Source organism: Mastigoproctus giganteus, chromosome 3 (genome assembly GCF_048544385.1).
Source record: "Mastigoproctus giganteus isolate SK-2022 chromosome 3, ASM4854438v1, whole genome shotgun sequence".
In the NCBI taxonomy this organism is placed as follows: domain Eukaryota; kingdom Metazoa; phylum Arthropoda; class Arachnida; order Uropygi; family Thelyphonidae; genus Mastigoproctus; species Mastigoproctus giganteus.
Genome location: NC_143577.1, coordinates 243,892,151 through 244,128,358, shown reverse-complemented (window position 1 = coordinate 244,128,358; position 236,208 = coordinate 243,892,151). Strand labels below are relative to the sequence as shown.

The following is a 236,208-nucleotide window of genomic DNA, read 5'->3' as shown; positions in this document are numbered from 1 at the left end:
ATAAAATAATTAATATCAGTTATTCAGTTCAAAATTAAAATTAAAAATATCAAAAAATAAACATAAACTAAGGGTGTACGAATTACTGTATAATCAATTTATTTACATTTCTGGGAATTTATTATGTTCAACCCTTTAATTACGACAAAGTAACTAATATTATCTCAGTAAAATGTTTCCTAGTTGCAAGTTTACCAAACTTCCCAGACTCTGGGCTATGGAATGGAGGAGGTGATGACTGCAGGGTTTGCTTATGGCAGTGATGGCGAACCTTTTTGAAGAGTGGATCAATTATTTTTATTTCTTTTTTAAATACTAGCCCGTGAGTCATAAGTTAGTGGCCTCAATTAGAAAGGAGGAGAGTAAAAAGGGTGCCAATTATTTGGAACCATCAAATATTTTGTTAAGAGATAAAGTTGACAGTTGAATCTTTTTGATTCTCACTTTTGAAATAATCCAAAAAAGGTTTTAGTTTTCTTTTTGATTTATAACTTTAACTTTTGCAAGTGAAGAGCTAAAAAAAGTTTAATATAATATTTTCAACTTTTAGTGTGGAATCTTCATTAGGCCTATCTGCATTACTTTCTGAAATTTTTCCTTCTACTTCGAAAATCAAGTTTTCAAATTTATTTTTCCACACTATGCTGCTTTGGAATTCAATTAATTCCATTTCTAAGTTAGTGATATCTAGCCACATAAAATCGTTTAGCTGCATTATATCGTACTCTGCTTTATGTGGGCATAAAATAAAGCGAAATGTATTTTCCAAACTTTTAAATTGATTATATCTCTCATGGAAAGCTTGTTTTATTTCTTGCAAAATGGTTAAATATTTTTTAATTGCATTTTCTTGAATGTCAAGTCTTTTTCTTTAAAATCTGAAAACAGAGTAGCACTACATTCTAAAAATGCTTGTTTTACAAACTCTCCTTCTGAAAGAGGTTTCCCATGGCGAGCAATGCAATGGGCTACTTGAAAACTAGCAGCTGTAATGTTATTTTTCGGAGTCAAAAAAGTTTTTAAAACATTTGTTTGTGAATCATTCTGTTTTTTCTTTTGTAAAAAATATTCTCTCCTTTCTTCGTCTGTTGAGAAGCCGAGATTTGAATGCAACTTTTCAAAATGTCTTTTTACATTGAATGTACGAGAGGTGACTTTTTCGTTACAAATAACACACAGAGTTATTTTATTCTTTTCAATCACACCATATTTATCAAACCATTCTGTTTGATATGGTCTGGAGCTTGTACCGTTAGTTTTCATTTTTTTAACCACTGCCATAGTTCAGTATCTGACCCACGTGTCATAGGTTCGCCACCACGGGCTTATGGTGTCAATTATTGTTGGTAGCTAGTCTAGGCCCACCCTGATATTAGTAAATTATAATTAATTTTTATATTTTTAGATGTTTTAGCAATAGTATTGGGGCGGGAAAGTACAGTTTCACCTAAAGAGTTCACAGATCAGTGATATGTTAATTAACAGTAAGCAACTCATCAATTAACTGTAATAGGGATCTCATTGGGTCAGTGTAATCTTGATATAACTTGATCTAAATTTTAATTTTATTCAATATAAAGTAACAGTTGAGTAATTTCACTTTAATTTTTAAGTAAAACTTTTTGGCTGGTTCGCTGAAACTTGCAGAGCCTCTCTTGGTAAGAGCACCCCTTTGTTCCTTCCACCAATCTTATTGCCCATCTCTGTACTCGTTCTAGCAACTCTACATCCTTCCTAAATGAGGCCTCCAGACCTGTACACAGTATTCAAGGTGTGGCCTGACAACTGCCTTATACAAAGTCATCTCCTCCTTGTCTCTGCTAGCAAAATTCCTATATATCATTGACAAGACTCCATGACCTGCTCTGGCAGCCCATCTCCACTGCTCAGAGAACTTCATATCTGACTGCACAATTACTCCCAAGGTCTATTTCATTTTCCACCTCTCTGAGTGTAGTACCACGCAGTTGGTACGTTTCTCTTAGGTTACTGCTACCCATATATAGTACTTTGCATTTGCCAATGTTCCAGGTCCTGTTGCAGCAGCATACTGTCATTAACAACCCTGCCAACCTTTGAATCAGCTGCAAACATTGACATTAAGCTTGATATACCTTCACTGACATCATTGATAAATACACAAAACAACAATGGTCCCAGCACCGAACCCTGGGGACTCCACTAATAACATTAGTCCACATAGAGCAGTGTCCATTTATTACCACTCTCTGCCGTCTCCTACTCAACCATCCCTTTATCCATTGCATCAATTTTCCCTTAATGCCATACCGCTCCAATTTGTACAGCAGTCTTCAATGTGCAACAGTATCAAAAGCTTTCCTGAAATCCAAGTATATGATATCAAAATTATTTTTTGCATCCAGTTCCTTTGTGACCATATTGTAGTATCCAATCAAATTGGTCAGAAAAGACTTCTCCTTAACAATTCCATGATCTCTGAACTATTACTGCAGTCTTGTCTAGGTGATCCTGCATGCCATTTTTTGGCTGATGCTGTATAAGCTTGCTTTCTTGGATCATATGCCTCAACTAATGCATGCTAATGCTAATATACTGTAATGTATAAGCGCATATTGCCTTCATTATGTCTGTCCGTTCACATTTAATAGCTCGACTCCCAGTGGACAGATTTTCAGAAAATTGTATATTTGAGTCTTTTAAAAAGATTTGACGAGCCTTGAAAAATTTCATTAAAATTGGACAAATAGAAATAAAGCAATTATTATTAATTTTCTAATAAATATCACATAGGCCATCCATATACCATATATTGCAACTGAAGCACTGACATTGTTTGTTGTCAATGGTTTATTTGAGGAATGAATGGTCAATATGGCAGATGCCCAAAAATAATATGCTCTCTGTTCGCTCATATCACATATTTTATCAGTTTACCAAAAAATAAAATTAATTTCTAATTTTCTTAATACATTAATCACAGCAGGAACATGAAATACATGTTCATTTCCAAAGGCTTTTAAAATCCAGGAACATCATGGATTTTGACCCATAGACTGCATCTTTCATTCGGCAAAAAAAGGCAATGGGACTATTTAACTCACAAAAATTCAAGTTTATATGAGTTAAAAACCATACATCTCTTATCTGAGACTGATTAATTTGGCCATGTTGTGATAAACATCCATAAAAATTTCTCATAGCATTGATAGCAATAAGTCAGACCATTTTTAGCTGGGGTGGGGAGAACAGAAATTATACGTGCTACGCTAACCAATTCACAGATGCAGTAAAAGAGGCAAAAACTGAACATTAGAAACTTACTGCAGAAATTTAGTTAGGGCGTTAAACATGAAATCAACTAAGGCTATGGGGCATCAGTATATTGTTTGTAAAATTGTATTCTGTGATGAATTTGCCTACTTGCTGGATGACAAACCATGCACCCCTTGCATGGAACTTAGCCACATTGTGAAAATAAAAGCTGTTGGGTCAGGTAGCAGAGCTATACCACTCATGGGGGCCCCAAAAAGAAAAGAGATGACACTGTGTGTCAGTAAAAAAAATTTCATTAATGTCCAAGTTCATGATAATACCACTGAGTATAACAGACTTTCATGACTTAACTGCTAATTTAGACTCTGCAAATGAACTGAGCAACGCTTCTGTTTCTGAGACCACCAAATGTGTAATAGTAGTAGTAGTAGTAGTAGTAGTGGTGGCATGTGATGCAAGAAAGCAAGTGTATGAGCTTATGCAGCACCAGCCAAAAAAAAAAAAAAAAAAACACACCATTTGCTCCAAATGCCTGTCTAGTTCCTCCTTAAATTTATTCAACCTATCAACTTCCACAACAACAACAGATGGAAGTTTGTTCCAGCAATTAACCACCCGCTGGCTAAAGGGAAATTTCCGCACATCTATTCTACATCTGTCTTCTCTTAATTTGAATTTATGCCCCCTTAGGTTCGTAATCTGAACAAGTAGAAGGATCCCATCAGAATTCAGCGTGCTCAACCCAGTCAAGGCCTTATACACCTCAATCAGATCACCGCGCAGGTGCCTAGTCTCCAGCCACTGCAATTTGCAGAACTTAAGCCTCTCTTGGTAAGAGGATCCCTTCATTCCCCTCACCAATCTTGTTGCCCTTCTCTGTACATGCTCAAGCAAATCTACATCCTTCCTAAAATGAGGCCTCCAGACCTGTACGCAGACTCAAGGCGTGGCCTGACCATTGCCTTATACAGAGGGATAATCACCTCCTTTTCCCTGCTAGCAAAATTCCTATATATCATTGACAAAACCCCATGACCTGCACTGGCAGCCTGTCTGCATTGATCAGAAAACTTCATATCTGCCTGCACAATTACTCCCAGGTCTTTTTCATTTTCTACCACCTTAAGTGTAGTACCACACAGTTGGTACGTTTCTCTGGGGTTACTTCTACCCATATGCAGTACTTTGCATTTGTCAAGGTTAAACTTCAGTTGCCACTCCTTCGCCCATCTGCCCAAACTATCTAGATCCTGTTGCAGTAGCACACTGCCATTACTGTCATTAACAACCATGCCAACCTTTGTATAATCTGCAAACTTCGACATTAAGCTCGATATACCTTCATCAATATCATTGATAAATATACAAAACAACAGTGGACCCAACACCGAACCCTGTGGGACTCCACTAATAACATTAGTCCACGAAGAGCAGCACCCATTGATTACCACCCTCTGTCTTCTCCCACTTAACCATCCTTTTATCCATTGTAGCAACTTACCCTTAATACCACTCTGCTCCAATTTGCACAATAGTCTTTAATGCGCAACAGTGTCAAAAGCTTTCCTGAAATCCAAATATATGATATCAAAATTATTTTTTGCATCCAGTTCCTTTGTAACCACATCGTAATATCCTATCAAATTTGTCAGACAAGACTTTCCCTTAACGAACCCATGCTGTGTCTGAATTATTGCTACAGTCTTGTCTGGATGATCCTGCAATGCATCTTTAACCAGTGACTCCATTATTTTACTCGGAACAGAAGTTAAACTAACTGGTCTGTAATCACTCGTGTCACCCTTCGATCCCCCTTTGTGAATTGGGGATACATTTGCACATCTCCAGTCCGTGGGAACCTCCCCTGAGTCCAAGGATGCTCTCATAATTATGGCTAAGGGTTTGCATAGTTGCTTTGCCGCCTCTTTTAATATAACTGGATAGATCCCATCCACCCCAGGTGCTTTGTTTGTTAGTTTGTTGTTTGTTATTTGGTTTTTAGGAGCATTAGCAACTAAGGCCAAATTGCTCCGGGATATGCGGTGGTCATTCCTTGACCTTTCCGCATCCTCCGTATTTGGTGGTGACGGGCTCGAACCCCGGTATAATCAAGAAGCGTGTGGTACGCACTGCTACTCCTTCCCACCTGGCTACCGAGGCGCCAAACCCCAGGTGCTTTTCTTATGTTTAACTTCAACAATTTCTCCTCCACTTTGCTCTCAGTTATTAGAAAATCATTAAGTATCCTGCTACAATTTGATAACTTTCTGCCATTTTCAAACCTTAATAATTCCTCATGTGTGAATGTAGATGCAAAATACTCATTCAGTTTGTTTGCTATCTGAGCAGGATCATCGACAGTCGAACCATCGATGTCAAGTGGACCAATCAGATCCATCCTCTTCCTTTTAGAGTTTATATAAGTAAAGAAATCCTTGCTGTTTCTCTTAGCATCTTTTGCCAAGGATTTCTCGTAATCTGCCTAACCTCTTTTGTGACCTGATAACAGAGTAGCTTATATCTGCCATAGGCTTCTGAGTCGCTTGATAATTTATATGCATCCCATGCATTTTTCTTCCCTGTTACGAGTCTCATTAGTTCATTAGATAACCATTTAGGCCTAAACCTTGAACAATATTTCTTAATAGGTATGAAACTTTTTAGTAGCATCCATGATTAATTCCTTGAATTCTCCTCACTTAGAATTTACTGTTGGTAACATCGTCAGTTTATCCCACTGTACAGAATTTAAAAACTGTCTGAGACCACTGTACTCACCTTTACGGAAGCAAAAACCCTTTCCTTTACCCCTGATGGTAATTATATGTTTAAGTAAATCCCACATCAGTACACTGGGATCACTGCCACATAGTGGTTCCTTTATCTGCAAATTCTTAATACACAAATGATCACTGCTGATAACCAGATCAAGAGTATTACTCTCTCTGGTTGCCTCTCATCATCCAATCAGAAAACAATCATCCAATAAAAGCACAAAAGTCTGACTAGTGTGTGAGTGACCAACCCACAAGTTCCAGTCAATATCTGGGAAGTTAAAATCTTCCATTATAAGACATTCCGATTTACTGGCCCACTCTATTTCTCTGTATAACTGTTCATTGTACTCATTCCAGTCATTAGGCCTATAACACACTCCTACTCTTATTTTTGTTTTCGCAGTGCTTATGTAACACCAAACTGACTCAACAGTGCACTGTCCATCTATATCAACTGGATGCACTTCTTTTGATGTTATGTTTTTCTCTTAATTAACAGCATAACACCTCCTCCCTTTCTATCCTATCTATCCTTTCTGTACACATTGTACTCCCCAAATTCCAGTTCTGCATTCCTTATATCTGTATGACACCACGTCTCTGCTGTCCCAATAATATCCGCCTTTGATGTTTTGACCAACACTTCAAATTCATCAAATTTATTTACTATACTTCTAGCATTGGTATACATGCAAGCATACATGCTCTTATTCCTATTCCTAGTTACCCTAACACATCCCATATACCCATCTATTTCAGGATGACTGCCATCCGTCCCTGAAACCCCCAACATCCCTCGCTCCAGGTCGCTACTTATTCTAATAGAAGTTGTGCAAGAATCACCTTCACCTCTGCCTACGGCTACTGTTAAACTATTAGTCCTTTTATCCCCCCCCAAGCTATCAGTTTCCGACCCACCTAACACTGCCTCGATAGCATCAGGTTGGTGACTCCGTAGCCAGGTGGGAAGGAGCAGCAGTGCATAGCACACGTTTCTTGATTAGACCGGGGTTCGAGCCCGTCACCACCAAATGCGGTGGATGCGGAAAGGTCAGGGAATGACCACCGCATATCCCGGAGCAATATGGCCTTAGTTGCTAATGCTCCTAAAAACCAAAATAACAAACAACAATAACATAACGATAGCATCAGCAAATATTCTTGCACCCTTTCTATTTAAGTGTATCCCATCCCTATAGAAGCAGTCTCTCCTGTTAAGTACAGACCAGGCTGAAAAAAATTCTATCCCTTGAGCCTTGCACAATCTCTCCAGGGCCAAATTGATCGACAAGGCTCTCATCATATGCCCCTTCCTATCGTGTCTGGGCAGAATTGCACACACTTTCAAATTCAACCCTAATTCACGGCTTTTGTTCAACAGTGACCTGTACTTGTTAAGTAACTCTGCCGGTCTCCTACTCTTAATATCATTAGTGCCAACGTGTACAACTATATCACCTTTTGTGCCCTTAAAAGATGATATCCGCTCTACAACATCATCAACCTTTGCCCCTGGCAGACATACCCTGGTCCTGTTCCACCTATCCTTTCTACAAAGCATGTTACCCGTTTCCCTGACAATAGAGTCACCAACAACTACTAGTTCCTGTGGGACCAGTGCATTCTGCCTTGGGGGTTGCCGCTGTGTTGCGTGATGATCAAGTGCAAGCTCTGGCGTTGATGTGGGCAGCTGAGAGCTTTATGGGCCGCTCAATTTAGATCTTTCGAGGGCATCCACCATGTCCTTCAAACGCTGAGTTGTCGCCTGATTTCCTTACACTCCTTACATCGCGCACACACAAAGATATCGCCCATGGCAATATCATGTTCCGTTCCAGAGAGTCGGCAAACATATCACAAGTTGCACATTTTTTTAGGCTGTGATGCGTTGGAGAATCTCCCCCCCCCCCATCAGTTCCCCCGAGTCACAGCATTCCTGCCACTTTGTGCCCGTTGCTTTGCTGCTCTAGTTTGGGGAATGCTATTTTAAATTAATAAGATCAATAAATTAAATATCAATACTACGCTATCTAACAGAAACAGTGAAGAGTATTACTCTATATAATTATGCGTTAGAGCTACCTAGCTACCTCAATTAAAAATTTGAATTCCCTACCACTATATACAAAAACAATGGCTGCAAGATTCGAACGAAATAACGGTTTTATGTATATTAAGTAGTAATCCACAAAAACTCTTTATCTAAATTAAAATAAAAATAACCAGCGTAACTATAACTATAAGACATATAAAATATAATATAAAATAATATAAAATAACAATTATGTAAATAAAAAGGCAAACACTTATCGCTTTTTCGGAGCCTGTAACTCACAGCTATAATTTTTAAAGAGAGTCAGCGCCCTCTTTTAAAGTAAAACCTCTATAAACTCTCCTCGAATGGAAGAAGCTCTTCATCTGCTTACTTGCTACTTCGACAGTTCCTTCAGTTTTTGTGACAAATACAAAGTTAAATTTTGAAAATCATGTCTTTGTTCATGTGGTTTTAATCCATAATAAGAACAGTGGCAATCCCAGGATTCATTGTAGCGCTTAAATGGAGCTAAAGGCTTAAAATAACTGAATTTATAATTTATTTTAACAATATGACAATTGTTATTATCTAAATCATTGGTTCCCAACCAGAGGTTTGCACATCCCAAGGGGTTCACAATTGTACCAGGGAGTTCGCAATAAAATTCTGTAAAAGAATTTTTAATTGAGTCAAAAAAGGTTGGGAACTGCTGATCTAAATCAATTATCATAAAATCTTCTTTTTGTTAAAAGTACTATCTCATGGATAATTTAATACTAATTATTTTTATAATTTGATGTTATAATTAGTTCAAAAATATTAATTTACTAACATTATAATGTAATTTTTTGTGGAAACAACGGCACATTACTAGGCACCAAAAATTCTGTTCTCTTGGATCTATGACATCAAAAATTCTGTTCTCTTTGATCTATGACATCACAAAGTTCCTCTGCTAGGTGGACCTTGCACAGGCATTTTGTGATGTCCTAGATCATGAACTGAGACCTGTTCCTTTTAAAATTCTGGATGCCAGTGAATAACCAATCCTGTCATGTAGTTTTCCTGAATACATTCTGCAGCTAACTCAATCTTAGCTAGAATATTAGCATTAGTAGAGGCATACGATGCAAGAAAGCAAGCTTATGCAGCATCAGCCAAAAAAATCCCTCCCATTTCATCTCTCCATTCGTTCTAACTGCCTGTCCAGCTGAGCCTTAAATTTATTTAGGCTATTAGCTTCCACAACAAAAGATGGAAGCCCGTTCCACCAATCAACTACCCGCTGGTTAAAGGAAAATGTCCGCACATCTATTCTACAACTATCTTTCCTCAATTTGAAACTGTGCCCCCTCAGGTTCTTAGTCTGAGCAAGACGAAGATCCCATCAGCATTCAGCTTGCTCAACCCATTCAAGGCCTTATACACCTCAGTCAGATCACCTCGCAGGTGGCTAATCTCCAGGTGCTGCAATTTACAGAACTTAAGCCTTTCTTGGTAAGAGCACCCCTTTGTTTCCCTCACCAATCTTGTTGCCCTTCTTTGTACTCGTTCCAGCAACTCTACATCCTTCCTAAAATGAGGCCTCCAGACATGTACACAGTACTCTTTATAATATTTATAGTATGTTGCACATTTGTACTTATTTTAGAATGATTATTGTTCAGTCTGATATAGCAACACTGCCAGTGCTGGTCTCGCTTTTAAAAAGGTACCATTGTCCATTCACTTAGAATTGGCATATTCAGAGAGAACTAATGAACTTCTTCACCTACCCATTGCTGACTTCTACCAGGTATGCAAAAGTGAACCAACTCAATATTCTTCTCACATGTTATTCACATTAAAGGGGGATCATTAATTGTACACCAATATATAATCCTAAAATAAGCCTAAAATAAAAAAAATTGATAATCTTAAAATAAATAATCAAATAACCAACAAATAATCCCAAATAATTCAATTACTTGCATAACAATTTAAAGCGGCCTGTGCATTAAAACCATGGAAAAATTGCATTTCATTTATGTAAACGAATAAGCAAATCCTAAATATTGAAATAATTACACTCAAACACCAGCCAAGCGGTTAAAATTTTACCATAAAATAAAATAAGATATAAAATAAAATAAATATGATAGAAATATCGGTTAAACTAGACTATTACAATAAATACAATAAAATACGTTAAAACAATTAAAAATAATGCTCAATTCGTTAAAATATACTAAAATACCGAAGCTTTCAGAGACCACTGTCTCCTTCCTCAACAGTGTACTATTACTGGCACGACACATCCTTAAGTAACAGGCCCATGGCACTCAAACACATGATTCACCAGGCACGTAGTCGGCATCCCACTTTTGCACCGGAAACGGAAGTGGCTCGGGAGCGTGCCATACGAAATCGATCATCACGTCTGAGGACAACTGCCTCAAACAGGGGGTGTTAACGCATACCCCTGTCCCTGTTGATAGTATTGACTAGATGCACTGATTCGTAAGCTCTTGAGCCACTTGCGTTCCCAGAACCCATGGGCATGGTCAGTTATGACCGCGTCTTCAGGGGAGATCCGATGTTGCGTCTCCCAGAAATGCTCTGCCACAACAGACCTCCCATAGTTCGTAGTCTTTATAACAGTCGTGTGCTCCCCCAGATGGTCTTTTAAACGTCGCCCTGTCTCCCCCACATAGCACTCCTCAAAATCCGGGCACTTGATCTCATAGACCACACTACTAGTGGAGTCTTGGGTTATGGGGTCTTTAACTTGTGACACCAATGTGTGCAACCTCCGTTCCGGAAGTTGCACACAGCGGGTCTGACACTCCCGCAATGACCGTACAACACATTCAGAAAGGCCCGGATAGTAAGGGATGTATGCGGTGGCCACAGGGGCAGGCGACTCCCTAAGATTGGGCTCAACCCTATTAATATATTTGTCCAAGACCCTCTGGGGGTAACCGCACTGAGGTCTGCCGTGACCCTACATATTTCCATTTCCCTATCCTCGGGGGGGTACTACAGTGGGTCCATACCCTATTCAGTAATATCCTGGCTACACTATTCTCATGTTGATAAGTCTGTGCCGAGCTATAATGAATATATTGGCTATGGCACATCCGCTTTCTATATACTGTTGTCTTTAATCTAAGACCATCTCTACTAACCAGGACATCTAGAAACAGGAGGGTCCCGGCTGTTTCCATCTCCGAGGTAAATTGTATAAATGGGGAGAAGCTATTAAGTAAGTTGAGCACTTCATCTTCCTTCCCCTTTTTTATAATGGTAAACGTATCATCTACGTATCGCTTCCAATAATGTATGGGGAAATCCAACTGGTGAAAAATCCTGGTTTCTTGTTCCTCCATGGCTAGATTAGCCACAATAGCACTACTGGGTGAACCCATAGCCATGCCATGGACCTGTTTATACATAACATTTTGAAAAACCATGGTAGTGCTAGCAAGGCAGAACTCCACACCTTTACAGATATCATCGATACTTAATAGACATCTAGCACTAAGGTACCATTTTGTTCTAAAGCTCATTTTACACAATGCACCCCATGTCTAATGGGGATACACATGAACAAAGATACCACGTCAAAGGAGATCATGAGTTGTTGTTTGTTTGGTTGGTTTTTAGGAGCATTAGCAACTAAGGCCATATTGCACTGGGATATGTGGTGGTCATTCCCTGACCTTTCCGCATCCTCCGTATTTGGTGGTGATGAGCTCGAATCCCGGTCTAATCAAGAAGCATGTGCTATGCACTGCTGCTCCTTCCCACCTGGCTATGGAGGCGCCCCAGATCATGAGTTCATCTTCCCTTATAAACTGATTTCTTATAAAATTTACAAATTCCTTGCTGTCCTTAATTATCATACATCCCTTACTATCCGGGCTTTTCTGAAAGTGTTGTACGGTCATTGCAGGAGTGTCAGACCCGCTGTGTGCAACTTCCAGGACGGAGGTTGCACACAGTGGTGTCGCAAGTTAAAGACCCTGTAACCCAAGACTCCACTAGTAGTGTGGTCTATGAGATAAAGTGCCAGGATTGTGAGGAGTGCTACGTGCGGGAGCCGGGGCGACGTTTAAAAGACCATCTCGGGGAGCACACGACCACTATAAAGACTGCGAACTATGGGAGGTCTGCTGTGGCAGAGCATTTCTGGGAGAAGCAACATCGGATCTCCCCTGAAGATGCGGTCATAACTGACCGTGCCCATGGGTTCTGGGAATGCAAGTGGCTCGAGAGCTTATGAATCGGTGCATCTAGTCATAATACTATCAACAGGGCCAGGGGTATGCATTTACACTCCCTGTTTGAGGCAGTTGTCCTCAGACGTGATGATCGATTTCGTATTGCACGCTCCAGAGCCACTTCCGTTTCCGGTGCGCAAGTGGGAAATGCCGACTATGTGCCTGGTGAATCATGTGTTTGAGTGCCATGGGCCTGTTACTTAAGGATGTTGCACCAGTAATAGTACACTGTTGAGGAAGGAGACAGTGGTCTCTTAATGCTTTGGTATTTTAGTATATTTTAAAGATTTTAGCATTGTTTTTAATCGTTTAATCTATTTTATTATTAATTTAATGTAATAGTCTAGTTTAACCGATATTTGTATCATATTTATTTTATTTTATATATTTTATTTTATAGTAAAATTTTAACCACTTGGCTGGTGTTTGAGTGTAATTATTTCAATATGGAATTACCCAGCCCCATAGGCCTTTTTGAAGATATAAATCCTAAAAAATTCAATTACACCTGCATCAAAACTTGCAGGTGTAATTGAATTATTACACCTGCAAGTGCATAATTATTGTTTACTTGGAATTATATATGCAAAGGACCTGTCAAGTCAACATGAATATTAACTATTTTTACCTTTCACCTCAATGTGCTAGTTTTAGTTTCAGTGTATATAAACAATACATTGCTGAAAATGAAACTAGCACAAGTTGATGTATGTGCTGCAGAAATTAGATATTCTTTGTTTTATACTTAATTGTTGTACAAAATGTGTTTTTTTTGGACTCAATAATGATTATTATTATTAATAAATTGTATTGTATTGTATTATTGATGTAAAAAGGTTCATTTAAAATTATAATTACTATTTATCTGTTAATTACTTCATTATAATAAACATTAATAGGCATGCATGCTTCAGCTTAAATTTTTGTGCTCCTAATAGTGCATCGAAAATGGAAGTGACTATTAGTTTCATGTTTATATTTTATGATTAACTTTTTTTTATTTTTGATTTTCAGAAAATTAATAAATCTTTTGTTAAAAATAACATCATCATCACCAGCCATTTTCAATCCACTGCAGGATGAAAGCCTCTCCAGCAACTTTCCAGTTCCTTCAGTTTTCTGCAATGGCCATCCACTTACTATGCCCGAACTCATGAATTTCATCTGTCCATCTGTTGTTGTCTTCCAGGTCTTCTTCTAGCTCCTCTTGGGTACCATTCTGTTATTTTCTTAGTCCACCTGTCATCCTGTCTTCAAGCTATGTGTCCTGCCCAAGACCATTTTAGTTCTTTAGTTTTGATAAGAATGTCCTTTACTTGAGTTTGCTGCCTAATCCATGTGTTTCTCTTCTTATCTAACAGTCTGATTCCTAATATAATTCGTTCCATTCTTCACTGCATAGTTCTCAGCTTCTCTTCCATTCTTTTGGTGAGTGCCCAAGTTTCACTTCCATAAGTCATGATGGAGAGTATACATTGGTTCATTATTTTATGTTTCAGACAAATTGGGATATTGCTCCTCAGTATGTGACTATATTTCCTGAATGCTATCCATCCAAATTTATTCTTCTCTTGACTTCCAGCCATTTATCATTATTACTTACCCAGATAAGTATATGAATCCACCTTTTCAATTACTGCTCTTTCAATGATTATATCACTTTCTGTGGCATACTTGTTCACCATTACTTTTGTTTTAGCCATATTCATCTTTATTCTGAAATCATTCATCTTTATTCCGAAATCGTTACTAACTCTGCATAACTGCAACCCCAGGGGCTCTCATCTTGTGAGTATGGGCTTGGCACACCCAGGGTCCTGAGCTGTATATCATCATTCTTCTCTTATATTATATGATTCCCTTCTACTTCTGACTTTCATTTTCTCTCTCTCTCTCACAGGGTAATTCAGAAATTTTTTTTTTTTTTTTTGGCTGGTGCAGCATAAGCCTCAGGCTTCCTTGCACTATATGGCTAATAATAATAATAAAATAATAATAAAACTGATTGAGATTTATCTCTAATTCTTTGGGATCGTAGCTTATGATCACAATGTCATCTGCAAATCGTAAATGGTTTATGTACTCTCCATTCACACTGACTCCTTTCTGCGACCAGTCTAATCTTCTGAAAGCTTCCTCAAGGGCAGCAAACAGCTTCAGAGATATTGTTTCTCCTTGTCGAACTCCTTTCTCGTTTTTAAATTTGCTACTGTCTTTTTCTAGTCTAATAAAGGTGGTAGCGTTCTCATATATTTTCTTCAAAATCATAATATATGGGGTATCAATGCCTTGTCTTTCCAGTGCCCGAAACATTGCCTTATGCTTTCTAAACTGTTAGTAATGACAGATCTGTAATTTTCAATTTCTGATTTGCTGCATAAGATCCTTTCTTATGCAGCAAAACTATGATTGCATTATTCCACTCCTTAGGCATCACACCTTTTCTAATGCATTTTGTGAAGTCTTGCCAGTTTTTGTGTCATGTCTCTTCCTCCCAATATTAACAACTCTACAGTAACTTCATCTTACCCCAGGGCTTTCTGATTCTTCATTTTATTCAATGCATTCTACCTCATCAGGAAGGATATCAGCTATGTTGTATGTTTTACTAATTTGTGATCCATCTTCCCTACTGCTGGCATAATTCCCTCGCTCCTTGTATAATTCTCTATAGTAGTCTTCTGCTATTTGAATTATGCCTTCTCTACTATTTATAAGAACACCATTGCTATTCTTCAGTTTCAGTATCATTTGTCTTTCTGTATTACTGCTCATGGCTGCTGATTTAAGTCCTTTGTTATCCCTTAATGCTTGTTCTACTTTTCTTGTGTTAAATCTTCTTATGTCCTCTCTGAGTCTCTTTCTAATGGATTTGCATAACTCGGTATACTCAATTTTATCCTTGTCAGTGTTTATCTTGTTCTTCATTTGTCGTCTTTGGTTCATCATGACAAGTGTTTCTCAACTAATTTTCTCTTCTTTGGATTTCTTTTTACCTATAGGTTTCTTGGGCTTTATCACTTTCAGAAAGTTGTAGTAGTCCTTGTCAATATCTTGGTCCTGAACAGTCTGCAGAAGTTCAAACTTGTTCTTAAGTTCCAGTACATACTGCTTTTTCTCCTCTTCTGTTATCTCAAAGACCGTATTATTTACTGTCAGTTTTTTCCTTTCTTTTCTTACATCTATATCAAGTGTGCATCTTACCATTCTATGATCACTTCCAACATTTACCTTCTTCAGGACAGTAACATCATTCACAATATATCTTCTGTTAATGAGGATGAAGTCAATTTCATCAGTTTTTAATCCATTTCGGCTCTTCTATGTCCACTTTCTGTTCATCCTTTTTTTGGAAAAAAGTGTTCATTAATGACATTCCTTGAGATTCTGCATATTCCACAAGTCTTTCACCTCTTTCAGTTCTTTCACCAATTCCAAAATTTCCTATAGTTCCCCTTTCTGCCCTGTTTTGTCTCTTTCCAACCTTAGCATTGAGGTCCCCCATAATGGGTTTTCTGCTCATCTAGAAGACTCTCAATTTTGGTGTGCATTTCTTCAACCTTTTCTTCATTTTGGCTCGATGTTGGTGCATAAATCATTATAACCTTTAGCTTGTACCTCCTAGAAATCCTGAGTAGTAGTCTTGACACCCTTGGTGATGTACATTTGAATTCCAAAATGTTGTTTTTTATATCTTTATGGACCAGAAAGCCAACTCCACCTTTGCTCCTTTCACCGTTTCCATTGGTGTACAGCAGATTTCCACTTGATAAACTTATAAATGATTTGTTTCTTCTTCTTGTTTCACCCAAACTGATGATATTCCAATTCACATTTTCTAATTCCTTTTCTAGCTCTAATATCTAATTTTCACCGATGAGCAATCTTACGTTGTAACATGCCAAGTTCAGTTTCTGTGCGTGGCAGCCTAGTCATACCCAGAGATTCTTAGCACCCTCTGCTTCCACTCTGATCCTCTTGCTGCAGTAAGAGGGGGGAGTTAAAGGCGTTGGGGACTGAGGGCCATTTGTTTCGTCGTGCTGCCATGTGCTGGAGGGTTTGGTCTTTTCCTCTTCAAGCTGACCAGGCATCTTGAAGGGAACCACTCTACACATTCATTGCCACCTAAGTGATGTAACCGGGCTTACTATCGAGAAGGTGTGCATGAGTGGATTTTAGGGAGGCAGGCCAACTGGACTTCTCCTAAATCTTCTGAAATAGAAAGATATTGGATCCACCAGTGTTTCAGACTGTCTGATAATACACAGAATGCCTGTTCCCCTCTAAGCCCCAAAAATAACATATCTAAAAAAAATTTTTTTTTCTTTTTTTTTTTTTTTTAAATTTTTTTTCATTCAGCAAAAAAAAATTTTCATTACAAAGTAAAAAATGACATCAATAAATATGCAATCCATTAGTAAAGGTTCAAGCAGTGACATACTTCAAACAGAATTCAAAAAACCAAAAACTTTATCCAGAAATAAAAAAAACAAACTTGGGAACCTTCAGGTGCAATGCAAGCATGTTTGTTAAAATCAGGGACTTAAGCACTGCCAGTTAATAAGTTGGAAATTATTAACAAATTACAGTATTTGGCTTATTAAAAATCATCACATAACTGTGGACATATTTTTATGAGCTATGTTAACACCCTAGAAATAAATGTTCATAAGAAAAGAAAACATTAAAGATTTAATTCTCAATGTATATTACATGATTATGTTTTTTATAACTGTGTATCAAAGAAATTATTCATTCCCATTATCAGAACTGTCATTATCAGAATTCCCATTATCAGAATTCTGTGGTTTAACACTATACACATTATGATAATGATCCCTAGTAAAGGATAAAACAGGTGAGGTTTGAATAGCTGCGTGAAGTTGACGACTTCTCAGGAATGACTCAATGACAAAGCGATTCATGTCTGTGACATCTGGATGAGTTCTGTACTCTTCAAGCTGAAAAAATACTCATAAAATCAAGAAAACTATGGAAAAAAAATAAAATAAAATATACAATTCTTATATCTAGTTCTTAAATCCTGCACTATTTGAATTTTTAAAAATCAATGGTAATTAAAACAATCCAATTCATATTGAAGAATGCTTGGACTACAAAAATTCTTTCACTAAAACTACTTTCAAAACTATGAGGGGGGGGATTCAGAGTCAGTAACAAAAACAACTTTTGTGAAAGCTTTCAAATAAAGTAAGAATAAAATGAAAACTTTCTGGCAATTTTCCCTAATTTGATTATGCTTTTTGATGGTGAACAAGCAATTTTATTTTGCAATTCTGTTACACTTCAAGAGGCATAATCTACATAAGAAAATTAGATATGAGAATATTTACAAATTGTACAGTGATGCTTCCATTCTAAAATATTAGAAACACAAAAAGCCGTGCAATCCAGTAATAGAAGATGTACGACAAACAAGTGCATCTTCCAGTATACAGATTTCTATTTAAATATATAGTTTAATCACTCTATAACCAAGTTTCTTGATTGACAAAAATGTTTCATTATAAAAAAACATTTCACTATAAACTCTTAAGTTTTCAGAACCCTGTAGAACAAGTAAATGTTATAAAGTATCAATTTATGTTATGCGACTTAGCATAAAATGTACAAAACTTACACCGATGAGCCAAAAAATTATGACCACCTACCTAATATGATGTTGGTCATCCACGTGCAGCCAAAACAGCTCATACCTGGCAAGGCATGGATGCTACAAGATTTTTAAATGTGTCTTGTGGTATCTGGTACCAACACATAACCAGCAGATCCTTTAACTCCTGTAAGGTCCATGGTTGAGAAGCCGCAGATCAGAGTTGCTGTTCCAACACAAACCACAGATGCTCGATGGGATTGATGTCCGAGAAATTTGGAGGCCAGGGCAATACCTGGAAGTCTTCCTCATATTCTGTGAACCAGTCTTGAACAATCCGGACAGTGTGGCATGGCGCATTATCCTGCTGAAAGACGGCACTGCCAGAGGGGAAGACCGTTGCCATGAAAGGATGTACCTGGTCAGCAATGATGTTTAGGTAAGTAGATGTCAGAGTGCCTGGCACAGGGATGACTGGACCCAGGATATCCCAGCAGAACATCGCCCAAAGCATGACACCGCCGCCACTGGCTTGTTTTTGTCCCACAGTACATCCAGGTGCCATTACTTCCCCAGGTAAACAACACGCACGTACCCAGCCATCCACATGGTGCAACAGGAAACGTGATTCATTGGACCTTCTTCCAATCACTCAAGGTCCAGTTTCGATGCTCGCATGCCCATTGTAGGCGATGTAGGTTAGCATGGGAACTCGAATCGGCTTGCGGCTAAGCAGCCCCATTTCCAGCAGGGTTCAATGTACTGTGTGTTGTGACACATTACTCCCATCACCAGCATTCTAATTACCGGCAAGTTGCACCACAATCACCCTTCTGCTGTCACATACTATCCAGGAGAGCCTTCGCGCACCTCGAGCATCAGAGCCATGGTTGTCCAACACCTCGCTGGCGGTTTGCGGGTTTTCCCCCCTCATACGTCTTTCGGTAGGTACTAACCACGGCTGACCGTGAGCACCCCACCAGCCATGCCGTTTCAGATATGCTCTGACCCAGTCATCTGGCCATTACAATTAAGCCTTTGTCAAACTCACTTAAGTCTGCTGCCTTTCCCATCTGAAGAACAAGAGTGACACTGATTAACAGAGCTCAGTATCAAGTGTTTTTTATAGTGTCCTGACCTGCGCACGCACCGTAGTTCACCTGCAGTTGAACTACGCAGTTGATTTGCATAATGACTCGCTGGTCATAATGTTTTAGCTCATCGGTGCATATGTCAGTGCTTAACCATGCTTAAAAAACACTTTTTTGATGGGTGGTACAATGGAAAACTCTCTTTTTTGAAAAATATTAAACCAGCAAAAAATCTCATCCTTTATATTTCCTTGGAATTGCTGTCCTAGTCTAATAATATTAAATGCTCAAAATGCATATTGTGATGGTCTTAGAAAGTCTGCTTCATTTTTACTGTCTTCATCTTCTTTTCCCAGAAAATCAGTTTTTCATACACTATTAACAATGTTGCTACTAGCAGGAAAGCCTGCAATAGCACATCTTAAATGAAATCATAGAATTTTAAATCATTTTAATCATTTGTTATGGATGATCTTTTCTGAACAATCTGATCAATTACTGTGACAGTCAGAAAGGAACTGAATGTGAAAAATAGTTTTTTATACTTAAATTTAAGTAAAGCTTTTGCTGCTGTTTCACATGAAAGACTACTGTACAAACTGTAGCAGTGACAAAATGTAAACATCAAAGGATGCTCAATTATATAAAAAGTTTTAATTATTTTATTTAATAAAAGAACTGTAGTGTATCAAAACATAAAAAATACTGTAATATATAATTAGTTTATTAAACTGTCTAAATTACGATTCCACAATGCAGCAATGTGTGATTATCAAAAAAACAATTCTGTGTTGTCATTTCATTTTGTTATGCTTCTGGAAAGTTTTCTTAACAACTGTTCAAGAATTTCACAAATCATCCAAATTTTTTTTTATTAATACCATAAGAAAGTGCTAAAGAATTAATACCCTTGAAACACCTTGGGAGTTTTCCTCACTGATTAGTAAAAGTGGAAGCTTCTCAGTTCCTAAAAAAATGGCTCAATCGTATGGTTACTCTTTTTTTGCCATTTAGCCCCAAAAATATTTATCACCTTCAAAATTTAAGGTTTTGTTGTGTACATTTGTTAAAAAAAAAAGTGCCATTTAATCCATGTTAAAAAAGTGTTTCAGGTTATATACTTTCAAAAACTTTTCCAAAACATCCCCTTCCCAAATCTAGTAGCTGTTAATGTTAACACTTTCACCAGAAATTGCATTCGATAAAATTTCATCTTGAACCTATAGAACCAATTCAAGATAGCTTGAAATCCTGGCAGATTTAATTCTTTTATCCACTGTAAAACTGCTCCATCCATCATTCCCTTGTTTAAAAAAACTGTGTGTGTACCTTATAAGCATGAAATATGTTTTATATGAAAACATTCTTGGCTTGGAAGAGGTTAGTGAAATCCAAGCCAATAGCCTAATTACCCATTTTATTGTAGCCATTTGTTCCTCTATCTTGGAAGAGATTAGCAAAATCCAAGCCAATAGCCTAATTACCCATTTGTTGAATAGTATGATGCCACAATCATACTTCCTGCAGTCTGAAGTTAGTATGACTGCAACAATACAACTATTAGTCATATGACTGCAACAATACAAATATCTGTCAATAATTTCTTTTTTTGTCTCACATTTTAGCATCATTAGCACATGTTAGTGTCACCAGCATCTAATCTTAACTTTAGGGACTTGCATATACTGCAGTTTATGCATATACTCCTCTTGTTGGTGATGAGGTTCATCAGTCTTTAGATCCTTTCAATTTTGGTGCTATTGCTCTACAGGAACCGTATTATCATTCTGGGAAGATTTCCGGATGCCCAATTTCCTTGCAAGTTGTCCAGCCTGACCATTCCACGAGGAAAGTGGGCATATGGAAACTTTCCCAGAATGATAATACGGTTGGCGATATATGTAGAGTGAAGTGCTTGTTATCCAATGGCCAAGTGATACTTACAATGGTTGTCTATATTTCTCCTAACAGCGACATATGGGATATAACTGACTTCATTAATTTCGTTTTTCTGCCATACCCATGATCATGAGCAGCAATGTCAACATTAACTTCGGATTGGATGAAACTAAACCGTTAATTACTTTCCTGTATGAAATGTTCAATCTAACTCTCAACACTAATCCCTCAATTTAAACTACAAGATTGGGTACCTCAATCGATGCTGTTTTCTAGAGACATTTAGATACATTGCAATTGCAAGTATACGTCTCTTACTTTAGTTATCATAAATCCATTGTATCTTGTCATTCAGCTGAAATTATGGAAATTTGTGAATGATCAACAAAATATTTACAATACAAAAGCTCTTTTATTTTGTAATCAATATATACAAATCAAAATACCTAAAAGAAATGCAAAGATTAGTAACCTTTATGGGAATGACGTAATTTGCATCATTTCTGTCTCGCATTTTCATTCCCACATTACTTCAGTCTGCTACTTACTCTATCGAATCAGCGTTAGTGACTGGGTTAGCGTCATTTAGGAAATGATATAACTTGCGTCATTTCTGCATTGCATTTTTGTGACAAACTGATTTTACTTCAGTTCGAAATTTAGTAGGTGCCGCCAAAGATGTTTTCACATCAAAAATCAAATACTGATGTTTTTAAAATTGTTGATAGACTGTTTTTCATAATACCAAATTTTGCACTGATATCTGTTTATCAACTTCTAATACTTTTAATTTGTCACTGATATGATATTCAAGCACTTCCTTTTCAGCATTATGGTGTTTTTACTACCTGAAATCGATTGTGGAACTGATTGCTAGTTTCAAATTTGTGGAGACTTACTGAACAAAGAAGATAGCACATGGATTGGACTGCAAGTGTATCCAAAGCAAAGGTGTCTGAAAAGACTGTTGGAACCAATATGGAAAACTTTCCAGTAACCTATTCCTGATTTGTCAGTTTGATGATCAAAATGAATGGTGCTTGTTTCTCTAGTTTCTACTAATCCTGACAACTGCTATAAATTAAATTGTATACCACATAAATATTAGCATAGAGTAAACTGAAGAGTTTTTTATTTAAAAGTTATTATTCCATTTAATTTAATACTGCACTTGGTAATAACAACCACTAAGAAAGCTTGACATGTTTTGAACCAAAAATGGCTGCAGCTGCAGGAGAAAGCAAGTGCAGTATGAATGCACTTGCTGTTGTCACAGCACCCAATATACACATATATATAATATCCAAAACATATATACATCCAATATACAGGGTGTTAAAATTAAAGTATCCCTATGTAGAGGACTCTGGAGTGAGTTCTAAGGCTCGTACTGAAGAGAAATTTGGACAACAGGTACAATAAAGAATGCGCTCACCATTTATTGGAAAAAAAAATTAGTTACAAAATTTGTCACTGTATAGCGCGTAACTACTTATTTACGATTATGCAAATAACTTACGTTATTTGCATAATCATAAATTATTGACACAGCGGCACTACTCAGCTCTACTGTACTGTATAAAAGCAAAGCAGTCTCTTCAAAATCATACAGTAGATGTTTGCCTGCACTACAGCAGCAATGCCAACAACGTTGAGGGAAAAGGCACTATTAGTGAAGCTGTACTATCAGAACAGCAAAAATGCAACTGTGGCTATCAGAGAATTCTGGCATCAGAAGCACAAAGGCATGGACCTATGACTGTTTGTGCTGTCTGCAAAATGATTGTGAAATTTTAAGCGACAGGACATCTTGATGTTCAACCAGGTAGAGGTCGAAAATGAGTGGACTCCTCTCGTGTTGAAGATGTGGCTATGGCTGTCTTGGATTTATCAAGTCAATCTCCATGTGGTAGCACAAGTGTGCTAGCTGTTTCTCGTGAAGTGGACATGCCGTATTCCACTGTAAGGCTAGTAATGCATCTGGTGTTGTGGTACTATCCTTACAAGATGCACATGCTACAGCAGCTAAAGCATGGTGATGCAGATATTCGTTTCACATATGCACTTCAGTTTCTGGCACGAATGACAGTGGATATCACTTGGCCATGGAACATCCTTTGGATGATGAAGTCCACTTCTGCTTAAACAGACAAGTGAATACGCACAACTGTCACATTTGGGCAACAGAAAACCCTCGAGTTATCCAAGAGGTCCCGTTGCATTCTCCACAAGTGACAGTGTGGTGTGGATTTATGACCAGATTCATGATTGGGCCATATTTTTTTGAACAGGTAATACTGACTGGACCCAGCACCTGTTCTGTCACTGGACAGCGATATTATGAAATGTTGGCAAATTTTGCAATACCAGAGCTGCAACAACGTGTCTGCCTTCAGGATACCATATTCATGCAAGATGGTGCACCAACCTGCATCCAACTAAATGAGCATTTTGCATCTACATTCACACATGAGTAGTTATTCAGGGAGGGGAATGCCAGAGGTGAATTAAACTCTGGCAGTGAGCTAGATGATTTTGTAATAACTGAGACCAAAGTGGAGGGGAAATTTTTGAAGATAAACATAAAAAAGGCACCTGGCGTGGAAGGGATCTATCTAGTTATATTAAAGGGGCAGCAAAAGAAGTAAGCAAAACCCTAAGCCATAATTATGAGAGCTTCTTTGGACTCAGGGGAGATACCCATGGACTGGAGATGTGCAAATGGGACCACAATTCACAAAGGAGGATCAAAGGGTAACACAAGTAATTACAGACCTGTTAGTTTAACTTCTGCTCTAGGAAAATTATTGGAGGCACTGGTTAAAGAAGCATTGCAGGATCATCTAGACAAGACTTCAGTTATAGCTTGGACACAGCATGAGTTTGTTAAGGTGCAGTCTTATCTGACCAATTCGATTGGATACTATGATGTGGTCACAAAGGAACTGGATGCAAAGAATAATTTTGATATCATATATTTGGATCTTAGAAAGGCTTTTGATACTGTTGCACATGGAAGACTGCTGCACAAATTGGAGCAGTGTGGCACTGGAGGCAAATTGCTGCTATGCATAAAGGGATGGTTGAGTGGGAGAAGACAGAGAGTGGTAATCAATGGACACTGCTCTTCATGGACTAATATTATTAGTGGAGTCCCCCAGGGTTCGGTGTTGGGTCCATTGTTGTTTTCTGTATCTATTAATGATATTGATGATGGTATAACAGGCTTAATGTCCAAGTTTGCAGATGATACGAAGGTCGGCAGGGTTGTTAATGACACTAATGACAGTCTGCTGCTGCAACAGGATCTAGAAAAGTTGAGCAGATAGGCTGAGAGGTGGCAACTGAAGTTTAACATTGACAAATGTAAAGTACTACATATGGGAAGCAGTAACCCCAGAGTAACGCATCAACTGTGTGGTACTACACTGACAGTTGTAGAGAATGAAAAGGACCTGGGGGTAATTGTGCAGGCAGATAAGAAGTTATTGAGCAATGCAGACGGTCTGCAAGAGTAGCTTAATGGTGTCTTGTCATGATATACAGGAATTTTTCTAGTAGGGATAAGGAGGTGATTATCCCCTTATATAAGGCAATAGTCAAGCCACGCCTTGAGTACTGTGTACAGGTCTGGACCTCTCATTTTAAGAAGGATGTAGATCTGCTGGAATGAGTACAAAGAAAGGCAAGAAGATTAGTGAATGGAACAAACGGTTGCGCTTACAAAGAAAGGCTTAAGTGTTGCAAAGTACAGTGTCTGGAGACTAGGCACCTGCGAGGTGATTCGATTGAGGTGTATAAAGCCTTGAATGGTTTGAGTATGCTGAATGCTGATAGGATTCTTCCTCTTGCTCAGAATAATTGCCTGAAAGGGCATAAATTCAGTTGTAGGAAAGACAGTTGTAGGATAGAAGTGCAGAAGTGCTTCTATCCTACAGGAACAAACTTCCACATCGTTGTACAAGTTGATAGCTTGAATAGATTCAAGGCAGAACTAGACAAATATTTGGAAGTGCTTTAACCTACAGGAACAAACTTCCACATCGTTGTACAAGTTGATAGCTTGAATAAATTCAAGGCAGAACTAGACAAACATTTGGAAGTGCTTCTATCCTACAGGAACAAACTTCCACATCGTTGTACAAGTTGATAGCTTGAATAGATTCAAGGCAGAACTAGACAAACATTTGGAGTGAGTGGATGGGTGAAACAAGAAGAGTTTCCTTTTTTTTTTTTTTTTTTTGGCTGATGCTACATAAGCTTGCTTTCTTGCATCATGTGCCTTTGCTAATGTTAATTGTTCCCTAATACATCAGTCGCGCTGGAGCAAATTCATGCAGTGAAAATGCACACTATAGACTGTATATTTTTCACACATTAAAATTCATTTGTGACTTTTATAAACTATACTTCTAGTATTAATTAGAGCTTCTTATTTTAAGGCGAAATGTATGTTATAATTAATTTACTTACATCCATCCACTGACATTTGGCAATCTCCTCTTTGCACAGAGTTATCTTGTTTGTGATAGGTCGTAACTGGCAAACCACATAAATATCACTACAGTCAAATATATGTTGATGCATATGTCGTAACACTATAATGGAAACAAATTCAGTATCTATACCAGTCTCTTCCAAGACCTCTCTCCGTGCTGTGTCAGCAAATTCTTCTTCTAAAAAAAAAAAAAATCTTTAAATAAATAACTATTGTGGGCAAGACTATCATTACTAACTAGAGAATTCTTTCTTATCAATATAGTAATTTACCCAAAATTAACTATGCTAATGACAGAAAAATATATTACAAATTAATATCAACAGAAATACTTTTTTAATGAAGAACATAATTATATTGGCAGGAAGTACATATTTAACTTAAACTGTACTGCACGTGTGATGAATTGCTCATGCTCATTATGGAATGTACCATCGCTTTCTTGATTTTTTCAGATCTCCATGACACTCACAATGGCATGAGATAGATGCGTGGGTTTTTGTTTGTTTTTTTTTCTGAATTTGGGAATGAAATTATACCTTTCTGTGAACCAATTTTAGTTAAATTATGATGCAATATTTTCTGTTTTTGTTTTGATTTTAATATTCAGTTGGAATCTAACACACTTTGTGCAAATATGCAGTCTAATTTTGGGAGAGTACATGGACTGCAAAATGTTTCTTAGTTTCTTGACAGGTGGGTGGGTGGATGAATAGGGAAAGGATCCCTGTACAATGGGCCCTCTCACACTGGGTGTAATATACTATAATGATAACTTTTTTTTTCTGAAAATTTTCATCCCATTACCAGAAATTTCTAGTCTGCATGATTAAAAACTGGAATATTGATAGAAGTGGAGTATAAAAGAAAAATAAAGTGAAAAACAGATAGAGCACAAGAAACTATAAGCAATAAGATAAATTATTAAAAAATTATTTTTGGAGTATTTAGGCATACTATACTCCAAAAAAGCTAAAAATTAAATATTATAATAAAACAAAATTACATCTAACAGACAGTCAAGGCATGGGTAGATATGTTCAATTTAGGAGTGCGAGTGATCTATTTTTTGGTCTCTCCGTCTGGGGACGTTTTATTTTAAACTTTATTTCTTCAGTAAATGTCAGTTTGTGTAAGATATTTTTGGAGTATGCCCTGGCATTCAATGCCTTTTTTTTCTTAACACATGGTTACTAAGTGATGCCACTCATTGTCTTCATGTGGAAGGCAGTGTATTGACAGCAATATTATTTGTCCTGAAACAGCTGCCACAGAAATGCCACTGAGTTTTTAATTGAATAGTTGAATACTGAATTTGCTTCTTTCAGTTCATTTCTTAAAAATATTGACAATTTTAGGTTGATTTATGGATAACAAGATTTTATTCTTTTCTAATTTGAGCACAAGCTCAAGACTTGTTGCTGTCACTGAAGAGAGTAGTCCCAGACAGAGAAACAGAAAAATACAATGCAATGAAGCATAATATCATAATAAGTTTACTTTTATTGTGGAATTACGATGGAATTCCAAAGTGGATTCTGAAACACCTTATGGTACATTTTTGTACTAAATTTTGTTACATTTTGGAATATGTACTTTGATCATTTACTTCATAATAAACTAATTACATAAACAAATGGAATGCATGTGTTTTAATATACAATTTATTTAATGAATGTTAACAAACTACATTATGTGTGTGTGTGTGTGTGTGTGTGTGTGTGTGTGTGTGTGTGTGTGTGTGTGTGTGTGTGTGTGTGTGTGTGTGTGTGTGTGTGTGTGGTATGGTTGTTTATTGCCACATTAGCTGCTATGGCTATAGCGCACCACTACATTATGCTGTTCATATAGCACATTATGTCTTAATGTTATTATTGTGAAATTTATAAACAAGCAAAATTATTTTTAAAACAATAAAATTTCCATTTGGCATATTTTATCCTTTTAACAATGTACGGTTTTTCAGAGCTATATTATATATAATTTGAGTGGCTTATATCTTTTTCAACAAGTTGAAAAATATGTTATAAGCCACTATAAGGTATTATAAGATGGTTTAAAAAAGAGAGGTTGTGAAGGGGACCCAACAAGATGGGTCCTTTTCCCAACACCTCCTTTTTAATCCAAAACTTTTACTATTGATCTCCAATAAAGAAAAAACAATATAAGATTTAAAAAGCAGTAAACAAATTTACAGTAAAATCTAAATATAAACATGAATTTAAAGTTTCAAGACTACAAGACTAAAGTTTAGGTGCCTCCGTAACCAGGTGGGCAGGAGCAGTAGTGCGTAGCACACGCTTCTTGATTAGACTGGGGTTCGAGCCTGTGACCACCAAATACGGAGGTTGCGGAAAGGTCAGGGAATGACCACCGCATATCCCCGAAGCAATATGACCTTAGTTGCTAATGCTCCTAAAAACCAAATAACAAACAAACAACTAAAGTTTAAATTTCAAAGTTCTGAGCATAAAATAAATGAAATATATACTGCTTTAGTATACATGGGATGTAAAAAACCATAATTCATCGGTAACCATGTGATGCTGGGGAGGGGGATACTGAATGAACAAATGAATTCAAAAAATTACTGTACTGTATTAATACACAGATAACAAAACATTCAGCCTGAGCAAAAGAAATTACTTCATAAAAGATGTACTGTAGAGCAAATAATTAAGAGTAAGGCAGCAAAAAATTCCACATGAAAAGCATGGATGTGAATTGCACATATCACTTACGCATACATGTACATTAAGTCTGGTATTACCCTATATACCGCCGAATCCTACAAAGGAAACAATGCAAGAGGTGACCAACTGGATCCTTCACCACCTCCACACTTTACCAATGAAAATTGTCTGTGGAAACTTCAACCTCCCTCCATGTCAGGATCATATGAAAAGATTACTCCTATCACAGCTAAGCATTGCTGGCCTAACTATAGCCAATGAGGGCCCCACAAGGGGAACAAACCAACTTGACCTGATCCTCACATCAATACCATGTACACTTGATACTCCTCAAGATGGTTATTTTAACTCAGACCATGACCCAATCCTAATACAACTGGAACCACCAATCCCAATTTTTAACGCAAAACAACAGGTGATATGGAAAACAATTTACAGTCCCAAATATCTCGATGTTTCCAAATGGATTACAGCAGCATCTCTCATCCCACGGTATGTTCTTGAGTCATGTGATACCCTACTAGCGGCCGACCTGTTAACTAAATGGATTATCACGGTAGCTCAATACGTGGCCTCAAAGACAGTCACAATCACTCCCCACTCTAGAGCATGGTGGACCCCACATCTAAACTCCAGCTTTCAATTAAAACAGCAACTCCATAAGCAAAATTAATGATAGGATAGCCTTTTCAAGAGCACAAGACATTTTCAACCGCCAAAAATCCCAGTCCATCAAAATAGCTCTTGATGGACTGGGATTTTCTGGGATTCCAAGTTGCTCTGGGAACTACTAGTTTCCCAGAGCAACTTGACCCCCAGAGATGGATTGACTTCATTACCCGATTTGAAGACGTTGCGGCATCCAACAATAATTTCGACCACATATTCAATCATAGTAGACAGGAATCGCTGACATCCATCACTATATCTAAACACCAAATCATAGCAGCCTTGAAGTCAACCCCATCCTCTACAGCTATGGGTGCAGATGGAATTCCCCAGTTCATGCTGAGATGCCTGGGTCCATATATCATCCAGCCCCTTGTTAGCATCTTCAATGCAGTACTAACCAAACACACCTTTCCCCATCAATGGAATGTCTATTTGGTAAGGCCACACCCAAAAATAAGAATGCCATCATTAGAGAAACACTTCAGACCCATCTCCTCCTCATGTTTCCTGAAACTACTAGAAAGGACCCTCCTGCCAATTCTAACAGCTCACATACTTCCAGATGCTCCGCCACAAATTCATTCATCACTACCAAACAGGTCCACCATTACCAATCTCCTTGCCACCACCCACAGCATCCTTACAACTTTGGAAAGAAGAACTCCTCATAACCTACCTCAACATCAAAGCAGCATTTGATGAGTTCAAGTACCTGCCCTCCTATGACTCATTGAAGACCACTACTCCATAGGAGATGTATTGCATTTCCTCTCATCACTTCTTCAGAACTGTACAATCATACTCCATAATTCTGAAAAAAGCTATACTAAGCAAATATCTACAGGAGTACCACAAGGGGGAGTCCTCTCCAGTCTCCTCTTTACTGCCAACATCTCCCCTTTTATAATCCAGAGACCAGATATATTTTCTTATGCTGACGATTTAAAAATACTGACCACCATCCAAACAAATGCAGACCCCAATGTGATCACAGAAGAAATTAACAGTGTGCTCCTCGCACCATTGGCTACCTCAAACAATTTGGCCTTAATATCAACCCAGCAAAGTCTGAGTGCATGCTCTACTCCTTGAAGAAAGAGCCCACAACCATCTCGCCAAAGATTAATGCAGTATCCATACTTCCTGTTTCATGTCATTTAGATTTGGGGGTGGTTTTTGACACAAAGCTGACATTTAACCATCACACCAAAAAACTCATCAGGTGAGCAGCACACCTGAAATGGTGAGCGAAGCAGCACCTTCATTACGTCTCAGACAAGGTTACCACAACAAAATATGTCAGGACCATCATATATCCCCCGCTACTTTATGCAGCAGAAATCTGGGCATAGGCAGCACCCACGAACACAAAATCCATCTGGGCAGCAGAGTACTGGCTCCTCAAGTGGGTAACCTACAAACACAGGATACCACCCCAATCCCATACAACTTAAATGGCCCTGGCCCTAGGAATTCCCAGGCTGCCCTCTCTCATTGAACAAAGGAGACTGGTAATCACGATAAAGATGCTGACCGGTCTCATCACATCTCCTTCGTTCTGGGATCTCTGTGGCTGGAGATTCCACCTGCCCAGCTCCGAGCCACCCCAACAATTTGCCCTTTTCACTCATGCCTCCACTTAATCAGATCGCTTCCTATCCTACCAGATGCTCGGAAGAATCCAGGGCATTGATGCCGATTTAGAGAAATTTGCTGTTCATCATCATCATCATCAGCCATTTTCAATCCACTGCAGGATGAAGGCCTCTCCAGCAACTTTCCAGTTCCTTCTGTTTTGAGCACTGGCCATCCATTTACTACCCAAAAACTCATGAATTTCATCTATCCATCTCCGCCTTTGTCTTCCAGGTTTTCTTCCAGCTCCTCTTGGGTACCATTCTGTTATTTTCTTAGTCCATCTGTCATCATGTCTTCGAGCTATGTGTCCTGCCCAAGACCATTTTAGTTCTTTAGTTTTGATAAGAATGTCCTTTACTTGAGTTTGCTGCCCAATCCATGTGTTTCTCTTCTTATCTAACAGTCTGATTCCCAATATAATTCGTTCCATTCTTCGCTGTGTAGTTCTCAGCTTCTCTTCCATTCTTTTGGTGAGTGCCCAAGTTTCACTTCCATAAGTCATGGTGGGGAGTATACATTGGTTCATTATGTTACGTTTCAGACAAACTGGGATATTGCTCTTCAGTATGTGACTATATTTCCTGAATGCTATCCATCCAAAATTTATTCTTCTCTTGACTTACAGCCATTTATCATTATTACAGCTAATAACTTGTCCCAGATACGTATATGACTCCATCTTTTCAATTACTGCTCCTTCAATCATTATTTCCTTTTCTGTGGCATACTTGTTCATCATTACTTTTGTTTTAGCCATATTCATCTTTAGTCCAAAATCCTTACTAACTGTGCATAACTGATTAAGATTTTCCTCTAATTCTTTGGGATCGTGGCTTATGACCACAATGTCATCTGCAAATCGTAAATGGCTTAGGTACTCTCTGTTCACATTAACTCCTTCCTGCGACCAGTCTAATCTTCTGAAAGCTTCCTCTAGGGCAGCAGTAAACAGCTTCGGAGATATTGCTGTTAACCGACACTATAGGAAGAGGATTCCGGATCCCACACATCCCATGCCCTCTAATCACTCAGCATAGACAGAGAACGTCCTCGAAGCAATCTAATGACATGCAAATTCACCCCAGGTTCCTTCCAGTAAGGAATAGTCAACGACTGTCCGGACAGTCTGCATAATGAAATGCCTTCTCTTCATCGCATCCAAGCCAACATTCCCTGCACTCGCCACTTTAATGCTTTGATTAATTACTGAGCATACCGGGAAAGGAGCCAGCAGTGTGTGCATCAACTGCTTCTGTTCATGCTATTCCTCCCATGAGCTGCGAAGACGAAAATCGGGACTTCCAAGTGTCATTTTGTTAATTTAATCTAAATGTTACGTTACACCAGTATTTTTTTAATGTAATTTCATTTAATGTAATTTTTATGTCATCTTATTTTTATGTAACCTAATGACATTATGGAAGTCATTGTATCGTCTTATTAATGTCGTATGTCACTTGATGTTATTTCATTTAATTTTTTTTATGTCCTATATCACTTAATGGCAATTTATTTATTTCTGTAATATATCTGCTTATCATCTCTATAAATGTTAACCCCTGGCCTTTTGGCCGTGAAGTGACATTGCGACACGACCCAATCAAGTAACTGTCACAATTGAAGGTGAGGCAATAAAAGACTCTCTCTCTCTCTCTCTCTGTCTATCTATCTATCTATCTATTAGCAGATGCAATCAATATTGCATAAAATCAATACTTATACATTGGAACAGTTTCAAGAAATCCATGGAAATTCCAATATATTGAATTAAAAATTAACAGTATTTTACAATAACCACACAAAAAATCATGCAAAAGCTTGCTTTTCAGAATATATTAGAAGATATATTACATTATATCACATTAAAACAGGTCTTTATTTTGCCTTTATTACAGCTTTTAGCAACATTATTTGTAATTAGCACAAAGATCAATTGTACAATATTAAATTAAAGAGATTTTCTTGTATTTATTAGATAATATTAAATGTTATTGTAAATAATTCAACAGTACACATACTTGGGTTACTATATCCTCCAGGTAACTTCCAATGGGCTTTAATGTGATACTTCTCCTGAATTACTAATATCTGGTTTTGATCATTAAGAACTAGTCCTCCTACACCTGTATAAAATTAATGTAAAATCCATCTGTTATTAATATCTTCAATTCTCAGAAATATGTAATTATTTAAGTGTTTATAGGAGAAAAACTTTCTGATACAAAGTTAAAAAATATTGAAACACTGATTTACCCACAAATTTCTAAAATTATTATAATTCATTAACTACTATATAATAGTGCTAGAAACAAGAGCCGTGCACTCCAAAGTGGAAATGACAGTAGAATTCATTACATAATGGAAACCATTGAAGTTCCAAGTTAAGGCATGACTATGTTGGACATTCCCTAACTTGGAAAAAATTTCAGTGGAACAAATTCAATTAAGGGAATTTGTCATATGCTGAATAACTTAACCTCACTGTTTAATTTCTCTCTGTCATATTAGCACTCGCTCGCTCGCGCTCTCTCTCTCTCTTTCTCTGTCTTTTTTGTCAATTTATTGTAGATTTCAGCAATGTTTTTTTTTTTCTTAAATGCAAATAATATAACTGTGATACTGTGAAAGGTTGTGGCCACATATTGGATTCCCCTTTCCAACAACTCTTGTTTAAATCAAAAATTATGTATATATAAAGTATTTTTGATTTAAATTATGTATGTGTAATGTATGTAAATGTATTTTGCATGTGAGTCCGGAGGAATATATACATATATATACATTTTTGCGGTCATTTCAAATAATGTTTCAAATACCACTTCAAAGAACATTAATAATCTTTCAGTAAGTGCTGCCATCTCTTATCTATGTTTCTAATAGATTTTATAATCAGAGGAGGAAGAGATTGCACTTCCTCCTCCATGCAGTCAATGTCTGATTTCGGCATAGAAAAACTTAAATTGTCTGGAATTCAGATCTAGATATTGATGAAATTCAATCAAATGACATACAGATGCAGAAGATAGTATTATATCAAAAAAGAAATGATGGCAAGTTTTTTAATAAAATCTTATGATTTTTTTTTTATTCTAATTTTATTTCTGAAATAATTTCATTTTTAATATTTGTAACCAAGTCAAAATAAGAAAAAATAACATTCAAAAATGAACAAAGAGTTTTCATTTTTATGAATTTTCAAAATTTCATGAAAAAACTCACTTCATTAAGATCACTGCTAGAAAAAAATTCATGGCTCATGGCCAAGACATGTTCAAGGAACTCACTCTGGTTTGTTATTGTTATTTGGTTTTTAGGAGCATTAGCAACTAAGGCCATATTGCTCCGGGAATATGCGGTTGTCATTCCTTGACCTTTCTGCATCCTCCGTATTTGGTGGTGATGGGACTCGCTCTGGAAAAGGTTAAAATCACTATAAAGTAAAAAATAAACTCCAAGAACCTCAATCACTATTTTATAATTTTTGGGAGTCTATGGCTAATCTCAGAGCTTAAATGCCAATACAACACTCTCATTAGAGGATACACAAAGGAAGCAAGGTAGAAGTTTCTCTGGCAGTGAGTTTTACTGCTAAAGAACCTAAAACAAGGGGAATACAAAAAAAGCAAACATGTATATTAATGATATCTTTTCTAAAGTATACTTTACTACTTGTGGCAAAATGAATTCAGTTTTTCATTTACTAGCAGTAACATTTTAATCTGAGTTAAGTCTATGATTTCATACTGCAGGTGTATATTGCAGTATTTCCCTTCCTTGATCTGTATACTGAACAGTCCCATAAACTGGAAAATCTGGATAATTAGCAGAGGCATATGATGCAAGAAAGCAAGCTTATGCAGCATCAGCCAAAAAAAAAAAAAAAATGACCCTCCCATTTCACTCCAAATGCTTATCCAGCTCAGCCTTAAATTTATTAAATTTATTTTGAGCCTACAGACTAGTAAGGCTCCTGAGTTGATGGAATATACCCTATAATCTTAAGGGAGGCGGCAAGTGACTGCATTGAACCATTGAGGCTAATTATGCAAGCATCACTAGCCTCTGGGGAGATTCCATTGGATTGGAAAAGTGCCAATGTATCTCCCATACATAAGGGTGGTTCTAAGAGTGAAGTGGGAAATTATTGACCTGTCAGTCTGACTTCAGTGGTAGGGAAAATCATGGAGGGTGGAATTCAGGATCATTTGGATAGAACTGAAATTCTCAAGGATACTCAGCATGGTTTTGTAAAGGGAAAATCATGTTTAACAAATCTAGTTCGCTATTTTGAAAGGGTCACTCATGAGATGGATTTAGGGAATAATTTCGACATTGTTTATTTAGATTTCAGCAAAACTTTTGACTCAGTCCCACATGAGCGGTTGCTTTATAAGCTGGAACAGGTTGGAATCACTGGGAAAATCCTTAGATGGATATCAGGATGGCTTCAGGGCAGGAGGCAGAGGGTTGTGATAAATGGCTATTCCTCAGATTGGGTTGATGTAAGAAGTGGGGTTCCCCAAGGATCAGTATTAGGACCACTGTTGTTTTTAATTTTCATAAACGACATTGATGAAGGGATAGAGGACGTGATGTCTAAATTTGCATATGATGTTAAAATTGGTAGAGTAGTTAATGATCACTGTCAAGCTGAGCTTCTTCAGAGAGACCTAGATAGACTTCAGGAATGGTCAGAAAAATGGCAGCTATGCTTTAATCCAAAAAAGTGCAAGGTATTACACCTGGGAAACAGTAATCCCAAAATAACTTATTCACTTAGTTTGTTATTGTTATTTGTTATTTGGTTTTTAGGAGCATTAGCAACTAAGGCCATATTGCTCCGGGATATGCGGTGGTCATTCCCTGACCTTTCCGCATCCTCCGTATTTGGTGGTGACGGGCTCGAACCCCGGTCTAATCAAGAAGCGTGTGCTACGTACTGCTGCTCCTTCCCACCTGGCTAAGGAGGCGCCATTCACTTGGTGGAGTTCAACTAAACCCAGTACTGGAGGAAAGGGACTTGGGTGTTACGATACGGTCAGACATGAAATTCTCTGAGCATTGTAAACATGTTGCAAGGAAGTCCCATGGTGTCCTATCGATCATCTATCGAACTTTTGCAAGTAGAGACAGGGACGTGATAATCCCATTATATAAGGCTTTTGTTAGACCACACTTGGAATACTGTGTTCAAGTATGGAGACCGCACCTAAAGAAAGACATTGAGCTTCTTGAAAGGGTGCAAAGATGGGTAACTCACCTGGTGAGATTGGCAAAAGGGCATCCTTATGAAGAAAGACTTAGAATATGTGGGTTGCAGAGTTTGGAAACTAGACACTTTAGAGGAGATTTGATTGAGGTGTTTAAGGCTCTGAGAGGCATCAGTAAAATGAATGAGGACGAAATTTTCAAGATTATAAATGATGCTAGAACTAGGGGACATAAATTCAAGTTACAGGGGGAGATGTTTTGAGTGGACTGCAGGAAGTTTTATTTTAGCCAGCGAGTTATAAATTACTGGAATAAGTTGCCTACATGGGTGGTAGAGGTTGACAGTTTGGGGAAATTCAAAGGACATCTGGATAGTACCTTCTGGTGAGGGAAACACATAGGATGATAGGTTTAATTTCTTTTTCTTTTATTAATTATTAGTTTGGTTTTTTTTTATCAGTGTTTTATTCGGGTTTTTTTTTTCTTCTTTTTTTTTTTTTTTTTTAATAAGCCATAATAGGCTTTCTTGCACCATGCGGCCATTACTAATACTAATAAATTTAGTTAAGCTATCAACTTCCACAACAAGAGATGGAAGTCTGTTCCAGCAATCAACTACCTGCTGTCTAAAGGCAAATTTCTGCACACCTATTCTACAACTGTCTTTCCTCAGTTTGAATCTATGCCCCACTCAGGTTCTTAATCTGAGCAAGAGGAAGACAACAAGAGATGGAAGTCTGTTCCAGCAATCAACTACCCGCTGGCTAAAGGCAAATTTCTGCACACCTATTCTACAACTGTCTTTCCTCAGTTTGAATCTATGCCCCCCTCGGGTTCTTAATCTGAGCAAGAGGAACAATCCCATCAGCATTGAGCTTGCTCAACCTATTCAAGGCAACCATACACCTCAATCAGATCACCTCATATGTGCATAGTCTCCAGGCTCTGCAATTTGAAGAACTTAAGCCTATCTTGGTAGGAGCACCCCTTTGTTCCCCTCACCAATCTTGTTGCCCATCTTTGTACTCGCTCTAGCAACTCTACATCCTTCCTAAAATGAGGCCTCCAGACCTGTACACAGTATTGAAGGTGTGGCCTGACCATTGCTTTGTACAATGGGATAATCACCTCCTTCTCCCTGTTAGCAAAATTCCTATATATCATTGACAAGATTCCATGACCTGCTCTGGCAGCCCGTCTGCACTGTCAGCAAAATTCATATCTGATTGCACAATTACCCACAGTTGGTACATTTCTCTTGGGTTATGCTACCCACATGCAGTACTTTGCATTTGTCAATGTTAAACTTCAGTTGCCACTTCTCAGCCCATTTGCCCAACTTATCTAGATCCATTTGCAGCAGCATAATAATCCAATGCTTTAAAGTTACAGAGGTAGCACTATGTGCATGTAAATGTGTGCTTATATACATAGATGCAGAATTCACTGCTAGCTCTGTGGTTTTTAAGGACTTTTAAACACAATGGATTTTATTATTTGAAATTTGCTGACAATTTTTGAGCAATATAGTTGTGAAAAACTGTCACGACTTTAATAATATATGACTGATACAAAAATAAAAAGAATAAATATAAGTTAAGAACCTTTATCTTTTTACTTGTGTATTTTTAAAACCCTCATTTTTATTATTTTTATTCTTACTTTTTCTTTTTGTATCTATAATATTAAGGTTGTGTTGACTGTTGCAAGAGATTTTTATTGATACAGTTTACAACACTCAAGGCCCTCTAAAATTTTTGAATATCTTTTAACATTTGTGACACAAAACTGTTGAACAGTTTTGCAGATACTAAAACTGCTTAAAAATACTATTTAATGTGACATTAATAAATAGTGCTTTCTAAATAATATAAAAATCACGAAAATTGTAATTATATAAGCTTACCTATATAAGTATGTGGATATGGTGGTAAAAGGTTGGGTTCATTTGTAGGTAACCAACGGGTAAGCATGGCATAAGATAATTTGGCATGATGGAATGTAAATCCATGCTAAAAGGAACAGTAACAAACATTTTAGGAGACTAATATAAAATAAACTCTTATTTTAGCTTAGTTTTATTCTATAAATAAAATATTTATATATTTATGATAGTTCTGAAAAAAAAGTAAAAACCTTGTCCAGTTAAAATGCATGCACACAAACACAAAACAAGAAGGAACATATAGTGATCATAAAACCATAAAACCGCCATATAATTTCAAAGGTAAAAAAAAAAAAAAAAAAAAAAATCACACATGGATCAACTGGGATACATTTTTCTTTAAATATATTATAAAGCAATTTGATATGTTTTGACATATATTAAAATTTTATATATCCACTGCAGCAATATTTCAGAAAAAGTTTCAAGAAGTAGCATCTCATGTGGTCGAATCTACTTCAAAATTCATTCTAACAGCATACACAGTATTTCTTTTTTTTTAAACAATCTTCACTGTTACTTGTCTTACACGTCTCCCATGCCTCATCACATAATGAAAGTGACAGGTTACTTTCATTATGTGATGAGATTATGATTTTTACAAGAAAAAAGAAATCTGCATTCTAAATGAAATGTAAGTTTACTTTCTTAATTTTACTCCTAAGTTTTCTTATGTTATTTCTTTCCTATTAAATTTAATGGGGCTTTAGCATTTTTGTGCAAACTACATAATTTTTTTTTTTTTTATATATGGTAAGTTATAAGCCTGATTTCATGTGTCATTTGATATTACTGATACTAATACTAATAATTATCTTTCATTTAAGACTCTGCAACAAAATCTGCAATGCCTAACTGTAAAAGTAGACACAACAAATTTTTTTTGTATTTATTTATCCATTAATATGTAGATAAATAAGGTCTGTAAAAAACACAGAGCTACTAGGCTCACATCTGGTGAGTATGGGCTTGGCACACCCAGGGTCCTAAGCTGGATATCATCATTCTTCTCTTTCTTGGTGATTCCCTTCTATTTCTCTCTCTCTCTCTCTCTCTCTCTCTCTGTCTGGGGTAACTTAAATTTTTTTTGGCTTGTGCAACAAAAGCTTCAGGCTTCCTTGCACCATAAGGCTAATTATAATAATAATAATAACTTCTACATTGTAACAATATATTTAAAAGAGTAAGAGATTAACTCAATCTTCTGCATAGAATGCTTCCAGTCAATGCTCTCCAAATGTAAAACGAATAAAATAAAAGGATAAAATGATTTTAATGAATTCTTTTACTCATAGAGACATGACTGATCCAATGCACAATGGAATCGAAAGCTGAGAACCCCAATCCGACCCCGAAACACATCAAACCAACTCAGGAAAAACCACGAGTGCGAGAAGATATTCTGTCAGAATAATTAATGCTTTTCGACTATTCATCTAGATCACACACCACATTATTTCTGACCTGTGATCAAGACAAATAGTCGAAAAGCATTGTCTGCTTAAGGAGGAAAATACAGTAAATTTCATTTAATTTGTATGTCAATGTGTTTATCCACATTTTATAATCGTTTAGCCAAATTTTATTAATATATTTTAAAATCCATTTTAATTATTTATTCTTGTAAACGGTTTTCTCACTTTAGCAATTTTAATTATTCTGACAGAATGTCTTTTCCCACTCATAGTTTTTCTTTTTCTGAGTTGCTTTGATGTGTTTCAGGGTCGGACTGGGGCTCTCATCTTTCGATTCTGTTGTGCGTTGGATCAGTCATGTCTCTATGAGTGAAAGAATTCATTAAAATGATTTTATCCACTTATTTTATTCGTTTTACATTTGAAGAGCATTGACTGAAAGCATTCTATGCAAAATACTGAGGTAATATCTTACTCTTTTAAATAGATAAATAAGACAAGAAAGAACTTTTAATTTGATTAAAAACACTGTAAAAACTTACCTTGACTAGAATAGGAATACAGAATGATTTATCAAGGGGTACCTTAAACCATACACCTCTTATGTGATTCCCTTGCCAGTTAGACAGTGAATCTAGAATAAATAAAAGACTTCAATAAAAACCTGTCATACTGTAATCTAGTATACTGTACTCGGGTAAGAATTTAATAATTAATTTTAATGAAGACTAGAAAACTGAATGGAACAATGCCATATTTACACTCAGTGATTGCTGAATTGTAACCACCCCATCCATAATACACCATACTGTATATCGTGCAGTATAAAAATCCAAACAGCTTCAGGCACTACAGAAATGGCAATTTGCATCTGGTCATTAAGGTTAAAGTTATAAAGTAGCAGTTATGGGATGTAGTAAAGATATCATAGAGAGTCAAAAAGGCATGACTGTGAGAGGTCGTGTGTTGTGGTGTCAGCAACATGCTGGTTGGACATTGGAGGACTGGAAACCAGTGTGCTGGTTGGATGAGTCCAAATACCTGGTGCAACAAACCAAGAGACTCCATGTGGTGCAAGGAATGAGTCCATGCACCCACGGTGAATACTGCTCACTATCCAGGCAGGTGGCAATGGCTGCCTAATATGGGGGATGTTTTGATAGCAAGAACTAGGACCCCTGGTGAGTAGGAACCAATGTTTTACTGGTGAGGTCTATTCACAGCTCTTAGGAGACCATGTACACCCTGCCATGTTGTATTTTTTCCCAGACAGACAGGATCTTCCAAGACAATAATGCACAATATCATCGGGCCCACATTGTGCACAAGTGGTTCGAGGAACACAGTGGAGATATCACCCACCTTGATTGGCTTCCAAATTCGCCTGACCTCAATCCAATTGAACACCTGTGGGATGTTCTGGAATGAGAAGTGAGACACATAGACATGCAACCATCATCTAATCTGACACTGTGGAATGCCTTGGAGGCAGCATGGCTGCAGGTCCCTACAGACATCTTCAGATATCTAGTGGTGTCAATGCCCAGACAAATGGTAGCTGTTATCTGTGCAAACAGTGGCTCAATGTGGTATTAGGTAGGAGGTCATAATTCAGTGATCACTAAGTGTATATGTGATCCAATTAACCTTTCGTCAGTTCCCTCAATGTCAACATTCTTAGGTATCATAAAAACAGAGAAGTTGCACCAAGTGTGTCAACCAGTATAAGGCATGTGGAAGGGAGAGAGAAAGAGAATGCAGCATGTCTCATGGGTAGACTCTAAATCCACCCAAGACCTGCAGTGAGTAATAATGATCATTCAGATGGGAGAATCATGTCAGTAAAATGTGCAGTTACTTTGTCTACATCACAAATTTTGTCTCAAGAACAATATACACGTCACAGAACCTTTTTCACTGCTCCATTAAGCAAATCATTTTATTTTTATGGGTACAGAGCTTCAGGTATCAGCTCAGATACAAAAAAGAAAATAATGAAATAACAATATTAATTAATTAAACATGTCTGTCTAGCACACAAATAAATACTCATTCCACATGTAAAAGTAATATATCCACAAAAATAAAACTTTATCAGTTAATGTGATTCAGGCAGAAGATTAAAAAAACAACGACAAAAAAAAGCAAACAGCTTCAAAAGGACCGGTTATAATCCAATTTTATTTTAAGTTAACAAAAAATAAATACAGTCGGACCTCTATATAATGAAATCGATCGTTCCCTTGAAAAAATTCGTTATACAGAATTTGGTTTTAAAGAAATATGACCTTTACAACAATGAAAAATACTGTAAATTCAGAAATATAGTAAAAGATGGGAAAGAAGTGGGAAAGAATAAATTTTTTAACATTTTAAAACAATTTATTAATACATACATATTAAGAAATGACTACTTACATGATGCCCACAATTTATTAGTACACTTCTAAGAATTATGTTGTAAAATATTTGGTTATTTTTTGTTGTACACTGGATTCTACTGTACATCGTTCACAAAAACGTTCGCATTTGTTTAAATTTTAAACACTCAGATATATTTTCTGTTACATTTTCTTTCCACTGAAGACCTCAATGCAAAGTTTCAAATTCTGCCAAAAAATCTTCCAAACAAATGGATTCTTGGTCCATTTGTTTGGAAGATTTAATATTGTTCTCATTTTCTTTAATCCAACTCACTGTCGATATTGTCACTAGTTCTTTAAATATGCTCCAAAGTGTTGGAGTCACTTGGATATTCAGCTGCTATGACATCATTATCAACTCCTAAAAATACATCAAGAACAATTTTTCCACTGACCAAACCTCGCTTGGAACTCTTCCCAAGATTGCTCAATGTCTTATAGTAGTTCATCCCTCTCATCTCTGTTAATTAGCATTTTAGCAAAACCTGCTTTTGTGAAACAATTCTTAATTGTTGTTTCCGTCACATCTTGACTCCACACTTTTGCCAACTGTGATATGCACATCCATAAATCTATAACAGAATCTATAGGTTGGTTGGTTTCTATTCTCAGTATAATTTCTTTCAGTATGCACCTTTGGTAGTGCATTTTCAAATTCTTGATAATGCCTTGGTCCATTGTCTGCAGTTAAGACAAATTATTCAGAAGAAAGAAAACAAACTTCACACTTGTAAGTTTTGAAATTACTGAGTGAACTTGGGGAGGGCAGTTGTTGGCAATCAATGCGATTTTTCTGTTTTCTTTCGTCATCTTTCTATCAAAATTTAAAATCCACTGCTCAAAAATTTCGCTTGTCATTCAAGGTTTTTTATTGTAGTTATAGTTCAACTCTAATGACTTTACTCCTTTGAAACATCGGGGTTATTTACTTTCCTCTTACCAAAAGTTTCAGTTTTTCATTATCAGTCATATTTGCAACCAAGAGTGCAATTCTCTCCTTACTATTTTTACCACATAAAACATTTATCACCTTTAAAAGTCAGTGTCTTGTTCGACAAACATTTAAAAAATATACGTTTCATCAACGTTGAATATGTCTTTGGACTCATAGTCCTCCATAATTTTTTTAAAAACTGTTTCTTTCCGATGGGTATAGTCTTCTTCGATTCCAACTTCACTTTCATCAGAAATAACTTTTTAGAGCCATGATGCTCTTTAAATTTGTCCAGCCAACCAGAACTGGCTTGGAATGTTTTGTGCTCCAGAAAAGATGCCTACTGCATAGCCTTTTCTTTTATTAATAGCCCTGATACCAGCATGTTTTGGTCTCGAATCAACTTCATCCACTAAAAAACTGCTTCATTTACATCTTCCCAAAGGCATAATTTCGCACGTTTCCGACGGGATCCTGTTTCTCAAACAGCTTGAGAATCGAAACAGGGTTTTTCAGAATGGTTGACACACTACTGGCAGGGACATAAAATTTTAAAGCGATTTTTTTTTTTTTTAAATGCCTAATAAGCAGCACTTCCACTTTTTCGCACTACACGAGGATTTCCTCTTAGACACTGCAAGGTTACTTGCACAGCAGTTAAAGCACAGCTGAAATTAGGGACCACTTGTAGTTACCATATAAAAAGAGACAGGTGAAATTTAATGAAAGTGTGGATGACTCATTTCTTCGAAACAACAGATGAATTTCTGATGATAAAGGAAAATCACTCTATCCTAAGTCTCTAACAGGATGCTTTCGGTAGAAAATAGGTTGACCATAGCCAATGCCTGCATCGGGAATATGCCTTAACCTTTGCCAATGCCTGTGGACAGCTGACTAGCAGAACTTCTTGGCATGGTAAGTTCCATAAGTTAGCATTAGCATTTGTAGAGGCATTTGATGCAAGAAAGCAAGCTTATGCAGCATCAGCCAAAAAAAAAAAAAAAAAAACCCACTTCCACTTCACCCCTCTGTTCGTTCAAAATACCTGTCCAGCTGAGCCTTAAACTTATTTAGGCTATCAACCTCCACCACAAGGGATGGCAGTCTGTTCCACCAACCAACCACCCGCTGGCTAAAGGCAAATTTCCGCACGTCTATCCTACATCTGTCTTTCCTCAATTTGAATTTATGCCCTCTCAGGTGATTTTTCTGAGCTAGAGGAAGAATCCCATCAGCATTGAGCATGCTTAAACCATTCAAGGCTTTATACACCTCTATCAGATCACCTCGCTGGTGCCTAGTCTCCAGACACTGTAATTTGCAAAACTTAAGCCTTTCTTAGTAAGAGCACCCCTTTGTTCCATTCACTAATCTTGTTGCCCTTCTCTGTACTCGTTCCAGCAGCTCTACATCCTTCTTGAAATGAGGCCTCCAGACCTGTATACAGTACTCCAGGTGTGGCCTGACCATTGCCTTATACAATGGAATAATCACCTCCTTATCCCTGCTAGAAAAATTCCTGTATATCATTGACAATACTCCATGAGCTACTCTTGCAGCCCGTCTGCACTGCTCAGAGAACTTCATATCTGCCTGCACAATCACCCCCAAGTCCCTTTCATTCTCTACCACTGTCAGTGTAGTACCACAGAGTTGATACGTTGCTCTGGGGTTGCTGTTTCCCATGTGTAGTACTTTACATTTGTCAATGTTAAACTTCATTTGCCACCTCTCAGCACATCTGCTCAACCTTTCCAGATCCTGTTGCAGCAGCATAGTGTCAGTAGTGTCCTTGACAACCCTGCCAACCTTTGTATCATCTGCAAACTTGGACATTAAGCTTGATATACCATCATCAATATCATTTATAAATACAGAAAACAATAATGGACCCAACACTGAGCCCTGAGGGACTCCACTAATAACATTAGTCCACGATGAGCAGTGTCCATTGATTACCACTCTCTGTCTTCTCCCCCTCAACCACCCCTTTATCCATAGCAGCAATTTGCCTCCAATGTCACACTGCTCCAATTTGTGTAGCAGTCTTCCATGTGCAACAGTATCAAAAGCCTTTCTAAGATCCAAGTATATAATATCAAAGTTATTCCCTGCATCCAGTTCTTTTGTGACTGCATCATAGTATCCAATCAAGTTGGTCAGGCAAGACTTCCCCTTAACAAAACCATGCTGTGTCTGAGCTATAACTGAAGTCTTGTCTAAATGATCCTGCAGTGCTTCTTTAACCAGTGCCTCCATTAATTTTCCTGGAACAGAAGTTAAGCTCACAGGTCTATAATTACTTGTGTCAGCCTTTGATCCTCCTTTGTGAATTGGGGTCACATTTGCACATTTCCAGTCTATGGGTACCTCCCCTGAGTCCAAGGAAGCTCTCATAATTATGGCTAAGGGTTTGCTTACTTCCTTTGCTGCCTCCTTTAATATAACTGGATAGATCCCATCCACCCCGGGTGCCTTTCTTGTGTTTATCTTCAACAGTTTCTCCTCCACTTTACTCCCAGTTATTTCAAGATTCTGTAGCTTACTGCTAGAGTTGAATACACCTCTGGCATTCCCCTTGCTGAATAACTCCTCATGTGTGAATGTCGATGCAAAATATTCATTTAGTTTGTTAGCTACCTGAGCAGGATCATCAACAGTTGACCCATCAATATCAAGTGGACCAATCTGATTCATCCCCTTCCTTCTAGAGTTTACATAAGTAAAGAACTCTTTGCTGTTTTTCTTTGCATCCCTTGCCAAGGATTTCTCGTAATCTGCCTTTGCCTGCCTAACCTCCTTTGTAACTTGGCTGCATATCAACTTGTATCTATCATAGGCTTCTGTGTCATGTGTTAATTTGTAAGTATCCCATGCATTTTTCTTCTCTGCCATATGCCTCATTAGTTCATCTGACATCCATTTTGGCCTAAACCTTGAACAATATTTCTTAGTTGGTATGTAAAGCCTAGTAGCTTCCAAGATAAGTTCTTTGAATGCTTCCCATTTTGAATTTGCTGTTGGTAACATCATCAGTTGGTCCCACTGTATAGAATTTAAATACTGTCTCAGTCCATCGTAGTCGCCTTTACGGAAGCAATAACCCTTCCCTTTACCCCTAATGGTAGTTACCTCTTTCAGTAAATCCCACTTCAGCACACTGTGATCACTGCCACCTAGTGGTTCATTTATCTGCAGATTCTTAATGCATGAAGAATCACTGCTGATAATCAAATCAAGAGTTGATTTGATTATCAGCTCTAGTTGCCTCCCTCTAGTTGCCTCCCGAACATGCTGATGTAGAAAACAATCATCCAATAAATCCACAAAAGCCCTGCTAGTGTGTGAGTAACCAGCCCCCAAATTCCAGTCAATATCTGGGAAATTAAAATCTCCCATTATAAGACTCTCTGATTTACTGGCCTACTCTATTTCCCTGTACAGTTCCTCATTATACTCATCAGAGTCATTAGGCCTATAGCACACTCCTCTCAATTTTGATCTCCCAATGCTTATGTCACACCAAACTGACTCAACACTGCACTGTCCAGCGATGTCGACTGGCTTCACTTCCTTGGTTTTTATGTGTTTCTTAACTAATAGCATAACCCCTCCCCCCTTCCTATCCTGTCTATCCTTTCTGTAGACGTTGTACTCCCCAAATTGCAGTTCTGCATCCCTTATATCTGTGTGACACCACGTCTCTGATATCCCAACAATATCTGCCTTTGATGTTTTGAGCAATACCTCAAATTCATCAAATTTATTTACTAAACTCCTAGCATTGGTGTACACGCAAGTATACCTGCACCTGTTTCTATTCTTAGCTACCCTAACACGACCCATGTGTTTACTTGTACCGCAATGGCTCCCGGCAGTCTCTGAAATACCATGCATCTTGTTTTTCAGGCTTCTGCTCATTCTAATAGAAGCAGTGCAAGAATCTCTTTCACCTCTGCCAGTGGCTACTGTCAATCTATTGGTCTTTGTCTCCCCCCAAGCTAGCAGTTTTCCGACCCACCTAACACTGCCTCGATAGCATCAGCAAATATTCTTGCACCCTTTCTATTTAAGTGTATCCCATCCCTGTAGAAGCAATCTCTCCTGTTAACAAGTACAGTCCAGGCTGAAAAAAATTCTACCCCTTGAGCCTTGCACAATCTTTCCAGGGCCGAATTGATCGACAAGGCTCTCATCATATACTCCTTCCTATCGTGTCTGGGCAGAATTGCAGACACTTTCAAATTCAACCCTAATTCTCGGCTTTTGTTCAACAGTGACCTGTACTTGTTAAGTAATTCTGCCGGTCTCCTACTCTTAATATTATTAGTGCCAACGTGTACAACTATATCACCTTTTGTGCCCTTAAAAGATGATATTCGCTCTACAACGTCATCAACCTTTGCCCCTGGCAGACATACCCTGGTCCTGTTCCACCTATCTTTTTTACAAAGCATGTTCCCCGTTTCCCTGACAATAGAGTCACCAACAACTACTAGTTCCTTCGGGACCAGCGCATTCTGCCTTGGGGGTTGTCTCTGTGTCACGCGATGCCCAAGTGCAAGCTCTGGCGTTGATGTGGGCAGCTGAGAGCTTGATGGGCCCCTCAATTTAGTTTCTTCGAGGGCATCCACCCTGTCCTTCAAGCTCTCATATAGGCCCAAAAGAACGCCAAGTTGTTGCCTGATATCGATACACTCCTTGCATCGCGCACACACAAAGACATCCCCCTCGGCAGTATCATGTCCCGTACCCGATTGCTCTGCAAACATCAAGCAAACAGTGCATTTTATAAGGCTGTGAGTCAGAGGACAACTGCCCCCCTCAGTTCTGCTCTGAGCCACAGCGCTTCCATTAGCTTGAGCCTTTTGCTTTGCTGCTCTGGTCTGAGTCATGATTCTATTAATTTATCAATTAATTATAATTAATTATGTTATGTTATTAATTATGTTAAATATAATTAATTATATTACGTTTGTAATCTAAGTCGTTATATGTATTTATTTAAACGTACAATTTAACTGCTAACGAAGTTCAACTAACGCTATCTAGTACGGCATACAACTATCGTATCACAATGGCGGGAAAATTACGAACGGTAGCGGAGTTGAAACACGTGGAAACCTTTACCGATACTTTTATGCAATTACAAGGCCGAGTAAAGAATAAATACACCAAGTTAATCAGAAAATCACAAAATAATGTTATACTACTAAATTTAAATCAAAAGTTTTAGAAAAACAATAATTTCGAATCAATAAATAAGAAAAATCCACTTAGCGGCTTGGAACACGACCGTCTCTAGTAGCCTCGTCAGCAGACTCCCAGTTCTATAGGTTTTACTTCTTTTCAGCCATTGCTGACCAAGGGCAAAGGCCTTTCCCAACACTTTTTTTTTAAACATCTTTTTCTATTCCGTGCCATGGTTGGCCAGTTTCCTCCTGCAGGGTTTTACAGGCACCATTATATTGTAAAATGTTTTAGCTCTTAATTTGTGGAATTAAAGCCTTTAGCTATTAAAAGCTAAAGGGATTAATGCTTAATCCTTTTATCTCTTAATTCATGCTTTCTACAACATCAGCTTTATTGCCTAAAGGCCAGAGGTGCAAACAATGCGTACCCAAGTCTCTCGAAAACAGTTCGTTATATGGAAATTTTCTTTGTTATATGGAAATTATTTTCAATGTAATGACCAAGGGGAAATCAAAAAGGTTCGCTACATAGAAAATTTCACTATATGGAAACTCATTAAAGAGAGGTCCGACTGTATATATATGTCAAATTTATATTTTCACCATCAAGAACTATATTCTTGTATATATTATTCAAAATAATTTAACCTTTTTTTTTTCTGCTGTTCAGAACTAATTAGAATTAGCTAACTTAATTAACCTTTGTTATGGGATGTAGAGATATCTGTCATTACATTAATTATGATTGAGGTTATTAAATTAATAAACATTACAGTGTGACTGGCTTGCCTCTATTTATAGAAGCAAAAAGTCAATTATACAAACAATATAAGAGAATCTAATAACCTGAATTTTAAATTGATAAATTAGCATAATGTATTATATTATCAATAGCATTAGCAAGAGCACATGATGCAAGAAAGCAAGCTTATATAGCATCAGCCAAAAAAAAAAAAAAAAAAAAAAAAAAAACAACACACACCCATTTGCTCCAAATGTTTGTCTAGTTCTGCCTTGAATGTGTTTAAGCCATCAACTTCTACAACGACAGATGGAAGTTTGTTCCAGCAATCAACCCTCCACTGGCTAAAGGCAAACTTCTGCTTATCTCAAGAAGCTTGTCTCAATTATTAATTAATATTAAATTTGAAAATATTAAAATACTTGAGTAATACTACAGATCATAAGAGAAAGCTGGAATCCACTGGAGTTTCCCTTTACATCTTCTAGTCCAGTCAACTGCATCAAAACAGAGTTTTGGTGCAGTTGAAACAGTTTTTCTGCTGTTTTTAAAGAGAGTCTGGGCACTGACTCTCTTTAAAAATTACAGCTGTGAATTACAGGCTCAGAAAAAGCGATAAGTGTTTGCTTTTTATTTACCTAATTGTTATTTTATATTGTACTTTATACGTAGTCTTATAGTTATAGTTACGCTGGTTATTTTTATTTTTAATTTAGATAAAGAGTTTTTGTAGATTACTACTTAATATACGTAAAATCATTATTTCGTTCAAATCTTGCAGCCATTGTTTTTGTATAGAGTAGTAGGGAATTCAAATTTTTAATTGTGGTAACTAGGTAGCTCTAACGTATAATTATATAGCGTAATACGCATCACTGCATTTAGGATTCTATTAGATAGCATAGTATTGACAATTAATTAAATTTATTGGTATTATTAATTTAAAATATCATGCCCCAGACTAGAGCATCAAAACAACGGGCACAAAGTGGCAGGAGTGCTGTGACTCGGGGGAGAACTGAGGGGGACGATTCTCCAATCACAGCCTCATCATGCATCACAGCCTAAAAAAATGTGCAACTTGTGAAATGTTTGCCGAACTCTCTGGAACAGAACATGATCTAGCCAAGGGGGATGTCTTTGTGTGTGGCAGGTGCAGAGAGTGTCAAGAAATTAGGCATCAACTCAGCATTCTACTGGGCATCTATGAGAGCTTGAGGTGTAGGGTAGATGCCCTCGAAGAAATTAATATGAGGGGCCCGTCAAGCTCTCAGCTGCCCAACTCAATGCCAGAGCTTATTCCTGGGCACAGTGGCAATCTCCAAGGCAGAATACGCTGGTCCCAAAGGAACTAGTTATTGTTGGTGACTCTATTGTCAGGGAGACGGGGAATATATTGTGTAAAAAGGATAGATGGAACAAGACCAGGGTATGTCTGCCAAGAGCAAAAGTTGATGACGTTGTAAAGCATATATCATCTTTTAAGGGCACAAAAGGTGATATTGTTGTACACGTTAGCACCAATGACATTAAGAGTAGATCTGCAGATTGACTTAACAAGTACAGGTCAATGTTGCAAAAAAGTCGTGAGTCAGGGTTAAATTTGAAAGTGTCTCTGCAATTCTGCCCAGACATGATAGGAGGGAGTACATGATGAGAGCCTTGTCAATCAATTCGGCCCTGGAGAGAATGTGCAAGGCTCAAGGGATAGAATTTTTTTAAGCATCATCTGTGCTTGTTAACAGGAGAGACTGTTTCTACAGGGATGGGATACACTTAAATAGAAAGGGTGCAAGAATATTTGCTGATGCCATCGAGGCAGTGTTAGGTGGGTCAGAAAATTGCTAGCTTGGGGGGATTCACAGATGAAAAGGTTAAAAGTAGCTGCAGACAGAGGTGAAGGTGATTCTTGCACAACTTCTATTAGAATAAGTAGCAACCTAGAGCGAGGGATGCTGGGGGTTTCAGGGACTGATGGCAGTCATCGTGAAACAGGTGGGTATATGGGATGTGTCAGGGGGAATAGGAATAGGTGCTTGTTTGTTTGTTTTGTTATTTGGTTTTTAGGAGCATTAGTAACTAAGGCCATATTACTCCGGGATATGCGGTGGTCATTCCCTGACCTTTCCGCATCCTCCGTATTTGGTGGTGATGGGCTCGAACCCCGGTCTAATCAAGAAGCGTGTGCTACGCACTGCTCCTCCTTCACACCTGGCTACGGAGGCGCCAGGAATAGGTGCATGTATACCACTGCTAGAAGTATAGTAAATAAATTTGGTGAATTTGAAGTGTTGGTCAAGACATCAAAGGTGAATATTGTTGGGATATCAGAGACGTGGTGTCAAACTGATATTAGGAATGCAGAATTGGAATTTGGGGAGTACAATGTGTACAGAAAGGATAGACAAGAGGAGAGGGGAGGGGAGGGGGTGTCATGCTGTTAATTAAGAAAAACATTAAATCAAAAGAAGTGCATCTAGTTAATATATAGATGAACAGTGAACTGTTGAGTCAGTTTGGTGTGACATAAAAACTGCAAAAGCAAAAGTAAGAGTAGGAGCATGTTATAGGCCTAATGACTTGAATGAGTACAATGAACAATTGTACAGAGAAATAGAGTGGGCTAGTAAATCAGGATGTCATATAATGGGGTATTTTAACTTCCCAGATATTGACTGGAACTTGTGGGTTGGTCACTCACACACTAGTAAGACTTTTGTGGATTTATTGGATGATTGTTTTTTGCAGCAGCATGTTCGAGAGGCAACCAGACAGGGTTGCCTCTTGATCAGGTTATCAACAGTGATCATTCGTGTATTAAGAATTTGCAGATAAAGGAACCACTAGGTGGCAGTGATCACAGTGTGCTGATGTGGGATTTACTTAAAGATATAATTACCATCAGGGGTAAAGGAAAGGGTTTTTGCTTCGGAAAAGATGAGTACAGTGGTCCCAGACAGTTTTTAAATTCTGTACAGTGGGATCAACTGACGATGTTACCAACAGTAAATTCTAAGTGGGAGGCATTCAAGGAATTAATCGTGGAAGCTACTAAAAGTTTCATACCTATTAAGAAATATTGTTCAAGGTTTAGGCCTAAATGGTTATCAAATGAACTAATGAGACTCGTGACAGAGAAGAAAAATGTATCGGATGCATATAAATTATCAAGTGACTCAGAAGCCTATAGCAGATATAAGCTAGTCTGTAATCAGGTCACAAGGAGGTTAGGCAGGCGAAGGCAGATTACGAGAAATCTTTGGCAAAGGATGCTAAGAAAAACAGGAAGGATTTCTTTACTTATGTAAACTCTAAAAGGAAGGGGATGAATCTGATTGGTCCACTTGATATCGATGGTTCGACTGTTGATGATCCTGCTCAGATAGCAAACAAACTGAATGAGTATTTTGCATCTACATTCACACATGAGGAGTTATTAAGGTTTGAAAATGGCAGAAGGTTATCAAATTGTAGCAGGATACTTAATGATTTTGTAATAACTGAGAGCAAAGTGGAGGAGAAATTGTTGAAGTTAAACATAAGAAAAGCACCTGGGGTGGATGGGATCTATCCAGTTATATTAAAGGTGGCAAAGCAACTAAGCAAACCCTTAGCCATAATTATGAGAGCATCCTTGGACTCAGGGGAGGTCCCCATGGTCTGGAGATGTGCAAATGTATCCCCAATTCGCAAAGGGGGATCGAAGGGTGACACGAGTAATTACAGACCAGTTAGTTTAACTTCTGTTCCGAGTAAAATAATGGAGTCACTGGTTAAAGATGTATTGCAGGATCATCTAGACAAGACTGCAGCAATAATTCAGACACAGCATGGGTTTGTTAAGGGAAAGTCTTGTCTGACAAATTTTATAGGATATTATGATGTGGTTACAAAGGAACTGGACACAAAAAATAATTTTAATATCATATATTTGGATTTCAGGAAAGCTTTTGACACTGTTGCGCATGGAAGATTATTGTACAAATTGGAGCAGAATGGTATTAAGGGTAAGTTGCTACACTGGATAAAAGGATGGTTGTTGAGTGGGAGAAGACAGAGGGTGGTAATCAATGGTTGCTGCTCTTCTTGGACTAATGTTATTAGTGGAGTCCCACAGGGTTCGGTGTTGGGTCCTCTGTTGTTTTGTATATTTACCAATGATATTGATGAAAGTATATCAGGCTTAGTGTCGAAGTTTGCAGATGATACAAAGGTTGGCAGGGTTGTTAATGACAGTAATGGCAGTGTGCTACTGCAACAGGATCTAGAAAATTTGGGTAGATGGACTAAGAAGTGGTAACTGAAGTTTAACCTTGACAAATGCAAAGTACTGCATATGGGTAGAAGTAACCCCAGAGAAACGTACCAACTGTGTGGTACTACACTTAAGGTGGTAGAAAATGATAAAGACCTGGGAGTAATTGTGCAGTCAGATATGAAGTTTTCTGAGCAATGCAGACAGGCTGCCAGGGCAGGTCATGGGGTTTTGTCAATGATATATAGGAATTTTACTAGCAGGGAAAAGGAGGTGATTGTCCCTCTGTATAAGGCAATGGTCAGGCCACGCCTTGAGTACTGCGTACAGGTCTGGAGGCCTCATTTTAGGAAGGATGTAGATTTGCTTGAGAATGTACAGGGAAGGGCAACAAGATTGGTGAGGAGAATGAAGGGATCCTCTTACCAAGAGAGGCTTAAGTTCTGCAAATTGCAGTGGCTGGAGACTAGACACCTGTGAGGTGATCTGATTGAGGTATATAAGGCTTTGAATGGGTTGAGCATGCTGAATTCTGATGGGATCCTTCCATTTGTTCAGATTACGAACCTCAGGGGGGCTAAATTCAAATTAAGAAAAGACAGAGGTAGAATAGATGTGTGGAAATTTGCCTTTAGCCAGTGGGTGGTTAATTGCTGGAATAAACTTCCATCTGTTGTTGTGGAAGTTGATAGGTTAAATAAATTTAAGGAGGAACTTGTTGTTATTTAGGAGCGTTAGCAACTAAGGCCATATTGCGGTGGTCATTCCCTGACCTTTCCGCATCCTCCGTATTTGGTGGTCACGTGCTCGAACCCTGGTCTAATCAAGAAGCGTGTGCTATGCACTGCTGCTCCTGCCCACCTGGCTACAGAGGCGCCTAAGGAGGAACTTGACAGGCATTTGGAGGGAATCGTGTGTTTTTTTTTTTTGGCTGATGCTGCATAAGCTCATACACTTGCCTTCTTGCATCACGTGCCACTACTATTACTACTACAAAACAGTAAAACCTTGTGTTCTGTAATCAATGGACCATTGATCAAAATTTGCTATAAAACCAGCAGGGAAATTCAAACTGGTTCACTGGCTGCATTTATCAACTATAGCATTAATGACAATTGTGCATATTACACTTCTAACAACACAAAAAAATTCAGTCTGTTTCGTTAATTTATATATTAATGGAACACGAAAATCTGCAGAAAATAAAATTAAACATAATTTATCCAATAAGCATACTACCTACTACATTTACACATGAAACGATTTGATGGTCAAGTGGACGTAGTAACTAGAGCAACCCATTTCAGTGAGCATATAGCTTATTGAACCAAGTGGTTAACAACATTACATATTCTGTTTTTACTAGAATTTGAGTGCATCCTTTCAATTCACCACTTGTGGAGAAAAGTGAAATGATTATCTTTGCAAAAATAACTTATTCTTTTCATTTCTGATCATTATTTCCAGAAAATTTTCAATGACCATACTTGTTATAAATTTGAAATACTACCATAAAAATAAAGTAAGATCTTATCTCGGCTTCTACTAACTGAAGTGTCTGAAAAAAAAGAGGGGGCAGTAAAAACTACAAGAATATATGATTATGCTAGCTAGAAGCAACAAATATGGCACTAGCCAACACAGCACTAGAAAAACATAACAACAAAACCAAGATTAAGTATATATTTTCTCAAAAGGTTATCCAACATATGAGATTATTATAGATCAATTTTCATTGGTCCTGTTATTTGGATGCCATAATTAATTATGACTGTGCTAAAACTTGTAATCAAAATGATTGTCTTAACATTTTGGAAAACTTTTTTTGATGTGAAAACATCTTTGGTGGCACCTACTAAAGTTTTTGGACTGAAGTAAAACTGATTGGTAACGAAAATGAGAGATGTAAATGATGCTACTTTCTAAATGAAGCTAATTCAATCACTAACATTGATTCGGTAGAGAAAGTAGCAGGCATGAGCATAAAACATTACATTGTTCAGACTGAAGTAAAACCGAATGGTAACGAAAATGCGAGACGGAAATGAAGCAAATGATGTCACTTCCTAAATGATGCTAACTCAGTCACTAAGGTTGATTCGGTAGTGTAAGTAGCGGGCATGAGCATAAAAAGTAAAACTGATTGGTAATGAAAATGCACGACAGAAATGACGTCACTTCCTGAATGATGCTAACTCGGTCACTAACACTGATTCAGTATAGTAAGTAGTGGGTGTGACATAAAATTTTATATCATTCATAACTTCGGTTCTAGCTATTTAATTTTAAAAATTTAAACGGTTGTGATTTTCATCAAAGATGTTTTTGCATACAATAAAACATCCTTCGTGCTTAATTTTAAAAAGAAAACTTAACAACCCATATCCAAATATGAAAATGGCCAATAGTATGCACATTGCAAGACCTAGGTTGTATGATGCCACCAAAAGCTTAACTTGCTGGGCATTTTTGGTGGCATCATACAAGCTAGGTTTCATTGTTTCAGCTGCAATAAAGTAGTTAGGATAATGGCTTGTTGGAATCATGGTACTGTATAAACACATTTTTTAAAGAGTAAATTTTTTTAATTTATTGCATATTACACGTATTTTACACATACCACTATACTAAATATTATTTAATAAAAACTCTTTAAAATTGCTCTGTATAAATATATTTTTTATTGCAAATACTCTGGTAATACTGTCATGTAATAAATGTATCCCAAACCTCTATAAAAAAGTCCCCAAACCTCTATAAAAAAGTCGAGTTTCTCTTATATAAGATTTCCATTATCCAAAGGCAGTCTTGGTCCCATTCACCTTGAAATAACTAAGGTCCCACTGTATATTGTATCTTACAAATACTTCATTATTTGCTCACTATAACTGTGATACTGTTATAAACATGCTCATCAGATTCAAGTTCAACTGCACATATATTATTAAAAATTTAACTTGCTTGCATTTTGGGGAGAAGGTATGGCAACAATAATTATTAATAAGAATTTTATAGAATTCCATACAACTGTAAAGTGATAAAACTACACAGTGTAGGAAAGCCTCAAATTCCACAATGTAACAGAGAATTATTGAAAATATTTTTTAAATAGCTGCCAATTAAACAAAAAAATAGAAAAATTAAAATAGCAAACTTGGTTACAAATGCAAAAATACAGTATAATTTTTTTACTCTTTATAAAGTCAAAAATAAATTTGTTTTTGTTGCTTTTAAAACAGAATTTCAATATATTTATTTATTAATCTATTTACTATAAGTCCTATTATAAATATTGTGTTTATCAATTCATATAAATTGCATTTTCACATTTATGTTGAATTTGTGAGGCTTAAATACTGCCTTAAATGCACCTTCAAAAAACTGCATTTAAATATATCTCTTTATTACTTATTCAACTCTACATAAATCGAAAGAGCATTTTATAAATTCCAGGTACAAATTTCTTAAGTATAAAAAGTTGCTTAATTTTTTTTCTTTTTGCTGACATATTTTAATACCTTCAAGTCTCATGAAATAATAAATTTCAAATAAAAATTACTGGAAGGTTAATAAGCCAACAGTTTAATACATTAAAAGTAATAACAGACAAGTTTCAGCAAAAAGAAGTATATGAAATTTTCTAAAATAATGTCATTAAATCAGAACAGATCAACCAGAATCCTTAAAAGCAATATTTCCAGATAATCATAAATATAATTTCAAGAACTGTAAAAAGAATACCAAATTACACAATAATCTGGATAACTCAGATTCTGGAAAAGTAACTGCTTCAAATTTACAACACACAAGAACAAGCTTTCACTAACCTTTCAGAACAGCTTCAAACTCTTTTTCAGAAGTGTGCATGTTAGACATATCAACAGTCACACCATTGAATCTAAGCATCAGAGAAGGGAAAAATCTTTTGTAAAAAATCGTTTCATGTGAATTCACAAGATTTATGTATGATCTATAACTAGTCCTGCCATAAATACCATGCCCAAGTATTTGAATAACTACATTAAAATTAAAATGAAAAATTTCACTAATACACCATATTCTTTTCTTACATAATTAGCAATGCAATTTTCAAAGGTCTCTCAAAATATCCCACTCACAATTTTACATTAGTCTTCAAATGAATAGGATAGCCCCCTGATGGCAGCACACATGATATCCAGAAGAGAGCTGGCCAGTGCTTTCCTCAGAGACCACTTAAGATTCTCAGTTTGAGTGCAAGGTATGCACTCTCTCTCTCTCTCTGTTCGAGTTTATAGAGGACTTATTCAGAAATACTGTCAATGAACAACTGTAGTTTTTTTTGTTTTTTTTGTGAGCAGAACAGCAACTCCAAAGTTAGAACCACTGCAAGGGGTCAGGAAGGCACCATATTAAATATATCTGTATCTGTGAAAACTGTACCTAGATGTTATCAAGTTAAAATTACACCTTTCAGTTTTATTGCTTCTCTAAGTTTATTTATTTTCACTATAATTAAAATTTGAAAACAAATTTACAAGTTAAAACAAATAAATATACAGTTATGTTTATGCATAAAATAGGTTCTATGAAACAAGTACAGAATATCTGTCATGAGTAGTTAAGAATATACAAGGTGTGTCTGAAAAGGTTTAGGACTACATTCATAAAAAATCAAAATCTCAAGGAAAAAATTTATTACCCCTTAATCTTCAAAGTACATCCATAGTAATTTGATACACCTCTTTGCATACTCATACAACTTTTGGACAGCTTTGTGGAACTGATCTTATGGAACCCTGTTTAACTCCCTCGTCACACTGCTTTGGGTCTCTGAAATGCTGTCAAAATGGTGCTCCTTCAGGTGAGACTTCACTTTGAGGAACAGAAAATAATCAAAAGATGCCAAATGCAGTGAATCAGGGGATGGTGAAGCACTGCAATGCCCTTCCATGCAAGAAACTGCTTGACAATGGTCACATTGTCAAGCAGTTTTTTTTTAGCTGATGCTGCATAAGCTCATACACTTGCTTTCTTGCATCACATGCCACTACTACTACTACTACTACATTGTGTGAAGGTGCATTGTCATGAAGCAAGGACTACTCACCTGACACAGCTGCAGCTGGCCTAACACACTGAATTCTTTTTAACAGTCTGTTCATCACTGCTCTATAAAATTCAGAGTTGGCTGTCTGTCCTTCTAGTACAAATTCTTTGTGCAAAAGTCCTTGCCAATTAAAAAAATCACCAACACCAGTTTGGTTTTAGAATTTTGAAACCAGTTTCTTCAGCCTCAGCAAATTTTCTCCAACCCATGCAGCTGATTGTCTTTTTGTTTCAGGTTCATATGCAAAGCACCACGATTCATTACCAGTTATGATTTTTTAAAAAAGGTTGGAACTCAATCAAATCTTGATATGCAGCAACTCATTCCTCCTTCTGTTCTGCCATCAGTGCATGTGGTACAAAGTGCAAGCACACTTTCCTTTTTTACAAATCTTCGATGGCATTCAAATGCATGGTATCCTTGCTGGTATGAAGCTGGTCTGCTATCATTTGAAGGAACAGGCAACAATCTTCCATTAACAGTTGCCTAACTTTTTCGATGGTCAAATCCATATGAGACTGGGATGGGTGACCACTCCACGCATCATCCTGGGTGCCTCCATAGCCAGGTAGGCAGGAGCAGCAGTGCGTAGCACACGCTTCTTGATTAGACCGGGGTTCAAGCCAGTGACCACCAAATACGGAGGATGCGGAAAGGTCAGCAAATGGCCACCGCATATCTCCGGAGCAATATGGCCTTAGTTGCTAATGCTCCTGAAAACCAAACAACAACAACAAACAAACAGCATCATCCTGAACAATTTCCTGCCCTTCATGGAACCACCCATACCAGCAAAAAATGTTGGACGATGGTAGTGCTTCATGTCCATAAGCTGAACTCACCACTGCAACTGTTTCAAATGCACTTTATCTAGCTTTGAAACTAAATTTTATTGCCAAACTTTTCTTGGTCCTGGAATCTGCAACATGATTTTACTGCATTAACTTAAACACATCTTTCCAGTATGCCTTTGCTCACACTGACGAAACTGGTACAGAGCCAGTTCAGCCTTGATAGAGAACTGTTTCAACAGTAGCCAACGTATGGCGCTAGCAGTATCATTTAAAATATCAGTCCCAAAAAGTTTCAGACACACCTTGTATAAAGTATATATTCATTAACCACTCAAAAGTAACTGAACAGCAATTACATTTACATGATTAATATGTTTTTACTAAAATATGATGGTTGATACAGTAGAACCTCATAAATCTGGCAACCTCAGGAGACACAAAATGCTCCAGTTTTTGAAAATTCAGGATTTCTGAAGTTTGTATACAGCCTAAGTATTCAGGAGTAATTCATTATTTTTATTAGATAATACAGTAGCTCTGATCCCTATAATCTCCCTTCCTTGCTTCCATGCTGGTGACTATCATACAATGATAGTCACCAGCTCAATGAATATAGTGTATATGAATGAATATGGCTCAATGAATTGAAGTATGAATAGTATGTATGATTTCATTAAGACCATGAGCTAATTGTATGTTGGGTTGTCATTTGATGAGTCATGCTGTTACAGAGTATGGCATGGAGTCAACAAAGTGCTGAAAAATGACACAAGGAATATTTAACAATTCTTGTGATAAAACTATCCTCAGTTCCTGGGATAGCATGGGCAAAATACAGTGCAGGCAAATGTGTTCAGTGGGATTGAGATCTGCAGATTGGGCCAGCCAGGGTGGATACTTTCAGTCTTAGCATTAGCAAAGGCACATGATGCAAGAAAGCAAGCTTATATAGCATCAGCCAGCCAGGGTGGATACTTTCAGTCTTAGCATTAGCAAAGGCACATGATGCAAGAAAGCAAGCTTATATAGCATCAGCCAAAAAAAAAAAAAAAAACCACCCTTATTTCACCCATCCATTCACTCCAAATCTCTGTCTAGTTCTGCCTTGAATCTATTTAAGCTATCAACTACAACGACAGATGGAAGTTTGTTCCAGCAATCAACCACCCGCTGGCTAAAGGCAAACTTCCACACATCTATCCTACAACTGTCTTTCCTCAATTTGAATTTATGCCCACTCAGGTGATTATTCTGAGCAAGAGGAAGAATCCTATCAGCATTGAGCATGCTCAAACCATTCAAGGCTTTATACACCTCAATCAGATCACCTCGCAGGTGTCAAGTCTCCAGACACTGTAATTTGCAAAACTTAAGCCTTTCTTCATAAGAGCAACCCTTTCTTCCATTCACTAATCTTGTTACCCTTCTCTGTACTCGTTCCAGCAGCTCTACATCCTTCTTAAAATGAGACCTCCAGACCTGTATACTTACTCAAGGCGTGGCTTGACCATTGCCTTATACAAGGGGATAATCACCTCCTTATCCCTGCCAGAAAAATTCCTGTATCTTCAGTATGATTTTGGCTTACAAAAGCTGAAATTAAGAAAAATAATCTGGAATTCAGATCCAGAAGTTTATGAAATTTAATTGACATATAAATAGATGTAGAGGATAGTATTAAAAAAAAAAAAAAAAAAGTAACAAAGAGTTCATTTTTTTTAATCAGTTTTTAGATTTTTAAAAAAAAAATTTTCCTATTTTTTTAAATAGTTGATGTTAAATAGTAATTTTACTCTAATGCTGAGCAATCAAGTAATAAGAATGAATTAATATTTAAAGACATTTATGTACGAAGTTTTCATTTCGACAAAACTTCAAAATTTCACAAAAACTCACTCCACAGAACCACCTGATTGAAAAATGATTACGAGAAGCCTCGTACACACATTTGGGCAACTCATTTGTGAAAGGGTTAAAAATTAGCTTAGGTTAATCGATAATTAATTTGTTTTGTTATTACACTGATCTGACAATTTGCTTATTAATAGGTTGATCTCATAACTGGCTTACCTATAATTTACAAGTTCTAACTTTTATGTGTATTAATTTGTGTGATGTTTATATTGTTCGACAGCTTACCAAAATTGTAAAACAATGAGTATGCTTAACTAACTTGAATGAACTAACATCTTGTAATGTAAGTGACTCTTAACCTTGCAGAGCTGTCTCAGTGGACACATATAATCAGTTGTAAATTAATTACACTTGCTTACTTTTATTATCATTACATAGAGGATAAATCATATTTCTTGAGCTATTTAAGGTTTTTTAATGGAATAAAAAAAAATATTTACCAGTTAAATAACATCCACATTCATTCACGGATAATTTACAGAAATACATTCATTTTTTTTTTTTTTTTTTTGTAACATTTCAGAAGAAGTATTACCATTGCATATAAGACTGTACTTAATGATGTTTCACACATCATTAAAATATACTTGGCAACCATTACTGTGGCAATTGCCAACAATTTAAATGGACAGTAATGCAAGGTTACTCTTTATAATTATTTTCTAGTATTTAAGCCCCAAATCTTGATCTGTCCGCTTACTGAAACTGCAAAATGAATCTTCATTAAAACTTCATTAGTATCATGCATATAAAAAGAGAAACTTTTCCTTTAATTTAGCAAGAGCAAGTTTTGAAATAAAGTTGTTGTTTATTATTTAAAGAAAACAACTCTTGTATAAATCCAGCCGAAGTCCATAAAATTATTCTGATTTTATTGTTCATGAACATAACAATGTCATGTAAGATTATTATTAGCCATATGGTGCAAGGAAGCCTGAGGCTTTTGCTGCACCAACCAAAAAAAAAAACATATGCATCGAGTTACCCTGAGAGAGAAAGAGAGAGAGAGAGAGAGAGAGAGAGAGAGAGAGAGAGAGAGAGAGAGAGAGTGTGTGTGTGTGTGTGTGTGTGTGTGTGTGTGTGTGTGTGTGTGTGTGTGTGTGTGTGTGTGTGTCAGAAATAGAAGAGAATCACTAAAAACTAAAACTTTAAAATATCCACCGTTGGCTCCTTATATATCATTCAATTTCCACACTATTCTCTTAACAAGGCAAGGGACTTGTCCTTAGGAATTTTGGGCACATCAGCTACTCAAGTCACAGTGCACTAGTGCTTATAATCCTCCAATTCACACAGTTTTGTTGTGTATTGTGCCTGTACAAATGTGTGTTCAGCAACCAATTTTTGTGTTGTCTGGGCTGAAGAACCTAAAATAGTTCAAGAGTGGATACTTTACTACTTTTTCCTGAGATTGGCTAACTGTAATCCTGAATGACGATGGCTTTTTAAAAATTCCTCTGTTCTCTTGCAGGATTCAAATCCAAACTCCTTCAAATAAGTAGTGAGACCATTATATGGTCATGGAGGACAACTTGAGTCTCATATTATTATTAAATTTCATGCTAACAAAATCCAGTCTGTGTTTTAGTGTTAAAGTGATAGTGGAACAGGTTGCTGTTCCACTATCACTTTTACCTTTCTTTTCTACAATTATTACTTTTTTTTTTACAATTATTATCTTGTACAGGATGTTTTAAAGTCCTTACTCATGAACAGAGACATCTTTCTCCCTGGGCCTATCTGACACCTGTGTCTGGGATTGACACCTGTCTCAAAAGTAGATGTTATCTACTCTAATGATCATCTAGAGGGTAAGTGTTTTGAGGAGGAGGTCACTTAGCCAGAAAATATGCATTTCATTTTAATGTTTTCAAAGATCATAATAAGAAATTGTTTATAAAAAATTATGTCTGTCTGGATCCCTTGTTCCTCCTCCCCCAACTCAGAACTTTTATAGACATCCTATGCACACACAAAAAAAGCACTGACATAGTCTAGCGGCCAAAGCAAGGGTGGAGTAGTACAAATGGAGCTGACTGTGGTTCAAGACCACATGATTGCTAATAAAGTTCAAGCTTGACCTATATGGTCATGCCAGAGTTTATAACTGTATAATATACATCATACAGTATTATCAGTAGCATAGCTACCCTTTTTCGGGCCCGGAGGCAAAGAACATGTGTTCGGGGCCCCTACTTAATTAATGAAAATTGCAAAAAGAGGATACAGCCAAAGATGCTGGATCCCTAAATGGCCCGGGTCCCAAGTCAATTGCCTTGCCTACCTACATGGTAGCTACGCCACTGAGTATTATATCTATATATGTATTATACAATAATATATAGTAGTATAATATATAATATATTATTAAATAAAAAGAAAAATATGTATATAAAAATAAATAAATAACTAATAACAAAATAAAAAATAAATATATAAAAAAGAAAAAGAAAATAAACACCCTTTGAATTTCCCTCTTTGTATAGGTAATTATCCAGCTGACCTCTGAATTTTTCAAAGCTGTTGGCCTCAACCAAGCCTAATCAGGAAAATTCAAGATATTAACAGAGGCATATGATGCAAGAAAGCAAGCTTATACAGCATCAACCAAAAAAAAACAAAAAAACCTTTCCATTTCACCTACCCATTCACTCCAAAAGAAGTTTGTCCAGTTTTTCCTTGAATCTATTTAAGCTATCAACTTCCACAATAACAGATGGAAGTTTCTTCCAGCAATCAACTACTCACTGGCTAAAAGCAAATTTCCACATATCTATTCTGCTATTCTGCAACTGTCTTTCCTCAATTTGAATTTATATCCCCTTATGTGTGTGGTCTGACCAACAGGAAGAATCCCATCAGCATTGAGCTTCTCAAACCATTCAAAGCCTTATACACCTTTCACCATATTTTCCTATTTTATAGGAAAGTATGGTGAAATTATGTCAGTTGAGGAGTTGATTTAGTTGTAAACTAGAAATAATGGAGTCAATTTAGATGAAAACTGGAAATAATGGACAACTGCTCTAACAGATAGTGGCACAGTTAATTAAAATCATAGAATTAACCTGATGACATCCTTCCCATTGTGCAGCTGTTCATGCTAGCATGTCTAATACACCAATTACTTATTATTATATTATTATTTCTCCCTGATTGGGGGTTCCACCTCATGATGGGTATTGCTACCAAGTACACAGGGTGGTTGTTGTTATGTCAAGTGTTACTGTTGGTCGAGGAACTCTCTGACTATCCTACAGGATTGCAACTTTCTGGAGTTCCTTGTAGGTGTTCGCTGGGAGATCTAATGCTGCTAGGCTGTTATTTAGGGTCTTTGGCACCATACCTGTGGTTGATGTGATGATCAGGATGGTTGTTACTTGTTGTATATGCCACATCTCTTTGATCTCTTGTCTTAGGTTTGTGTACTTCCTGATTTTTTCCCCATGGATTTTCTGCAGGTTGCCAGTGTTGGGTACTGCGATGTCAATCAGATAGGTAGCCTTTTCGTTCTTGTCCACAAGTGTTATGTCTGGTCTGTTGTGTGGGATTGTCCTATCCGTTATTATGGCGTGGTCCCATTACAGCTTGTGGGGTGGGGTCTCTAGTACTGCCTGGGGTTTGTACTTGTAGTACGGTACACTTTCTTCGATCAACTGGTATTTCCTTGCTAGCTTCTGATGTATTATCCTGGCTAGCTGGTCGTGTCTATGAGTGTACTCAGTCTGGGTGATCACCTTGCATCCCGCAGTGATGTGTTGGATCATTTCTGAGGTCAGGTGGCATCACTGACACTCCAGGCTCCTTGGCAATGTATTTTCTATAGTTCCTGGTGTTAATTAACTGGTCTTGGATGGCGAGTATGAATCCTTCAGTCTCAGGGAAGAGCGTCCCGCTCATGAGCCATGCATTGGAAGCAATTTTATCTATGTGATCTTGATGGAGATCATTACAGTATACGAAGCTAGAAATATAGGCAGAGATTTCTCTGCCCATCTTTCTAGTTTATGCCTCCTGGTTGGGGGGGGGGGACTCCTCGCTTAGGCTGAGTGGAGTATGCCTCTTGCTATCTTCCTTATGGCCTGCTGGAGTGCTGCTGTGTGTTTCTGGAAGTAATCCTTCAGGTTAGCAATCGTTGTCTTCTGTTGCTCAATGAGGTCTATCAGGCCCCTTCTTTCTCCTTTCTGGGCAATTGACAGTCTCTCCACAGCTGATTTCAGGTGGTGTTGGCAGCTCTTAGTCATCACTGTCCTTGTCTTTCTCATGATATCCTCCAGCTCAGTGTTAGTCCAATTTATGACCCAGAAGGAGTATGTTAGCACTGGGACTGCACAGGTGTTTATGGCTTTAACTGTGATCCCTCTGTTCAGCTTTACTTTCAGCAGGCTTCTGAGTCTCTGATGGTATTTTTCACCCAGACAGGTTTTAATTTCCTTGTGCTGTAACTGCTGAGCCTGCATCATCCCCAAGTATTTGTAGGGTGAGGGTGTACAGGTTCTTCCTTCCTTCTTTGAGGTTATATCTGTACTTGCTACTGTTGAACATGGTGGATAGCGGGTTAAGTGCTAGACAGAACTACGCTGGGCTCACCACATCTCCCTGAAAGATTCCTTTCCTGATCAGGATTGGCCTGATTGTGATATTTTCGACCTTAATGGTCGTACTCCATTTCACCATTGTTTCTCCTAGAAAGTTTGTCACTATCGGATTGACTTTGTAGATGTTCAGCGCTCCTATTAGCCAGTTATGAGGCACGGAGTTGGAGGCCTTGCAGTAATCGATGTAGGCTGTGTACATGTTGGTGCGCTTCATGTAGGCTTGCTCCATAACCATGGCCTCTATGGTTAATTGTTCCTTGCATCCTTAGCATTAGCATTAGTAGAGGCATATGATACAAGAAAGTAAGCTTATGCAGCATCAGCCAAAAAAAAAAAAAAAAAAAACCCCTTCCACTTCACCCCTCTGTTCGTTCGAAATACCTGTCCAGCTGAGGCTTAAATTTATTTAGGCTATCAACTTCCACAACAAGGGATGGAAGTCTGTTCCACCATCCAACTACCCGCTGGCTCAAGGCAAATTTCTGCATATCTATCTTACATCTGTCTTTCCTTAATTTGAATTTATGCCCTCTCAGGTGATTATTCTGAGCAAGAGGCAGCATCCCATCAGCACTGAGCATGCTCAACCCATTCAAGGCTTTGTACACCTCTATCAGATCACCTCGCCGGTGCCTAGTCTCCAGACACTGTAATTTGCAAAACTTAAGCCTTTCTTCGTAAGAGCAACCCTTCGTTCCGGTCACTAACCTTGTTGCCCTTCTCTGTACTCGTTTCAGCAGCTCTACATCCTTCTTGAAATGAGGCCTCCAGACCTGTATACAGTACTCAAGGTGCCTTATACAAGGGAATAATCACTTCCCTATCCTGCTGGAAAAAATCCTTTCTGCTATTCGGGGATTATGTTCTGGCTCTCCAAAAGGTCTGATATCTTCCTGGTTATGCAGCTGGTCAGAATCTTGTACATTGTTGGAAGGCAGGTGATTGGCCTATATTCCACTGGATTTCTTGTATCTTTGTCTTTAGACTTCAGATACATGATTCCTTGAGTGAGAAACCATGGGATTGTCTCTGAGTGCCTTATCATTCGGGTGAACTGCTCTGCCAGGTGCTTGTGTGTGCAAGTGAGCTTCTTGTACCAGTAGTTAGCATTAGTAAGGCACATGATGCAAGAAAGCAAGCTTATATTGCATCAGCCAACAAAAAAAAAAAAAAAAAAAACAACCACCTTTACTGCACCCATCCACTCGCTCCAAGGCGCCTCCGTAGCCAGGTGGGAAGGAGCAGCAATGCGAAGCACACGCTTCTTGATTAGACCGGGGTTCGGGCCCGTGACCACCAAATACGGAGGATGCGGAAAGGTCAGGGAATGACCACCGCATATCCCGGAGCAATATGGCCTTAGTTGCTAATGTTCCTAAAAACCAAATAACAAACAAACAAACAAACAAACTCGCTCCAAATGTTTGTCAAGTTCTGCCTTAAATTTATTTAAGCTATCAACTTCTACAATGACAGATGGAAGTTTGTTCCAGCAATCAACCAATCAACCACCCGCTGGCTAAAGGCAAACTTCTGCACATCTATCCTACAGCCGTTTTGCCTCAATTTGAATTTATGCCCTCTCAGGTGATTATTCTGAGCAAGAGGAAGAATCCCATCAGCATTGAGCATGCTCAAAATATTCAAGGCTTTATACACCTCAATCATATCACCTTGCAGATGCCTAGTCTCCAGAACACTGTAATTTGCAAAACTTAAGCCTTTCTTTTTAAGAGCAATACCCTTTGTTCCATTCACTAATCTCGTTACCCTTCTCTGTACTCATTCCAACAGCTCTACATCCTTCTTAAAATGAGGCCTCCAGACCTGTATACAGTACTCAAGGTGTGGCCTGACCATTGCCTTATACAAGGGGATAATCATCTCCTTATCCCTGCTAGAAAAATTCCTGTATATCATTGACAAGACACCACGAGCTACTCTTGCATACCATCTGCACTGCTCAGAAAACTTCATATCTGCCTGCACAATTACTCCCAGGTCCTTTTCATTCTCTTCCACTGTCAGTGTGGTACCACAGAGTTGATACGTTACTCCGGGATTACTGCTTCCCATATGTAGTACTTTACATTTGTCAATGTTAAACTTAATTTGCCACCTCTCAGCCCATCTCCTCAACTTTTATAGATCCTGTTGCACCACTATACTGTCATTAGTGTCATTAACAGCCGTGCCAACCTTCGTACCGTCTGCAAACTTGGATATTAAGCTTGATATACCATCATCAATATCATTTATAAATACAGAAAACAACAATGGACCCAACACTGAACCCTGAGGGACTCCACTAATAACATTAGTCCACGAAGAGCAGTGTCCATCGATTACCACTCTCTGCCTTCTCCCACTCAACCATCCCTTTATCCATAGCAGCAATTTTCCTCCAATACCACACTGCTCCAATTTGTGCAGCAGTCTTCCATGTGCAACAGTATCAAAAGCTTTTCTAAGATCCAAATATATAATATCAAAGTTATTATTTGCATCCAGTTCCTTTGTGGCTACATCATAGTATAGAATCAAATTAGTCAGACAAGACTTCCCCTTAACAAACCCATGCTGTGTCTGAGCTATAACTGAAGTCTTGTCTAGATGATCCTGCAATGCTTCTTTAACCAGTGCCTCCATTAATTTTCCTGGAACAGAAGTTAAACTAACAGGTCTGTAATTACCTGCGTCTCCCTTTGTGGATTGGGGTCACATTTTCACATCTCCAGTCCATGGGTACCTCCTCTCAGTCCATGGAAGCTCTCATAATTATGGCTAAGGGTTTGCTTACTTCCTTTGCTGCCTCCTTTAATATAACTGGATAGATTCCATCCACCCCAGGTGCCTTTCTTGTGTTTATCTTCAACAATTTCTCCTCCACTTTACTCTCAGTTATTACAAAATTATCTAGCTTACTGCCAGAGTTGAATACACCTCTGGCATTCCCCTCCGTGAATAACTCCTCATGTGTGAATGTCGATGCAAAATATTCATTCAGTTTGTTAGCTACCTGAGCAGGATCATCAACAGTTGAACCTTCGATATCAAGTGGAACAATCTGATTCACACCTTCCTTCTAGAGATTACATAAGTAAAGAACTCTTTCCTGTTTTTCTTTGCATCCTTTGCCAAGGATTTCTCGTAATCTGCCTTCGCCTGCCTAACCTCCTTTGTAACTTGGTTAGAGACCAGCTTATATCTATCATAGGCTTCTGTGTCACATGTTAATTTATATGTATCCCATGCATTTTTCTTCTCTGTCACATGTCTAATTAGTTCATCTGATATCCATTTAGGCCTAAATCTTGAACAATATATCTTTGTTGGCATGAAAAGCCTAGTGTCTTCGAAGATTAATTCTTTGAATGCTTCCAATTTTGAATTTGCTGTTGGCAAAACAGTCAGTTGGTTCCACCGTATAGAATTTAAATACTGTCTCAGACCATCGTAGTCACCTTTACGAAAGCAAAAACCCTTCCCTTTACCCTTGATGGTAGTTACCTCTTTGAGTAAATCCCACTTCACCACACTTTGATCACTGCCACCTAGTGGTTCCTTTATCTGCAGAATCTTGATGCATGAAGAATCACTACTGATAATCAGATGAAGAGTTATTCTCTTCATCTGATTATCTCAATTACTCAATTACTCTCTCTCTAGTTGCCTCCCGAACATGCTGCTTTAGAAAACAATCATCCAATAAATCCACAAAAGCCTTGTTAGCGTGTGAGTGACAAACCCACAAATTCCAGTCAATATCTGGGAAATTAAAATCCCCAATTATAAGACACTCTAGTTTACTGGCCCACTCTATTTCTCTACACGATTTCTCATTATACTCATTAGATTCATTAGGCCTATAACACAATCCTACCCTAGCCGAGTGGTCAGGGGCAGGAGTGCAGTAGCACACGCTCTGAGTAGACCGGGGTTCAAGCCCCTGACTGCTGAATACGGTCGATCTGCCAACCCGCACTGGACCAGAATGGCAGATTATGGTCCATTTCCCTCAGCATGAATTGTTGAGGAGGCTTCCATCCTGCAGTGGGTTGATAATGGCTGCACTTGACCTTTTTACCCTCATTTTTCCTTTTCCAGTGCTTATGTCACACCAAACAGACTCAACACTGCATTGTCCACCAACATCAATTAGATGCACCTCCTTAGATTTTATGTGTTTCTTAACTAACAGCATAACCCCTCCTCCCCTGTCTATCCTTTCTGTATACATTGTACTCCCCAAATTCCAGTTGCACTTCTTATGTCTGTGTGACACCATGTCTCTGATATCCCAACAATATCTGCCTTTGATGTCTTGACTAGCACTTCAAGCTCATCAAACTTATTAACTATATTCCTAGCATTGGTGTACATGCAAGTATACATGCACCTGTTTCTACTCTTAGTTACCCTAACACAGCTCATGTATTTACTTGTTCCACTATGGCTCCCAGCAGTCCTGGAAATTCCCATTGCCTTGCTTTCCAGGCTGCTTTCCAATTACATTTCAATAGAAGTAGTGCAAGAATCACTTTTACCTCTGTCAGCGGCTACTGTTAATCTATTAGTCCGTGTATCCCCCCCCCAAGCTAGCAGTTTTCCAACCCACCTAACTCTGCTTCGATAGCATCAGCAAATATTCTTGCACCCTTTCTATTTAAGTGTATCCCATCTCTGTAGAAGCAGTCTCTCCTGTTAACAAGCACACACCAGGCTGAGAAAAATTCTACTCCTTGAGCCTTGAACAATCTCTCCAGAGCCGAATTGATCGACAAGGCTCTCATCATATATTCTCTCCTATCATGTCTGGGAAGAATTGCAGACACTTTCAAATTCAACCCTAGTTGTGGACGTTATCTATTGCTGAAGGTCACCAGTTGTAAGAGTTCTTAATTGTCTGTTTTACTTCTTCTTCCTGAATCTCCCACTCTTTCATTTCTTGTACGTCCTTGGTTTTCTTGCGTTCTAGTTCTATCCAGGGAACTCGGCTGTTATGTCTTACTTCACTGCTCCATATGTGTCCCCAGAACTCCTCAATCATCTTCTGCTTGGGTGGTCCGTTCCCTTCTTTCCCGTTTTCTCCGAGACTCCTGTAGAAGCCTTTTTGGTCCTCATTGAAGATTCAGTTGTTGTTTATTTTCCTCTGGGAGCTCTCTTTGTATTGGTAGTCTCTTGCTGAGTGCAAGGAGGTTCTGCTTCAATGTGTTCAAGTACTCTCCTATTCTCTGATTTTTTTGTCTCATGTTTGCTGTGGACGCTATCTCTCTTGAGGATGCTCTTCACTTTTCCAATTAATTTCTTACTCCTATTGCCCCGTTGGTACTAGATCAATTAACCTATTTTGACTCTTAATTCTTCTATCTGCTGAAGTCTTCTTTCCCAAGCTGGCGGTTCCTTCTGTTTTCGGGTCTTCTGCTGCTGATCTCTTGTTTCTCTTCCATTAATCCTAGTGGCTGCTATGGTAGCACAATACACGGCTGTGTGGATGGCCTTTAGTGTTGCACCATTGTTGTCGAGGTAATGCAGTATTATTTGCCGATTGAGGTAGTCTATGACTCTCCACAAGGTTCTATTCAGCCTCTGCTTCGGTATTACGTGAGTCTTTGTTGTTTATTATTATTATTAGCCATATGGTGCAAGGAAGCCTTGCTGCACCAGCAAAAGCCTCAGCCTCAAAAAAAAAATTTGAGTTACCCTCAGAGAGAGAGATAGAGAGAGAATGAACAAGAGTAAGAAATAGAAGGGAATCACCAAGAAAGAGAAGAATGATGATATCCAGCTCAGGACCCTGGATGTGCCAAGCCCATACTCACCAGATGTGAGCCACTGGGGTTAACTAAGGGTAATAGTAAAGAAGGGTAAAAGGGGTTTCAAAACTAACATTAACAAAATAATATTAATTTATAAACCAGATTAATATTATTAATATTTAAATTTATCGCTTGCTGATAACAGTAATTGGTACATTAGACATGCTAATACATGAACACAATTTATATTTTAGCTATGGCACATATTATAGGTTATTACTTAAATAATTTTAACAGCGTAATAGTTTTAATTATATCAATATATATAAACACACACATATGTACATATATGTGCATGTGGCATATACATGTACATATATAGTATTAAATACACCACTCTAGGCATGCACATCACTACTTAATGAAGTCACTGAAATGACTGTATTTTATTTGATAAAAATGGGTACATGAAAATGATACTCCAAATTAAGTTTCATTAAGGACTTCAACATTAAATTTTGGCATAACCTGTTCAACGAGAAGGCCAGTATATGCAGACAGACAGATAGAAGAACAAAATGAAGTTGATGACCTCTTCTGCATTGTTGTAACATACACCTAAAAATGAAGACACGAGAGTTAGCATATGATTTGCAATAAAACAATTACCTGTCCTTCTCAAATGAAAGTATTCTTTGAGACATGTCTGATTCTGTTGCCATCGTTTGAAGGTTATGCAGCAGAGGTTGGACTAGTGTCAGACTTAGCAAATATTCTGCAGTTACCTACAAAAGCAATAAACCACAAAAAAAAAAAAAAAAAGGTGGATATGCAGTTAATCAATATGTTCAGTTATGCAAGCAATAGTCTGTTACTAAGTTACTTGAAATTAAAATAACTTACTGCCACAAAATAAAAACTGAATATTATATGAAACAATAAATATATATAACAAACAAAAACTAACTGTAATTCCTAATGAAAGAGTCAATACCATTATTGCAGTAAACCTTTAAGGTTTAATGCTGTCTTCTATGCATTCTTTAATGCTCAATTTTGTAATCACAAAAATTAAAGATAAGTGAGAGGCAGGCCAAGTGAAAATGACAGATATAAGTAGAGTAGAGGACTGAAGTTCAAAAATATTTTTCCCGTCATAAACATCTTAACCATCCATCACTTGTACCCTCAATTTAAAAAAAAATTGCCTGTGTGTCATCTGTGAGGCACACGGGCATTTTTTCATAAATAAAACCTTTTTTGTTTTATTTATAAAAAATTAATTTTTAACTTTTTTACTGAATTTAAAGCAGTGATCTATTATGATCTGCTAAACTCAATTAAAAAATACTGAATGAAAATAACCAAGAGAAATCAATAATAATGATAAAAAACTTTTTATCATATTTTTTAGAATTGTCCAGGTCACTTGCCCCCGGATTGAAACATATATGCTCACAGGATGTCTGGCAGACACAACGTGAAATCTATATTTTTATGAGCTGCTCCCATTTGGCCAGTGAAACCAAAGCTCTATGGCAAGATTAGACACCTCACTGGTGTCTCACAAATGACATGTAGAAATGGAAGTTATCTAGAAGAAAAATAAATTCTTTTGCTTACTTGGCATCTGTTATTTAAATACTAAACAAAATTTATTGTCTCATAATTCATAGTATATCGAAATGAAATCAGAAAATACTGTATAACTAGTTACAGAATATTGGTAGGCAAAGGTACATGGGAGGACTTATCTTCATTTAACAGAACCATTTTAAAAAAAAGTGGCATCAGTCAGATGCCATACTAGCAGAGGAAGGTTAACCAAATTTCAATATACATTATCTAATTTGCCAGGGCTGTTCAATTCTTAAGATGCTGAAGGCAGATGAGCTGAAAATGGCTGAAGACTGACTCATAAGAGCCAGATGTTAATATTTTTCTCAAAATTTGACAGTTGTTTGTAAATTTTTAGAAAATATGAAAAGTTATTAATATTGAATAATTTTAAAAATATACAAAATTAATAAATATGGTAGCTGTGTGGTTACTGAACACTTGCATATTAGCTAGCACAAGCTTTCGGTGTCCACAATGCCATATTGCACAAGGTACCAAAGTAGGTTAGAAACATTGTCAAATGTGCTGGACTATGTCAAATATTACTGGGATACCATTGTACTTAATTTAAACTATTTAATCTGTTTTACTGAGAACCAATAAATTCATGATTTGTGAAGTTTTTTCCATAAAATCCCAATTAATTCATTGTCATGTATGCCTTTCACTCAAAACATTACCATTAGCATTAGCAGAGGCATATGATGCAAGAAAGCAAGCTTATGCAGCATCAGCCAAAAAAAAAAAAAAAAAAAAACCGTTCCCATTTCACCCCTCCATTCGTTCCAAATACCTGTCCGGCTCAGCTATAAATTTATTTAGGCTATGAACTTCCACAACAAGGGATGGAAATCTGTTCCACCAACCAACTACCTGCTGGCTAAAGGCAAACTTCCACACATCTATCCTACATCTGTCTTTCCTCAATTTGAATTTATGCCCTCTCAGGTGATTATTCTGAGCAAGAGGAAGAATCTCATCAGCACTGAGCATGCTCAAACCATTCAAAGCTTTAGACAACACAATCAGATCATCTTGCAGTTGCCTAGTCTCCAGACACTAATTTGCAAAACTTAAGCCTTTCTTCGTAAGAGCAACCTTTTCTTCCATTCACTAATCTTCTTGCCCTTCTCTGTACTCGTTCCAACAGTTCTACATCCTTCTTAAAATGAGGCCTCCAGACCTGTATACAGTACTCAAGGTATGGCCTGACCATTGCCTTATACAAGGGGATAATCACCTCCTTATCCCTGCTAGAAAAATTCCTGCATATCATTGACAAGACACTATGAGCTATCCTTGTAGACCATCTTCACTGCTCAGAAAACTTCATATCTGCCTGCATAATTACCCCCAGGTCCTTTTCGTTCTCTACCACTGTCAGTGTAGTTCCACAGAGTTGATACGTTACTCTGGGGGTTACTGCTTCTCATATGTAATACTTTACATTTGTCAATGTTAAACTTCATTTGCCACCTCTCAGCCCATCTGCTCAAAGGTCTATAATTACTTGTGTTGCCCTTTGATCCTCCTTTGTGAATTGGGGTCACATTTGCACATCTCCAGTCCATGGGTACCTCCCCTGAGTCCAAAGAAGCTCTCATTATTATGGCTAAGGGTTTGCTTACTTCCTTTGCTGCCTCCTTTAATATAACTGGATAGAACCCATCCACCTCGGGTGCCTTTTTTATGTTTATCTTCAACAATTTCTCCTCCACTTTCCTCTCAGTTTTTACTAAATCATCTAGCTCACTGCCAGAGTTTAATTCACCGTTGACATTCCCCTCCCTGAATAACTCCTCATGTGTTAATGTAGATGCAAAATACTCATTTAGTTTGTTAGCTACATGAGCAGGATCATAAACAGTTGAACCATCAATATCCAGTGGACCAATCTGATTCATCCTTTCCTTCTAGAGTTTAAATAGATAAAGAACTCTTTGCTGTTTTTCTCATAATTTGCCTTTGCCAAGTATTTCTCATAATTTGCCTTTGCCTGCCTAATCTCCTTTGTGACTTGGTTACAGACCAGCTTATATCTATCATAGGCTTCCATGTCACCCATTAATTCATATGTATCCCATGCATTTTTCTTCTCTGACATATGTCTCATTAGTTCATCTGACATCCATTTAGGCCTAAACCTTGAACAATATTTCTTAGTTGGTATGTAAAGCCTAGTAGCTTCCAAGATAAATTCTTTGAATGCTTTCCATTTTGAATTTGCTGTTGGTAACATCATCAGTTGGTCCCAGCGTATAGAATTTAAATACTGTCTCAGACCACCGTAGTCGCCTTTACGAAAGCAAAGAAAACATTAAAACTTGGACTTGATTACCAAAGAGATGCAGCATACAAAAGCCTAGGGCCCTCCACAGGAAGTTCTACTCCTAAAGGTTAATTTTCAGTATAAAGCAGCATTAATAAAAACAAACACAAAAGGAAATAAAACACTGACCTTTCTTCTAAAGAACTTAAAAAATATTCTAATGGAGTACCAAGGATATTCTAACTATTCTAATGATAGTATTCTTAGTTTAAATACATTCTAAGGAGCTTAAATACAATAATTAATACAATTGTCTCTGCATGTAATTTCAGAGTCTGAGGTACAGTTCATTTGGTTCCTGCACTATTCGCCTAAAACCCATTTAACTTCTGCTGAGGGAAGCCCTGGCCTTCATCAGCAATGATACAAATTTGTTTACATATAGGTTATACCATGTAGTTATACACAGTATAACCATGTATAATCACACATTTGAAGTGTTGGCCAAGACATCAAAGGTGTATATTGTTGGGATATCAGAGATGTGGTGTCACACAGATATTAGAAATGAAGAATTGGAATTGAGGAGTACAATGTGTACAGAAAGGATAGGAAGGGAGGAGGGGTTATGCTGTTAATTAAGAAAAACATAAAATCAAAAGAAGTGCATCCAGTTGATATAGATGGACAGTGCACTGTTGAGTCAGTTTGGTGTGACATAAGCACTGCAAAAGCAAAAATAAGAGTAAGAGTGTGAAAGCAAAAATAATTGCAGGAGTGTGTTATAGGCCTAATGACTCAAATGAGTACAATGAACAATTGTACAGAGAAATAGAGTGGGCAAGTAAATCTGAATGTCTTATAATGGGGAATTTTAACTTCCCAGATATTTATTGGAACTTGTGGGTTGGTCACTCGCACACTAGTAAGACTTTTGTGGATTTATTGGATGACTGTTTTCTGCAGCAGCATATTCGAGAGGCAACCAGAGAGGGTAATACTCTTGATCTGGTTATCAGCAGTGATCACTCGTGTATTAAGAATTTGCAGATAAAGGAACCAATAGGTGGCGGTGACCACAGTGTACTGATGTGAGATTTACTTAAAGATGTAATTACCATCAGGGGTAAAGGAAAGGGTTTTTGCTTCTGTAAAGGTGACTACAGTGGCCTCAGACAGTTTTCAATTCTGTACAGTGGGAACAACTGATGACGTTACCAACAGCAAATTCTAAGTGGGAAGCATTCAAGGAATTAATCGTGGAAGTTACTAAACATTTCACACCTATTAAGAAATATTGTTCAAGGTTTAGGTCTAAATGGTTGTTGAACTAATGAGAATTGTGGCAGAGAAGAAAAATGCATGGGACGCATATAAATTATCAGGCGACACAGAAGCCTATGGCAGATATAAGCTAGTCTGTAATCAAGTCAGAAAGGAGGTTAGGCAGGCAAAGGCAGATTACGAGAAATCTTTGGCAAAGCATGCAAAGAAAAACAGCAAAGAATTCTTTACTTATGTAAACTCTAGAAGGAAAAGGATGAATCAGATTGGACCACTTAACATAGATGGTTTGACTATTGATGATCATGCTCAGGTAGCTCACAAACTGAATGAGTATTATGCATCTACATTCACACATGAGGAGTTAGTCAATGAAGGGAGTGCCAGAAGTTTATCAAACTGTAACAAGAAGCTAAGTGATTTTGTAATAACTAAGAACAAAGTGGAGGAGAAATTGTTGAAGTTAAACATAAGTTATATTAAACCAGTTATATTAAAGGAGGCGGCAAAGCAACTAAGCAAACCCTTAGCCATAATTATGAGAGCATCCTTGGACTCAGGGGAGGTCCCCACAGACTGGAGATGTGCAAATGTATCCCCAATTCAGAAAGGGGGATCGAAGGGTGACACAAGTAATTACAGACCAGTTAGTTTAACTTCTGTTCCGGGTAAAATAATGGAGTCACTGGTTAAAGATGCATTGCAGGATCATCTAGACAAGCCTGCAACAATAATTCAGACACATCATGGGTTTGTTAAGGGAAAGTCTTGGCTGACAAATTTGATAGGATATTATGATGCGGTTACAAAGGAACTGGATGCAAAAAATAATTTTGATATCATATATTTGGATTTCAGGAAAGCTTTTGACACTGTTGTGCATGGAAGACTATTGTACAAATTGGAGCAGAATGGTATTAAGGGTAAGTTGCTACAATGGATAAAAGGATGGTTGAGTGGGAGAAGACAGAGGGTGGCAATCAATGGGTGCTGCTCTTCGTGGACTAATGTTATTAGTGGAGTCCCACAGGATTCGGTGTTGGATCCACTGTTGTTTTGTATATTTATCAATGATATTGATGAAGGTATATCAGGCTTAGTGTCAAAGTTTGCAGATGATACAAAGGTTGGCAGGGTTGTTAATGACAATAATGGCAGTGTGCTACTGCAACAGGATCTAGAAAATTTGGGCAGATGGGCTAAGAAGTGGCAACTGAAGTTTAACCTTGACAAATGCAAAGTACTGCATATGGGTAGAAGTAACCCCAGAGAAACATACCAACTGTGTGGTACTACACTTAGGGTGGTAGAAAATGAAAGAGACTTGGGAGTAATTGTGCAGTCAGACATGAAGTTTTCTGAACAATGCAGACAGGCTGCAAGAGCAGGTCATGGGGTTTTGTCAATGATATACAGGAATTTTGCTAGCAGGGAAAGGGAGGTGATTGTCCCTCTGTATAAGGCAATGGTCAGGCCACGTCTTGAGTACTGCATACAGGTCTGGAGGCCTCATTTTAGGAAGGATGTAGATTTGCTTGAGCATGTACAGAGAAGGGCAACAAGATTGGTGAGGGAAATGAAGGGATCCTCTTACCAAGAGAGGCTTAAGTTCTGCAAACTGCAGTGGCTGAAGACTTGGCACCTGCGAGGTGATCTGATTGAGTTGCATAAAGCCTTGAATGGGTTGATCATGCTGAATTCTGATGGGATTTTTCCACTTGTTCAGATTATGAACCTAAGGGGGCATAAATTCAAATTGAGGAAAGACAGCTGTAGAATAGATGTGCGGAAATTTGCCTTTAGCCAGCGGGTGGTTAATTGCTGGAGCAAACGTCCATCTGTTGATGTGGAAATTGATAGGTTAAATAAATTTAAGGAGGAACTGGACAAACATTTAGAGGGAATGGTTGTGTGAATTTTTTTTTTTTTTTTTGGCTGATGCTACATAAGCTCTTGCTTTCTTGCATCACATGCACAATTACTATTACTATTACATCTTAATCAATAGCACAAAACTTTGTCAGAGGTACAGAAGAACACTCTTATCTGGAAAGACTCAAATTTTGTAAATTGTAGAATCTTAACTAGGCATCTATGAGAAGACCTGACTAATTTAGAAATTTTTTTTTTTTTTGGCTGGTGCAGTAAAAGCTTCAGGCTTCCTTGCAGCATATGGCTAATAATAATAATAAGGCTTAAATGGGTGGCATAACTAAATGCTAATTGTATCTTGCATCTTATACCTCAACTAATGCTAATGCTATCCTTAATCTTTCTTACACGCAACACACACAAGGGGCTATAAATTTAAATTGGAAGAGAAAATGAAAATTGTTGCAGGGCAGATATGTAAAAATTTTCTTTAGCCAGGAAGCAATTTATTGTTGGAATAAATATGAATGGAAGAAGGCAGAGAGTGGTTATTAATGGATATTGCTCTTCAAGGACTAATGTTATTTTTGGGGTCCTCTGGGTTCAGTGTGGGCCCATTGTTGTTTTCTAATTTGATTAATGATACTGATGAAGGTATATCTGGCTTAATGTCTAGGTTTGGTTTGGTAATCGGAGTAAGCTACTGCAACAAGATCTAAAAAAATTAGGCAGGTAGGTTCAGAAATGGCAATTGAAGTAAACATTGACAAATGCAAATCCTACATTAATGTACCAACTATGTGGTACTACAATGAAGATAGCAGAAAATAAAAAAGACTTGGGGTAATTGTGTAGTCAGATATGGTGTTCTCTGGGCAATGCAAAGGGGCTGCCATGACAGCTCATGGAATATACAGGAACTTTGCTAGCAGGGATAAGGTAGTGATTATCCCGTTGTATAAGGCAGTAGGCCACTTATTGAATACTGCATACAGGTTTAAAAGCCTCATTTTAGGAAGGATGTAGATCTGCTGGAACGGGTTCAAAGAAGACCAATGAGACTGGTGGAGGGAATGAAAGGGTGGTCTGCAAACTGCAGCGTCTAGAGGCTAGGCATCTGGAGACTTAAAATCAGATCGCCTGCAAGGTGATCTGATTTTAAGGCTTTGAATGGATTGAGCAAGCTCGGTGCTGATGGCATTCTTCCTCTTGCTCAGACTATACACAAGGGGGCATAAATTCAAATTGAAGAAAGATAGTGCTAGTATGAATGAGCAGAGGTTTGCCTTCAGCAAGTGGGTGACTGATTGTTGGGGCAAACTTCCACCTGTTGTTGTGGAAGTGGCTAGTTTGAATAAATTCAAAGCAGAACTAGACAAATTATCAGAGGAATGAACAGGCGATATAGAAGGGTTTTTTTTTTTTTTTTTTTGCTGACACTATGTTGTTGTTGTTTGGTTTTTAGGAGCATTAGCAACTAAGGCCATATTGCTCCGGGGATATGCGGTGGTCATTCCCTGACCTTTCCGCATCCTCCGTATTTGGTGGTCACGGGCTCGAACCCCGGTCTAATCAAGGAGCGTGTGTGCTACTCACTGCTGCTCCTGCCCACCTGGCTAAGGAGGTGCCACTGACACTATATAAGGTTGCTTTGTTGCATTATATGCCACTACTACTACTAATAATAATAATAAAATTTCCACCTAATGGAAGTGGGCAGTTTGAATAAATTAAAATGATTTGACAAATTATTAGAAGGGATGAGCAAGCAAAGTTTTTTTTTTATGTCTGATACATTATAAGCTTGCTTCCTTGCACCATTTTGCCACTACTAATACTAAAAATTCATTAAAAAAAAAGATATGCTTACTCCAGAGTAAAGTACTATTCTTAAAAATCTTAAGTCCCGTGTATGTCTTTCACATTGGAACTTTTAAGTCTTGAAAAATTAATGTAAAATATATTTACTTCAATAACATATATATGTATGTATGTATGTATATACTCTTAGAAAACCATCTGCTATATAGGAGACTAGACAATGGCTACCCTTAAACATATTCTCAAACCATCAAGAGAAAATGGAAGAACTTATAGCAAAAATTTGGGTGCCCTGAGTAGTCAAAAAGGAAAGCGACAGAAGCAGAGGAGCTTTCAATACTATTTATATCTTCAACAAATGAAATTACACATCAAAATGATTCACAGGTAAATCATATTGAAGTAAGCAGATAACAGAAAAGATGTCTGCTTAGTAAAAAATAGTGAAAAATTCACCATCCTACTTGCACAGTAGATTTGGGTTCCTAAGTAACAGTAAAAACTTACTTGTTTTGCCAACATATAATTTGTAAACCGTGAATGAATTTGGCAAATTTTCTAGTGGTGACACTACAAGTTTTATCCCCCACCTCACAAGATTCACAAACTGTTTCCTATGATCTTTCTGTGACAAAACTACAGAATGGTAGTTTCATCGATGCAATTTTGTTATCCTGTGCTAAAACTGATAAATGCCTTATCAGTTTTAGTTTTTTAAGGCATGATAAGGCATAAGTAAAATAAATAAAAAAAAATGATGGCATAGATATTGGTATTTATAACAGTCTGTAGTTCCATCAAGTATATTCAAAGAAAATTGTGAAGCAAACACATCAGTAGCAGACTTAGTGATGATTATATTTATCTTTGAAGTAAACATCAGCAAATAAAAAAAAAAATTACAGATTAGTATTAGTACTGATAAAATAATGGTAAGGAAGCAAACCTTATACAACATTGGCCAAAAAATTTCTCATTTGCCCATTCCTTCTAATAATTTGTCCAGTCCTCCATCAAATTTATTCAAACTACTAACTTCTACAACAGTAGGTGCAAGTTTATTCCAACATTCATTTACACTCTGTGAAAACAAACTTCTGCACATCTGTCTGCAACTAACCTTTTCCGATTTAAATTTATGTCTCGAGACAAAAAGTGTATTTTGTGTAGATCACAAAGGTAATGTTCCAGTGAGCTTTTTCAAGAGAAATAAACATTCGACTATCAAAAATTTAAAACTGGAATGCTCAACTGCATTCGGGAACAGAAAAAAATCCCAATTCTACAATAAGAGAATGGATAACAAAAAATAATGTTGGTTGCAATTGAAATACATTAAATCAGCCTTTTTTTAAATAAAAAATGCACAAAAAATTTCACATCAGGGTCCCACTGAACACTTTGCTCATGTAGATATGCATTCACTGTTTCACATTCAGTACATATTTGTTTAAATGTTTATTACTGAATGTCTCTTGGAAACACAAAACTGATTTGTATGAAAGGTAATATTCCAAAACAGAGGTATAATCTCCTTCACGAAAAATCCATATTAAACACTATTAAATGCTGTATTGCTTCTGAAATACCACTTCAGCCGCAATGAAACCACCATCTACACCTGTCTAAAATATCTCTTAATTTCCATTGACATCATGTGCACTGTCACTATAGTAACCTCAGTATACACTGTTCACGATAAATGGATAACGCTGTATTTCGGGACAAATTGAGGAAACAGGGCCAAATTTAATATGCAATCTGAACCAAACAGAAATTAAATAGGACACCTCGTTATAAAGTGAAACCACCCGGTGGTGCTTTATACCTTCATGGGGCCCCAAGGCAAAATGGAATTTGGGGAATCTAAAGAAAAATGGAATCTAAAGAAAAAACTAATGAAGAACATTTTCAATTTCATTTTATTGTGACAACAAAACAAACAAATTATATGACATTTAATTAAAATGTCAAATTATATATGATGTGTCACTGAAACCACCTATATATTATAACAAGGTATCCCACTTCAGACTTAAAATAATCTACAACCTGAAAGTAAGGAGCACCATACATATAATGTATTCACTTGATTTTTTTAACCATAATTTTTGAATGGTTTATACATCTAATGGCTCCTTTGATTGTATGGATGTAAAGTATGTTTTTTTTTATTTATATTTTATTATTAATTCATATTTTTCCTTTTTATTGATTTCTGCATGCTGTTTTTGCAATTTTTTTTTTAACTCATTATTGGCTGATTGCTAACATTTTATATTTGCCCAGGGGTAAGATTCTGGGCATCCCCCAAGAGACTTGGATAAAACTGAGAAAAAAAAAAAAGGCAATTTGTCTAAGTTCAAGCAGTGGCTCTAATTCTCAACACACTCCTTACCCAAAATGGGAGATCCTGTACTTCAAGGACTGAATCCACCACTGGCTTTGATGGAAGAGAATTCTTATACCTATATATGCTATTGGGAATATTTTTATATTATTTTAAATACACGGTAATATGTAATCCGCACGAATGGTATCATCTGTGTAGGCCATGTAATGACAGGGAAGCCTACTGGACGGACCTGATTATAAGTTATTATAACCAGCTGAACTCAATCACATGTATACGATCTAGGTTTTCATCATGCTGATGGAAGCCTAGAAACGACTGCATTGAGGTACCGCCTCTCAGTGCGTCAGAATGAGTACAATGGGACTTTTCGTGTAACACGGTGGTTGCAAAATGACTGCAGTATTACTAGGCCTTTTTCATGTAGCGGCGTTTTCTTGTTGGCATCTGCAAGCTAAAAGTCCCGACATGGCCCTGATCTAAGTACATAAACAGATTTTAATGCAGTCACGAAATCAGTACAAATTAACTAATGTAAAAATAATATCTTATACCGTCTGCATAACAGTCTTGAACTGTCGAAGTTGAGATAACATTCACCGGCAACCATAATCTTCAAATTTGTACATTTAATTGAAACCACACTATCAAGAAATCAGACAAGCAGCAAATTGCATAATAAAGCAACTTGAACTGCTCATTGCAACACATACGAGTCAAGATTACAGTAAAGAGTAGATAATAAACAAAAAATCAACACCATATTAATTTGTCGATGGGTTATAGTTGCTTTAAAATAAAAAATATAATTTTATCGATCGACACTGTTGTTTTGTTACTATATACATTTTTCACAAAAATAAAGCACAGAAGAGATAGAATTTTTTTTTTTTTTTCAATTCTAGTAAGGACAAAACTTCACCCCAATAGATGGCATTGCTGTTCCCATTCAGCGTTTCCCGAATTAAAGAAGGCTTAATACAGTCGTGAAATCCTGTTCTATATATTACCTTAGGTAGGGTTTCGTAGAGTGGTGTAAGTTTTATTTTATGTATATATGAACACAATGATGCATTTGTGGCTCTTTTTTTGTAAAAATCTATTTAAAAATTAACAGCTTCAGTGTGATGTAACGTAGTCGCTGTACGTATATTGAATATATAAAAAATGTAGAATTATGGTTGAATTATAGGATTTTTATTCGTTTTTACAAAAAAATTTGCCCTTTATTTCCTCGAATCCATTTCATATGAATAGCAAATGAGAGGTTGGAATTCAAATGTAACAGAAATATCGAAAAAAGTAAGGAATTGCTGTTATCCGCATTTCTGAACTCTTATTTTATAAATTGCAAAGCACACTTCCCTGGCAACCTCGTGTTGTATAATTTTCTGATGCCGGCTCTGGAGGAATATGGTATTGGGAGTATTCCTTTTTCCAAACTTGCATTTTGCATTACTGTTATAATTTTCATTCAGCGCTATTTGATGAAAAGTAAATAAAAATAAATTTGTTTTTCCCTTCGGAGAAGAGGAAAAATAAATCGAAATTTAAATGCTGATGATGGCAATGGTCAGATGTGTAGTGATTCACTAATAAGTGTGAGGCGTGTTAAACCTTGTTTTTGATCTCCTTCGTAATATTATGTTATTCGTCACCGAGTTATCACAAAGAACAGATATAAGATTCATTAGATATTGTATATTTCTATTGGTGTGACAGGCATATAGCTAATATTTCTTCTGTCTAAAAGTAATATATAGGGAAGGTGCAGTGAAAATGACTTTAACACCTGCAAGAGACCATAAATTGTGGCCCTACCCATCTTTATTTGATACCACTAATTACAACTAGCCAGTAGTCTTACATATAAATAATTATATATTAATTTAAATTAGTTAAGAAAAGGAGGATTACCCTCCTTTTCTTAAGAGATATGAAGTTTTCTGAGCAATGCAGACAGGCTGCCAGGGCAGGTCATGGGGTTTTGTCAATGATATATAGGAATTTTGCTAGCAGGGAAAAGGAGGTGATTGTCCCTCTGTATAAGGCAATGGTCAGGCCACACCTTGAGTACTGCATACAGGTCTGGAAGCCTCATTTTAGGAAGGATGTAGATTTTCTTGAGTGTGTACAGAGAAGGGCAACAAGATGGGTGAGGAGAATGAAGGGATCCTCTTACCAAGAGAGGCTTAAGTTCTGCAAATTGCAGTGGCTGGAGACTAGGCACCTGCGTGGTGATCTGATTGAGGTGTACAAGGCCTTGAATGGGTTGAGCATGCTGAATTCTGATGGGATCCTTCCACATGTTCAGATTACGTAAGGTGGCATAAATTCAAATTAAGAAAAGACAGATGTAGAATAGATGTGTGGAAATTTGCCTTTAGCCAGCGGGTGGTTAATTGCTGGAACAAACTTCCATCTGTCGTTGTGGTAGTTGATAGGTTAAATAAATTTAAGGAGGAACTGGACAGACATTTGGAGGGAATGGTGTGTTTTGTTTTTTTTTTTTTTTTTTTTTGGCTGATGCTGCATAAGCTTATACACTTGCATCACATGCCACTACTCCTACCCCTATGATGTCTTGTAGAGCACTTTGGTGCTGATACTCTCCATTGTTGAAACAACTACGCAAATAGTTTACATATATTCCACACCTTCTTAGACAAAATCAATGATTCGATGCACCATCATTACAATAGCTACCACCCCTTCACCTATAAAAGATACATTATCCTAAATCAATTTCTCAATGCTTACAAATACTCAACATCTGAATCAGCCCTAAACACAGAAATACAAACACTAAGAAACAGATTTTAAAATAGAGGTTACATCCTACCCATTATAAACGAAATAAGGTTACAAGCACAAAACAGATTACATAATACCACCCTAGTTATCAACAATAATAACATAAAAATATTTTATTGGTTTACCGTATATTGAACAATGGTTCAAACAGCTAAACAGTATTTCCAAAGACACACAATTCAAAATCACAGCCAAACCCACAATGAAACTACGCTAGGCCCTTAAAAACCAAAGTTCGATCCTCTTCTACGTTCCAATTAAATGATTTAGTCTACAATGTCTCTTGCAAGGATTGCAACTCCTCATACCAGGGATCTACTCATTGTACACTCAATATGAGAATGAAGCAACATTCAACGTCCGTTCTTTGGCGGGGGAACTTGCATTTCATGCAATCAGTGAAGGCCGCACCTTCCTCTTCAACAAAGCAAAAATTCTCAGCATACAACACGATTACACCAAACTATTAATCTTGGAGATGCTTGAAATTAAATTACATCAAAATGCAGTGAATGTATGTCACCCCTACCCCATCTCAGATTCATGGTCCTTCAACCATATGTGCCAAGATTGCGACTAATCCCCATGCCATAAAATTCCGTCGCAATACCAGTGGTTTCACTTTCCTGTGATCATGACCCTGGTCGAAAAGCCCCATCTATTTCAGGGAAGTAACAAAATTCCTTAGTTTCTTAATGTTTCAAAGGATTGTTTATGTTTTAAAAAGGTATGGATTCATTATTTATTTGGTTTCAAAACATTTAATTTTTTAAAATATGGACGGATTGTATTCTTCACTCAAGGATTAGGGTAGTTGATTCTATGTATTTTGGGGTTCGCTGGCCTCCGATTCCATGGTTCATTGGATCATTGATTTTGTCTACGAAGGTGTGGAATACGTATAAACTATTTGTGTAGTTGTTTCAACAACGGAGAACATCAGCACCAGAGTGTTCTACAAGACATCATAGGGGTAACCCTCCTTTTCTTAACTAATTGATATATAATGTAGAACGCACTGAGCCACTACAGTTCTGTTATCTATTAATTAAATATTAATTTAAAGAAACTAATCAATTTGTCAAACAATTGATGTGGCAACTAAAATTATTTCCTGATTATACAGAATTGATTTGCTTGTAACCACAGCTAAAGCATTACTATCAAATCATATGCATCACTAGAAAATCGCAGTACACAATCAGTGTTTCTCTAAGCACCCCAGATAACAAATTGATGTTCTCTTCTCCAGTTTAGTCTCTCTCATGCCATTGGAAAAGAGAACATCACCAACAAGAGAATTCTGCACTTCATGTTGTTTGGCAATAGAATATCAAATGGTATGATCTGTGAGATTTATATATATTTTTTTACATGGTTGCATTACTGTTTTTAATTTTCTGATTCCAATGTTTTCATGGGTTATGTCAGAGAAATTATTCTTGTAGGTATGAAATCCTTTATTCCACATTCCAACCTAAAATCTCATCCTTTATCTAAGCCATTGTTTACCAATAAATGTGTGAAGGCAGTTCAAGATAAGAATGTTACTTATCTCATTTGGCTTTTATCCAAATCTTCAGTTTTCTTTTGTGCTCACCTTAAACCTTGCAACAATTGTAAAACAGTTATTGATTAATCCAAACTTGGTTTTCAACAGACTTAACCAATAGTAGAAAACTTGTTTCTTGTCTAAATGATTGTTGAGCATTCTGGTCTCTTTCCAAAACTGTTGGTCACAACTTCTGTCTCGCTGTATTGTCATCTCTGTCAAAACCTATTGTATCCTCAGCTAAAGCTTATTTATTATAGCAGGAAGAAAAACAAGACAGCTCAAGGTCATCCACTATTCCTTTTCTTCTATAGTGTTAGTACAGAGTGGAAAGCCAAATGAGAGACGGTAAGCTGCCTGTTGTTTTCCTGTCTTCTTTAGCATCCTACTTTTCTTTTAACCCTTGTAAGACAAGCTTGGTGGTGCCTCCGTAGCCAGGTGAGAAGGAGCAGCAGTGTGTAGCACACGCTTCTTGATTAGACCTGGGTTCGAGTCTGTCACCACCAAATACGGAGGATGTGGAAAGGTCAGGGAATGACCACTGCATATTCCCGGAGCAATATGGCCTTAGTTGCTAATACTCCTAAAAACCAAATAACAACAACAAGCTTGGTAAATCACTTCATATCATACTTAGTGTCACTCATGGTCCTCCAACAGAAGGATGTTAGAAGAATTTCTGAATAATCTTGATCCCAGAAAGCTCCAGGTCCTGATGACATTTCTCTGCTTATTCACAAAACATGTGCTAAGTGTAAAAAGGCAACATAGAAGAATAGCAAACTATCCTGAGTTTGCTCTTGTTCTATGTTGCCTTTTTACACTTAGTTATTATACTGACATTTTTCCTTCTGCTTGGAAATTTGCTCATATCTGGCCAGTTCCTAAAAAGGGTGACAAATCTCTCCCATCCAGTTATCATCTAATTTCACTTCTCTGCTCTTTCCAAAGTAATAGAGAAACCACCAACTGGTAATATATTAGCTTATTTTACCCATCTTTGGACAAATGAAAAGTTGCTGGAACTCAAAAAGTTGCTCTTGACGTTTTTAAGGTTTTTTATCGTGTTTAGCATAAAGGTCTTCTAAAACACTCTCCCATCCTGTGAATTTCTGATAGTTATTTGCAGTTGTATATCCAGTTTTCTCTAACTGCTCATTGTGAATGATGGTAGATAGCTCTGTCTTCCAACTTCTCCAATAATGCTGGTGTTCACAAGGATCAGTTTTTTTCTGCTACTATTTTCCTCGTGTATTAATAACATACTACTACCAACTGGAAATCCTATCCATACTTTCACTGATAACACAATATATTCTGCCTTATAGTTTAAAATACTGCTTCAATTTCATAAATATCCACTACAAATTCCTTAAATGCTGATCTCCAGATTATTCTCCAGTGGGATGCAATAAACTTAGTTAATATCAATCCAACTAAAACTCAGTCCTGCCTTATTTCTCTCAAAAAAAAGTCTACTGCTGATATGTTCATCTTCTATGACATTCAGATTTTGAGACGATCACATATCTATATTAGGGTTTATCTCACTTTCTAATTTCTCTTGGCCTAAGCACATCACAAATGTTTTCACAACATCAAAAATTTGTTTTTTGCTCTGTGTTACTTTTCTTCTAAACAACTACTCACTCTATACAGATAAAGTCTGCTCTACCATGGGATATTGATCCCAAATCTGCAGTGGAGTCATCTTAGAGCCTAGTGAATATTGTCAGTCAGTTTTCACTGTTCTTTATTCAAGCAGTCTAAAAATAACTGATGTTAGATGCATTTGGTAAACTTGGTTCCAGTGCAACCAGTATGTATGTGATAAAAAGGTTTGATTGTTCAAATGATTCTATCATTTATTGTGCAATGAGAAATTTGCCTAAAATCATATACAGTTTGACCTCAGCGTAACAATCAATTGCTTGCAATAGCAGGCATGCAGATTTTATATACCCCCACTTCCCAACTTACATAAGGATTCTGTTTGGCAAACTTTTATGTAACTTGAGTTTTTCGTAAGTCAGATTTGCCAAATTGCATATGGGAGAAGCCAGCAGCTGCTGTTGTCTCACATGTTCCATTGCAATGTTAGCTGATGAGGGGACCCGATATAGTTTAGTATCTTTTAAATATTTGTTTAGTTTGTAAATATTTTAGTGTTGCTCTTTCAGATGTAACAGTATTGCTCATGCATTACATGATTTCCTGATTAGATATCAATCAGTGCATTTTGACAGGTGCACCTGGAATCCATGACACTTGATTTGCTAATTATATGTACTAACATAGTAATTAACACAGTGCTGCAACCTAGATCGGCAATTGCCAATTCCAAGAGAAAACAATGCTGTCATGAGTCTTCACAGAAATATAGAGAGAAACATGCTGAAGGTTACAAACTAATCATAGAATAAGTTCGATGACAATGGAGCAAGTGGAAAATCAATGCTACAGGAAGCAGGTAGCTAATAGGGACAAAAAACAGGCCGAAACTCAGCAAACCGTTAAACAGCTTCGACATAACGTAAGATCCTGATAACGAAGAAACCACCTAAGTATCATATTGCAATTTGGGTGATATGGTAGTGTCAACATTGCAGCGGATTATCTTTTCATGGCGAACTTGGAAGAGCCGCACATTTGTGTTGTCACAGAGGGAAGGTATGTTTGCCAACGGCAGATACCTATCCAGATACTTTAAAGACTTTGTTGTTTGATAACACAGAAAAGGGGAGACATTTCCAAGAAAACATTCGAGTCTACAACAATATTTACGCCTTCTTGTTTTTGATGCCGAAAACACAGACTTTCAAGGTGGTGGCGGCCCTTGTACAATGTGAATACAAGGAGGTGCCATGGTGAAAGGAACAACGAGTTTAATGTTCTTTAGAGTCATTCCTCAATTCAGCCAAATCTACATTTATGACGACGGAGAAGCATTGATGGAATGAGGTAAAAGAGTGAAAAGGACTGATGTAGACTCAAATGTTTTCTCGTTTGAGTCTACATCAGCAGGGGTTGGCCAGCAAAGCCCCCTAGTATATTGTGTTGTCACAGAGGGAAGGTATGTTTGCTGACGGCAGATACCTATCCAGATACTTTAAAGACTTTGTTGTTTGATAACACAGAAAAAAGGAGACATTTCCAAGAAAACATTAGTCTTTAGGCTTATGTATTGAAATTATTATTTATTATTGAAATGCTATGCAATCACTATCAGAAGCAAATTGTTTCTGTCTATATGGCACCCCAATTAGTAATGGCAATATTTTAATTGACAGTAAGATTGGTTATCTGAATTTGGACCCACAGCCCAAATAATATCCGAGATTAAACAAAAAATGTCACTTACATAAATCCTCGAGTCATTTCATCTAGCTGAAGGCAGCATTTCTCTGGGAGATGACAAAGATTTTGACTGCTAGTTGAGGAAGACGGAGAGGGAATGGGCATCATGTCATCAGGGTCGAAGTCATCAGCTGACAAGTTCGCAGCTGAGGAGGTTGTGGAAGGCTGGAATTGACGGTGGTACAGACCTTTTGACCTTATGTACATATTGAGAGAGGACTATAGTGGCCTTTTTCTTCTCTTTGTATGTCTCTCTATAACGGGCCAGCGTATCATTAACCCCTCAATTCACTTTCAAGGATCTTGTGAGATTCAGATCCATCTTCTCAAACCTTGCTATTGCCAATGAAATCTCAGAATGCAATTGCCAAATCCTTGGTGATGAAGCATCTCGGCTTTCCAAATCATCTAAATGTGCAAGATGGCCTGGAGCATTATCTAATAAAAGGAAAATCTTGAAAGGAATGTTTTTCTTTGTAATATTTCTCCATAAAACAATTTGAAAACCAGTCTTCAAAAATACTAATGGTAACCCAAGCCTTAGGATTTGATGGGAATAAACTGGAAGGGTAGCCTTACTCATGCCCTTAATGTGCAGAGATTTTCCAAGTGATAAATGATCAGTGGTTTCAGCGTGTAATCACCTGCTGCATTAGCCCCCAGCAAAAGCTTAACCTATCTTTTACCTAGTCTACGGGTTACCTCCCCTGAGTCCAAGGAAGCTCTCATGATTATGGCTAAGGGTTTGCTTACTTCCCTTGCTGCCTCCTTTAATATAACTGGATAGATCCCATCCACCCCAGGTGCCTTTCTTGTGTTTATCTTCAACAATTTCTCCTCCACTTTACTCTCAGTTATTACAAGATTATCTAGGGGAATGCCAGAGTTGAATACACCTCTGGCATTCCCCTCTCTGAATAACTCCTCATTTGTGAATGTCGATGCAAAATATTCATTTAGTTTGTTAGCTACCTGAGCAGGATCATCAACAGTTGAACCATCGATATCAAGTGGACCAATCTGATTCATCCCCTTCCCCTTCCTTCTAGAGTTTACATAAGTAAAGAATTCTTTGCTGTTTTTCTTTGCATCCCTTGCCTAACCGCCTTTGTAACTTGGTTACAGATCAACTTATATCTATCATAGGCTTCTGTGTCACATGTTAATTTATATGTATCCCATGCATTTTTCTTCTCTGCCATATGTCTCATTAGTTCATCTGACATCCATTTAGGCCTAAACCTTGAACAATATTTCTTAGTTGGTATGTAAAGCCTAGTAGCTTCCAAGGTAAGTTCTTTGAATGCTTCCCATTTTGAATTTGCTGTTGGTAACATCGTCAGTTGGTCCCACTGTATAGAATTTAAATACTGTCTCAGACCATCGTAGTCGCCTTTACGAAAGCAATAACCCTTTCCTTTACCCCTGATGGTAGATACCTCTTTGAGTAAATCCCACTTCAGCACACTGTGATCACTGCCACCTAGTGGTTCCTCTATCTGCAGATTCTTAATGCCTGAAGAATCACTACTGATAATCAAATCAAGAGTATTACTCCCTCTAGTTGCCTCCCGAACATGCTGATGTAGAAAACAATCATCCAATAAATCCACAAAAGCCTTGCTTGTGTGTGAGTGACCAACCCACAAATTCCAGTCAATATCTGGGAAATTAAAATCCTCCATTATAAGACTCCCCGATTTACTGGCCCACTCTATTTCCCTGTACAGTTTCTTATTATACTCATCAGAGTCATTAGGCCTATAGCACACTCCTACTCTCAATTTTGATCTCCCAATGCTTATGTCACACCAAACTGACTCGACACTGCACTGTCCAGTGATGTTGACTGGCTTCACTTCCTTGGATTTTATGTGTTTCTTAACTAAAACATAACCCCTTCTCCCTTCCTATCCTGTCTATCCTTTCTGTAGACGTTGTACTCCCCAAATTCCAGTTCTGCATTCCTTATATCTGTGTGACACCACGTCTCTGATATCCCAACAATATCCACCTTTGATGCTTTGAGCAATACCTCAAATTCATCAAATTTATTTACCAAACTCCTAGCATTGGTGTACACGCAAGTATACATGCACCTGTTCTTTTTCTTAGCTACCCTAACACAACCCATGTGTTTACTTGTACCGCAATGACTCCCAGCAGTCTCTGAAATATCCTGCATTTTGTTTTCCAGGCTTCTGCTCATTCCAATAGAAGCAGTGATCACTTTCACCTTTGCCAGTGGTTACTGTTAATCTATTAGTCCTTGTATCCCCCCCCAAGCTAGCAGTTTTCTGACCCACCTAACACTGCCTCGATAGCATCAGCAAATATTCTTGCACCCTTTCTATTTAAGTGTATCCCATCCTTGTAGAAGCAGTCCCTTCTGTTAACAAGTACAGACCAGGCTGAAAAAAAATTCTACCCCTTGGGCCTTGCACAATCTTTCCAGGGCCGAATTGATCGACAAGGCTCTCATCATCTACTGCCTCCAATCTGGGCAGAATTGCAGACACTTTCAAATTCAACCCTAATTTACTGCTTTTTTCAACAGTGACCTGTACTTGTTAAGTAATTGTGCTGGTCTTCTACACTTAATATCATTAGTGCCCACGTGTACAACTATATCACCTTTTGTGCCCTTAAAAGATGATATTCGCTCTACAACGTCATCAACCTTTGCCCCTGGCAGACATACCCTGGTCCTGTTCCACCTAACCTTTTTACAAAGCATATTCCCCGTTTCCCTGACAATAGTCACCAACAACTACTAGTTCCTGTGGGACCAGTGCATTCTGCCTTGGGGGTTGCCACTGTGTTGCGTGATAACCAAGTGTAAGCTCTGGCGTTGATGTGGGTAGCTGAGAGCTTGATGGGCCCCTCACTTTAGATCCTTCGAGGACATCCACCCTGTCCTTCCATCTCTCATATAGGCCCATAACAACGCTGAGTTGTCGCCTGATTTCGTTACGCTCCTTGCATCGCGCACACACAAAAACATTCCCCATGGCAATATCATGTCCCGTACATGATTGCTCCACAAACATCTTGCATGCAGTGCATTTTAAAAGGCTGTGATTCAGAGGGCAACTGCCCCCCTCAGTTCTCCCCTGAGCCACAGCACTCCCATTAGCTTGAACCTTTTGCTTTGCTGCTCTGGTCTGAGTCATGATTTCGATTTAATTTCAGTAAAATTTCAATACAAAATTATAACCCTAAACTTGTATCCCAACACAGTTATAATGCTATATATATTTTTCAGTATCAAATATCTACGAGTTCCGTTTATATAACTTCCGTATCAAGTTATGTATTAATTAATTATGTTACGTTTGTAATCTAAGTCGTTATATGTATTTAGTTAAAAGTACAATTTAATTGACAACAAAGTTTAACAAATTTTATAGATTTTGCTGATTAATTGACTATATTATATACTATACTAACGCTATCTAGTTCGGGATATAACGTATCGTATAACAATGGCGCAAGTTACGAACGGTAAATCTACGGACACTTAGGTATTAATTAACTTCCAAATCTCGCTGTCTCAATTCAGAATAAACTAACAATCCTGACTAGGTCTATAAGCTACTTATAGAAAACAATTTGATGTATCAATTGGTCAATAAAGCGGCTAAATATGGCTAAAAAACTTCTTGTTCAGCAGAGCTACAACTTGTAACACGTGGATTTGATACCCTTACCAGTACTTTTATGCAATTAGAAGGCTGAGTAAAGAATAAATACACCAGATTAGTCAAAAAATCACAAAATAATGCTATACTACTAAATTTAAATCAAAAGTTTTAGAAAAACAATTTCAAATCAATAAATAAGAAAATCCACTTAGCGGCTTTGAACACGTCTGGCTCCCACTAGCCTCGTCAGCAGACATAACCACATCATAGTACACACTTATCACCACATCATAGTATCCAATCAAATTGGTCAGACAAGACTTCTCCTTAACAAACCCATGCTGTGTCTGAATAATTACTGCAGTCTTGTCTAGATGATCCTGCAATGCTTCTTTAACAAGTGACTCCATTATTTTCCCCAGAACAGAAGTTAAACTAATAGGTCTGTAATTACTTGTCACCCTTTGATCCTCCTTTGTGAATTGGGGTTACATTTGCACATCTTCAGTCCAGAAGGTGAAGTGGATAACTATAGACTTGTAAGTTTGACTTCTGTGCAAGGAAAATAATGGAGTCAAGTCATAAGGCATTCATAACATGGATTCATACATGATAAATCCAATTACAGTCAGTTCTACTATAACGTGTATTTTGGCAACACGAATTTACTCCAGTGCAACTGATATATTAGGGAACAATGCGAGTGTAATGTGATTTTTGCATTGGCTCATGCATGATTTCGTCTGCGAGTAACACCAGATGAATGCAAAAACCCATCACCAAGCTGAACATAGTGACCTGCGCAGCAGTACATACAAGTTTACAAAGCTTAAAAAATGTCAAGTGTGTGAGAGCTATATGCTGTTTTCACAAGATAAAAGGTGATATTGTAGGCCAACTCATGTTTTCAGGAGCTCACATTTTTCAGTTTGAACAGAAATTTCATGAGGCATGAGCAGAGGAGCACATTTTTGGAGTTCACTACCATAAAACAATAAAAACAATTTGCAGTTCCCGGTTTATTGGGCTTTTCTGTTAGTGCAGTCTAATTATAAATGGGTGGTAAACTCAATCTTACTTTTGCGACAATACCAATAGCTGGAATCCTGTGAGATTTTACGTTATCATGGTGAAATGTGTTTCCCCTTCCATGAAATCTCCAATCATATAAAAAACGTAAATAAATTTTCAAAATCTTCTCTTCATTCCAATTTTTAAATTTCCTATTTTTACTGCATGAAATTGTTACTGCATATCTTACTGGTGCAATTTGTGTGTTCCATGTTTGTCGCTATTGATTGCTTATCTTTATTATTATTTTAAATTTTACAATCCAAAAAAAAACAATGTTGGTGAATAGAAATATCAATTAGTATGTATATATTATAGTGCTATATTTACTGTAATATTTATTTGTTTATTAGAAATTTAAGATGTTTAAACCTGTGTTAGCAATTTTATTGGGTTTCTAACTTTTTTTTAGTGTTTTACTTACCAGACTGAACAATTTTTTTTTTTTTTTTTTTTTTTGAGTGCTCTGCCCCTCTCCCCTGTTGTTTTTAATGCCCAAAATACCATAACGCTGAGATTTTTAGGAACACATGTACTGCGTTATAGCAGAACTGGCTGTATCTAATATGAGGTCATTACAAAGGAGTCATGTGAAAAGAATAATTTTTACATAGTGTACTTAGATTTCAATAAAGCCTTTGATACTGTATTACAGGGGTGGCCAACTTAATTTGTGATGCAATCTACTTTTTTTCTTCAAAATGTGCCGCGATCTACCATCTCAAGAATTTTATTGCACAGGATTAAAAAAGTTAATCAACACATTGAAAAATGTTGTTTATAAATTTTAAAATTAAATACAATTCAGAAATCTTATTTTAAATTCATACGTATTTAAATTTTTAATTTATGTCAAGTTTGTGTCTTAATGTCATCTGCCAGGCTTTCAAAATCAGGGAAATACTGTGATAAGGCCAACTGTAAAGAATCTTTTGTATGCAAGTCCGTAAGAGTAGAGCGATTCTTTGTTTGTTTCAAATGCTAAAAGGCGATTCACTTAGATATGTGGAACCAAAACAGCAATTTCCAAAAGTCTTTTTCTGATGATCTGTCTTTTAGGAAGATATTGTTTCGCAATGTAATAATTTCAATTTCAGGTAACATTTTCTCCATGTGAAAAATCTCAGCAATTTTTTTCTGCAGTTTGTTTCATATCTAAGTCGACATTAAATGGATAAGAAATATATTGAACAATGTCTTCAATTGTTTTAAAATCACTGAATCTGGTTTGAAAATCTTCCACAACTTTCTCAATTTCAGAAACATATTTCTCACTATTAAATTCAAAAACAGGATATTTTTGGAAATGATCTTGCATATTTGCAAAATGATCAGATTTTTTTTCCTCTTTTTAGATCCTTAGCCATCGCCAAAAATTGAAATGCAGAAATACTACTAATCATGTCACCCACATTTTTATTTTTGCCTTGTAATTCCAAATTCAGATTACTTAATTTACTGGTAAAATCTGCCATAAAAGCCAGATCACACAACCACTCCGTATCTTGTAGCTGCTGATAATCATCTCCCCAAAAAAAGTTTGATCAACAAATTTTTTAATTTCATTCAGTAAATTTCGAAATCTCTGTAGAGACTTATTCCGACTCAGCCACCTCACATTTGTGTGTAATATCAGGTCTGGTTTGAAGAGATTATCCTCTGATGAAATTCACGATTTCGAAAGCTATGTCCATAACACTTTTAGTATTTAATCTTTTGCTGAATAATGCTTGTTAATAGATGATAGTGGTAACTCAAAAAATATGGAAATTCGTCATCCTTTTGGCACAATACAATGAATCCGTTAAGATACCCTGTCATTGCTTTAGCTCCCTCTGCTGTTGTTGATACGAGCTTAAATAGTGGTAATTTAATTTTTTCTATAAAATTTGAATTCGTTAAATATATCAAGACCTCTAGTTCTTTCTTTTAACGAAACTATACCCAGCAGTTCTCTAGTGGCAGAATCATCGAAAACCATACTAACAAAAACGAGCAATTGAGCTGCATCACTGACGTCTCTAGATTCATCCAGTTGTAAATAAAAGGGCAAACAATTAGCAATATGAGCACGCAATTGTTCGCTCACATTTTTTACTCAATTGTTCGATGCGTCGCATCACAGTATGTATTTCGAGATAATTGCAGATCTTGAAGAGCACTTTTAATTTCATTTTTGTTCTTAAAATTTCCAAAAAGAGAATCTGTTATTTCTAAAAATGCGTCTTTGATGAATTGACCACCAGAAAATGTTTTGCGTTTTTTTTGCAAGAAAATGACTCACTTTAAATGATGCTACAGTTACTGCTTTAGATTATAAATTAAGGTGCATTAAGAAATTTTGTTGTGCAAATAATCTGGATTTAAGTTCTTTTAATTTATTTTTTCTAAGGTCACTATTAGGAGGAAAATCCAGTAGTGCGCTGAAGTGCCTTTCTAAATTTCCTTTTTTGGGTATAGCCACGGAAGCATTGCAAATCAAACATTTTTCTTTTATCCTTATAAAAAAGTATTCTAATTCCCACTCTTGATGAAAATGATACATTTTGCTCTTTTTCATAGTATTCATTTTAAATCAAAGGGTATTAAATTAACGTATAGGTACTGGCCAGTTATTAATTCGACACATACACATGCTCTCCACAATATAACTGCTTGAATTTTCACTTGACAAGCCTAGCGGCTGCACAGCAACAAGAGTAGTCATGTGGTTCAACAAATTTTAATGAGTGTATGCAGTGGGGTGCATAATAATATTTAGATTTTGACTAATCTATTTATTATTATTATTACTATTTAGCCATATGGTGCAAGGAAGCCTTAGGCTTCTGCTGCACCAGCCAAAAAAGAAAACATTTTTGAATTAGAGAGAGAGAGAGAGAGAGAGAGAGAGAGAGAGAGAGAGAGCACGAGTCAGAAATACAAGGGAATCACCAAGAAAGGGAAGAATGATGATATCCAGCTCAGGACCCTGGGTATGTCAAGCCCATACTCACCAGATGTGAGACTCCTCTGGTTCCTTTTTATGTATATTTAAAATCCATCATGATCGACCAAAATTAAAGCCGCCATTGACTTGTTGGCCACCCCTGCTGTATTACATATATGATTGTTGGTATGATCCAGAGCTGTAATGCTCAATACATTCTATGTTGATATCAATATTTGTAAAATAATAAGAGAAGTTTATCTCATTGTAATACGTAGAACACTTCCGTATGATACTCTCCAGCAATTAAAACGAAAATATCTAAAATCTTACATTAATTACACTACTTAAGCAACTGGATGCTTGCACTTTTTAAATCAGATATTCCCAATATCACATTTTATTAATTAATTAAATTTAGTTCTTCAATTAATTAAATTCCTTTCTTTTTAAAGTTTTATCATATCACACATTGTATGGAAAAGTGACACAACTCAAAAATTGTCAAATTTGAGTTAATATAATAGAAGGATGCACAGGCTTGAACTCCACATCCTGGAAAAAACAACATATTTATAACTCCAATTTCGAGCCAGTAGAGTGCAGTTGTGTTGCTTTTCTACTAAACAGGTATTGCCACTGGTCACAGTAGAAAAGTGACACATCAGAGTTGTGACTGATTACAACTCTGATGGCTAGTGCTTATCAAGCACTGTATTTGTTGCGCTGGTAAAACGAAACTTTTTTAATTTTGACTGGGTGATATTTCTTTATTCTATTACGAATCTAAATTAAATTGCTATAATTTTACGATTTCAGAACTTAAAAGTGATAAAGTACAGTGTTTCTTCTGGCACAAGGCTGAAGATAACTGGGGATGTCATAGAAATACACTTGTGTTTACAAATATTTAGAAAAGATTGCCAGATCCATGAACAGTACGGATCTTGAGATTACTTTCTACTCAGATAACTGCAGTGGACAACAGAAGAATAAATTGACTGTTGCTATGTATATGCTTATGTTATATCTATGTTGAGTATCAAGTCCCTCACCCACAGGTTCCTAATTACAGGACATATGCAAAATTAAAGGGATAATGTGCATTCTGTAATAGAAAAATCCATAAAGAAAGCATTCAAATCAGGAACAATTTATATTCCTTAGCATATGTTACATTAATACGTGCAGCAAAGAAATGAGGGAACCCGTATAAAGTAAATGAAATGGCCCATGATATCAATTTTAAAAACATTTGTCAGCATTGTGGGAACAACTCAGATGGAAGATAATGAAAATGTAAAGTTAGGCAAAATCAAGGTACTGAAGGTTGAAACTGTAGTCCCAGAGCATTCTTCATAAAAACGTATGAGCTAGAGGACTATAAAAAAATTGTGATAACAAGAGAAATAAGTCGTCTAGAGGTAAAACTATCGAAATGAAATCAGCATACACCAAGAAGATACGTTTCAGATATAAAAATTTAAAAAAAAATCAGATATTCTGGACCTGATTAAAACAAATCATATCCCTAAAAGCTGTGAACCTTTTTATGTTCAAACCTTAAACCTCATTTTGATTAATAAGAGAATGGTTGTAATTTTTTAATTAAAATTGCATTGTTTATTTTTGTTACATTGTTCATTTCAAAATATATTTTCATTAATTAACAAAATATGCTATTTTTGTCTAAACTATTTCAAAATGTTAATTTTTTCTGTATCTTTCCTATATTAAAAGTGTCACAACTGAAATAACAAATAAGAAAAGTGACACAACATGGTCATGGTATGGCCTCTATGGTGGTAGTCATGGTAACACAAATTTGAAAATAATATTTATGAAATCTTTTAGAAAGGTTTACTGCACTTTATCAATGTGGTAGTTTTTTTTCTAATCTACTATTAACGCCCACAATTGAGAAGAAACCTTATCTGATTTCTTTGTTTTCGCTTTTCTGAAAAATAAAAATCACATTTTTTGAGTTGTCACTTTTCCATACGATGTGTGATATATTTACATAATCATGTGTCACATGTTTAAACTTTTATTTATTATTCTAGCAAGCTATGTCAGATGATGATGAGAAACCTAAAAGCAAGTGTGATAAAGATGTAGGTGATACATCAAGACCTTTACCAATGGGACCACAGCATGGTGTCAGATATCCACTTCAGATTCTATATTGTGGAGGTACTTATAACACAGCTAAATGTTGAAAATCAAACTGAATCATTAACCCATTTTATTCAGTTCATATTTTCCTATTTTTATTAACTTTTTTTTACTTAGTTGCAGGAGTGCTTATTTATAAACTTATGAAAATTAAGGTTTTAGTAACAAAAAGAAAAACACATTTGCAGATATTATAATACAGTAAGGTCCTGTTGCAATATAAAGCAATATAAACTACTGAGATCTATAGACCCTTTCAAAAATCGTTACGGACCCCCTTCAAAAATCAAAAAGTTTGTGAAAAGTATATAACATATGCATATATATATATATGGTTGATGGACCCAGTTTGGGAAACACTGTTCTAAACAGTCAATGTCTTTCAGTTAGATGCCAAAGATATATGACAGAATTTCAGAGAACATGTATACAAGATTTTCCATCCTGTATACGTCTTGATACATTGAAAATTTGAAAAAGGTAACATGTTTTCCCTGTCTATCATATGTAGATGTGATTTTTCAGGTGGCTCAAAATGCGATGTAATTAGATACAGGGTGATCCAAAAGTCAGTAAACAATTAAAGAATTGGTATTTCAGTGAATTTTTGACATATGGTAACGAGATTAGTACAGAAATGCATAGAATTACGTGGGTTTTTTCCCAAAAGAATGTCAAAATTATTTCCAAATATGTCCATCAGGTGGTGCTGTACCATGAATGACGTTGCACAAGTGTCTGCTATAAAGGTACTGCAAGAACAACAGCTAAGCAGTTTAGTGAACGTTTGGTAAAGAAAAAGAAAAGAAGGTAAGCAGTCTTGTTATCATTACCGGATAAAGCCCTGTTGGTGAAATGTTATTACCTTAACGCTGAATCTGCAACTGCAGCTTTGCGATCTTTTTGTCAGCTGAAGGGTATGCGACATGGTAAAGGACCAATGACTGTTGCAGGGCTAAAGATGATGATTAAGAAATTTGAGACAACTGGTTTGTTACAAGATCGTCCACGAAGTGGAAGACCATCAATATGTACTACAATTGTGGCTGCAGTTGCGAAGCCATGGATACTCTAATGGCATCATCATCACATGGAGAAGCAAGCTCTCGTGAAGTTTCACATCAAAATGGCATCCCATATGGGAGTGTGTAGAGAGCACTAAGAGTAGTCCTCCATAGATATCCATACAAAATTCAAGAACTTAGGTATCCCAATTTTGCAAAGCGGGAAGCATTTGTGTTATAGTTCTTTCAGCAAATTGAAGAATGTGGCAACTGGCTGTCAAATGTTTTGTGGACGGATGAAACCCATTTCACTCTCAGTGGCACTGTAAACACACACAATTGCAGAATTTGGGTGACAGAAAACCCTCGAGCTTACACGGAAACTCCATTGCATCAGTCAAAAGTAACGGTGTGGTGTAGATTCACCTCTTCTTTTGTTATAGGGCCATTTTTCTTTCAGGAAATCAGTGGCTCTGGTTTTGAAACTGTCACTGTCTCAGGTCAGCGTTATGCTGACCTGTTACAAAACTAGGTTATCCCTAGCCTGAGGGAAAGGCAAGCTTTGGATGTTTTGACGTTCATGCAGGATGGAGCACCATCCCATATTGCTTCTCCTGTGAAACAACTGTTACTCTCAGTGTTTGGAGAGAATCGAGTGATAAGCCGTCACTTTCAGCATGAATGGCTATCAAGGTCTCCAGACCTGACGCCCTGCAATTTTTGGTTATGGGGCTACCTGAAGTCACGGGTTTACAGAGATCACCCAACGTCATTGGCAGTGCTAAAAGACTATATGACTGCAGGTATCAATACTTCCAGAAATGCTGTTTCATGCTGTCCATAACATCGTTTCTCATATTCAGACAGTGCTCGACAATAAAGGTCACCACATTGAACATTTACTATAATGAGGTGCTTTGTGGTGTTACAGATCAAGCGCCACCTGGTGAACATATTTGGAAATAATTTTGACATTCTTTCAGGGGGAAAAAAAACATAATTCTATGCATTTCTTACCATATGTCAAAAATTCGCTGAAATACCGATTCTTTAATTGTTTACTGACTTCTGGATCACCCTGTATTTGCAAGCAAATAAGCCAAAGGACAGAAAGAAATGCAAAAACGGATGTAGCATTTCATAGTGATGATGTCACACATGCCAAATGATTATTTGCATCTTTTGTCGTAAAACATAATCTTCCTTTGAGTTGTTCTGATCATACAGGCACATTGTAAATGTCTCCCATTAGCAAAAAAAAAAAAAAAAACATTGTAGAAGAACAAAAACAACAGGCATTGTTAGAGAAATTGCACAGATAAGAAAAGAGGTAGTGATATCTGTGAAAAATGTGCCATTTTATATATGGCAATAATCAAAATTATTCCAAGTTATATCCCATTGTAGTGAAATTTCATTTTAGAAAAATATATATCAAATTGAAAGCAGCTTGCTCTTGGAGCCAGAAGCAAATAGGATTCCTTCAGAAAACTGTCTGGCACTTAGTGTTTATAATGCACCAATTAATGTAGGCTTAAAAACTGAGTAGCAAGGGTATTAAAAGGGAAAATTGTGATTGGTGGTAATAGGCTGGCCTTGTCATCTTATTAATTTATGTGCTAAAAAAAGAGAGCTTCATGCTTTTCTGTGAAAGTGAATGAATATTTTTTTGGACATTTACTATCTAAAAAGAAGTGCTTAGAGGAAAAATCAATTGAAACAGTTTTGACTGATGCATGCCACTCAAGGAAAAATGATTTTCAAGCATTGGCTGTCTTTGGTTAATATGTACCAAGACTGGTAAGAACAGTGGCAACCTTTGAAAAATCTGTTTAAAGAGGAAATTAGAAGGGTGAGAAAAGCAGTCACTAGTGACTTCCACTGACTCACACAAATCAAATTAATGAGCTTCCCAAGAAAACGAACTACTAGATTAAAAACATCTCGTGAAAGCAATCCTAAACAGGTGAAGCAAGCTGATAATTCTAGTAATTATCCTCACTGGTGCAGTAAGTCTGTTCATATTCCAAAATAAAATCCTAAATAAAGCAGTATGCTTGACTCTTTTAAATGTTATGCCAACATTTAAAAATGCAAATATATCTATTCAACCCAACATACCTCACATCCATGTACTCAGATCATTACTCCTAAATATGTTGAAGAATGTTGTGCAAATTTTTATTATAGCAGCAGTTTTTTAAATCTCCTACTTCTATTTTGAAAGTTGGTTACCATTGCACAGTAGTCTCCAAACATTTTTGGTCGTGCATTCTTATTTTACTTAAAAGGCTAGCATGCACCCCAGAATAAAAAATTAAATACAGTCCATTCCGGTTATTTGGGACACATCGGGACAAGTGCATTTTGGCCAGATTAAGCAGCTGCCCCAATTATCCAAAGTTTCACGTAAATAGTTAAAAATACAATTTAACCCCCCCCCTTCCCTTTACAATTAGTTCACTATACAATCAGATCACGTTATGACAACCTCACCATAGTAAAGTACCATTCACTATACGATGTGTAGTAAGCACCTGTCATTGTAATCACGTTTGTGAATTGAATTTTAATTATATTAAACAGCGATTCTAATTAGAGAAAATAGGAAGAATATTATCCACAGGCTATAAAAGTAAAGGTATATTAAACATGTTTACCGTTTATTACCTTACCAATTAAAAAATTAAATGATACGTGATAATCGGAATAATTAATATGTACTGTAATATACGAACTAGTTGATATTTGTGTGTGTGGGTTAAAATTTAAAACAGTAAAAAGATAAGCAATCAATAACAAAGAACACAGCATGCACAAAATACCCCCAGGGGCTCACATCTGGTGAGTATGGGCATGGCACACCCAGGGTCCTGAGCTGGATATCATCATTCTTCTCTTTCTTGGTGATTCCTTTTGACTTCTCTCTCTCTCTCTCTCTCTCTCTCTCTCTCTCTCTCTCTCTCTCTCTCTCTCTCTCTCTCTCTCTCTCTCTCAGGGTAACTCGGGAATTTTTTTTTTTGGCTGGTGCAGCATAAGCCTCAAGCTTCCTTGCACCATATGGCTAATAATAATAAAAAAAAAATTGCAAGTAACACGATACGCACAAGTGAGACCAGAGTAACGAGTTACAAAGCTTTAAAAATAGGAATGAAGGGAAGATCTGAAAATAATTTTTTTTATATGATTGAAGATTTCATGGAAGCGTAAGCACATTTCACCATAATAACCTACAGAATTCCAGCTGTCGGTATTATTGCAAATTTAGTAAGATCGAGTTTACTGTCCGTTTATGATAGATTTCACTAACAGAAAATCCCAATAAACAGGTGACTGCTAATTGTTTTTATTGTTTTATGGTTGTGACCTCCAGAATTTCAACTGAACCACGTGGTACCGTCGGAGACAATCGTAGGGTAATCTCCAGTGCTGCGGTCTCCTGCCCCGATTAAACGGCATACTGTCCCAATTAAGCAAAGTAAACCTTGGCTATTTTCTCGATTGGTTTCTGTTTTTTAAGATTTGCCCCAAATAAACGGCTGCCCCGATTAACCGGTGGCCCAAATAACTGGAATCCACTGTATGTAATAATAATTTTTTTTTATTTATAAATCATTTACATGGAAGGCATTATATCTAAAATCACATAATTTTAAAAGATCACAAATAAAAAAATACAAAACAAATTAAATTGAAGTTAAAGTACAAAATGCATGTACTTGAACGTGTATGATTGATGGCATGATCAAATAAAGCTGCGCGATCAAACAAATCTGCATATTGAAGTATTAAAAGCATTTATTCAGCAAGAAAGTAGTTCATTGCTATGTGTGACCACGTGGTGCTCAAGTTCTCATTGAAAATTGTTCTTATAGGTTGAAAAAAAAATTATAATTTTTATTTTCAATTATGTTTCAAAAAACTAAAGTTTTCATAATTAACAAATATTGATTTATTGCTGATCATCTCGCGCTCCCCACTTTGAAGACCATTGCCATAGCAGACTAAACCCGAAGGATAATTCTGACCTCGTCATAGGCATTTGTATTGTCGAGGCCATAGAGAATCTAAAACAAGAGAACATTCTTCCCTTTTGTTCAGCAAGCAAGTAGTTCATTGCTATGTGTGACCATGTGGTGCTCAAGTTCGCATTGAAAATTATTCTTATAGGTTGGAAAAAGATTCTGTATTAAGCATTAATGACAAGAATGTCATTGAATATAATTTTATTTATTTCATTAATATGAAATCCTAGTGTATTTTTTAAAGTTGTAAAGGAAATTAAAATTATAATTAAAAAGCCAGTTTTTCTCTTGTTTTATCTCTTTTCAGATCCATGTCTGAGCATTATTCCATTGCTTATATAAAATATCTGATCTAAGTCTCTCTCTCAAAATATTTTTACCAAATATTTTGTTATTATGAGAGTAAATAAAATGCATAAGTGATAATTTTTGGTTATATTTTTGTTTTTACTCCCCACCTCCCTCAAGTTTGGGGTATCGTTTGAATTCAAAACTATAATTTGCTAATTTATTAAAGAATATGTTACTGTATTTAGTTTTCTTCTGAATAAATATAACTATATAAAATACAGAATTTTTTACGGTATATGCTGGTTTTATATATGTATATTAAATCTTTGTTTATCTTTCTAACTTTCCTCTCATTTATTTGCAGAATGTTCCATGCCATTAGAAGTAAGTGTTCATTTTTTAATCAAATTTCACAAGTTAGTTTTTCTTCAGATAAACTGATTTTAAGTTCTTTGTTAGAAACAAATACCAATAATTGTGCATGTCGTGCGTGCGTGCATGTGTGTGGCAAAAGATGCTATCTAGCATGAAAAGTTTCAAAAAACATCTTTTCTTGTTTTCACTTAAATTATGGATCAGTATTTTGTAAATACAGATTGCTTTTACAGCCTTTGGGAAACCCACATTTTCTTCAGTCAATACCCTGAAGAATTAGTTTTAGTTTTTTCACAAATCACTAGGTAAAGAAATAAAAATCAAGTTGCATGCTTGATTTTTAGTAATTCATATGTGTTGGCTTCCTTTATTTTTCTTTATTTAATTATAGAAATTGATACTTATTGGTGTAAATGTTTCAGTCAGAATTAAAATAATTACATAAAGCATTTAGTAGGAATTTTGCAGTGCTATTGTGCGTATTGAGATGGCAAATCATTGTAATGCTAAACTACAACATTTTAATTTCTTTACCTTACTAGGTCATGACAAACATCTTAAATTTACTGCTAATCCTGTGGTGCAGTGGTGTCCAACCTTTTCCCATACGGGGGCCATATTCAAAGTTAGATTTGTTTTGCGGGCAGCACAAATTTTCTATATCTTGTTACTTGTAAAAGGATGTTTCTATTTTCATGTTACCGTTTTTTCTTTTCAAACTATATATATATAAAAATGCAAATTCCCAGCACTTTTATGTGCAACAAATCTGTCAGTTATTTATTTTTTAGATTTTATTAAAATTATAAAAATATGACTTACTTTTGTTTGTTTGTTTTTTTAAATACTTTACTTTTGCTTTTCAATATTAAGGTGAATAAATAAATATAATGATAAACCTAAAATTGAAATATTCAAAAATTTTTATTAAGCACAATACACAATAACATTTACTGGACAAAACTTAACATTTAATGAGATGATTGAGGCTGGATTTTTTTAATAATTGTTCAAAATTTGGTTGTATATTTGTGACGCCAATCTCAATACATAATGAAGATTGTGTCCTGATGGTATTTCTCCACTTATTCTCAAAACCTGTGCTCTTGAACTTATTCCTGTTCTGTGTCACCTTTATTCACTTTCTTATTCCAAAGGTGTTTTTCCTTCTGCTTGGAAATTTGCGCATATCCAGCGAGTTCCTAAAAAGGGTGACAAATCCCTCCCATCAAATTACTTCTACTCTTTCTAAAGTATTGGAGAAATCCCTTGACCATCAACTCTTAAACTATATTGAAACCTTCCGTCTGATCAACGATCGCCAGTATGGATTCTGTCAGAGTCGATCCACAGGTGATATTCTGGCCTATGTTACCAATTTATGGACAAATTCAATGGAAAAGTTCGGTGAAACACAAGCAGTTGCTCTTGACATCTCAAAGGCTTTCCATCGTGTTTGGCATAAAGGTCTTCTAAACAGGCTTCCATCTTATGGTTTGCCAACTGTTCTTTGTAATTGGTTATCCAGTTTTCTCTCTGACTGCTAACGGAGGGTGATGGTAGATGGCTCTGTCTTCTAACTTCACTACTAATGCTTGTGTCCCCCAAGGTTCAGTTCTTTCCCCCACTCTTTTCCTCTTGTATATTAATGACCTTCTTTCCTTGATCAGAAATCCTATCCATAGTTTTGCTGATGGTAGTACATTGCATTCCACTTTCCATTTTGAGAAACCTTGCCCTGCTCAATCAGCTTCAACTTCTCGAACATCCACTACCTATTCCTTAAATGCCGATCTCCAGGTAATTCTCCAGTGGGGCAAAGACAACTTAGTTGATTTCAATCCTTCTAAAAGTCAGTCTTGTCTTATATCTCGCAAAAAGGATTCTTCTGCTCCTATGCTTATCTTTGGTGACACTCTGATTTCTAGGCAAGTTGATATATCTCTTTTGGGTATTACCCTGACTTCTAATCTCTCTTGGCACAAGCACATTACAAATATTGCTTCCTCTGCATCTAAAAAACTTGGCTTTCTCTTTCGCTCTTGACGTTGCTTTTCTTCCAAACAGCTGTTCACTCTGTACAAATCGCAAATCCGCCCTACCATGGAATATTGTTCCCACATCTGGAGTGGTGCCACCACCAGAACCTCTCTCAGACTTCTAGATTCCATTCAGAAGAGGGCAGTTAGTTTAATTAATGACTCATCTCTAACAGAGTCTCTCCACTCGCTGTTGTGATAGACATACTGTTTTTGCTGCATGCCTTTTCTACAGATACTTCCATGGGCACTGTTCTTCTGAATTTGCTTCTATAATTCCCACTCTCTCTTTAAAAACAGTCCAAACACGCGCCGTCATCAACCAACATCCATTTACTGTCCAACTTCAAACTCGCAGAATCAACTTTTCATCTTCCTCGTCTATTCATTCAATTGCCGTTTTCTGGAACAACCTTCCTTCATACGTATTTCCTGAAAATTACAGTCTACAGAAGTTCAAGTCTAATGTCAACAAGTATCTTCTTTCGTCTTCTCAACCTTCAACCCATGCACGGTACTATAGGTTCTAATACCTCTCATGTTTGGGGTTTTCATTAAAAAAAAAAAATGCTCATCTGTTATTCTCTTTCTTTTTAAATATTTATTTGATTTTACGAGTGAAAAAATCTGCTTGCAAACATACATTGATCTGAACAAAGCAGCCATTTTTATGGCATTTTCTTTTAAATAGCAGAAAATATTCAGATGGGAAAGCCTTGTAAAATTCAAATAGTTGATTTTTGCAGTCTGTATACTTATTTTTTAATCATATTTTGGCTTGAAGATCAATAATTTCAAGTTGCAATCTGGGATTGTAGTTTTCAGCCATAGAAGTAAATGGGTTCTCAAACAAAAGCTTATGTTTTTTTATGGGATTTTATATCAGAAAATCGACTTTCAAACTTGTCAAAAAGTAATTGTAATAACGAAAGGCAACGATTCTTTGGAAATGTGTTTCTCATTTAGCTCAGTACAACATTCAAAGTGAAATAAATTGTCTTGCTCAACTGGGATTTAAATAATAACAACTTATTCTGAAATGATTTGATGTCACCAAACAAATCAGACCATTTTTCTTTCTCTTTGTAGTTTTAAATTAAGAGCATTTAAATTACTAGAAATGTATGAATTGCAAGATCAAACAGCCACTCCATATGTTGTTTTATTGGTTACCCTTTTTCTGTGTTGAAACATTCGGTGATGTTTCAACAGCCACATTAAGGCCATGTGATCTTGTAAAATTTACAGTTGAATTAACCACTTCATAACGTGTTGGAGAGCCAATACTTTCCCATAAAGAGCTTCTTGATGTACAATGCAGTGAATTCCAATTGGAGTTTCAGCTCCGATATCTATCATTTTCTTGATTATTCTACCCATAAGCCCAATGTTTTTACCAATCATATTTTTTTCACCTCCAGTTGACTCCTACCAAAATACAGGTTTTTAATATTTAACCCTAACTTTTTGATAGATTGGTAAAGATTTTCACCTGTATTTGTTCTGTGCATACTCTGTAGATCAGCTAAATCTTCAACTGGTACAAAATACGTGGAATTATCATTAATTCCACGTACGAAGATGAGGAGTTTGGCTGTGTCATTTACATACATCAGTATTGTCATCCAGTGCCACACTAAAATATTTCATTTGTTTTATATTTTCCAAAAGTTGTTTGAACAAATTCTTTCCAATATCTTCTACTCTTCGCTTAATTGTTTGTCAAAACAAACTAATGTCTTGTATCATTGTTCATTTCTCCGGATAAATTTCTTCCACAACTTTTAACAAACAACGCTTAACAAATTCACCATCATTGAATGGTTTACTTTCAAAAGTGATCAAATGTGCAACTTGATAACTGGCACGTACAGTAGATAAATTTCCTGACTGATACGTTTTCAGTATGTTTTGTTTTCTTAATTTGTTTTGTAACTTTGAACACTTCTTTTCGCAGCACTCCTTTATGTTGATCTATGATTGGAATCAGTGTGATTCCAATCATAGATCAACAAATCAAGATTTATGATTGGAATCAGTGTGATTTTAAATTATATTCTTTAAAAACTCACACAGTCTCCTGACACACCAAACACACTGCTTTTTTTATGGTAATCAATGAAGAAATAAGCTTCAGTCCACCTTGGATCAAAAACATGACACTCCAAATCGATTTGGAGTGTCGATTTTGAATTTTTAAGAATGATTTTTTTTTTAATTCAATGCAATGAACAAGCTATATCAAAATACATAACTGTATTTAGCGTATATTTGACTGCACTGAATCACATGTACATGTTTGATACAGTAGCTGGACGCTTACATGCCTGTACACGCAGTGGCAATCAATGCTGTTTTAGTTTACTTTCTGCACGGGCCTTATAAAAATTATTTGCAGGCTGGATTCGTCCCATGGGCCGTAGGTTGGACACCACTGCTGTGGATTTTTTTTTTTTTTTTTTTTTAGGAGCATTAGCAACTAAGGCCATATTGCTCCGGGGATATGCGGTAGTCATTCCCTGACCTTTCCGCATCCTCTGTATTTGGCGGTGACAGGCTCGAACCCCGGTCTAATCAAGAAGCGTGTGCTACGCACTGCTGCTCCTTCCCACCTGGCTACGGAGGCGCCCACTGCTGTGGAGGATTAAACTTTCTCTTTCATGGGACACCTTTATTCCAATGTCAATGACTTAAGAATTATGAAACCAGCATACATTGTGTTATAGTACAGGATGTTTTTTTTTTATTCATCATATTATTACAGTTTAATTTATTTTTATAAATCGTATATAAATATTACAAGGTTGGAAATTTTATAGTACAGTACAACAATATTTTTTAATGATTTGGGTGAATGTATAGCACATGCAAAAAAAATGCTATTTGGCATAAATTAGACAGTTTCAAAAACCATATTTTCTTGACCTCTCATGGAAATATTGTAGTAGGTGCCCATTCAAACTCACACTTAACAGAATGTACAAGCTCAGTGGACATGAGGGGTGGGGAGGGGTCCTTGCATGACAGCTGTGATAACACAGAGAAAATCTGCCATTCCAGTATATCGGTATTTCCCTATAAAATACTGATATATCAGTATTTTATAGGAATACATTAACCAAGTGTTGAAGTGGTAATAGCAATAGGTAGTTAGGGTTTGCCTATCTTCCAGAATTTCATGCAAGTAGGACATGTATTTTAAACTGCTTGTGGTTTTCTAGATTTAGATGGTTATATGAATAAGCAAAAAAAAATTTTTCTGAGTTACAAAATTTGTGTATCATTATCAATAAGCCCATAGATCTTTTGTAAAGTTTCTGTTCAGCATCCTTTTTCCAAGTTTGGTATATATGTGTTTATTGAAGACCATCACTCCAATGCAAAGGAAGAACATGGAATAAACTTTTTCCATGAAATTTTTATGTAAAAACTTTATAGAATAAGTTTATTTTTCTCATGGACTATGCAGTTAATATTGATAGCACTTGGTTCCAGTAAGACAGGTTCTAGCAGCATTATGTTATAACTTTTTTTTTTTTTTTTTTTTGGAAAAAGCATGTTCTCAGATTTTCTGAAATTCACAGAAAAGGTCTTGCCTGGCCATACTTGTTACCATATTAAAACTAATGTAGCTATTTCTTTAGAAATATCTTAAATTGTGTTCATCGCCGATTTGTATATTATCGATTGGGGGTGGCAATAGAGAAAGAACTTTTTTTACTTCAGGCTATTATTTGGAAATATGTCTTGCAAAGTGTGAAATATTCACTTCAAACTTTGCAAGACATATTCTTGAATTTCAATCATTACTATGCCATTGCATATAAAGGACACACACAAAATGTTTTATCTGAAATAGGATCCTCATTTAAATACACACAAAATGTGTATTTAAATGAGGATCCTATTTCTTTCTGTACTTTTAGTAAATAAGTCAGAAAGGTCATCATACTGATTATCTTCATTATAAAAGTGGTCAAGGTGATCAGATGAATTTTAAAAAATCAGCACCTGTATATTCTTTTTTCACAACTGCTGTTTGCACTAATCAAATGGAAGATGTCTGTTATTCAGGAATTTAAAGAACAAATTAGAATGAATAATCTGTATTAAACTAATTAACATTAGTTCAAGTTGATTAACTTTATCATTTGTGTTTAATTATTTAAACTATCTTGGACAAACCATTCACTTATTTTTTAGTAGCCCATCTGTTGCAGCATAGAAGCATTATTAACATACAGAAACAAGAAACATGCAGTCATAGCTGAGATGCCAAGTACAAAAGTGCAGAAACACATGCACTTTGAGTAGACCACAATTCAAGTCTGCATGACAGCTAACTATGGTTAATGATTGTATTCATTATCAAAATAATTAATTGTAAACTTCTCTGATCTAGTTATGCTGGAGTATAAACAGATAAGACAGATGCATGTCAGATTTAATACATATAAGACAGATTTAACAAGTCTGAATAATATAAAACATGCACTCTGCTTTATCCTATTGCTTCATGATTCAACACATCTTAAAATAATCAAAAGGACTGAGTTTTCTGTGCTACTGTGACTACTATATTCTTTTGCCAAAAAATAAATTATTAGTATAAAAGGAGAAAAATCTTTATTCCATTTAAATGAAAGTGTTTAAAAAAAAAAAAAAAAAAAGATGTGAATAGTTATTGAAATACAGTAAAAGTACTAACATAAATATGGCTCGTTATAAAAATTAATTTCAATAAATGCATCACATTAATAATTCCAAATATAGTATATAGGAAAAAAATATTTTTTTTTGTAAGTTAAAAATTAAACATTCTTTTTATAAAATGAATGCTTTTCCCAGAGTACATTATAACAAGAGTCTTGTCATTTATTTATTTATATATATATATATATATACAATGGATTCCGGTTATTTGGGCCACCGGTTAATCGGGGCAAATCTTTAAAAACAGAACCCAATCAAGAAAATAGCCAGGGTTTACTTTGCTTAATTGGGACAACATGCCGTTTAATCGGGGCAGGAGACCGCAGCACTGGAGATTACTCTACGATTGTCTCCGGCCATTGAGTTGGATTTCTGGAGGTCACAACCATAAAACAATAAAAACAATTAGCAGTCACCTGTTTATTGGGCTTTTCTGTTAGTGCAATCTATCATAAACAGATAGTAAACTCGATCTTATTGAATTTGCGATAATACCGACAGCTGGAATTCTGTGGTGAAATGTGCTTACACTTCCATGAAATCTTCAGTCATATAAAAAAATTAATTTTCAGAATCTTCTCTTCATTCCTATTTTTAAAGCTTCATAACTTGTTACTCCGTTCTCACTTGCGCATATCGTGTTATTTGCAATATGTGTGTACTGTGTTCTTTATTATTGATTGCTTATCTTTTTACTGTTTTAAATTTTAACCCCCACACACAAATGGCAGTGAACAGAAATGTCAACTAGTTAGTATGTACATATTACAGTACGTATATTATTAACACGTATATTCTTCCGATTTTCACATTTTTAATTGGTAAGGTAATAAAGGATAACTTTGTGCTTAATATATCTTTACTTTTATAGCCTGTAGATAATATTCCTCCTATTTTCGCTAATTAGAATCACATCACATCGCTGTTTAATGAAATTAAAATTCAATTCACAAACGTGATCACAATGACCGGCGCTTACTACACATCGTATAGCGAACAGTACTTTACTATGGCGAGGCCACCATAATGTGATTTGATTGTACAGTGAACCAATTGTAAAGAGGAGGGGACATTGTATTTTTACCTTTTTTTACGTGAAACTTTAGATAATTGGTGCAGCCGCTTAACCGGGCCAGAATGCACTAGTCCCGATGTGTCCCAAATAACCGGAATCGACTGTATTTATATTCCCTTTTTTATTAATATTTTTGCTAAATATCGGATTGGCTAAAAAATTAAAAAAATTTATATTTAAAGTTTTTTTTTTTTTTTTTTTTAATTAGTTATGGATTTAAAAAGAAGAAAATGTTTATCCTTTATGTAAGCAATTTCAAAGGTGACATCAGCATAATGCATCTTACATGTCACTTGTTTGGAGAGGCATGGGTTCAAATCCTGTTCTGTTGGAGGCTGGAAGAATTCTTTGTCTTCTTCAGTCAAGACTGTAATTACCTGTTCTTAAGCAGAGGGAGTAGGGAACCCTTCTCCATTAGTTATTCTGAATTGGACTTGTACTTACATAATACATGTTAAACCATAGGAACTATGGTATGCTAGTTCATATAGCTAGCACTATGACCAGGCTAATCAGTGCCAAAAAAAAAAGAAAATCCCCATGCCAATAAGCTACAAATTTTATGTGAGAGATAACATTTCTAATTCTATACAGGGTGATTCAAGATTTATGAAACCCAAATTGTAAGCATTGCTTATCGTTGGCAGCTTGATAGACTTTAATTCTAAGTGTTGCTACCTGGCACAGTGCCATGAAGGGCTTTGTAAAGTTATGGTACTTGCATGTACCTTTGTACCATACAATAATGACCATTTTATTATATGTTAGCTTTCATTCACTAACTAGTAGTGTTTTGTTTACAACAAATAATCAAAAAATTAAAATAAAATCTTTTATCATGCATCATTTTCCCAGACACAGCCATGTTCTTAATTGAATATCCACAATACCTTATTTTTATCTGTAAGACTACTTAAAAGGAGTGGTATCCACTAATAACTTTTGTATATTGTAAGAATTAAAATATGTAAAAGTTGTTAAAATTCTGATTAGATATTGAATTTCCTGTGGAAGTGAATATCCAAACAGAAATTTCAATGATAAGCATTCAGACACTGTCGGGTCTCATAAAATATGGTAAACAGTTTGTGCTGCTCATATTTGGGAAGTAAGACACTTTCAACATTTATTTCAATCTCTATTATAATTATGTTTATAATAATAATTGAAATAAAACTGAAAATATACTATGGAATCGCATGTCTTTTAAATCACCCTGTAGTATAACGAAGAAAAAATTAAAATTTGTGTATTTAAGAATATTATGGTAACATAGACAACCATACTACAGTACTAATCTTCTTATATAGCCTTCCAGAAATCCAGCGGAACACAAAAATTGGCATCTGCAAAATGATCTAAACCTCCCAAACACTTCCTATTTCATTTCACAAACATGGTCTCAATTCTAATCTCAACGATGTCCATTTTCACTTGCAGTCTGCCAAACCCCATGTACTTTTTCTGACAGAATCTCAGTTATCGGTTGATTCAACTACTGCTCATCTCAGTTGCCCAAATTATTCGCTGTATGATTCCTTTCACCTCAAAGGTGGTACTTGTGCATATGTCCTCCCAACTCCACTAATCACTTGGAGCTCTTTGACTTCCTCTCTTTGCAACTTGACTTTCTCCAGTCCAACTTTCCTAGCAGTGAGGTAATTTTTCTTGGTGATTTTAATGTTCACACCGACCCAGCTGGTCGAGATGCTGAGGCTTTTGCAATTACTAATGACCTTGCACAGATTGTTCATTTACCTACAAGAATACCGGACAATCCAAACCATACAGCCAACACGCTTGATCTTTTTCTCACAAACAACCCTTCTAAGTACACAGTTGAAGTGAGTGGTCCTTTAGGTACCTCAGATCACAACTTGGTGATTGTCTCTTCTCCAATGGAGCCTTTATCTCATGGCTATTCCCAACCTCGTATTGTTTGGCATTACAAGAATGCAAAATGGGATGACCTGCGATCCCATCATGTCAGTGAAATTATTCTTCTAGGAATGGAATCCTTTATTTTCCAATAAAACCTTGGTTTTCCAATCAATGTGCTAAGGCTGTTCAAGAGCAGAATGTTGCATATCGCAATTGGCTTGTTTCCAATTCTTCAGTTTCATTTTCTGCCTACACCAAAGCTCGCAACAATTGTAAAACAGTTATTAATCAGTCCAAACTAGATTTTGAACAGGCTGAGTAGAAAATTTGCTTCTTGCCCTAATGGTAGCCAAGCATTCTGGTCTCTTGCCAAAGCTGTTGGCCGCAACTTTTGCCCATCTCTGCTCCCACCTCTGTCAAAACAAGATGGTTCTGTTGTTACTTCAGCCATGGATAAAGCTGACCTGCTAGCATCCCATTTTTCTTCCAACTCATGTATTAATGATCTTGGTAAAACACCTCCCACCATTCCCAACACGTTCCATTCAATATGCCTCCTGTGGTCTTCTGTCAAAAGGATTTTGACGAATCTTGACGCTAAGAAAGCTCCAGGTCCTGATGGTATTTCTCCACTTATTCTCAAAACCTGTGCTCCTGAACTTACCCCTGCTCTTTTCCAGCTTTTTTCACTTTCTTATTCAGAAGGTGTTTTTCTTTCTACTTCGAAATTTGCTCATATCCAGCCATTTCCTAAAAAGGGAGACAAATCCCTCCCATCCAATTATTGCCCCATTGCAATTACTTCTACTCTTTCTAAAGTAATGGAGAAATCAATTAACTGCCAACTCTTAAACTATCTAGAAACCTTCCATCTGATGAACAATTGCCAGTATGGATTCCGTCAGTGTCAATCCACTGGTGATATTCTGGCTTATGTTACCCATTTATGGACAAATTCAATGGAAAAGTTTGGTGAAACACAAGCAGTTACGCTTGACATCTCAAAGGCTTTTTATCACGTTTGGCATAAATGTCTTCTAAACAAGCTTCCATCTTATGGTTTGCCAACTGTTTTTTGTAGTAATTGGTTATGCAGTTTTCTCTCTGATTGCTCACTTGAGGGTGATGGTAGATGGCTCTGTCTTCTAACTTCTCCATTAATGCTGGTGTCCCCCAAGGTTCAGTTCTTTCCCCCACTCTTTTCTTCTTATATATTAATGACCTTCTTCCATTGACTGGAAATCCTATCCATAGTTTTGCCGATGATAGCACATTGCATTCCACTTTCCATTTTGAGAAACCTTGCCCTGCTCAATTAGCTCAATTAGACAACTCTGTGTTGTCTTATATCTCGCAAAAAGGAATCTTCTGCTCCTGTGCTTATCTTTGGTGACACTCCAATTTCTAGGCAAAATGATATATCTCTTTTGATGATTACCCTGACTTCTAATCTCTCTTGGCACAAGCACATTACAAGTATTGCTTCCTCTGCATCTAAAAAACTTAGTTTTCTCTTTCGCTCTCAGCGTTACTTTTCTTCCAAACAGCTGTTCACTCTGTACAAATCGCAAATCCGCCCTACCATGGAATATTGTTCCCACATCTGGGGCGGTGTTCCCCAAAATCTCTCAAGTTTCTAAATTCCATTCAGAAGAGGGCAATTAGGTTAATTGATGACTCCTCTCTAACAGTCTCTCCACTCACTGTCTGTAGACATACTGTTTCTGCTGCATGCCTTTTCTACAGATACTTCCATGGGCACTGTTCTTCTGAATTGGCTTCTATAATTCCTGCTCTCTCTCTTTCAAAACAATCCAAACACGTGCCGCCACCAGCCAACATCCATTTACTGTCCTACTTCAAACTCACAGAACCAGCTTTTCATCTTCCTCGTTTATTCATTCAACTGCCATTTTTCTGGAACAACCTTCCTTCATATGTATTTCCTAAAAATTAGAGTCTACAGAAGTTCAAGTCTAATGTCAACAAATATCTTCTTTCGTCTTCTCAACCTCCAACCCAAGCATGGTACTAATTTAGTAGTAGAATGAGATCTCTATTTTAATATTACTTCCCCTAAGTTGGTCATAACGATTTCAGAATTGACTTTTTTTTTTGTATCTTATAAGAATTTTCTCATATAACAAATAGGAAGGGGTGCTTGTTTTCCTTATTATAAATTTTATTTAATTTATCCAGATAACAAATTTATGTACTATTTTTTTATAATAGCATAAATAGGATTAAATTAAAATGAAGAAAATAGAAAAATATTAATACAAATTTAGTGGTGTATTTTCTGGTGTGCAGCAGCAATATTTCTCTAATGCCGAAGGCATTAAGGAGCAGGATTTATTTTTAGAGCTTGCCTTTAAAAATATGTGCACCAGGTTCTCAGACTACCTGAATCCAGTATTGACAAAGGTGAATGTTTACATGGATTCACTGGACTTCTTGGAGTAACGCTAGGTCAGTCTGTTCTCAAATGAACATTTTGTGGTTTCTCTTTTGTGTATTATGCCAGATGTCTCCCATTTCAAGCCATCAATAATGTGATATTATTGATAGCTGTAAAACTGAGATTCTGAGCCTCCAAGCTCCTTACACACCCTGCTTTTTTGAAATTTATGGAGCATATTATTATTATTATATTATTATTAAAATTAATATTATTATTTCATTACTCTTGTCCCCCAGAAAGTTCCTGAAGCCAGACTATGCTATTTTTTCAAATGTGGTAAATTTTTCTCTCAAATTTCTCATCTGAAGTTAACTTCTTTTCTATGGTCCAACAAAAATTACTTTGAATTTGCATAATGTGAACTTGGAAATTCATTGCAAAGATATTTAAAATAATTGGCTATTCTTTTGCTCTTGTGAATCCTTTGCAACTTTTTTCATTTATCCTAATTTTGATATCGAATGGAGGTAATGGGATTTTTGTTGAGTCTACCAGATTTTCACATTCAATACTTTGAACCTAGTTCAAGGCTGTGGCAGCCATAGCCAAGTGGTCAAGTGCAAGGGTACTGGCATGTGGCCGCTGTAGCCTAGTGGTCAGGCACGCGGGTGCATAAGTACACGTGCCTTGAGTGACTGGGGTTCAAACCCGTGATTGCTGAATACAGTGCTGTTTCTTGTATTCTGTCTATCTTGTGAACTCCTTTGACCATTTGGTCGTCCCGGAGTATAAACAGAAAATTTATTTATTTGTGTGCTTGAGTGGCTGTGGTTCAGACCCACATGACTATTAAATATGGTGATATTCTTGTATTCTATCTCTCTATTTTTGTGAACTCCTCTGACCTTATTGGTTATCCTGGAATATACAGACCAATGCAAACCAACACCAGCTCTCACATTATCCTGGACCTTGGTGGGGGGGGGCAGTGCCACTTGACAATTTATACTACACTATACTTAGTATAAGCAGAATACTTATTTATTCATTCATGCTCTGGGTTCTGCTTTCATGTACATCAAGTTATCTGATTTGGACTTACAAATGCCAAAATTTAAAAATTTCCTGGAATTCAGATCATAAGTTGATGAAGCTGAATCAATTGATACAGTTTCTGAATCCCCTACACCTAATGTAATGTAGGGACTGCCATTGTATAAAAATATAATAATAATTTTTAAAAAAATAAAAGTGTTATTTTATTTATAAATTTGTTTTTAAAATTTTGATTTTTTGAAAATTTTCTGTACTCTGTTGAGCAGCAAGAAAGTCAGTTAAGAACAAAATAATATTTTAAAGCATGTGTGTACAAAGTTGTCATTTTTACAAAATTTTAAAAGTCTACAGAGACCACAGCTATCTGAAATTTGCTACCTGGAGCTCATCCATGTTCAGCAAACTCACATATGAAAGGGTTAAGTGAACTGAATGTGCACATGGAATAGAAGCATAAATGTTTCCCTTATGATGGAGAACACCTTTCAGACTAGTTTTGGAGGATTATTTGGTTCACATACTAGAGCTCCTTAAGCAATCATTAATCTGGAAATATTGCTGCAATAGATAATCATCTTCCTAAGAAAAATATGGAATGACACAAAAAAAAAAAAAATGTTCCTTGCCCCTAAAAAGAGTTTTTACCTTAGAATCTTATTCCAGGATCTTTGCAAAAGATTTTGGAAGATTAGAACCCCTCAATAAATTGTTTTGTGTGAGCCATTTCAGTTCACATGAGAGTATCCATTGTTGAGAATGCTTGTAGCCCTGTTGCCATATACATTCCATTCAGAATATGATGAGGAAATTATATTGAGAGTTTTTGGCAGAGAAGATATGGATAGATCATGTCCATGAATAATGGATCTTATATTGATGTCATAATTATTATTTAAGCCTTGCACTTAAGTAAATAAAAGTATAAGTCGTTTCTGTAGCTTTCTCGTTCACATTAGACAATGGGAATAATAAAGGACAGGCACTTTTTCTTTAACCCTGTTTCCTCAATTGTACTATACAAATGTGGCAAACTTTGGTCAGAGCCCATGGTTTATTTTAGTTTCCAGCTTTTATCCAGAAATACAATATGCCTTTTTAACAAATTCTCTATTTTTTCTGTGCTTTTTTTTTTTTTTTTTTTTTAACAACAAAGCAATTATAATTTTAGAAAATTATGGTGGATTTATTTATGCAGCCTCTTTTTGCCATACTGCACTGCAAAACTTAAAAAAAGATAGAAATAAACAGATTTTGCTCTTGTTCTATATGAACTAAAACACCATAGAGAAGAAGGTGGGTTTCTGACAATCCAACCATCCACTTATATATATATATATATATATATTGATGCCATTTTGCATTGTACCTGTTTGGCACAGTTCTCCATTCATGATCATACTAGAAAAATTGGTAACCAGTAATTGTGAGTGTTATAATAATAAAAAAATACAATTATGAAAAACATTTTAAAAAAAGGAGTATGATGTTTTGTGAGAAATCTGTATATGTTGGAGAAAAAATGGATGTAATTTTTAAACTTAGCATACGTGAATTACTGTAGCACCCACATAATTAGTTAGATCTCAAACAATAGGCCTATGAAATTGAATAGTTACTACTTTTTCTTGTGTGATGTCTCAAACTTATGATGAACAGCAAAATGATAAGTTATTATCTACTATGTTATCAAAAATTCTGCATGGTTAGCACATCCATTTCACTTGGAATGCATATTTATGATTACTCTGCCATTTATTGGCAATTTATTTAAAAAAAAATTATTGCTTGAACATTGAGTAGTAATTGTCCACTCAGGGTTGTCTTGAGTGATTGTAGAGATGACTACTTTTGACTACATTTTATTTGCTTACTTCGAACATGGCTACTCCTTTATTTTTTTTCTTTTAATGAGGCATCAAGTAGCCTGCATCTGAAATTTGGTGCCCCAAAAATCAGAGGTGAAAAAAAGTTGAGTCAAGACATCTAATTTTTAAAAAATCCAGAAAGAAGTGAACTTTAGATTTCCTGAGTCTCACTTAAAAAAAAAAATATTACTGAGAATGGTTTCAAAGACAAATTACTTTATATCTGGCATGCTGTATGGTATACAAAAATTTATTTTATTTAACAGGTGATTATAGAGTAGTGTGTTGTACTTCACAAAAAAGACCACGGAAGTTATCATTGCAAAGGTAAAAGATGACATTCAGTAGTTCAGTAATGTAGTAATAGCTTGTAGAAATTTTGAAATTTATGAGATACAATGATTTACTTGCTTTTTTTTTTTATGCCAAGTATTGTAATCTCACATGGTATTATAAAAATGTTAGATTTTTAATTATCTACAAAATGAAATGTTTATCATTGGGTCAGCATTCTAGTTATGTACTTACAGAGTATGAAAGAAGTAGAAGATAAAATTGTTAGGTGACCTAATTCAACTGCAGAAATATGTATCACAGGTTTCATATTTAACCCACTATAAGTACTGTAGAGTATTATAGGTTGGTTTTTTTTTTTTTTCCCTCGCCTTGAATCATTCATAACCGAATTTGATAAATGAATCCTGTCTTTTCTTTTCCTCTTAATGTGTCATTCTTTCCCCAACCAATTTCATAGATATCTATGATTTTTTGTATGCTTATTATGCTCATGGCTAAAACTTTATTTTTGTAGCAAAGTATTCATTATTCTAAATCATTCTTTGACCAAACTGTATACAAGTGCAGTACAGTGTGATTGATCATCCCATTTTGTTTGTCTTGTGTAGTTTGTACTACTTTGGTAATATAATACAGCAGTATTATGAGAATCATAATATTTTCTTTTCAGATAGTAATTATGAAGCAATTTGCTAGATTGCAAAGCAAAAAAAAAAAAAAAAATTGCAAAGGAAAAATATATTTTCATTTTGATCTGATCTGGAGTAAAATTTTTGATATCTATATATTTGTATATTCAACTGTATATGCACTGGGAAGTTGTCCTTTGCATACCTGCCTTAAGTTATTGTAACTACTTTTTCATTAACTCTCATGGGTATTTGATAAAACAGTGTTTTATCAAATTGCATTGTATTAATTTAAAATTCAGTAATGAAAAATGTCTAACATTTCCATTTATATGGAAATATTAGACATTTTACAGATATTTTAAAGGCATTCAGCTTTAGTAGTTTACTCAGTTTGGAGCTGAGTAAATTGCTAAAGTGACAAACTCTGCATCAATCAAATGTTATGGGAATTTTAACATCATGAAAAAAAGAGCACAGATGCCTACTGAGACTATATTGTTGCATCTCCCAGACTGTGAACTGATGAAAAGTGCCAAATATCTGAAGAAACGTGTAATATCTCTTCCTTCTCCTTCACCAGGTTTTAAAATACATCGCTGTGTTCCATAACTTTTGGAATATATTCTGAAATCCCTACCAGAAGTTTAAATATATATATTTCCAGACAGAACAGATGAATTTTGGCATGTAACAGCAGTGGTAGACTGCAGCTTATTCAACTAAAATACACAGTCTTCTGTGGGTTGATAAATTTCACCAGTTTTGGCAATTGTGCTGCCATCTACTGCATTATGTACATTTTCTGGTTGGTGAATAAAAACTTGAAGATATCCTGTTATCACTGGAAGTGGGCTCAAGTTTTCATAATGCACCCTATCGACACGTTTTAGTTTTGTATAGGAGGGTTGTGGATACCTGGTATTTATTTATTTATTTTAATTTGTGCACTTCTCTGTCTGTCTTTCTGAAATTTAGCACTTTTCACTGATTCATAAGCTAGCAAAAGACACTGCAGTCTCAGCAAGCATCCATGTTATTTTGTTTTTGCAGTCAATTCCCTTTACATTCACTTTAACGTAGAATGTTTCTTTTATCAGTTATATTATTATTTATTCATAGAAAATGTACAGGCGCTCCCTGTAATACTCGACTTTGTAAATTCTGCTTTACATAAGATTTGCCAGCCGGTGCAAATCTTATGTAAAGCAGAAAAAAATATATATATGGAAACATATTTTGCATCCTGTAGGAATAAATAGAAGTATTGTGAAAATATAATGTTGAACCCAATAACACTTTTTTTTTTTTTTTTTTTTGTTAATTCGTTTCAAGACCTCAGAAGTTGAAATTTTTGCTATATAACTAAGCTGTTTAACTCTCGAAAAGGTAATTTTTATAATGGAAATTGTATTTTATATAAATTTATGTAAAATAAGTACAACACAAAAATCACTTAACTTAATAAAGGATGCAAAAACAAAACACGCGGCCAACATGTTTACAGACAATACTATTGGCTGAGAGAAAGGGCTACGTGGTCTGGTTGAAGAATGCACTACACTTTCATCGTTATCATATGTTCTGTTATAAGAATCAATTTTGAATACCTTTGATATTTTTCTAAAGCACATTTCTGGAGATACAACCATAAAATAATTTGCACTTTCCGGTTTATTGGGCTTTTCTGTTGGTGAAATCTATAATAAACGGGTAGTAAACTCTATATTATTGCATTTGCGATATTACCAATAACTGGAATTGTGTGGATTTTTACCCATATAAAAAACATAATTTTCAGAATCTTCTCTTCATTCCTATTTACTTATTACAATGATGAAGGGAAAGTGACCAACGGAGAGTGCAGTTGGTGGCAATGCTAGGAAATGAAACAAAATTGATTTAGAAGTGAAGATGAACATGAGTAAGAAGCAGGACAAAGTTTGTCATCTATTGCATGGGAATTAGGTCTTGCTGCTTCAACAGTGAATACTAGTTTAAAGGATAGTGCTCTTATAAAAGAACATGTTAAAGAATCAACATATTTAAGAACAACAGTGATCACAAAACAGCATTCAGGTGCTATATTGAAGATGGTAAAGCTATTAATAATACGGATGGAAAGTCAGATTCAGAAGTAAGTGCCCCTGAGTCTAATGGCCATTCAAGCAAAAGCAAGAAGTATTTATGAAGATATTAAGGATAAGTTCGGCGAACCCCAAGCCAAGTTCGTGGCAAGCAACGGGTGGTTTAGTAGGATCAAGCATCGTGCTGGTTTCCACAACGTTAAAGTAAAATTTTTGTAATTGCACGCTTTTGTAGTTTTGTACACTTGAAATTTTTTCTGCACATGAGATAAAAAAATTTAATAAATAATTCTGTTTACATACATCAAACATTTCTTTTTTGCTTCAATCAAATTCAGTGCACATAGTTGAAAGTGCTGCATAAGCCTTTAGGGAAATTCCGACTTACATAGAATACCGCAGAACGCAACCCTTACATAAGTCGGGGAGTGGTAATATAGTAACTTCTTGATTTATGAATTCAATGTCTTACAAACTTTTGCTAAACTTTAGCAATTTCATTAAGACACAACCTTTTGAAAATAAAAATGAATGAGAATGAAACACTTTCAGTATTTATTTACATAACCTACATTGAGTGTACTTGCAAAATACTTTATATTGAGTTGTGCTAGTTTTATTTATTTATTTTTTTTTTGTAAAATTAGTTTCGATACGAAGATTTCGACACAATGCAGTATTGTTACCTTTTTTTTTTTTTTTCAAAATAGAATATAAAATGCTTTTTTCTAATCTGTATTATAAAGTACATCATTATTAAAATGGGAAATTTCAGAAAGAAGCAAATATTAAAATAAATATTACAGCCCAAACTCAATTCCAACAAACATTGAGACTAAACCAGTGGCTCTTATCCATCTTCATACCAAGGCATAGTATGATGATGCATATTTTTATTTGTAAAAGAACTTGAAACTCAGTTCTCTCTCTTAGTGACTCTGTAAAAACAGAAACCTTGGTTTCTTGTCATGGAGGGTGCATTGGATACACCACACCAGGCCCCCAATCTGGGGACCCTAATTGAGGGAGCCATCAAAGTCTCAATGAGGCCCCGTACTCCTTTTGCATCTGGGCCCCCAAGCACCTTTGAACAGCCCTGATGTACACCGACACCATTTCTAAAAATTGCAGCATTTGCTCTAGAAACTATAGGTGTCCATCACTTAACATTTCATATAATGACACTAAAATTATCACTAATTTTGTTTGTGACATCCTCACATCTTGTTCTACAATTTGTATGTATAAATGGAAATTGCCATTCATAGAAATGTCTAATAGGGGATAAAAAACATTTGAGAAACATTGGACTACACCATTGCCAGATTCCAGAATGAAACATTATCAGCAGGTATATTGCTTGCACTGATGCCTACATTAAGAATGTACTAGCATGTATATATTAAGTGTAATATCATCATTAATACATAGCCATTTCTGAATAAACAGAATATTTATAAAGTGGCATCGTTTTAAGTTATATCTCATATTGTGAATACCTTCACAACAAGTTGCCATGATATTGCACTACTTCGAATAAGTAACGCTTCACCATAAGGAGTTATACTTCATAACTGTTTTGCCATCATTGCATCACTTGGGTACCTACCCACCCACAGAAGGGCCAAATAGCCCTGAAACGGTGCCATCTGGGTGGTTGGTACCTATCTGAGAAAAAGTAACATTAGTCTTCTCCTTATGGTGAAGCATTACTTATTCAAAGTAGTGCAATATCATGGCAACTCATGAAGGTATTCACAATATGAGATATAACTTAAAACGATGCCGCCTTATAAATATTCTGTTTATCCAGAAATGGCTGTATATTAATTGATGTCTATTGCACTTAATATATACATAGTCTAAATTTGCTTGCAGCTTGAGGCTTTAGCCCTAAATGCATCTTAGAATGTACAGCAGTATTGTAACAAGACAAATTTTGTTTTTGGCATGTGCCCTCCCATATATTATTATACATGTGGAAAAACTGCTTTAATTACAAATTTCCAAAGAAAACCTGGTGTTCATAAATTGGGAGCTTACTGTACCTGTTGATTTTGTACTGTTGGTATAATGTATAAATATATGCAGACAGGAATATTTCAGTTTTCATTTCCAAGCACTATCTTCCAGAAATTTTTGGTTGTTAGCACCATTAAAAATTTCTATTTTTAAAACCAGTTTCACTTGGTGCGCTATGGAATTAAATTTAAAAAAAAAGACTATGCAGCTATATTTTCTGCATACAGAAATGTAATATTTATTTATGTACTCTGCTTTCCTGTGTACAGATTGAATGGATTTTTACAAAACATTAGACTAAAGGTTAATGTTACACACTTAACTGTAGTCTGGCCGAGTAAAGAGAACTTTAGTATAAGGATATATATATCATCAGGATATATATAACGTAACAGACTTTTGGTTCTCCAGTGTTTTAAGATGCAATTTCTAGTCTTCTTATGCAGTAATTTTATGGGCTTAATGCAGTAACTTTATGGACAACAAAAAATCATTAATTGGTAGTATATTTGATCCCATGCAAATTTTGCATGCATGTTATACATACATAAACAAAAGGAATACAGTTGCAACATTCTTGCAAAACATAATTTTCTCTCCAGAAAACAGCATATTAGAATTTGAGTGAAGTGTCAATTCAGAGTTTTCTTTCGTGCAGAGTTACCTAAGCCCCAAGAAAAAATTTTAGCTGCAATAAACTCACAAAAACTTTTAAATGCATTCATTCAATTAATAGAAGCTTCAAGCAGCAATACATTTCTTCATTAACATATTCTTGGCAACATTTAAACTTGGTTACTTGCAAGTGACAGCAACAGCATATTGCTTCTAACCAAAGTCAAAAAATAAGCAATAATAATGTGTGATTTCCAATTAATAAATCTTGTAAAACAGTTGCAAATCTAACTGTTTCCTTTATTGTCAAATGACAATTCATATTAGATATAACTACAGTTATTTGTCTCATTTCTTTTCCACAGATCACAAATTGTAATGCTGCACTAAAGATATAAAATTCCACTTTAATTCTATATATAGACACTAATATTGTTTACTCTTTTAGGTAGGCTTCTCTCTCTTGCATCATGATAGTGTTTTGTGAGAGAGAAACTAATTAGCTCCACCGTGATAAATAATTACTAAACAAAAATCGGAAGCAATTGAATGTTTGTTTCTTATTTGGTTTTTAGGACCATTAGCAACTAAGGCCATATTGCTCTGGCGATGGTCATTCCCTGACCTTTCCGCATCCTGTGTATTTGGTGGTCACGGGCTCGAATCCTGGTCTAATTCATGTGAATGTAAGGTAAAAATGAATCAGTAAATTAAATGTAAAGCAATTAATTTTACAATTAACATTACTAGGTACAATATCTGCAACAGATATGATTAACATGAACACATTGCAAATTTTCTCTATTAGCATATGCTATATTTTCTCAATTCCATACTGCACTTTGGAAATCAGCTAAAGAAAAAAACATAAGACTACACAGCAATATTCTTTGCATTCAGAAATGCAGTAATTTGTTTTGCACTTAAACTCAAAATATGTGGTGAAAATAATGTTAGTTTAATTGTATAAATTCCTTATACAGTACACAGAAAATGTAATAGTTGTTTAATTTAAACTAATTACACATATGCATATAAGACGATCATCCAGTGTTGACCCCCTGACAGCTTGCAATAAAAATGAAGTAGATGCACAGCATATTTGATGTTATCATATATAGATTAATAAAACATTATTTAAGCATTCATATGGACTAGTTGACATATCTCCACTAAGACTTGAAATTTGCTTGTATGAACTTTGGTGACTGGTAGCATTCCCAGCAGCACTTATCACATGTTCTTGCTGATAACTGTTATGATTAATTAGATTCTTTGACTCTGACATCTCCCCTCTGCCAAAAATTCAGTTAATCATCACAGTTGATGATTAACTGTGATAATTAACTAATATGAATATGCTGTTTTTATTAAAAATGAAATATCAAAATACTGTGGTATTTAATTTTTAATAAAATAACTTTAATATATTAAATTTATTAAAAACAACTTAACTTAGCAAATTAAAAGATGAAAATTAAAATAAAAGTACATTTTCATTTTATTCAATACAGATGCCTTGAATTTTTGATAGAGAAACTGTAAAAAAAAATAATATCCTGGAAATCAGAGTTACTCCCAGAGGAAGAGAAAATGGTTTTCAACCAAAGCATTTAATTTAAAAAATTTAATTTTGGGTTTGTTTTGAAGAACACAGTGTTTTCAAATTTGTCTCAACAGAAAAGAGATAGGCTTAAATCAGACCCCACATCAAGCTCGTTGGGTTATTTTGACTTTACCAAGGTGCATGTTTTCTCTCATACAGATATGTAATTGAAAGGGGGGATAACAAACTTGACTTTGTTTCACAATGGATATTCTTGCTTCAAATCCATTCAAAAGGTTCACTGGAGACTTTTTCCTTAATGAAGATTTGATAAGTATTTCATTCCAAAATTAGCTGAAATATCAGTCATTTTATGCATTTAGTTGGTTAGCTGATGAAAAACTTTTTTTTAAATGAAAAGATGAGGTTTCGTGCTGCTGCTTGCTATTACTTCTCAGCAAATAATACGTTGTTAGCTATATCCAGCAAGTGAAAAACCAAACTTTATTTAATCTTTTTTTTTTTTTTTTTATCTTTTGTACTATATGTGAGTTAAAAGTGGCTAATTGTAATTCTCATTTTGATATTCCAATATCAGCATTCTTAACACTTCCAGTTTTCAACCAACAATCCATGACAAAAGTCCCTACAAAAGCAAACTATTTTTACTTGATTATAAGAAACAGAATTCAATTCTGCACAAACAGAAGCAAGGTATAGCTCCAGTAATGCAATTCTTGATACATTTGTTTAAAACTACTGACTGCTAATACAGCAAACTATTGTATATTGTACTGTATATAGCAATGAGCTCAGATCTGTCAAACAGAACTTTAAATAGGTCATATTAAGCATGCACTTCAAATCTTGATTGATTGAGGAAGGTCCTGTTTACTTTCATGTTTATTTGAATAAATTATGGTAGTAAACCTAATAGAATCAAGGAAGTAAAAAAGATACCATTACCGAATTTAGCTTTTAAATTCCTAAAGGCTCACAAACTGATGATTGGGAAATACTGCTATAAGCTATAGTTGGATATGGTAAGTGTGCAAAACCACATGGAGCTTGCTATTTTAATTGCCTATTTTTTATTTTTTTTCTTTCTTCAGTTGTCTCCAGTGGTGTGTTATACCTTCATGGGGCCCAAGGCAAAATGAAATTTGGGGTGCCATCTAAAGAAAAAACTAATAAAGAACATTTTCAGTTTCATTTTATTGTGACAAAAAAACACAAATTATATGACATAAGAACTAAATATAAAATTTCATCAAAATCGGTAAAACCATTTTTTTAAAAAAAACATAATTTTTAAATTAATCTTCAAGTAAAGTTCATTGACCTTGGCAGGTAGAAAGTTCAGTTTCTGATAAAAAAAAAATCACTTAAAAATTTTTAGTAAAAAACAGCAATGAGTTTTTGAAAAAGTGATTTTGAGGCCCTAGGTAGATGTCTTTTTTGCCTATAACACACCACTGGTTTTCACACTGCAAATTATGCAACAGCTGAACTCGTTTATTTTTATATGTCAATAAATTAAAAAAATAAAAATAACCAACCTCACAAGTTGCTCTTATGCTAAATGATCTATAAGAAGCTGAGCTCTGAAATGTTAACTATTGTGGTAATTTAAACTACTGGCAATCATGTGAAATCATTTTTTTTTTTTTTTTTTTTTTTTATGTGAACCCCAAACACGAGAGGTATTAGAACCTATAGTACTTAGTACCGTGCTTGGGTTGGAGGTTGAGAAGACGAAAGAAGATATTTGTTGACATTGGACTTGAACTTCTGTAGATTGTAATTTTCAGGAAATTACAAGCTATTTCAAACTTTAGCACATTTTCATTTTATTCAATACAGATGCCTTGAATTTTTAATAGAGAAACTGTAAAAAAAAAAAAAAAAATCCTGGAAATCACTGAGAGTTACTCTGGGAAGAAGAGAAATGGTTTTCAAGTAAAGTATGAGCAAAATAACAAAATGGGGTTAACATAACTTCCCATGCAACTGCCAGTGGGTTCGTATATCAATTTGTTGTTTCAGTGTTGTTTTATATTTTACACATGGTGAGTAAAATGATGGCGACTCCATTCTAAGTATGGTGTGTAATCTTATACATTATTCAATATATGATGATAAGAATTAACATTTTGAATCATCTGTGTTAAAAAAAATAAAAAGGATTAATATGTCTAATTTTTTGACCAGATCTTTCTAAGTAACTATTACAAGAGGCTTAATTTTGAGATAATAAAGCACAATTATAGAGCATTCTAATGTTATTATATTGAATTTTAAGAAATGCACTATAATATTGAAATTATCTTCATTAAGAAAATGTAGTGTATGAAGTTATAAACCAAAATAATATAAATTATTTACAATTGACTAACCACAAGGCCCTCCAGGGAGGTTCTAAAAGTAAGAATTACAAAAAAAGTCATGTTTTATCTTATTCATAAAACATCATTGTAATCATAAAGGTGTTTCCTTATTCTTTACCATCTTATACATTAGTAACCGCAGTAATACTGTTGTAACACTTGACTGATTCTAATTAACCCTCTAGTGGACATCTATCGTGTAGTGTATTGGCTACAAAAAAAAATAATAATTAAAAGGAAAACTTAAAAATTTAAATAAATTACCAGTTCACATTTTTAGTATTCATCCAGTTGGTATTCAGTTTTGGTCTGCATCATTATTTTTTAATTAAAATAGATAAGCATAAATTCTTCATTTTATATATATATATTATGAATTTTAAGAATCTGCATTAATTTTGTTTCTGTGTTAATTTTCGATAAAGTTTTGGCTTTGTCTTTTTATTCACATTGCATTAGAAAGCAGTGGAAGGTGAGATAGCTTTTTTCTTTTTGATAACAGAACTTCATATTATCTAATATAGTGTCAGAATAAAGAACAAAATTAATTATAAAGTGAATCATGTGCCCATTCAAATTTTTATTTTTTTATTATTAAATATATATATTTTTTATTTCAAATAATTTTTGCCACACCTACTAGAGAGTTGAGGTAATTTTGAACATATTTAATGCTTAACATTAAAATATTCTGTATTTTTTTAACAGTATTGTGAATATTATCCTAACTACGAAAAATGCAAAACCTGGTTACAGAAGAATTTGCCAGATGAGTTTGAGCGCCGATTGACACTTGGTAAGTAGCATTGTATTACAATTTTTTAAGCCATTAAAGTGGGTGTGGGGAATGAATATAACAGGGTTAAGCGGTTCTTGGAGGTTCGGAAATTTTATCATAAATGTCACTGTTAGCATTAGCATTTTAGCATTAGCATTAGTAGAGGCATTTGATGCAAGAAAGCAAGCTTATGCAGCATCAGCCAAAAAAAAAAAAAAAAAAAAAACCCACTTCCACTTCACCCCTCTGTTCGTTCAAAATACCTGTCCAGCTGAGCCTTAAACTTATTTAGGCTATCAACCTCCACCACAAGGGATGGAAGTCTGTTCCACCAACCAACCACCCGCTGGCTAAAGGCAAATTTCCGCACGTCTATCCTACATCTGTCTTTCCTCAATTTGAATTTATGCCCTCTCAGGTGATTTTTCTGAGCTAGAGGAAGAATCCCATCAGCATTGAGCATGCTTAAACCATTCAAGGCTTTATACACCTCTATCAGATCACCTCGCTGGTGCCTAGTCTCCAGGCACCAGCGAGGTGATCTGATAGAGGTGTATAAAGCCTTGAATGGTTTAAGCTGTTGTCGCCAATTACATGGAATAAAAAAAATTACAGCAAGTTTATTTAAAGTACATTTCCCAAGTTTCAACTATTATTTGCTCTAACAAGGAAACCTTCACTAAAGTCATGTTAAAATCCCCCTCACTGAAATTTCATACAAAGGAGAGATAAACATACAGAGAAGATATGAAAAAAAATTAGCGGCCAATACAATAAATGTTCTGCAAAGTGAGCAAGAAAGCAAGCAAACTACTTTTTTTTTTTTTTTAATGCATGCTCATACATATAGGCCAAAGTAATGAAGTACAGCTTGCAGCTTGCTTGGTGAAAGAAGAACATAACATAAATATGTGTGAAACCGTGACTAAAATACCAAATGAAGATAAAACACATTGTACAGTCTTTTCATTATTCTATATTTATTTTTTTATCTTGCAGTATATATGTTTGTTTGTTTGTTTTTTTTTTTTTTTTTTTGTTAGTTGTTGGTGCATCAGCTTCTTTACTCTGATCCAAGCCCGAGGCAGGATTCGAACCTGCGACCTTTGGGTTGCCAGGCAGGCACTTTACCCACCTGGCTAGCCCGGTCAGCGTATATATAAGTAACCAATATTTTATGTTCTTTATAGTATCTACCCATATGTGAAATTTGGGGGGAGGGAAGAGACTGAGTGATATTAATGAAGGTTTCCTTGTAGGCCTGTTTGTAGGTAATAATTTTGTGAAAGGGCAAAATTTATGATCAGTTACAGGTCTTAATGCATGGATATTCCAGAATCATAATAACTACAATTAGTGGCTTTTTCTCTCTTCACTTTTATTGATGCTATTACATTGCCACAGTGTCTACAGATCCTGAAAATACATAGACTTTTATTTTGATCCTGCTCCTAAAAATGTTTTTACTTTTTATAAGCCATAAAAAAAAAAATAAAAAAAAAAAACAAACCTGATTTTGAGGGAAGGAGGAAGAGTGATACTTGTTGCCCCCCCCCCCCTGATATGTTTCTTTACATTTAATTTCAAGAAAGTGTAGACCTGGAAAAGCATGAAACTTTTCTGGATATTTAGTTCTTGTATTTGCATCCAAATGAGAAAAACTAACCTGAAAGAGAATTTCAACAAAAATGAAGGCTAATCTGCAGAAAGGTTTAAAATGACTGGTCTGCAAGATGGCAGTTGTGTTGAATCCAAACAGATCAGCATAATGAAAACACTTGTCTTATGCATTATAAAGTGTAAGTTAAAAAGCACTGCCCTGTATAGTAATAATAGCATTTCTTACAGCACTACACTTCACTGCAGATTCACATTATTCCTTTGTTGATGGAAGAAATGAAACTGGATAATCTGTTGGTACCATTTGGAAATGCAAATAACCTTTCAAATGCCTTAACAAATTTTCAGAAATAAAATAGTTCCAGAAACATTTCATTCATGATAACAGCCTCTGTGCATTTAAATCTCTATGTATATAATATATGTAAGCCATGTTTAGTAGAGAACAAATAAAATGGAAATTATTATTTTGCACTTTCTTAAAGTTACTAAATATCCATGTACCACATGGTAATAATTCTTCATGCCCTTAGATAATTCACCAGCTTCAGCAGCAGGTGAAGAAGAAAAGAAACGCCAGAAGCGTGGAGGGAAGGGAATGGTAAAAGCAAAGAAGAAAGCAGAAAAGGAGAAGAAAATTTGCTTATTTAGAGCTTCTCGAGGTAAAAAGAAATTTGTGACAGTTGTCACTGGCCTTAAAACATTCGGTGAGTAGTTTCCTATAGATATCCATAGAGTTAAACTTATTTTTTAAAAAACTTGGAATGAATCATACATATGTACACACACAAAATAAAACTCTTTCAAAAGGCTGTAGTTGAAATCAGTAATTATGAGAAAAGCTTTTCTCCTTTTTGGCAAATAAGTATAGTGGGGCACACAATGTTAACACATTTTAAGTGTTTCTTTAGAAACTCATTTATCTAGTAATTGTTACAGTGTTTTGAATTTTCATGCTCAAACTTTGGGAGAACATACTTATTTTACCACATATATCCTATATTTTGATGAACAAGTCTCTGAATGCATGCACCAATGTTTGTAATCACGTGATGAGACATTTATTTGACAAATTTTTGGCACAGCTAAAAAATCACGGCTCAAAAGTCCATGAGTGTAGTAGGTTTCTTGCAGAACAACTTCTCTTAGAAAAAAGTGACAAGATTTCAAATCTGGATCGAGAGGTGGCCAAAAATACTTGCAGTTGTCACAGTAAGAATCATCGTCTGACAATGTGTGAGCATCAAAAACATTATGCAAAATCAGCACAATGTTAGATGTATGTGGTATGGTGTTATTGTGCACATGTGAAACTGAGTTGCTGTGACCTCAGTAGAAAGTTGTGCCAAAGAAAATCCTGGATTGATGTAGTTAACAGTTTTGTTGACTTGGAGAACTTGACACATCTACCCATGTGGTCACTTTCCCTCCATGGCTGACTTTTTTTTTTTTTTTTTTTTCATGAAGCTGTTGGGGAGGCTTTGTTGTCCAAAAACATACATTCTGCTTGTCAACAATCCCATTCAAATGAAAATAAGCTTTGTCTGAAAACCAGATGTATCCAATAATATATTTTTCTCCTCTGCCAAATTGAAGTGTTTTTTCTAATTATCATTTTCAGAAAGTTGATGCAGCACTAGTTTTACATGGGAATATTTTCAAATCCAGTTGAAGCATTTGTTGAACAAAACACTGGTATATTGTAAGTTCACAAACTGTTTTTCGTATTGACTTTTCTAGACTACGCTGCATTGCAACTCTGGAGGGCTTCAACATTTTCAGAAAACACTGGCTGCATGAAGTCATTTTCATTCTTTTACTTGGCCTTCCTTTTCAAACTGCTTGTTTCTCACAGGTGCCCAATAAGTATTAAAAAAGCCTGAAATCTCTTTGCAACAATTACATGCTTTGTTTTTGCAGGAGCGAGGGGAAGGAAGCTCAACTTTAGCCTTTTACTCAATTGCTCAGAGATTTGTGTCAGACTGTATAATTATCCCTTGGTCTCTTCTTTCCACTTCCTTGAGTGTGGCACAATCCAATTGGTATGTTATTCTGTGATTATTACTGCCTACATGCAGTACCTTACATTCATCAGCATTCAATCCCAGTTTCCACTTATCAGCCCATCTGTCCAATTTTTCAGATCCTGTTGCAGTAATATGCCTTGATTCCTGTCATTAACCACCCTACTAACCTTTGTGTCTTCTGCAGACTTAGACATCAATATTGTTAATAAATAATGAAAACAGTAAGGGTCCTAGCACTGAATCATGTGGGACTTCACTAACATCAGTCCAAGAAGAGCAATATCTATTTATAATTACCCTCTGTCTTCTGCCACTTGACCATCCCTTTATCCATAACAGTAACTTTCCCCCAATGCCATGCTGCTCCAATTTGTGCAGTAGGTCATATAGTCTACTTATTCATATATTCCTGTTCAGCAATCTGAACAGGATCATCAATAGTTATGCCATTCAATTTAGGGATGTTATGCCTTATCCTTCTAGTGTTATCATAAGCAAGAATTCTCTACTACTTTTCTTTTCATTCTTAGCCAAAAACTTCTCATAATACTCCTTAGTTTGCCTTGTCCTTAGTCTAGATTACAGACTAGTTTATACTTGCTGTAGGTTTCTGTGACCCCTGATAATTTTATAATCATCCCATGCAATCAGTTGGTCCCACTGAAATTTTGGCATAATAAATTATAACATGTTTATAGAAAATCTTGATTCTTTAAATGGATTTTGTAATGGCATTCAGTCTTTACAGATGTTTAGACTATATGACAGTTTGATATTTGTTACTATTTTTTAATATTACTTTTTTTTTTTTTTTTTTTTTTTTTGCTTTTTAAGAAATTGATCTGAAGGATGCATCGAAGTTCTTTTCACATAAATTTTCCTGTGGCTCATCAGTTACAGGAGATGATGAAATAGTAATTCAGGGAGATGTTAAAGATGATCTCTTTGATGTAATTACAGAGCAGTGGCCAGAGGTATGTAAAATTAAGTCATGGTCTTTTAAAATAATGGTTTATTGCAGTACAATAGTTATATATAATATACAATGAATTATTTAATCTTTGGATGCTATTTGAAAGGATGAGTTAATAAGCATGGTGAATTTCATTATAGCTTAAAATTAATTTATTCAAGAAATTTGGGAAATTCTATTTTTCATGTGATTACCTTCAGTCTTTATGCATTTATTCCACAAATTCAAGCCTTTTGATTCCATCAGAAAAGAAGAAAGTGCTTGTTAAAAAGTGCATTATGCAGTGCATCATTTTTGAACTTTCATTCCCACCAGTGCATTTCAAGTGGCCCAAATTTTAATTTATGACAATAAAAATACACAATTTTACTATTTAAATATAGTGCAATATGGAAAAGGACATTGCCATTTTGTAAAGTGACTGTCAGCACTGATATTGACACTTTATATCACAGGAATGGTAAGTACATATTAATATGTGCAATATTAGTGGGTTATGGTAATATTCGAGTAAATATATAACAAATGCTTATGTCTAATAAAAATATATACAATAAATTCCTGTTACAGCACTTTTGAAGGGACTGGTTCCAAGCCTATAAGCACTATAAATGGAACTGTTATATTGGGAATTTACTGTACAGGACTGGAATAAAGGGCATTAAAAATGGGATAGCGCTGTGCAGGAGCAGCATAAAGGGAGTTTGCTGTATATAAAAATAAATAAAATTCATCTTATTTCTTTACACACCCTTAAATACTTCACTGCAATAAGAAGCATAATTTCCCATGGAAGATTTAATTATAATTACTAAATTTCATAGTTTTAATAAGGTTCAAACTTGCACTCCTTATTAGTCATGTGCAGTAATTTTTATTTTGTACGTAAATGATTGAGTTTCAATAATGATTTGCCATAATATTTTCCATCATTATAATAACATGCAGGTTTTTACTACAAGTTATTGTGACAGCCTTTTATCTTTGTTTTAGTATGTTGCAATGTCTCAAGTTCTGTAATTAAAAGCACTTTTAATGGGGTTATCATTTTCAAAATGCATTAAACTCATTTTAATGAACTTCAAAATAACAGCCAGTGTCCTCTGAATCATGCTTTTCATCAGTATGGGACCGGTGACAACTGCCTCGGTTTTGATGGTACTGTATTTGCCATCAGTTAAAATATTTTCACAATTAAGCAGTGCTAAGGAACTAGGATTTTCCTCGCCATCAATTTCCAGTTTGTGTAGTTTGTCAAACATCAATAGAGTCATCTGAATCTCCAGTATAGCTACTCAAGATCCCAAGATCCCTTGAGACTCCAATTAAGCATTAGTCAAGTTCTGAAACTCATCTGTTCCACACAATAAGTGCAATAAAATACATTACAGCATTTAATGTTTTATATTTCATAGCAGTCTAGCAATTTTAATGGCTGTATATTTATTTAGAGTTTAACACACACAATTGAATTTAGCAAACAGGCATTACTCCTATATAGTGTTTTAAATCAAGTTTTACTGTATTTAGGGGCCGCTTTACAATAAATGAAAAAAAAAAAAAAAATGAAAATATATTTCTATATTTACTGAATATTTTCTCTTTACTTTTTAAATATGGCTAATTTATGAATGAACTTTTACAACAATCCAAATATGGGTAGAAGATAAGTAGTTCATTAACTTATTTGGCATCCAGCTAGTTTCTTGCCAAGAAACAGTCACAAAAGAATGAGGGTGGTGTTGGTTTGCTAATGCTGTCTTTTTATTTGGCATTCTTTTGAATCTCTCCAAATGTAATCTTATATTCAAGTATTTAGTTGATCTGGCTCACAAAATATTTCCTTCCATAAGTTATGCAGTTGTGAGAGTAAGATTTTGGTTTTTATGTTTGACACATTGCCTATAAATAAAACTGGTTAGATATAATCATAGTACAAGGCAATTCTAAAAGAATGATACACATTCATACGTTTATTGTGAAGTAACAAGTGAGCCTACAATTATGTAATATGTAGCAATCATTAAGAAATCTCTCAAAGTTTCATACTTTAAAGTTATGAACTTTCACTTTGAGCACCCTGTGTTACATTGCATACATCAGGTCAGTAATTGAATTCCTGCCATACTTTCTCCAACATGTCCCTGTTTATGGCTGCTACTCCCATGATGATCCATCACCTTAATTCTGAAGGTCATGTAGCAGGGGTAGTCTATAGATAGTGTCCTTCACATCACCCCATGCAACCTCTTTCTCTGGGGGTAAGTTTGGAGACCTGGGAGACCAGTTGCAAAAGGACAGGTTCAGTAGCAGTAACATGTCCAATCCAGCAGATTGGAAAAATTTCATTATGAAGTCTGTTGCTCCACCTCATTTTCATTTTGAATTGGAAAATATAGTCATCAAAGTGTTCCTCCTTACTGATGGAAAAGCCAGTTCATCAGCATGTCCTGATAGATAATCCCAATGCTCATGTTTTCCATGAAGAAAAACAGGCCATAGATCTTCCATTGTGAAATTGCCAGAAGATGTTCACTTTCGGCAAATCCTCTTTACTCTACGATGTGACATGGATTTTTAGTGCCCCAGATGCACACATTATGATGATTCACTTTACTGCTTAAGTGAAATGTTGCTTCATTACACAATGCACAATTTCACATTGGAAGATCTATGGCCTGTTTTTTCTTCATGGAAAACATGAGCACTGGAATTATCTATCAGGACATGCTGATGAACTGGCTTTTCCTTCAGTAAGAGAGGAAGACTTTGATGACTATATTTTCCAATTCAAATCAGGCAGCTTGCATCTGTATAGAGAAATCATATTGTTTAACTTTGTCATTGGGTTTTAGGGATTGTAACAACTGCAACATGGAACCTTTCGTGGATTTGCACAGAATATACCATACAGTTGTCTAGGACAACTATAACTCGCAACTACCTTGGTATGTCTTTTTCCATGGACTTCACTGGAAGACTTGTCAAATTCTGTCCACATTCTCTTCTGATACATGAAAACGACCGGTGCTTTTCTTTTTGCAGATACAACTGGCTTCTTCAAATTGATTATACTAGTGGTAAATATTGCTCCTAGCTGATTAATTTCAAAATATGTATGGAACATCCATTGCACAGGACACAGACTCCTTTTGTTGTGGAGTTGCCATTTTCATAACAAGGTCATCCTTAGTGATGAAAGAGATGATTGATTTTTTGATTTGGTAGTTGTTGGCGCATCGGCTTCTGTGGCCATATTGCACCTCCCAAGGTTTTTGCAGTACTTTGATCCAAGCCCGAGGCGGGAATCGAACCCGCGACCTTTGGGTTGCCGGGCAGATGAAAGAGAAAAACACTTTCCCGCATCAAAGTCATTCAAAACTGAGAGTTTTCTAATGAGGGTGCATATTACATGGTTGTAGGTTAACCTGTTACTTCACAATAAACATATGAAAGTTTATCATTCTTTTTAAATTGCTCTATATATTGCACAACTGGAATTGATCCCAGATAGCTCTCACCGTCTGTTGTTTCTCCAAATGTGCAAGTTGCTCTTGAAAAAAGGTTCATCCAACAAAAACCACTAACAGGTGATTTGAGGTTCTACAATGTACACTCCCACAAAGAGTTATTTGTGGATTCCATTTATTCTGCATTGCATTGTTGCTTTTGTGTAGTCATGTTTCTAACAAATGCTTTTTTTTTTTTTTTTTTTAAGATCAGTTTTAATTTTTTCCTCCATAATGAATAGTAGTTTGAATTAAAAATGCTTTCTCTTAATTTGCATGCAGGTAGAGAAATTTGTACTTGCACTGTTTAAGCCTGTATGAAACTACAAATAGCAGTGCTTTTATTAAAATTGCCTTTCCTTAATGCAGGTAGAGAAATTTGTACTTGGACTATTTGTGCCCGCATGAAACTACAAATGGTGTCTGCCAAATTCAGCAGCTGTAATTGATTTATAATTTCTTCCAATACTATGTAACCATCTCAAAGTATAAATCGAAAAAATTATAATTTTACATTTTTTATTTCTCCTTACCATGGATATTTGTATGCTACTAATTTTGGATAAGGTACAGCCAAAATTTGAGAAATTTTATGAGATCCAAAATAATGTATATATCCTTTCCTAGTGTGGGTAGAAAACTACTGTTTAGCTGGGAATGGTTAAATTGGTAATGCAATAATTCGGCTTTTAGTAAATACAAAAATAAAATACTCTCGACCACCAGACTTATATAGTGCAGAAGGTTAAATAGCACTAGCATTAATGCAATTTTTTTTTTTTTCCTTAATGATATTCTTTTATATTTATGGAGTTTTTAATTTATTCTTTCAGATTGATGACGATGCTATAGAAGATTTGGGTGATCAGTCTCGATGATATATTCCAGAAGATAATTCGTTTGGAGAGATATTAAAAGTTCATACTTTTAATTATACCTTTAATTGGAAAAAATGAACATTTCTGGTTGTAAAGTTGAGTGATCTGTTTATGAATCTTTGGCAGGCCAGTTATTGGAGCAGACTTAACCATCACTAGATGAAATTCAGTGTTGCTGATTTTGGACCATCAGAACCAAAAACCTGCCACTTGTCTTAGCGCAGTTTATTCTTATTATGTATCTTTACACGAGTTTAAAAATTTAAAGGCAGAGATATTGAAAATTCATTGTGTTGTTCATTGAGATTAAACAAAAAGGGCAAACAAGAATTTATATATGCAAAACTAAAAGTCAAAAATATCCAATATTTTGGCTTATAAAAACCATTTTAACCATGATATACACAATAAGGTATTGACTACTTTATGTTTTGGAGTTGCTTATTGAATTTTAGCAAGCATATATTCTTATTAATGCTTGCATAAAATTTTATGCTGGCAGTATTCTTTTTGAATATTGCAAGCATTGTTAGTTATCTGAACTTCCTTAAATTCAATAAAATATTTATATCACAAAACATTTTTTATCTACCAGATTAAATGAAATGGCGTGGTAAATTTAAAATTGCATATTTAACCCATTACACAATGTACAGATTTTTGTGCTGTATTGGCCATATGGTATGAAGAAACCAGGATTTTTCTGTACCAGTCAAAAAAAAAAAAAAAACGTACTTATGTGTTTTCATCCTCCTGTAGATACTGATCCAATTAATCTTTATAAATTTCCCCAGCTATCAGTCTCAGCTCTCTATGGATACAAGGCAACTTACTCTAATAACTTACTAGATAAGGAAAACTTCCTACAGCCTGCTTTATAACTCTTCCTCCTCACTTAAATATGTCTTCCAGAGACTTGTAAACATTTTTAGTTGCATAATTGAGGTGTTACACTAAATTTTTTGGGTCAAAATTATGTATACTTATTAGTCCATGAATACAAATTTTATTATATATAGTGGTTATGAAATACTTTTTTATTCCTGGTAATACTACAATAACTCTAAAAGTTAAATATCATATTCATAGTGCTGGATACAATGCTTATTCCTTATGCTGTGGTGCCAAATTTTTAAATATATAAAAAAAAAATTTATTAGGGTAAACATTTGTTCTCCGTCATTGGAGTTTGTGTTTATTCTTGGCATCATCCTTACTTGCTTACTTATGAATGATTATTCTTACTTATGATATGTATGTACAGTTGAACTTGGTTATAATGAGCATCAAGGGACTGACAAAATTTCCTCGTTATAACCATTACTCACAATATCAGTGATGAGTTAAATCTACCTCCTATTTTTTTTTTTTTTTAATTCTCAATAACTTGATAAAAAGATAGATTCAAAAAACAAAAGAAATATTAGAAAAAGTAATATAAGTATACACCTATGTATTATTTATATTAATATGGTTGTATTTGGTTTTTAAATTGATCCAGCCAACCATTGTTACATACAAAATCGTCATGTCGAAATTGTTTAGCAAATTTTTCTACTTGAGCCTTCAAGATTGGACCATCTAGTGAAAATCTGGCACTTCTTTCTTCGGTTCATTGACATTTGTAACCTTGCACTTTCTCTTTTTTTTTTTTTTTTTTTTTTTTTGTTATGTTCTTTTCCAGTGCTGGTATGTAAACATGTTTATTCTTGCACAATGTTGAAGAGGACAAATAAAACTTTTTACACACTTCAACATTTTTTGCACCATGTTCTCATGATAATTTCAAATTTTTTTGCGAATCGAGAGACACTTTCTTTTGTTAGTAGATGTGTTTCTAATAATTTTACCTTAAAATGACAATGAAGTGATCAGTGTACAAAGTTCTTAAAAGTCCCATTTCCAAAATTCTTAGAAGTCCGAAATAAATTTATGGTTCCGTGAATACAAGAAAATCTGTAAATTGGGTAATGTAACAAGCGGAACACCAAAAAATAGCCCTCATCCCGAAAGGACAAGGTCATAACCAGCCACTAATCCAATGCGGGTGGTCATAAAAGCTAAGTCGCTCTTTTTGTTTTTGTCTATTCCAAGAATTGGGTTTTTTCGACTACCTGGGCAATTAAGAATGTTTACATAGTTACCAAAATTTGTGTGGTATGTCTGTGTAGTACACTTGTTATAACAGTAAGCGATTGTATGGGAATACACATAAATTAAAATCATTATGGCTTTTTGCTCATTACAACAAAATCTCATTATTTCTCTGCTTCTTATAACCAAGTTTGACTGTATTTTGTTGCAATTTCAGTTGCTTATATGAAAATTTTTAAAAAAAGTCTGAAAACATAAATAATAATACATATAATGTATCAGGAAAGTCTTGCATTAGAAATTAAAATGCAAAGATTTAAAAGCATTGAGTTTGGTGAACATCAGTATGATATAAGACTGTTATAACAATCATTAAGAATACTGACAAAGTACAAAGCAACATGGCCTTAGTTGCCAATGCTCCTAAAAACCCAACAACAATTGATAAAGTTAAAGCCGCTATTCATTTTACAGTTCTAACTGCAACAGAATTAATATATTCAAATAGCACAGCAATGGAAAAAAAATAAAACAGTTATTAGCCATATGTGTTTAAGATCAAAATCAGGAATATATCCATAAAATCAGAATTTGATTATTGAGAAGGCAATTCATAGTTTTGTAAATAAGTATAGCAGCAAGAAGTCTTTAAGAACATTTATTGCCAGTCAAGAATGATTTGAATGCAATGTATCATAGCAACTTTCACAAAATTCATAAGTGAACAAAGTTAAATGCTGGCATTAGTATTAGTAAAGGCACATGATGCAAGAAAACAAGCTTACATAGCATCAGCCAAAAAAAAAAAAAAAAAAAAACCTCATATCAACTTCCACGACTGGTGGAGTTTGTTCCAGCAATCAACCACCCGCTGGCTAAAGGCAAACTTCCGCACATCTATCCTACTACCGTCTTTCCTCAATTTGAATTTATGCCCTCTCAGTTGATTATTCTGAGCAAGAGGAAGAATCCCATCTGCATTGTAGGTGGTAGATGACTTTCATCAACCGGTGAAATACCACCACTTTGCTTATTGGAGGCTTGAAGTGGTGAAACCCATATTTAGTCTCTAGAGCAAAGTTTCTGGAACCCCCCCCCCCCATACTTCTCCTTCAACCCATGCACGGTACTAAGTACTATAGGTTTTGATACCTTTCGTGTTTGGGGTTTTCATAAAAAAAAAAAAAAATTGAGCATGCTCAAACCATTCAAGGCTTTATACACCTCAATCAGATCAGCACGCCGGTGCCTAGTCTCCAGACACTATAATTTGCAAAATTTAAGCCTTTCTTTGTAAGAGCAACCCTTTGTTGCATTCACTAATCTTGTTGTCCTTCTCTGTACTCGTTCCAACAGCTCTACATCCTTCTTAAAATGAGGCCTCCAGACCTGTATACAGTACTCAAGGTGTGGCCTGACCATTGCCTTATACAAGGTGATAATTACCTCCTAATCCCTGCTAGAAAAATTCCTGTATATCATTGACAAGACACCATGAGCTACTCTTGCAGACCGTCTGCACTGCTCAGAAAACTTCATATCTGCCTGCACAATTACCCCCAGGTCCTTTTCATTCTCTACCACTGTCAGTGTAGTACCACACAGTGGATACATTACTCTGTAAATTACTCTGGGGTTACTGCTTCCCATATGCAGTACTTGACATTTGTCAATGTTAAACTTCAGTTACCACCTCTCAGCCCATCTGCTCGACTTTTCTAGATCCTGTTGCAGCAGCATTAGTGCCATTAGCAACCCTGCTGACCTTCATATTGTCTGCAGACTTGGACATTAAGCCTGATATACCATCATCAATATCATTAATAAATACAGAAAACAACAATGGACCCAACACTTAACCATCCCTTTATCCATAGCAGCAATTTGCTTCCAGTGCCATGCTGCTCCAACTTGTGCAGCAGTCTTCCATGTGCTACAGTATCAGAAGCCTTTCTATGATTCAAATATATGATATCAAAATTATTCTTTGCATCCAGTTCCTTTGTGACCACATCATAGTATCCAATCAAATTGGTCAGACAAGACTTTCCCTTAACAAACCCATGCTGTGTCCAAGCTATAACTGAAGTCTTGTCTAGATGATCCTGCAGTGCTACTTTAATCAGTGCCTCCATTAATTTCCCTGGAACAGAAGTTAAACTAAGAGGTCTGTAATTTCTTGTGTTGCCCTTTGATCCTCCTTTGTAAATTGGGGTCACATTTGCATATCTCCAGTCCATGGGTACCTCCCCTGAGTCCAAGGAAGCTCTCATAATTATGACTAAGGGTTTTCTTAGTTCCTTTGCTGCCTCCTTTAATATAACTGGATAGATCCCAGGTGCCTTTCTTATGTTTATCTTCAACAATTTCTCCTCCACTTTGCTTTCAGTTATCTAGGCTGAAACAGAATGCTCCAAAATGTTGCCAACTTTAATGGAAAGTTATCATCCCATTTTTTTTTTTTTTTTTTTTTTTATTTTAGTGAGGCCTGTTCTGGAAATTAATGACATCAAGAACTTTCATTATTGGAAGTGAGGCTCTCCCATCCAAATTCAAACAATTGCCTAATGTTTCTGCTGGATGGCAACACTTTTAAGAGAAAGCAGAATCACTGTGTGGTTTATTATTCAAAAACACTTAAGAACATGAAATGGATTTCCAAAAGAACATCTGTCTGTGGTTTGGAAATCCTACAGAAAGGTTTTGGATCCTCCTTTATCTTGAAATTAAAACCGAAAGCTCTTTTAAATCCTCAGTTATGCTCTGATGCAACACCACAGTTTGGTCATACTGAGTATATTTGTTCTCATAGTGCTTGTATTTCTTTCTTCTGCCATCACAACTTTCCTTCTATAGTAAGTGGATTAGGGTATAATTGTTGTGTTTGAAGGCTTACTGTGCTCTGAGTATGTCATACAGTCAGAAAGCTTATTGAGCTAGAACATCAAGTCCTGGGATGAATTTTTAGCAGTTGTGTAAATGGTATCTAAAAGAAATTATGGCCAAGTCAAATGACTTCACAGGATTTGAGAATGATGTACCTTTCATCACTGAATGGAGCACAGTTGACAAATTGAATTTGGCTTGATGAAGTAGGCACATTTTCTGGGCTAACTGAAAAGAATTGTTTGAATCACACGGTGAAAACATTTCCAGTATGACCCTTCTAGAATTAACCCATCAGTTGAAGCTGAATAAAAATGGCATTTTTAATGAGTATGCCACTGAAGAGCCTACAGTGGAGTATTTATTTATTTTTTTTTTTGAAAGCCTTGTAATGATTAGAAGCTCTACAAAGAGTTCTATAAAGTTCAATAAACATTAATCATCTTGTAAAAAAGAATTTTCAAATTGCAATTCCTCGATGCAAGTAAATTTGAAATATAAATTTTGTAAATTTGAGAATATGTTGAGTGAGGGCACTTTATACAGGTAACCCTCATGTAACACTGTAGTTAGGTTCCTCTAAATTGTCATGTTGTATAAAATTGTGTTATACGGGACTAAGAAAAAAGTACAAAAGGGGGGTTACATTCCAAAAACTAACAAAAATACACTATTTCATTAATAAAATGTTAACAAAAATACACCATTCTAGATTTTGTGTAGCTTTTGCTTGATAGATCTGTGAATTTCATTGTATGGAACTAATCATTTGTGAACTTTAGGCTTCTTTCGTTCAAGAATCTGCATTAAAAAATAAGATTCTAATTGCTCAGATAACTTTGCCTTCCTGTATGTTTTTATTGTAAAATTTGGAAGTTTAGAATTTTCATCTGCACTATCATCCTCTGAATTGATTTGATTTGCCTCCAGTGCCATTTCCACCAAATCTGCTTTGCCAGCCTCTTTTTTCTACCAGTAATTCTTGAACGTCTTCAATAATCATATATTTTTCATTTTTTTAGGCATATCGGCGACTAAGGCCATGTTGCTCTGCGTATATAGTCTATAAATTGTGTCCTGAGGTCGATTTTCTGTTTTGCTGAAGAAAAAACTGAGTTTCTGGGAGAAAAAACCATACTACCCTCACCTGAGCCGAACTAACTCAGCCACTTTGTGAAAAAGACCCGTAAAAATTCCTCCCATCATTGACAGGGTTTTAACACAGGTTTTTTCCACCTGGTGCAGGGAGGAGGGCGATTCTATCAACTGTGCTACCCAGGAGGGCTTCAGTAGCCATATCATCAAAAACTTTCCCCTCCTACCTATGTAGCAAGTTTTACTATCACACCGATTCCGTTTTCTGCCAGTTCGACCATATTTCCTGAATGAACTGACTCTGGCCATAAATTTTTCCACACACATTTAACTTTGACGATTTTACTTCTTTGAGCGATAAAGCTATGATGCTGATACAGTCCTAAATTGAGAAATGCTTCCATGCCTCCATTACTTCAATTGATTCAGAATCAGTTTTTTTCTAAAATCCACTGTAACAATTTTGTGATGTAATGAGTTTTAAAGGTGAATATAATGCCTTGATCTAATGGTTGAATGAAAGAGTTGTTATTATCCTAGTACAACATCTGGTGGTAGGAACAAAACTTCAACGTTTGGAAGACTTAAATCTTTTGGATGGCTTGCCGTTCTATCCAATAGTAATAAAACTTTGAAATCTAGATTTTTTTTCAACAAGTTCAAGTTTGCACATAACATAACACAGGGATTTCCCAACAAAATAAGATACAGGGATTTCTCAATTTTTTTTTTTTTTTTTTTTTGACTAGCAGGGATTCAAAAAGAGTGGAAATGTTGAAAAATTACATCTAACATAACTCAAAAATACCATGTTATGCGAGGTTTGCCAAAATTCTCTAACCGCGTTACATAAGTACCGTGTTGTGTGAGGATTGCCGCAATTTATCAATCGTGTTAGAGCAAAACTGTGTGGTTGAAGTACCGTGTTATACAGGGGGGGTGCCTGTATTGTATTTCTTCAGAAGGAAGTCTTATCTTCCTAGAGGATGATCCTCAGACAGGACCATCCAAGAAGTGGCACCTCCTGCCTCATCCTCCCTATCATTAATATTTTTTTACTTTATTTTCGATGTGTTTAATCAATTATTTATAGTTATATTAATGTACCAAATTAGCCTATGATTTTTGTGTGTTTAAAAAAAAGTTATTTTTTAATTGTGCAAGATTGTTTTTACATATAAAATTTAGTTCTCTCCCTCCTCCACAGTTAAATACAATCGAATCTGTGTCCTAATACAGCAATTTAATAAGGCTAATAGTATAGGGAGTGAAACTCTTTGCACCCTATATAGTCACAATACAGTTAGCAAAGGGCTGCTTATTTCTTGTGAAAAATAGTGAAATGACCAAAAACAAAAGATTATACCAAATCATAAATATGGATTAATTCTGAAAATACATTAAAATAAAAAAATTGACTCTTTCCTAACAGTTATATTTTCTTGGTGTTTTACAGATTTTTTTTGTCTGTTCGAGTTACTCTTTGTTAAAAACTTTTAATCGAGAAACCAAAGATGAGACGTCTTGAATGGTTCTGTGAGTTCCAGTTGGATAGGCAAGATACTGTGAGTTTGTCTTTTAAGTGCAGCACAAAAGAAATTGCAAATTTAAAATAACGCATGGCAACCATATTTACAGAAAGTGCCACAGGAGGCCAGCGTGATAGCTCACCATTTTTTTCATTTTGTTTTGCTTGAGATTGTCAATTGGAAGTGCATAATTTTTTTTTTCTTTTGTGCTTATTTTTACTTGTGTTTTTATTATTACTATTATAGATAGTAAGCATCCTCGCACTTCTAGGAGAAGGGATGGTAAGCTCTCAAAGAAAATCAATTTTGCTTGTAATGAAACTGGAAGTGCTTAAGTGCTACAAATGAGGTGAAAGCATGATATACATTAAACATGCTCTAAGTCTAAGAGAGCATGGCATACATTGAACATGCTCTAAGTCTAAGAGAACACGGCATACATTAAACGTGCTCTAAGTCTGAGAAAGCACATTACATACTATTTGAGATATTGCTGATAAAATTAGTGTTAAGAGTAGTGTGCCCTTAACTGCACAAAAGTTGTCATAGGATCGGTCAAGTTTGATGGAATCCATGGAAAAAATGCTTGCTACATGGATGAGTGACAAAAAAACACGTTCCTAGCGCAAAGCGCAAATGCAAGAGTAAGCTCATAGCCTTTTGAATTTCCCCAAACTGTCAGCTTCAACCACCCATGTAGGTAACTTAATTCAGTAATTTATAACTTGCTGTATAAAATAATACTTCCTGCAATCCAGTCTAAACATAACTTTAATTTATGGCTCCTAGCTCTAGAATCATAACTGTGAAAATTTCATCCCGATTCATTTTACTTTTGCCTCTCAGCACCTTAAATACCTCAATCAAATCTCCTCTAAGGTGCCTAGTTTCCAAGCTGTGCAACTCGCCAAGTGAGTTACCCACCTTTGGATCCTTTAAATTATATCCCATTAAAGACATTAGGTGACTAGTATGTCATTTCTGGTTTTACTCCCAGCATGTTATATTTACTTAGTAACCTATCCACAATACAGGATTTCCAGATCACTTGATATAGAATAAAGTTGAGAATAAATCAAACATTTTGAATGGACAAAATTTAGTTTTTATGCAAACACATTTTAAATACTGGCTTAAACTGGAATGATACATTACTGAGTACGATTAAAACCCAAGATCTTAACACAGTATAAGTTTTCTCATATAACCAGAAAAATTAAAAAAAAAAAAAAAAAAACAGTAAGGAAAGCTCATTAATACTACATTAAGCCATGGTTTTTCCAAACAAAACAGACTATTCAGACGTTTCATGAGACATCAGAAAAAGGAAATGTGGTAAGATCAATTTATTTTTTAAAAAATAATAATTGTACTATTTAGGTAGGCATTAATTTTTGATAATGAAAAGAAACAGCTTCTTTGAACTTAGCAGTAAATTAAATACTTGTGTCCTTAATTGCCCATATAACAAAAATGGAAAAAATCAGTTTTTCGTCTTGGGTTTTTTTTTTTAAGGCCTCACTGGACCTGATGGAGGGGGGGACAGCACTACTGGTCATGATATACATACTACATGTTTCCTAATGCTTGTTCCATACCATTTGTTTGTTATTTATTTCTTCAGTTGATATGAGTTTGTGGAATTATTATTAGCTTAATGAGCAGAAAGCTTCAAACTGTGATATTATTTAGAGCGTTTGTACATTAGCATCATTGCAACGTCTCATAACTGTGAAATCCTTCACAAGTTGCCCTCCTTATACTTAAAATAAGTAATGCTTCCCTATTAAAGAAGCCTACTGTTACTTTATTTTCAATTGAGTGCCACCATTCAGACAGCACTGTTTTAAAGCTATTTGACTCATCAATAAGCAGGTAGGTACCCAGAGGTCACAACTGGGTTGTCACCCTTATACCTCTCAGTACCTACCCACTCACTGATGAGAAGCCAAATAGCTTTGAAACAGTTTTGTCTGAGTGGTGGTACCCAACTGAAAATAAGTAATAGTAGTCTTCTAATAGGGAAGCATTACTTATTTGAAGTATGAGGAAAGCAACTTGTGAAGGATCTCACACTATTGGATGTTACAATAATGGTGCCAATGAACAAATGCTTGTCCAAAAAATTTACTATGTAGTAATAATGCAAATGCACTAACTAATATTATTATAATCAATCATGTTACTGGTTATTCCTAAATTTCTATACATTATACAAAATATATACCAAGATAAATATAAACTTTTTTTTACAAAGGGTGTCTGGAGGATAATGCTTTGCATGGGTTTGGTTTTTAGAGATAGCAGAAACTGATAGTCTCTTGTATTTCTGTGTAGAGAACTTTCTTGGGTTGTTTTCTTCTTATACTGCTGATCGGAACAAAATTTATGGGAGCTGAAAAGAAAAGGCTTATTAATCCATCTGGTTATGAAGTTTCGAATGTATTGGTCTGTCTGGTATTGCAGCCATGGAAGTCCTTGGTTGCCTGATATTTAGTGCTGGGCCTATTAACGTCTGATGATTTTTAGAGAGGATTGTAAGATCATTTTGATATGAGTAGTAACTATAGAAAATCATTAGTTCAAAAATTAAATAAAAACGATATTATTGAAATAAAATACAGTAAAGGCACATTTATAGTAATAGCCATATAGTGGAAGGAAGCCACAGGGCTTTTGCTGCACTGGCCAAAAAAAAAAAAAAAAAAAATAGAATAAGAAAATACAAATTATATGCTTCCCTCCTCACATAGATAACTATCCAGTTGACCTTTGAATTTATTCAAACTGTCAGCCTCAACTACCTGTGAAGGAACCTGTTCCAGCAATCAGCGACTTTCTGGCTAAAAGAAAACTTCCTACAATCTAGTCTAAATCTCTTCCCCTGTAATTTGAATTTATGCCCCCAAGTTCTGGAATTCTCTATAACAGTGAAAAGTCCACCTTCAATCATTTTACTAACCCTCTCAAACCCTTATAAACTTCAATCAGATCACTTCTGAGGTGCCAGGTTGCCAAGCTCTGTTGCCTAAATATGGAGTCTTTCCTCATATGGTCACCCTTTTGCTGATCTTACTATGCAAGTTGGCCATCTTTGGACCTTTTCAAGAAGCTCAATATCTTTTTTCAGATGTGGTCTCCATACTTGAGCATGGTATTCCAAATGTGGTCTTACAGTTGCCTTATATAGTGGGACTATGGCCTCCATATCTCTACAGTATAATGTTCGATAAATCATTGATAGGACACAATCATATGATTGTGATACAAAGGTTGGCAGGGTTGTTAATGGCAGTGTGCTACTGCAACAGGATCTAGATAATTTGGGCAGATGGGCTAAGAAGTGGCAACTGAAGTTTAACCTTGACAAATGCAAAGTACTGCATATGGGTAGAAGTAACCCCAGAGAAACTTACCAACTGTGTGGTACTACACTTAAGGTGGTAGAAAATGAAAAAGACCTGGGAGTAATTGTGCAGTCAGATATGAAGTTCTCTGAGCAATGTAGACAGGCTGCCAGGGCAGGTCATGGGGTTTTGTCAATGATATATAGGAATTTTGTTAGCAGGGAAAAGGAGGTGATTATCCCTCTGTATAAGGCAATGGTCAGGCCACGCCGTGAGTACTGCGTACAGGTCTGGAGGCCTCATTTTAGGAAGGATGTAGATTTACTTGAGCATGTACAGAAAAGGGCAACAAGATTGGTGAGGGGAATGAAGGGATCCTCTTACCAAGAGAGGCTTAAGTTCTGCAAATTGCAGTGGCTGGAGACTAGGCACCTGTGCGGTGATCTGATTGAGGTATACAAGGCCTTGAATGGGTTGAGCACACTGAATTCTGATGGGATCCTTCCACTTGTTCAGATTACGAACCTAAGGGGGCATAAATTCAAATTAAGAAAAGACAGATGTAGAATAGATGCGCGGAAATTTGCCTTTAGCCAGCGGGTGGTTAATTGCTGGAACAAACTTCCATCTGTCGTTGTGGAAGTTGATAAGTTGAATAAATTTAAGGAGGAATTGGACAGGCATTTGGAGGGAATGGTGTGATTTTTTTTTTTGGCTGATGCTGCATAAGCTCATACATTTGCTTTCTTGCATCACATGCCACTACTACTATTACAATGGCCTTGTCTGGCTACACTGCTCCAGAAAACTTCATATCTGCTTGTATTATAACTTCCAGATCCCTTTCTTCCTCTGCTGTTTGTAATTCAACCCCACCAAGTGTATATAATTTAGGGCTGCTATTCCCCAAGTGTAAGACCTTGTATTTTGCTGAATTAAAACATAGCTGCCACTTTTCTGACCATTTTTGCAACCTATTCAATTCATTCTAAAAGAGCACTGCTTGGTATCAATCATTAACTGCTCTACCAACTCTTTATGTCACCTGCAAATTTTGACATCAAGCTTTCTATCCCATCATTGTTGTTGTTTATGAAAATCAGAATCAACAGTGATTCAAGAACCGAGCTTTGGAGCCCCCACTTCTGACTACACCAATCTGAAGAATATCCATTAATCACAACCCCACTTCCTTCTGCCCTACAGCCACCCAGCAATCCAACTTAGAATTTTTCCTGTAATCCCAAAATGTTCCAGCTTATACCTCTCATGAGGGACTGAGTCAAATGCCTAACTAAAATGGCAACTAACCAGCCTTGTTGAAACTGCTCCCACATTCACCTCATGAGTAACTGTTAAAATAGCTTACTAAGTTAAGCCTGATTTTCCCTTAATAAAACCATGTTGTATGTTATTCAGAATGCCATATCTACCTATTGTCCCTGGATTGCACTCTTAATCATTGCCTCTAAGATTTTTTGTACCATTCAAACTTGAAGTCAGACTAACCAGTCTGTAGTTATCAACTTTGCTCTTAAAACTGCCATTATGTATTGGTGATACGTTGGGACTTCTCTGATCCGAAGGAATCTCCCCACAGTCCAGAGATGCCCTCATAATTAATTTCAATGGTTCAATACACTCCTCATATAAATATTTATATAAGAGAATGTATCTGTTTTTTATTGACCACAAAAAATTTGAATGAAAAGACGTTTTTTTTGAAAGGGAGAGTAAAACCTTATAAATCTGGAGTTCTCAAAAATCTGGCACTTTTTTGCAAATTTTACAAAAAATCCTAATCTAGGAATTTTTACTGCCAATTTTTCTAATGACCTTTTTGACCTGGAATTGAGTCAATCTAAATTGAAAAAGGACAAATACAATTTTGGGGTTACTTCTGACTGAATTAAGCAGCCTCCAACCTTGACAAAAAATATAAAATCTATTTTTTGTCAAGGTTGCTTGACAAAAAATAGTTTTTCTTTTGTCACAAAGTGAAAGAAAAGTTCTGAAATTGCCTCTCCAAGTGGACTAATCTGAAACTGAGCAGAAAGATAAACTATGGAAAAACAAGCCTGAATAACTTCAAGGGGTGGGTCAGATTAGTAAACAATAGAAGAATACCTGGTCTTAAACTGTGTCTACTGTAATTTTAGGTTGTCTATAAAACAGCTGAATTCAAACTCCTGGTTAGGGCAACTAATGCTGGCATAACAGGGCTAACAGAAACGTGGACTAGTTCCACTATGGTATGTATAATACAGGGTGTTCTTCGTAAAACCGGCTGCCTCATACTGGTGTGACATTCATTTTTGAACAACTCCCACGCGAAGTTGTTCAAAGAATGAATTTTAGCCAAATCATTTCAGTTTCTGTTGCTCAACATACAGTCGGTGTTTGGCACTCTTGATAGGCGTGTGAGAGTATTGTCAAGAATGCCATATTCTGTGCAAGAAAGGATTTGTATAGTGGAAGCCTATATACATACTGGCTCTTTTAAGGAAACAGGAATTGTTTTCTGAGAAATTTCCCATTGCTACCATCCCAGCTAAGAATACTATTCAGTGCTTACTTGCAAATGGCAGACAACTGGTTCCATTGTAATCATCTACCCTCTGTTAGGACTCCAGAGGCAGAGTTGAACATTCAAAAGAGAATTTTAGCAAGCCCCGGAAAATCAGGAAATTGTTGCAACAAAAAACTGGAGTGAAACCAACTTCTTGTTTTCGTTAACTTCATTACCCAAAATTGAAACCCTATCATGTGACATGCGTCCAAGAATTACTGCCACCTGATGCAGCAAAACGTGATTCCTCAACAAGATTGCAGATGCTGTACTCGACCCACTGCTTTATTGCATGAGTGATGGGGCATGGTTCCATCAATCTGGTCATGTGAATTCTCATAACACTCAATACTGGTGTACCAAAAATCCTAACAACTTACATCAGAAACCGCTTCGCAACCAGAAAATCAGGATATGGTGTGCAGTTTCTGGCAGTCAAATCGTTGGCCCAATATTTTTTGACACTACAGTGAACACAGCAGTTTATCTTCAGATTTTTGAGAACTGCACTCGGTTAACAGAACACCAGTGTGAAAACTACTACTTTCAACAGGATGGCACCACGTCACACGTCTTGTGAATCACTGGCCTGTGTTCATGACAGTTTCACAGAGGAATGCACAGTTGGAAAAGGATTGTGGCCACTGCATTCTCCAGATTTGTCTGTGTGACTTTTACCTGTGGGGATATTTGAAAGGAAGAGTTTGAGCGCACCCCCCACACAATAAATGAACTGCAGGACAACATTCGAAGAAATAGAGGCTATTGGCATCACTGTTTTGCATTGAGTTACCTTGAATACGATTACATGTGCACAAAAGTGTATAGATGCACAAGGACATCATTTCCAGCATCTCTTATAATTATAACTGTGTGTACATTCGGGGAGAATAAATAAAGTTACTTTTGACAGTTGTTTTTGTGTTTATCTCATTTTACTCCTTTCTACATTTTTCTTATTTTGCCAGTGACAGGCCAGTTTTATGTGAAACACCCTGTATATTTAGGAAGAATGGGGAAGACAGAAGGAGTGGTGGGATCATGCTTCTTACCAAAAGCAGCCAAGCATGAAAAGAGCTTTTGACAGAAGGAGTGGTGGGTTTTGACCCACCACTCCTAAGGTTTTGACTTAGCAAAAGCTCTTTTCAGCCAAGCATGAAAAGAGCTTTTGCTAAGTCAAAAGTTACACCTGCCAGCATAGAACCAGTATGGTATGAATTAGTTGGAAGCAAAGGTGTAACCTACAGACCAGAGGATTGTGAAGAGTATGAAGAGACTTACTACGTGTAGATGGAATGGGCAAGCAGGTGTAAATGTCTTCCAGTCATCCCTAATTGATTGGAATAAGTTGGAGAAAAACTCACCATTTTAAATAAACTAGATTATTATTTGTACCAGCATGTCAGAGAAAGTACTAGGGGTAAGAATATTCTAGACCAATGCTACTCAAAGTGTGGGCTGTGGACCGGTTCTGGTCCACGAATTGTTTGTTACCGGTCCGCAATGAATTGGAAATTGGTTGTGAACATTACCAGTCCCCGATGATTCGTCTGTTACTGGTCTACAACAATTTGTATTTACAAAAGTACTGGTTCAGACGCATTGGAAATAAAAGAAACTGGTCCTTCACCACAGATAGTTTGAGAAGCACTGATCTAGAACTCGTGAATCAGATGACATCACAGGGCTTAGCATTAGCATTTTGAAATCTAATACTGTGTGCTCACTACCTGCTTACATAGCAGGTAGCGAGCACACAGTTAGCTGGAAGACGAAGAAAGATGCTGCTGTAGTTAAAGGAAAAGGCATGGATTTCAATTTCAGAAAAGGGCACACTTGACAGTTTTAAGACTATGTGGCTTCTATTAATTGGATTGCAGGAGGGCAACGAATACATTAGAATTATGGAATACCTTTAACGCAATTATCACAGAAGCCACAAACATATAACATTCAGAAAGCCACATATTTGCATGAGGAAGCAGTGAATGTGTTAATGTCCTATGGTTCATTTAATCATTATGTACAACCATTGAAAGCTTTGTCATGGCTTCCCAAAGCAGCATATTCAATGATTTAAATTGTATGATGCTATGTATAATTATTATTATTTCTAACTATACATCATATAATTCAGAAGAGGATGGCTCTTGTACTGGATGAGTTTTTTTTTTTTTTTTAACTTAAAGCTTGGAATATGATTCTCGAAATTGCTTGAACTGTTGTGCATGATTCTCAACTGCAAGCTTGGTAATTATAGCATATTGCTCATATCAGGCAAGTTTCTTGATAATCACATCACATTCTAAGTATGAAAATAAGAATATATTTTATAACCACCTTCATTATATACCTTGAAATTTTTAAGTAGTTTGAATAACAGTAGCTCTCTGTCAATGAAGTGATCAATGAAGAGCTCTAAAAGTTACTTTTCTGTGATAATGCCTAACATTTTCACCTGGGATTGGATTTATCTGGATTTGTGGGTGGGACACATTTTTGGGCTTTCTTCTCACTATAATTAATTGAATTAGTCAACCTCTGGTAAAGGTTGTTTGGCAAAAAAAAAAAAAAAAAAAATGGTGTTTCTTCTGTCAAATTGAAAGAAAAAGTTATAAAAGTCAGGTAGTTTCCCCTCCAGCTGGATTAAAAACCAGGTGGCACATATTTGCATTGAGATGCAGTGAACATGTCAATCTTTCTACCATTAGTTGAGATCTGTGTCTTCACTACTGGTAAAACCAGTAGTGTATCATTACAAGCTTGGATCTTAGTATAAAATTATTTTTTTCTGTGATTGTCTTTACTTTTGGGTCCTGGTGCAGCATCATAGGGTGATGTGCCACTGAGCAGTCAGTATTAGATTTCAAAATTGCAACAAGGGCTAAGGCCTAATGATGTCAGATTTATACGACTTTATCAACAAGAGTAGCATTAGTAGAGGCATATGTGCAAGAAAGAAAGCTTATTTAGCATCAGCCAAAAAAAAAAAAAAAAAAAAAAACATTTCACCCATCCATTCACTCCAAAAGTTTGTCTGCTTCAGCCGTGGATTTATTTAAATTCTCAACTTCCACAATGACAGATGAAAGTTTGTTCCAGCAATCAACCACTCACTAGCTAAAGGAAAATGTCCACACATCTATTCTACAATTTTTTGTCTTTCCTCAGTTTGAATTTATGACCCCTCAGGTGCAGAATCTGAGCAAGAGGAAGAATTCCATCAGCATTGAGCTTGCTCAAACCATTCAAGGCCTTATATACACCTCAATCAGATCATCTCGCAGGTGCCTAGTCTCCAGATGCTGCAATTTGCAGAAGTTAACGCTAATCTCATTGCCCTTCTCTGTACTCATTCTAGTAGCTCAACATATTTCCTATAATGAGGCCTCTAGACCTGTATGTAATACTCAAGGTGTGGCCTGATCATTGCCTTATACAAGGGGATAATCACCTCCTTATCTCTTCTAGCAAAATTCCTATATATCATTGACAAAACCCCATGAGCTACACTTGCTGCCTATCTGCACTGCTCAGAAAACTTCATATCTGACTGCACAATTACCCCCAGATATTTTTCATTCTTCTCTACCCTAAGCGTAGTACCGCACAGATGGTATATTACTGCTACCCATACAATACTTTGCATTTGTCAATATTAAACTTCAGTTGCCACCTCTCAGCCCATCTGCTCAACTTTTCTAGATCCTGTTGCAGTAGCATACCATCCTTACTGACATTAACAAACCTACCAACATTGTATCATCTGCAAAAAGACAACTCCCAAAAAATCTTATTTCAACTAATTTTAATAAAATTGAATAGGCTACTCTTAACAACAAGGTAAACCTTGTTGTAAGATTAGTTAAGCTTTTCGTGATTATTGTTCATTTTAAAGACAGCCTATTTAAATTTTAAATCAAGTTAAATGAGATTTTTTGGGCTACCATTTGAACAGTTTTTATTTTTTAAGGCTGACTGGCCAATTGCATTACTTTCAAATGCATTTGTTTGAAAATAGTGCAATACTAAGGTAACCCATTACAAAAGCAAAGTTTATTCTGCTGTGGATATTCATTGGATTAACTGAGCAGTTAAAATCCCACTGGCTGAAAAAAAAGAAAAGAAAAGAGGACAGTTGTAACCCCATATAACTTTAACCTTCTGCTTCTAGCATGACATCTTATATATGCCACTTTAAATTTTTTTATGTTTTTGAATTTGTAAATGAAATCAAACCCTTCAATGTATGTAGCTGAGTGGGCAGGAGTGAGAGTGCAGTAGCACACACTCTTTGAGTGGACCGGGATTCAAGCCTGTGACTGCTATTGACAATTTATTGTAAACTCCATTGACCTGATGGTCGTGCCACAGTATAAACAAGAACTGGTTATGCAGTATGTTCTGTTTTCCTTTCAGAATTAAGAGATCAAATTTTTGTCTGGTGTTTTAACAGATGCCAGGTGAGCAAAAGTTTTTCTTTTTAGGCAACTCCCATTCCCACATGCCATCTGTGACTATGAGATACAAGAAACAAATGTTTGATTTCGCCAGCAAGCTGACAAAAATACAGACTTTCATGTTGCATCTACTGGCAGAGCTGGCCCCTGTTCAAGAATTACTTATGGGACCCTAGGGTCTTTGTAAAATTTATGCAGGGTGTTTCTGTAATAGTGATTTCTTCTTTATTTTTCAAATTTTACCGTAACTAAGACATATAATTTTATATCATACTGAACAAAAATTTTAAATATGATTAACATTTAATATACAAAATCAACAATATTGTTTTGACCATTTGAGAGCGGGGGCCTGTTCAACAGAACCGGTTGAACATGCTTGTGGCTGACACTGTCTACTGGACACCACTGCACGCATCTAAGTTTCAATCAGTGAAGGGGGAGTCAGTGACCTTAAATTGTGAAAAATAAAATAAAATCTTTATTATTGGTTTCTCTAGTTAATTTTTTAATTAGGTTTAGCAAACCATAATGGCTCACCATTTTCAATTCAGGTAAACTAAAAATTAATTTTTTAGTATTAAAACAAAAGAATCACATGGGGAAACACAAGGGTCCTTGTTACAATTGAGGGTGCAGCGATAGAAAATTAATATGGCCAAGTAGCATTAGCTATTTTATTTTATAATTCAGTTATTATCAAAAGGTCTCTAGCTTTTATATAAAAGTCACAGACTTTTATATTTTAGGTAAAAATTGTAATTTCTTTAACTTCATACAGTGCTTATCGCAGAGACCACATTTTCCATATCCTACTTATGCCACCAACATTCAAACTAATGAAACCATAGCATTGATAAGCAAAATGTCATCACTGATCACGTCAAGAGACGTGATGTGTTATGAGACTACTCACCTAGAGTAGTTTCAAGTATAGGATGATCTGCATTTCTTATGAGTCACCTTTCTGGGAGGGCAATTTCCAGGGGCTGTCCCCAGAAACTTGAGGCCATCTAGTAACCCCAGTATACAAGCCTGAATCTCCTAACTTATGACCACTGGATCACAGCCAGCCCTTTTCCACCATATGGATTACTTCAAAAAAATAAACGAAGTCTCCAGATTGACCTATCACAGTATTTCAAGTGCAGCTCTATCTTAAATGATATACTGTGGTTGTAGACAACTAACTTTTTAATTGAAAAACAGATTGGTTAGTATATAAATTTTAAGTAAACTAAATCAGGCAAGTAATCTGGAATTTCTGGCACTGTTATTTTCCAGAAAATTATACTTTTATAATTTTCTAAAAAATTATAAAAATATAACTATAGTATGATCATCACAATCAAGCAGTTGATCATAAGCAGCTGTTTGCCAGCCTCTATGTAATGTACTTAAATACTGATGTCATGTGCTAGACTATCTTTTTGAAATGGCAGCCACTTTCATATTTCAAGTGTTGCACACAGCAGTGCCATTCAGTTTTAATTGTCCAAAGTTGTTTACTGTAGAGGTTTGTACCATGCAAAAACAAGTGGCACAAGATGTACCAAGCAGGTGAATGTCAGCTTGGTATAATGACTGGTTGAAATCTTCAGTAAAATAAAATAAAAAAATCTTCTCTTCATTATTTTTTAAGCTTGTTACTCCATACCTCACTTGTGCAAGTTGTGCATGCCATGTTCATCATTATTGATTGCTTATTATTATTATTTTTTTTTACAGATTTAAATTTTACAATCCTAAACAAGAAAATTTACATTAAGTCTAAAGTTAAGTAACTCGGGCTTTCATAAGCTGGGGACTTACTGTATTTCTAGCAAGGACTTCTAGTGAAAGTGCAAACTGTCTTACTGTTCAAGTATATATATTAGTATTTATCTTCGCTTCTATTAGCAACATTAGTGATATGCTATAATAAGAAAAACTGCAGCTAAAATTCAGAAAACTTGATCCATTAAATGGGGATGAGTGTTTACATGAGTGCAGTTTGTATATTGTCTAGGGCAAGAGACACCAAAACAGCAAAAGATGTCAGCACCAACCACAAAAAAATATATATAAAATAAACTTTTATATGGCTTCCAAAGGATTTCAGGGGTGCTCAGATAAATTGGTCAATTGGAGAGAGGTAGCATAAAATGCTACCTCCCTTACAAATTTCAGTTAATTTCAAAGTTCCTTTGGAATATTAAGCATAAACTACTTTCACAAAATGGTATCTTAGTCTGCTATTATTAAAGGTACATACCAACGTGAGTGCTGCTGCTAAGAAGCTTTCTGGACCACATAAAAAACAAATATCAGTTGTATAGTGGGAAAGATGTCCTGGCACGCTTCAGAAAAAGCAAGCATATCCATTAAAGTAACAGTATGAATTTTAGCATTCCTCTGGCATGGTTTAATCTAAATCACAGTGTGAGAATTGAATAAGTATGCTGAAGTATGCTCCCATTGCTATAATGCTATGCCATGCCAAATCATAAAAAAGGAAAAAATATAGGTACATATAAAAATAAGTATTGCACTATGCGACTACAGTACTTGTATATAATTTTTTCCTGAATCTGCTCAAAAGGGTTTTTTGAGGTGAAATTGGTGGCACAAAAAAATATACCAGTACATATTATTTTAAAATTTATTTAAAAAGAATGCAAGCTGGATCAGAAGCTACAGTAATTCCCAATTTATGAATGTTCAAGTCTTATGAATAAGAATTTTCAACACCACAAATTTGATTTATGAACTTAAAAGTTCAATATTGTGGATTTTTGCTTGATTTCAGCAAGTATACAACACATTACCTTTGGCACACAAAAGTAATGAGAACAAAACACTTTCATAAATTGTGTTTAACATGTTCACTGCTTCCTCATGCAAATATGTGGATTTGGATTTTTAATCCACTTGGAGGGGAACCATCCTGCTTTTATAACTTTTTCTAATGTTTCTGCCTTTTTCAATCCAAGCTAACTCAATTCCATGGTTTTCAATGCTGAGTCATCAAAAAAGTTGGCAGCAAAAATGTTAACCTGTATTGTACATAATGTACGGTTCTCAGAAGCAATCTGCTAATATCACTAATAATTTTAAATTTGTGATTTTTAATTACTAAAAATGGCATTCTTAGCTTTATAGCAGAAAAAAAAATCCATTAACCAAATATATAAAACAACAATGTCATTTTTTATTTACAAAACTCATAATTTTTACCTTAACATATTTACAAAATTGTATTAAATATTTTAAAAACATTTTTGGTTACTTATAAGTTTTTAATAAAAAGTAAAATGCACTTCTAAAATACAATATATTGTTAATATTTAATGAAGTGCAATCAAATATAAACTGGGTGTATATTACAAATTCCAGAGATGCTATTTACAAAAAATTCTTTTATCCTTTAGGATTCTCATAAACTTTTGCAGCATCAACATTATAAAAGGTTCCTTTTCTTGGACCACTTATAAAAACACCACTCAACTGTTTACCATACACACATCCCGTATCTAATCCAGTTGCGAATGGATACTGCTGAAGCATTCTCTTTGCATCGTGACCAAAATATACATGATCGGGTCCTGGCCACATAGATGCCCATGGCACACCAACTTTGTTACTCTTAGTTGCCTGGATGCCACCATCCCAAAAGTAGTCATCAGTTAAAATAATATTTCTCATTGTTACCAAGTGCATTGGATGCATGCATGTCAAAATCTTTCCAGGTATCAAACCTGCATGAACTATAACTACTTTGAGGCTTGGAATACGGATAGTATAGGGAAGATTCTGCAAGTAAGCGATATCCTCTTTAGGCAGATCTTTTATCCAATTATTTTTTTTTTCAAATTTGTACGAAGGATTGCCTATTTCCATATACTCCTTTAGTACCACTTCATCGTGATTACCACGGACTGAAAATGCTGATGGCATGTTTCTAACTGCTTCCACCACTTCGTGACTTTTGGGTCCTTTATTAACCAGATCACCAACAAACAACTTCAAGACATCATCACTCTCTGCATTTGCTTTCTGTAGCAATGCAATCATCTCATCATAACATCCATGGACATCTCCAACAACAAATACTTCTTGGTGCTTCTTAACAAAGTCATCATCCAGTTCCATGTGCATAACAGGTGGAAAAGAGAGTCCAAAAGCATGTACAAACTGAGGAGGTGGCGGTTCTCTTAAAAGTGACATCAGATAAGAAATGAAGCCGGCCATCTTCGCTTGAAAGCGTCTTCCCCACGACATGAAATCTGTGCCCCTTGGCTATTCCTTCTTCAGTATTTGAAGTCTAAAAAAAAAAAAAAGTTAAAAAGGTATGATTGCACAATAAATTTCATATGTTGGAATGCTAATCTTATCTGGGTGTGTTTAAAATGTTTTAAAATTAAATTAACTGGTAGTAAATTAAGGAAAAGAAAAAAAAAATTCTTGTACATTGTATTTATACAAATGTTAAGTTCTTAATGTTCATATAAATACAGATAAATAATCAAACTGTGCCTTAATGCAGGAAGTTTATGGTGTAACAAAGACAGCTAAATTCAATCACTGAAGAAGTGGTATAGTAAGTACCACGAAATGTTTAATAATTATGTGCATTCCTATGAGAAATTAAAAACAAATTTTACAGTATAATTAGATTGAAGTGCATAAATTTTCACTTTTATCCAAATAAATAGCAACATGTCGAAAGGTGAAGTGAGTAATTACAGACCTGCAAGCTTGGCAGGGGAAAATAATGGAGTCAGTAGTTAAAGAATTATGCAAGATCATCTTGAAAGAAATACAATTATACAGCAACCACAACACGATTTCTATATGGGAAATCTTGTCTGACCAATCTGATTAGTCACTATGATGCAGTCATAAGGGAACTAACTGAATGCAAAAAATAATTTTGAAATCATCTACATGGATTTCAGTGAAGGTTTTGACACTTTCACATGAAATAATGATATACAATTGGAGCAATATGGCATTGGGGGCAAGTTCCTGCTATGGATAAAGGAGTGATTGAGTGGCAGAAGACAGAACTGTTATTAGCCCAGCAATGACATATGCCAACTGGAAAAAAAAATCTGAAAATTAAAATTCTTATCTGAGTGATTTAAATATGAATTTTAGTATCCCTTCAGTTTATTTTTGACTTTTGAACTGCATTTCTGATTTTGTCAAAATTTGAGACATATGTCTATAAAAAAAATCAGATCTGAGGATTAGGGGTTCTGGCCTAAGTGCAGTTCATGTAGTAACAGGCTTAAGCATTTGTTGGGAATGCCATGAGAATGTAATAAAAATAAACATCATGGGTTGGAAAAATTACTTCCAAGAACACGGATATCTAACAATTTATTTTTGGCTTTGATATCATATCTTACATGTTTCAACTTGAAGTGTTAGTCAGATTATAATTTTCTGGTGGATAACATAATTTGGATAAACAAACTTTTTAAAGTTTTACTTTAAAACTTTTAAAAATATATTTTTGCCATATATGCTTACAAGATATTCCACACAATATCTCTGCATGCTTATGAAAATACCTAATAGCTGTTGTGATGATTTTGTTTAACATTAATTTTAAAAAATAAATTAATAATTAAAAATTTATATTTTATTTCTCCTTATTTCCACTATTCTGTCAAGATAATGAATACATTAAGAGGTTCCCAATTTTAAATCATTGACTGCCTCAGGGTGCTGGTCAGTATGACTTTTAGAGTTATACCAAATATGCCTTTCTACAGTATTAATAGCCACTACTCTTCATATACAGGTGATCCTCGTTATCCGAAAATAATTGGTTCCAAAAATTTCCACTTAAAACAGGGACCAAATTTTTGTAATGTTTATTATTTAAATAAATGAAACTAGGCATAATATTTTAAGAGTTCAAGATTATATATCTATATAATATCGGTGTAGATACACCACAGACAACTCTAAAGAAAATCTATGGTAATAGTGTGAAAGGCATCATTTTGTCTGTATCTCATATTGTGCTCATTCTTCACAATGTATTGCACTACCTCAAATAAGTAACACTTCACTAACAGAGAAAACTACTGTTGCTTATTCTCGATGGGTGCCATCGCCAAGACAGCACCGTTTCAAAGCTATTTGGCTTTTCATCGGTGGGTGGGCAGATACCCTGGTATCGCAAGTGAAATGTTTCTTATTCAAGGTAGTGCAATACGTGGGCAGGTCATTGTGAAAGATGAGTAAATATGGTGTATCTACACCGATATTATATAGTAATGGTTATTATGTACTTGTACGTAGAAAAAAATGGATGAAGGAACTGAAAAATGGGAAAATTATTTTATTAGATATTTTTTATTATAAAAGAAAATCATTCTCACAAAAAAATATTCAAGTACTTGGTCAGTTTTCTCAAGGGAAAAGGCTTTAATTCTTTAATTTTCAAATCCTTGTAAAGCGGGGACTCTGATAATAAATACTAGCATACCAGGGACCCCTGTACTAATATTATTAGTGGAGTCCCTCGGGGATCAGTGCTGGGCCCTTACTGTTTTCAGTATTTATTAATATTACTGATGATGGCATATCAAGAGAGAACAAACTCATCGACCCACGTGTAGTATGCCCATAAATTGCACGTGTTCTCTAGTAGGTTTGCCTGTTTCACTCGATGGAAAAACCCAGGATTCTCAGAGCGAAAACCCTTACTATCCTCACTTGAGATCAACTAACTCAGACACAGTATGAAAATTATCCATAAAAGTTCTTCACATTATTAACAGATTTCAAATCCAGATATTTTCCACATGATATAGTAATAGTAATAGAGGCATGTGATGCAAGAAAGCAAGAGTTATGAGCTTATGTAGCATCAGCCAAAAAAAAAAATTCACACCACCGTTCCCTCTAAAAGTCTGTCCAGTTCCTCCTTGAATTTATTTAAGCTATCAACTTCCACAACGACAGATGGAAGTTTGGTCCAGCAATTAACCACCTGCTGGCTAAAGGCAAATTTACACACATCTATTCTACAACTGTCTTTCCTCAATTTGAATTTATGCCCCCTTAAGTTTGTAATTTGAGCAAGCAAAAGAATCCCAACAGAATTCAGCATGCTCAATCCATTCTCCAGCTGCTGCAATTTGCAGAACTTAAGCCTCTCTTGGTAAGTGGGCCCAACACCGAACGGTGGGACTCCACTAATAATATCAGTCCATGAAGAGCAGCATCCATACCACTCTCTGTCTTCTCCCACTCAACCATCCTTTTATCCATTGTAGGAACTTACCCTTAATACCATTCTGCTCCAATTTGTATGGTAGTCTTAAATGCACAACAGTGTCAAAAGCTTTCCTGAAATCCAAGTATATGATATCAAAATTATTTTTTGCATCCAGTTCCTTTGTAACCACATCATAGTATCCAAATTTGTCAGAAAAGACTTTCCCTTAACAAACCCTTGCTGTGTTTGAATTATTGCTGCAGTCTTGTCTAGATGATCCTGCAATGCATCTTTAACCAGCGACTCCACTGTTTTACCTGGAACAGAAGTTAAACTAACTGGTCTGTAATTACTCGTGTCACTCTTCGATCCCCTTTGCGAATTGCGGATACGTTTGCACATCTCCAGTCCATTGGGACTTCCTGAGTCCAAGGATGCTGGACTGAGTCGAGGCAGTGTTAGGTGGGTCGGAAAACTGCTAGTTGGGGGGGATACAAGGACTAATAGATTAACAGTAGCAACTGGCAGAGGTGGAAGTGATTCTTGCACTGCTTCTATTGAAATGAGCAGAAGCCTGAAAAACAAGATGCAGGATATTTCAGAGACTGCTGGGAGTCACTGCGGTACAAGTAAACACATGGGTTGTGTTAGGGTAGCTAAGAATAGAAACAGGTGCATGTATACCTGCGTGTACACCAATGCTAGGAGTTTGGTAAATAAATTTGATGAATTTGAGGTATTGCTCAAAACATCAAAGGCAGATATTGTTGGGATATCAGAGACGTGGTGTCACACAGATATAAGTAATGCGGAACTGGAATTTGGGTAATACAATGTGTATAGAAAGGATAGACAGGACAGGAGGGGAGGAGGGGTTATGCTATTAATTAAGAAACACAAAGTCCAAGGAAGTGAAGCCAGTCGACATCGATGGACAGGGCAGTGTAGAGTCAGTTTGGTGTGACATAAGCATAGGGAAATCAAAATTGAGAGTAGGAGTGTGCTATAGGCCTAATGACTCTGATGAGTATAATAAGATATTGTACAGGGAAATAGAGTGGGCCAGTAAATCAGAGAGTCTTATAATGGGGGATTTTAATTTCCCAGATATTGACTGGAATTTGTGGGTTGGTCACTCACACACTAGAAAGGCTTTTGTGGATTTATTGGATGATTGTTTTCTACATCAGCATGTTCGTGAGGCAACAAGAGGGAGCAATAACTCTTGATCTGATTAGCAGTAGTGATTCTTCATGCATTAAGAATCTGCAGATAAATGAACCACTAGGTGGCAGTGATCACAGTGTGTTGAAGTGGGATTTACTCAAGGAGGTAACTACCATCAGAGGTAAAGGGAAGGGTTTTTGTTTTCGTAAAGGTGACTATGATGGTCTGAGACAGTATTTAAATTCTATACAGTGGGACCAACTGATGATGTTACCAACAGCAAACTCAAAATGGGAAGCATTCAAGGAACTAATCGTGGACGCTACCAGGCTTTACATACCACCTAAGAAATATTATTCAAGGTTTAGGCCTAAATGGTTGTCAGATGAACTAATGAGACATGTGGAGAGAAGAAAAATGCATGGGATACATACAAATTAATGGGTGACATGGAAGCCTATGATAGATATAAGTTGGTCTGTAACCAAGACACAAAGGAGATTAGGCAGGCAAAGGCAGACTACGAAAAATCCTTGGCAAAGGATGCAAAGAAAAACAGAAAAGAGTTCTTTACATATTTAAATTCAAGAAGGAAAGGGATGAATCAGATTGGTCCACTGGATATTGATGGTTCAACAGTTGATGATCCTGCTCAGGTGGCTAACAATCTAAACGAGTATTTTGCATCTACATTCACGCATGAGGAGTTATTCAGGAAGGAGAATGATGTAGGTAAAGTAAACATTGGCAGTGAGCTGGATGATTTTGTAATAACTGAGAGGAAAGTGGAGGAGAGATTGTTGAGGATAAACATAAAAAAGGCACCTGGGGTGGATGGGATCTATCCAGTTATATTAAAGGAGGCAGCAAAGGAAGTAAGCAAATCCCTAGCCATAATTATGAGAGCTTCTTTGGACTCAGGGGAGGTACCCATAGACTGGAGATGTGCAAATGTAACCCCAATTCACAAAGGAGGATCAAAGGCTGACACAAGTAATTATAGACCTGTTAGTTTAACTTCTGTTCCAGGTAAATTAATGGAGGCACTGGTTAAAGAAGCACTGCAGGATCATCTAGACAAGAATTCAGTTATAGCTCAGACGCAGCATGGTTAAGGGGAGGTCTTGCCTGACCAATTTGATTGGATACTATGATGTAGTCACAAAAGAACTGGATGCAGGGAATAACTTTGATATTATATATTTGGATCTTAGAAAGGCTTTTGATACTGTTGCACATGGAAGACTGCTACACAAATTGGAGCAGTGTGGCATTGGAGGCAAATTGCTGCTATGGATAAGGGGATGGTTGAGTAGCAGAAGACAGAGAGTGGTAATCAATGGACACTGCTCAACGTGGACTAATGTTATTAGTGGAGTTCCTCAGGGTTCAGTGTTGGGTCCGTTGTTGTTTTCGGTGTTTATGAATGATATTGATGATGGGATATCAAGTTTAATGTCCAAGTTTGCAGATGATACAAAGGATGGCAGGGTTGTTAAGGACACTACTGATGCTATGCTGCTGCAACAGGATCTGGAAAGGTTGAACAGATGGGCTGAGAGGTGGCAAATGAAGTTTAACATTGACAAATGTAAAGTACTACATATGGGAAACAGTAACCCCAGAGCAACGTATCAACTCTGCGGTACTACACTGACAGTGGTGGAGAATGAAAAGGACCTGGGGGTAATTGTGCAGGCAGATATGAAGTTCTCTGAGCAGTGCAGATGAGCTGCAAGAGTAGCTCATGGTGTCTTGTCAATGATATACAGGAATTTTTCTAGCAGGGATAAGGAGGTGATTATTCCCTTGTATAAGGCAATGGTCAGGCCACACCTTGAGTACTGTATACAGGTCTGGAGGCCTCATTTCAAGAAGGATGTAGAGCTGCTGGAACGGGTACAGAGAAGGGCAACAAGATTAGTGAATGGAACAAAGGGTTGCTCTTACGAAGAAAGGCTTAAGTTTTGCAAATTACAGAGTCTGGAGACTAGGCACCGGCGAGGTGATCTGATAGAGGTGTATAAGGCTTTGAATGGTTTGAGCATGCTCAATGCCAATGGGATTCTTCTTCTTGCTCAGAATAATCAGCTCAGAGGGCATAAATTCAAATTGAGGAAGGACGGATGTCGGATAGATGTGCGGAAATTTGCCTTTGGCCAGCGGGTGGTTGGTTGGTGGAACCGACTTCCATCACTTGTTGTTGAAGTTGATAGCCTAAACAAATTTAAAGCTCAACTGGACAGGTATTTCGAACGAACGGAGGGGTGAAATGGGAGTGGTATTTTTTTTTTTTTTTTTTTTTGGCTGATGCTGAATAAGCTTGCTTTCTTGCATCATATGCCTCTACTAATGCTAATGCTCTCGTAATTATGGCTAAGGGTTTGCTTACTTCCTTTGCTGCCTCCTTTAATATAACTGGATAGATCCCATCCACCCCAGGTGCCTTTCTTATGTTTAACTTCATCAATTTCTCCTCCACTTTTCTCTCAGTTATTACAAAATCATTAAGCACCCTGTTACAGATAAACTTCTGGCATTTTTGTCTCTTAATAACTCCTCATGTTTGAATGCAGATGCAAAATACTCATTCAGTTTGTTAGCTATCTAAGCAGGGTCATCAACAGTTGAACCATCGATATCAAGTGGACCAATCTGATTCATCCCCTTCCTTTTAGAGTTTATATATGTAAATAAGTCCTTGCTGTTTTTCTTAGCATCCTTTGCCAAAGATTTCTCGTAATCTGCCTTCACTTGCTAATCCCCTTTATGACTTGATTACAGACTAGCTTATATCTGCGATAGGCTTCTGTGTTACCTGATAATTTATATGCATCACATGCATTTTTCTTCTCTTCCACGAGTCTCATTAGTTCATTTGACAACCTAATGGTTGCCAAATGTCATATGGGGAAGATAGTAATCATAATTCAGAGAGACCTAGATAGACATAGCATTAGCAGAGGCATTTGATGCAAGAAAGCAAGCTTATGCAGCATCAGCCAAAAAAAAAAAAAAAAACCCACTTCCACTTCACCCCTCTGTTCGTTCAAAATACCTGTCCAGCTGAGCCTCAAACTTATTTAGGCTATCAACCTCCACCACAAGGGATGGGAGTCTGTTCCACCAACTAACCACCCGCTGGCTAAAGGCAAATTTCCGCACGTCTATCCTACATCTGTCTTTCCTCAATTTGAATTTATGCCCTCTCAGGTGATTTTTCTGAGCTAGAGGAAGAATCCCATCAGCATTGAGCATGCTTAAACCATTCAAGGCTTTATACACCTCTATCAGATCACCTCGCTGGTGCCTAGTCTCCAGACACTGTAATTTGCAAAACTTAACCCTTTCTTCGTAAGAGCACCCCTTTGTTCCATTCACTAATCTTGTTGCCCTTCTCTGTACTCCTTCCAGCAGCTCTACATCCTTCTTGAAATGAGGCCTCCAGACCTGTATACAGTACTCTAGGTGTGGCATGACCATTGCCTTATACAATGGAATAATCACCTCCTTATCCCTGCTGGAAAAATTCCTGTATATCATTGACAAGACACCATGAGCTACTCTTGCAGCTCGTCTGCACTGCTCAGAGAACTTCATATCTGGCTGCACAACCACCCCGAAGTCCCTTTCATTCTCTACCACTGTCAGTGTAGTACCACAGAGTTGATACGTTGCTCTGGGGTTGCTGTTTCCCATGTGTAGTACTTTACATTTGTCAATGTTAAACTTCATTTGCCACCTCTCAGCCCATCTGCTCAACCTTTCCAGATCCTGTTGCAGCAGCATAGTGTCAATAGTGTCCTTGACAACCCTGCCAACCTTTGTATCATCTGCAAACTTGGACATGAAGCTTGATATACCATCATCAATATCATTTATAAATACAGAAAACAATAATGGACCCAACACTGAGCCCTGAGGGACTCCACTAATAACATTAGTCCACGATGAGCAGTGTCCATTGATTACCACTCTCTGTCTTCTGCCACTCAACCACCCCTTTATCCATAGCAGCAATTTGCCTCCAATGTCACACTGCTCCAATTTGTGTAGCAGTCTTCCATGTGCAACACTATCAAAAGCCCTTCTAAGATCCAAGTTTATAATATCAAAGTTATTCCCTGCATCCAGTTCTTTTGTGACTGCATCATAGTATCCAATCAAGTTGGTCAGGCAAGACTTCCCCTTAACAAAACCATGCTGTGTCTGAGCTATAACTGAAGTCTTGTCTAAATGATCCTGCAGTGCTTCTTTAACCAGTGCCTCCATTAATTTTCCTGGAACAGAAGTTAAGCTCACAGGTCTATAATTACTTGTGTCAGCCTTTGATCCTCCTTTGTGAATTGGGGTCACATTTGCACATTTCCAGTCTATGGGTACCTCCCCTGAGTCCAAGGAAGCTCTCATAATTATGGCTAAGGGTTTGCTTACTTCCTTTGCTGCCTCCTTTAATATAACTGGATAGATCCCATCCACCCCGGGTGCCTTTCTTGTGTTTATCTTCAACAGTTTCTCCTCCACTTTACTCCCAGTTATTTCAAGATTCTGTAGCTTACTGCTAGAGTTGAATACACCTCTGGCATTCCCCTTGCTGAATAACTCCTCATGTGTGAATGTCGATGCAAAATATCATGTCGATGCATTTTTCTGACCATTCCTGAAGTCAGGAATGGTCAGAAAAATGGCAAATATGCTTTAATCCAACAACGTGTAAGGTATTACACCTGGGAAACAGTAATCCCAAAATAACTTATTCACTTGGTGGAGTTCAACTAAACCCAGTACTGGAGGAAAGGGACTTGGGTGTTACTTGGGGTCAGACATGAAATTCTCTGAGCATTGTAAACAGGTTGCAAGGAAGGCCCCATGGTGTCCTATCGATGATCTATCGAACTTTTGCAAGTAGAGATAGGGACATGATAATCCCATTATATAAGGCTTTTGTTAGACCACACTTGGAATACTGTGTTCAAGTATGGAGACCGCACCTAAAAAAAGACATCGAGCTTCTTGAAAGGGTGCAAAGACGAGTAACTTGCCTGGTGAGATCGGCAAAAGGGTGTTTATATGAAGAAAGACTTCGAATATGTGGGTTGCAGAGTTTGGAACCTAGACACCTTAGAGGAGATTTGATTGAGGCGTTTAAAGCTGTGAGAGGCATCAGTAAAATGAATGAGGACAGAATTTAAGGTTATAAATGATGCTAGAACTAGGGGCCATAAATTCAAGTTATGGGGGGAAATGTTTAGATTGGACTGCAGGAAGTTTTATTTTAGCCAAGTTATAAATTACTGGAATAAGTTGCCTACATGGGTGGTAGAGGCTGACAATTTGGGGAAATTCAAAGGTCATCTGGATAGTACCTTCGGGTCAGGGAAGCGCATAGGATGATAGGTTTAATTTCCTTTTCTTTTACTAATTATTATTATTTATTTTATTATTTTTTTTTTTATATCATTGTTTTATTCGGTTTTTTTTTTTTTTTTTTTTTTTGCCGGTGCAGCATAAGCCATAGGCTTTCTTGCACCATGCGGCCATTACTAATACTAATAACCACTATTGCTACTCATGAGGGAAGAGTAGTTGTAAAGTCTAACAAAGTTCTTTGAGCAATACAGATGGGCTGCTAGGACAGCTCATAGGGATATCATTTATCAAAGATATACGGGACTTTGAAGGAGCTGATTATTCCACTCCATAAGGTTAGGCTACACCTTAAGTACTCACTGTAGGAAGGATGTGAATCTATTAAAACGGTGCACAGAAGAGCAACAAGGTTAGTCAAGGACACAAAACGGTCCTCTTATCAAGAAAGACTTGAGTCTGTAAACTGCAGTATCTGTAAATTAGGCACCTGTAAGGAGACCTTATCTAAGATTTTAAGGCTTTAATTCAGGTGGTAGATGACTTTCATCAACCGGTGAAATACCACCACTTTGCTTATTGGATGCTTGAAGTGGTGAAGCCCATGTTTAGTCTCTAGAGCAAAGTTTCCGGCATCCCCCTCTCCCCATACTTCTCCTTCAACCCATGCACGGTACTAAGTACTATAGGTTTTGATACCTTTCGTGTTTGGGGTTCTCATAAAAAAAAAAAGAGTTTAAGTCTTTAGATCAGCGATTTCCAAACTGGGAGGCATGGACTAGTGCTGTTGTTGTTGTTATTTGGTTTTTAGGAGCATTAACAACTAAGGCCATATCGCTCTGCGGATATGCAATGATATGCGGTCAGGGGATATGCCCTGACCTTTCCGCATCCTCCGTATTTGGTAGTCAAGGGCTCGAACCCAGATCTAATCAAGAAGCGTGTGCTACGCACTGCTGCTCCTGCCCACCTGGCTACGGAGGCGTCACGGACTAGTGCAAAAGGAGGCACGAAAAGTTTAACAGAAATGTAATTTTCATAACATAACATATATAAATAAAAAAATATATACATATAAATAAACTTTCATAACATAACATTAAATTTTATAACCTATTTTTTAAAGCATTTACCACCACCTATCTCACTCTAACTTCAATATAAACATGAGATAAACATTTGGAAAGAAATATATTATATTTCGCTGAAATGGATTGATGAATTATGATTGATATAATGTAATGTAATATATATAATTTAGTGCATACTATGTATGACATATATAGGTAGATTGCATAGTATAGCATTAGCTGCATGGTTGAAAATATGGTTTCAGCAGTGTGGATTGTGTTTTTTATTGTTTTTGGCGTGATTACTTACTGATAATAATCGTTAGTAATTTAGAACTACAGATGCTTATTATTTCAAGTAGTATTAGTAATTATTGTATTAACATATTAAAAATAAGAAATTGCACAATTATAGATGCTTTACTTCAAGGGAGGCACCGGGAAAATTTTACAGGTCAAGGGCGGTGTGGGCTCAGAAAGTTTGAGAACTGCTGCTTTAAGTGGATTGATTAAACTAAATGCTGACGGCATCCTTATTCTTACTTGGAACATGCATATAAGTAAACATTAATTTAAAACTGAAATAGGATGGTGGCACGTTTGTTTTTGGCCAGAAAGTAATTGATTGTTGGAAAAAACTGCCATTTGGCATTATGGTAATGGGTATTTTGAATTAGATTATTTGGGAAGTGGCCAAATGATAAGAATGGGAACTCCGATGAGATATAAGTGTGCCTGCTTCATTTGCTACTTTATTTCCTACTAATAAGTTTTTTTTTTTTTTTTTGAAGGAGGGCACTAGTTTGATATCACAATAAACAGGGCAGGGCTTTTGTGATTTCCCTGTGTTTTTTTGGCCAAGTCCTTAACTATCACCAAAATCTTATTGGTCACTAATTGAAAATATCGTTCTCAATTAAACGTTACGTATAATACTTCAGAACTTCGATACACCAGGAATGTATCGAGGTACGGAAGGTCACTGTCAAAGGGGCTAAAGAAATAATTTAAACCTTTAATCAATCCACAAACCCTTGAATCTGCTAAACTTTTTTTTTCTTTCATCAGAAATACTCAAATAACTACTGTACCTTACGACTAAAAAACCTTGAAGTGGCTGCTTCCGCTGCATTTTGAGAATTTAAGCCTGCATTGTCACAAAAAATACATAATCAATTTAGGTGTCATCACTTTAGCAAGGAATAATCATTATTCTGATTGCCTGAAGTACTCCACCATAAAAATTTTCGCAATTTAAAAACCAAAATTAAACCGAAACTAAACCAACCATATTTATCGTTCTGTGATATTCAGCGACACCTAAATTTCAGATCTGATCGACAAAAATAAAATTTAATTACTAAAAAAAATTTATTATATTGTAATAAAATATTTTAATGGCATATTAAAATGGAATAAATTGTTATGAAGGCAGTATATCTACATCGTTATATTATCATTCTCAATTAAGTATATTAGGAAAAAGTGGGCAACGTGCATATAAGCCCCGTCCTCCCATCACCGGGTGGAAAAGGTCCATGTTGGAATTTCGTCAATGAAGCGAGCAATTTTTATGGGCATTTTTCACTGTGGCTCAGTTTGTTAGTCTCAGTCCAAGGTTGCATGTAATTTCTCCCGGAAAATCCGAATTTTCATCCAGCGAACAAACAACTGGACCACAGAACACGCAATTTAGAGACCAAATATACGGTGCAATACAGTTTCAGTCACTGATGCACCTAAAACCCTACACTACATACACACATACTAATGAGCTTTCCGAATTGTAAAAATTTCCATTTCGATCCCTGTATACAAGGCAATGGTCTGGCCACACTTAGAGTACTGTGTACCGGTCTGGTGGTCTCATTTTAGGAAGGATGTAGACTTGCTAGAACGAGTACAAAGAAGAGCAACGAGATTTGTGAATGGAAGAAAGGGTTGTTCTTACGGAGATAGGCCTAAGTTCTTCAAATTGCAGCGCCTGGAGAGTAGGCACCTGCGAGGTAATCTGATTGAGGTGTATAAGGCCTTCAATGGGCTGAGCAAGCTGAATGCTGATGGGATTCTTCCTCTTGCTCAGATTAAGAACCTGAGGGGACACAGTTTCAAGTTGAGGAAAGGCAGTTGTAGAATTGATGTGCGGAAATTTGCCTTTATCCAGAGGGTAGTTGATTGGTGGAATACACTTCCATATTTTGTTGTGGAAGTTGCACAACTATGTAAGCTTGCTTTCTTGCATCATGTGCCTTTACTAATACTATTGCTAATGTTGATAGCGTAAATAAATTTAAGGCTGAGCTGGACAGGTATTTGGAACGAATGGAGGGGTGAAATGGGTGAAATGGAATGAAACGACGAGGGTGTTATGCGTGACATTCACGCATAACACCCTCGTCGAAAGAAGGAAATAGCTCTCTATCTGATCGATATAGTGCTGCCGAACACCAGCAACCTCCAGAAAACGTACAAGGAAAAGATCAGGAATTACACAGACCTAAGACAGAAGATAAAAGAGATGTGGCATATGGAACAAGTAGCAACCGTCCCGATTACCGTGTCAACCACCAACTCGGTGTCAAAGCCCCTACACAAGAGTCTAGCTGTAACAGGTCTCCCAGAGAACACCTACAAGGATTTCCAGAAAGTCGCAATCCTGAACACCTGTTATAACCAAGATAACCAAGAGGGTTTCCTCGACCAACAATAATAACAGCCAGACATAACCACCTTGTGCACTTAGTACCAATACCGGTTACGGGATGGAACTCTTCAAGAGGGAAAAATAACAACAGAAGTATAATAATAATAATAACAATACTCACAAAATATGCAAAGTAACTTAGCAGATTACCCAGCAAAGCACGATGAAAATTTTTAAAGTAGTGTGATCACCGCCAATAGTCAGGCAGCACTTATAATAGACTTTTATGCTGTTATCGAGAATTTTCAAGAATTATGATGGTACTGACAATACTTCTTTCTGGAGAGAAATTATTGAAGTATGCAAGGTTTTGGAAAAAAGCTTGATCTTAAATCCCATGGAGGAAGAAATCTCTATAAACTTTTTTCACACTATAGCAGAGTTAGTCGATTTCGGGAGAGGGAGGAAAGGCAACATGCTTTTGTCTTCTAAAATGTAGCATTCCTCCAGAAAAGAGGAAAATTGGCAAAGAAATGCAGATTAACAGAAATTATATACAAATTCCTCGTGGCCTCAGCTGCCTTGACATTTAACACCAAAAAACAGGAATCAGGCAGTTAATGATATAAAATTTATCTCGACAGAGCATTCCATATACGTATATTCACTTGGATTCAGGTCAGAGGATCTGAAGATATTCATTCGGAAAATATTCCATAAATTGCTCCTTGGAGAGTTTAGCATTATCAAAATCTATCAACTTCACTCATAAAAACCAGAAACAAAAAGTTCAAATTTTTCATCCCTCTACACTGATTGGCCGATTTATTAAATAATCGTGCGAGTGGTTTCCCCCTTTAGTCCTCAGAACATGGATTCGTCTTGGCATGGACTTAACGAGATGTTCAAAGTGTGTCACAAGGATGCTGATCCATGTTGAATCAATTACTTCCCAGTTTTAAGAAACTGGGTGGTTGTAGATCTCTACTGAAAAAAACTTGTCCCACCTCATACTAAATTGATCAACTGTATTGGGATCTGGAGACTGGAGAGGCCACTACTATAATTCTGACTTTTGACATGGTGCATTATCCTGTTTGAAGAACCCTTTCACTATAAGCTACAGTCATGAAGGGAAGCGCCTGGTTATAAAAAAATTAATAGCTAACCCGTAGGATCCAACTACTAGTACCAACAACCCAATGTACACTATGGAAAAATACCTCCACCACTACAGTGCCACCAGTAGCCTGCATTGTTGATACCTGGCAGGATGGGCCCATTAATTCATGTTGTGTTCTCCAAATCCTAGTCCTCCTGTAGAATGTTGATGATATGTTAAAATTTAAATTTTTCCTTTTATAAACTTCTTTAAGTGCAATGAAGTCCTAGCAAAGCCGGCTGAAAGACATTATGCTTAATTTCATTAAAATTGTTGTAATGCTCATATTTGTCATAATGAAAACCATTGAAATGTTATATAATTTAATATTATGTAACTTCTAAATTGTAGCATTCTTTGGTTAAAAATGTTTCCTATAGTGTACAATCGCATACAGGTTTTCACACGAAAACCTGTATGCGATTGTGACGCGAGCGACCACTAGAGGCGCTGATTAACAGAGTGTTAAAGAGAGAAGAGAAATATTAAATGGATATATTTTTAACTACGTTAATGAGAAAGGTTTAATTCGAAAGGAAAATATTTTTTCTATAAGTAAGTTATTTCATATCTCTTAAGCTGTTGTTGTTGAAATAGGGTTTTAGAAGCATCGGCAACTAAGGCTATATTGCTTGTATATACTGTCTATAAATGCGTGTTCTGTGGTCGATGTTCTGCTTGCTGGACGAAAAACCCGAGTTTCGGAAGTAAAAACCATGCTACCATAGCCTGAGACCGACTAACTCAGCCATATTGTGAAAAAGGCCCATAAAAATTCATCATCGACCGGACTCGAACTCAATCTTTTCCACCCAGTGTGGGGAGGACGGCGGTTCTACCAACTGTACTATCCACGGGGGCATATCTGTTAAGAAAACAGAAGAATATGCTTTTCCAGATTTGGTGCAATTCATTCTTGTACAAACTAAATTAAATACAGGAAAACTTTGCTCTTTAGAATATCGAATGGAATTTTCGTTCTTCCAGACATTTAAAACTTGGAACACTTGGAAATAAAATGTGTTTTATTAGAAAGAATATGTTATCCAGGTTATTCTCAAGGATCACAGGTAAGAGAAAATTTCTCTCTTTTGTACAAGTTAATACTGATATTAGCGTGAAACAGCAATAACCGAAATTTATCAGGGCAAGCAACGTTTTGCAAACCTCCATTCTCCAATGTTGGTGTTCCTGAGCCCACTGTAACCATACCAACTAGCTTTTGCTGAGAGTAGAATTCGGTTGAGCCATCGGCTGCGATACCGAATCCACAAGAAGATATGATGCACTGTGCGTTCTAAAAGGCTTTTTGGATACCACTGTTGTACTAGGTTGTTATAGGACTGACAATGCCCTTTCTATTACACACGTCTGTTTGAAGAGGTTTCCAAAGGTTGACCTATCGCAACAACGAGCTGTTTCCGGTCTCGGAATCGCCTTTGGGCTGGTTGTTAACAAGAGGAAGGTTTCCATCAGCAATGAGTTTACTCCGTGCTGATGATTTAAATGATTTTAACACCTCAATCAGATCTCCTTGCAAGTTTTTCAAATTGCAGCATCCACAGATGCTGCAATTTGAAAAACTGTAACCTTTCCTTTGTTCCCCTCACCAACTCGCTGCCCTTCTCTGTACTCGTTCCAGAAATCCTACCTGAAATGAGGCTTCCAGACCTCTTTGCAGTACTCAAGATTTGGCCTAACTATTGCCTTATACAGTAAAATAATCGCCTTCTTATCCCTACTGGCAAAGTTTCTGTATATCATTAACAAAACCCCTTAAGCTGTCCTGACAGCACTGCTCAGAGAACGAACAATTACCCCCAATGTTTTTTTCATTTTCCACTGCTGAATGTGGAGAATCAGAGCTGTGCAAAGGTACTTGGGGACCGGGATGAAGGGGTTAAGGGGCCTCGTTTATTTATGTTGATATTTTGATGGCTCCCTCTTTGGTGCCCCACAGATCGGGTGCCCTGGTATTGCACATCAAATGCCTCCCCCCCAATTTCATGCCCCTGTGGAGAATAAAAATTACAGCTCCCTATACGAAGTACCCCGTATACACATGTCTATATAAAAAAAAAAAAAAAAAACTGATCTTTATCCTGACCTAATAGGAATCTCTCGACATCTTACAAACCCACCAACCCAAAAGGACACAAGAATAGACACAAGAACTCCAAGCAATCCTTGAGCTTCATGAATCCATGTGCCTCCTCTCATCCCCTAAGAGAAGATAGTCCAAATCCACTACCCAGTATGGGATACCGCTCATTGCCTAGAAGTCACCTTGGCTGAAGATTTAATTGCTGATGCTGGGCCCTTGCCCAATGTGGGACCCACTCACTTGCTGGCACCTCTTCTCTTCGAGGTGTGATTTTCCTACTTGTGTAGGAACTCACATAAATACTCCTCTGGGAGTGGGACTGGCATTTGACTTTTCAAATGCAGGGTCATGCTATTAGACAACCTGACTTTGTGGGTCACTTGACTTCACAATCTTTTCTCTTCTTCCTGAGGTAGGGTGGACTCCCCCTTTTTGGGGAAGCCCACCGTACCTCGCCCTCTTTCTTCTGCTTACCTTCTTTCTTCTCCTCAATCTCTCACCCCTTCTCCTGTTTCAAAACAGAAATTTTTTTCCTCTTTTTTTTTTCCCCTCCCTGGGAAGCTCAGGCTAACCCCAGGGTCGGCCAGCCAGAGTTCTCTTCCCACTTACCTGGTCCGGCTTCCAGTGCCAGTGACGGTAACTAGCGGTCTGTGGAGCACCACAGACCCGCTTAGCCTAGGGTCTGTGGTGCTCCACAGACCCTAGGCTAAGCGGCCAGATGAACAACATAACCCGGACTAAGCAAACATGAACATACACTAACATATGCTATCTAGCCTTGACAGGACTGTCTTACTTCACAAGAGATTCAAATGCAGAGTTGTGCGAAAGCACCCATGCCGCTTGTCAAAAAACACTATGTCACTATGTCAATATAAAACTTAAATTGCCAATCTGTTTCATTTCTAGTCTGTTTGATGTAGCATGGCCTGATTATTGTGATTAACTAGCCTGCCAACCTTCACGTCATCTACAAACTTGGATATTAAGCCTGATATTCCTTCATCAATATCATTAATAAATATAGAAAACAAAAATGGGCCCAGCACTGAACCCTAAGGGACTCTGCTAATAAAATTAGTCTAAGAACAGCAGTGTTCGTTGATAGGCATGATATTTTCCCACTCACCAATTCCTTTATCCACTGCAGCAACTTGAATTAATGCCACACTGCTCCAATTTGTATAGCAGTCTTTTGTGTACAACAGTATCAAAAGCTTTTCTGAATTCTAAAGTATATGATGCCAAAATTATTAATTTTTTGCATCCAACTCCTTTGTTACTGTATCATAGTATTCAATCAGACTGGTCAGAGACGATCGCCTGTAAAGAAATCGATGCAGTGCACTGCAGTATAACTACGTTCCTGTCTAGCTGATCCTGTATTACTTCATTAACCAACGACTCCATTATTTTTCTTGAAACACAAGCCAAGCTGAAAGGTCTATAATTGCTCACCTCTCTCTTTGATACCCTCCCCTCCTTTGTTAATTGGGTAGACATTTTCACATCTCTATTTCATAGTGACCACCTCTGAATCCAGGAATGCTCTTATGATCATAAGGTTTGCTGATCTCTTCTGCTGCTTCGTTTAATATAACTGGATAGATTCCATCCACTCCAGGGGCCTTTTTTAGGTTTAGTCTCAAAAATTTAACTCCACTTTCCTCTCAGTTATCACAAAATCATTCATCTCCCCCCCCCACTCCAGAATCTGATCAACTTCTATCATCTCCATCCTCAAAAAAATTCCTAATGGATGTGGATTCCAAATACCCACTCGATTTGTCTGCAACATGAGCAGGATTATCAACAGTTAATCCATTCATATCTAGTGGACAAATGTGACTCAACCACTTCCTTCTGCTGTTAACGTAAGCATAGAAGTCTTTGCTGCTTTTCTTTGCATTCTTTGCCAGGGACTTCTCGTTATCTGCCTTAGCTTGCCTAACCTTTATGACTTGATTACAGACTAATTTATATCTACCATAAACTTCTGAATCACCTGATAATTTATATGCATCCCATGCTCTTTTCTCCTCTGCCACTTGTCTCAATAGTTCATCTGACATCCATTTAGGTCTAAGTCTTCACTAGTATTTCTTAGTTGGCATTAAAAGCCTAACAGCTTTTGCGATTATAACCCTGTGCTTCCCACTTAGAATTTGCTGTCAGTAACATCGTCAGTTGGCACAACTATATAGAATTTAAAAACTGTCTGGGACCGCTGTAGTAACCTTTATGAGAGCAAAAGCCTCCCCTTGCCTTTGATAGTAGTTAGTACATCCCACATCAATACGCTCTGATCAGCCCTTGTGGGTAGCATAGTTGGTAGAATCGCCGTCCTCCCAACACTGGATAAAAAAGATCTGAGTCTGAATCCTGTCGCTGATGGAAGGAATTTTTAGGAAGGAATGGCTGAGTTAGTCGGTCTTGGGCGCGGGTACCATGGTTTTTCTCCCGGAAACTCGGTTTTTCGTCGAGCAAACAGAAAATCGACCTCAGAACACACGCAATTTACAAACAATATACACGGAGCAATATGGCCTTAGTCGTGGATGCTCCTAAAACCCAATAACAACAACGATAACATCAGTCTGGTCACTGTCACCTAGTGGTTTCCTTTATCTGCAGATTTTAACGCATGAAGAGTCACTGCCGATAATCAGACTAAGAGTATGGCTTCTCTTGGTGCCTCTCGAACATGCTGGTATAGAAAACATTAATCCAATTAATTTAGAAAAGCCTTATTAGTGTGTAAGTGTCCAACCCACAAGTTCCAGACAACATCCGGAAATTTAAAATCTCCCATTATAAGATTCTGATTTATTGGCCCACTCTTATCTCTCTGTGCAGATCTGAATTATAGTCAACATAGTGGTTAGGTTAGGTATAATACATCCCTACCCTCACTTTTGTTTTCCCAGTTCTTATGTCACACCAAACTGACTCCACATTGCACTTGCCCATGTCCACTGGATGCACTGATTAGATTTCCTGGGCTTCTTAACTAAGTGAATAATCCCTCCCCCCCGTCCTGTCTATTCTTTTTTTTTCACATATTGTAGTCCCCATATTCAAATTCTGAATCCCCTATATCTGAATGACACGGTCTGAATTTGATGATTTGATCAGTACTTCAAAATCATGACTTCAAAATCAAATTCAGACTGCGTCCCCATATTCAAATTCTGAATCCCCTATATCTGAATGACACAGTCTGAATTTGATGATTTGATCAGCACTTAAAAATCATCATATATTCGCAGCTTCTGGTTTTCTTTATGTGTAACTTCCGGTTTCGCACATTCACGTGAATTACTTCAATGTAGATAAGCTTACTGGATGGTTTCCATAAAAATCGGGACATGCACGAGGAAAGTTTGGCACACACAAAAAAAGTTCTCACTGGAAGGGGATAGATTATATTTAAAAAAAATTGTAAAATTACGTTTACCAGAGAACAACTTCATCCATAATTATTATGTCCGTAAATTGCGTGCATTCTCTAGTCGGTTTGCCTTATTTTGCTGGACGATAAACCCAAGTTTCCGGGATATAAAAGACCTTGCTATACTCTCCTGTAAAGGATTACTGGAGAGTATAGCAATTAACTCAGCCATGAATTGAAAAAAAAAGTCTCTCATCTCAATGACGGTTCGAACCTAGGGCTTTTCTACCCCTTATGGGTAGAATAGTGATCATAGCCACTGTGCAACCGCAAGAATGGTAGATTACGCAAGAAATACTTATCGAAAATACAATGAATTAAATTTAAACCTTATTCAAAATAATCGAAAATTTAACTAAAACTTATAATTTATATTTCATTGTGCAGATTTTATCAAATTTTTATAGAGAAAACATCTTTCACATCTAAACAATTGAGAGATATTTACAGATTCATTTCAGAAATTAAGTTCATCTGTACACAGAGCCTTCGTGGGTAGTACAGTTGGTTCGATCACCGTTCTTCCCACACCGGGTGGAAAAGATTCCAGTCCCGTTGATGACGTTTTTTTTTTTTTTTTTCACAACGTGGCTGAGTTAGTCGGTCTCAGCGAGGGTAGCATGGTTTTTCCTCCCGGAAACTCGGGTTTTTCCGTCCAGCAAACAGAAAATCGATCTCAGAACACATAGAGCAATATGGCTTTAGTTGCAGATGCTCCTAAAACCCTACAACAGCATCAACTGTACGTAGGAATTTAACTTTCGTTAAAACTATTTTTCTATATTGAATAATAAAAATCACAGAATGCACTTTCACCTAACAACGATAGCTGAAAAATTTACAAATTTTGCTCAATACCGGATATTTACATGTACGGTATTTTCTAAATTTATTTACCGGGCAGTAAGATCAAATACCTAACATATGGCAATGCTAGTACTAAAGGAGCAATCTATTTCGTGAAAAGGGTAAATGTACCTAATAAAATGGCCACTAAGTGAACATTATTACATCCAGTTCTCTCGAAGGATTGAGTTCCGTATACTTACAGTATGTTCATATCATGTCCATACCCTTCAAATATGACAGCCATGGTTGGCTGTCATATTTGTGATCAATAATAACTTGATAGCATCCAATATCATAATTTTGGGGGTGCTGGTCTATAATACAGCTACCTGATGCAGGTTTAATTAACGCTGTTGTCCCCAGCGTGTCTCCAGAGATGCATTCAGTTTTCAATGGATCCAGCCGAAACTTGATTAGTCACTAAAGTCATAATACTAATCATCACCAATCGACTTCACCCTGCACCACTGCAGACGACGCTAACGACGATGGAACGTCGGAGACAGATGAGGTAACGACTGTGAGAAAGCGACCAACTTCTTGCAGTCATTTGCTAATGCTCATCACGCTTCCCGACACGGTGACAGGTTGTGACAAATCTCCTTCCTGTCGTCAGTTAACGTATCCATCATTCCTTCCATTCTGCCATTATTCTGATACTCCCCAAAGCCGTGATGGCACTTCTGAGGACATTCCTGTACCCACCGTTGCTAACAGCAATCTGCGCAGTATGTGTGTATTGTCTTTGGCGGACCATAGACTGTTGTCTAACTCCACCTAGTATCGCTATTCTTTATAGTACGTACTGCATGAAATGAGCCAAAAAAAATGTTCACGTGGAGGGGTCTACCAATTTGACTGTGCCAACCGCACAAAATCCCGCGCCTTCTGGTAGTAGTGCTAGACCAGAGGGTGCCAGCAGTCCCACTCCCAGATTGCCCAGGCCTGGACAATCTGGTCAATCTGATATTGCTGAAAAAAAAAAAGGTTAAATCTGCGCAGTAGCACAATAACCGTCCTCTCCACACCGGGGAAAATGGTGATCATAACCGGGCGGAAAACACCCTGGTTCGATTCCCGCCAATGACGTAAGGAACTCTTTTGGGCTTTTTTCATTCCGTGAGTTGAGTTAATCGGTCTCAGACGCCGATAGTAAGGTTTTCTCCCCCGGAAAATCGTGTTTTTCATCCATCAAAACAGGCAAATCGACCAGAGAACAGACGCATGGAATTGATAAACATAATACACATGGCATATAAGTTAGTTCTTAAATAATAAACAGTTTTATTATTTATTTTATTATTATTTTTTTTTTTGTTGCTAACAGCAGCCAACCATTATGCCATGACGATCTACACAAAAGGGGATTTGCGTGTTCACTGTTCAGCTTCTGAAAACCCAATGATCCAAGTTCCAACTGCTTTCAACGTCCATCAGCTGTATATAATGTCGCTTTACATGTTAAAGGCATTGCACACTCTTCAGATGGCTACATTTTTTTTTTTCCCTGCTACTGTACCTGGATGCATTGGTGTACACGAAGTTCGCTTTGCATTAGCAAAACCTACGTAACATCTCGTTGGGACACCTTTTGCCAGTTATACAGCCGTTACACGTCTCAGCATCGACTGCACAAGGTGTTGTAGGGTGGATAAATTGTGGAAAAATATAATATCGGTGTAGATACACCATAGTTTACCCATAAATTAAACTACGTACGTAGTGTCGTTTTTAATTGTATCTGATATTGTGGCTACCTTCACAACGAGATACCAGGCATTGCACTACTTCGAATAAGTAACGCTTCTCTAGTATTGAATCTTCAAATATTGTATCATTCTGTACACCATCTCTCATATTGTGGAACCACTTCGCAACTGTGATAGCATTTTTGCATTATCCTGCCCACCCATCGATGGTAGGCCAACAGTTTTGAAACTGTGACGGTCTGGGTGGTGGTATCCACTGAGAATAAATAACAGTAGTCTTCTCTACTAGAGAAGCGTTACTTATTCGAAGTAGTGCAATACCTGGTATCTCGTTGTGAAGGTAGCCACAATATGAGATACAATTAAAAACAATGCCTTCACACTACGTACGTAGTTTAATTTATGGTGTACCTACACCGATATTATATAGTTAATTTAAACCCATATCATATTATGCCTCGCGCATTGAATCTTCACATATTGTGCAAAAATGTATCCAGTAATGCCAGCACACAATGGGGTGAAGGTCGTAGTATCGAATGTTCTCTTCCAGTAGGTCCCAAACATGCTCAATTCAGTTGAACAGGACGGCCATGAGGGGGAGGGGACAGTTCACTGTCATGTCCCTAAAATCAGTTAGCAACCAGCTGGGCTTTGTATCATGGCACGTTTTTTTGAAAGCTGGAGTTGTCTGGATACACTGTCATCGTGTAGGAGTGTATCTGATAGGCGACGATAGAACAGTAAGAATTCTCATCGAGCCGTTGATCAGAGGACCGAGATCACACCACGAAACCAGTACTCATACCAAAACACCACTGCCTCTAGCCTGCTGAACACCAATGCATCCAGGTGCCATGGCCTCATGTTGCTTTCTCCAAATGTCCATTAGCATGATAGAATTGGAAACTGGATTCAAAGTCCAAGCGATGGATTTCCACATGTCTGTGATCAAGTGCTGGTGGTGCCCATGCAAGGCACATTTTCTTCCATCTCGCAGTGAGTATGGGTATTCGTGACGACCATCGACCGCCAAAACCTATACGAGCATCGTCCGGCGCATCGTCCATGTGGATGTTTGTAGTCTTACTATGTGTCCTTGATGTTCCTAAGTTGTACTCGGTGGTTGATCGACCGTGGTTGAGCCAGTAACAGTAGACTCGTGACACCACAGAATATTACCACTTAACCATGTTGTCGGTTGTCAAGATACTGGCACCTACACGTCATGTCCCCACAGTCATTACAGTTCGAAGTCGGAAAGAACTCGACGCCGAGCAATCCATTCTTACACAAGAATGGACTGATCTGTGACGTAAGAATCCAACTCAGTATGTCATACTTAGCATGCAAATTCTCAGATAAATTGTCCATTCCTTCTAGGTGAGGCAATTTCAATGATCACCAGCGAATTTATAAAATTAGCCGATAAACTCAACAAATTTCATTGATAAACACATAAGTAAACATGTGAATAATTTTTAATACTCAATTAGTTTATCGTTAACTATTTCAAAAGTATCGTAACTGTATTACTAAGAACAGTAAACATTCACAGCAAAGCTAACCATTACCTCTATTCAGGGGCAGAACTGGCTCACGGGGAACCTAGTGGGGAAACAGTCTCAGGCGACAAAATTTTAGGGGCGACAAAAAAGTAAACGAAAAATTATACTTCAGAAAATGGATTAAAATCTGTATGTGTATAACCAAATAACGGAAGATTGTGGATATATTGCTTTGAGAGAAATAAAATAATACAAAAAAAATTTAATTCATAGTCGATTAACTCTTTTTTTTTTTTTTTAATCCGCATAACGGGGAAGGGTCGTTCAAGTTACTAGGGGAACGTGCGGCGTTTTCAATTTCTTCTATTTGAATTCATGGGCACCGGAATGGGGAGGAAAAGGAGGGGACCCTGCATTTTAGACAACATTGCATTTTACATCTCTTAATACTTTTACTGGATTGTCAAAGGCAGGTACAGTGTTTCCTAACTTAGGTATGTGATTCCCTACCCCTCCCCTTCCCGCGCGCGCGCGCACACACACACACACACACACAAACTAGAAAACTGGCAACATTCGTGTATGGATTCTATTGTGATTCTGTAGCGTCTTGCAAAGGTGCAAGTCAACAAAGAAGTGATTGAATGCTATTATTAGTTTCCTGACCTTGACAATGAGCAGTAATGGAGAAAAGCGTCCAGAGAACGTGATGTCACAAGCGTTGTTACACTTTATATTTGAAGCCTGTTCTTTTATTGCGCAATAACGGCACGTACGTGCTTGTTTTGTTCTTTTTCTATTTGACATCTCTTGACCCAACAGGTGGTGCGACACCATCTTTTTTAAAGTCTGAAACATAACACGAAAATCAGTCCGTTTCGGAATTCTAAAACAAAACGGGAGCAGTGACCAGCAGACGAATGAAAATGTAAATATTCCGTTTGTATTTGCATTCTTAATATTTCAAAAGCTTCTCTTTTTTTTCTTTTTGATTCAACCTCGAACAAAGAAAGAGAATTCCACTTAGAAATCTCCGCCCAATTTTCATCCTTGTCTATAAATATTTTAAAACATCTGTTTATACAAAGAAAACGAAGCAGACGTAAAATGTGTGTAAGCAGTGCCAAGCGATAATAAATGTATTTGGCAAGAACAAACAGATTACTGTGCCACCTAGATTTTAAATATTGGCCAACTGTGGCAAAGAAAAATCAAATAGTAATAATAATAAATTCATGTCACTCTTAAAAATTAATATCCGTGAGAAAATCTGACCAGGTGCTTGAACTCTAATAAATTTCAAAAAAATTATACCGACGCATATGCCGCATTGGCTAAATTACGGTTTCTTATATATAAATAAAATTTATTTAATTAATTAATTACATTAATTTAATTTCCACAGACATAATACATGTACTTCCTAATCTCTATTGCAGTCTACGAAACTCATATAGTCGTTTAATAAAAATAAAAAATATATTTTTATTTTATTACAAATAAAATATAAATAATATAAATAAAAATACAAATTAGTTATTTTATTTATAGCAAGAACAAACAGATTAGTAGAACAGAACAAATAGATTATTTATAGCAAGAACAAACGGTAAGCCCAGTAGGGCAGAAGGCAGAGGGTTGTTATTAATGAAACTTCTTCAGGTTGGTTAACGTCAGAAGCGGGGTCCTCCAATGATTGGTTTTTGGACCACTGTTGTTTCTGATTTTCACTAACTACATCGACGAAGAGATAAAGGGCGCGATGTTAAAATTTCCAGGAGACGTAAAGATTTGGAGAGTCGTTAATAATCAGTGTCAAGAAAAGCTCCTTCAGGATGACTTGAGCAGGCTTGAAGAATGGTCAGAAAAGTGGCAGCTATGTTTTAATGCAGCGAAATGCAAAGAAATAGTAATTTTAAAATAAATTATACCCTTGGTGGAGAGCGCATTAAAAACAGCAAATGAAGAAGGGGATCTGGCAGTTACTATTCCTCATATCTATATATAGATATGAAGTTTTCTGAGCTGTGTACACAGGTGGCCCGAAACGCCTATGATGTGCTATCGGTAATTTATCAAACAATACCCTGTAGAAATAGGGGAAGAGATCTCATAATTCCATACAAGGAAATTGTAATACCGCATTTTGGAATACTTTGTCCAAGCATGGAGACCTCATCTGAAAAAAACATATTGAGCTTCGTGAAAGGGTCTAAAGAAGGGCAACTCGCATGATGGTGAGATCGGCAAAAGGGCGACGTGCGAAGAAAGACTTCGACTAAATAGGTAACAGAGCTTGGCAACCAGGAACCTTAGAGAGACCTCATTGAGGTTTATAAGGCTCTGAAAGGGGTTATTAAAATGAATGAAAGGGGAATTTTCACTCTATAAAGAATTCCAAAACTAGGGGGCATAAATTCAATTTACACAGGAAGAGCTTTAGACTAGATTGTAGAGAGTTTTCTTTTAGCCAACGAGTTGCTGATTGCTGGAAAAAGGTGACTTCGCAGGTAGTTGAGGCTGACAGTTCGAAGAATCTCAAAGATTAACTGGATGGTTACCTGCGTAAGGAGGGAAGTATATAATTCGTGTCTACTCATCTACCTTTTTTCTTTTTTTGGCCGGTGCTGCAAAAGCCTATAGTTTCCTTTCCACTACACTGCTAATACTGATACTACAGAATCAGCCTTAAAAATGCACCTGATTCGATCCAAGTATTTGCACGAGCAAAAAACTTCCCCCGGGCCAAAACATCGTGAGGGAAGAAATATCTCAGGGAATTGAGAAAAAAGGTAGACGGCGAATCTCTTCTTCTCCAAATCTTCAACCGTCTTTCCTCTCCGTTCGGAATCATCAAGGGCTAGCCTCCTTCCAGTTCCAGCTCCGTGAAAGGTATAATAATAGCGACTCGCCTCTCGTGTCGCTTCTCCCTGAATGCTAATTGGCCGTTGAGATGACACATCCAACGAAACAGGCACATAATACAACACACGTGACTGGCTTAGATGTACAGACATCAAAAAGAAACATGGAAGTTAAGATGATGATTTCATTTCTCTCCAGATTATACTACAGTGCATCCTTAATCACAGATTCCACAATTTTCCCTGCCACAGAAGTTTATCTAACTCTTTATCAAATCTCTAAAATTGTGTAAAAAATAACAGGCGCTGTAAATTAAATAGCTATATTGTTTACATCGTTTTGGGCTGCTTCTTGACTTCTTGTCAGTTGAGTAACTACTGGGTGATAGTATGAGGCCCATGTCTCGCAAGTATTTTTTCGATAAATAAATGAAACTGTTGATATAAGAAAACTATAAATATAATTAAAATGTATTTTTAAAAAAATCAAAATCAGTAATCTGTTATTAGTTTTGTACGTCTTTATTTCTTACAAGGTCCAGTCGTGTCAGACTCAGTTTATATTAAATTTAATTAAACTCAGAAATTTAATTTAAATTTTATATTTCTTTAATTCAATAATGCGAGGGCATTTATTAAATGAAACAAAAAAAATGAAAGTAACTAAAATAAAAATAAAATTAAGTAAATTAAATTCAAATATTAATCCTGTTCAAAACTTCTAATTTTCGACGTTAGGTGTCGCATCGGATGTTGACGTGATTTTAGGTATTATTGTTGGAAAAATTCTCATTTTTGACGTTAGATGTCGCCCTCGACGCGGTTACGTGAAATTATGAACCGTGAGGGCGGGGCCTCTAACTGATTTCGACGTTCTTAATAGTCTACTCACCGTTCTGTTCTCTCTATTACCTTGACCTTAAGTAGTCTTTGATAATGTAAGTCAACGGGTGTGTTGAGGTGTTTCCGCCGGATGTGCCATAGAGGTTTCATTTCGCCTGCAGGTATTTCGTAACAGCTCAAAGAAGTAGCTGTATCTTTTCTGATGATAACAGTTCTGTGATTTATATTAGAAAAACTAATCGATTCTAAGAGTCACCGTGACATCACCAGCAATTAGAATTTCCACTGAAAGCATCCTGATGGTGAAATTCCTTTCTTGGTTGTTTTTATGTATCGATTGCGTTTAATGGAACGTTTCCACTGAGGAAGGCACGTTTCTAAACTATAAAGGAAACTACCGTGCACAGGAAGGAATTTTTGCAATTTGTACGCGAAGGATTATCGAGATAAAATACGAGAAATGCAGCCATGTTTCAAACAGTATAACTATGATTAGCAGGCTCAAAATGTCAAATGACACAAAAACCAAAAAGAGAACGATGTATCTGTGGGCATAAGCAGGTGATAAAATAAATCAGGATGAAACCTGACTTTCACAAGTGGCAAGTTATACGATTTCAAATAAATAAAATTAATGGGTGGTGATCCAGATTTTTGGAATCACGCGACTGTGGCCTAGATCGATTTAACATTTCGCAATCACACCATGGACTAGACAAAAAAGAAGTCTAACGGAAAATATATTTAAGCAAAAATACACTGCTCGACAAAATTAACAATTTTTCGTGAACAGTATCGCTGAACACACTTTCACAATAAAATAAGAGTCCTGTTTTAGCTTACAAACAGATTCTAGACGTTATTTCATCTGGAGACAACGAGGAATGCGGTACCATCCTTCTAACATCAGAGAAAGGTACTCTTAAGGTGGAGGCTGTGTTCCCGTAATATAATACTAGGGGATTTCGCCCACTTCTTTTGATAAAATCAAATAAAATACTTACAGCAGCTTTCGACACTGTGTGTGTCTATTCCTCAGCTATGAATACATAAATATGTTACATATGGAAATCAACAATGTACCGCGTGGTAATGCTAGATAAACAAAGCGTGTGCACGAGGTTTATCTAGCATGACCACGGTAAAACTGAAGCTTGTTTTACCACAGTAAAAACAAGCTTCAGTTACGTATTTTAGTATTTGTGACGTATAACACGTAAGCCGCATCCCTCTTCTCCATTGGCTGAAATAAATATCACTAGGAGGAAAATTATTTTAATGTAAGAAAGATTAATTAATGCCGTTTTAATTATTTTGTTAATTATATTATATAACTTGTAAATAAATTATAAATCTAAATAATTTTAAATTATTATTCAAAAGCCTGTAGTTTTTATATAAAAGCTACCGGATTTTATAATAATTGATTTAGATAACAACTATAGTCATATTTTTAAAATGAATGTATGGTGCACTAGGACGAGCCAAAAAAAGTAGTGGCAACACTGCTGTTTATAAACAATCCACATCTGTTTACAAGTATTTGATGGTTACATTATTCCCCCAAATAATTTATATCCTATACACCTAGATTAAAAATCCAAGGGTGGCGAGGTACCAACTGCTGCTCGCAATATGTCTTGCGTTGACCCCTGAGTGGCACTTTAATCTTTTGGAAAAACCCAAAGCCACAAGGACTGTTGTCCGGAGAATACCCCACTAGTAGATGAGATGGCAGTAAAGGAATGGGAAAGTCAGTGAGATGAAATCTTCCACTTGCGGAGTCGATCTTGGCTGATCTTACTTTTTTAAACGCAGAGGAGAAAACCAGCAACACCCACTTCTCTTCCAGAGAAACTGTTGATACTGCTGTAGTTATCTAATTTTATATGTAATCTGTGCCACGTGATTCCTGCTTACGAGCACATGTTAATAGTAGCGGCGCCACTACTTTTTGAACAGCCCTCTTGCATATACAAGAGTTTTTTTAGTGTTGCACCAAAGTAACCAAAGCCATGAGACAACAATGTATTGTGTATGTGCGTGCAAGTTATATGTATACTGTGGTTGATCTGCCTGTTTGCCGGACGAAAATCCCCAGTTTCGTGGCGAAGAAAAAAAAAACAAAAAACACGAAACCCTCAGCTCAGACCGACTAACTCAGACAAGTTGTCAAAAAAAGTCCATAAAAATTCCTCACGCCATTGGAGAGATTAGAATCCGGGCATTTTCCACGCAGTACGAGGAGGGTGGTGATTATATCCACTGGCTACCGCGAGGGTACATCCAACAGAGCTGTTCAAAATTAAATATATAAAATTCATAACATACAAAATACATGTACAACACAATATACATGTACAACACAATATACATATACAATACAATGTACATATACAATACAGTATACATGTACAACACAATATACATATACAATACAATGTACATATATAATACAATATACATATACAATAAACAATACATATAAAATACATGTAATATACTCGTAATATATAAAAATATGCAAAATTACGAAAGAAGTCCAATTAATTCAACAATCTTGTTCAATTATAACCTTTCTTTTGCATTGAGACTCTGTAGAAAAAAACTACAGTATATTGCCAAAAATATGGGACACTACCGGAATTTCGGAAAAAATCACAATAATAAAATGTTTTACATTATCTCGATACGTATTCTCCATTCACATGTCAGGATAAATACAATTACGTTCAAGCTAAAAGAAAGCAGATCAACGAAATACAGCCTTCCAACGACTTCCGATTTAGGAGAGAAAAAAACTATGCAACCATGCAGGGGTCATCACAGATAACGCTTAAAGAGACTATGGCCCTTATGATCAAAATAATTTTTCTTCTTGTTTGTTTGTTTTCGTTTTTCTGCTACATGATGATAAAGCTTAACGATTCCAAGAAACTCTGCTTTAGCCCCACCCTTAAAAAAATCCTGGGACATCCCCTGCAACTATTCCCCCCGAGACTGACTAAGGCCATTAAATTGGCTAGTTTAAATCCCATCGGCCACAAAAACATAAGGAAGAACGAGAAATTTGCCCTACTCTTGGTCTCACTTCCTGTTTTAGCTAGGGCTGACATGGGAGATAAATTCAGTTCATCGAAACTTGTATCGTGGTACTCCAGTATATATAAATAATTTTAATTTATATACAGCACACACAGACACACAAATAATAATAAAATAATCGTTATTTATAATTATTATATATTATTATACGATATAAATTTATATATGCATCTTATAATAATTATTATACCAAATAAAAGCACCACCTGTGTAAAGGAGTTTCTCAGTGATTGCGCTAAAGTGATCACGTGACACTTACTGTAGCAGGATTAGCACGGAATAATAACAAAGTATTGCCCTGCCTTTAACCTCTTTCTTTAAGGCGCCATCGAGGCGCTGTTTAAGACCACGTGTTTATAAGTTGTAGACGAAGGTACAATCCTTGGTGTCAACTGCGCAAGGGCAAAAGACTGCGTAATGCAACACCGCGGAAATAAGTCTTAATACAAACACATCGCTTGTTTTGACTGTAAATGCAAATGTTATTGTGAAGGTGATGACAATGAACATTGCTATTTAGACATTAGACATTTCTGTATATTCTTTCTCAAGGGAATGTCTCTTTGCTATTCATCTTTGCTAATAAACACTTACCTCGTATACTTGGTCTGTTTACTTTTGATCTTGACGTCCTGTTTCCTACTGGGACTAAAATTTGACTTGCAGAATGTCAATAAAACGGAATATGGAGGTTTCGCAATACGTTACAACTAAATTAACTGAATAAAATGTATTTAGCTTCGTAAGATGACAATATACAGTAACCTATTTCGTTTTCTGATTAAGCCTAATCATTTAATGGCGAGAACATTTATGTACTAATTCACTTCGGCTGCTTATTTGTCGCTGTAAGAGGGCGCTGTAATGATGAATAAAACTTAATTTTCAATATGTGAAATTCGTTAATAAATATGAATTTTTATTAAAAATTAATATTATTTTTTTAATTTGCGTATTTCAAACGTTACAACTAAATTTAGAAAAATATTAATGGAGCATTCTATGAAATTATTCGATAAACTTTTAAAATATTACAGAATATTCTATTCAGGCAAAAGAGAAATGTTTTCTTTTTTTTTTTTGTTTTAAACTTAATCATAATCTTCACAACAAGTTACCCTTTTATTGCATCGCTACAAAAGTATTGTGTATTAAGCACCGATACAACTAAAGCTATGAGGTTTCAGTATCTGTAATTGAGTGTATTCTGTAATCGATTTGTCTGCTGGGTGGACGAAAAACCCATGCAGCCCTCACCTGAGACAGTCATCCCACTTGATAAAAGCCTGCGAAATTTTCTCGCGTCATTAACGGGATCGAAGTTGGTCCTTTTCCACTGTGCGGAGGACGCGAATATTGTGAAGATGATAATTATATAACACTTTGTTACCTGCAAGGGCCACGCTACTAAAAATAGACAAACAAAGGTTTGTACAGTAATATTTTTCACAGTGATATAAGCTGTAGTAGTATTAGTACAGTATAACGAAATTCTTGAAATGGCAATGAGTACCCTGAACTACTTTCATAAGTTGTATCAGTACTGTATTACGTAAAATTTAAAAAAAATAATAATAAAAATCTGGTTTTTTTATAAAATTTTGCTTAATTTTGTAAGAAATAAATCTTTATTGCAATAATAATAATAATAATAATAATACATTTCGATACATTGCAATATTGCCCTTCACGGCCACCAGGCCAAAGGTTAACAGTGATAATACGTACAATACAATAATAAATAGAGAACATTGATAAATCAAATATAAGGAAATATATATGTGAGAGCATAAAAGGAAGTACATCTCAAAACTCAAAGTATAATACAGTTATATACATCACAATATAGAAAGAAGATACAGGTGTGAACACATAAATTTATATAGTAATATAAAACAGGGGACGTTCTTTGCATTGAACAGAAGTTAGTTCATCATTACTCACTGTACGTTTGTTTTGGTTTGATTTGTTATGGCGCAAAAACTCACTGTAGTACTGAAACGTTCGTAAGCTATCTTCATATCAGACGGTGTTGTTAGCTTGCGGCATTAAGACTGGCTTCGAAGAGAAGGATCAGAGACAGGGAAGTACAAATCAAGGATGCAGCGTCTGTATTCCTTATCACAAGCAAACGTATTAAGGTCAGCATCCAAAGACTGGGCACATGAAAGTAGCTGAAAAGGCAGGAACCTCTCGGAGTGGTTAAGACGATTGAGATGTGGGCACAGAATTAGAGTCGCTCTGAAAGAAGGCTGAGGGAGTCTCCAAGAGCACAAGCCCCAGAATGATGGTGCGAAATCTTGCCAACGATCATTTTGACAGTCGTGGTAAGGCGTTTCACCCTAATCAGGCAGCCTATGAATTTGTATCAAACTGGCCATTTCAGTTGTCCTTAGCCGTGGAGGAAGTTTATGTTTGTTTATTGATGGCCTATTTTAAAAGTCAAAACTCAACAGAAAAAAGTGACCTAATTGCGCTAGGGACAGCGATGCCCATACCTCTGCTGCATATAAAAGCGGAGAGTATACTGTGTTTTTTTTATATATTTATGCTTACGTTCTTCTATATATTTTGCTTGCTTTCTTCTGTATATTTTGCTTGCTTTCTTCTGTATATTTTGCTTGCTTTCTTCTGTATATTTTGCTTGCTTTCTTGCCACTGCTAATGCTAATATTCTGAGCATTTGCATTAATTCCGCTAATACGTATTGATTTTGAATGTTAATCATTCAGAGAGCACGACAAACAGAGGTCAAAGTGTTCTAAAGAAATTCGCTGGTTGGTTATTTGTGTTTAAACTGTCGGTAATGCATGCTTGCTTCTGTAATTAACAAAAAGAAAAAAAAAAAAAAGAAAAAGAAACAATGCGTTGTTAAATCCCTATAGTGTGTTAATCGCCCGAGAGAACCCACCTAATGAAACAGTAAAAAATATCACACTATGAGAAACTGAATTCAACCTTTTATAATAATAAAATGAAGTAAATAAATCTACAAGGGTGTCAAAAAAGTAACTGACTTCTTTTTTTCTGTGTTGGCTTGAGTTTCTTATACGAGTAATAAACACCAAGGCAGCGTGGTTATTATTCATGATAACCACGCTGCCGGAGCGTCAGAATATCATGTTTGTAAATTGCGTGAATTCTATGGTCAGCTGGCCTGTTTTACAGTATGAAAAACCGAATTTTCGTGGAGAGAAGCCACATAATTACATCATACACTTAGATTTCAGAAAATATTTTGACACTGTTCTGTATAAAAGACTTCTGTACAAATTGAAAAAGTGTGGCATTATGGACTGGTTACTGCTATGGATAAAATGATGGTTTAGTGGGAGAGGACAGAGAGCGGTTATCAACGGGTTCTTCTGGTCTTCCGTTATTATTGGAGTTCCCCAAAGTTCAGTGCTTGGCCCATCGTTGTTTTCAATATTTATTAACAATAATGATGAAGGCGTATCAGCCTTAAAATTTGCAGATGATACAAAGGTGGGCATGGTGATTAATGATCAGGGTAAGCTACTACAACAAAATCTAAAAAATTATGCAGATGAACTAAGAAATGGTAGTTGAAATTAACATTCATAAAAAGCAGTAGGGGGCTAGGTACTGCATATGCATAGCAGCAATCCCAGAACAACATGCCAAATGTGTTGTTGTTGTTGCTGTAGCGTTTTAGGAGCATTAGCGACTAAGGTCATATTGCTCTGTATATACTGTCTGTAAATTGCATGTGTCCTGTGGTCGATTTTCTGTTTTGCTGGACAAAAAATCCGAGTTTCTGGGAGAAAAACTTGCTACTCTCACCCGAGACCAACTAACTCAGCCACGTTCTGAAAAAGGCCCATAAAAATTCTTTGCGTCATCGACGGGTTGAACTCAGGTCTTTTCCATCCTGTGTGGGAGGGTGGTGATTCTTCAACTGTGCTACTTGCAAAGGCACCAACTGTAGTACCATACACAGCGTAGTGAAAAATGTAAAAGACCTAGGGATAATCGTGTAGTCAGACAGGAAGTTCTCTGAGCAGTGCAGAGGGGATAGTAGGGTACTTCGTGCGATTTTTTCAGTGATATACTGGAATTTTTCCAGTAGAAGGTGATTATCCCATTGCATAAGCCTATAAGGCAATGGTTAGGCCGTATCTTGAGTACTGCATACAGGTATGGAGGCCTGGTTTTAGGATGGATATGGATCTGTTGGAACAGGCGCAGAGAATAGCGAGAAGACTGGTGAGGGGAACAAAGGGTGTTCTTGTTTTTTTTTTTTTTTTGGCTTGCTGTGTGAGCTTGCTTTCCTGCATCATTTACCACTGTTAATACTAATACTAATGCTAATCCTATCCCAAAACCAACAACTCTGCCACGGTAAAAATTTCATGCACAACATTTAGCGTTTGTGAACCGACTTGTACTGTTGAAATTTTCCTTAAAATGAAATTATTACTTTGAGAAAAGGAATAAAAGTCAAACGTTCTACATAACGTTTAGAGGTCACTGCTCCTTTCAAAAATATTTGTCCAAGGACATTAAAAACAATTGCACCCCACCTGTACATTTAGCAAAAAACAATAGTGACTGTTTATATTATTGTGACTTTGTTTCCTAAAATCTCATGCATTGTTAACTGAGAACCGTTCAGCTTAAAATGGGCTTCATTTATGAAACAAATTTTGTTGATGCATGATTTCCTTGAAATGACTGTGCAAACGAACTGCAGTGAAGCTATACAACGAATCTTTATCACAATCTCTCACTTTGTAGCATCTGTATCTTGTGCTGATAGACTTTTAGATCTTTCTTTAGAATCATTTGTGATGTTCCATAACTTATTCTCAACTGCCATGAAAGACGATAAATGGATTTCACTGACTTCTTTCAATCGCTGTCGTAAACGATCGATCGTTTTTCCAGTTCGAATAGTTCTCTTTTGACTAACAGTTTCCTTTGTGATTGTTCAGAATAGACCCCGTCTCTGAAAACGTCTTCACTATATTATTGGAATCATTTCTGGGGCTATCTTTTCTGTCATTAAAATGTTTTCGATTCTCTCTCTCTCTCTCTCTCTCTCTCTCTCTCTCTCTCTCTCTCTCTCTCTCTCTCTCTCTCTCTCTCTCTCTCTCTCTCGCCAAAGGGTGAAACAATTGATAGTCAATAGATTTGGCGTGCAGCTAAGAAACTTATATTATAACGAAACTGTACTGTTTGTGAACTTGTGGGTAAAGCATATCATTTCATCAATGTCTATAATATACAAGTTAAGTCATGGATATCTGAAAGTGAGTATCCAGCAGGAGGAAGGTTAAAAGCATTAATAAATAGTGTGATTATTCCTGATAGCCAGACAGCATGAACAATTTCTGACAGTAACTTTTCAAAAGTCCTGGTGGTATACAAACCTACTCTCCCAGGAGCTGGCTTCTGAAAGAGGTTGATTACTCGAATTTCTAAACAAAGTCCCATCTTATGGATTTCGGACTATTTATTAAAACTGTGACTCCATTTTTCATCCTTACCACTTGCTGCTGGTAACGGTAGATGGCCCTTTCTTCTAACACAGATAATTCTTCCTCTCCTGAGTTTTCTTTTTCGCTATTGGCATTACTTTTCTCTTAAACATCTACTGATGTTAAGAACAAGTCTGAAATCCGCTCTGCTATGGAATATTGTTCCTACATCAAAGCCTCTCTTATGCTTCCAGAGTCCATTCGGTTTCTGCTGTATGCCTCTTCTATAGATTCTTCCATGAGTACTGTTCTTCTGAATTGCTGAATTGGTATCTGTAATTCTCTCAGTCTATTGCAAACCAGTCGAACACGCGCGGCGACCAGACAGCATCCATTCACTGACCAACTCAAATTAACAGACCCAACTTGTATTTCCGAAAATTACAATCAACAGAAATTCTAGTCTAATGTCAACAAGTATCTTCTGTCCTCTCCGTCTTCACCTGTGCACTGTACTAAGTTCTATAGGTTCCTTTTATATTAGAGGTTTTCATTAAAAAATATATATATATTTTTTTTTCCCTATAACATCCAAATAAAGGCTCAGTTAGATGCTCTTTAAAATGATTCGAGTATTTTGTACCTATAACTCGCAGCTGCCACAATTCCTGTTGCGAAGGTGTACAGCACCGTACGTGCATTGTACACTACGCTTGCTCAGACCGTCAGACCACCCTTCCTGTGCCCACGAGATTAGCAGTGAGTTAGATGGATTTTTCGTGTATTCATTTCGAAACATTGCATCCTGAATGTATCTTGACATTTGCAATGTCAAGATACATTCAGTAATAAATATCCAAGCATGTCTCTCTAGCAAATAAGACAGGAAAAAGCCATCGAAAACTACATTTTCACTATCAGTATACTCTTCGTCGAGTTGCATTAACGTACTAAAAAGAACATAGGCATGTCTACCTGAGCAAAGTGGAACTACCAGATTACGTTAGGTGAGTGTTAAATACCAAAGCAACTAAGGCTATGAGGTATCAGTATATTTTTTCTGTAATTGTATATATTCTTCGGTCGGTTTGCTGTTTGATGGATGAAAAACCGGAGTTTTCAATAGGAGAAAAAAACTGCAACCCTCGCCTGAAACCGACTAACTCAGCCACTTAAAGCCTATAAATTTTCTCGCTAGTGGTTATTTATCGAGCAATAACTTGACACAAGCTCTGCCACAAATAATAAAAAACTTGACACTGTTAAGTATTATTTTATATGGTTAAGTTTTGTATGAACTACGAAATTCTACGAAATTTTCCTACTAACTTTGCTACAAAATTCTTCATTTATTTATGATTTGCAATTTTTGCCGATATTCACAAAAAAAAAAAATAATAATAATAATAATAAACAAACTTTAATTTTATGCTACACTAGTGTGCAAAACTTAAGGACCAGTCAAATTTTCACCTGTAGCTTTTCATTGGAGTGGCCTGGATAGGGAAAAATCATACCAAAGGAACTTCGTGAGGTACAGAAATGATGAAGGAAACAACACCAACACAGCAACGGAAACAAAACGGTACAGAGGGACTTTATTCAAAAATGGCAACATCGCACTGGCTGCCATGATACAGATTCGTCACTGCCAAAGATGGAACAAAGGTAAGAGGTGGTCCTCAGTAGGAGATATGGCCACCCCTAATGTCGATGCAGGCTTTGCACCTCCTGTCCATACTTAGAACAATGTTGTTGATAAGTTCTTGAGGTAACATCGTCCATTCCTCTGTCAGCGCCATCTTCAGCTGGTGAACATTTTCAAGTGGGTGTGGACGTGCCGCTAAGCGTCTCCCCAGAGCTTCCCATATGTGTTCGATGGGATTTAGATCGGTGGAAAGGGCAGAACAATCCATACAAACAATGTCCTCACTTTCCAAAAGCATATCAACAGTGGCAGTGCGATGGGGTGTGGCGTTATCATCCATAAACACGAACTCAGGGCCAATGGCACCTCGGAACAGACACACATGGAGAAGGATTACCTCAGCACAGTAGCGTGCACCGGTTACGCACCGCCTTCCAGTATCTGGAGTTGTGTACGTACATCCAAGATAACGCCTCTCCAGACTAGAACACTTCGACTGCCATATCGATCCCTTTCAGTGATGTTTTCGGGGTGATACCATATGCCAACCTCTTGCCAGATTAGCTGACGTCCAGAATCGCTGCTGAGACTGAATCGACTCTCATCAGCAAAGAGTACCTTACCCCATTGCGCTGCTGTCCAGTCCTTATGTTCGATGCACCACTGTAAACGGTGTCTCCGATGGGCAGGTGTTAAAGGGACACAGCGTACTGGCCGTCAGGCAAACAGTCCACCTTTGTGGAGTCGCCTGGCCACAGTAAACCGCGATATCTGCGTCCTGTGCAGCTGGTTTGCAATGGATTCCGCTGTCTGGTGTCGGTCCTTCTTGGCCTGTAGGAGCATATAGCGGTCATCATTGGGCGTTGTTTTTCGTGGACCACCACTGGTCCTTCGAACAGGTGTACCTGTCGTTCTGAAGGCCGACCACGCAAGTGAGACGATGCTATGGGCGATACCGAACTTTGCAGCCACACTTCTCGCACTTCGACCTTTCTCGAGCCTCCCAATTATTCGACCCCGGGTAAAGTCATCCAGATATTGTCTACTGGCCATTTCGTTGTCTGTAGCACTGTATGAAACCAATCGAACGTCTGTAACAATCGTGCTCACCATTCGGTAATTTTAACTTAACTGCTCTTCTGCTTTTATCTGTTTATGTGAGCCCTCTCATCGAGATTCAAATTTTTGCATGTGCACTAGCTTTCTACTGAACGACCACAGTTATGCAAATCTCCACAGGCTGTTTCGTTTGATATTCTGGTCGTAACCTTTAGAAATAATGTTGGTCCTTAAGTTTTGCACACCAGTATATATGCCTGTACACAGGGAATATTGTTCTTCTCAATTTAATAGGATATTATGTTCAGCTTAAATTATTTTGTGGAGCTCATTTCAGCGAAAATCTCAAAAATCGATTTGTGGAACTGTTACGTTTGCCGTCACTGCTATACTTTTTTGGTGCTGAAAACGCTAGGGAATTTTTGAATTTTATGTCTAACAATGAGAGTTACCTCTCATCTCATTGGAACCTTTTGAAATTGGAAAGAAAATGAATATTGAAAATTTTAAAAAACTCCATAAAATTAAAAACAAAGAAGCAACCTTGAATAAAATGGTACCATTTAAGTACTCGCTGAAGTATACAGAATTTTATGATAGAAGAATGATAAAAAAAAAATTTATGTGGTGTGGGATTTAATTTCATGTCAGTAGAGTTCCAGTCTTTCTTTTAACAGTCCCTACCTGTAAACTGAAGAATATGAAAATCACATACCTAAGCGTTTTCCATATTTCAAAAGACCAGATTCCTCTTCCCTCCTTCATACGCTCCTGTTAGATTATAATCATCGCAAATTTAACAAATAGGAGCCATTTAAATAAATTTCAACAGACTCCATCAAGCTACACCATCTTCTGCAGTTACCCGTTACAGAAAAATGCTAAAAAAAACGAAAATGTGATGATCATAATTCACCATCAGCAGATGTATAGGGTTGTTAAAATTAAAGTATCCCTATGTATTCATAACATCCTTGTTGGTAGATTCAAGGTAAAACAGGTTGAGATTTCTGACTTGTCTAGAAAGAGGAGAATGGACTTCAGTTTTTCTTTGGATGTCAATTACTTCGTAGATTCCATTTTAAATAGGAATTACTCAACACCGAGTGAAGCGATCCACGAAAGAAATATAAAGTACTCCTTTATAAATAACTTCTTTAGCTTTCCTTGTTTACAAATGTACTGCATGGTTTTTTGTACCCTTTATCCTCAAGGAGATTTTCATCTTGCTTCGTTATTGGCATGACTTTCCAGTGTTTCTCGTTTTTTTTTTAGGATTGCAAATTTGTATACACGTTGATAATTAAAGATGCACTCTAGCGTAATTTTTTCTTTTCGCTGCAGAAGAAGAAAATAACTTTTTTTGTTGGGACGTCTTTACTCTTAGTTTTGCGGAGAATCCTGTTTTCCTCTACATCACTGTCACCAGGTGATCCCTAGATTTTCCTGCTGGCTCCTTGAAATTAATGGAACCATCTGTTTGTCATTTTTTTTTTTTTTTCACCTGTTTGTGAAAAGGTCGGGAATTTTTGTGTGTGTCTGTTTTTTTTTTTTATATTTTTTATTGACTAATGAGCACAATACTGATCAGGAAAATTGTCAAAAAATTCCACTAGAGTGAAAGTAAATCTATTATATGTATTGGTCAGTAAACTCACGATTGGACTTTCAACGTACATGAAACATCTAAACTAGGAATTCTCAAACTAGTGCCCACCGATATATTTCGAGGTGTCCCCCCCAAAAAATGCTGCTTTCATCTGATTTAGGAAAGCTAGATATGTGCAGGTGAAAGCTGCCCTTGACGTACACAAAGCTACTGATAGTGTTCGACACTAAAACAAACAAACCAATCTGTTATTTGCAATCGAGTTTTCTCTCTGACTGTTCACTGCAGGTGATAGTATATGGCTCTCTGTCTTCTAACTTCTCAATTAATGATGGTGCTTTCTTCCACTCTTTTTCGCTTGAATATTAATAACCTTCCACTGACTGGAGGGTATTTCTCCAGTGAGGAGAAAAAACTTTAATCCTTTTAAAACTCAGTCATGTCTTATTTCATGAATTTCTCAAAAAACAGTCTACTGCCCCTATACTTACCATTGATGAAACAGATCACTAGAGAAGATCACATGTTTCTATTAGGTATTAGATTCCACTGCATGCCTTTTCTATAGATACTTTCATGGGCACTGTCCTCCTGAATTTGCATCTGTAATTTCGCCCAACTCTCTTCCAAACCAACTCACTGTCCAACTGAAAACTTACAGAACAGAAATAACTTTTCCTCTTCTCATTTATCCCTTCTACCTTTGTTCTCTGGAAAAACCTTCCGTCACATTTCCGAAAAAATACAATCAACAGAAATTCAAGCCTAATGTCAACAAAGTGACTTCTCTCTTCTCGACCTATATAAAAAATTTCATATTTTTATGATTGTGCCGAGTTTTCCTTCTTAGAATATGCTGTGTGCCCAATGGAGATGAAAGTTTGTGAGCCACCGATTCTAAACATTAACTGATGTTTTCATTATTTTTCTTTTGTAACATGTACTTTTTAAAAAAGCAATAGCCATTCAATCGGAATGAGTGCCATGACTGAGCATAACTATATGCTTTTGTACCCAGACCCACGAGAAGGAGGATTAGATACAAGAGTACTTGAGCCCGCAATTCTTCAAGGAGACAGCAATAGTTAAATTCATTTTTTAAAAATCGGAAAAAATCTACAAACGTAAAATAATAAAAATTTTTTATCCTATTGATTTATCTTATCTTATCTTCCTTCATGGATCCTTTAACATATCTTAAAAATTTCATTTCTGCAGCTTGTATTCTGTTAATGTCTCTTTGTTTCAGTATCCATGTTTCAGAACCATAAAGAAGTGTTGGTATTGCCATTACTTTGTAAAATTTTAATTGTGTTTCTTTCCTTGTTTTCTTAGCCAGAGTTCTTTTTATTGTTTCACATATATTTTGTAATTTCGCCAATTTCTGGTTCATATCTTCTTCGACATCATATGTTATATCACATCCTAGATATTTAAAATGTTTTACTTGTTCTAATATTTTATTGTCTATAACTATTTTTGTTCTCACCGTATTTTTCCCTTTAAAAGCCATTGTTCCAGTTTTCATCGTTGATATTTTAACTTTATATTCTTCTGTTATTTGGTTTAATTTAAATACTGCTCTTTGTAAATTATCTTCACTATCTTGAATAATTACTTGATCATCTGCAAATAACAGTGTATTAATCCTATTCTTTGTATTTAAATATATACCTGTATTAATTTCTTCTTTCCATTTACATATCATATCCTCGATATATATGTTAAACAGCGTTGGTGACAAGCTACATCCCTGTCTAACTCCTTGAGTTATTGTACTTTCTTCTGTTAATTTATTACCTGTATCTATTACTATTTTTATTCCTTGATATAAACTCTGTATTATTTTTGTAAGATGCTTTGGGTATCCTTTATTACTCAATATGTCCCATAGTTTTCGTCTGTTTACTCGATCAACTGCTTTTTCATAATCTATAAATGCTAAATGCGTTTCTAAATTAAACTCTTTTCGCTTTTCTATTATTTGTTTTAATATAAATATATTATCTATACATGATCTTCCTTTTCTGAATCCTGCCTGTTCTTCTATTAATATTTCATCAGATATAATTTTAATTCTATTATTTATTATTTTGCTATACATTTTATAGACTGTATTTAGTATGCTAATCTCTCTATAATTCTTTGTACCATTTCTATTTCTTTTTTTAAATATTGAAATAATTTTTGCTATCTTCCATTCTTCTGATATTTTATATTATTCTCAACATTTATTAAATAAATTTAGTTCCTGTCTTTTAAAAAACTTCCTCCATACTTGATCACTTATTGATTTATTATACGTTAGAATTGACTTGTTGCTTTTTAACCTTCACATGTGCATGTGGACATACACGCACATACAAACACATATACAAAAACGGGGGGGGGGGATTCGTGCAACTTGCACCGGGGCCTGTGTTAGCTCTCAACTTCCCAGTTTGAGCCCTCTCCACCAGACCTACTATTTGTACTTTCCTTTCAGATGCAAATTTCTTACTTCAACCGTTGTATACAGATATTAAATTGTAGTTTGCGAAAAGCCGATGATAGTAGAGCGTGTTTTATAGGCTCCATACATATTCTATTTTGTTACTATAACTTCTGTCGGTTAATGGAAATTTCCTTTGTTTGCGGAAACTAGACCAAATGCAATTCATTGTACAATTAGAATATCTAACCTCTCGATTATGTTCAGTGGCGGTCCATGATTTCTGCAGGGTCGGGAGAGCTCCCCCTTCCCGACCCCGCAAGGGGGTAAAACAGCGTTTCGAGGAATCATTGGACTTTAGCCAAGTAGTCGCAAAAAAAAAAAGAAAGAAAAGAAATATTATTTTTATCATAATGGAAGGAGGGCTATAATCCCTTTAGCCCACATCTTGGACTGCCACATTACGTTCATTAATGTCTTTCCTATAAACCATATTTTGATTATAACTGCCAATGGGTCTTCCATATGGTGGCTAGTAATTTATTCAGTTGCGTAGTTGCAGATTAATAGTATAAAATGTTAGGTTGCAAGTAAATAAATTTTTATAACGCAGGTTGACAGTTCATTCTATGTTCTGATTGCGGCTTTTATTTTATTTTTGACATCCTCCATGAGCGAAACCTCAATGGTCTCTCACCACTAGGATACACTCACAGTTCTTTAGAACTGTTTTTAAATTTGCAAAAAGGTACAAATAACACCATGAGCATCAATATGTTAAGTCTGAGTCTTGTGTGTCCTCTTTGGTTAATTTTCCTATACTGTATTAAAAAATAAAATATTTTTTAAAATATTTTTTTTAATACAGTATTGTTTTGTGGTACGCCATTGTGTTTAGATCGCAACACCAAATGATTAGTCTACCTTACCTTAAACAATAATCCAATCATATACATGTATACAATTCTGAGTATATTCCAAGGATAAAATAAAAAATACAACCATTCCAACAATATGAAATATGTGAACTTCTATATAAAATATCTCTTAAGTTAATTACTGTAAAACTACGCTTCAGACAGAAAACTATGGTTGGTATGAACGACTTAAAAAAAAAAAACTATCCTTTTCCATTCACATCCTCATTAAGACTGAAAAGAAACCAAAAACAACAACAAAAACCTTCCCTGTAAGTTCGAGATGGGAAAGTGGCCTTCAGTCAGTTACCTCGCGTCATACGATCGCACATCCGCAACCATCCGAACTTTGCTGAAAGACCAGGAAGTTGGTTTGTATAAGAAGCTGCATTCCAGCAAGTTGGGGACTGTTTTGGGGGTAAATGGGGGACTAAAATAGCATCGGGATAATTCGAGTGCATCGTGGCAAGAGGAGGTGTGTTTTCATAGGAGTCTAACTTTGCAAAGGGCCTCTCTCTCTCTCCTCTTGTCCCTGACCTCACCCGGGAGTTCATTCTGGAGAAGTTTGCTCCCTAAAAGCATAGCTTTCTTTTATGAAACTCCCCTCTTCATTCAGAATGTACAGGCACTTACAAAGAAGGTGTGAAGCACCAAGGAGACTGGAATGTGAATGCGACCTATTAAACTATTGATAAGAGAGAAGAAATTTGGATTATTCTGTGAAGTTGTCAGTTTATTTTACTTTTATTTTGCATAAAGCTATTATTTAAAAATAAATAATAATGGTAGCAATATAACACAGAATAGAATAATTTGGTGAGAGGGCATTTGTAATATATATGAAATAATCTGTTTTTTAATTTATTATTTAATGAGTTTATTTAATTATTATTTAATAATTATTTAATTATTTAATTCACAGTTCTCCATGTGTGTAGAGTAAATAAATTTAAACAGAAAATAAATTTAAAATTAACGTTATGGTTTTTGCTTTTCGATTCATTAAAAAGAGAGCTGATATTAATAAATTGTAGTCATCAAAGCAGATTTTTTTTTTTTTTGAAAATATATCGAGTTTTAACGCACAAGAAAACTACCCCCAGAGGTCACTGTGCACATTTCTTTAACTCGACGCCATAATTGTGCAAATTCTATCATCGATCAAATTTAAATATTGTTAACATGTACTACGTACTTACCGTGTTTGTTCTGAGTATAACAGTTTCATTTAAAAAAGACATTTCTGCTAATGTGAAGGAAATAATATTTTCGTTCATCAAATTGTCTTAATTAATGAGCAACACTGTAAGTCTGTTTTTCTTTGATATAATAAGCTAATATGTAACTCGATTTCTTTGATGTAATTTGAATTCAATTTAAAATTTTACCTAATTAGCTTTTGTTTCTTTTATGCATTTAAATAATATAAGTATTTATCGTAAAATTATATTTTAAAAACGTAAACGGGGAAGAAACTCTTTTAACTTAGCTAGTAAGGATAGCAGATATAATAATGAGATCGGTTTGATGACGTCATATAGAATGCAAAATGACTTTTGAGACAAACTTCCCATAAATGGCCATAATTTACAAAATCATTTGATATTAAAAGGTAAAACAGATTACAAAATATAATCCAAAGATTTTTACGTTATATAAGTATAATATGAAAAAAATTAAATATTATAGTTCTTTTTAAAAAAATAATAAAAAATAGTAATGTTAAGTCAATTTTAAGTAATTTTAACTGCAAAAATATAATTAATCAGTCAGATAGGCAATGCTATGTATTCACACTTTATGAAAAAGGCAGTTATAAGCATACTAATCCAAGACTGCCATATTTAATCGTTGGAAATAATATACAGGATGTATCAGAAGTCTGCATCCAGGCCCAGATAGAGGGGATGCCAGTAGGGTCATTTGGGGTGGTCCCCGGACCCAAAGGGTCCTCAAAATTTATGTCTTTTATATAAAAAATATTATATGAAAGTGACTGAAAAAAAAAAGAGTCAAATTAGCTTAAATAAAAATTATTGGTTAGGTTCAGTACAAGGCTCTTACCCATGGATCTTTGCGAAAATGAGTGATAGGCAGGTTCTTACAAGGCTCTTACCCATGGATCTTTGCGACAATGAGTGATAGGCAGGTTTAGCTCTACCCACTGATTTGCGATGATTGGCTGCCTATCACCACGATTTTTGCAAACGAGGAATACGATATCTTGCACCTGCTACCATGCCACGTTTGAAGTCCGTTCGTTAGATCACTCCTTTTCTCCATTCTTGGTACGGTTTGTACGCTTAACTGATACTATAAAGTTTGTTCTGCTCCACAACTGTGGTCATGTGACTTGCAACGTTGTGGGACAAACTATTTGTATGCAAGCAGGGGTGTACCTAATAAAGTGACAGCACAGTGTAGTCCAACGCGGAAAAACATTACAAAATCGAATCCGTCCCAAATATCTGTATTAAGACGGCATTTTGAATCCATGCGGGAAATCTGTAACTCATTTGGAATCCTATAGACCTATAAATTCAGCATTTTATGAAGAAAATTTATAGAACGCTCACCTAATATTTGTGTTTACTTATTTCAGGAATTGAAATAATATCAATCGATATACAGGCCTGGAAACCTAACATTTGTAGTAGGCACTATTCTCCCTCTTGGCGCTGGATTATTCAAGCAAAAGAAATATAGTTTTTTTAAATAGATTTTCATTTTGAATTAGTTCAAAAAGGTTCGGTTAGTTTAGGCAACCAATTCTGGACGGATTCATGCGTGAAACAGTTTTCGTAATCTATAGTATACAAGATTATGGACACCGTTTTTCGCCTGAATCCCTCCCGAATTGGTGACGTCACAATCTAACCTTTTTAAAATAGTTCAAAATGAAAGTATACTAAAAAGGATAAATTACTCATTGTTGCAAAGATCCATGGGTAAGAGCCTTGTACTGAAATTTATCAAATTATTACTTATACAAGTGTCATTCTGTAATAAATTTTATTCTTGCTTATCGGCTACCATTCAAAAAAGTGAGAGAGGATTGGGATGGAAAGCGAGGAATGAGAATGTAGTCCGTGCAGTTAAACCAGTTGCAAAACTTTTATCTGCTGTTCGAGCTGCAGTGAATGAGGCGAGATTTCTGAACCTTATGCACGTACCGAATTAACTTCTATTAATCAATATTTGAATGCATTCTTTTATCCATGATATGGATTGAAATATTAACCTTATTGCAACAAATTTATTAATTGAAGCGCGCAATGCGATTTTGGATGTCCAGATGAAAATCCATATTTCAAGAATTCGACAAGTCCATTGGGAATGGGACAGAATACTTTCAAAGTCAAAGGAAACTGCAGGAAATTTCAGTAGAGTTTCAAGCAACCAACAGCATAAAAACATACACTGTGCTGCCACTTTATTAGGTACACCTACCTACTAGCGTGTTGAGCCTCCTTTAGCCTTCAAAACAGCCTGAATTCGTTTAGGCATGGATTAAACAAGGTGCTGAAAACGTTGTGCAGTAATGGGGTACCATGCAGACATGAGTGTGTCACGCAGTTCCTTAAGATTCGACGGAGGTGTAGGCCTGCAGCGAACAGTCCTTTCCAGCTCATCCCAAAGATGTTCAATAGGATTGAGATCCAGGGACTGAGCGGGCCACTGCAGCAAAGAAAAGTCATTTTCATGTTCCTGGACCCATTCCATAGTGATTCGGGCTTTGTGCACCGGCGCATTATCCTGCTGGAAGTAACCATCTGACTGAGGGTAAATTGTCAACGTGAACGGATGCACTTGGTCAGCAACGATGTTTAGGTACGATATGGCATTCAGACGTGAATCTATGGGTATCAATGGACCCAACATGTGCCAAGAAACATTCCCCACACCATAACACTGCCCCCACCACCTTGCACGGTAGTCGTCAGATATGACGGGTCCATGGATTCGTGTTGTTTTCGTCAAATTCTGAGCTTTCCATCAACATGGTACACCAGGAACTTCGACTCGTCAGACCAAGCAACTGTTTTCCAATTCTCGATAGTCCAGTGATGGTATTGCTGTGTCCACAGGAGGCGTGCTCTGTTGTTCTTCATTGATAACAAAGGTGCGTGATGGCCATCGGCTGTTGTAGCCCATTCGCGACAAAGTGCGACTAGTGGTCCGTTGCGATATTTTGTTCTGCGCACCAAGGTTGTATTCTGACGTGATGTGCGACATTGTGGCCCGTCTGTTTGCTTGCACAATTCTAGTCATCCTCCTCTGACCTCTCTCATCAACAAGCGATTTTCTTCCACAGGAGTGCCTTTGAGATGATGTTTTCCGTTTCTTTGCACCATTCTCGATACACCCTTGAAACTGTGGTGCGTGAAAAGTTCAGAACTGCCGTTTCAGAGATTCTTTGCCCAGCACGTCTTGCACCTGCTACCATGCCACGTTTGAAGTCCGTTCGTTAGATCACTCCTTTTCTCCATTCTTGGTACGGTTTGTACGCTTAACTGATACTATAAAGTTTGTTCTGCTCCACAACTGTGGTCATGTGACTTGCAACGTTGTGGGACAAACTATTTGTATGCAAGCAGGGGTGTACCTAATAAAGTGACAGCACAGTGTAGTCCAACGCGGAAAAACATTACAAAATCGAATCCGTCCCAAATATCTGTATTAAGACGGCATTTTGAATCCATGCGGGAAATCTGTAACTCATTTGGAATCCTATAGACCTATAAATTCAGCATTTTATGAAGAAAATTTATAGAACGCTCACCTAATATTTGTGTTTACTTATTTCAGGAATTGAAATATCCTGATAGTTTTCTGTATAGCTTTCTATTTTTCCCCATGGGGATATTCGAGGTATGTGATTTTTTTTATAACCTAAAAGCAAACAGTGTTGTAACACCGAAGGAAAACGTTCAGGCTGCATGCTCTCAGATCAGTGTTTCTGTCTCTTAAAGACGTCCAAAAAGAGATTAGTGGACAAGAAAGTGTGTATTGTTTAATTTTCACTATTAGTTTAGACTTCTGTACACCTTGTACGTCAGTTACACGCCATATTGGAGCCCTCCTGGGTAGCACAGTTGGTATAATCGCCTTCCTCACCACATCGGGTGGAAAAGAACTGAGTTCAAATCCCATAAATGACGAGAGGAATTTTTATGGCTTTTTCACCACGTGGCTGAATTAGTCGGGCGAGGGTAGCATGGAGGGTATTTCTCCTGGAAACTAAGAGTTTTTTGTCCAGCAAACCGACCGCAGAACACATACAATATACAGATATTTTACATACATTATAATATGGCCTCAGTTGCTGATGCGCCTAATACCCTATAACACTCAGCCAACTATATTGAAGTATGGTGTGAATTTGTCCTCCATTATAATGATTCATAATGGTTTCATGAAAAATGGAATTTTCGCGTAAATGTAAAAGGGTCCAGAGAAGAGCGACAAGGTTAGTCAGGGCACAAAATGGTATTCTTTCCAAGAATAACTTTAGTGCTACAAATTGCAGCCCCTGAAAATTAAACACTTTCGAGGATACCTGATTGAGATTAAGGCATTTAATGGATGAATGAACTAAATACTAATGGAATCTTCACCATAGCTAATGCTCAGTTTTTGGTTGGAAAGTTTTTGGTTGCTTTCCACTAACTTTTTTAAAACTCCAGTGGAATTAAAAGGGGATGTAATAAAATTAAAAGGAAATAAAAAGAAGAAAGACTATATAGCAGCAATTTTTGGAAGTCCAAATTCATCCACGAGAGCATCATTGTCACACAAATCCCACCTCTCAGCTGCCAATAACATGATTAAGTTTCTGTAAACACTTCTTGAGTACAGTGTACAAGTTTCTAACCCCTGAGGTGTGTTATGTGGTAATCGAAGGCGCCTGAAATCTAACGAAATGCGTACATTGTGTAACTTGTTTTTCATATCGTGGCCCTTTCACCCGGTGTGGGAGAGGAGGATGGTGCTTATATACACTGTGCTACCCACGAGGGCTTCTGCATCTTGTTTTTCTCTTTATGCTGATAGTTACGTTTATATATGCACCTGATGCAAGCAGACGAAATGTTTATCCGAAACGTACTGTATTAATTTATTTTGACTGTATTTATTTTATAGTAATTGCATGCAAGCAGCAATTTGGTAAAGGATTTGTCTCTTCTCTGGAATGTGCTATTAATTATATTTGACTTTTTTTTTTTTAAATAATATACTTTCGGCCAACGCACCGGTATTCAGCCTTGTGTTTGTACATATAAATCTTTCTGCCCGACTTTTTTTTTCACTTAAATATTTCAAGGAAAGGGGGTGGGAGAAACACATTCGAGACATGCTGATTCCAGCTTGACCTTGCTTTCTTAAATGTTTCTAGTTACCAGCTGCTTCATACCCCTAGTGTTTAATATACAAAGCGATCATACCGCCCACCTCCAAAAAAGGGGAGGTCTGCACTGTTGCAATCTAGGTGTGGCCGTAGTATAACTATTCGTGGCTATTCATGACCATGACTCCTCGACAGGAGAAAAGTAAATAACCTTTCGTTCGTAGCCGTGTTGACCTCAAGGTCAGGTGGCCGACGGAACTGAAATGTCTGGGAATATTCATGTCAGATCGATGCTGAGCTCTTGGCCAAGCTACTGCACGTCTCTCAGAGACGTACTACGTTACAACACCTGCCCACAACAGGAAACAGCGTTTAGCTACACAGCCCGGGGTTGTTTCTATGGCAACACTGTGGCAGCCAGACATGTTTCTTAATAGTTGAAGGCCATGTGAGGTCCGCTCAATGGAGCTTCGCTGTACACGATTCTAGGTGGATGGGAGAGAGGGTGAAAAATGGGGGGGAAGAGATGTAACCAGGGAAAGAGATGAACTTTACGCATCACGAACAACAAGGACCATATCAAATGATGTTCGGGATGAAAGGACACCTAATTTCAGCTGCTCCCAGTAATCTTAAAGAAGCTTTATCTCTTGTATCGCCCATGTGTTTGTTTTCCTCCTGTTTAAATAGAAAGCTCTTGCGCACGTTTCCTAACAATGGGACTAAGCATTTCTCCATAGGCTCTTTGTTTATTTTTTTTCTTTTCCTCCTGAGATAGTTAGTAAAGGCTTATTTGAATTATCCTATTGCACAAAAGGTATTAACGTCACTAGCTGGGTGATGGGGAAGACATTAGTGAAGGGGAAACATTTTTATTTCACATTTTGTTCCTTAATCTAGCTAAAGAATTCCTTTCAACAGATACCCGATGGCTATGATTCCGAATAGTATTTTCCTAATAATAAGATGTTTAAATATTACATTTACTTCCTCAATCGAACTTGTTTTCCAGCACCCTTTAAATATTCTATAAGTGGAACGATCTGTTTTCTGATAAAAACAGAACAATTCAAAAGATTCTAGGAAAGAAAATGGAACTGCTATTTTGTTTATTTGTTTATTTATTATTTTTTTATTCAGAAATCTTAACTCTGGTTAAGAAAATAATTGCATTCTTTCTATTGATGTTTACACAAACAAGTTAACTACGTTCTGCAATAGAGAATACACAGAGAACGTTTTATTATTATTAAATCAATTTATTGGGGTTTTCTTCATCCTTGAATAGCCTTCAGCTAGGGGTTACCGTTATACATTTGTACATAAACAAGACAATAAACATTAGATGTACATAAAATTATACGACCTATATAACAAACCAATACCATTTAAATTGTACATATTTGTATGTCACATACGTACAATTTGTACGTATCATAATACGTACAAATAACAAACATATATATAATAATACATACAAACAATAAGTATATACAAATAACAATTTAAAACATTGATTAATATTTTCCTCAGCAGAGGCGCAAGGTCGAGTAGACCGGAGATTCCACTTTAAGGGGGTGTAGGTTTTCTCATCGCAGAACTTGTGCGAGTCAATCTTCAGGGTGTTGTACGTTTGGAGGGTGTTAGAAGGAAAAAATCTTCAAAGCATAGCTAAATTCTGTAACGAGTTTCTTTGAGGGAATCTGTGCGTCATCGCGAAGGACATGGGTCAATCTAGGGCCCGCAGTATGACTGAGGATATTAGGAGAATCAAGAGGATCAGTGAGAAGTTGAGAGAGGATACGTATATTTCCTGCTGTGGGCAACTGATACCAAGAGCTGCAACCAAGGTTAGCATACATTATAGATCTCGAGATGATTGAAGGGTGACCAATTCACGGTTTAACACCCTTAATATCCTGTGTTTGATACCCGTGAATTTTTTTATGTTAGTGAGGTGAACGAACAGTACTATTTGAAAGTCAGGCCCTCATCCCACATAAGCCCGATATCAGTGTGATGTAAAACCTTCTGGACCCTAATATCATTGATATAGATGTCTGCGTTGTTGCTGTTCTTCTTCAAATTGGTATATGATATTTCAGCTGACGTGGTCGGTTTTATGGATAGGTCAATTTTACCGAGATAAAGCTCAAGTTTTTCTATTAAGGCAGTGGCATGGGGTGTGATAGCATCAGATTTGTCACCATATTTGGAGGTGAAAAGTTTTATATCATGTGCATAAGTGCTGCAATCAAGATGCAGAGATAGAAAGGGGTCAAAAGCAGCAGCAAAAAATAGGGCAGATAGAATGCCAACTCGGAGGACTTCTCTGTAGATGATGTGGTTCAAGTGGAAGATTGTTTAACCCTCAGATGCCTCTGTTTGAGAATGGGATTGAGAATTTTTAAAAGCATTCCTGTTTTCTAAAATATCTCTTAAGTATTGTCATCAAACCATTAATTTAAACATTGTCAAAAGCAGCTGTAATATTTAAAAAGATTGCATCAATCAGTCTTTTGGAGCTCAAGTTGTGTGGATCCAAAATAGGGTGTCGAATAAATTTGTCGCAGTCAGTCTCTTTGGAATCATAGTACGTAAATATGGAGGCCTTTTCAGGAAACAATGCATGAAAAGAATTGGCAGCAGAGTCTTCTCGAATAGTTTTAATAAATTTCAGTTTAATGAGAAGGGTCGAAAGTCCTTGTCTTTTGGATTTTAAACCGTGCCTAAAGTCCGTGACTTCAGGCGCGGGTGTTATGATATAGTGTTTCCAGGGATAACTGCAGTATGAACGGTTTTTCTGAATATGTGTAGCAAGACCTCAAAAACCAAACAATTACATTATGTATGTATGTATGTATGTATGTATGTATGTATTTAACTGTCGAAGGGTGGCACCCGGACATACATCCATCTCCACCAATTTATCATATAATATCATATTCTCATAATGGCCTGTTAGTGTAAGTGTGTGTACATGTGTGTGTAATGTGTTATAAGTCAAACAGGCTACTCTGCCACCAGGTGATAGTCCATTGGGCAATTACCACCTGGTGGCCATCCCTGGCACGAGGAGCTATGCCTGGATCTATTAACTCTGGCTGTGCATATTGCACCTAAATCCCGCACCCACCAGTAAGGGTGCAAGACTGGTGGGTGCCAGCAGTCCCGCTCCTGGGGTGCCCACACCCAAGAGCCAGCCAAAAAAAAAAAAAAAAAAAAAAAAAAAAAAGCACTAACTAGGAGAATACATCTTACTAGTGAGTGCAACAATCCCGCCTCATGGTCATTCCACAAGGCCAGACAAAAAAAAAAATAAAAATTAAAAATTTCTCCCCGCCTCCAAGACAGAATGCCTATCCATCCAGAGGAGGGAAAAAAAAAAAAAAAAAACAGGTCTTTAGTCAGTATTAGTAACAACATGTATACTCCTCCTTTTATTAAATGTCAACCTGCAAAACCGTTGAAATTCTACAAAATTCCTTTCATTAGACAGCCAAATTAATTCAGAACCCCTAATAAAATTAGGTACCAAATTAAATAAGTCTAATCTAAATTCATCATACAAATTGCATTCATATAAGATATGATCCCATGTTTCCAACCTTCCACAAACACAGTAAGGATCTTCCACTAAACTAAACTGATGCAACTTACTTTTTAAGGAACCATGCCCCGTAATCAAATATGAGCATTCCATACTTGGATAAAACCAGCGATGCAATTTGTTATTAAAATTAAATTCGACACTAGGTATAAATAAATAAGTTACTCTACCAGTACTACTGGAATCCCAACGGTCCTGCCATAATTTAATTAATTTCACCAAAATTTCTTTCTTCTGTTTGCTGACTGCAGAAGAAACTTCATTAGTAATCCCCAGAAATGTAATTTGTATTCCTTTTCTTATAAAATAACAAAAAGCTCTATACACGACTGTTAAATCCAAAGGCAATACCCCCGCAATCACCTGTAGAGCATTAGTCGAAACAGTCTTACAAACACGCAAAATAGTTAACAACATTATTCTTTGTATTGATAATAGTTTTTGTTTAAATTTTACATTGACAGTACGAACATACCAAATTGATGCAGCATACGACACAATCGGAATAAAAATAGCTTTATAATATAGATACAAAATGCGTTTACCTAATCCCCAATCTTTTCTGGTAACCCTAACTATAGAAGCAGTGTAATTTTTTATTTTCCTACTTAAATAATTCAAATGTTGGGAAAATAATAACTTGTCATCCAAGATAACCCCTAAATATTTTACCTGGGAAACAAGAGGAATTTGTTTACTGTTTACTAATAATCGAGGTGGTCTGTTGTAGTCTAATTTTCCTTTTAATAACATCATGACAGTTTTAGAAGATGAAATTTTTAGTTTATTTAATGTAGCCCAATCAGTCAAATCCTGAACAATAACCTCCATTCTACTTTCTAATACTGCTCTAGATCTTCCTGTCACGCACAAAACCAAATCATCAGCATAAGCCACCTTATAACAATTAGGGACTGTTCTACTTAACCACTGGTTTAAGACCAGATTCCATAAAATAGGACCCAACACAGATCCTTGTGGACAACCGCGATCAATAATTCTATTAAAAGTTAAATGTTGGGATCTTATAATAATCTGTCTATCCATTAAATAACTTTTAATAATTTGGTATAACAAATTGGGACAATTTAATTCTCTTAATGAAAAAAGCACACTTTGATACCATACAGTATCAAATGCTCCTTCAAAATCTATAAATAATGTTAACACATATTTCTCACCAGAATTTACACTAAAATTAATCAAATCGCGTAGGGCATCCTCTGTTGAACTATTTCTCTTAAAACCATATTGATATTTAAAATGAAGATTTTGTTCGTTGAACAATTTCTCTAGCCTTAACAACAACAATCTTTCCAATATTTTACCCAAATTTGCTAACAAAGAAATGGGTCTATAACCCCTAGGATCAGTCAACAATTTGCCAGGTTTTTGTAATAATTTTAACAGAGCAATTTTCCAAAATCCTGGAAAAACTCCTTTCAATAAACACTTATTATACATATTAACCATTATTTCTGGACACAAGTCAACAAACTTTTTAACACAATTATTTTCAATCAAGTCTAAACCTGGTGTTTTATTATCCCCAACCTTAGAACATACAAATTTCACTTCATCAATATTAAACAATTCCATCTCAGATGATCCAGTGTATTGTTCATTCCCCTGTCTAATTTGTTGCTGCTGTACACTATCTTCCCCACAATTACATTATGGTCACCAGGAAATTTCTTTCATATACCCATATATGTATTGTGTCTGTAAATTGCATGTGTTCTCTGGTCGATTTGCCTGTTTCGCTGGACGAAAAACCCCCAGTTTCTTGGGGGAAAAACCTTGGTCTACGCCTGAGATGTAGCGAGACCTCAATGATAAATGAACTGCTTAATTTCACGATGAAAGAGGGGAACATATTATGCCAGTGGTGGATTTATTTGGGAGAATATTTATTGCCTGAATTATTTTCTTTGGTTACGGTGATGCTAGGAGAGGTCTAGTATCAAGATTTGAACTCGATAGAGTCGTGCTGTTCCAGTAGTTTGCCAGCCAACTGGTGTTATTTACTGTGGTAGGGTTAAGAGAGTCTGAAGGTCCTGTTCGCCCATTCCTAAATAAGGTTTCGTCCATGATGAAGTTGTTTGAAGAAAACATGCTCCATTCCTTTTTCAGTATCAAGGATGGCTTACACATCATAATTTCATTCTCATTAAAATTAATCGTAATGAGATTAAAATTAACATAAACCTGATTCACATTAATAAAAAATTTAAAAAATATATTATTATTGTCTTCTTTTATTCTCCTTGTTTTTTTAATTTAATTTTATTTTATTATTATTATTATTTTATTTATTTGGCTATCCGCGCAACTGCTACTGGTACCAGATGCATCGGGGTTGTTGTTATGTCCGGCTATTACAGTATTATTATTACTATTGGTCGAGGAATTCTAACTATTCTACAGGTCTTCAAGGATCGCGACTTTCTGAAGGTCCTTGTAGGTGTTCTCTGGGAACCCCGTATTCCTGCTAGGTTCTTACTCTTTGGCGCCATGCCTGTGATCGGATGATCGTCACTTGTTCCATATGCCACCTCTCTTTTACTTTCTGTCTATGGTCCTTCCTATCTATGTAATCTTGATATGCGCTTCGTGATCTTTTCCTCATAGGTTTTCTGGAGGTTGCTGATTTTGGGCGCCGCTATGTCGTTCAGGTAGATAGCCATTTATTATTATCATTCTTAAAATCTGCTTTATTACTGTATTGATTGTTCCCCTGAACAGCCTGCAGCTAGAGGGGTGATCAAATTACAAAAAGTCACACATCACATAAAATGTGCACTAACACAAATTTCAAAATTACAAACGGATCAAATTGCAACTAATAAGAGTTGACCAGCTAGGAGAATAATCTGTCCAAAGACAAAGGCCTTCATTGGTAGCACAGTTGGTAGAATCATCGGCGTTCTTTCCACACCGGGTGGAAAAAGACCCGAGTTCGATTCCCCTTGATGACAATAGGAATTTTTATCGGCCTTTTTTCACAACGTGGCTGAGTTAGTAGATCTCAGGCGAGGGTAGCATGGTTTTTTCTCCCGGAAACTCGGGTTTTTCGCCCAGCAAACAGAAAATCGACCACAGAACAGATGCAATTTATAGACAGTGTGTAGGAGCAATATGGCTTTAGTCGCTGATGCTCCTAAAACTCAATAACAACACAAACTTCGCTTTTTTGAGTTAATGGAAGAAGTCGGTCTTCACTTGAACAATAAGAGCTACAATCTATTGTTTGTTATTTATAGATTTAAATAAATCATTTGATCTTTTTAACTGTGAACCATAATAGTAGTAGTAGTAGTAGTAGTAGTGGTGGCATGTGATGCAAGAAAGCAAATGTATGAGCTTATGCAGCATCAGCCAAAAAAAAAAAAAAAAAAAATCACACCATTCCCTCCAAAAGCCTGTCCAGTACCTCCTTAAATTTATTCAACCTATCAACTTCCACAACGACAGATGGAAGTTTGTTCCAGCAATTAACCACCCGCTGGCTAAAGGCAAATTTCCGCACATCTATTCTACATCTGTTTTTTCTTAATTTGAATTTATGCCCCCTTAGGTTCGTAATCTGAACAAGTGGAAGGATCCCATCAGAATTCAGCGTGCTCAACCCATTCAAGGCCTTATATACCTCAATCAGATCACCGCGCAGGTGCCTAGTCTCCAGCCACTGCAATTTGCAGAACTTAAGCCTCTCTTGGTAAGAGGATCCCTTCATTCCCCTCACCAATCTTGTTGCCCTTCTCTGTACACGCTCAAGTAAATCTACATCCTTCCTAAAATGAGGCCTCCAGACCTGTACGCAGTACTCAAGGCGTGGCCTGACCATTGCCTTATACAGAGGGATAATTACCTCCTTTTCCCTGCTAGCAAAATTCCTATATATCATTGACAAAACCCCCCATGACCTGCCTGGCAGCCTGTCTACATTGCTCAGAGAACTTCATATCTGACTGCACAATTACTCCCAGGTCTTTTTCATTTTCTACCACCTTAAGTGTAGTACCACACAGTTGGTACGTTTCTCTGGGGTTACTTCTACCCATATGCAGTACTTTGCATTTGTCAAGGTTAAACTTCAGTTGCCACTTCTTAGCCCATCTGCCCAAATTATCTAGATCCTGTTGCAGTAGCACACTGCCATTACTGTCATTAACAACCCTGCCAACCTTTGTATCATCTGCAAACTTCGACATTAAGCCTGATATACCTTCATCAATATCATTGATAAATATACAAAACAACAGTGGACCTAACACCGAACCCTGTGGGACTCCGCTAATAACATTAGTCCAAGAAGAGCAGCACCCATTGATTACCACCCTCTGTCTTCTAGCACTTAACCATCCTTTTATCCATTGTAGCAACTTACCCTTAATACCATTCTGCTCCAATTTGTACAATAGTCTTCCATGCGCAACAGTGTCAAAAGCTTTCCTGAAATCCAAATATATGATATCAAAATTATTTTTTGCATCCAGTTCCTTTGTAACCACATCATAATATCCTATCAAATTTGTCAGACAAGACTTTCCCTTAACAAACCCATGCTGTGTCTGAATTATTGCTGCAGTCTTGTCTAGATGATCCTGCAATGCATCTTTAACCAGCGACTCCATTATTTTACCCGGAACAGAAGTTAAACTAACTGGTCTGTAATTACTCGTGTCACCCTTCGATACCCCTTTGTGAATTGGGGATACATTTGCACATCTCCAGTCCGTGGGAACCTCCCCTGAGTCCAAGGATGCTCTCATAATTATGGCTAAGGGTTTGCTTAGTTGCTTTGCCGCCTCCTTTAATATAACTGGATAGATCCCATCCACCCCAGGTGCTTTTCTTACGTTTAACTTCAACAATTTCTCTTCCACTTTGCTCTCAGTTATTACAAGATCATTAAGCACCCTGCTACAATTTGATAACCTTCTGCCATTTTCAAACCTTAATAACTCCTCATGTGTGAATGTAGATGCAAAATACTCATTCAGTTTGTTTGCTATCTGAGCAGGATCATCAACAGTCGAACCATCGATGTCAAGTGGACCAATCAGATTCATCCCCTTCCTTTTAGAGTTTATATAAGTAAAGAAATCCTTGCTGTTTTTCTTAGCATCTTTTGCCAAGGATTTCTCGTAATCTGCCTTCACCTGCCGAACCTCCTTTGTGACCTGATTACAGATTAACTTATATCTGCCATAGGCTTCTGAGTCGCTTGATAATTTATATGCATCCCATGCATTTTTCTTCTCTGTTACGAGTCTCATTAGTTCATTTGACAACCATTTAGGCCTAAACCTTGAACAATATTTCTTAATAGGTATGAAACTTTTAGTAGCTTCCACGATTAATTCCTTGAATGCTTCCCACTTAGAATTTACTGTTGGTAACATCGTCAGTTGATCCCACTGTACAGAATTTAAAAACTGTCGGAGACCACTGTACTCGCCTTTACGGAAGCAAAAACCCTTTCCTTTACCCCTGATGGTAATTAAATCTTTAAGTAAATCCCACGTCAGTACACTGTGATCACTGCCACCTAGTGGTTCTTTTATCTGCAAATTCCTAATGCATGAATGATCACTGCTGATAACCAGATCAAGAGTATTACTTTCTCTGGTTGCCTCTCGAACATGCTGCTGCAGAAAACAATCATCCAATAAATCCACAAAAGTCTGACTAGTGTGTGAGTGCCCAACCCACAAGTTCCAGTCAATATCTGGGAAGTTAAAATCCTCCATTATAAGACATTCCGATTTACTAGCCCATTCTATTTCTCTGTACAATTGTTCATTGTACTCATTCGAGTCATTAGGCCTATAACACACTCCTACTCTAATTTTTGCTTTCGCAGTGCTTATGTCACACCAAACTGACTCAACAGTGCACTGTTCATCTATATCAACTGGATGCACTTCTTTTGATTTTATGTTTTTCTTTATTAACTGCATAACACCTCCTCCCTTCCTATCCTGTCTATCCTTTCTGTACACATTGTACTCCCCAAATTCCAGTTCGGCATTCCTTATATCTGTGTGACACCACGTCTCTGATATCCCAACAGTATCCGCCTTTGATGTCTTGACCAACACTTCAAATTCATCAAATTTATTTACTATACTTCTAGCATTGGTATACATGCAAGTATACATGCACCTATTCCTATTCCCAGCCACTCTAACACATCCCATATACCCACCTGTTTCACGATGACTGACATTCGTCCCTGAAACCCCCAACACCCCTTAAAAAAAAGGTTATATCAATGTGGAATTAGGGGTAATATATACAGTGTTTTAAATTGATACTTGAACAAACAGAGCTGTTGTTTAGCAACATTTGTTTAAGTGAGCTGTTGGGGAGCTATCATCATATCAAATCTTGGTCTTTGGTAGTAGTAGAGCTTTGGAAGTATCAGTGATTAAGGCCATGTTCCTCCGTGTATATTGTTCGTAAATTGCGTGTGTTTTGTGGTCGATTTGCTGCTTGCTGAACGAAAAATCCGAGTTTCCAGGAGAAAAAACCATGCTACCCTTCAAGGGCTAGTCTCTGAGTTAGTCGGTCTCAGGCAAGGGCAATCCTTGCCTGAGACCGACTAACTCAGTACGTTGTGAAAAAAGGCCCATAAAAATTCCTTACGTCATATAGACGGAACTCGATCTTTTCCACGCGGTGTGGACAGATTATTCTCTCTAACTCATATTAGTTATCTAATAGCCATGTTTAAGTGTTTTATTTATTTTATTATATAAGAAATATTTTCAGTATTCAAACTGAAGTTAAAATCTTTTACTTTAATAGATACTGTTGTAGATTATGCCTTTGTTATGTGGACCTGGACTAATCCTTTGGACTGAAGCTAATTAATACTTTTATACCAACGCTGTTAAAATGAAGCTTTGGCGAATGAGATTTGAAATAATGTTTCAAAAAGGAAATTTTTGTTACTGAAATAAAAAAGTTTTTTTTGTGAAATTTAAGTGTAATTTATGAAAAGGTGAGGAAATCATTTGAAATTTTCCTCTATCATATCAGGAATACCCGATCAAATTTATTTGGTCACCGACCCATTTTAAATAGAAATAAATAGAGTAAGGCATAAAATATCGATGGAAGAACGTAACCTATAACTTGTTGATAAGCAATTTTATTTCCTTAATTATTTTTATGTAAATTTTCTGAAGAAATTAAGTTGTATTATTTTTATTAAACTTTCTGGAATGTCATTCCACCTGAAAGACTTATCTGGTATTTAAAGTTTTCAAAGTATTAATTTCTAAAAGTTGACAGGTATGCGACTGACAAAGACTGGAATTTTGTTCCTTGTTCCGCCATCGGCAAGCAGGAAATTAGAACCACATCCTATCCGTAAAATATCTTCTGGAATGCTGATTTCTTTTGAAGTTGTCGGTTTACTTGTCTCTCCTTGCTGGTTTCTTCCGATGCGGTACAAACCGGACTTGGCAGAAGAAGAAAATAACTGGATTTCAGTTACAAATTCCTAACCACCATTAAACAGTGGATCCAGTTCTTTGATTCTGACTGAAACAAATGCTTTCTGACCTCTGTGGTCCCAACAACAGGATAGCATAGTAACAACAGTATCAAATGAACAAGCGATTGAGCGATGTTTCATGTGTTTCTTGTAGCAAGCAGGCAAACTGCCAACGAATACATTCAGTTTATGGACATGATATAGAGACAATAAAGTCCTAGTGGCCGCAGAAGCGTTTACATATCTACTAACGCAAATAATCAGTCAACCTTTTTGTTGAAAAACCAACCATTTAAACATATGGACTTTCAAGTTCGGAGAACTCCTTCCGCAGGGTCAGAGCTAAAACATATTTGATGGCAAAGAATCAATCCTAAATTAGCCAGATGATCCACACACTGGCCAAAGAAATACACGAACCTTTGTATAAGTCACAGACAAAATAAATAGATGCAAGGAAAACTGCAAAGTGGGGTGATGACGTATTGCTTCGTTGAGTATAAAGACTGCACTGGATGTTCAACTGAAGTGATCTGAAACCAGAATGGGAAAAACCCGTGATCTATGAGACACTGAAAAGGTCTTATCGTTGGTGCACTTTTATCAGGAGCCACGATTCAAGAAACGAAAGACATAACTGGTTTCTCAAAAGCATCCATCTCAAAGGTTTTTAATAACTGGAATGCAAGCGGTTCGTTCTTCCACATTTCAAAGGCCTAACTGTGGCAAAAAAAAAAAAAAAAAAAAAAACAATACTTCAAGGACGAAGCCGTCGTACTCTAAGGAGGACTGTACGGAAAAATAGGATATCCAGTGTGCAGAAAATAACATCGGAATTCAACCAAGCCCACAACTGCCCTATTTCAGTCCGTACCATTTCAACCTGCAGGGAATTGAAGAAATTGTGTGGCTTCCGAATTGGCAGCTGCCTGCCTATTCGGAAGCCACTTGTTTCAGAGAAAAACAGAAAAATCCACTTGCAGTGGTGCCGAGAACGTCGTGATTGGACATGTGGCCAGACGAATCGCGACACGCTTTGTTTTGCACTGATGGCGGGCAGAGATTATGGCGAGGACCTCACGAAGTGATAGACCTTGCTTGCCTTGTTAAGAGAGCCCAAGCATCTGGAGGTGGTATGGTATGGGGAATGTCTTGTTAGCACGGACTGGGTCCGTCGATACCGGTGGAAGTTCGAATGTCATCCAGCTCCCTGGAGTACTTGAATTTTGTATCATATCTAATTTTGTACCATATATATCATATCACACTTTTATCCCGAAGGTGAAGGCCACTTTATGGATGACAGTGTAACAGCGCATCGTGCCAGAATCGTACAAGAATGGTTCGGAGAACACACGCATTTCCACCATCTTCCCTGGCCCCCACATTCCTGATCTCAATCCCATTGAGAATGTGTGGAATATGCTGGAGAGAACTATTTGGCAATGAAGTCCTCTTCAACTTTGTCGCAGCTATACGCAACAAAAGATTTGAGGAAAGTTAATTTTTCTGGAAGAATGGTTATAGTTAGACCAAAACGCACTAAAACACCCTATAGAATCCATTCCGCGCGCGCACTTGCTGTTATTCGAACAGCAAGTGCGACCCGATTCGATACCGAATAAAGGTTAGTGAAAAAACTCTGGAAAGTCCAGTTTTTCATCGAGCTAAGCAGGAAAACTAACAACAGAATACACCCAATTTACAGGCACAAAATGCACGAACGCCTCATAGCTTTAATTGCTTTGGTACGAAAAAAAAATTTCGCATATTTTTGGCGCCATTGCTCTAAATATAGAAAAAAACATTGAACCAAAATTTTGGGATATGCGGGATCGGACCACGTTGTTTGTAAATAGTACAGTATCAATAAAATCAAATAAAATTATAAAAATAAAAAAGAAAGGAAAAAATAAATTTTTTATGTATGATCATTAGTTTATTATTAAAGAATTTTATTACTGTTATTATGGAAATACTGACACCGCACAGTCTTAGCTGTCTTATCTTTGCTCTTATTCTAAACTAGCCACCCAACTTTCTCCATTGATGACGTATGAGCAGTGATGCCTGTCGTCTGTAGAATCCAAATTCTCAAAGTGAAACCACCAAGAATATTATTTTTAATTATCTTTGGTACGAAAGTGAAAATTATTAATCTACCTGAAGACGTGTCTCGGTCGTGTACTCAAGTAGGACATCGCAAACAGAACAAATTGTAAATACTGTACTATATAAGCTGATCCAAAATGTCGTCCACCTAAAACGGAAGATGACTCATCTGCTACAGCTTCGAAGTCATTAACCGCGAATTTAAATTTCTGTTACACTCGGCGTAGTAAATTAATATGCATATCTCTGGAACTATAAATGATACAGTTTTGAGACATTTTTACAACTCAATAGACAACTACTCGAGGTCGATAACACTCGATGACAAGTATAAATATCAAACTATTGTACAAGGAGACCTCACTAAACATGTACATTTTAATAATGATATTGAATATTGTTGTTGTAGGGTTTTAGGAGCATCAGCGACTGAGGTCATCATTGCTCAGTGTATATTGTCTGTAGGTTGCGCGTGTTCTAAGGTCGATTTTCTGTTTGCTGGACGAAAAACCTGAGTTTCTGGGAGAAAAAACCATGCTACCCTCGCCTGAAACCGACTAATTCACCCACGTTGTGAAAAAGGCCCATAAAAATTCCTCATATTATCAACGGGACTCAAACTCAAGTCTTTCCCACCCGCTGTGGGGATGATGGCGATCCTACCAACTGTACTACCCACGAGGGCAATAATCTTGAATAATAATAAGAAAGAACAGTTCCGTTCATATTTTGCTGCACAAAATATGAAGTTTGGTGGTCGAAGTGTGATGGTATGGGTCTGTTTTACATGGTATGGATTTGTACAACTGGTTGAAACCATGATTACAGCTGTCTGTTGTGACATCCTGAAAATCTGCCTTATCTGAACTGTAGTAATTCTTTGGAGATGGTTTTTCATTTGCATCAGTGAACTCAATGAACGAACTTGCCATTTCGAAGCTGGAGCCCAGATCTGAATCAAATTGAATACCTTTGGTTGAACACCAAAGATATAGTTTAAAAATTAAATTTCTATGTAACACTCACATTACTCTCAATTGCTAATGTCAAGAAAACACCGACGACATGTACCGATTTCTTACTTAGATATTTGTCCTGATCGGTCTCAGGTGAGGGTAGCTTGTTTTTTTCTCCCGGAAACTCGGGTTTTGATTCCAGCAAACAGAAAATCGGCCACAGAACACGCAATTTATAGATACTATATATAGAGCAATATGACTTGAGTTGCCGATGCTCCTAAAACCCTATTACAACAGCAGCAGCAACAACAACAACATATACATTTGATTACCATGATTTATGCATTCTGTGTCCATTTCCGATAATCTAGTGAAAGAATCAGATTTATTATTTTTTTTTTTTACTAGACATTGATTACAATTAAATTGAACACAAATTTGTTAAAAATATATAGTAATAAATCTCCAGGAAATACATTTGAATACATAAGGTACATATATTGGAATATGTATATTGTTTGTTTATTTATTTATTTATATATTTTTTTTTTTGTAAAAGTTTGAACAAAAATATTTGTTCAAATTTCATAACCGAAAGATATAAATCAAAATATTGATTTGTATTTTGGTTCGTAATATCAAATAATTTTGTTGATATTCTTACTATTCTTTATTTTTAATGTAATATTCGCAATACATATTGGAGTATTGATTATATCTAAAATTACTTTTCTGTACTTTTTTGTTTACTATATATTTCATATTTTTTACTTGGAATATTGTGTTCAAGTATGGAAACCGCACCTAAAAAAAAGACATCGAGCTTCTTGAAAGGGTTCAGAGACGGGTAACTCGCCTGGTGAGATCGGTTAGAAGGGCGTCGTATGAGGAAAGATTTCGAATACGTGGGTTGCACAGCTTGGAAACTAGGCACCTTAGAGGAGGCTTGACTGAGGTGTTTAAGGTCCGGAGAGGCAAAAGTAAAATGAGTGAGGACGAAATTTTCACGGTTATAAATGATTCTAGAACTAGTGGCCATAAATTCAAGTTACGGGGGGGGGAGATGTTTAGACTGGATTGCAGACAGAAAGTTTTATTTTAGTCAGTGAGTTATAAATTACTGGAATAAGTTACCTAGATGGGTGGTAGAGGCTGACAGTTTGGGGAAATTCAAAGGTCAGCTGGATATTTATATACGGAAGGAGAGAAATGCATAGGCTGTCTATTTCCTTTTCTTTTATTATTTATTTATTTTATTTATTATTATTTTATTATTTATTTATTAATAGTATACTAATACTATTATAATAAAACAAACTGAGGAGGCTGCTTTCATTGCGTTTCTCTCAAAATGATTTTCTTCCAATCTTCGTCCTTAATCATAATGGCGCCCTCTTTCATTAAAAAGTAATAAAAATAATCATGTTTTTATTTACAATTACAAACATCAAATACGAAATGTATGTGTTTATAAAGTTGAAAATTTTTAAAGTTTATAGACACTTTGTTTTTAATTATTCATTTTTGAAATTTGAAATGATAAAAACTTGAAAGTAAACGATATTTTGTTTCATTCACAGAAAGAAATATTTACTGTCGTGCGTCTGCCGATCGATAATGGCGCCATCTTATGGAAAATACTAATTAAAATTTGAAATCACAAATTTTAATTGAAAACTCATAGTAATAATTAATGTATTAAAAATATGTACATGCAAAATTTCACACGCACATACATCCATTTTATTATTATTATAGATAGATAGATAGATAGATAGATAACTATATTTTTATAATATATAATATATTTTTAAATGCGATGTCATTAATATACCAAACTTCCATTCTATTTTATAAAATATACTTAAATTTCAATTCAAAAAAGCATGAGTAAAAATCAGATTCAGTCTAAAAAAACTCTTTAATCTTCCCCCCCCCCTTTCTTTTCCACTGACATATTTCTTACGACAGTTCAACCTCCGAACAAATTTAACGTAGATATTTGTCCATTCCTTGTCCTGGCCTCTAGTTTATATACAATCATACGTTGGCTGTCCCACAAATACCATTGACCTACATAGTGAATGCACGAGCGATTCTGTAACCCCTTGAAAAGGCAGAATGATGGGCACACGTGGTCAGCTGTCTAAACGAGGAGGGGAGGGGAAATGTTGAGTTACTAATAGCCTACATTATCCTCCGTTTTATGGGGGTTTCCGGGCACCGTGACCTCCATATGATACCTCGTGTAAGGAAGCCGTCATGAGGCGGTTTAAAAATACTCCAAGCGGGGATCCGAAAAACCAGCTGCTGCCTTCTTAACATATCATCTGCACATCCCATCTGCTGGGTGATGACCAAGAAGCACATGCGAAACTACAATACGCTATATTACCTTCCAGGTCAAAAGTCATTTGTAGTAATGAAGGAGCTTTAGAGGTTTCATTGAGGTCGGTGTTTATTCATTCCCATAAACACAACAACGTGAACGAAAACGTATGCAAGTATAATCATATAATAGCCTTCTACGTATCCCAATTATACTATACATATTTAGCTAGAAACAGGATGTCATGACTTGGCTTGGGAAAAAGGAATTAACTGCACTAAAGTTAAAATACAATACTTTATTATTTTTTTAATTTTTTCTTTTTTTTTTTCTTTTATGATGTTGTTCCCGCCTCGTGACGGGTACTGCTGCCAAGTTCATGGGGGTGGTGGGTTGTGTCCGGTTACTATTATTATTGTTATTATTGCTATTGGTCGAGGACTCCTCTTACTATACTACAGGTGTTTAGAATCTCAGCATTTTGAAGTTCCATGTAACTGTTCTCTGGAAGGCAGACTTCGGCTGGCACTGTGGCTGTTGGTCATCATTATCCTGGTAGATCTCATAATTTCCTCCAGCTTGGTGTTAGTCGAATCTACGATCCCGAAGGAGCACATTAGTACTGGGACTGCGTAAGTGTTCATGGCTATGACCATTTCAGGCGGGCCTTGTTTTCTAACTGTTGGGCCTGCATCATCCTCGTATATTTTTATGTCTCTCCCTTTCTGTCATGGCTTCAATCTCTCCATCGGTCTTCAGCTGGTGGTTTTGTCCGACTGGATGCCCTGGATATAATCTATTGTTCTTGTATTTGTCTAAGCCAAATTGCATCCTGATGTCAGTGCTGAGCTCTTCGGTGAACTGGAGTAGCTGTTGGAGTTGATTCTCAGTTGAGGCATAGAGATTAAGTCATCCATGACCATCAGGTGAGTGAGGGTGTACAAGACCTTCCTCCCTTCTTTTAGGGTGTTATTGAACATGGTGAACAGTGGGTTGAGTGCTAGACAGAACCAGAGTGGGCTCAGGGCATCTCCCTGGAAGATTCCTCTTCTGATGGGGATTGGTCTGGTCGTGATGTTCCCCATTCATTTTGCCATGGTTGCTTCTAGGAAGTGCGTGCCAGTGTCGGGTTGACTTTGTAAATCTTCAGTGTCTCTGTTATCAGCCAGCTATGGGGCGTAGAGTCGAAGGCCTTGCGGTAGTCGATGTAGGCAGTGTACAGGCTGCGGTGCTTCTTGTAGGCTTGCTCCATAACTGCAGCATCAATAGTCAATTGCTCCTTGCATTCTTTGCTCATCTACTTACATCCCTTTTGCTGATCAGCTATGACGTTCTTGCTCTCCAAGTGGTCTGCTATTTTCTCAGCTGTGCAGCTGGTCAGGGTCGTGTACATTGTTGGAACAGGTGATTGGTCTGTTCTTTGGCGGGTTTGTGGTGTCTTTGTGCAGAGGTAGGCGATTCCTTGAGTTAGAGACTCTGGGATTGTGCAGGGTGCCTTATTATCTCGGTGAACTGCTTCTCTATGCGCCTGTTGCAGGCTGAACTTCTTGTACCAGCAGTTGTGGATGTTACCTATTCCTGAGGTTCGCCAGTTGCGGGACTTCTTAATCGACTGTTATACTAGAGAAGCAAAAAATCCTTGCATAAATTACTGTGAGCACCTAGTAAAAAAAAAAAAAAAAAAAAATTAAACAGTTTGTTTAGCTAACAAAGAGATTCCATGAGTTCGTATTTCCACTCGTTTTTGAATATTTCAGAGGTTCTGTATATTAACGTTCGGAAACTGATTAAGCTGTAGCAGACTAAATTTTCAAAATTCACTCGGAGGTACATATTACACAGAAACGAGGGGGAGAGGTGAGGCTTCCAAGATCCTTCAAAAATGCAAGACCCTACTCACCATTGACAAAAGCTGGTGAGAAGTTTACAGGAATACAGATGGGCATACAAAGCTCTGGCGTAACAATGAATCAGTGGCGAATTCCGTTTACTTGAATGCATTCTGTGATATCCTGCAATCCTTGCAGTAAACCCTCTTACCACCAAGTTGAATATGTTAAAACATAGCAGTATACTTTGTAGTAATCACTGCTACCTTCTAAGAAAGGATTCGCGACGTAGGAGAATCCAATTTTATGCCAGTTTTTAGAAATGCAACTAGACTTAAAAAGTGTTTAATCCACGTCTAGAATCTGATCTAAGTAATTTTAATATGTGAATAACAAATATGAATTTTTAATGGGCAACTAGAAGCTTTTAATGCCTATGGGCTCTAAAATCTTAAAGAAACCCTGAGATAAACTAATGCACCCGATGAGCCTGGTTGGAAAAGGGCCTCGAAAGGTCACATGCCAGCCAAGTTTCTCATATACAGGAAGCAAGTTCTACAGACTGTCAGGTTTGAAATGTCAAGAAGCTCAGCATACCAAAAACCAGAATTCAGGGGGAAAACTTAAAACTATAAATATCCACGACGTTTGTACCAGTTACAATTTTTGACAGAATTCTTTCATGTCAACTGAAAATGAAATTATATTAAAACTAGATACAGGGGTGGACAAAATAATGGAAACATCTCATACAAAAGTAGTAGTTTTTATAATGGCTGCATGACATATTTATGAACATGCACTGATGCTTTTTTTTTTTTTTTAGGTAATGCTGTGAAGAAAATATGATTAAAGCTAATGTTTATTTAGAGGTGATATAAAAAGGTATTTGAAAAATTATGGGCCTATCTGAATTGGGGTGATTTTGAAGGCACGGGCAATTAAAATTCAAAAGCTACCTGGTGGAGATGATGACACATTTAAAGTTTCTGAAGGCAGGGCGGCTTTGGAGATGAAAGGCTGGTCGTGGGGTGTCCCAGGTTAGTCTTGTGGGCGAATCTGCGTTTGGTGACATTACAGCAGCAGAAGCGTTTCCTGAATATCTGTGTAATGTGATTCAAGATGGTGAATTGACTGATGAACAGTTGTATAACTGTGACGAAACAGCGTTACTTCCTACCCGATAAGTCATAAGATATTAAAAAGGCGCCTAACAAAGCGGGCATGAAAAGAAAAAAAGAGAGAATTACTGTGTTACTGTGCGCAAACAAGACTGGAAATCCAAATTAAAACTATTGTGCATTAGTAAAAGTGGAAGTCCTCAGTGTTTAATCACCTCAACATGAAATCTCTACCTGTGATTTATGAAAGTAGCTACAACGCTCGGATGACAAGTGATATTTTTGCCTAGTAGTTTAGTTTGAAAGTGAGTTTGTACCATCGGTGAGACGCCCCTTGTTTTCCAAAAAACTTGAAGAAAAGGCTCTGTTAATGTTGGATCACTGCCCAGCTAATATTTTGGCTGATGTCCTGAAATCGAAAGATGGGAAGATCAGAGTCCCGTTTCTGCCACGGAATATAACTGCATTAATTCAGCCCATGGATCAGGGCATCATTCGAGCCTTCAGGGCGTACTATGGTAGTGAGCTACTTGTTGGCGTTGTGAACTCGGAAATTCAAGTTCTAGAATTTCTGAAAATATTAATAGTGATAAACGTTGCATACAATATTTCATTAGCGTGGGAGAAAGTAAGCTGAACAGCAATTGAAAACTGCTGAAAAAAATGTATTGAAAAAGACGAGATCATTAATAATAATCTTGAATTAGCAGCATTTTTCAGAACAAGAAGCAAAAGGTGCTTGTAACGTACTTGGTGTCAGTCTTGGAGCAAATGACCTGGCTGCTTGGATTGAGACGGATACGGAAGCTCCAGTTGCATATCATCTGAGCGACGAAGAAGTCGCAACCTCTGTGGAAGACAATTGACAAACAAAAGGCCAGTGACATTAGAGAGTGACTCAGAAGATAATGTGGATGAGTCGTGTATGGAGAAAGCACCAGAAATTAGCAAAGTGTTTGAAAACATTAATGAGATGATGGCATGGTTAGAACATCATCGTGATAGTGAACATCTTTATTTATTGCACTTGACCACTATTAAGAATTTTGTAGTGAAAAAAAACGAGCCTTCGTGGGTAGCACAGTTAGTAGAATCGCCCTTTTTTCCACACTGGGTGGAAAAGACCTGAGTTCGAGTCCTGTCGATGATGTGAGAAATTTTCGTGGACCTGTTTCACAACCTGGCTGAGTTAGTCGGTCTCAGACGAGCGTAACATGGTTTTTAATCCCGGAAACGCGGGATTAAACAGCAAAACAAAAATCGGCCACAGAACACACGCAATTTACAGACAATATACACGGAGCAATATGGCCTTAGTGGCTGATGCTCTTAAATCCCTACAACAACAACAACTGAAAAATCGCTATCAGTTACTGAAAACTAAATTACATGACTATTTCAGAACAGATGCGCAAAATGTAAGTCGATAACAGCATTGTGTATTAGTATAATGTAATGGGTAATGATATGACCTTTAATACTTGGTCTTTTAGTCTGTATACCCAAAAACCATTAGTAAATGGCATATTTATTTACTAAGCAAAGTTTATTTTTCTGGGAAAAAAATAGTAAAATTTTTTTTTGTGCTATAACGTGGCTATTAAAGTTTTCCCTTGACACTCGCGCGTTATATCGAGGTTGAACTGTTGTTTGTTTTCGAATGTTTGCCTCGTCAAAAATATGTAAGGTTCTGTAGTTCGGTGAACCCTACCACGTGATATTTTTAAATACTCTTAAAATACGGTTCATTGAAGCTTTTCTTTCTTTCTTTCTCTCTCTCTCTTCCTCTCATGGCCATGGTTGATATTCCCTTAGCAACTAATGTCATTCTTTATTTAAATGTCAGGTCATAACTGTCTGCCTGTTCGATCGTTCACCTTTTGCAAGATTTTTGGTAAGAGTCGAAGCGTTAACTTTTCTTGTTACTGTGCGTGTGTATCGTCTGCCAACGGAGTAGGTGGAAACGCGTGTATGTTTAACTTAAGTTATTTACGTCTTCTTTCTGTGTGTTGCAGACGTTCCTTAAAAACTCGTAAACCTAGTTTTTCCTAAGTCACCGTTATCAGTAGAACCGTTGTTAGTGTACCGAGATGCGGTCAAGGTTTTCAGTGACATCACTGCTTAGTCACCTCCCCCCTCCCCCTCTGTTATGGTGATAGCACCGTTATGTAAGGTTGTTGTCATAGACAGTATCAGTGAAGCAAGGCTTCCCTCCTCACAAGTGCACACACACAATGAACTGTCGTATAATTTTGTTGTTCGGCGTAATGACCATATATTCATAGTAACCTTGTTTTCGCTCTTCCGTGACAGAAAAAAAAAAATGACGTAAGTGGGGTCATAAGTGTGTTCGCAGATTAGAGGTCAAACGGTTAGGGCAAGTTTGGTAATATTACCTCATTTTGGAGTTCATATCCGGCTACTCTTGTAATGGTATTTTGTTTTTTTATTACCTTTGTATGATATGGTGCAAAAAAGGAAGAAATCAACTACCAAAAAACGAATAAAGGAACTCAAGGACAGGGCTTACTCTTCTTATAAGCTGCAAATATATCCCGTTGGAAATACAACTGCTTTGGAAGGATTCCTTATCGATCAAGCTTCCCACGCTATGACTGATGCTGATTCCACAGCTTTCAGTTCACTCCAACTATTTCCTCTGGGATGCTTTTTCCTCATTACATTAACTATCGATCCAGTTGCATGACTGTCCACGCCTTGCGGCAACAACGCAGGCGCTTACTAACTTTATTTTTAATAGTACGCTAAATTTGAAATTAATTAAATGGCATTTTACTGTTACTTTGAAGGAGGAAAATCAAAATGCGATACGTTACCTACCGCATTTGAACATGGACTACAATTACCAGTAACTTATCGGCTTTTAGACAACTTGCACATTACTTGCAAAGGATTCATTATGATTTTCCAGTATTTCCAGGAATATTTTTGAATTTATATTTGAATACGCTCATACCAGATTTGGTGATTGTTTTTTGAATTATTAGTTTATAATTCATTGAATTATAATGTTAAAAAGGATGTATTTTCATCAGAAAAAGTGGCATTTTTTAGTAGTTCAAATTTTTGAAGTGTGGGGGCACTAGTGTCATTTTACCTCTAAGCCTAAAATTGCAAAATACGAACGAGTGACATTTCTGGTTTGAATACACTCACGTTACTACTCTTTTTCTTGCAGTTTTGCTTTACCTTGATTATTTTCATTATTTTTTGAGTTTCGTAATTCTGTTTAATATTAAAATTAGATTTACCACAAAACAGGATTGCAAATCTCGTTATTAGTATGATGTTAATGTAATAAGGATGTATTTTCATCAGAAAAAGTGACATAAGTAGTAGTGCAAATTTTTTAAGTATGGGGGCACTAGTGTCGTTTTACCTAAATTGCAAAATACAAATCAGTGACATTTCTGGTTTCACTACACTCACGTTACTACTCCTACATCTTGCAGTTTCGCTTTATTTTAATTGTTTTCATTATTTTTTATTTCGTAATTCTGTTAAATATTAAAATTAAATTTACTACAAAACAAGGTTGCAAATCCCATTATTAAAATGCTTTTTACAATTACAGTATGATTTGCACTCGCTGATATGATTTTTAAAACGCACTTAAATTAAAGAATTGGAATTGAAGAGAATATTAACTTTTGAGACCATCTGTGAATAAAAAACTGATTGCAGTTTTGATTTTTAAGAACCGTACAAAATATCGACAGTCACTGTTTACGATTCTTGGCTAAGCTGTGTCATTATACTCAAAAAATTAATTAGGGAGAAGCAAAAATCTAGCACAATTTCCAAAGTAATTATTTCCTGTTTCAAACTTCCTGTACCACATTTCATTTCATTTTTTTAATTAAAGCAAAATTATCTGTTGGATAAGATTACGAAATGCCAGGTTAAATCATGTCAACAAGATATAAGAAACTTCTTGATCAGTTATGACAAAGAATGGGAAAATGGCTTTGATATGGTCCTTCAAAAAATAATTAGTAGTAGAGCTTTAGGAGCATCAGCAACTGAGACCATATTGCTCCGTGGTCTACTGTCTGTAAATTGCGTGTGTCCTGAAGTCGATTTTTTGTTTGCTGGACGAAAAACTCGAGTTTCTGGGAGAAAAAGCCATGCTACCTGAGACCGACTAATTCAGCCACGTTGTGAAAAAGGCCCATAAAAATTCCTCGCATCATGGACGGGACTCGAACTCATGTCTTTTCCACCCGGTGTGGGGAGGACGGCGATTCTACCAACTGTACTACCGCGAGGGCCAACTAATAAGTGGAAAGTTCAGTAACAACGAAAGGAGTTTAATCTTAAATTAGATAAATAGCTAGGATTTTTAGCTTGACAATGTTCTCCAATCTAATTTGCCAAAACTGTTTTCTGTACAAATTCTGGACAGATATGTATAGAAAACAGTTTTGGCAAATTAAATTGGAAAATATTATCAGTCAGTTCTCTCTGGCAGTCACTTAGTTCAATCCTATTGAATGCTTTCATAATCATAACACAAGACCTCGTATTCTTGATCATTTCGATTGTTAGCAAGAGTTAACTGAATTTCACTAGAATGAATTTTTGACTCGAATACAAATAGTGGTTTGCGTCCAGTCAACGGTGGATTTGCTAATTGAGATAAACTACTTATCATCCTTA

The 236,208-nt window shown here is 36.5% G+C and overlaps 3 protein-coding genes across 6 annotated transcripts; 1 reads left to right on the top strand and 2 right to left on the bottom strand.

The window, feature by feature from the left end:
* Positions 1-17,077: 17,077 nt before the first annotated feature.
* Positions 17,078-82,586, bottom strand: LOC150088987 (uncharacterized). The gene is made up of 8 exons (XM_090370374.1): positions 82,482-82,586; positions 71,378-71,493; positions 56,382-56,452; positions 39,548-39,639; positions 37,552-37,657; positions 32,453-32,557; positions 25,407-25,609; positions 17,078-17,290 (listed from the first exon to the last, which is right to left on the bottom strand). The coding sequence occupies exons 1-8, from the start codon at positions 82,521-82,523 to the stop codon at positions 17,078-17,080; spliced, it is 948 nt and encodes a 315-aa protein (XP_090226500.1). The 5' UTR covers positions 82,524-82,586.
* A 281-nt stretch (positions 82,587-82,867) lies between these two features.
* On the top strand, positions 82,868-139,850 carry DENR (density-regulated protein). Of its 3 annotated transcripts, none has more exons than XM_090370987.1 (7): positions 82,868-82,942; positions 99,358-99,487; positions 105,154-105,173; positions 130,486-130,573; positions 132,709-132,882; positions 135,037-135,176; positions 139,518-139,850. In XM_090370987.1, exons 2-7 carry the CDS (start codon positions 99,364-99,366, stop codon positions 139,560-139,562), a joined length of 591 nt encoding a protein of 196 aa, XP_090227113.1. In that variant the 5' UTR covers positions 82,868-82,942; positions 99,358-99,363; the 3' UTR covers positions 139,563-139,850. The 3 variants fall into 3 exon arrangements, with proteins under 3 accessions (XP_090227113.1, XP_090227112.1, XP_090227111.1); XM_090370986.1 differs by having other exon boundaries at positions 82,883-82,962; XM_090370985.1 differs by lacking the exon at positions 82,868-82,942 and adding an exon at positions 83,121-83,229.
* Positions 139,851-160,904: 21,054 nt separating this feature from the next.
* LOC150088985 (uncharacterized) lies at positions 160,905-193,270 on the bottom strand. Of its 2 annotated transcripts, none has more exons than XM_090370984.1 (2): positions 193,199-193,270; positions 160,905-161,845 (listed from the first exon to the last, which is right to left on the bottom strand). In XM_090370984.1, exon 2 carries the CDS (start codon positions 161,800-161,802, stop codon positions 160,942-160,944), a length of 861 nt encoding a protein of 286 aa, XP_090227110.1. In that variant the 5' UTR covers positions 161,803-161,845; positions 193,199-193,270; the 3' UTR covers positions 160,905-160,941. The 2 variants fall into 2 exon arrangements, with proteins under 2 accessions (XP_090227110.1, XP_090227109.1); XM_090370983.1 differs by lacking the exon at positions 193,199-193,270 and adding an exon at positions 173,457-173,603.
* Between the last annotated feature and the right edge of the window lie 42,938 nt (positions 193,271-236,208).

Bases quoted from the DNA above. Each gene is read 5' to 3' on its own strand.
- LOC150088987 (XM_090370374.1), bottom strand. From the start codon at position 82,523: ATGTTATCTCAACTTCGACAGTTCAAGACTGTTATGCAGACG. The intron at 32,558-37,551 runs GTAAGCTTATAT...AATTTTATACAG, and splicing joins ATATCCACATACTTATATAG to GTGTAGGAGGACTAGTTCTT. The intron at 17,291-25,406 runs GTAAGTAAATTA...GTATTTTTTCAG, and splicing joins CCAAATGTCAGTGGATGGAT to CTTGAAGAGTACAGAACTCA.
- DENR (XM_090370985.1), top strand. From the start codon at position 83,188: ATGAGAGGTTGGAATTCAAATGTAACAGAAATATCGAAAAAA. The intron at 130,574-132,708 runs GTAAGTAGCATT...TCATGCCCTTAG, and splicing joins TGAGCGCCGATTGACACTTG to ATAATTCACCAGCTTCAGCA. The intron at 132,883-135,036 runs GTGAGTAGTTTC...TTGCTTTTTAAG, and splicing joins CACTGGCCTTAAAACATTCG to AAATTGATCTGAAGGATGCA.
- LOC150088985 (XM_090370984.1), bottom strand. From the start codon at position 161,802: ATGTCGTGGGGAAGACGCTTTCAAGCGAAGATGGCCGGCTTCATTTCT.